Source organism: Dipodomys spectabilis, unplaced genomic scaffold (genome assembly GCF_019054845.1).
Source record: "Dipodomys spectabilis isolate Male_0828 unplaced genomic scaffold, ASM1905484v1 ptg000089l, whole genome shotgun sequence".
NCBI classification, from domain to species: domain Eukaryota; kingdom Metazoa; phylum Chordata; class Mammalia; order Rodentia; family Heteromyidae; genus Dipodomys; species Dipodomys spectabilis.
The window spans coordinates 10,129,390-10,417,747 of record NW_024870766.1 but is presented as its reverse complement, the minus strand read 5'-3'; the positions used below and the strand labels follow the sequence as shown (position 1 = coordinate 10,417,747).

Genomic DNA, 288,358 nt, shown 5'->3' with positions numbered 1-288,358 from the left:
GTTTATTCCACCAAGTGTGGAGACAGAGAAGATACTATTATAGAGAGCAAGCCCACATCCCTTACCCAACTTGTTGGCATCTTTCAGAACTATAAGGACAGCATTACTGTTACATATAAATAACCCAGTCTAATGAATTTTGTTATGGCAAGGACACTCTGGACACCCCTGAAGTTCTTTCATTACATTTTAAAAGTAATAATACAAGATATGCGTTTCCCTTCTCCCTTCCTGAAGGGAGAATGTTTCTCCTAGTAAGGGTTAAGATGAAGTTTTCATTATGTTCTCTCTATAATGACTTACTTGATGGGCTTGGTTTTCAGAAGGTGAACTTCTGATGTTTATACAGAAAATACCTGAATCAAGGCAGCCAAATGGAGTCTCTGTTAAAGTATTCTTGTTTATTATATAAGTATATTTTTGTAATATAAGTAACTTCAGAGGTACAATATGTACTATTAACTTTGTTTTTATTTCAGTAAAACAAAAAGATCGGGTTTATCCTTGGCATGCTAGAATTAAGTCTCACAGCACAGATCACTTTCCTTATCAATTATCGGAGTCTTTAATGACAAAGTAATCATTCTATTTTGCTGGCAATTTTTTGCTATGTAACACGGTATAACTAGTTTGAGTTGGTAAAATACTAGCTATCACAAATATTTGAAATATTTGTAATTACCTGTCAAGAATTATACTTAAACAGATGAGAGAATCATCCAATAAAACCAGCCCAAATTTTGTCAGAGTTTTATATTAATGCAATTTTTTTGCCTCCTTGACCTACATATATCTACACTTTCTGGGACACATTTGCTGAGTAATTTAGAATTTCAATTTATTATCGATTAGGTTAAATCTTCTTCAGGCAATTCAATATTTTAATTCAAGCTCCTTATACATTGAGTCTTGACCATTACTAGTGATCATTGGTTTTATTAGATTCTACAGTTTAAACTTTCTTTATTATTGCTGTATAATACCATATGAATGTGGTGTCATTGTCTCAATTATGGCTATAATATAAATGGAAGTTTTATGACATAATTATTTTCCTTCTAATAAAGTTTACCTTTACCATATGATGAAAATTCTGATGTCAAATTCAAGGACATATGCTCTGAACTAAATTATGTTCCTCCACAGGTCATAAACTGCCTAACCCCCAATACTTTTTCATGTGACCAAATTTGGAGATGAGATCTTTAAAGGCGATTAGCTAAAATGAAGCTAATAACTTGGATCTTAATCTAGTGATACTGATGTCTATATGAGAAGCAGACACTTGAGATATCGGGGTTACATACAAAGAGGAAAGTTGCTGAGGATTCACAGAAGAAACCACATGCAGACCATGCAAAGAGGCCTCAGCAGAAACCAAATTTGCTAACAATTGGCTCTCAGAATTCTTGCCTCAAAATTGAAAATAAATTTATTGTGTTTAATCCACCTAGTCTTGGTATTGAGTTATGTAATCCCTCAGAAAGTAGTACTCCATGTCTCTATTACTTTATTTTTTTATTTTACTATACTTTTTATATGTTTTTATTGTAAAAATACTGTACAGTGGGGTTACAGATACATGAATAAGGTATCGAGTACATTTTAGGTATCGAGTACATTTTCTATTGAGCATTGTTGCCTCCTCTGTTTTTCCCCTACCATCTCTTCCTTCCCACCTCCCCAACTACTCTCCTCCTCCCCACTCCAAAAGTTGTAAAGTTCATTTTCAATATAGTGTCTTGTACATCTCATTGTTACAATGGATCAACTTGTATCCGTATTTAAGCATTTTGGTTTTTCCTTTCTCCTCCCCAAATTAGAAAACTGTATTTACAAGATGCAGGGCATTGGAATCAAATACAGTGAAAACAGGGGTCATAAATATGGAGGAGGAACATACAAAAGAAACAAAAAAATTATCCCAAACATCTTGAGGACATAGCCAGATTCCCCAACTCCAATTGTAGTTTAATGTTCATTCTCAGTGAAAGTGAACACATATCAGGGCTCATTATAAGCTACAAGAAGTGCATTTAAAGCCTGTCTGATATCCACAAGATGTGCCATATGGATAGACTCATTATCACTTACTCATGATCTGAAAGTTGTTCAAGAGAACTCAGTAGGTTGTGTTTTCCAGTTAAAACGGATATACTGGGTAGTCCAACAGTCTTCCATAAATGTATATCTTCCGCTTCTATTTTAAGAATTCCTTGACTTATTTCCTGACAAACTTTATCTGAATTAGTATAGATAATAATTAATAACCCATCTTGGTTAATATGAAGATTATTTTGTTTCTGGTTATGCAATGTGATTTTAGTATTTGCTTTAATTGAGAAGGCCTATTTTGTTAGAATGATGATATAGTTCTGGCTAGTTTGCCATCCTTGACTGCCCTCTTAGAACAGGATCGTGTCAGGGTACCCTTTTTGAAACAGGAAGGCTTTTCATTTCTTTAGTAACTCTCTATAAGACAATTACTTTTATCTTTGTTCCTAATATTTAAACTCTTTCTAAAATATTTTGAACATGCTAGTACTCTTTGATCTATTAAAAGTAAATATGGCAATAAGGCATTACTCACTATAAAATCAATTTGAGAAAAAAGTTGAACCTATTAGGTTAAGGTACATGAGTACATAGGACCTACTTACATTTCTCAATATATTTTATATTGAATCTCTAGTTTTTCCTTGTTAGGAATGTGATCTGATCAAGTTACATTGAATTCTTTTCCTTTGTCAATGCCTTAATATTTTTTTCTTCTAGTTGCCTACAGATTTCTAAACCTAAAATGAGGCAAATTGATTGTTTCTCATATGAAACTGTTGGATAATAACTTCAACTGATTTTAAAGCCACAGGAACAAAATTAATAACAATGTACAGTCAGATCATTATTAATCAGCCTTTTTCTAATTCTCCTGGACACATGTTCTCACTGGTTCTTTCATGACAAATAATAGTCATATTTCAGTAAATTAAAACCCAAAGTAATGGTCATATTAATAGGTTCTATATAGCCACAGTGTTAATTCTTCCATGTTTATTCATCCTTAGATTATAGTCCATTCTCCAAACTATTCATTAGATTGACAATTGACACTACTTGTTGGTTCTGTAAGTTAAAAAGAAATAGCTAGCAAAGTCCTTTACCTCAAGTCACTTTTGAAACTAAACATTTATGTCTTAATATTTTCTTGCTCTCTCCCTTCATTGCACTTGCATGTTAGGATAGCTTTTAAAATTTACTGATTTATCAGCTGTTTCCCCCTTCATCAATAGTCATAACTTCTTTTATTCATATAATGGTGACATATAATTTGTCACCTCAATTGAGGTTCAAAAAAGACTGCTGTACATTTGTAAATCAATTTTTCAATCCTTTAAATACAGCATTGTATTTTTAAAAATATTTTTACATTTCTATTCTAAATTTTTATTAATCAAGACATGAACATTCTACTGAATATATTCTTTTTAAATTTTATTTTATTGTAAAGATGCTGTACTGAGGGGTTACAGTTACATGATTAAGGCAATGAGTGCACTACTTGTTGATCATTGTTACTCCTTCCTTTGTTGTTTACCCACTATCCCTTCCCTCCCTCACCTCCCATACTTCTCCCCCCTACCCCCACCCAAATTTGTTGTTTCCAATATGATGTCCTGTAGGTATCATTGTTGCAATGGGTCATCCTGTGTCCTTGTTTCATCGTTTTGTTATTTCCCTTCTCCTTCCCAGATTAGACAAATGTGTCTAGATGTAGGGTACCAAAATCAAGTACAGTGACATCAGGGGATATACCATAGGGAGTAGGACATACAAAGGAAACAAAAAGAAAAACACACATGGTACATTTAAAACAATAACAATAAAGACAGACCTCTTTTGTCCATACCTTAGGGTAAATTTCACTTAGCATCATCTTATATGATCATATGTACATAGCGTTTGAGCTTTCCAGCCCTACTGATAAGATTATCCTATATATACTAATTATTGCAAATAAGGGAAATCATGAGACCTAAATTTCTTTGGGACAGGCTTACTTCACTTAGTATGATTTTTTTCTGTCTTTCCATTTCCTAACAAATGGGGTGGTGACGTTCTTTCTGATGGAAGCATATAATTCCAGTGTGTGTGTGTGTGTGTGTGTGTGTGTGTGTGTGTGTGTGTGTGTGCACCATATTTTCTTGATCCACTCATCTACAGAGGGGCATCTGGGTTGGTTCCATATCTTAGCTATGATGATGAATAATGATTAGAAAATCATACTTGTGCTGGTAGCTTTAGTATGGCCTTGTTTGTTTTCATTTGGGTATATGCCCAAAAGTGGGATTGCTGGGTCATAGGGGAGCTCTATGTGTAGTCTTTTGAGGAACCTCCACCATGATCAAACAGAATTAATTCCAGGGATGCAAAGCTGGTTCAATATATGCAAATCAATTAATGTAAAACATAACAACAACAAGAGCAAGGATAAGAACCATATGATTATCTCAATGGGTGCAGAAAAAGCATTTGGCAAGATCCAACACCCCTTTATGATGAAAACTCTGAAGAAACTAAGAATCCATGGAGCATCCCTCATTATAATAAAAGCCATGTATGTCAAATCTATAGCCATCATTATATTTAATTGTGAAAAGCTAAAGCCATTTCCTCTTAACTCAAGAACAAGACAAGGATGTCCACTCTCTCCACTCCTCTTCAATTTAGTATTAGAATGCCTAGCTACATCAATAAGACAAGATGCAAACATAGAGGGGATCCAAAAAGGGAAAGGTGAAGTAAAACTCTCCCTCTTTGCAGATGACATGATCTTGTTTTTAAAGAACCTCATGGACTACACTCCCAAATTACTTGAGCTGATTCAAAACTTTGGCAAAGTAGCAGGGTATAAAATTAACCCTCAAAAAACAAAGGCTTTTTTGTATACCAATAATGAGAAGAATGCAGCTGAAATCAGAAAAGCAACTCCTGTTGTAATAGCCCCACAAAAAATAAAATACCTAGGAATTAACTAGAGAAGTGAAGGTCCTCTATGATGGAAACTTTAAAAACTTGAAAAAGGAAATTAAATAGAACTAAGGAAGTGGATAAAGCTCCCATGCTCCTGGATAGGGAGGACTAACATCGTGAAAATGGCAATACTGCCAAAGGCTATCTAAAAATTCAATGCAGTACCCATCAATATCTCAACCTCATTCTTCAATGAAATAGAAGAAACAATCCAAAAATTCATATGGAACTATAAAAGACTCCAAATAGCAAAAATAATCCTTAGCAGAAAGAAGAGTGATGGAAGAGTAAGAATACGAGAATTCAAACTCTACTACAAGGCCATAGTAGTCAAAACAGTTTGGTACTGGCACAAGAATGCCCATACCCTACTGTGTGAGGTTTCATTATCTGACTTACCATCAACAGAGCACAACTCATTCTACTTTAAAAAATATTCAGATGAAATATTGCTTTATTTATTTATTTATTTTTGACCTTATAGGATTGACAGTTATTTAGGTTTGGCTATCTATTCTCAAACCTTTGTTAAAAATATTTACTAAAACATCTTTGTAGAGCCAACAAAGCACTTCTGAAGTTTGATTAGAAGGTATTTAGCCCCCTAGATGTCTCCTCCTATTTTATAATTTTCCTCTTTCCTATGTTATGATACTGGGGCCAAACTCATGGCCTCATGCTAACTGTCACATTCCAAGTACAGGAGATGGTTATTTTCCATTTCCTAGGATACATTTCATTGCCATAAAAAAGAAAAGGATACCATGCTGGGCAGTAAAATCCATAGTTTCCATGGTTCCCTATGTGTACTATGATTGTGGTGGAGAATGTAGGAGTATGAAATGACACATGTTCATAGCAGGAAGCTGTTCAAATATGTATTATGGTTGTTTGTTTTAATCCTCTAAAAACTAAGTTGAAATAATAATTTTCTAGGTTTGACTTAATCTTCCTTTGAATCCATTTCCAAATGAATAATGTCTAGTATGATTGTTCCCAAAGAAATAAATAAATTCTGAAATAAAAATTCAGCTTTTTCATTAAACCAAAAACAAGTCATAAATCATGACTTGAACTATAGATGTCCCTATTGTTCAGTTACCTTTAATTCCTTACTAGCTAAAGGGAAGCTAAATGGAAAAAAAAATCTGGAATCAGGATGGGGGCTTGAGGAAGTAGAAATAAATGGGATATTTAATTTTATTATCTAAAAGTTATTGGTAAGTGTTACTAGCTTTCCTTTTGTTTCATAGTAGAACTCAGCATGAATTTGAGCAGACTAATTTATTGTGGTAGCAATCTTATGTTATTGTTCAGGGAGATGTTAACTTGTGTACTTAAGCCATATTTGAAACAAAAAAAAAGAGGAAAGACTATATGGGTATGTTGTAAAGCAAAATTTGTGATCCATTTTTTATTTGCAAATATATTTTTAATAACATTACAAATATGGTTTCATTGTGGCAAAATACAAGTTAACATTTTAAAATTAGGGTTTAATGGTAGCGATTATGCACATAGCGATGTGGAGCCATAAGTACCACCATCTCTACGACTCTTCATCTTTTAAAGCAAACTCTACACACACATTAATAATAAATCTCCATTTCCCTCTTTGACCATCCCTTTGGCAAACAACATTCTACTATCTGTTCCTATGATTTTTAATTACTATTTTAACTATCTTATATAGATACAGCATTTGTCTTTTTGTAGCTGGCTCATTTTATTTAACATAATGTCTTCAAATTTCATTGATGTCATAGCATATGTCAAAATTTCCTTCAAGTAAATACCACATTTTAATCCCATTAATCTATCAATGGATTCAGATTGCTTCTACATTTTAGTGATGTTATGAACACAGATACACAAATATCTCTTATGTGATTTTCTATCCACTTTATTTATTCAATTATTTATTAATTAATTCGCTTAATTTTTTATCTGAGGGCTGAACCCAACACCTTGAAGATGTTTAGCAAGTTATATCCCAAAACTTTTCTATTTTCCATTTTTTTGGGTATCTACCCAGAACAAAAAAATTCAGGTCATATAACAACTTTAGGGGTTTTTTTCATCATAACTATTTTACATTTTTCCAGATAGTACAAAAAACTTCTATTATCTCCACATCTTTATCAAAACTTATTATTTTTGTAATAGTCATCATAGCAGCTATCAAGTAGCATTTCATTTTAGTCACAGTTATATTTTGCATTTCCTTAACAGTTACTGATGTTCATGGGTTTACTGGTACTTCAATTTCTTCTTTGGATACTATCTGCTTAATTACTTTGCCTATTTTTACTCAGACTGTTATCTGTTGCAAAATTGTAAGAATTTTCTGTGTACTGTAATACATATGTATATGTGTAGTTATACATAGTTTCTCTCACTATTTTTGGGTATCTTTTATTTCCATTTCTTGCTCAACTTTTCTGGTTAAAATTTGCAATCTGATGTTGAACAGAAATGGGGCACAAATATCCTTGTCTTGTTTCTAAAACAGGAGACAAGCTTCAATTTTTCACCATAGAGTATGATTTTTTGTCATGTATTAACTACATTTTACATAACTACATTTTACTTTTTTCTGGTAGTTGTCTCCTTTTCCAAGTTTGGTAAATGTTTTCACTGTGAAAGTGTGTTTTGTATCAGTTTAGAAAACTGCATATTTTTCCTTTAATTCCATTAATGTGGTAAATTATATATATATATTTGTTGTTGTTGTTGTTGTTGGTCATGGGCCTGGGAGCTGTCCCTCAGCTTTTTAGCTCAAGCCTAACGCCTTACCACTTGAACCACAGCGCCACTTCTGGGTTTCTGAGTACCTAGGATTATATACGTGAAGTTCAGTGGCAAAGTACTTTCTTAGCAAAGGTAATGTCCTGGGTTTGATCTCCAGTATCAAAAAAGAAAAGTCCAGTTAAACATTTTTTTTTACTTTTGTGTTATAACTCAAGTGGCAGAGCACCAGTACTGAGCAAAAATGTTTGAGAATTAATGTCAGGTCTTTAAAGCTTTGATGTAAGTTTACCATTTTTTCATCTTCTTTAAGGATTGTTCCCTTTATCAGTAAGAATTCATTTCTTCTCTTTTGACTAATTATTCTTTGAAGTCCAGTTTCTTAAATATGAACAAAGGTATTGCTACTTATTTTCAACCTCCATTTGCTTTAAAACATATTACTTCTTGTTGCTTTAAGCCTGTGTTTGTCAATTCCAGTGCAATGAGTTTATTGTAGATAACAAGTGGTAAGGTATTAACTGTTAGTCCAGTTATCTGGTTAGTATGTTTTTAATAGAAAATTGAGACCATTATTATTGAAAAATATCAGGTAGTTTCTGACATTGTTTGTATTTCTAGTGTTTTAGTCTTCCCTGTATATAGTTTTCTTATCCATTCATCTGTTGAGGATATTTTTAAGCATATTTTCACAATTTTGTATGGTTCTCTTTTTGGTGTAAGATTCCTTTAAGTATGTTCTGACTTGCTAATGATAAATTCCTTTAGTTTTTGTTTGTAATGGAAGTATTTATTTGTCTTAAATTAAGTATAGCTTTGCTATCCTTACAATAAGAAACCCTTTACAGTAGCCTAGGTTGCCAGGATTTTTTTTTCTTTCAAAGCTAGAGTGGATCATTCCATGACCTTCTTATTTTTATAGTTTCTGTTGAGAAGTTTTCTCTTAGTCTAATGGGTTTGCATTAAATAAAATTTAATGATTGTGTCGAAAGATTTCTCTATTCCTTATTATCTATAGGATTTTAACTATAATATATATTGGAGAGGTTCTTTTCTACTTTATTCATCTAACTCCTAAAATCATTCTGTGATTGAATGATCGTTTGTTTCTTAAGAACTGGGAAATTTTCTATTACTTCATTGATTGTATTTTCTTTTCCTTTTCCTTTTAACTCTCTTCTGTGTCTATCATTCATTGTTCTTGTCTTTTCATGATGTCTCAGGTTCCACTTGGACTTCTTAATTTTTTCTGTAACTTTATCTAAATGCTCTAACTCATTTACCTTTTCAATGAACCTTTATTATTGTCTTCTGCTTGATCCAGTCTACTGAAAAGGCTTTCAAATGATATTATATTTAACTTCTTAATGTTTTCATTATCAGAATTTCAATTTGATTTTTTTTTTTTTTTGCCAATGCTAGGACTTCAACTCAGGACCTCATGCCCTCATTTGGGTTTTTTCTCTCTCACAACTGGCACCATACCACTTAAGCCGCACCTATAGTCTAGCATTTTTTTGCTGGGTAAGTAGAATTCGAGTCATATGGACTGTCCAGGTTGGCTTCAAACCACAACAAGTTATCAGCCTCCTGCAGGTACTAGAATTACAGGTATGAACCTTTGCTGCCTGTCTTCAATTTGATTTATTTTAAGAATTTATTTTTAATTGAATATCTATTATTGTATTCCATATTTTATTTCTAATTACATTCTTCTGGAATTTATAAAAGCATGTATTCACCTCCTTAATTTTGTTCGTTATTCTTATAGTAAGAAATGAATTTACTGAGCTAAATAGAAATGAATTTTAAAAGTGAAGGCAGAAAATGATAGTAGACTCTAAAATAAAAGAAAATATGAACATATGAGCAAAGTAATTTGTACATTCAGTAACTTCATGTCCTAAAAATAAAATTGCACCTTGGAAATTCAGAGTCAAATTGAAAAAAAAGATATGAAGAAAGATTCATGGAAGTAATGGTAAGAAAAATATCAAACTACTTGTCATGATAATGCAATGCAACAGACAATAGAACAGTATATTTAAAGTGGTGAAAGAAGAAAAATAACCTAAACTTTTGTAAACTAACAACATATGAAATAAAAAATGTAAAGGAAATCAGATTTTTTTCAAATATCACCTAATAGCAAAATATGCATTTTTTTCAAGTTCACATTGAGCATTACCATTTTGTAAGGTTACCAAAATGCCTGAATACATTGTTAAAAAAAAAGCTGAAATCATACAAAGTAATGTTTCTGACTACCATGGAATGAAATTAGAGATAAATAACAAAATAAATTATTACAAAATTCACAAATATATGGAAATTAAATAAGAACATGAACTAAGATATCTAAGTGAGAGCAGCCATATTGAATATTAAATATACAATAGTAAATATAATATAAACTTATTAATAAAGAGTAGATATCTACAAAAACATTTATTCACACAATATTTATGAACTTGATATTTATAAAATATTTTGTCATTTATTATTTAAATATTGTTTATGAAATATCTATTTTATACTAATAAAAGAATATAGTATTCACATAGTTATAATATTATAGTGTTCACATAGTTGTGGTATCATTATGCTAATAAAATTATAACAAATGTAATAATAAATATTGAAAAAGACATATAACTCTTAAGGTAACTTCCCAAGTGGAAAAATACAGGGTTAAGATGAAATAAGCTTTTGTTTCTAGAGAGAAAAAAATGGCTTTTAAAATATCTGGGTGAGAATAAAGGGATCAAATTAAAGTGCTCTATAGCCAAACTGAGAATGTAAGTTTAAAACTTAACAAAGGTGTTGAAATATCGCAATATCACAAATATCACAATGCTTCCCCTTTAGCTGGATAAAGAGCACAAAGACTAATCTGCTGGCTGTCAAAAAGAATCACTCTATTAATAAAAGATCCAATATGAGTGTATATCATTGATTATGTAGTTCAATATGTTGACAGATATCTCTCAATTAGACTGAGCATTCTGACTGAGGTGATTTATGATAGAGCTTGCCTCTGCATGTTTCTAAAGAGGCATCTGAAACAGAAGAGCTCAGAAAGGGTGTAATGACTGATTCTTTTTCACATTCATTACTGAAAGACAATCTGATTTTAAACAGGACCTCAGCTGATTGCATCTTAAATTCGGTTGTTGTTTAGCGTGAGAAGCACTTTCCAGAAGATGTTTCTAATCTCTAATAAGGTTTTTTTCTCAAGCTTGTTTTTACTGACAACTGCAAATCTGTAATTCTTTGTTGTGGAGAGCTGCTGTCCACATGATAGACTCTTTGTACACATCCATGACCCCTTGCAAACTAACTACAACTCCCTGCTCCAAGCTGTGGAAAGCAAGAATCCTGTCAAATGTTGCTAAATGTCCCTTGCGGAGCGAAATGTCCCCTACCTAAAAACCCTGTTGTGGACTGTGCTTTGCAATTACGAAACCAGAATTCTGGCCCCAGGCCCAAACTTCGAGGGCTTTCACATATCAGGTCTGATCACTTGGTGCTAGATGTTAAGTAGACACTTAGGATAAAAAGCAGAAGAGGAAGGTTTCTTACATAGCACCGAGAGGTTCAAACCTCTTTAGGGTACAGATATGAGAGTTAAGTATGTATAGTTATTAAACAATTCTACTCAAAATAGGACCTGTTGATAATTATGCAGAGGATCTGAAGAAGTTGATACCACTTTCATCACTTGACAGAGACAATTCTAGTAGGTATAAATGAGTCATAGCTGCCTGGTAGATGTTCTGTCCTGAGTAGAAATTCGTCTGTCCTTTTCTTAGGGGAAGTTTCCTCCCATTTCTTCTGATGAAGATTTAACCAGTAAGTATTGCCCTTCCTAGCTTCCAAGGTGATAATAAAGCAGCTGTGGAGAGAATAGCTTTGAACAAAGTGAGTTACAAAATAGAGGCTTGGATGCCAAATGCTTCTCCTGTTTGTTTTTTGTTGTTGTTGTTTTCTTTTTATTTATTTATTTATTTATTGGTCCAGTTATGGGGCCTGAACTCTGGGCCTGGGCACTATCTCTCAGCTCTTCAGCTCAAGGCTAGCACTCTACCACTTGAGCTACAGCGCCACTTCCGGCTTTTTTTTCTTTTTGCTTATGTGGTGCTGAGGAATCGAACCCTGGGCCTCATTCATGCAAGGCAAGCACTCTACCACTGAGCCACTTTCCCAGCCCCTTCTCCTGTTTTTCATTAATTTGTGGGTCTAAGTAATGAGTCAGTGCTTTTCAGAAAAAGCAGGTTAAGTACTTCTTACAATTATATTAAGATATTGATATGATAGATGGCATAAATTTTTATTACAAAAGGGACTAGGTTATAATGCCTAGATAACTAGTTACCAAAAATGATAAGAACAAGAAAATCAATGTCTGAAAATACACAAAAAATACTAATTGAAAAATGAAAGTTGAATTTAATTTAAAACAAGTATTTGGCAAAAATGTAAAGTTTCTAAAAAGATAATTAAGAAAGAACTCTAATATCTAATCAGTTCATTGAAAAATTCTAATTTCAAGTGTTATTCCTTCTTGGATAAACATATTTCAACCTTGAGAATATAACTAAATATTAGTTGCAGTTTTCATGTGAAAATTGAAAAACTATGAAAAAATTGTTGATATTTTAAGACTGGATTCAATATTAATCTGGCAATGTTTGCAAAAATCTAGTTAGTATATTTTGGTTGATAGTTGAAATGTTTTGAAGTATTGAGGGAAATTGATTAAGCTAAATTTGCCACCAGAGTTTAAATATTTAAAGGGATTTAACTTTGTGTCATTGATAAATATTTCAAAAATGGCTTTTAAATATTTACTTTACTAGGTTATGCGCATTAAACCTGTTCCAACAGCCTGGCACCAGTGGCTCACGCCTGTAATCCTAGCTACTCAGGAAGTTGAGATCTGCGGTTCAAAGCCAGGCCAGGCAAGAAAGTACGTGAGACTCTAATCTAATAAACCATCAGAAAAAACGGAAGTGGTACTTTGGCTCAAGTGGTAGAGCGCTAGCCTTAACTTGAAGAGCTTAGGTACAGTGCCCAAGCCCAGAGTTCAAGCCCCAAAACTGACCAAAAACAAACAAAAAAAAAACCCCAAAATGTGATCCAAGAATTTATCTCTTTTCACATGAAAGCCCTCAAACAATATGGAAGTTATCAATATTTTAGAATGGATATGAGTTCCCAAATTATTATTTTTATTTTGCTAAGAAACTTGTTTTACCATTCAATCCACACTTTCTTACATATATTAATGTAAGTATATACATATTTCTATAAACAGGATTTCATATGGGTATGAAATATATGTGAAATAGATTTATGCTCTCTATCTTCCTATTGATTATTGTGAAAATCCAGAGTTTTTATTTAAATAACCACTTATTCTGCCCCTCTGGAGCTGGCTCTATTGTGACTAGGATGGCTCTAGGGTTTACACAGAGTTTTAGAGATGAAACTCAGTCACTGGACTTAGTTTATTTCTTCCAAGTTACTATTAAAAGCAATACAAACATTTAGATGGGATCAAATTATTTTCCTCCTGAATCATTTATAAGAGGCAGTACGGAGACATACTAGGGTAAAATGTTGCTAAATTTGAAGTAAGCTGCCAAAGATATTTGCTATAAATATAGCTATTCACTATTAAAGGTAGTGTGATAGGATGACAAGTGTCTATTTCGTCAGCACCAATCCCAGTAGCTTGAGAATAAGCAGATGTTTCTGCTGTCAATTGCAAAAATATATGGAATCTTAGCTTCCTAGTCCAAACTCAAAAAAAAAAATATCTTAAGCATGATGACTATTGAAGATCTACATAAGTCATTATTAGCCTTCATCATTATAGAAAGCACTTGAATTACTAATTAAAAGAGTCTGAAAAGATAAATGAAACACCACTAAAATAAGTGGATAATTCTAAGATCGTCTTTGCTTACAAAGAAAACTGAGTTCATAAAACCATACAATGATTTTTAAAAGTCTGAAATGTGCTTTCATGGCATATTACATGTATTACTGATATGAATAAATATCCATAAAGACTAAAATGTAGAATAAGATGACATTTTTTAAAAAATGACATGATCAGGACAATAATATATTTTCCAAAGAAATTGTCCTTCGGAAATCCATGGAAAGGTCCCAATTTCTAAACATTATTCTCTTTATTTTCATAGCTAGTTCTTCAACATGAAACACAAAGACTATAAACATGTAATAATCTGAGTCTGAAAGTTTTTGAGCATAAAAAGAAGTAATAAGGACAATCTTTCAAATGGCACCAAACTTTTTGATAAAATGTTTCAAGACTATATTATTCTTATGGAATCAATATTTCATCCAAAAATATTCTTACTCATTTAAGGACTGATTATGGTTTAGTTGCTATATAGTAGGTGCTTTATTATTCCCTACTTCATGGCATTACTTCATTGAATTTTACTTAGTAAAGATGTTTCATTTTTAAAAACCTGCATACTAATAAATATTTAGTGTAGGGAATGAGCTGAAGAGTAACAAGTTCCCTAAGTATGTTTTTTTACTAATATGATAAAAATTGATTTCAGGATAAAACTAAAACCAGCAGGGTGCCAGTGATTCATGCCTATAATCCTAGGTACTTGAAACAAATTAACAAACAAGCAAAAACTAAAAGTAATTCGAAGTTTTTGAAACACAAAAAATGGAGTGATCGAATTATATTGCTTTACAGTTGTCAAAACTCAATGTTTGACTTTGTTTTTAACATAAGTAAATGTTTACCCTGTCACTACATATAGATTTATAAGATCCTTTTGTTTACTTAATTTGACATTAGAATATATTAAAAATTGCATTCCATAAATTTCCAATTGCTCAGTTCCTAGGTAGCCTAGGGAACTGTTAACATTGTTTCTTAAGACATCTCTTCCAGACACTGCTATACACATTTAAGCAAACAAATATCAACTGTAACCTTACTTCTGTTACACAAAAATAATATCACCTCCTTGATATAACGTATTTTCATTACTCAATATAATACTATGGATGTCTGTTCATATCAGTTTACAGTCTTTTTAATTTTTATGGCTGCATAGGACTCAATTTTGTGAGTGCATCATATTTTTTCTATTCATAGATATTTGGTATCCAACTACTGATATCATTCTAACCAAATATAGATATTGAACAACTGGTTAGTTGTGCCTCTATTGCATTGTTTTTTAAAAAATTCTACTCTATTTTTATATTTATTGTATTTTAATATGAGGAACAAATATGTTCCATAAATACTTCTATTAAGTTAAAGACATTTATTCTATTTTAGGAAAAATTTTTGGTTACTTGCCTTGAATCTAATTTTTTAAAGTAACCACATAGTAAACATTTGTAAAATAAAAGACTGGGACTCAGCTCACCTAAAGTGTGACTAAAATGATGGGATTTTAAAAGGCAGGAAATAGGACTATTCTAAAAGAGGCAAAATTGAGAAGTGAAGGCTGAAATATATCTATAGCTATGCTATAAAAATAAGCTGAAGTGATCTTAGGGTTGCTGCTTCCATATGGATATAATCTTTTGAAAATGTGTTTTAAGGTTCATAGAAGTAGACATTTTACGATTATAAGTTTCATATATGGTCAAAGAAAGAGGAAGGACATTGAAAGGACAATCTGATAGATATAAATATGTGGTGGTTATATGCACATGTACTCGTGCCTTTGTCTTTCTTTGTTATGAACCAGATTTCTTTTGGGGAAGTTTCATTTATATTAATTTCTCAGTACATTTACCTAATGGGGTGGCTGTCATGCTCTCTCAGCAGCAATAAATTCACTCTTCATTCTGGAAGCACTGTTTCTCCTAACCAAAAATCTGCATTTTGTTACCCAAAACCAAGCAACCAAGACTAAGGAGTTGAGACTTTGGCTCAGATGTACAGTATCATGTTCATGTTTTTCTACCTACTCTGCATGGGGATTTAGGATTGCAGCTGGACCATTGCCACCACAAGGGAAGTGAGTCTGTCTTCCATCTTCCTGTGGATTAAGCTGGTTCACAAAGCAGTAAGCTCCAAGGACATCACAGTGAGTTCATATCACAGCTCTGTTCACACTAGGCTCACACATGGGAATTTTTAGATATATTATCTAAAGAAAAAATCTTTTTCATCTTTCAAGTGTTTTAGTTTGGGTTGTGTTTTCTATTTCTGTCTGTTGGAAGTATTATTGAAGCTATTTTAAAAGACTGTGAGGAAGATGACTAGTAAAAAAAGGGGCAAGTAGGTAAACTTGGTCTACTATGTGCATTTAGAAATTCCCTTCAATTTCTCAGTATATTTCATTTTAGAATAGGGATGAGTAAATAAAATTCTAACTGCATACAATGTTTCTGTATCTCTACATTTCTAAGTTCTGGACTTGATTTTTGCTCAGAATTCATGTTTGCATGCCTTCAAATATTTCTATAACTTCCCATGTAGGTTTGTATTGTAACAGAGATACTCTGATCATCTCAGTTTGTGTCCCCTCAGTTGATTACTTTTCTTTATGTTGCATCACTTCCCAGACTCAAAAGGTAATTTGAAAGCATGCAGGACTTAAATTCACTCTATAGTCATTACCCAAGTCAAACTAGAAAAACATTGAAAACATAGTAAAATGTATTCCCTGTTTCTATGTTCAGTGAGTTTAAAAAATGTGAATCATAAAGACAGCCATATAATAATGTAGCTGACATATCATTCTACAGAAAGAATATTGATTATTTGAACCATGCATTCAGCACCATTTTCAAAGTCCCCTAGACTGAGGATATCATATCAAAAAAAAATTCAACATGCCAGAGCCACTATGGAAAAAACAGAGAATTTGAAACTGGAAACCATTACTATAGTTTTTTGAGAGTTACAGAAGAAAACTTCTTGTAGTGAGCTCTTCCCTGAGACTCTTTTGAAAAAATAACAATTCCTACCATGCCTTTTCCCAAGAAACAAACAGAAATAATCTTTGAAGAATTCAGGATAAACAGTTTTGACAGTGTTCTACTATATTTATTACTAAGTAGTGATATTTTACATTTGCAGCAAAGGTGTAAGAAAGGATTATACTTTGTTTTGTTCTTGTGGTTGTGTACAGAGTAATAATGATAATGTAAGCCATGATGATAAATACACTGGGTGATAACTACCTAGTAGGAAAAATAATAAGACAAACCTATTATAGTTTTTATACTTCCCGTATCTGCTTCTTCATCTGTGCGATTAGTGATTAAATGTGTTCCTTTTCACATTAGAAATGTTCATGAAAGACAAGTTGTATGATCACTCTACTGGGGAAATTAACTAGGGGAAGGATAAATAATAAGCTAACTAGAGAAAAGGTGAATATTATATCCAAACAGATAAATAATTGTCTCCGTGTTATAAAAGCATATGACAGGATGTGAAAATTAGGAAGTTTACTGAAAATTGCAAACCTCCATCCTTCTAAATTTCCTTTCAGGATACTATTTCTCATTGCTTGTTATATCCTATATGCATATATGCTAAACTACAACATTTTAAAACAATCAGCTAATTATGGACTAAGCAATCTCTGTAATCAGATTTGTGAAAAGGGCAATAGAAAAGGAGGAGGAAGGAAAGCTGAATAATATCAGCATATGATCTACTAACTTTTTTTAACTTTACTAAGCAAATTTTAATTGCACTGCAGAATGATGCATACCACAAGATCATCTAAATTGAGACAACATCCTCTAGGAAAAAGTGTTTATTTAAACATTTATGCTCACATCTGAAGTATCTAGTAATTTTACCCTACTTTACTAAATTTTTACCCTGCAATTTTAAGCCAAAGACCCGATTGCTGGAGCATGCAATTTAGTCTCTGGAGTTCTATGCTGCCCTTAGCCAAATGAGTATTCTGAAGACCTCAATGCTCACTTCTGCAGGCCACTTGTAAAGTGAGGGTGAATGTTGTGAAAAGTGTCTCCAGTGGAAATCCTCCTACAAGTTTTAGGTCTTTCTGTATAACTAGGAACATCCACTTACACAAATTGAAATTTTATGAGTAACAAATTTTGCTTCAGGCCACGAGTTTTGTATTATACAACTTTGAATCTTATGCTGGAGGGCTTTTTTTTACATTGTGTTATTTGTCAAATGTATTTCTTTTGTTAATATACATTATGGAGTATACTGGTCTAAATAGAGCTATGGCAATATCTTTTCCATTTTACATCCTCTCAGTTGCCTGTATATATACACAGAGGTTGGAGAGAGAACTATGAAGTGGCAGGACTCCCTGGATGCTGAATGACTGTGAAATACTAGGCTGTATGAAGGTTTCTAGGAAGCTTTGACTGCTCTGTCACTATAAATCAGCAACTTGTTACAGTCAACTGGATAAAAAAGCTTATTTGGGACAACTGGCGGGGGGGCGTTGAGCTCTTTATATTTTGGCTGAAGATCACTATCCTAGCCACATTTTTATGTGATTAAAATGCACATATTTATGCTACCATCCTATCTTATCCTGGAGTCTTCTATTTCTACATGGCCAACAAATTGACACACAGAATTACAGGACAGATGATGATTTCATAAAGGCAGAAAAATGCATCCCACAGTTTCTTCATTTCATTCAGATCTGTCGTATGGGCTGATTTTCTCAGAATCTATGACCCAGAAATATTTTTTCTTGTATCTCTCACCCAAGAAAAGGTGTCTGTAGTTGAGTCAAATTTATGCTATTTAAGCCTGGGCACTGCTACCAATGTGAAGTTGATGAATCAGCTGAGTGTCTCTCTGCTAGTCTCTAATCTTAGCAAGGGTGAGGATGACATTTCCTGCACACGCTGCCTCAACAACTCATTCTCAGGGGGGAAAAAGGGAGATGTTGTAAGTAACATGATTTTGAAAAATATATAGTACTACAAATGTAAGATACCATGATGCAGTTTTTTTATTATTTGCTTTAGTTGTTATCTTCCAACTGCAGGCTTGGTCAAAAGAATTTCCTAAAGTGATCAGAGGAGTCTTTGAAAATAGGGCTATGGGCAGGTGGAATGTGCCAAGTGTGAGTGAAAAACTAAATTTTGAAGCTTATTCAATGTTAATAAATTTAAATTTAAATGAGCATTTAGAGCTACAGGCAACTATATCAGAGAGAACAGCTGTAAGGCTGTAAGGCATTCACTAATTTTATTATTACCAACGAAGACTGCTTAAACACTTGTCGATAAACAACTGTTCACCTAATATGGTAGTTCAGTCTCAAATAGATAGAAATTATGGACATTTTGTTGTCTAGGTTTCTCTGGAGTATCCTATTGTTAAGACATTTCAGATTGGGCTGGGAAGGTGGCTCAATGATAGAGTGCTTGCCTTGCATGCATGAGGCCCTGGATTCGATTCTTTAGCACCACATAAGCAGAAAAAGCCATAAGTGGTGCTGTAGCTCAAGTGGTAGAGCACTAGCTTTGAGTTGAAGAGCTGAGGGACAGCGCCCAGGCCCAGAGTTCAGACCCCATGACTGACAAAACAAACAAACAAAAAACCCAGAAACTTCTTTCAGATAAAGAGAGTAATTTATTAATAACTATATTGCTAAGGAGCACATTGTATACCTACAGTGTTACAGAATTGTTAAAAAGAACTCTTGTTTTATACTGTAAAAATGCATATACATACATTCATAAAATTTATTTCTTTGTTTACTGTATCTATCATTTTTTAATGTGTGCTAGTTCATTAGAGAGTTAGGTAACTCAGGGAGGAGTTCTTGATTATGATACATTTGTACATGATGTTGGCTCATTTATTCTTTTCCTCAAACACATTTGATGATTTCCTGTCAGCTATAGAACAGAATCCTGAGTCTTCAGCAGAGCCTCCAAATGTGCCTCTTTGTAATCATACCCAATTCTCCACTTTTCCTGCCTTTTTACATGTTTAACAGATCATTAGTGGTATTAGAGACAAGATACCTTTGCTAGATTCTAAGAATATAACAATGAACACAATAATGTCTTCTACGTGCACTAGTTACATTCTAGTAGGACATGCTAAAAAATAGTCTCATAATTTCATACACAATATTAAATTGGGATTATATGCTATAAAAACAAAAATTTTGTTTAAAAAACTCTGGGACACTGGTCCAAAAGTCTTTTCCTTTACAAGTGACTAGCAGTTGACGAAAGATGAGTAGTATTTATCCTAATGAACAATAGCTCTGCCTTTACCTTCCCTGCCACTTGGTGAGCCTCTATTTTCCCCATCAAATTTTCATCTCATGTGTTCTGGCAAATAATCACTAAAACTCTGTTTCATTAAATCTGTGTGTGTCCCAGTGTCACAGTCTGACATGTTGTAATTATTTGTATTTCTGTTATTCTCATCTCTCATTCTTAAATACCTCTGGAGAAAGTATTTTTGTATTTATATTCTCTAGCATTCTTTTTTCTTGCAGGGCTCTCAATAAATATGAGGGCTATAGGAAGAAATAATATAAACCTTTTCCCCCTAAGAGTCAACATTTTTATAACTAATTCTACCTGGTTCTGGCTATCATAGAGACCTCCCAAGATAAAATAGAATAACAAATAATAGCTTCAGAGAAAGAACAATGAAAGAAAAATATGAAGCAAGGAGGTAAATAAATTGTTTTTATCGTATGATAAAATTTAGTCTGTGATGATTTATAGAAGACCTACTAGGATAAAAAGTGGTAAAGACAGCCCTAATTTAATAAGATGTAATAAAAAACAAAGATAAGAATTAAACCAGTCTCACTGGGTATAAATCTGCAGTCAATATTGTGCCTATTGAAATATCCTTTCACTGTTGCTAACGAAATTTACAGTGTGGGCAATCATAGACTTGAGTCTATTTTCCCTTCCATAAAGATCACAGACAGATGAATGTGAGCAGGAACTTCTAGTGTATTCCATATAGCTTCCTAAAGCATTTACACCAAAACATACATTTGGAAGCACTGACTGAAATAAAAATCAATGAGTTTTCCTTACAATGGGCATATTCAGAATCTCTGGTGGGCAATGAACAGAATGGGTCACTGGAGCATCTTATTATATTTCTTTCTCAAATCTGGAAGGCTGTGCATCAGTCATGCATGCAATGACAATTTATGATACTAGATATAAAAGAAAAACAGGGTAGTATGCAATAGAGTAACCTACTTTAGATTTGGTGGCCTACAAATACTTCTTTATGATATGATAAAGTCATGTAGAGTATTAGGAAACAGGAAGTAGTATGCACAGATTCCCTGATGATAAAAATCTGGGTTCACTTGCTTAAGGAACAAGAGAGAAGTTCAGAAAAGTGGAGATAGAGACACAGAGCAATGCACCACTTCCTTCACAGAGGAAATGTTGGTAAGTAAGAAAAAAAAGTTCACTGAATTAAACAGTGTGCATAACAACTTGATTAACTTTTTTCACCCATCTTAAGTAGATTATGTCATGGTAGATCTATAAAAACAGTTCACAGTGTGGTACTTTGAGAGATTTTAGGAGCTTAAATTCAATTCTGAAGGCAATAAAAAGCTACTGAGTACATTTAAGCAGAAAAGTAATATTTATTAGGCCAAAATTCACCATGAATGTGATAAGAACCAAGGATTGATGCTTATGCCCCAAATCTTTTTTACTTTTACAATCTAAAACCTGCTGTTGCCTGTTTTGTTGGTAGGTCTGGAATAAAATTTCCATTTTAATGTTTTCATGAAAATAGTGATGCTCAAAAATCATCACCTTAATACTCCCATTTCTCCTAATCCTCTTTCCATTTTTGTCTTTACTATTATTTTTCTGTCTAAAAATAGATTTGCATAGTGTAAGTATTCCAAGTATGAGTCTCATTGTTGCTTTTTTCTTTTTCTTTTTTAGATTTTGCAAACTATGTTTATCACTGTTTCTTATAAGTTGTAGTTTCTTTGCTAAGAACAACATATTTACAACTGCATGTGGCTCCACCTTGTGACTCAGAAAGTAATTGCTTTACATGAGTAGAGGACCCGTACATTGCAATTTGATGTTTTTCATAGTTCACACAGGAATTTGGAGGTATTCATTTTAAGAGTATTTTTCAGAATGTCTATCCTGTTTCTATTAAAAGTATGTTAGGTCTTTCCATTTCCTAACAAATGGGAATATCATTCTTTCTGATGGAGGCATAGAATTCCATTGTGTATATATACAGCATTTTCTTGATCCAATCATCTACCGAGGGGCATCTGGGTTGGTTCCACATCTTATCTATGGTAAATAATGTTGCAATAAACATAGTTGTGCTGGTAGCTTTAGTGTGGTCTTGTTTGTAAACATTTGGGTAAATGCCCTAAAGTGGGATTGCTGGGTCATAGGGAAGCTCTATGTGGAGTCTTTTGAGGAACCTCCATACTACTTTCCAAAGTGGTTGAACAAGTTTACATTCCCACCAACAATGCAGTAGGGTTCCCTTCTGTCCATATCCCCTCTAGCATCTGTTGTTATTAGAGTTATTGATACAGCCATTCTAACTGGGGTGAGGTAGTATCTCAATGTTGTTTTGATTTGCATTTCTTTTATGACTTGGGAGGTTGAGCATTTCTTCATGTGTCTATTGGCCATCCTTCTTTCCTCTTCCGAGAAGTTTCTCTGTAAGTCTTTAGCCCACTTATTTATTGGGCAGTGATTTCTTTGAGGATTTGTTGTTGGGGGATTTAATTTTTTGAGTTCAAGGTATATTTTAGATAGGAGACCCTTGTCCGTTGTATGGCTAGTGAAGACCTCCCAATCCGTGGGGAAATGGAAAGACTTGGAAAAAATTATATTAAGTGAAGTAAGCCAGGCCCAAAGAAACATAGGTCCCATGGTTTCCCTTATTTGCAATAACTAGCATATGTCTGAGACAAGCAGAAAAAGGTCAGATAAGTTGATGTTAGGCGAAATGAACCCCAAGATAAGTATTCAAATGTTTTTTTTCTTGCAATTGTTTCTAACATATTTATAACCCATGCTTTCATTGTATTTGATGTTGGTATAGTTTGTGGAGGGGAAGGGCAAAAACAAACCGTTTAAATAGGGATACAGGTAAACCCATTGCAACAATGAGATGTACAAGTCTTTATGTTGAAAAACGAACTTTACAACTTTGACTGGGCAGGGGCGGAGGTGTGGGGGGGAGGTGGGAAGGAGGTGGGAAGGGGAAACAAAGGAGGAGGCAACAATGCTTGATAAGAAATGTACTCATTACCTTGCCCATGTAATTGCAACCCTTCTGTATGGTATTTTCACACAATTTTTTTTTAAACGTATATTGGGTCAATGCCACGTCAGGATAAATGATGCACCTAAGGGTTTAGAGTTCCTCACTATTGAATTGTTACTCCATTCTGATGACATCACAATGATAATATTTCCTCAAAAGCTCCCACTTAAGAAACTACTCTCTTCATTTGCAATACACAGTCCATAGTTGGCACAGAGATATTTTCAAATGCACACAGGCATTGTTTTGTGGCTTAGGGAAAGTTCCTGACTTTAACCTTAGAACACAAATGATTATTTAATAGTCCTCATAACTCTTCCTCTACTTGAGAAAAAGACCAAGAAAGTTTTTGCATTCTATATATATAATCCTTTGTAAATGGGTAAGAAAACATTTCTGTTACTCTTGAATGTATGCATGATATGACATACAAATTTCTAGATTTTTACCATCTTTTTTATTTTATTGTAAAGTCCCTGTACAGAGGGGTTACAATTACATGAGTAAGGTAATAAGTAGCTTTCTTGTCAAACATTGTTACCAAATCATTTGTTGTTCTCCCACAATCCCTTCCCTCCCCTACCTCTACCCCCCCTCGACGTTGTAAATTTCATTTCTGACATAGTGTCTTGTGAGTATGGTTGTTGCAATGGGTCATCCTTTGCCCTACTTTCAGCATTTTGTTATTCCCCTTCCCTTCCTCCATCAGATAAATGAATATACAAGATGGAGTGTACCAGAATCAAAGACAACGATTGCCAGGGACAAACCAAGGAAAAAGAAAAATGAAATAAAATAAAAAGAAAGAACTAGATAAATTACATTGGTCAGTGGGAATATAAGCTGGTTCAACCACTCTGGAAAGCAGTATGGCGGTTCCTCAAAAGACTAAACACAGGACTCTCCTATGATCCTGTAATCCAAGAGTGGGCATTTGTCCAAATGATCACAAGATAGGCCATACCAAAGCTACCAATACAACTATCTTCAATGCAATATTATTTACCATAGCTAAGATATGGAACCAATCCAGATGCCCCTCAATAGATGAATGGATCAAGAAAATGTGGTATATTCATACAATGGAATTTTATGCTTCTATCAGAATGAAATTGCCCATTTCATAAAAATTAAGTGAAGTAAGCCAGACCCAAAGAAACATAGACTTTATAGTTTGTCATCTTATTCACTGTGTTCTGAAGTGCTGCTCTAAGAATCCAGCTTGTTCTGACCTCCTGCAAAGAACTGGATGAAATAATTTAGTACGTCTAATTTAGAAAGTCTTATTGAGACTGAAATATACAAAATGTTGATCATAGAAGCAGAAAACAATTGTAGAAGAGCTCCACTTTTTTCCTCTTCTGGGGAAGCAAAATATATCTGATTAAATAAAGGAAATTGATACTATCATCATAAACTATGAAATGTTATAATTTTATAGACATATTTTCTACTAAGAAACATTTGAATCTTCTAAATGTTTCAAATAAATAATCAGAAGAAATAACATTAAGAAAACATTCAATGAATAATATCAAGAACAAAAAAACAACGAAAAACCTTAAGATGGGGCTGGGAAGGTGGTTCAGTGGTAGGGTGCTTGCCTTGCATGCATGAGGCCCTGGGTTTGATTCCTCAACACCACATAAGCAGAAAAAGCTGGAAGTGGTGCCATGGCTCAAGTGGTAGAGCACTAGCCTTGAGCTGAAGAGCGGAGCCTGGGACAGAGTCCAGGCCCAGAGTTCAGGCCTCATGACCAACAGAACAAACAAAAACCAAAAAACAAAACTAAGACAACAGTGTAACTCTGTGGTAATCATTTTTGGAAGTCCCTCCCTGGACTCCAATTACTTCTAGACTTAGTTTAAATAATATCCATATTAGAAAGTTCCTTAATTTTTACTCTTACTCTATTTTTGAAATGGAATTTTCCTTACTAATCATTGTGGACTCTGCTGCAAGGACTGAACAAAAGAGCTCATTTTTCTAAAGAACTGCTTACTTACAAAGTTTTTTGATAATTCAGACATCTGGAGAGCTGTATTTAATCTGTACTCAGTGTGACTCTACATGCATGCAAATTTGCCTTAAAAATCAAATGTAAAACATGAATGCCCAATGTCATCTTAAAAAATTATATTTCAATGAATCATCTAATTTAGACAAGCAAGGATGAATTTTGCTCTTAAACTCCAGAATTACTTCAAGGTAGGTACAGTCCCTGGGGGAGAAGAAACATTAAAATGTTGTCCAGATTTTAGCCAAGTCACAAATATAACACCATAGCTGAGCATTGATTCAAAGGAGAATAGAAATACCAAGCTTATAAACACTTGTAAACACAATGGAATTCTATGCTTCCATAAGAAAAAAAGACACTGCCCCATTTGTAAGGAAATGGAAGGACTTGGAAAAAATCAAGTGAAGTAAGCCGGACCCAAAGAAACATAGGCTCCCTGGTTTCCCTCATTTTAATAATTAGTATATGCCTCGGACAGTTCTAGCAGAGGATCACAATAACTCACAATATAACCATATAACGTAATGCTAATTGAAATGAACTCCAAGATATCAAAACAAGAGGTTTCTTTTTTCCATGTACTATGTTCAGTTCTTTCTTTTTTTCCCCCACTTTGCTTTATCCCTGTTGTCTCTGTTTTTTTATTTTGATATCCTGTGTCTTGTATATACATTTATCTGATTTGGGCAGGGGAAGGGGAATCACAAAATGGTGCAACAGAGGACAAAGAGTGAACCAATGTACCAGCAATACTCACCAGACTCTATGTTGGAAATTAATTTTACAAGTTGGAGGTGATAAGAGTGGGGGGGAGGGAAAAAGGAAGGGGTAACACTGTTGGACAGAAATGTACTCAATATCTAACTGTAATCCCTGTACACAACATCTTTACAATAAATGCCAGTCTTAACCTAAACTAATCTGAAAATTGTATACACTAGACATGGGTTGAATAGGAAGGAAGTAGGTGTAGTTTTTTTCACAGACGAAACACAAAAAGCATATATGATTTGGTTGTTTGTTAAGAAAATACAGCTGCTTTGGAAAACTGAATTGGTGGGACTACCTGTGAAACATGCATTTTCACTAATATTCCCAGCAGGTATTGGCAGAGGTTTTTTTGGTTTTTTGCTGAGTAGAGGATATACTATATTGAATGAACATTCATAGTTCTTGAAATAATTATGTGGGCCATTTTCTTATTGTGAATTCACTTGACCTGAATTTAAATCTCTTGCAAAAAATAACAAAGTACAGATGCAATTAATGCATACAAAAATAATGTGCTTTGAACTTAAATAGGATCTCACACCCCGAGGATAATAAAGGAAGAAAAATGTCCTCATGAATCTGATATGCTTGACCTATTAAAGAAATATGATTCATTTTAAAGTGGTTTAGAATTTATACAATTCCTCACCAAGGCAAATTACTTGAGATCTCACACACACACACACACAAACACATACACACACACACACACACACACACACAAATAAATATGCATGTATCAGATCATTATTTAGGAACACTAAGAACAAAGTATCAAGACCAATCCGTATATAGCAGTAAGAAGAAAAATAGGTATGAAAAAGCATAAGAAGTCATGCTGACAGTCAGAGCAAAATGACCTGAATGGCATTTGGAATTTGACATAAGAAAACGCAAAAGTAAGAATTTCTTTCTTTCTTTTTTTAATTTTAAATATACATTTATTTCTCAAACTCAAAGCTTTATTCAACCAAGTGCTAACACATTTCCTTTGATAAGAGTCTCATCTGCAGTAAGGTACTAAGGAGGAAATCCACAGAACCTGCTGCTACTGAGAAATACTTTTAAGGCAAATCAAGACCAAAAGAGCATCCTATTTGGTCTAAGAGGTATTGGACTTTGCATCCATTATTAATTTGGATGTATAGAGGTGCTTTTGGAAAATTAACTTATCCTCCTTAAAAATAAACCACTGAAATGGAAAATAATAATAATTACGATAATGACCCCAGATGTATACAATCCAAAGACTTCCTTACCTTTCCTTGGTTCCTTGCCTTTCTTTTTTTTTTTTGTTTGTTTTTTTTTTGTTTTTGTTTTTTTTTTGGGGGGGGGGGGGTCCAGTCGTGGGGGCTGAACTCTGGGCCTGGGCACTGTCCCTCAGCTCTTCAGCTCAAGGCTAGCACTCTACCACTTGAGCCACAGCGCCACTTCTGGCTTTTTTCTTTTTGCTTATGTGGTGCTGAGGAATCGAACCCAGGGCCTCAGGCATGCAAGGCAAGCGCTCTACCACTGAGCCACCTTCCCAGCCCGGTTCCTTGCCTTTCTTATGCAAATACACACAGGACAATTTGCACCAGCTCTGAAAAGCCCAGGCAAATCTCCCTCTATTTTTGGTTTAAGTTTTTGGAGGATAGCATTCACATAGCATCCACCTCAGGAACCAGTGCTGAGGAGGGCAGATCGCATGGGAACAACTGCCCCCCACTCCATAGGTAGGCCCTGGAGACGGGGCCATGTGCCACGTTGGGAGGCATCTTGCTGCTGTTTCCTCTATGGCTGCTAATTTGTGGCGTGTAGCACACAACTGGTCCTGAGCTAATAATTATTTTTCTAATTCAGAAATGAATTGAAAAGTTTACAAAAATGAAAATGTAAAAATTAAGTAAAATAAAAGAGCATTAAAATGAAAAAACAATAAATAATGCCTCCAGAGAAAGATAAAGATTTCAGGACTGTTACTTGATAGGACTAAAAATAAATCTGGTGTTGTATTACATAGTAGGATGAATAACAATAGATAACAATTCATTCCACATTTCTAATAGCAAGAAGAAAATACATTGTTGGTTTCCTGTATAAAGAGATGTTAGGTCATATGTACATAGCTATGGAGCTATTCTGCTCATCTGCTAAGATTATCCTAGATGTATACTAATTATTGCAAATAAGGCAAATCATGGAACCTATGTTTCTTTGGGTGTGGCTTCCTTCACTTAATAAGTTTTTTTCCAAGTCTTTCCATTTCCTTACAAATGAGGCAGTGTCATTCTTTCTGATGGAAACATAGAATTCCATTATATATACATATATATGTATATATATATATATATATATATATATATATACACGGATATGTATACCGTATACACAGACACACATATATATATGTGTATATGTGTATATATATATATATATATATATATATATATATATATATATATAGAGAGAGAGAGAGAGAGAGAGAGAGAGAGAGAGAGAGAGAGAGATACCACATTTTCTTGATCCATTCATCTACTGAGGGGCATCTGGGTTGGTTGCATATCTTAGCTATGGTGAATAATGCTGTGATAAACATAGTTGTGCTGGTAGCTTTAGCATGGCCTTGTTTGTGATCATTTGGGTAAATTCTCAGAAGTAGAATTGCTGGGTCATAGGGCAGCTCTATGGGTCTTTTGAGGAACCTCCATACTGTTTTCCAGAGTGGTTGAACAAGTTTACACTCGCACCAACAGTGTATTGTTGTTCCTTTTGGGCCACATTCCCAATGATGACAGCATCTTTCATTATTAGATTTTTTTATTATAGCCATTCTAACTGGGGTGATTTGGAATCTCAATGTTGTTTGATTTGCATTTATTTTATGGCCAGAGATGTTAAGCATTTCTTCATGTGTCTATTGGCCATTCTTATTTCCTCTTCAGAGAAGTTACTCTTTAATTCATGGTAAGCAAAATGAACTCCAAGACACCAAAACTTTTACTTTGTTGTTGTTATTTTTAATGTATTGTGTGATTTTTTTGCTTCTTTTGCATGTTCTTCCACCTATCATATATCCCCTGTTATCACTGCATTTGTTTTTGGTACCCTGGTATTTTACAAACAGTTATTTGAATTAGGGAAGGGAAGGGTACAACAGAATGGTGAGACAAAGAACCAATGCCACAGTGATATACACAAGATAATATGTTGGAAATGATCTGTACAACTTGGGAGTGGGGAGGTTGAGGGGAGGGAAAATAGAAGAAAATGAGGGAAAGGGTAATACTAAAGGAAAGAAAATATGGAAAAATGACTTTCTATCAACACTGACTCACTTAAAAAACCTCAGATACAGTTTTAATAAAAATAAAGCATGCAATCAATAAATAACTAAAATTACAATTCCATATGGTAATCATAATATTAAATAATTGATCACATATAGGGAAAGATGGTAAGGTAATCTTGAGAATCAGTGAAGGAGAGAATCCAGCATTTGTCTTAGCCCTATATTTGAGATTTACAGAAGTTTTCATGCCAATATGAAATGATAAAAAAAACTATCACAATTTTCTTATAGTGGATGTATATATTGAGCAGCAACCAATAATAACTTCACCTTTATTCAAAGACAGACAGCTAAAGATAATGTTCCTTAAAAAAAATAGAACCACTAACTGTGGCCTTGCCAAGGAGAAATCTAAGCTAGCTAAGTACATAGAAGCAGTTACCAATTAAGAGGAAACATAAAGGATACATTAACATGATAAACTGTGTGACGTTTCTAATCTGTGAAACCTAGTCTGAGGAATTCTAAGATCAGTTGGTTCAGTTTCTTTTCAGGTAAAGTGCAAGTAAATGAAAGGAATCAAGAAGAAAACTGAAGATCAAAATAGAAGAAAGAAACCTTAAGATATCAGTATATATAATTTAGCAATACTGATAGCCATATCTATAGACACATTGCAGTGAAACAAAATAAAAAATAATTACAATTGCACCAAAACTTTGTGTGTGGTGGAGGCAACAGAGTTACTGTGGGGAGGTAAATAGTTACAATGACAGGCTTCCTAGTGACTTTGTTTTCTTGATTTCACTATTATAAAGATATTGTCTTTAAAGTAATCTACTCAAGTTCATATTTATTTTTGGTAACCACACACAAACATACACACATGTATGTATATATTATTTTTCTAATGAAATGTGCTTACAAGACACTTTAATCTGCATTTAGGTGTTTTTACCATCAGTATGGCATTGCTGTATTTGGCTTGAGCCACATCCTTTGAATAATTAAGAAATCTGCATGCATCCACGCTATGCAATATTGTTGAATTACTCTAATTTTAGATTTATTGATGATGCTAACATAATTCACTATTAATTGACATAATCCATATTAATTAACATATACTCAACATGAACATTTGATGTATGAAGTTGCATTAAACAAGAAAATACTCACCTGTACCCATAGATTTCTTTAAAAAAAATCAGTCATGACAATCTGGAACTTCTCCACTCAGTTCTTTTCTTTGCAATGGAACCAATTTTTAAAAGTTAATTTCAGTGTAGAAATCTGTGGGACTGGCTCAAGACCCAGACTGTAAACTTCAGCTTGAGGGCATTCCTGAGTTTTCCAGTAGTATATGCTACTTATTCTATCCAGCCTGTAGTGGCTTCTTCAAAGATTTAGTATTATGACTCTCAAATCTGCATGTTCTTTTAATTAATTAATTAATTAATTTTTTCGGTGATGGCCTGGATGCTGTCCCTCAGCTCTTCAGCTCAAGGCAAGCATTCTACCACTTGAGCCACAATGACACTTGCAGTTTTCTGGTTGTTTACTGGAAATAAGAGTCTCGTGGGAATTTTCCTTCCCCAGGCTGGATTTGAACCATTATCCTCAGGTCTTAGCCTCCTGAGTAGCTAGGATTACAGGTGTGAGCCACCTGCACTTGACTCTGCATGCTCTTTAAAGCCAATTGAAAGTTACTAGACACCTCAGGAAAATTCAGAATCTTTGTGTGTGTGGAAGGGTGCAGTAATTTATATTTTTAAAAATATTCTCAGAGAGTTTTATGTGAGTTAAGATTTTGAATTATAAGAGTAATGAGTTGTAAGAAGCTCTGTAAATAGATCTAATACCTCTGTGAAGTAATGAATTAGGTTTTTTGTAATGAACAAACTATTATAATTTGTCTGTATCAACATTCTGCCTGCTAGTAATTCTTATAGGGAGACATCTATTATTATGCCAAAGCAGGTTGAGATGACAGCAAAATGAAAAAAATGAGAGAAAAGTGTTCATTGATTTTAATTACCCTGTTTGATTTGATTTTTAACCCTGTTAAGGGTTAAAAAATCTATGTTTTACTGTGGTATGAATGTATATATACATATATATATTATCATGGTAATTGATTATTGCCCTATAATAAGAATAAATGTAATAAAGGTATACAATCTTTTTTTTAATGTTTATCATGTTACTTGAAGCAGTTGTAGTAGAGAAGAGAGAGATTTGATTCAGAGCACTAACAAGACTGTTTCTGTCTCTCCATGGTGATCTGAGATAAACAAATGCAAATTAAATCATTTAAGATACATTCAGCAGAAAATAACACACCTGATTAAAAGTGGCTGAAGCAGTGGAAGTTAAGAATCTGACTCAATGGGAAATCTAGAGTGGGTGGTCCTAGGTATGAGCCAGTGGAACTTCAGGTCCTCTGGGCCAGCCTGGCTTCTTATCATCCTGTCCTCTGCATTAGTATAAAGATACCAAGCATCATAATTTGTACAAAAGCAAGTAGTATATAAAGAAGGAGCTTCCTTTTGTATCACAAAAAAAAGATCCTCCAGGTGAACTTTCACTTACCCTTGCCCAAATCAGGCCAAAGCAGAGAAAAAAAAAGGATATTTCCATTTTCAGCCTTGAAAATAGTTGAAATGGTTTTCAGTACAGAAACATTTATTATCCAAGACACTGTCCATTCGTGGCTAATGTGTATATATTGAGTAAGCTATTTCTGCAAGTTATAAACATAAAAAGCAGCAAAATGTGAACTAAATCCTGCAGTGTGGTGTGTGTTTCTGCTTCTATCAGTATTTCCCAATTTTTTTCTAAAGATATCTAGTGCTTGTTTATTGCTTTAGCCTAAAAGATGTATGTGTGGCATTAGGTATAAAGCTGAGATCAGTCAAGAACAGAAACCAGATGGTCATTTATTCTCAGTCCTTACTTTGGGAAACATTCTACATTAACAGCTAATAATTAGCCCAAGATAATTAATTTTGATATTTTTAACCTCTGTCTCAAATTGCTGAAAATCTCCAGAACCGTTTTTTAGTCTAACCTAGTAACCTATATTGTAAATGGTTTTCATTCGCTCTCAGACTTCTTTTTCTCATGATTAATGTGTTTTATCATAGTGACTCAGCCATTCTTACTTTGATAAATCTCTAGAGATTGGCCGCAAGCCCTGACACACTTCTACTCTCATGCCTGTGCATTATAAACAAGTAGTGTCCACAGATTCACTCTCACTACTTTTAATTAATTGAGAACTCCACAGTCATCAGGTAGTCATATGCTCAGCATGCTCTTGTGACAGGCCAACTTATCAAATTATCAACTTATCTTCCTTATCAACTTATCTTCCTTAGGAAAGTTAATTCACCATTTTGTTAAATTACTTCCTATCCATTTTATTTCAAATGCCAGCTTTCTGCTTATTCTGCTTGGTTGGGGATGACTTTAAAAGCTTCAAATCTTATTTATGTAATAGTAGAAACATAACTACTATTTTTGATATTTTAAGGAGACAGAATTTTCTCATCGAGAAGAACAAAATTATGCCACTCAATTAACAAATAGTTGTCAAAAATGCCATAAAAGTTTTCATTACTTTTCCAGTGGCACAGACCTTCCCATTATGGCTCTCCTTTACCAGTAATTCTTCTTTAGGGTTTCCTTTTATCCTGAACCTTATGCACATGTTACTCTTCCATTATTCAACTGGTAACAAATATAAGTAAATATTTTAATGACTCATATTCCTCCATCCAAGAATTCTCAAAAAGAAAAAGTAGACTGAATTATGTAAACCCATAAATTAGAGTGTTTTTATGGATTCTAATGACCTTTTGATTCCACAATATCACAATACTCTCTTACTCTTCCTGGATTCTCTTCTACTTTACCTGAAAGCAGCAACCATTGTCTTTCATGTCCACAAGCCAATGTGAGGCACAATATCTGCCATATAATATAACTTAGTGTGGAATTCTTGATGTAATTTATGTAAATAACTCATTTGAAAATAGGAGCAGGTTTTTTTTTCTTTTGGACTATGTGTATTTTCCTTTGGGCCTGAATAGATGAATATAATTTGTAATACAATGTTGGAAGAGTGTGATGTGCTTGGTTATAAATCTTAGTTTGTGGTTATTCACTTTTCCACCATCAAAATAATGTCAGATGATGCCAGGCACTGGTGGCTCACACCTGTAATCCTAGCTACACAGGAGGCTGAAATTTGAGGATTGTGGTTCAAAACAGGCTGGGCAGGAAAGTCTGTGAGACTATTGTCTCCAATAAACCACTAGAAAACTGGAGGTGGCTCCCTGGCTCAATTGGTAGAGCATTAGCCTTGATCTGAAGAGCTGAGGACAGAGCCCAGGCCCAGAGTTCAAGCCCCATGACCAAAACAACAACAACAGCCATAACAATAACAATAATAATGTTACATGAATAAATGTGTACATTTCCTTTATAAAGTAGAAGTAATTTTCATTCCTAGTTTGTCAAGAATTTTCAAAATCATAAATTGATGTTACATTGTGTAGAAGGTTTATTTTTTTTTATTTTGAAAATACTGTGCAGAGGGGTTACAATTACATGAGCAAGGTAATGAGTGCATTTCATATCAAGCATTGTTGTTCCCCTTACTATTACTTCCCATGTCCCTCCACCCCACTCCCACCCCCCTCACCACACAACCCCTCCCCTCGCCAAAGATTTTCGACATAAGATCTTATACATTTCATTATGCAATGAGTCCACCTGTACCCCTATTTAAACAATTTTTTTCCCTTCCCCTCCACAAATTATACCAACATCAAATACAGTGAAAACAAGGGATACACTGTGGGGAAGGAACATACAAAGAAACAAGAAATCATCTTATAAATATGTTAGAAATAATTGCATGAAAGCAAAAACATATAAATACTTAACTTGGGGTTCATTTCGCTTGACATCAACTTATCTGACCATTTCTTCTTGTCTCAGACATATACTAGTTATTGCAAATAAGGGAAACCATGGGACCTATGTTCCTTTGGGCCTGGCTTCTTCACTTACTATAATTTTTTACAAGTCTTTCCATTTCCAACAAATGGGGAAATGTCATTCTTTCTGATGGAGGCATAAAATTCCATTGTGTATATATACCACATTTTCTTGATCCAATCATCTACTGAGGGGCATCTGGGTTTGTTCCATATCTTAGCAATAAACATAGTTGTGCTGGTAGCTTTAGCATGGGCTTGTTTGTGATCATTTGGGTAAATGCCCAAAAGTGGGATTGCTGGGTCATAGGGGAGCTCTATGTGGAGTCTTTAGATGAACCTCCATACTGCTTTCCAAAATGGTTGAACAAGTTTATACTCCACCAACAATGCAGTAGTGTTCCCTTCTGTCCACATCCCCTCCAGCATCTGTTATTAGATTTCTTGATTATAGCCATTCTAACTGGGATGAGGTGGTATCTCAGTACTGTTTTGATTTGCATTTCTTTTATGGCTAGGGAAGTTGAGCATTTTTTCATGTGTCTATTGGCCAAACTTCTTTCCTCTTCAGAGAAGTTTCTCTTTAAGTCTTTAGTCCACTTATTTATTGGGCAATTGTTTCTTTGAAGATTTGTTGTTGGGAGATTTAATTCTTTGAGTTCCAGGTATATTTTAGATATGAGACATTTGTCCTTTGTATGGCTAGTGAAGATCTTCTCCCAATCTGTGGGCTTTCTATTGATCTTGTTAGCTATGTCCTTTGCCATGCAGAAGCTCTGCAACTTCATGCAATCCCACTTGTCCAAACTTTCTTTGATTTGTTGTGTTTCTTAGTCTCTTTTAAGAAAATTTTTGCCTGTGCCAAGGAGACCTAGGGTTTCTCCTATTCCTTCGTGTAATGTTTTCAGAGTGTCATCTTTGACTCCGAGGTCTTTGATCCATTTGGAGTTGATTCTGGTGCAGGGTGATATATAAGGATCTAGCTTTAGTTTTCTACAGGTGATTAAGCACTTTTGCCAGCACCACTTACTGAAGAGGCTGTCTTTCTTTCAATCTATTTTTTAACTCCCTTATGAAGATTAGGTCGCTATAGGTTCATTTCTGGGTTTTCAATTCTATTCCGTTGGTCCTGAGGTCTTTTCTTGTGCCAGTACCAAGCTGTTTTGATTACTATGGCTTTGTAGTAGAGTTTGAAATTTGCATTCCAGCACTGTTCTTTTTGTTAAGGATCGTTTTTGCTATTTGGGGTCTTTTATTGTTCCATATGAATTTTTGGATTGCCTCTTCTATTTCCTTGAAGAATGAGGTTGGAGGGGCTGAAAAGGTGGCTCAGTGGTAGAGCGCTTGCTTTGCATGCATGAGGCCCTGAGTTTGATTCCTCAGCACCACATAAGCAGAAAAAAAAGCCAGAAGTGGTGCTATGGCTCAAGTGGTAGAGCGCTAGCCTTGAGCTGAAGAGCTGAGGATCAGCGCCCAGGCCCAGAGTTCATGATCCCATGACCGGACCCCTCACCCCCAAAAAAAGAAAGAATGAGGTTGGAATATTGATAGGTATCACATTGAATTTGTAGATGGCCTTGGGAAGTATTAACATTTTCACAATGTTGATCCTTCCAATGCTGGGGCATGGGAGTTTTTGCCACTTTCTAAGTTCTGTTTTGATTTCCTTTTTCAGGTTTTTAAAGTTTTCATCATAGAGGTCCTTCACTTCTTTGGTTAAGTTAATTTCTATGTATTTTATTTTTTGTGGGATATTACGAATGGAGTTGCTTTCCTACTTTCAGCCACACTTTTCTACTTGTTGGCATATAGAAAAGCCACTGATTTTTGAGGGTTAATTTTATACCCTGTTACTTTGCCAAAGTTTTGAATCAGCTTGAGAAATTTCGGAGTGGAGTCCATGGGATCTTTAAATACAAGATCATGTCATCTGCAAAGAGGGAGAGTTTTACTTTATCTTTCTGTATTTGGACCTCTTTTATGTTTGCATCTTGTCTCATTGCTGTAGCTAGGCATTCTAATACTAAATTGAAGAGAAGTGGAGAGAGTGGACATGCTTGTCTTGTTCCTGAGTCAAGAGGAAATGGTTTTAGTTTTTCACCATTAAGTATAATGCTGACTGTAGGTTTGTCATATACAACCTTTATTGTATTGAGGAATGTTCCCTGGATTCCTAGTTTTTCCAGAACCTTCAACGTAAAGGGGTGTTAGATCTTGTGAAAGGCTTTTTCTGCATCTATTGAGATAACCATGTAGTTCTTGTCCTTGCTCTTGTTGATGTGATGAATTATATTAATTGATTTGCATATATTGAACCAGCTTTGCATCCCTGAAATGAATCCTGTTTGATTGTGGTATATGATTTTTTAGATGAATTGTTGAAGCCGATGGCCAAAATTTTGTTGAGAAGTTTTGCATCAATGTTCATCAAAGAAATGAGTCTATAGTTCTCTTCCTTTGATGAATCCCTGCCTGGTTTTGGAATGAGGGTTATGATGGCTTCATAGAATGAGTTCAGTAGTGAACTTTCTCTTTCAATTTCATTGAAGAGTTGGAGGACTATTGGTGGGAGCTCTGCTTTAAAGGCCTTGTAGAATTCCACTGTAAATCCATGTGGTCCTGGGCTTTTCCTAGATGGGACGTCTCTTATTGCTGTTCCTATTTCAATGCTTGATATGGGCCTATTAAGATCGTTTAACTCATCTTGGTTTACTTTTGGCATGTCGATATTTTCTAGGAAAAGGTCCATTTCAGCCAAGTTCTCAAACTTATTAGCATAAAGGTTTGAGAAATATTCCCTTATAATGTTCTGAATCTTGGTTGTTTCTGTAGTGATGTTTCTGTTCTCATCTCTGAGTTTATTTATTTGGGTGTGTTCTCTTCTTTTTCTGATAAGATTTGCTAAGGGTCTGTCAATTTTTTCGAAGAACCAACTCTTTTTTTAATTTTAATTTTTTGTGAACATACTGTACAGAGGGGTTACAATTACATGGGCAAGATAATGAGTACATTTCTTATCAAGCATTGCAGCCTCCTTTGTTTACCCTTCACATCCCTTCCCAGCCTCTCCCCCGCCTACCCAACCAATCCCCCCTCCACCAAAGTTGTAAAGTTCGTTTTCGACATGACAACTTGTACTTCTCATAGCTGCAACGGGTCCACCTGTATCCTTAAACGACTTGTTTTCCCCATCTCCTCCACAAATTATACCGACAACAAATATAGTGAAAGTAGGGGTTATACTGTGGGGGAGGGACATACAAAGCAACAAAGAAATAATCTTATAAATGCATTAGAAACAAATGCATGAAAGAAAAAAAACATTTAAATACGTATCTAAGGGTTCATTTTCCTAACATCTCATTATCTAACCTTTTCTGCTTGACTCATACATATACTAGATATTGCAAATAAGGGAAACCATGGGATCTATGTTTCTTTGGGTTTGGCTTACTTCACTTAATATAACTTTTTCCAGGCCTTTCCATTTCCTAACAAATGGGGCAATGTCATTCTTTCTGATGGAGGCATAGAATTCCATTGTGTATATATACCACATTCTCTTGATCCATTCATCTACTGAGGAGCATCTGGGTTGGTTCCATGTCTTAGCTATGGTAAATAATGCTGCAATAAACATACTTGTGCTGGTAGCTTTAGTGTGGTCTTGTTTGTAAACATTAGGGTAAATGCCCAAAAGTGGGATTGCTGGGTCATAGGGGAGCCCTATGTGAAGTCTTTTCAGGAACCTCCATACTACTTTCCAAAGTGGTTGGACAAGTTTACACTCCCACCAACAATGAAGTAAGGTTCCCTTCTGTCGACATCCCCTCCATCATCTGTTGTTGTTAGAATTCTTGATTATAGCCATTCTAACTGGGGTGAGGTGGTATCTCAATGTTGTTTTGATTTGCATTTCTTTTATGGCTAGGGAGGTTGAGCATTTCTTCATGTGTCTATTGGCCATCCTTCTTTCTTCTTCAGAGAAGTTTTTCTTCAAATCTTTAGCTCACTTATTTATTGGGCAGTTGTTTCTTTGAGGATTTGTTGTTGGGGGATTTTATTTTTTGAGTTCCAAGTATATTTTAGATATGAGACCCTTGTCCGTTGTATGGCTAGTGAAGATCTTCTCCCAATCCGTGAGCTTTCTATTGATCTTGCTAGCTATGTCCTTTGCCATGCAGAAGCTCTGCAACTTCATGCAATCCCATTTGTCCAACCTTTCTTTGATTTGTTGTGTTTCCGGGTCTCTCTTAAGAAAATTTCGGCCTGAGCCAAGGAGACTTAGGGTTTCTCCTACTCCATCCTGTAATGTTTTCAGAGTGTCTGCTTTGATTCCGAGGTCTTTGATCCATTTGGAGTTGATTCTGGTGCAGGGTGATATATAAAGATCTAGCTTTAGTTTTCTACAAGTAGTTAACCAATTTTGCCAGCACCATTTACTGAAGAGGCTGTCTTTCTTCCATTCTATTATTTTAGCTCCCTTATCAAAGATTAGTTGGCTATAGGTCTGTAGGTTCATTTCTGGGTTTTCAATTCTATTCCATTGGTCCTGAGGTCTTTTCTTATGCTAGTACCAAGCTGTTTTGATTACTATGGCTTTATAGTAGAGTTTGAAATTTAGAACCCACTCTTTATTTTGTTGATTCTTTCTATGGTTTTTTTTTTGGATTCTAATTCATTTAATTCGAATTTAATTTTAATTATTTCTTTCCATCTACTGGATGGGGTTTGTCTTGCTGCTCTTTTTCAGGGAGGTTCTGATGTCTCATTAAATTGTTGGTTTCAGATCTCTCAAATTTGTTGCTGTAGGAACTCAGAGCTATAAACTTGCCTCTCAATACTGCCTTTGCTGTGTCCCAGAGGAGCTGGTAATTTGTGTGTTCATCTTTGTTGAATATCATGAACATTTGAATTTTCTTTCTAATCTCTTCCATGACCAACTGGTGATTCAACAATGTTTTGTTCCACCTCAATGTGTTACAGGACTTTCTTTGGTGGCTTTTGGTGTTGAGTTCTAATTTTATTCCCTTGTGGTCTGAGAGAATGCAAGGTATAACTTCAATGTTTCTGAACTTGGACAAGTTTGCTTTGTGACCTAAACTGTGGTCTATTTTGGAAAAAGTTCTGTGTGCTGCTGAGTAAAACGTGTATTCTAATGCTGCTGGGTGAAATATTCAGTGGATGTCTGTTAAATCTAGTTGATCTATACAGATCTGCAGTTTCTCTGTTGAGTTTTTCCTGAGTTGATCCATCTAGTGGGAATAGTGGCAGTTTAAAGTCCCCAACAAGTATTGTCTTTGGATCTATGTGAGCTTTGAGGGAAAGTAGTGTTCCTTGGATAAATTTGGGTGCTCTGTTGTTTGGTGAATAGATGTTTAGAATTGTAATATCCTCCTGAAGGAGAGATCCCTTAATTAGTAGTAGCGACCTTCTTTATCTCTTCTCACTAATTTTAATTTGAAGTCTACTGTAGAAGGTTTCTTATTCATCAATTAACTATCCAAAGTTTTCTTTTTCTTTACCTTATTAACATAGCAGATCATAGTGATTAACTGGCAAGACAGAACCAGCCTCAAATCCCTGGAATTAAAATATATTCACTTAATAAATATAAGTTTTTGTACGTTTAAATTTTAATTTGTCTTTGTGGAATATTGTTGTTTATAAATTCATGGAATATAGTATTCTGTACATTTGTTTTCTGTATAATGTCTTCCTGGTTTAGTTAACTTACTACTACTGGCTTCATAATATGACTTTGATGTGTACACTTCTCTTGAACAGATTGTATAAAATTAATCTTAATTCTTTTAAAAATATTTCCTGAAAACCTCCAATAAATCATCTTACCCTGAAAAAGTAAAATAAATAAATATACAATCAGCAAGTCACCCTCTTCGACAATGCAAAATATTACATATACTTGGACATTATATTATAAATATTAGTATTTCTTTTTGCATTTTTATTGTTACTGTGTTTTTAGTTTATTTTAAAGGTGATGTACAGAGGGGTTACAATTACATAGGTAATGAGTACATTTCTTTTTGAGCAGTGTTACACCTTCCCTCATTTTCTCCTGCTTTTCCTACGCTCAGCTCCCCTCCTTCCTAAGTTGTGAAATTCATTTCCAATATAGTATCTAGTGAGTATCTTCTGGAAAAAAATCATATTTATTAAGTGAAATAATCCAGAACCCAAAGAAACATAGGCTCCATGGTTTCCCTCATTTGTTAAAATTAATATATGCCTAGGATAGTCCTAACAGAGATTCGCAATGATCAAAACTATGCACATATGCCCACATAAAATGATGTTAATTGAAATGAACTCCAAGATATGGAAACAATTAATTTTTTCTTTTATGATTGTTTTGTTTTACTTTTCGTTTTAATGTGGCTGGGCGGGTGGGGTTATGGGGCAATATTGTTAAGTGTAACACAGCTAGATGGTAAGGAATTATATTCGTTCTTTTCAATAATAGAAAAATGTGTTTTTGCTACTAAAAGATGATCTGAAAGACAATGAGTGCTATGACTGAGGTGGAGACAAACTCTAAACTATGTGTGCATGGTAGGACACAAGCACAGATAGAAACTTCCTCTTAACAATCCTAGGATCTTGTGTTTATGAGAAAGGGTAGAGTTGGATCACATTAGGAAGGAAGAGAATGCTAAGATCATTGCTCAGGAGAAGAGGAGGTGTGAATGATGGCTCTGCCCACTTATATAGGAATTCCCATGAGATGAGAGTTTTGTAACTTCAAGAAAATCTGTACTAAGCTGAATCCATGCAGTCAGGATTTCCTTCTTGGTCTTAAAGGTGAACCTTGAGGATGAATGGCACAAAGAGAACTGCAAAATTCTTATATGTATAACTCTGTCACTTCATCCATCAGCACATGATTTATCATTGAAATTCATTTCTAGTAAGGTTTTACAACATACGGGTTTGACATCACTTAAAACACACTCACTTGGAAGGAAATCTTTAAATGCACTTCCTCACCTAGAATGATGAAATTCAGTGTTCCTCATCGCAGTCATAAAAATCTATGTTACTAAACCATCCATGTAACTTTATGCTTACTGAAGCTTTTGCAAAGCTACTTTAGAATAGAATGAGTTAAAATTCTTTAAAGAATGCATTTTTCAACTAGTAATAAAGCATGGATATTAGAGGAGGGGCTTGGTTGAGCAAGAATATAATGTGACATGAGAAGGACTCAGATATTCTGGGAAGTAATTGTGAAAATCACAATTATTCTGTTTTCCCAGGGAGGATAATGTAGTGAAACGGATAGGGACATTATTCTTAGAACTTCAGGACCCTAAACACTTTAAAAATGAAGACAATGCATAGTAAGAGATTCTTGTTCCATTTAATTTGCCACAAACTTAAGTTTACCCATTAAAGAGCATGCTTATGAGTTAAAGGTGATTTTAGAGGTAGTAGGATCCTTTGATGTGTGTGTGTGTGTGTGTGTGTGTGTGTGAAATACTAGTCTCTAAATGAGAACTCTAGAATGTGTGGGTGCACTGGCTGGGATCATACTGAAGAGCTGATATTTTTCTCCGGGAACATCATGCTACCTCATTTTCTTAGCTATTGTCTAGTGTGTGTTGAGTCATCATTTACCTTGAACACACCACTATATTGGTGCCACATCAGGGGGAGAAATGTTGTATTTGAGGTGATCATTTTGCCAAGGACCAGTTGAGAGCATAATTGCTTGAAGTGTGGTATAATTTATGGAATTCTAAAACTCACTGAAAAGTCTGGTAGGAAGTTTTTCCTTCTGCCCATATATCATTGATTTTCTGCTGTGTTTTCAGAGATCTTAGCAGAAGCATTTTCTTATGTTAAATTTCCCAAGTATCCACCAGACAATAAGAAAAAAATCACTACAATGCATATTTACCTTTTTATTTTGTAGTATCTTCAAAGATGTCAACAGTAAATTAAATCTTTATTAAATTTTCCTATGCTTTAAACCAATAGCATATCTGACAATTTTTCAGAGACTTGAGATGATAATCAATTTTGAACAAAATTAGATACAAATAAATTTAAATATCATCTTCTTCTAGAAATTGGAATAATTATAGCTTGAACTGTACACATTTTTTACATAAAGAGATGGGGATAAGTACCAAATGGATACCATTGATCAAGATTTATTGTACTCATAAACTTACATGTTGACTAAAAACTTCTTTGTATAATTACGGAAGGATAATAAATAAATAAACTAAGAAATAAGGCAAACATGGCACATTCATAATGCATAATTAGGACACAGTAATAGCTTTCTGATTCAGCATGCAGAGTAAAACTAATTTATACCCAGGACATCTATATTCATATAAGAGAACAATATGTCTATCTGATTAATGATGTAGAAGAAAAGACTCACCAGCTCCTTTAACTATACAGCTAATACAAATTATGAAAGATGTACTTGTTTAAGCTTTTAAATTTTGAAAAGGATATTAGAAGTCCACTAAGGCCTAGAACTGGCTTACCATTCACTCAGAAGATAACTAAATCATAGGGTTCTCAAAAGAAGAATCTAAGCTCTTTTGCAAAGCTATTGAGAAAAAAATCAGGAGACAGATTACAAGTCACAGTGATTTAAGAACAGTATTAGAGTGTCTCCCAACTCTCCTAAAGATTTTCCTGAGGAAACGTGAATGTTGCCAGCAGCAGAAGCAGCTTGAAAAAAATCTTAAAAAATAACTAAGAGAAGAGAAAACAAAAACTGCCCCAAAGGAATGTCAGAATGGTATATTTCATTTCTTATACTGGATTGTGGCTTGGGGCATTTATTTACTATCATGTTTTCTTTTAAATAAGTATATATTCATGCTTATATGTATGCATTTTCCTACATTGTTTGTAACAGTTATTTCATAATAGCAAATAAGAAGACAAAATTGAATTACACATGATAAGTAGAAGTCTGAAAACATCCATAAAAATCTGTGCATAAAAAAATTGGAATGGGGGCTGGGAAGGTGGCTCAGTGGTAGAGCGCTTGCCTTGCATGCTCAAGGCCCTGGGTTCGATTCCTCAGCACCACATAAGCAAAAAGACAAAAGCCGGAAGTGGCGCTGTGGCTCAGGTGGTAGAGCACTAGCCTTGAGCTAAAGAGCTGAGGGACAGTGCCCAGGCCCAGAGTTCAGGCCCCACAACTGGACCAAAAAAAAAAAAGAAAAAAAAATTGGAATGGTATCAATGGTACTCCTTCTCAGCAATAGAAATGTAGGTGATGTTTTTCCTTTCTCTTACATTTCTGATCGTTTCAAACTTTCTAGAGTCTTTTAATTCACTTTTACTTTGTTTATTAACAAAAAATTATATTCACATAAAAATAGAAATGAAAACTATGCATACATGAAATCTTCACATAACTGTTCATAACAGCTTATATTTTAGAGTTCATCGTCCTTTAAAATGTTATTTTTATTATCTTTAAGTAGTCATACAAAGGAGTTGCCATTTAACAAAGCAATTTCTGAATATAATATATTTTGATCAATGTCATTCATCACAATATTCTCACCCATTCCTCCCCTACACACCCCTTTCTCAAACTATCCTTTATTGAAGACTTCAAAAGTGAACCTTGATGTTTGTAATAGGCAAGAGGTTAAACAAACTATGTTATAATCAAATAGTTGAATAATACTCCAAAAATGCAAATAAGTTATTAGTCTGCTTTGGTGCACAACATGGAGAATGCTCTAGATTTGATCTCCAGTTGTAAAAATTAAAAAATTAAAAATGAAGCAAAACACAAACTCTGCAATAATATAGCTGCATCTCAAGGTCATTATCAGCGATGAAAAAGCCAATCCTCAAACATAATATATTGTTAATTCTCTTACATTTAAAAAGAAGTTTCAGGAACAAAAAACGTACTGGTGGTTGCCAGAGGCTATAAATGGTACTAGTGAGTGTGATTGGTAAAGGTACAGGAAGTGAGGTTTGTGCTCTGTGGTGAATGCAGTTTTTCATCATGTTAGTGGTGATAGTCACACAAGTCTATATGTATGAAAACATGATATAGAACTGTGTACATATCTAGTACCAATGCCTATTTCCTGAATGCATATTATAATATGATTATGCAAAATATAAACACTAGAGATAATTAGGTAAGTGGTATAAGAAACCTCTGTGTGCTATCTTTGTAATTTCACTAAGCCTCTAATTTTCCCAAAACAAGAAAGTTTAAAAGAGGCTGGGAAGGTGGCTCAGTGGTAGAGCGCTTGCCTTGCATGCTCAAGGCCCTGGGTTTGATTCCTCAGCATCACATAAGCAAAAAGCAAAAAGCCGGAAGTGGCGCTGTGGCTCAAGTGGTAGAGTGCTAGCCTTGAGCTGAAGAGCTGAGGGACAGCGCCCAGGCCCAGAGTTCAGGCCCCACAACTGGACCCCCCCAAAAAAAAAAGAAAAGAAAGAAAGTTTAAACAAAAATGGCTGCTTTTTTATGGTAGGTAAAACTTTTTTGTGGTCAGCATTTTTTTATAAGGAATAAACTTATTGATTGTGTTGCCTGGAAAAGGAAATAGCATGGAATCCATATTAAAAGCATATAATCATATTATCAAATTCAAATACAGTATCATTGAGACTAAAGTTTCTTGAAATCCCAAGTGGGGACAAGTGAGTGGGCTTTGGGAAAGGGAATAGTGCTCAATGAAAGAATTACTCAGATTTATGGAATTACCCAGATTTGGTCTCAGATCTCAAAAAATGTATCATATGTTAGACAGTTAGACAATAAAGGATAATGTAATAAATAAATAAGTGCATGAAAATATCCAAACTATTCATGCCGGAAACAGAACTATGAAAAGTAACAGTGGACTCTAATCTAGGAGGATAGCTGAGGAGGTCCCTCTGAGGAGGTGATATTTAAACTGAGATTTGCAGTAGTCAGCCCTGCATTGATTAAGCAGCTTCCTAGGATATTAAAAAAAATATCTGTCTGCATGGAATGTCTACAAGACATGCTAGGACAGACCTATATTTGACACATAGTTGGGCAAGGTCTTATTTTATCCACATCAAAGAGAGTCCATGATGCATGGTAAATACTTGGGTGTTGAATAAATTTTTACATGTTAATTCCATTTGGAAGCACAATAAAAATCAAGAAAAAGACAATGGGAATACAATGGGTTATATCAAAGTAATTTGAACAATAAGTTACTTTCTTCATTTTCACAATTAAATTCTAAAAGTTAAAAATATTTGATATTATTACAGTCCTCTAATTTTTAAAGTTTTATGTTTAATGGGGTAATTAAAAACATATCACTATGTCCTTAGATTCAATAGAGAACCACAAAGAAGACCTACCTTTATGGAAATTCTAGGTAAAGAAAAAAAAGATGGGTATGGTTCAGTGCTGAAATAATGCTAAATTCGTAAGTGACAATGGTGAATTTTTCCTACCTCAGCTCTATTATTATTCCTTAAACAGGATTCTATTGGAGTTTTCACTTTGCATGTTAATAAAAAGACAAAATGTTAGGTATGGTGTGCTGCTTTTCATAGACTTCAATCTGTCTAATCAGAAATGTGAAAGATTTGCCCTATGACATTATTTAAAGGCTAAAATAGTGTCTAGTAGTCTTATTGACATTAGTCTTCTACTGAGGATGCTGGGAGTAAAGTCATATACTAGGTCTGCTAGGTTCCTACAATTAGCCCTTATGTGGCCACTTCTGAAACATCTGGTCCTAGATCTGGAATCTGGCCTGGCGATCAATTACTGGGATTCAAAAACTAATGCTCACTCAGCTTTCAATTTCAAGTGATGAGAATCTTTCAGGCTCAGCTTTAAAGCCAACTTCCTAAAGTAATTGGGTCTGTGTTCTTTCTATTGCTACTGGGGTTTTTTCTCAGTAAAAAAATATGAGCATAGTGTACAGGTCTAGTTTAACATATGCAAGTACAGAGGCAGATTACAGTCAATAAAGGTTCACCAAGTTGTGCCTGTAATCACCTGACAGTTACTCATAATAGAAACATAGACTTATACTTCTGTAGACTCATTATATTTAGGTATTAGCATGTTTAAAGATTGATTTCACAGTGCAATGCATCCTTCCTCCTGTGTACCACTGTTCCTATTTCCCCTGTCATCCATCACCAAGAAATGTTCCTGAACAATGTACAGTGTTCAGGAAAAACAAGTAGGTCAAGGGACTCTGTCTCCATATTGAATGGTTCAATCTTTAAGGCCTGATATATTTCTTTATTCTTGAATATTTATAGGCCAATGTCACTTTTTTATTAAGTAATAAAGATGCTGACAAGCTACCTCCACAAATGACTCTTGAAGTGCCAGCACTATAAGTCAGTTCCTAATAAAACATGTAAGCAAAACCACACCCTAAATAGAAAACAAAACATAAGTAAAAGACTGAAAATTTTACTCTCAGATCCATTGTTTAAACCATTCAGCAAGGGCTGCTCTGTGCGTTTATAGTGTACTAATATCTAATCTGCCAGTAGTGAATCGCTATTGTCAGGCAGAAGCACCAGTGGAAAGAGGGGGAGTGATGTTGGCAGCATCTGCCCTAATGTGACAGACTGCAAGTTCCAAAATTAGCTAACTTCATGAAATATGAATTCATGCATTCTTGAAAAAGGTCATGTACTCCTGTTGCCTGTTTAAAGATAATGGAGGAGACAATACTTTCACCATATCAGCATTTACATATGGATTACTATTTTAACAGTGCTGAAAAAACAAATCTAGGGAAAAGCTTTAATTTTTAACATCATTGATGATGCATAGGCTCTTGAATAGAGCAACCAGAATCAAGCATCAATCTCACTTTCCAAGTCACTTAATACAGAGTACATTTTAGTCAGGCTATTTCTCTATTAAACACATTAACACAGATAAAATACCATCTTTCTTAAATTTCTTGCTTTACAGAAAATCAATGATCACCAATGGTCGAATGACATTATACTGTACTGTCATACAAACCTATGTAGAGATGACATGTTTATCAGCTTTCAGTGGTCACTCTTCCAGTCCCCTTTGACACTAGTGATTCTTAAGGTAAGATCTCACTTTATGCTTGTCTGGAGTGGTGTAGGAATCGTTCTATTTGTACTTAGGATGATAGACATGGGCCATTGCACCCAGCCATTGAGTGGGATGGAATATCTCAAAATTTTACATCTAGACAGACTGTGACTACAGTCTTTCAATATGTACTTCCCAAAATGCTAGCACTGCAGGCTTGAACAAGCCTTCCTGGCTCAAAACAGATTTTAAACGTTAAAGCTTTCTTCATCTTGTATAGCATGAAAAAACATAGAAGGAAAGGGGATCTGCAGGTTTGGATTTAGGCTGTGAGGTCTAATTATGGGTTGGATTCAATAAAGAATCAGATCAATTCAATGGTTTGCTATCTTAGTGACTTGTTTATGAGATGAAAGAATGAAGAAGGTAGTGGATATCATGGGGTCATAGACACTAATTACTTAGAAAAAATGGTTAGTCATTCTGTAACTAGGATGCGGTTGTTTGAAAACATTTTGTTCTCTGTCCTTGCTCTGTCCATTGTTGGTACTCTTTTATGAATATTAAAATCTCAACAATTACCATGTTACAAAATACCTCATTTTTTACAAACTCTGTGTCCTTCATGAGTCACAAAATTGTGACAAGAGAAGTATTTGCAGGTTATATAAAAGAGATTGGAAAACAAGAACTAAATGAAATATGTTTTAGTTTTAAAGCAAACTCTCTAAAGATATCACTTGTATTGAACTATATGAAAAGGTGAAAGTATATTCTTAATAATCGAATTAATCTAACCTGAAAACAATAACTTACTATTTTCAAGATAGAGTTCCATTTTTGATAATTAGGATAAGTGTGCCATATAAACACCACATATATATGCAGTTAATACTAATATACATATACATACATACATTCATACATATATATACATACATTGATATATATTTTTTTCATTTGAAAGGCTTTGTATAAGCTAAGCAATAGCCATGCTATTTAGACCAATGATGCCTGTCTCTAAAGCCTCTGCTTGTTGTAGTTAAAGATAAATGGAATTCATCTCATAAAAACATGTCAAAGACCTAATTTCTAGTGTCTGGGGCCTCTGTGTGATTCATTTGAAGTTATTGATAATGTGATAGGATAAAACATGTACATTAGTTTTTAGACAGTGTAGAGAAATCTCCAACTATTTGCTCATACTTAGCTCTAAACAAAATTCATTAAGTCTATAAATCTGATAATAATTTACCTAGTATATTAATATACTATATATTTATAGTATATAAAATACATAATATATTATATATTTATAGCTTATATATTAATATATTGAATATTTATGGTTTATATATAAATATATACTTATATAAATATAGTAAAAGATTATAGGTATTATATATGTATATATATGTATTATATATGTATATATGTATGTATATTTATATTTTATATAGTTATATATTATATAATAATTTATATATAACTTATATAGAATATACATCATTATATATAATTAGTATAGTATATATAATTATATATACTATGTAATTAGTACAGTAATGGAGTTGGGGCTTTATTAAAAATTTTCAGTATAACTTGGAGGCCTAGTATATAAATTAGGTAATTGTGTGTGTTGGGGTTCTTTTTTTAGTTTTATTATTAAACAGTTGTACAAAGAAGTTACAATTCCATGTGCTAAGTTGTGAATAAAATACACTATTATCAATGTAACACCTCCCATTGTTTGTTACCATTTTCCCTCTTCCTTTTCCTACTTTCAAGCAGTGTAGTTCATTGTTTTACATACTCTACATTGAATATAATTACTGAATTTGCTCACCCTTCTCTTCACTTTTATTTATTTATTTGCAGTATTCTTCTGTGATCTATTTTTGCAGCCAATTCTATTCTGACCTTTAGATAGAATTTCAGTTTTTGTTATAATGATGACCAATATATGTAGTGGGTATTTAAATTTTCTTTCATATTTATCAAATAACACAACTTTTAAGAAACAAAGAAAACAAGAAATGTAGGGTCCAATTTCCACAATGAATGTTTAGTGAGTACCTGTATATTTTCCAGAACTTGGCACTAGATTATAGAGATATACCAAGGTCTGTTCATACCATATATTTTCAATGTTATTGCCATATACAATCATAAAGAAAAAGAGATCACACAAATGACAATGATAAGTTATACTATATATTCATTCACAGGGGAAAGAATGGATGTAAGTAATGCGCTGACATCCATTTGGCTTACATATAAAATACCTTAAACTGAGTATCTTATGAACAGATAATTTCTTTTTTTCCCCAGAAATGGAGCTGTGGTTCAAGTGGTAGAGCATTAGCTTTGAATACAAAAGCTCAGGGACAGTGCCTAGAACCTGAGTTCAAGCCCCAGGAGACACACACACACACACACACACACACACACACACACACACACACACTTCTCTTTTTTCAGATGTAGAGCCTGTTTAATCCAAGGTCAAGATGATAATGGTGTCTATTAGAGCCAATCCCCTATGATTCTTGCTTCTCATGGGGCTAGATCCTCCTGCAGTAAAGGGCAAGGCTCCTACCTGGAACTACCTTTATAGGATCACCATTTCATTTTTCAGTACTCTTAGGACCTTATCACTTTCCAGTTCATCGCCTCACTGGTTAGAATGCTTTATGAATGCTGAGGATATGCAGATATTCATACCACAAATGCACATCCACACTCACTATCATCAAAAAAGAAGATGAGATTGAAAAGAAAAATATTCAAGGAAAGAAATGAGAGACACTCCATAACGAGGTAGCATCAGGGCAGTCACCTACTAGGCAAAGATAAGGAAGCCTTTGGAGAGGATACCTGCCTTTCAGAGAAAGAGAAGGTCACCCTTGAACTCTTGAATGATGCAGTAGTCCACTGCCATTGCCAGCCCCTTAAGGCAGGCCAAGCAGAATTCAAATATTGCCAAAGTAAACAAAAAATCCAAGTATATAATCAGGGAAGAGGGTCTGTGTTTGATCAGAATTGAGGTGGAGTGTGAAGGTCTTTTACACAGCTCAGTGGAAGTTCCTGATGGCATTCCTCCAAGGTCAGAAGAAGGCAGGCAGCCAGCAAGCAGAGGCAAAGCTCTGTTTCAATTGCAAGTGTTACAAGTGGGAGTGCTTAGAGTCTCCTGTGCCTCAGCCCTGAGGAAGAGAATGTACTAAACCAGGAAGTCCAGATGCACCACATTATCCTTGCATTTTCTACTAATTGTGTACTGAGTAATTTCAAGTGGTCATGTAGAATGATAGACTTACTCAGGGTCTTTTCTTGTCCTTAACTTACACTTCTGCCACTATTTATTTTAAATGTCGTGTTTAAATTTTTAACAGGTCTTCTGGGCACTGGTGGCCTGCTACTCAGGAGGCTGAGAGCCAGGGATCAGAGAGCAGTTTGAAGCTTGCCAGGGAAGAAAAGTCATGAGACACTTATCTACACTAAACTACCACAAAAGCCAGAAGTGGGGCTGTGTCTCAAATGATAGAGCACTAGCCTTGAGCAAAGGAAAGGGAAAGTTCCTAGGCCCTGAGTTCCAAGACCCAGGACAATACATACATACATGCAAAATATTAACAATCTTTTTTTTCTTTTTTTTATTGTGAAAATACTGTACAGAGGGGTTACAATTACATGGGCAAGATAATGAGTACATTTCTTAATCGAGCATTGTAGCCTCCTCCTTTGTTTCTCCTTCCCATCCTGTCCACACCCCACGCCCCCACTCAACCCTCCTCCCCCACCACCAAAGTGGTAAAGTTTGTTTTCGACATAACGACTTGTACGTCTCATTGTTTCAATGGTTCCACCTGTATCCCTATTTAAACGATTTGTTTTTTTTCCCTTCCCCTCCACAAATTATAACAACATCAAATACCGTGAAAGCAGGAGTTATACTGTGGGGGAGGGACATACAAAGCAACAAAGAAATAATCTTATAAATGTGTTAGAAACAATTGCATGAAAGAAAAAAAAAAAACATTTGAATACATAGCTTAGGGTTCATTTCCCTAACATCAATTAACAGTCTTTTATCAACCGGTATTAGAAATAATTATCACCCAAATTGACTTTAATGTAACAAAACCATTGTTAATCTTACTGCTGATAAATTCTTACCTCAATCAACACATTACATATGTTTAAGGAGATGAGTAATAACATTATGATAATTTACATTTATTACTAAGTCTGAAGAGCAAACACTGTATTGTTTAACACTTATTTATTTACTTAGCTGGTTGTGGGGCTTGAACTCAGGGCCTGGACACCGTCCCTGAGCTTTGTTTGCTCATGGCTAGTACTCTACCACTTTGAGCCACAGCTCCAAAGGAGCGAAATGACAAAATTTTGAAATATTACTGTAATAAAACACAAAAAAGTTTATATGAACTAGTGATCACTAAAATAACCATAAACTTTCTAAAGCACCTGATATATTAACACTCAAAATTACATTATGTCAGAATAAAAACTTCAATTAAAAACTTCAAATGATGTATCTTTCATGACTAGGAGTCAAATAGCCACCTCACTGTCAATTATTCTAAGAGCATAATGTGCAGAATATCTTGCATCTGCAAGACAATAGTTACGAAGGCACTAAGATTCATGTCCACATGAAGTAGAGTCAAACTCCAAACAGACACCACCTGTGAGAGGTTCTCTATCTTTGGACAGAAGTTCTCCAATGTACCCAGACTTCAGTGGATGAGAGAGTAGTCAATACTGAGCTTCCTTAACTATTTGCTAAGGGATATGAATGCTAACATTTTTTTTTATTTTAATTTAATTTTATTTGTGAACATACTGTACAGAGGAGTTACAGTTACATGGGCAGGATAATGTGTACATTTCTTACCAAGCATTGCAGCCTCCTCCTTTGTTTACCCTTCACATCCCTTCCCAGCCTCCCCCCTCCCCCCCAATCCCAATCCTTCTCCTTCCTCCCCCCCCAGCCCTCCCCCCTCCCCCCCTGCACCAACGTTGTAAAGTTCGTTTTGGACATGACAACTTGTACTTCTCATTGTTGCAACAGGTCCACCTGTATCCTTAAACAACTGGTTTTTCCCCATCTCCTCCACAAGTTATACTGACATCAAATATAGTGAAAGCAAGGGTTATACTGTGGGGGAGGGACATACAAAGCAACAAAGAGATAATCTTATAATCAGAAAGAATGCTAACATTTTTTTTTCAATAAGAAGAACCCGGACCTCCAGGCTCCAGACACTCATCCCCATAAAAGAAAACAGATACAAAAATCTTGGGCAGGATTATAGTATCATTTAATATCACTTTCCATATATATAATATCACCTTCCAGAGTTCATGTAACCCCTGAACCTCTCTTTCTGAATCAATGTGAATCTCTTTCCTATCAACCAATTTTTTTGTCCTGAAAGTCTTTTTATTTTCTCCTCTTGTATCATCTTCTCAGGTGATTCGTTTGATACATGCATACATATATATGTGCAAATATATATGTATATATACTTATTTTAAAAGGAAGAAAGCAGGCCAATTCAAATTGAATCTGACTAAAACCTCAATTTTAAAGTGAATTTAATTTATACTGAGATAAATTAAAATTTTGGATAGAAATAGAAAAGAATCTAAATGAGAGCTTTAAATTTAACTCAAGGTCTTTTAAATTGTTTCATTTAAAATTAAATTTCAGAATGATGTGAAATGTATCTTATTTAGCCAAAGCATTCACTTCATATATGGATTGATAAAAATTGACTTTCAACAAGTTACAATCTCTACTGACTTAGTAGACTTTGTAGAATGGTTGACACAAGATTAAAACAGCCCCAAATAGCATACTAAAATTGAGATGATCAGCAGGAATTATTTAGTGGACCACATTATTTAATACTTCAATGATATTTGAATTATGCTCAAAGATGAAATTGTGTATCATGAGACAAATAAAATAATACAATGAAACATATTTCCATAGAAATGATGCAGAGTAGTTACTCATGATGGTAGCTATTTCTCTGAATATGTTTCTGCCTCTTTGCAACTCCTAAACTCCATCTCATCACTAAGATCTTCTTAAGAGTTCCAGAAGGGGATGCTGGGAGGGTGGCTCCGTGGTAGAGTGCTTGCCTTGCATGCATGAGGCCCTGGGTTTGATTCCTCAGCACCACATAAGCAGAAAAAGCCAGAAGTGGTGCTGTGGCTCAAGTGGTAAAGTACTAGCCTTTAGCTGAAGAGCTGAGGGACAGCGCCCAGGCCCTGTGTTCAGGCCCCACAACTGACCAAAAAGAAAGTTCCAGAAGGAAGCTTTAAGTAGAATATTGCCTATGGCATTATGTCCCTTGTGTGTCAGTCAAGTTTCCAGTTTACCCATCACAGTGTCATCTCTGTTTGTTGACCTTTAAAGGAGTCTAAAGTACCAAATTTTCAGTTGCCTTCTGAATTTGTAATCTATTCCCAACAAAATCCTGAAATAACCAATAATTTCCCTTAAATTATGGAAAAATTGCTTTAAGAAATGTCCTTTGCCATATGTTTTAAAATGCAAATTTGAAACCTGATGCTGGTGCCTCAGGCTTATAATCTTAGCTGCTCAGGAGGCTGCAATCTAAGGATTGCTAAAGCCAGCCCACACAGGAAAGTCCGTGAAATTCTTATCTCCAATTAGACACCAGAAAATCTGGACATGGAGGAGTCATGTCAATAGAGTGCTAGCCTTGAGCCCAAAGCTTAGGGGCAAGGCCCTGAGTTCAAGTCCTAGGACTGGCACAAAAAACTGAAAAAATAAAAATGAGAAAACTGAAAAAAAAAATGGGAATTGTTTGACTCATTTTCCATTAAGGAAAAATGTATCTTATTTGCTATTTTATCTGTGGAGTCTCACATATTTCACATGCCTGTTTACTTCTTTCAGAAATAGTATCATGTCTATAGCAGTGAAAGTTCATCCTCACACAGCTTCTTCCCTTTTAGGATGACTTCAGAACTTTATGAACAATTGTTTCTTCTATAAATCATTACAAGGCTATTGAATTATTTGTAAATCCAAGATTTAAAAAAATAATTGCTTCATTATTTATTAACTGTGAATAATTTAAAACTTCACAATCACAATAAATATTAGTATCAGGCTGTTTTAGCATTTGAAAAATAATATTAAGAATGTAAAATTTCTGTTATAAATTTCTCCTTTTGATTTTGGATATTTCTGCGTGTTTTATATTGAATGCTCATCTTTCATTGCCTCATAAAAATTTAGTGCCTAAGCGAATACAAAATTCACCACACATAACAAGATAGCTCCATCCTCTTACTAGTGCTCATTGAGTATGAATTTATTAGACTCTTTTCAGCAGGTTTTCCCATATCCTTCCTCCTATCAGCCCTGAAATCCAGCCCTGCGATCATGCCTATACTTCTTATGTCTATATATATCGTGTCTATACTGTCTATACTTCTACTTCCCAGGACTTGCAAACCTGTATGACTATTCTTAGTCACTTAGAGATTTTAGAGGTTCATTCAGTGCCCTCCATAATATTCTGAAACACAAAATTTCTCTTCCTATTCCTCAACAATGGAGCTCACTGATCTTCCAAAAGGTGTAAACATTACTGGCAGACCATAGAATCATCACAATGATGATTCTTAAGAAATACTCCAGCTTTAAGAGCAAATCACCTGGCTACTTGCACAGACAATAGAGTTGAGGGGAGTGTTATATTTCTACCTGAGGAGTTTATAATAATAGAGAACAGATCTCAAGGTAATTTCTTAACTTTCTGTAATTTAATTAGTCCCTATAGAAACACAACAGCCAACATCTCAATGAGACAACAGGAGAAAGGGAGAAAGAATGTATCCATCTCCTTGTTTTCTCCTGCTTTCTTTTGTTTTACTGGTGTCTCCATTGTCTTCTAAGATAAGAAAAAAAAAACCTGCCAGTAAATTATTGAGAGTAATTGTTTCCCAGACCCACATATTCTTTGCATGGGATACCATCATTTTTTCTGCACATTTATTTACATCTATTAAATCAGCAATCCAGTCTCTCTGTTGACTAAGATGTTTCCAGTTAATGGAGCAAATAGTCATGCTAGAGATTACGTAAGCCTAAGCTAATTGCTACATATCTGTCAACATAATCAAAGACCCTTGACTGGAATATGTATTGTAGAGAACCATGGTGATGACTGAAGCCTTAGATAAGCCCTCCTGATGGTGCCAGGAGAGGTGTTTGAGTTAGGAAGATGAAATGGCATCAAGAATGAATACTATTCTGATAATCTAATACATTTCTCCTCCTTAAAATAAATGATGCAATAGAATCTGCCAGTTCTCATGTAACTGTGGCCCATATGAGAATGGTGCTCTATCTCAGGCTCAGCACTGGCTCTTATTGAAATAAAGTTGATCACTCTGCTGGACTGTTTTCCAAATGACTCAGGCAAAAAATACATAACCTAAATTCTTTAGTCAGTCTTGGCCAGTGGCCATTATTCTCACATAGGAGCAGGAGATTAGATTTATCTCCTGTTCTGTTTAGTTTAGAGAAGATAGGCAACCTAAAGCTCTCACCATGCGATGTTCCAACTATGTGGTAGAGAAAGGGTTCTCTAACTCCTTCCAGTGGCCATGATTGCATTGTGCCTGGGTAGTCTGAATGTCATGAATTTACTCCATCAGTCCTAAGTGTTGGACTCCTCTTTTAGGGTCTTGGGAAAGTTCTATAACCTCAATGTTGTTGATTGTAGCCACTTCTACAACCAGGCTTCCAATAACTAAAACAGAAAAAAAATTAAGTCCACTCTTAGGTATTCCAGCCAGCACATCAAGTCTTGATTTCTGGATGAATATATTAACATTGTCAAGTTTAGTCATATTCAATTTATATTTTATTCTTGTTTTTACATCCTCAGATTATATTTCTATCTCTGCTTACCAGCTCTTCATATGGATAGAAGGTTGACCTCGTGAAAATTGAAAGTATATTGGTGGTTTTCAGAGTCTGGAGAGAGTAATTCGGAGGAAAGAATGGCAGAGGATGAAGCACTGGATAAACATTAAAGTTAGATAAGAGAAATAAGTTTTGGTGTGTTATTGCATTTAGGTGATTATAATAGTAATATCTTACCATATAATTTAATTAATAGAAGTAATGAGTTATGAATGTTTTAACAAAAAGAAATAGAAAAATATTGAGTAGAAACATATACTTTTCCAGATCTTAACATTATGTAATATATATACATGTATCAGAACATCATACGTTATTCCATAACTATGTACAGTTTTGTTGATTAATATTATTTTTTGTTTGTTTGTTTTGTCGATCATGGGGCTTGAACTCTGGTCTTGGGCGCTGTCCCTGAGCTCTTCAGCTCAAGGCAAGCGCTGTACCACTTGAGCTACAGCGCCACTTCCTGATTAATTTTAATGTGAAAGAAAATTTATAATGTTGCAATCTGGCTAGAACTGAATCCTTAATATATTTAGTTTCTCTGCTTGGAAGAAATCCCACTCTTGATTTTGGTATTGTGCTGGAATCTAACACCTGGGGAAAAAAACCTTTAAAAAGAAGGACTGTCTGAATGTCTCACTGAGAAGAAGCTGTTGCTAACAGGAGAGCTATTTTCCAGAGATTACATCTTCAAAAGTAGTCATGGAAGGCTTTATGTTTTGGCTTTTGCTTTTATTCCCATCCTTACTCTACATGTATCGTGAGCCTCAGTCTAGAAGAGATTTTGCCCCATAGATTTGAACTTTTAAGTTTCACGGATCACTCATCTTATATGTCAAATAAAGAGACAAATAATGTTATGGGGCAGAGAAAGGAGTTTTATTACATAACATGGGCCTAGAGTGAAAAGAGGAAAATGAAGCATTACAATACATCTTCTTTTTATGACACTGTTGTAAATAGGAGGAAGCATTTAAGGCAGGACAAAAGTATGTATCATTGTTAAAAAAAATTTCCAATCACAATTGTGTTACATATGTGGCTTAGTCCTAAGTCAGCTTATTACCTTAGGTCCCACTAGTGTCCTATGATAATAAGATAGTTTTCAAAGGCAACAATGCTTGATAAGATACGTACTCATTATCTTGCCCATGTAATTATAACCCCTATGTACTGTATTTTCACAAAAAAATTGTCTCTAGTATATGTTTGAGTTTAAAAGTTATTGACAACTGAAAAACTTCCTTATTATATGGATTATATTTTCCACATTTAATATTTCTAGCTTGAAATTAAGAAACATTTCAAGACACAAGACTATACCAATGTATTCCATTAATTGATAAATTACTTTGTCTTACTTCATTGATGACTTTTAAGAGCAATGGATTGAATAAAATAAATAGTATCTTTGTTTTATTATAAAAACAGGTTTGATCTCAGGTCTAATAGGATAGTTTTAGACATGCTGCTTGAGCCCAGTAGAAATGGTGAATCTGTATATTAAGCTTGCATTATGACTATGACTATAACACTTATACCCAGGTTCACGAACAAAATCTTATAACCCATGTGTCCTGAAAACTTTCCAATTATATGATTCTGGGTCATCCTGGAATTCTACCTGTGCTTTGAATTGGGCATTGCTGGAAGGAAAGGTAGCAAACACACACCACATACACACACACACACACATACACACACACACATACACACACACACATACACACACACACACACAAACACACAAACAAACATACATCTAGATACTATTCTTCTTGTAACAAGAAGCTGTCAAGAAATCCCATTTTCTTTGCAATCATCAATTCTTCAATGGACATGAAGTATCCCAGTCTCTTGTTCTTTTAACACCTTCTATGGGCACAAACCACCTCAATCTTCAGTAGATTAAGTAGTTGTGGTGTTTCTGCATGTCATGGGTCAATCAGGTTCTAAATTTCCTTTAAAATAAAACTACTTTAGGTTCTTTTTTTGAATAAGTTTTTTAGTGTGAATATACTGTACAGAATGGTTACAGTTGTATGAGCAAGATAATGAGTACATTTCTTATCAAACATTGTTACCTCCTCCTTTGTTTTTCCCCTACCATCTATTCCCTCCCACCTCTACAACTACATGCCCCCCCTACCTAAACGGTAAAGTTCATTTTTCAGCATAGTGTTTGTACATCTCATTGTTACAATGGGTCAACCTGTATCCCTATTTAAACATTTCATTTTTCCCTTCCCCTCCCCAAGTTATACCAACATCAAATACAGTGAAAACAGGGGTTATACCATGGGAGAGGAACATACAAAGCCACAAAAAAAATCACATGGTACCTAATAAATATGTTAGAAATGATAGTAAGAAAGAAAAAAACCACTTGTGTCTCTATCTTGGGGTTCATTTCATTTAATTTCATCTTATCTGGTCATATGTACATAGCTTTTGGCCTTTTCTACTTGTCCCAGACATATACTAATTATTGCAAATAAGGGAAACCATGGGACCTATGTTTCTTTGGGCCTGGCTTTCTTCACTTAATATAATTTTTTCCAAGTCTTTCCCTTTCCTAACAAATGAAGCAATGTCATTCTTTCTGATGGAGGCATAGAATTCCAGTGTGTGTGTGTGTGTGTGTGTGTGTGTGTGTGTGTGTGTGTGTGTATCACATCACATTTTCTTGATCCATTCATCTCCTGAGGGGCATCTGTGTTGGTTCCATATCTTAGCTATGGTAAATGATGCTGCAATAGACATAGTTGTGCTGGTAGCTTTAGTATGGTCTTATTTGTGATCATTTGGGTAAATGCCCAAAAGTGGGATTGCTGTGGGAGCTCTATGTGGAGTCTTTTGAGGAACCTCCATATTGTTTTCCAAAGTGGTTGAACAAGTTTACACTCCCACCAACAATGCAGTAAGGTTCCCTTCTGTCCACATCCCCTCCAGCATCTGTTGTTATCAGAGTTCTTGATTATAGCCATTCTAACTGGAGTGAGGTGGAATCTCAATGTTGTTTTGATTTGCTTTTCTTTTATGGCTAGAGAGCCATTTCTTCATATGTCTATTGGCCTTTCTTATTTCCTCTTCAGAGAAGTTTCTCTTTAAGTCTTTAGCCCACTTACTTATCGGGCAGTTGTTTCTCTGAGGATTTGTTGTTGAGGGAGTTAATTTTTTGAGTTCCAAGTATATTATTTTATTTATTTATTTTTTGTCGGTCGTGGGGCTTGAACTCTGGGCCTGGGTGCTGTCCCTCAGCTCTTCAGCTCAAGGCGAGCGCTCTACCACTTGAGCTACAGCGCCACGTCTGGTTTTCTGGTGGTTTATTGGAGATAGGAGTCTCACGGTCTCTCCTGCCCGGCTGGCTTTGAACCGCAATCCTTAGATCTCAGCCTCCTGAGTAGCTAGGATTACAGGCGTGAGCCACCAGCGCCCGGCGTCCAAGTATATTTTAGATATGAGACCCTTGTCCATTGTATGGCTAGTGAAGATCTTCTCCCAATCTGTGGGCTTTCTATTGATCTTGCTAGCTATGTCCTTTGCCATGAAGAAGCAATGCAGCTTCATGCCATCCCATTTGTCCAACCTTTCTTTGATTTGTTGTCTTTCTGGGTCTCTATTAAGAAAATTTCAGCCTGTGTCAAGGAGACCTAGGTTTTCTCCTATTCTGTCCTGTAATGTTTTCAGGGTGTCTGCTTTGACTCTGAGGTCTTTGATCCATTTGGAGTTGATTCTGATGCAGTGATATGTAAGGATCTAGCTGTAGTTTTCTAAAGGTGATTAACCAATTTTGCCAGCACCATGTACTGAAGAGGCTGTCTTTCTTCCATTCTATTTTTTTTTAGCTCCCTTAGCAAAGCTTAGGTGGCTAAAGGTCTGTGGGTTCATTTCTGGATTTTTATTCTATTCCATTGGTCCTGAGGTCTGTTCTTGTGCCACTACCAAGCTGTTTGGATTACTGTGGCTTTGTAGTAGAGTTTGAAATTTGGTATTGATATTCCTCCAGTACTATTCTTTTTGTTAAGGATAGTTTTTTGCTGTTCTGGGTCTTTTATTGTTCCATATGAAGTTTTGGATTACCTCTTCTATTTCCTTAAAGAATAAGGTTGAGTTCAATTCTAACTTCTGGAGATATTCAAGTGTCCATTTCTATGTGGTCTACCCCAGAATTTCAGTTATTGGTTCTATTTTCTGAGACCACTCCTGCATCAACCACATAAGAAAAGGTATAGAGGATGGTCTTTAACTAAAGACAACTCAACTAAAGGATTGTATTCAGAGGCATGTGAAACATAAGAAGAAACATCAGCAGCGGCGAGACTATGATTCTTCAGCATTTCTAAGACTGGAATGGCAGAATATGAAGCGGAGCTTTCAGTTGGTTTGAGCTGTGCAATGGGGACACTAGGACAAGATCCTTGGTTTCTGAGGAGCTTTCAGATTCAAAGCAAAGCCAGAACAAAGAAATATAATGGATGACCTCAAACTCACAGCGCCAATACTCTGACCTGGTTTTGTTACCTACTTTTTTCTGATGCCACCTGAAACTCAGACAAGTAAGAGCACCTTCCATGCTTAACTTCAGAAAATAAATAACATGGAAGAAAGGAAGAAATAAAAAGTGCATGCAGAATAAACATCTTCATGTATCAGAAATCCAAGATATATTCAGTTTAAGTAGTAGCAAAGTAAAAAGATATATTTAATTAAAGGTCTATATTGAACATAAAAGAAATCTTCCTGGGCTGGGAAGGTGGCTCAGTGGTAGAGCGCTTGCCTTGCGTGCTCAAGGCCCTAGGTTCGATTCCTCAGCACCACATATGCAAAAAGAAAAAAGCCGGAAATAGCGCTGTGGTTCAAGTGGTAGAGCGCTAGCCTTGAGCTGAAGAGCTGAGGGACAGTGCCCAGGCCAGAGTTCAGGCCCCATGACCGGACCCAAAAAAAAAAAAAAAAAAAGAAATCTTCCTAACTTATAAGTCTAAAATGAGCAAGACACTTCAAGTATAATTTTTATTTTCCTAGAATAATTGTATATATGATTAAAAGCACCAATATTCCAGTACTGAAATCAGAGAAGAATATATTAAGAATTCAAATTATTTTAAATAAAATTTGATATGGCAAATATATCTCCTTGGATTTCCTTTCTTGTGGCAGAAGACATCATATGGCTCAATGTGATTTTCTATTTGTTGAAGAGATTGATAAGAGGAGTTTTTATAGTAAAAATATAAAATAGACTTATTAAGTATGTGTTTCAAGAATTTTAATTCTACCAATGAACAGATTTCTTAATACCATCATGATCAATTTCTCTGTTCAAAAAGCTAGAATTATTTTCTATGTCATGTACTATGAAGGATTATCTACTTACAGAGCACCATGGCTCTGATTCTATTCTCTCTGCTGTAGTGTGTCGCTGAAATTTTTCTGATAGTGCAAAGACCTCACATGTATAAATCCATGAGTTCTATATATCATAAAATACTTGGAAACAGCTGGTTATCCAGGAAGCAAAAAGCTGCCCTGCCTATTATGATATCAGATTTTTACATCAAACCTCCTCTCTGGGCTAGAAATAGCTCTCTCAGCAGGCACGCACCTCGACATTTTTGTGCTTTCTCTATGTGATAAGCACAGATGAAGTCAGAAAGTCAGTGAAAGGAAATAGCCAGGTTTTATACTCTCAAGATAAGAACTTTGTCAGCACGATTCCTAAATTTTGTTGAAGTACAATTTATTTTAAATACTTGCTGGAAACAGGTATATGCAATAAATAAAATATAAATTTATGTGTTGTCAAGGTCAAGTGTGCTGAGTCTTTGAGAAGAGAGTGTGCAAGTTTTATAGGTGCTCAATGATACCAAAATCAGCAGCAATCAAAGAATACTGATAATAAATAAAGAGAATGTTACCAAGCCTGTGGGCAGGGAAAATGTAGAGAAAATACTTGAAAATCACTATTGAAAAAAGAAGTTCTTCAAAAGTGGATCATGAATTCACTTAAACCTTAAAAAAAAATACTTTAAGAGAGTTCTAAGCAATTAAACATATTTTAAGTAGAAATGGAGGAAATGGAGGTTTTTGATGTATCTCTTAGCAAATTGTATGATTATATGCAAAATTCTATTTGTGTGGGTGTAGAAAATAAAGAAAAGCAAGTGAATTATTAAAACAGGCATTCAAAATGTTCAAAAAGCATTAAAAATAACTTTCATTAAGTTCTTCTCCTATCCGTACTCTCCTACGTAAATCCCATCAACTTTCTCAATTAACTGACATTGATATAATAATCGGATATAAAATGTATATTTAATGAAATCAAAGGCTAAATAATGTGTTGGAAACTATCTTTATAGTAAAACCATAACTAACAAAGCAAATAGATAAAATAATCAGTTTTATATTCATTCCTGGTGAGAAAATGCAGAAAACCACAGGAAAGGAGCACATGTCAATATTGAGAGGTCAAAATCAGGCCCTTAGTAAACTGATTTTTCTTTATTAAAGAGTGCCAGAAAATTAATTTAAAGTACATAGCTTTTATCATAGCTGCTAGTCATACTCTTTACAAATGCAAATCTCAGGTAGGTCTGTTCTGCAGTAAATAAGGAAATGGTTTATATGACAACAACAGAAACAACAAAAATCCTGTGGTAGGTACTCCTCTACATCACAGATAATACATTGAGTCATGAAAGTCTACAATCATCCATTCACAGATGGAGACAAAAAAGCAATTCAGTATCAATAAGTTCGTCATATCTTCTTAGAAACCATATATGTATATGTGTATATTGTACATGTGTGTAACTGTGTGCATCTATATATATATATATATATATATGTCTATGTGTAATCATGTGTCTATATGTGTATTTGTATGTCTTTTGAGAGGAAATATTGCCAGATAACTTATTTCTCTAAATTTAAAGTATCTAACTCTGGATCTAGAGAAATTCAGGCAGGCATCTTAGCTAACCCTTTCCCCAAGAATCTAGACATAGTTAAACTTCTAAGAAATCTCTTGTTGGCTAACCCATTAGGTCACAGGCTTCAAAACGTAAGTATTCTAATGGAACTAATCAGTCAGCAAAGAGAGAGGTATCCTCCATCTCTCTACAAGTTGTCGATACTTTCTTTATTCTTCCAAATCAAAGTCAACCATTTGACCAGTATGTTCTCAGAATTTCTAAATGTCTTGCATTTTCCTGATTGATCAGAACTGTAGCAAGTTAGGTCCAGTATCTTTCAAGTGAAAATTGGTAGCAGAAATTTTTGTAACTGACCCACCAAAATGAAGGAGATATCTTCTTAATGTCTTATCAAAAATGAGACTTAATCAGGGACTTCAGTGTTAAGTACAGTAAACCCAAACTGAGTATGGCAGTGTATGAACAGGAGTATAGTTCCTTCACAAGAGATAAGAGTGGGCAGAGCAGGAAAGATGGTTTTATATTAAGGTACCTCCAGTAAACTACATTACATTTACTTATAGCAATGTAACTAAATTCTCAGAAAAAATCACATTTAAGAAAAACGTGTGTAATAAAATTTACATTGGGCTATTATGCTATCACTGACCAACTAGTTTCAGTATTGCTAGAACTAGATGATCTTCCAAAAAATTCTACATCTCTGCTTCTGCACATACTAAATTATTTATTTGTTTACACCCTTTACTATCCTGCTAGAATGTAAGATTTTCAATTTCAGAGACATCTTTGTGAAAAACCTAAGCAATTCAATTTTAGTTAAGACCCCCATCTCAGTTCTGCGACTTAACTCGTGGCCCACTTTAGCCCCAATGCTAGGAATTTATGACAGAAAGCCATGCACAATTCTTGGAGCTATGGCATTTGCTTAAGGCAGGTGTTAGCCCCCATGTGGTGTTGCCCCCAGCGCCTTAGGGATAAGAGTTTCGGTTCTGAGGAAAACCATATAATTTTCTGGCCAACTCGTTCTTCAGAGCCCAGGACGAGACATGCCATGCATATTGTTGGTCCACTATGACTCATAACCATTTTTGGTCAAGCTATGGACCAAGGATATTTTTCTGTAAAGGTCAACCAATCATATTTGCCCAGCTTAGCATGCTTTAAATGTTAACCAATCATGTAATTTCTTGCGTAAAAGTTCCTTAAAGTTGTTTGTTCAATACTATAAAAACTGCTGATTCTATGCTGGGGCCTCTAAGCATCACGGGTTGCCAAGTGCGGGGAGGACCAAGCTCCAGCTTGAAATAAACGACTCTTTGATGTTTGCATTGATCGTGGTCTCTGGTGGTCTATGAAGGAGCATCCGAAAACGGGGGGTACCTCACTTTGTTCATATTTCTATTATCTGGTTAGTGAAATTTATTGTACATATTTAAAGTACTCATGTTTACATAATGTAAAAAACCGATTTGTAGTCTGTCGAACTGTGTACTTTGTACTCTTTTTAATTGTGAAAATACTGTACAGAGGGGTTACAATTACATGGGCAAGGTAATGAGTACATTTCTTATCAAGCATTGTTGCCTCTTCGTTTCCCCTCCCACCCCCATCCTCTCCACCCCCCTCCCCCCCCACGCCCCGGGTAAGGTTGTAAAGTTCGTTTTTCGACATAACAACTTGTACATCTCATTGTTGCAATGGGTCCACCTGTATCACTATTTAAACGATTTGTTTGCTTTATAACAAGTTCATCATTGACTGCTTCTTCTTCCTTTGTATAATGACCTACTTTACTTTGGGCATAAAGGAAACAGAGCAATGTAGGTTTAGTAAAAAATTAACTGTAGCTGTGGGTGAGGTTTTCAGGGTATAGAGTTCATTGGTAGCCTCTGGAGTCAAACTCTCTGACTTTGAATCTCAACTCTATCAGTTATTATTACTTGATTGAACAACATATTTGGAATGTTGCAATATTTATTTTATTTTATTATTTACAAGTAATTTTACAAAGGAGTTGCCAAAATTTTCAGCAGTTTATGCATGCAATGAATCTTGATCAATGTCCCCACATTTCTTAATTTTGTAGGATATGCCTTCAATTCTTGACTACATTCTCCCCACCCATTTCCTAGAGTTTATTTTGTTGAACTTTGACTTTGCCTTTCTAAGGAATTACACTGTGAGAGTATCTTTTTTAAAAAATGAGAACACTGCAGTTCTTTGGAAATACTCATTCATACCAGGTGCCATTCTAAATGTTATGGAGGGAGTAGTTTAAAAAAGACAAATTCTCTGCCCTTGGATATTTTGAAAAATTGATGTGGCAAAACAAATGATGCCAGATGAGAAGAAAAATCACATACAAAATATTGATCAACTGGTATTTCAGACACTAATATGTTAAAAAAAAAAAAAAAAAAGAGGAAAGGAAATCACTTTGACAGATTAAAAAAAAAAAAAAAACTACTAGCCTGCATTAGTTAGGCAGCACCAAACAGAAAATTCAGCAGAATGCAATTAAGATAGCATGTCACAGACCTAGATCTATATATATGTGCTGACGAGTGGGTGTTAACTGGCTTTCATTTTTGGAATGTGAACTCCAAATTCCATACTTGGAAACAAATTAGAAATCATCTGACTATAATTAAGAAACTTCTCAAGACAGAATTAATCAAGATGGAAGTCGCAGCTCTCGTCCACGCCTCCCTCTCACCCTCCCTCGAGCCATTCATTATCCAAGTTAAACAGAGATTGCCATTACCCACTTCTTAATTAAAGGCTCAGTTGCTGCCTGTGCAAATGCCCTCAGCTTATCTTAGGAACAACCAAAGGCCCTCTACCCAATGTTTACAAGAGGTGGTATTCACAGGTTTGTTGATAACTCTTTTAAACAGCTTCAAGAGGAGGCACAAAAGCTGAACTAATGGGATAGTACCTCTATGTGAACTATTTACATTTATCTCTCTAGGAATTGATGCTCAAGGAAAAGCAGTGCTTGGTTTCTAAGATTTAGGCTTAGACATGTTTTAAAATGGACGTGATGTAATTTAAAAAATAAAATGAGTACAAAACTCTAAAAAGTTTACACTCCTATAGAAGTACACACTAAGTTAGAAGGCAATCAATAATGATGGAAAAAGGACTTTTCATCTAACAATTTAGAAGTTCATTCATTAGACAATGATTTATTACATAACTTAAAAGTGTAAGTGATAGAAAGATAGAAATAGTGGATTTTGTTGATGCATTTTGTTTTTAATTCCTAGGGAGAATTGACAGCACCTTATGGCTGTCCACATTCTCAGTCAGAACATCACCAATGATAACATGTAGCAAATCCTTGTTATACGTACAGTAAAATATTTTGTTTTTATTTATTTTGTTTTTCATTTATTTTTTTTATTTATTTATTTTGTTGGTTGTGGAGCTTAAACTCAGGACCTGGGTGCTGTCCTTGAACCTCTTTGTGCTCAAGGCTAGAGCTCTACCACTTGAGCCACAGGTCCACTTTTGGTTTTTGAGCACTTAATTGGAGACAGGCATCTCATGGGGACTCTTCTGCCTGGGCTGGTTTCAAACTTTCAATCCTCAGATCTCAGCCTCCTGAGTAGCTAGTATTACAGGCATACGCGACTGGCATCTGGTACATTTTTTATTTTAAAATTCAACAATAATCATGAGTTTAGTATCTATTGCAAGCTATTAGCTAAAAGTAAAGCCATTCTTAACATCACAACTTGCAGGAGAGCTATATCTATTTTTATGAAATATATGTAATAAATAAATAGATTTAAATGGATCATATAACATTCTTATACTGGGAAACACAGATCAAAATTAAACCATTTCTATACAAAAAGATAAGTTATATATTTAGACTCTAAATATTGTGATACATGTCCAGAGATCAATAATCCAAAGTATATATGAATGGAAATTCAAATAATATAACATTTTAACATATTGACCATGTAACAGTAATTTTACTAACAGAACTGTACTAAGTCATTAATATTAGGTTATATTGGTTTGTGGAAACTTTAACTGAGCCATAAGTATTATTGTTTTGTAGGTCATAGATAGCTGGTTATAAACAATTTCATTGAAGTAAGAAATCTTTGGCTGGGATAAAAGATTACAGTGGAATACCACTGGAAAAATTCTTCACAAGCTATTTTAAGGAAAGAAAGAAATATTTAGCTTTATTTTTCAATCAAAGTATTTGCATCTTTCTGAGAAACAATGATCTAAAGAATATGAAAAATATAAATATTGCAAATTTTGAGAACATAATTCAATGAGAAACAGAATTATTAGTTTTGATATAAAGCTATATTATGAGGCACATTACAACACAATGTAGGTGGTCTTATGAAGCAATCAAAACAAACTCCTTATCTCTGAGAGGGAACAGAAATCACACTGGGCGTAAGCCATATAGAAAAACCATAAAATCCTTTGACTCTGTAGAAATCACTGGGATGGGGATTTTTCTAAGTTGAATATCATAAAACAAACAAGGATCACAGCCCATCCTTGTCTTAGCTCAGCTATGGACAAGTCTTCAATATAAAAATTTAACACTGAGAATTTTTCCCTTTTTACTAATAAGCTTGTACAGATTTCTTATCTGTTGCTTAGGCTTTACCAAGAAGAGGGGTACTGGTGAGTTTCATAGAGATGAGTCACAGGCACATTCTACAGCACAACTCTTCCTAGCTGCCAGTCATAAGGATTTGCCTTTTCTATTATACCTTGGGAAATAAACAACTTATCACACAGCCCACTCACTGAGAAAATTCACAGCCAGGCCCACTGATTAAGTCACAGTCCTAAGAGGGATGATCTTTTTTCTAAAATCAGCTCACTGTAGCTTGTATCTGTATTTTGAATTAAACCTCACAATGAAGAAAAAAATTGATGTGATATATATTTAGAAAGGATCTTGGAAACATTAAAACAAAACATTTTCAAAGGAAGGAAAAGGATCCTAAATCTGCCTGTTGTGATGTTTATTAATCAGTACCAGCATAGTTTATAACCTTCCAATGGCAAAATAGGTGTAGCTTTGATGTGTGTGGAAACATACATGCATACATATATACATATTTGCTTATTTATTTATTTATTTATTTGGTGTGTCATGGGATTTGAACTCAAGGCCTGGGTACTGTCTGTGTGCTTTTTCTCTCAAGGCTAGTATTCTACCACTTTTAGTCACAGCTCCACTTCTGGTTTTCTGGTCTCATGGACTTTCTCTTTGGGGTGTTTGGAACCACGATCCTCAAATCTTGGCTTGAGAAGCTAGGATTATCGGCTTGAGCCACTAGCTCCCAGTTTCTCTCTCTCTCTCCCCCTCTCTCTCTCTGTCTCTCTCTCTCTGTCTCTCTCTGTTTCTCTCTGTCTCTCTGTCTCTCTGTCTCTCTCTCTCTCTCTCTCTCTCTCTGTCTGTCTTTCTTTTCAGAGTTAGTAATAATAGCACTCCAACCAAAATTGTACATTGTCCTACAAAGTCAATTTCTTTTCAGAATTAGTAATAATAGCACTCCAACCAAATTGTACATTGTCTTTACAAAGTCAATTGCTTTCAGATGAAAGATTCAGAGTTAGTTGGTTCAAAACTGATTCCGAAACATGCAGAGGAAACTTGTCTTTCTCTTGCCTCCTCATGTGAGTCTTTTAAATGCTAAAGAAGTCCAAACTTTGACTGTCACCTTGGGGATGTCCTTGAGCCTTACTAAACTAGTACAAAGTGTAAAACATGTCCTATCCCCTAATGTTGATGGGACCTTGAAGGACCTTATTCACAGTTTCACCCACTCTAAGGCCAGTTTCCTGGGACTCCCCCTTTGCTAGAGAGAAGCTGGCTGATGGTCTAGGAAAACTGAATTACTTTGTTTCTATATTTTCTGACATTTTAGAAGTGACAACTTCTAATGAAATAATTTACCTGGGCAAATGGTGCAATTTTAGAAACTTCAGGTCTTCTCTCTTTTAGGGATAATAAGAACATGGGCGATTTTAAATTAAAGTGCCTAGGGGGAAGAACTAAGTTACTCGGATGGTAATATTTAAAAAAAAATCTTATGTCAGACTGAATAGCACATCAAAAATATGACTCTCTCTTGCCTTGCTACTGAGGGCTGACATTATTACTTTTCCAAAGCCAATTAGTTTCCTAAAAGGTTCTATTGATTCAGATTCAGCTCAATAGAAAGAGAATAAGATGTTTTGCTGGATGTATTTTATCAGATGATCATAGCCAGAGGAAAACTGGACGAGAAGAAAATGTGAGCTTCGGGAAGGGAAAAACCAAATCGTTTAAATAGGGATACAGGTGGATCCATTGCAACAATGAGATGTACAAGTCGTTATGTGGAAAAACGAGCTTTACAACTTTGGTATGTGTGGGGGGGGGAGGATGGGAAGGGATGGGAAAAGAAAACAAAGGAGGAGGCTACAATTCTTGATAAGAAATGTACTCATTATCTTGCCCATGTAATTGTAACCCGTCTGTACAGTATTACAAAAAAAACAATAAAAAGTACAAAAAAATTAAAAAAAAAAAGAAATGTGAGCTTCAGAGTTAAAATTAAATCAGCTTCTACCTGATCCATGGTTTTTTTTTTTTTTGTTGTTGTTGTTGTTTAGGTGGTGGTGATATTTTTTATTTTCTTTTTTTCTTTTGCCAGTCCTGGGACTTGAACTCTGGACTCTGGGTGCTGTCCCTGAGCTCTGTTTTGCTTAAGGCTAGCTAGCATTCCTACCACTGGAGCCACTGTGCCACTTCCAGCTTTCTCTGTGATTAATTGGAGACAAAAGTCTCATAGACTTTTCCTACTCAGGCTGGCTTCAAACCATGATCCTCAGATCTCATCCTCCTGAGTACCTAGGATTACAGGTGTGAGCCACTAGCACTTGGCTCCCACATTATTTTTGACATATCAGATTCATACTTTGCTCAGAAAGACTTCTAGTTTCTTTATTAAGGACATAAGCTATGTTGTGAAGAAATGGGACTTCCAAACACAGAGGTTTAAATAAGATAAAATGTTATTTGTGTCATCTGGATTATCAGGCTCACACACAGAGGTAACACTCCTTGCGTCTGGTTGAAATCATGTACTCTATGTTATCAGTACAACCTGATTTCTGAATTTTTATTTCCCCCACAAATCTCATTGAATGGGAAGCTAGCTTTGTGTAATAGGCTGACAACATAACAAAGCTAATAACAGAAAAAATGAAGAGAAATAAAATAAAGAATAGTCAAAAATGCTCTTTTTAAATTTGAAGTAATGTTTACTCCAGTTAAAGTAGGCTATCATCAATATGATTTTCTATCATGTTTGACTTTCCAAAGGTCTCATATTATTATCTTCTACTGGAGTCATAAAATTTATATATAATATAGGTACCTAAGCCCTTCATAAGGTCAGATTAAAAAAAAAAAAACTGTCTCAAACATGAAAGTTCGAAAATGTAGTGTCCTGGTACTCTTGACATGAATTTCAGCTGGGGATCTATGATAGCCTATCTGCCATCAGAAAGACATCTTTTCCAAGGGGTACTCCCAAGACTTTGTACATAATTTTGACTTATGTTTAATTAGCCTGAGAGAACTAAAACACCCTCACCTATCAACAAGAGAGTAGTGTTATGTGTACAGGTGTAAATGAAAATAAACATGGGTTGTTTCAAGGACCAGAAAGGGAGAATAAAACTTGAAGGATAAAGAGATATGCAACATACCAATAATAATGTCCTCAATAAAGAGTCTGAATCTTTTATTAATGGATACTCTGAATACAGTCTGTAGTATTTTTCCTCTTTTAGGGAGATATCAAAATGTGGCCAAGTGAATCAGAGTCCTAGGCTACTGTTTAGAAATGTTTTGATTGCTACTCTACATATGGACATGACAAACCGGAATAAGTAAATTCACAACATCCCAATGTGAGTCCTCTTTAAGAGGAGTTAATTAGTTAAATAAATGAGACATTCTCACATTTAAAAATAACCTCCAAGCTAATTTTCAGATTGTTACCAAGAATACATCTGCAAATATCACTTCTGATTGACTAAAAATATGCTCAGGAAATTCCATTTTCGCATGACTTTTAAAGAATAATTTTAAAGAATAGTTTCTATTGGTCATATTCCCACTGTTATATAAACTTGTTAGTAAAGCACAGGATCACAAAATATAGATTTCATACTGTAGAAGGAAAATGTTGTGTATTCTGACCAATAGTAAATAACTAAATGATTAAATTATTGAAGATTTAGATATTTTATGATGCCATAACCCATAAATACCCTCAACTGACACCCAAATTTACATGCTGTATTTGCTTACAATCTGTTTTGGAATCTCAAAAATGTACTGTAACTAGTAAGACATTAAACTTATTCCCCACAAAACACAGAAACTTTCGCATAGAAATTCACTTATAGGTTATTTAAAATGGTCTCCCCAGAGTCTTAGAAAAACAGCAGAGCACATGGGTTATTCAGATTCATGAAAATACTTGAAGCCTTGGAAAACTCTTTTCTTCCACCTCCTTCTGTAAAACCATCAACATTCTGATAGTTAATATTTGAAAGGTATTTGTTTTTTTTAATCTTTCATCGAGATGATGAAGTTGTGAGAAGAATCTCTGGCAGTAGATTCTGGAACTATAGTGTAGCATAAGAAAATTCAACTTCTGCTAAGTAATGAGACTAATGGGTTGTTTCTGACTTAGGACAGAAAAGTGAAAATATCCCCTATTTTCTTAAACTAAACCTGCATGTGGAATTTTATATATTTACATTTATGTTTGACATGTACAACTTGAATTTAGTTAGCAAAAACAGAAAGTAGTCCTCCAGAGCATTTAAGAGTTCAGTGAATATTTATTTCTCTTCCATCTAAATCAAGCAAAATACAATTTGTACAGTATAGTACAGACAAATTCTGTAGTACAGAATCACAGAGCCATAGTTGCTCAAAGAAACACTTTGTCCATGTGGCCCTGCAGCTTATCAACATGTGATGTTATAATAAGTATCATCTGTTACAACCAGTGAAAATAATACCACAGCCAATATGTGCAAAAATATATCAATGTAAAGTAAGCACAAACAGAAAACATTCAACTTATAATAAAAGCCAAAATCCATAGATATCCTCAAAATAAAATAATAAAACATACCCAATTAAATAAGCCTGAATCAAATGCAGCAATTGTTTGCTTGGAAAACAAGCATGTCATTTAGAAGTTAACCCAATGTGATATTCTGCTATGAGGCAAAACAACATGGACTAGTTACTATCCTAAGAGAAGCATTCTACCTAGGACACAATTATCTGTAAGCTAATACTTGGCTTAGCATATTTGACAGGCTAAAGATGTCACAAGGAAATATTTGTTTTCAAGGACAACACTTGCCGTGTTTGTTTCATGCTTAACAATAACACTTATGATGATTTATTTTATGGTACAAATCTTACAAATGTTCATGATCACTATGAAGATTTACAAAACCCACTGCCTTAGAGTGACTGTTAAATATTTAGTAATAATAGTCTAACAATTTAACTAATTTTGCAAACTAAACAAAACAAAAAAACTATACGCATCCCTATACATCTATATGGGATGCCACTTACAAAACAAAGACTTTCTCTTCCCTCACTTAGTAAATTTATGAGTGTTTCAATTTTTCATCCCTGTTTTACCAAGTTGAGAAGTTCACTGAAATATTCAGCAATTAACTTAAAAGGAAGAGATGGTGATGTAAAGCATTTGATATGGTAAAAACCTCCTGAGCCATGAAGTAAGTGCTCTTGAAACTCTTATTACTAATAATCTCAACTCTCTTACTCAATGAATGAGACAGTGTTGAAAAAAGAGGTGAGCCTGTGGTTCTCATTCTGCTCATAGGTCCTCTTCTTGAGCAGAGGAGATTCTGGGAGATGTAGTGAGCTGAGTTGATGTAGAGAAGCCAGCTGTATATTTTACAGAAGAGGATAAGAGTTCTCTTCCTCACTGAAGAACTCTTTAATGCCTCCAATTCTTGTACATGGCTAACATGTAACTTCCTGAGCCAAAGCCAGAGGAATCCCTGATTCAATTGTATACAGTTTTCTTCATTTCTCTCTCAGGAGCTTCTGAATTTGAATTCTAACCCCAGCCAGAACTAAAAGCCTAAGAATGCTCAGGGGTTTCAAATCCTCACAAATGGTAGAGCAATACTGACTGTTTGGTTTGTATTTTGAAAGGGCAATTATTTTTTTTTCCTAGAAGAATATAGTATGCCTGTGTGTACATATTTATGTGTACATGTGTTTGTGTGTCAGAAGAGAACGTGGGAGAGCATGTGTGAAAATGAGAGATGTAGAAGACACAATTCATCCTTGGAAAAACAGATAGCAAGATATAAGATACTGAATATAAACACATAATTTAGTGTTCCCTCTCAATTTGGGGCCTGTTTCTCAGAATTTTCTTTTGTTCTTGCCTTCTTCTTTCTTTCTCTTCCTTCTTTCCCTTTCATATTTTTCCTTCCTTCCTTCCTCCCTCTTCATTCCTTCTTTTCTGTCTCTCTGTATCTTCCTGTCTCTTTTTATCTCTCTCATTATTTTCTGGCAAACTAGCATAAACTTAGGGCCATATGCTTGCTTAATAGGCTTTATACCACTTGCGCCATGCCCTAGCATTTTTGTATTTCATAAAAATCACATGCCATATTTGAGTGAAATTAGTTTTCCCACATCCCTTTTTAGTATTTAAATAAAATGCTAATTGTCTGGTTAATACTAATCTTAATTTAATCAAACAGTTTTGCTTGTGTATTTAACTTGTAAGCTTTATATCACATTAAAATGTTTTTATCATCCCTATCACTTTGGCATCAAGCATGTATTGACACTCAACATTGTCATCATCACGAACTGCTTATATGTGTGTTGATTAAAATGCTAACACTAATGTTATGTCTGTCTTGCTTCTGTCTTTTAAAATTGAACAAAGGAGAAATGTCTGCATTTTCTTCGCATGCATTAATGGAAGAATATTTTTCCAAAAATTGCATTATTTCTTTGTTTGCTCAATGAGTATTTCAACATAAATTTTATTAAGGAACTATGATGTGTGTTTATGGTTTCATTTCTCCATATAGGGCAAAATTAAAAACAAAAAACTAACATGTGTTTTGATTACTACAATGGGAAGTATTGACTTCCAGTGGACTTAGGGAAAATAGCAAGTGGATTTTTTAGAGCTTTCAGAGCTCTAAAAAATACTAGAGCTTTCAGAAGTTGGGGCATATCTGAACAAGCTTTTTATACTTACTTGAAATGTTTATCTTCATTAATATTAGGATAAAATTGTAAATCATTACAAGTTTTCAACATCTTATCTTAATTATATAGCTTACAAGGTAACTTTGAAAACTGAAATAAATATCTAAATTTACCATCTAAATAAATACTTATAACTTGTTTGTATGTGTGGTCCTGCTGCTTTTAATTTTATTTAAACAAAATGTCTCAGAAATCTGTGCTTTAGAAATGCAACTGCTAATTCTTTAAAATATGAAGAATACTTCAAGAAATGAACATTCTCAAAAATACCAAATTTGGATACTATTTTTAAGGAAAAAAGGTAAATATAATGCTTTGAAAATCTCAGTAGTAAAATGAACTCATGAAACAATTTTCCTGTTTGCTGAAATAGAACTGAAAAAAATAGTATCTGAGATAAAAATGCTTAATATTTTTGCTATAAATAAAACATGCTTCCAAAATACCTTTTAGATCTCAGGTACAATTCTTTCAAAAGAATAAACTTTTAAGTGTTACTAGCATTTCAAGTCTGCAATATCTCTATATTTGACGTGTGAAGTCATACATATTACCATATTATCTTGATCACCAATCATGATACAAGTATAAATACTTTAAAGTTTTGTTTGATTTTTCTGAAAATGAACTAGATAGATCTTATAATCTGTTTTCAAATCTTTCCCAGACAGCTCACTAGAGGAGAAAAAGAAACATAAGACAACATATGACCACAAGAGGGCAGAATACATCTTTAATTCTAATTTTAACTGTAACTCAAGTTTTGACATTCATTGATATCTTTCTGAGAAAGTTATCTTGACTTCCACCCTTCCACATTGGAGTGAAATGTAAAGGACATGTTAACATTATATACCAGAAATATCACCAATATGGTTTGGTAAATGTTTTGTGAAGAGCACAGGCCTCAAAGTGACCATATTTTCCTTTCATGATTTATAGCAACCACAAACACACACCTGCTACTCAAATCTCGTGGCTTAGACATTGATACAATAATTAACAGGTACAGAAAACTTACAGGAAAATGTGAATATATCTGATATTCTGCATATTTTACACCATGATGGAATGAAAAATTCAAAGATTAAAAACACTTAGTTTTTAATTTGATTCTGAAATTCTCTTTTTTTTCTTGAATGTTCTAATTTTCCCCCCAAAGCTAATGTAATAATTTCCTTGGAAATACACCTCAAACACAAAACTACAGCTATGCCGTTTTTTAATGATAAATATAATATGAAGCTATTCAACAATGACTTGTTTAAAAATTAGTTAATATTAAGAGAGCTTTATCCAGTCAGATGAGTATGTAGAATAACTTATTGTAACACCGTTAGTCATTTCTGTGCAAGAGCAATGGAAAGAAGTTGGATGCTTTGTCATTATTTTCCTGTTGTTGCTGTTGTTTCGATTTCCATTGTAAAACTTTTTCCAAAGCCAATGGGTGGTTTAATAGGTGGTTTCAACCCATCAGGAGTCCAGCACGTGCCTGGGCAGACGATAGTGCTCAGGTTTGGAGCGCAGCTTCTTCTCCTGTGGGTTGGCATACTTCCACTTCGAAGGTGACATTTTGAGCTTTTTCCTCTTCTTATCTGTGCACCACACTTTTTCACAATACTCCTCCACTCTCTGGAAGTTGCTGTACCCGATCAGCTGCAGGAATTCCTTGTACCATGGTTTTGTTCCTTGAGGGATACTACTGCGGGCCGGACACGGCATCCGGTGCGGCCCTTCCTCCTCATAGTCTTTACTAAACATCTCCTCCACTCTCTCTTCTTCCACGATCTCCAGGGTGATTTTACGGATCGTATGGACAAAGCTATGCTCTACTGTCTGGCAAAAATAGGTCCCAGCATCGGCTTTGCGTATCCTGAGGAAGAGCAAGCCCAGGTCCATTTTAACCACTCTGTCATCTGTCTTAACCTGTAAGGAAAAAAAAGAGGAAATGGCACTGGAGTATTACCCAAAGGAAATGACAGTAGGTAATAAAACAGCAATCTATAGCCCTGCCCCTACCTATTTGGATTTTTTTCCTTTGGATTATCATATCATGAAAGCCATCCCTTCAAATATGCAAAGTAACTAAATCAGTTTGTGAAAGTCAGGAACTTATTTCCATTATTTACACTGGATTCTATTTAACATGGCCTTGAGGTCATCTCATAGGTCATCTTAAAGGGCAAGATGAGCTAATTTTCTCCCTAAAGAATTCCGTATAATCACTCAGAAGAGGATATGAAGGTTTGTCGCATTTGTGATTTTTTTAACTCTTGGTTCTGGAAGTATAGAGCAAATATTTTCCACATCTGTTTTAGGCCTTCTGAATTGTAATGACCAGTTCTGGGTGTCTTTCAATGTTTCTGTTTACCAAAATACAACATATCAATTACTTCATTCTATAGCATTCTCAAATTACCCCATCCTCAACTGTCAATTATTTATATTTCTCATATTTAACACATCACAAATTTTTATCAAGGTTTCTTCAATGCTAACCCAGAAAAGTATCCGTCTTCATCATCATTTTTACCACACGGCTGGATTCATGACTGTTTCTTTGGCCTTGTCTCATAAAAGACTCATTCAGATCTTCCTTCTCTCTGTTCTTTCTGTCATGCCCAGCTTGATTATTTTTAGGACCTCTGCTCTTATCTCTTCCTAGAGGGACTTTCTCCAGCTGGCTACTTCTCATCCTGAACAAATCAAGTGTCAGCTTGTTAAACAGGCTCCTTTATAATGTCCTTCTTACCATCATTTCACATGTTAACCTTTAGGTCTGGGCTTACTGCATTAATGCATATATCTAGTCATATCCTTTCAATTAATTTTCATGGCTACTTTTCTCTCTTATTTCAATGGATAGAGGCTAGTTAAGTCTTCTTTAAGACTCAATTTCTTTTCTCTTTTTCTTGTTCATATCTTTATGACATATTATTATGACATTTGCTCAGTTAACCAGACTTTGCCTTACCAAGTCTATCTCCTCAAACAGTCCGATGTAGCATTTCTGGAGATTAATGATCATTCTATAGTAATCTCTTAATATGTTTATTATCACAAAAATTCACATAAATTAAAAATTGTATTTGGTGTCACATGTAGATCAGCGTCAGTGTTAGTATTTGATTTTATTATAAATTCGACACCATTTCCAAAGTCTTATTTTTCCCAGGTGCTAAAAAGAAAGATAGCTTTAGGGCTGGGAAGGTGGCTCAGTGGTAGAGTGCTTGCCTTGCATGCATGAGTCCCTGAGTTCGATTCCTCAGCACCACATAAGCAAAAAGAAAAAAGCCAGAAGTGGCACTGTGGCTCAAGTGGTAGAGTGCTAGCCTTGAGCTGAAGAGCTGAGGGACAGCACCCAGGCCCAGAGTTCAGGCCCCACAACTGGACACCCCCCCTAAACAAAAAGATAGCTTTAATATGTTAATAATACATTCCATTCAAGTGGAAACCAAACAATATCTTTGTAGTCATAGACATAAAAATCTTTAACATCACTTGAAAGAAGTATTGGGATTTTTTTGTTGTTGTTGGTTGTAGGCCTAGCTGCTGTCCCTGAACTCTTTAGCTCAAAGCAAGCATTCTACCAAAGCACTGCTTCCAGTTTCCTGGTCGTTAATTGGTTATATAAGTCTCAGGGACTTTCCTGTCCAGGCTGGCTTTGAACTATGATCTTTAGATCTCAGCCTTTACAGTAGCTAGGATAACAGTCACCCGGCTAAGTATTAGGAATGAGTCATATGTTATAGAAGGAAAGCTTCACACACATACACACATGAACACATCACACACACACACACACACACACACACACACACACACACAACCATATAAGCTTCATGTGGATAATTATTTCAGTAAAAAAGCTATATTAAAGAATCATTTTGATTAATTGGCTTATATTTTATTTGTGCATTTATTTTGAGGTCGCATTTGAATAAATCTATAAGCATACCAAACCATGCACTGCTTCATGTGAAATAAGGCATTTTCATATTCATCTTCTTTGTGTGGACGTGCGTGTGTGTGTGTTTTATGTGTGTGTATGTGTCATAGTGTATGCCTCATATTGAAGAGTTATGAGGCAGTGACTGTTTGTTGCTTGTTTATCTCAGCTAGCAGAGCAACACGTGGTGGGTAATCCAAACAACTGGTTGTTTGCCTTTATAAGCCCTGCAAATCTTTAGCTTGGGGCTCTCCTCCTAGGCTCCCCTGTGTCAGAGTGTAGGACGAGGCCCAAGCTGCAGACTGGCTAAATAAAACCTTAAAACAGCTGTAAAGTCTGACTCTCGGTGGTCTTCTTGGTGGGGGTGCTGTGACCTGGGCACAACAGTATTAGTGTCCCAAGAAGACAATGCACTTTTAAAGTCAAGGAGAAGGCACCTTATGTGTTATTAGATCATATCTTCTTTAACATTCCTGCTGCCACTCTAGTTTCTTCTTCGAGTTATATTTTGGTCTTGTTCTTTCTTCTCTTTCCTTATCAAATTCTGTGTTACTGCCTACCAATTCACTGTTAATTTTCTTTTTGTCTTAGGCTTACACTTCCATTTTCTTTATAATTATTTCCTTTACAACTCATAAAGACCTTTAGCTTCACTCATGTTTGTATCACTTCTGTTTGTAACAGAATTTTGTATTTATATTATTTAAAATGTTTATCTATGAAATAATTTCATTGCCTTCATCATGCTATCAGTTACTTAAGGGCAAATGTCCACCTCTCTATTTTCCTGAGTTGTTCTGGGCACACAGTGAAAAATGAGAACATATTAGTTGGATCCTAGGGTGCAATGATACACAGCAGTGGCATGTAGGAACAATCTTTAATGGATGCGAGAGGGCTGCAGCACAGAGCTCAGGAGGCAGCTTGAGGGAGACATTGACTTCTCACAATAATCCACCTAGGGCCACCTCATACATCTCCTATTCAAATGCTATAATAATGTATTAACCAGTATGAAAGGCATCATCTAGTTTATGGAATCTATCAAGCAGTTTATTAAAGCAACAACAACAAACCTTAAAACTAAGCCTTTGGCCACTGAAATTAGAAATAGAATTGTAATCTGGTATAAAAATATACAATTTTCTTCAATAATCATAAAAGCTCTCAAGTTTGAGCTTTTATGTTATGTACACAGATTCAAGACAGGTACATATTCCAAGACATAATTATGATAATTACCACAGGAATTTTCCTACATCAGTTATTTTCATGTTAAGATATTTAAAGTATTTTAATATCTAGAAGATGCAAAGAACCTAAAGTCAATATGAAGAAGTATGCCTGAGAAAAGCACATAAATAGGCAGCTTAGAGGAGAAACCTAACTGCTTAATATATAACTGAGTTTACATTAATCTTACTGGGAGTAATCTTAGAAGTGGAAAATTTACAAAAGATACCATGTTACACTAGAAGAAAGACGAATGATAGAGAAGTAGACCATAGCACATTGTGATGGAGGCCTGCACAAACAATGGCCCTACACAGACTGTCCTGGAAGTGCAGATGCTACAGAGGTTCTGAGTGAAAGTTGGCAAGGACTCCTGAAATGAAGCATGTGCATAGGCAACAAAGCAACAGCTTGCTTCTGCATCTACATCCAGACCATACAGACATGAGCAATAATGATGTGGGAGAAGTGCTGACCCTGATTTCTCACTGCTTGGAGAGTCATGGAGGACTATGGAGTGCTGTGTATGCTATAGAATGGTTACTGGAAGGTAGAGCCAAATAAAGTACACAGTATTTGGGGGGAAGGGACTTTAAATCATAATGTTCATTTTTAAAAGCAAGAATAATAAGATAGATAAAATAATTGATTCAGCTTTACAGCTCAAACATACTCAAAATATTGTATATCTGTTCAATATACAAGTACAGTTCTGGACTTATTTCAAGCATTATGATGAATGTTTGGGGAATGTATGTAGTTAGGAAAGGGGAGAAAAGTCATCCAGGAAAAATAAAGTCAAGAAAGATTTCTGTGGATCAATCATAATAATGTGTCACAAATTAAGAGGTTTAATTTAGAAAATTCACGTAAAGTTTAAAACAAGCCAAAAATGAAAGAAAAAGAAAGGAAGAAAGAAAGAAAGAAAGAGAGAGAGAGAGAAAGGGAGGGAGGGAGGGAGGAAGAAAGAAAGAAAGAAAGAAAAAAAGAAAGAAAGAAAGAAAGAAAGAAAGAAAGAAAGAAAGAAAGAAAGGAAGGAAGGAAGGAAGGAAAGAAGGAAGGAAGGAAGGAAGGAAAGTAAAAGACTTTCTAATTACTGTTTCAGTTATTTTTGGCAATATATAAACTAAATGTTGCTTAGATACTTTCAAATTCTAATATACTTCAATTAAATGGTCATAGTATATTTACAACATTGAAATAATTTTAAGGGGAATATGTATTTAAAATTTCCATCTATTAGAATGTCATAATGAAGGGAAATTATGAGAAAGGATGAGTAAAGCTAATGCAAAAATTCACAGCATAAAGCATTGTACAATTACTAAAGTTTAAGGACAACTCCAACATGAAATTTCTCAATGAACAGAGAAAAGTATAATAAATTTTAAGATTCAAAATGCTTCCTTGTACTGAAGCCCAAGAAAAATCTTTCATGTTTTCATGAAATGAGATAGTTGCCAAATAGCAGCAATATAGTTAAATGTATTTCTTTAAGTCAATATCTAAGCTAAAGTGAAGGCAAGATGTCCAAGGGCTATCCCATCTAAGGTACATTATATGATTAAAACAATGTAGTTCAGACAAACGTATTTATGAGGTATATCTTCACACAAAAAATGTGCACTTGCTATTTTTTTTCTTTCTTTCTTTTTTGTCAGTCATGGGGCCTGAACTCTGGGCCTGGGCGCTGTCCCTCAGCTCTTCAGCTCAAGGCTAGCACTCTACCACTTGAGCCACAGTGCCACTTCCAGCTTTTTCTGCTTATGTGGTGCTGAGGGCCTCATGCATGCAAGGCAAGTGCTCTACCACTGAGCCACCTTCCCAGCCCTGCACTTGCTATTAATAGGAGCCATACTCTAGAACAAGAGGAATTAATTGTTGCGTATCTGCTAACTTGGCTTGCATCGTCATATTAGCAAGTTTAATAAGACATAGAGATTGATATAAGTGGGAAAAGGCATGGACGGATCTGTACATGATTCCCAGGAAGAATATTTAAGTTTCAAATATTTCTCTTTTCTGAATTCTAGATTTAAATTCAAATTCTAGATTTAAATTCTAGATCCTTATCTATTCTCTGAGCATCACTCTCTATGAATACTAGGAGAAATATGTCTCTGCCATACCAAGGGGGGAAATGCAATTTGTGGACTAACTAGCTATATATTAGAAATAAAAATAATTAAAATAATTAAAATGAAAATATTTGCACTAACATACTTATGGTACTAGGAAAATATTTTTATCAATGCTAAAAAAGTAGATTCAGAAAATTTGATTGTAATGAGTTACTAGTTTAGAAAAGATAAACATTTAAAAAATGGACCAAAAAGAAAAAAATATTGCTGAACAGATGTTTCAAATGAGACGAGTTCATGCACTTTATGTTATGAAAACAAGAAAAACAAAGAAATGCCATTCATATGGAACAAAGCCCCATGTTTTCAGGACATATGTATGAAGACAAAAACATAAAATTATAGTGTCATTGATTCTGACACTTCCTGTCAGGCTACAGCTTTCCTGAGAGTCAGGAAAGTATGAATCATCACAGACAAGGTAGTAGGGCAAGATTTTATTTCAGAAGTGTCCCAGCTTTGGTGACATAAAATAATATTAAAAGGTAAGCCAGGCACCAGTGGCTCACACCTGTAAATCCTAGGTACTCAGGAGGCTGAGATCTGAGGATCAGGGTTCAAAGCTAGCCTGGGCAGGGAAGTCCGTGAGACTCTTAACTCCAATTAAACCACTAGAACACTGGAAGTGGTGCTGTGGTTCAAGCAGTAGAGCACTGACCTTGAGTTGAAGAGCTGAGGGACAGCGACCAGGCCCAGAGTTCAAGCCCCATGACCGACCAAAAAATAATAATATTAAAAAATGTGATTGTACAGTCTATTTTTCTTGGTCCGGATAAGCTATTCCTTAAATTCATGTAACAGGTTTTTAGTCTTCACATATTTAACTAAGAAACAATGAACTCTTAAGTTCATTGTTAAGGAGCTGCTGACTGATAAGTTCATCATGCCTACTCATGACTTTGATTAATTTACACAGCATAATAGGTGGTCTGAAAGTAGAGTTTGGCAAAGAGTTAAAAGATGAATTGGAAGTGAAATGTAATTGAATTTTTGGAGTTTTGATGTCAATTTACACATTGTTTTGAGTTCCAACAATAAATGTGCATTTTTGTGCTCCTTTAATTCTACACAATTCACAAAATAGGCTTTTTTAATAGACACAAATGCATATTTCTTCTTTGCTGGAGACTACAAAAAAAACGATCAATAAGAAACATGGGGAAAGAAATTCCACAATATTTATTAAAGAACAAATTTATAAATTAAGCCTCTGGTCTTAATGTACCAGCAAGTTATCCATCTGCTTATGTCACTCTGGCATAGGCATAATGCTGTCTCATGTACCTTGGCATTGCCCCTTAATTTCCTCACTGGAGATTTAGGAATCTCATTCCCCTTGTTTCTAGGCCCCAATTTTGTTCCAGCATCACTGGGAAAGATTCTATGCTATTGTCAGTAAATGGAAGAAGAACAAAACTCAAGAGGAATAAAAGTTCAAGACGTGATTGACATTCTTTGGTTTGACTGGCATTCAGCAAAAAGTCAAATCTTAGGTTTATTTTAATTAATAACTATTTTATTCAAATTACATACAATTCACAAGGATACTCATTTAGTAAGGCTTTAATTATTTGATCTTAGGTATATGCTCCAAATTTAGAGTTCAAACTCTGTACATTAAAATTTATTTCATTTCAATACCTGTTCACTTCTAACCTCATAACCACACTCAACATGCCAGAATCTAGATGATGCTCAAATAATATCTCCCCTTTGCTATCCAGTGTTTCCCTGTTTAACTCAGAACAAAGCCCCTGAATAAGCTAGCAGCTTTATTTCCCTCTCTGATTCATGCTCTCTTATTCTCTCTGGTCCTCATGTCCCTCCCTCCTCACTGACTTCCCCTCTGCTGTTCTTTAAATATGTCAGATGCACTCCTTCCTTCCTCAATAGCCGTTTGTATCTGTCATTGCCATTATCTAGAAACTTTGCCCATATAGTAAAAATGGCCTACTATCTTACATTTTTCAAATGTCACTCTCTTGTTGACTTTCTTAGCAAAAATTTTCATTACAATGCTTTTAAAATTGCAACTTCTCAGCCAAGCACTGATGGTTCAAATTCATAACCTTAGCTACTTAGGAGGCCGAGACCTCCTGAGGATCACAATTTGAAGGCAGCCAAAGGTGGAAAAGTCCATAAGACTCCATTTCCAATTAAATTTTTGCTAGTTAATTGAAGCATGGCTCAAGTGGGTAAGTCCATCTATGAACAATCAGATGTGAGAGCAAGAGGCCATTGAACTCAAGGTCTAGTACAAGTTGCAACCTTATTTAATATTACTTTTTGCTCTTTCTTCACAGTACGATTTAAATGAAAGCATAACTCACAATATCCATTTTTAAAGGGTGAGCTAAACATTCTTCTTGTTACAAATGCATGAAAACAAGCTAGTGTATGTTAGTTTTATATCAATATTTTCAAAAACTAGTCAATCATATTATTTTTTATTCCAGTGGGGATGAGTAAAAGTGTGCACTGTTTGAAAATAGTTCAGTTATGTACATATTGTAGTACAGTATTTTGTGGTCTCAGAATTTAAAACAGGAATTTTTCAAATTACAAGCAGGTTCTTAATGTTTAAAGATGAAAAGTAGTGCTTTAGTCATGAAAGTTGGAACAGTAAGCTCCAGTATACTCTTATGAAGAAAAGTATATAGAGAGAGATGAAGGTAGCATCAGAATTTTTCACAATTTGAATACAAGACCTTTCATAACAAATGTTTTCCTATTTATTCTACATTAGAAACTAAATTTAGAATTCTGGTTTGAGATGATGTATTTTGTTAGTTGAAAGAACAGAGACCTATAGTATACGATGTTATACTAGCAGTAAGTTATTAAATATTTTGTTTCTTAAGTGTTTCCTTGTAAATGAAATAAATTTTGGTATAATTTATAAAGAATATACTTAGGCCAGGAGCTGGTGGCGGTGGCACATGCCTGTAATCCAAGCTACTCAGGAGGCTGAGATCTGAGATGCTGTTCAAAGCTAACCTGGGCAGGAAACTCCGTGAGACTTTTATCTCCAATAAACCACCAGAAAACTGGAAGTGGATCTGTGGCTCAAGTGGTAGAGTGCACACGTTGAGCTGAAGAGCTGAGGGACAGTGCCTAGGCCCAGAGTTCAAGCCCCCTGACTGACAAAATAATAACAATAATTATAGTAATAATAATAATAATATAACTACTCCTTGATATACAGACAATGAGACAATGCATGGATGTAAATCAACACAGCTTTGGAATGAGAATATGTAGATTAACCCACCCAGCATGTCACTATTGTGTATAGGTGATAACTCTTTGCATTTCAGTTTTGAATGTGTAAGGTGGAATAATTCTATGTACTATGCAGTGTGCAATCTAGAGATAACAAGGTAAGCAACCTGCTTTAGTTCCTTTGGGGAATAGTGGCTTGTTAAATAATTGCTTCATCTACCAGGAGTGTTCTGGTAAGTCTCTTTGTAACTTTAGATGTGTTCTGTCATTTCACTTATTGTTTAGTTTCTAAAGATAAAATTAGAACAACAATGTTATCCCTATGAATATGCCATTGATTGATAACACTAGAGGGCTGAATCCAAGAAAGAACAAGTTTAAACAGGAAGATGTCCAAGAATTAAAAACTTAATTTAGCAGAAGGGAGATGTCCACTCTCTGTAGCCTGACAAGTTAGTAACTTCTCATGTTTTGTGGAATCTGGAGATGATGATAACCATTCTGAGGTGTGCTCTAAGTATCATTCTTATAGGAGGTGCACTGGAGTGGTCAACCTAAACTTACTATGATCTACATTTGATCATGCAATGAACTGATATAGGTCTCATTATAAATAAGATGAAAGAATGTTAACCAATGTAAAGAGATCTTTCAATGAAACAGGATCCACTTGTAAAGATGTTCTGTTGAAAGAAGGGACTAGAAATGATGGGCAAGGAGATGAGATTGTATCAGCAAAATAAGAAAGAAGCTTATAATTGAACATCAATGGATGAAGTAAGTCAGGATGATCAGGTAAATATTTCAAAATAAAGTAGATTATTGTGTACTTCAGATGAGGAATAGACAAGCTGAGGAAAAGAAACCACTGATGAAAGAATTGTTTCTGGGTCTTCTGAAACTATTCAACTGGAGGAACTATGGAATATTTCTAAATCCTCTCTTTCAAAAGGAGTTATGATATACTTTAAAAAGCCATTTCACCTCAGGTATGTGAAGTGGAAAATATCCTAACACTGAGTGAATAGTTTAATTCAGTATAAATGTACTATAATATTTCAAATGTCTTCTTGCTTAGAATGTCGGTAGAGTTCAAAGCCCATGTAATCAACAACAACGATCCAGCTTCTATAACTGATTTCCTAACTTCTTCCTGTACACAGCCAGCAGCCTTGACCCAAATTTCCTTACCCAGTTAATGCCTCCAAATGATTCTGTATATGTGCGTCAAATACGACCTAATCCTCAAATCCCAAGCAGTCCAAGGCAAACCTCTCACATCACTAGGTGGTTTCAGAAATAAAATCTTCATTTCCAAAACTATTTATAGAATGAAAGAGCTAATGGCATATCTTTGTTCTCAGTGGACAGGAAGTCTTACTGTATGTTTCACATATACCTCAAAGGCTCTTTTTTTATTTTTATATTTTGATAGCATTTATTGGCTAGGTACTATTCTAGGCCTTAAATTCTTTTTCTTTTTCACTTCATTTTTTTCATCCCTTTGTATGTCCCTCCCTCCTTTCTTTCCTTCCTTTCTTCTTTCTCCCTCCCTCCCTCCCTCCTTCCCTCCCTCCCTCCCTCCCTCCCTCCCTCCCTCCCTCCCTCCCTCCTTTCTTCCTTCCTGCCTGCCTGCCTTCCTTCCTTCCTTCCTTTCTTTCTTTTCAGAGGCTCTTTTTTATAAAAGTTTGTTGTTTCTATTTTTGTTTCACTTCTATTATTCATATGTGTTCTAGTGACTCTATTTCAGAAACATTAACTTGGCCAATACAGTTTAAAACTATCATTCTGACAACATATGTATAAGTACTTCCTGAATGAAATTCTAATTTCTAGATCCAAAGTATTGATTTATATATTTATATAAAATAATTGACATATGCACATATAATTTAAAAATCAATATGCATTCAAATATATATATCACACTTAATGAATAAAATTGGCTTTTCAAATAAGATGTGTGAAACACAACAGTTTTCCCCTCCCTCCCTCTCCTTCTCCCTCTCCCTCCCTCTCTCCTTCTTCCTCTCCCTCTCCCTGCCTCTTTCCCCCCATCTCTCTCCCTCCCCCCCCCCCCTCATTTGTTGTGAAGCATTTGAGCTCAAGACTAGCATTCTACCGCTTTGAAACATAGCTCCCACCTGGTTTTAGGTTGGTTAATTGGAGGTAAGAGTTCTATGGACTTTCCTGCCTAGGCTGACTTTGAACCATGACCTTCAGATGTCTGCCTCCTGAGTAACTAGGATTACAAGTGTGTGACATGAGCATCTGGCACCACAGTTTCATTTTCAACAACCCAAAACATCTATTTGCTGATCACGCATCACAGGTGATTCCCAAAGTGTTCACAGATATAAATTACCTCTTCTTTTCTTGTTTCACGTCCTTTCTGTACAAACCAGATGACTTTTGCTTGTAAAGATCGTGGGGTACATTCCAGCAAAGTACTGTTGTTTTCTATGCCATAAACCAATCGCTCTTCAGTCTTATCCAAAGCATCTCCTACATAAGGGATGTTAATAGGAGCCTTAAGACTTGATTTTTACTGTTTAAAAGCGTTTTCTAAAATATATTCTTTATTGAGATTTCTGTAACCATATAAACAATTAATTATTTTTTTGCTAATTTATATGCAAGGTCATTTAGAGAAATTATTTAGATGGCGCTTATTGAAATGGAGTCATTGGAAAGAAACAGGACCTAAGGAGTAGAATGGAAGAAAATAGCTGAACATTTGGCTTTAAAAGTGTGATGTAAGAGTAAGTAAGAGGGTGTATTAATGTTAAATTCACAGGAAAACAGGAAAACAATGACAATTTCACTGATAAAGCAAGGAAAAGACTGAATGCGTGTGGGAGCAAGGCAGAGGTGAAGTTCATGGTTACACACAGAAGCAGAAATGAGAATTCCACATGGTGTAATGACACATAAAAAGTGTGAGTAACATCTCAACAAGAAATTTCACTTGTCCAAGTGAGAAGAGAGCACAACACTTGGCCAAGGACTTTGTGAACTAGAGTTTCTCCAATATATTCTGTCTTAAACCAAAAAGGCTCTGACGAGGCTCAAATGCAAATTTACATCAGGCAAATGTACTTACTTATTGTAAAGGGGGGAAAAAAGCAAGATTTTTTTATTGTTTTTGTTTTAACCAAAAATGTCCCCAATACTTCAATATTCCTTTTTTTTTCTTCAAAAATGATCCCTAAATTTCCCTAAGATTAAGGCAACATGATATCTTGCCAGTGTTTCCAGAAGTTTGAGTCCTGCCGTGAATCATCGATAGCGTGCACTGACCACAGTTAAGCCCCCATGCAGGGAGCCTTCATCCTGCCCTGGGAGAGTCATCAGGACCAGATGACACAAAACACAAACTGTTCACCATTTATTGTAATATGAGGAGTCAAAAAGGCATTTTTTTTTTTGGTTATGATTGAAACCAACCTAACACTGAAACCAACCAACACCACTTCTAGGTGGAAAAGGAAAGCAGTTTTACTATTCCCAGTCTCATTAGGTGAACTGACACAAGCACTTTTTGAAGAGATGAATCCTGTGCACCAGTCACCTGCCATATGCCACATTTTCTCCCTAGTGTTCCCTAGCTTTGTGATCTAGTGTGAAATTAAATTTGCTCGTTCTGTAAAAACTTTCCCATAGTGTTTTAACTACATGAAAGAAAATAATTATATATTCCCGAGGCATTATTCTATAGAAATAAATCACAGAAAATAATTTAAGAAATGTGCCATCTTGACTTCAGAGTACTCTGTAAGAAACACATTAAATTTGATTTGTCAAAAAATGATTACCGACAAACTGCTGTCCAAAGCACTGCTGAGCTGCATTTCCATGCCGCACATCTTGTCTGCGGAAACGCCTGCAGGAATGAGAATGCATTTAGTAGATGTTCCACTTTTAATCCTCAAGATTTTACTCTTTGAATAGCAATATTCAAGCTTCAAGCAACATCCTGCTAGTAAAAGAACTGCTGAGTCCTATGAAACAAGTGTAAACTACCAATTTCATGTTGTCCACTGAGCATTCTCAGTAGTTAAGATCGGTATCTCTCTCTTCCTTAAGAGTTTGGCATTAAGCCAAACTCTGGATTCACAATAAATAATTAACAAATTTCTGTGTTTATCAGAAATTTAGTTCAAAAAGATGTGTGGGGATACGTACAATGAAATTTGAGGCAAAGAGTTGTAAAATCTTAAATGTACTAAAAACTTCAGGTAAAAAAATGGTTTTGGACTCCAAGTGTTTCGTTCTTGTGTGATGGTAAGTAACATAAATATAATTCCTAATTTTAAAAAAGATGAGCTAATAATTAGCTCTCAAACTTTTTTCAGATTTAATATTTGGATGGTTTATATAGCTACTCACTTTACTGGTATCTTATATACCTTTAATTGTATGTCTTACATCTTGTAAGACTCAAGAAAGACTATTTTTTCCATTAAATTTGATGATTAGATTTAGGATTACCTGTAGTACATTTTCATCTTTTACAGACTGAATCCATAGCTATAGGTATGAATGTATATACAGCTATATCCATCTACCAATGGATTTATGTATGCATATATAGCCATTGGTAAATATATATGGCATATGATATATATGGATATATGGATATGTCTATACATATTACACACATATCTATCGATTAATTTATCAATCAATTTAATAGTTTACTTTTGTGGAAAATATTTCTAGAAAATCTATCGATTCTTAAAAAATTACCATCCTTCTAAGCAATTAGCCAGTCAGTTTGTATTGGATTTCTAAAATCAAGATGCACAGTATTATTAATTCAAGTTAGAGATTATAAATATGTATATTTAAAGCTGGGTGCTGGTCACTCTAGCTTATAATGCTAGCTGTTCAGGGAGCTGAGATCGGAGGATCATGGTTCTAAATCAGCCCAAACAGGAAAGTCCCTGAGACTCTTAATCTCCATTAAAGTACCCAAAGAAAGCTAAAAGTGGAACTGTTAGCTTTGAGCAAAATATGCTCAGTGCCCAAGTCCTGATGAGTTCAAGCCCCAGGACTGGCATACACACACACACACACACACACACACACACACACACACACACACACACACAGAATTACTACATTAATGTGGAAAATAGCACTTGCTTCTCTAAGCCACGCAGTTGTTTAATATTTGGGGAAAAATAAATGCATAGTAAAAATTTGACCCTACATGGTGATGGTGAAATTGACAATAAATGCTCTAAACATAAACAACAGTAAAATCCAGAAAATGAATTAGATTCCCACTAACATTATGTAGGACTTCACACTTGTCTCTTGTTTACCTTGCTCTATGCACCCTCATTTGTGGAATGCAATTGGCTTAATAAACACCTAAAATCTACTGGAGTCTCAGTGATTTCCCTTTTGTTGTTGTTGATCTAGGATTTCTTTACTATCTCTAAATAATTGTAATGGAATATTACCTCAAACGATGAAATAGTATCTTACACCAGAGTTCAAGCCATTTAAAACAACTTAAAATATAATACCAAATGCTAAAACAGATGAACTTTTCTAATCAAATTGTAGAATAATGAACTATAAGCAAGAGCATACTTTAAATATAAAGATCTCAGGGTAGTAACCCTTACTTCAATACCTAGTGTTGAAATAGTAAAGGTAAGATTGTCATGTGAATCATTTAATTTCAGTACATTGAACAAAGAACTTAAGGAAAAGTAATAAGCAAAAATGGAAAAGTTTTATGTTTTTATATTGCTTTATACTACCAGGTACAGCTATTAGACAACCGATAGAAGATGTATCTGTTGTTAATTCCCTATTTGGTTGACTTCAGTATTGGGGAATTTACATAAAGTCTGCTGAACAATGATGATTATCTGAGCAGAGATAAAGTAAAATGAAAATACTTTCCGTGCCATAGAGATGGCATTTTATTAAGATTAGAATTGTGAGACAAAAGAAATCACAAACAGATAATTCCACATAAGTAATGTGAATGGCATGTAAAGAGTGAAAATTTTTTTAAATAATTGAAAACATACATTTACAAATAAAATATCACATCTTCCAACAACAAGTTTTTAGTTCATTTTGCACTATCTCAATTTTCAGCATTTAAAAGAAATGCATGTATTAGCAACTTGAGAAAGTTTGAACAAAGTTGCCTTTTATTCTAAAAGTTGCATATTTTTCTTGTATCTCTAGTCTCTTAGAAACTGTTAAAGAAAACATTGCAAATAGATGAGAAATAACAGAAAAGAGAAAGATCCAGCTTTATCAATTACAGTCTATTTTGGAAGGAAAGATCATTTTAAACCAGTGGTTCAGATTGTGAATTAATGATTTTGTTCCCTTACTCATTTTCACTTTGTGAGCAGAAAACTATTTTTTTTAAGGCCCAGTTTTCAATTTTGGCTTTTGTCAGGGTCTCAAGCAAGAAACAATCTTTGCTATAAAAGCAAACTATTTTCCTTCATATCCTGGAACTTGTGCAGAAAGTTCTCTTCTAGGGATGGGTAACAGTTCAAAGAAATGTGAGAACACTGAAAGATCTCCATTCTAAGCCACTGAACTGAATTATTAATTACTTCACTTTTGCGCATGGCTTCTGACTCCAGTATTTTCTTCCATTGTGTCTACTACTCTGTCTGTTCATTTATCTTTTCCTAAGTAACTTTTTTTTTTGTCAATTTCATCAAGTAAGGCACTGGTTGTTCAATCTTTTATGTATGTACTGGTTCTTGGATCTTTAACTTGCCTATATACTCTGGTGGCTCAGGCATGTCTCCAATACAACTTTTTGTTGTTTAATTGGAGATGGAATCTTGGTGACTTTTCTGTCTGGGTTGACTTTGAACCTTAATTCTCCGTGTCTCAACCTCCTGAGTAGCTAGGATTCCATATGTGAGTCACTGAAACCCAGCTTGTTGTTTACTTTAAAAAGTGAAATATGTAACTTCTCAGTTAAAGTTCATCATTCCTATTAATGGAAAAATTTTCTATTTAAAAGAATTGGTGCAAGGCTTGTAAACATTTTTATTGTTTCTAATAATGGCAAGATATAATTTGTTTTATTATAATTGTAAAATACTTTCTTAAAGTTTTATAAGGCACTAATAATAGACTGTGTATTTTAAGCAATATAAGCAAGAATTTTGAATATTTGAATATCTCCCTCATAAAAAAATGACCAATGCTTGAAAAGATGGAAATTGGTAATCTGATTCAATCATTACACAGTAGTCACACATATCAAAGAAGCACATCATATATCATAAATACATTTGCATATAAATTAAATGGAATTATAATACTTTTTCATCACTAAGACTGATTCTTTAAAAGATTGACTTTTCACTAACAGATCACACTACTCTACTCTTGAGTCATGGAATTGCTTGATTTCCCTTGAGAATTCCATCCTCATTTGAACACAATTAATTCTCTTTAACTGAAGCCTGTCTATGACTTAGCCTATTTCAAATGTTGTATTATTTTGGTAAGTAAATGAAATATTATTTATACTATGTCTGATTCAATACTTAAATATTCAATAGTGAGCTACTACTGCCATTATTCGCAGTTCTATTCTCCACTTGTAGTTTTGATTTCCTGTAGGAAATAGCCAGTGTTTCTGTGTATTCCTTGTTCATGGTATAAAAATTGTGTTAGGGGAGAAAACATCATTAACAACATTTTCAAATAATAATAACGCTTTATGCTCAGGAATGGTTTCAGACATAATCATTTGTATAAAATCAATTACTTTGCTGAATTCTTTAACACGGCAAATGATTTAGCTCCTAAAGTTCCTTGCAAAACTTTCCTGTTAGTTTTTTTCTTTTTTTAAGCCTCAATCATTAATTTAGCTCAAGTCAAATAAAGAAAATGCCAAATTAGTGAATTTAATGATAATGTGATTCTGTTCTTACAATAAGTTGAAAAGTAGATTCTAAAGGATTTAAATATAAAAAAAAACATAAATTTAAGTCACTAGTATACTTGAATTTAATACAAACTAATTGTCAATAGAGAAATTTGAGATAATTTTACATTTTGACCTGTTTTGCCTATGGTCACTTTATTATAAGAATCAAAGACCCTTATTTTGTAAGAAATAAAAATAAACTTCCATATTCATTTTCCCAAATTGTGCACAATTTCATATGGTTTGAATGGAAAAAATAATCTTATTCTTCAAAGTACTTTGTGAACCTAAAGTTTTCCTGTTGAAAGAATCTTGAGTTAACTTCTCTAATAAGTGGCAATGACTTCACAAGATCTTAGACATCAGAGTTGTAGATCTTTAAGTCCTTTTCATTTGTGTTGAATTAAATCACACATTTCATTAATTATACAGGTCATGCATTTGCCTAGGAGTTAAAATATTCACTTTCAAAATGAAATAAATGAAGACCAGCTGGTAGAGAAAACATGGAAAACTGTAGGATGTATAATATGATGTTTATATTTTCTTTTTAAGCCTTTGAATCCTTCAAGTTCAGTGCCTTTAAGAACAGTGCATTGCCATTCCCATATTTTACATTTATCTATGCTTGTTTCATATCTTGCAGCAAAAGTTTAACAGAATGGGCTATTTAAATGAAAAGTCAAGTTGAAAAATGAAAATTCAAAAGAATGTTTCGCTTTAGTCTATGTATTCTGTAGCAATTCAAGCTACATTCAGGAAAATTTCCATTTTTCAAAACTTATGAGTAAACTATAATAGCTATGATGATTTAATGAAATAAAATTAGTATGACAATATTTGCTACATGGGTACAAAAGAAAAAGTTAAAAAAAAAAATCATCAGAGTTGTCCTATCAATGGAAACATTCCATTGATATCCTAACTCACCTTTTTGCATGTGTGCCTGTTGGGTAGTACCGGGAACAGGATATGCCATCCCATGCACAGTAAGGGTCCCGAGCCAGACAGCAGTCAGCACAGGCACTTCCATACATATCACAGTGATGGAATCTGACTTGAGCCACATCAGAAGCAGATCCAACATACAGCTGTTGCTATAGGAGAAAGAGAGGGTCCACTAGTGGCAATGGACAGAGCTTTCACTGAGCTATTTCCCAGGGCTTCCACATTTATACACAATTACAAAGGTTGCTCAACAGAGATGGTGAACATCAGTACTGAAATACTTTTAAAGACTTAAGTGAGAGAAAAACAAAATTGCAGAGCTTGACAAAAACTCAAAAAGCTGTCCATTTTTTTGCTTTATCCAAGGAGAAGACTTATATTAGCTAACAGTACAAGTCATCATTTAGAGATTTAGCAACATTTATAAGAAATTGAATAGTAGCCATTTGAATGTTGATACAAACATTCAGAAAGGTGATACACACACACACACACACACACACACACACACACACACACACACACACACACACACACACAAACATGTATATCATGATGTAGTATTCACTGAGGGATGCACTAAGTGGAAATGCCAAGAACCAGGACACTGAATCTTGTATGTGTCCATTTGCTAAACAAGAATAATTATTTTCAAATAAATGTGAGACAATTTGTTAAACAACTGTTTTTAGACTAATTACAATAGAGGGAAGATTTGCTTCACTGAACGCTTTTGGTTGTCATTATTACCACTATTATTGCCAAAGCACTAATGAAAAATAACTAGGAAGCAATTTTTTATGATTTTAGATGTAAAATTATTCTCAACGTTCTTTTTACAAAGATTGAAAATAAAGATTTTATTGAATATAGTGTACTATTTACTTTAGTAATTCACTCAGGCATAGAGCTTCAGTTGAATAAGATATTTAAGTTCTAGAGCTATGCAATATATAACATTAAGACTATAGTCAAAACTAGAATATTATACTATATATTAAATTTTATTAAGATGATTGATCTCATGCGAAATGTTTTTTATAATAATAAAATGAAATGACAGCAAAGATTTTTCATATACAAGAGCATTTGCAAAATATTCTTTTACCCTTTGACCTTAACTGACATACATACACACAGATATACAACAGATGTAACAGACATGCACACAGATATACAATCTCTACCCCACACCATCCACCCATCACACAACTTACTCTCTTTGAAGAGATCTCCATAGAAATAATAGGAGTTGGATCCTGTAATCAAGCAAAACAGCTTCTTTTTAAATAAAATACAGGACTCTACCTTAATATGATTGTGAATCACCTGACATTAATTAAATATACAAGTGGATGCATGACTATAGTATGTAACTTTCATTTCAATAAACCACTCTGTAAGCCCTATTAAATGAAAATACAGTTTAAACTTTCTTTTCTAATAGAATTTCCAGGTATATAGATGAGAAAAGCAGCATATGATCCCATTGCCAGTTTAACTGTTCACCTCTGGAATATAATTTGTATTTCCATTTGTACATCACTGATTCTTTAGGAACTCAAGTATCTTAAATAATAAAAATAAAGCCAGAATTTTTAAATAAAGTACTTGAATTGAATTTAGAAGTAAACTATTTAGGCTTTAGAATAGTTTTTAATTGCTAAAAGCCATATGATTCTTTAATTACTTTCATCCAACCGTGTTCTGTTTAAAACACTTTTCTGTTGGAATTTTCATGGTGAACTACTTTGAAACCAAGATTCTTCGAAGGAGAGGAACAAGTACGTTTTCTGAGACCACAGGGGAGGAAGGACAATATAGTTTTGGGATACTTTATGTTATGTTAGCAATGCTGAGTAAGACTAGAAAATCTTTAAGGAGCATCGATGATAATAATAATAACAACAACAACAACAGTAATTCTGCAAGTGGAGAAAGAGTAGGTAGATGCAATTCACTCTGGGGCTAATTTCCTTTGAAGAACTCTTTTTTAATAGAACATTTGATCTTTCTCCCAAAGTATTTGAAAAAATACCTTGACCTACAAAATACAGTACAGTCAGGCATCATTTACTTATTTATTCAGGCAGCGATGTTTTTATGTAAAGAAGTAATGGTGTCCCTGTCTGTAATTCCAGGGACAGCTGCCCTCCTCACACACACACAGCCAATCAAAGGCTCCACCCTGTGGGGAGGATGGGGAGGCGGCTGGGGAGTGATGGAGTGGAGGAGCTGGGCATTCTGTACTCCACGAACTTCAAAAGGAAGGCTTTTGGGTCCTTCTCGCTGAGCATACCAAAACCAGCCCCAGTTCCAAATCAGCCTGAGGAACAGGGAGCGGCCCTTACCTAAAACAGCCCCCTACCAGCAAGCTTCAGCTCATTAGCCCGTTTCAAAGGCCCAGCCAGCCCTTACCTCGGTTCTTCAGTTGGACCCAGGTCTTTATGACGGTGGTATCTAAAAGCCCGGGACAAAGGTTTCAATCCTGCCATTGGTGCAAGATTGCAAGGATAGATCACCTCGATCCTGGAAACCGAGGTCTGTGACAGGAGGCCCTTAACAGCTTCAGATACCCAGGGGAATTACAGAACGCAAGCACGGAACACAAGAGTTGTGTCAAAGAGCAGTGAAATAATAGAAGAGTACTTCTGAGTATCAAGAAAAGCATTTTTAAAAGTGGTTCATTTCCAGACTTCGAAATGTAAGGGTCCCATAAATCTAAAAATATTCATGAAGAGCCCTAAATCTTTTCCACAGTTGGCCGAGTTCCCTTTTCCTGAAGAAGACTAGCAGTCAGCCATCAAATATAAAGTTTTACTAAAGACAATAATAATAGTAATAATAATAATAAATGTTTAAAAAATATATAAAGGGTTTTTTGCGGGGGGGGGGGGGGGGTAGCCACCAGAGCCCATATGGAACAAATGACAATAGCTTCTACACTTCACTAAGTCAGAGGATACCAGCACTTGGCTTACTCTATTCAATTTTCTCAACTTGAGAAGGCCAGTTCCCCAGCTGTGAGGAAAACTGTCCTTTTCATTGAAGTGTCTGGCTTAACAGCTCCTGATTTGGCTGGAAAGTGAAAGAAGCACTGCCATGGGATAAGAAAGGATTTTTGAAATGGAAGGTTTTGTCTTAGGTGGTTGTTACTCCAAGCAGTTAAGACACACCTCAGAAGACAAACAAAACAAAACAAAAAACGAAAAAGAAGCAATGGTGAATGTTGTTAATTTAAGAGCTCTGGTCCCTAATATGAAACAAAATTTTACTTAAAGGCTCAGATGCAAAATATATAAAAACATAGCCTCTTTAATTGCATGGGAGGACGGATAGCTTAGTTTTTAGTTATAGGAAAGCTAGACTCCAGGATAGTAAAGACAAAATGTATTACCTCTTATAACTGTTGACATATATCTATTACGTATTTATGGTCAGGCCTCAAAATTTGTAGGTTATTAATGTTGATGTTGTGTTTTTTTAATTTGTAGACATACTCAGACCCAAAGCAGCAAAAAACAAAATGGAGTTACAGAATATACACTTTCCCAGATGAGATCTATCAAGGCCACACTCCTTCCTCTATCTGTTCTTGTAGAGTACATGCCAATCCCATGAACAGACTACTTAATGCCATGATTTTTACCTTATTACACCTTTTATAACAAGTTGTGTTGCTTTCTGGTTTAAAATGCCTTCAAGCATGATGGGAAAGTGCTGTTTAAAGTTTATAAACCTTAAAAGTTGTGAGGCATCTTAGTGTAGAAAATGTATTTATTAGATGAATTTCATTCAGGCATGAATTATATTGCTGTTGACTATAAACTCAATATTTCTTACTCAACCACCATATACTTAGAAAAATATCTTTAAGCAAAAACACAAAGTAAACTAAGTTATATATTGATCAGATACAAATGTTATAATCAGAAATGTACAGAACACTCCTCAAAAGCAATAATCAGCATTCATGTGACCATAACTATATATTCTATGTTTATAGAATATATACACATAAACATATGTTAATATACAATCAACTGCATTCTGACTAGCTGCCAATTATTTTCTATTATTTTTCCATTTAAAAGTTTATTTGTATAATTAATACCCTATAATTAAAAGTCATATTTTTCTCCTGCCACAATGCCAACAATCTGAAAAGATATCTTTTGTTAATGCTCATAGCATATTTGCTGAAGATATAACTGACTTCTCAATAGTGCTTCTGTAGTTCACACACAATATGTCATTAATTTTTAACAACAATTTATAAAGTGACACTGTTTTCAATTAAACAAATATTGGTTTCCTTTTGAAAAGTCTGTAAGAATCAAGTACAAACATTTATATTGTAAATCATTCCTCATTTCAATTTTCTCTGAATTCAAAACATATCTCTTTGGAGAAAACAAACCTAGAACTATCATGACATCTTTGCTATTTAATCCTCTGTTTTCAATATCTTTAATTGTCTGTAGATTTGGACTGTATTTTTAAGATTAAGAATACCTTGAATATTTGAAGTTCTTCTAGAATTACTTCTTCCATTGATCCAGTCTCTTGGTTATAAATTGTGATAACTTTAAGCACAATTCCAGTATCTGTAAGGAAATAGAAAAACAAATAACTAGAAAGTATGTCACAATGTCAATTACAAGTAATTAAAAAACATGCAGGGACTAGGAATTAAAATGGAATTTGAAATCTTACAGAAAAAATCATTTTATCACTGCTAATTAAAATTATATGATTTCCTATACAACCATATTTCAACTCAACAAAATAATTTTATATTCCTGACCAGGAGTGAGGTCAAATACTACATGTTTTCTAAACTGCTTGAACAATAAAATCAATCAAATTATAGGTTCAATAATGATCTTTTGAAATGATGAAACATCAGAGATGATATATTATTTCTATCTTCCTTGTTGCTTGATAAAATAAAACCTTCAATGTAAGTTACTATCATGGTAAGAAACTTTCCAAGAAACTCACTGTGGGAATCCTATATACACTGTTTTTTCACTGTTGAAGACTGATTGCTGCAGAAGCTGGTGCATTCTAGGAAAGCTCTTTATCACCTAGCTTCATCTCTAGATCTATAAACACTTTTAACTAGGGAAAAATACAAGCTGATTTCACTGAGGCAAGAATAATATTCCTCCTGTCCCCATAAGACAGCTTCCATAATTATCCCTTATTTTATAATTTTATTTTTTAAATTTCCATCTTATTTTATTATATTTTCTTAGTTTATGCTTTATAATATTAATATTGATGTATTACTTGTACTAATTCTTTATGATAACATCTATACATGACCTACACAAATAACTTGTCAGAATTAATAATAATTTATAGGGGGAAAAAAAACTTTAGATGTGTTCATTCAAGAGTTTGTATGATATTCCAGCAGTTTATTAAAAAAATCAACTCTTGTATCTGGATTAATAAATGTGTATTTTAATTAACTGATAACTATTACTTGGACTTTTACATTACTTGTATATTTGAAAATATAAGTACCTATTAAATAGCTCACAATTATACCAGGTAAAAAGCAAAATGTAAGTGAAATGACTAATTTTCAACTGTTGATTTTGCAATAATCACTATATGTTTTATTAGTTAGCCTTGTCAGAAAAATATGAGGGAAAAAGATAATATTTGCTGTAATTTCCAGTGTAGTTATCAAACATTCCTCAAGATTGTGTTTTTGTACTAAAAACCAGTATCATGATGTCTTTGATTTTATATATATATATATATATATATATGTGAACACAAATATATTTCTGGAATTTCCTAATATATCTTTGGCTAATTTGTCAAGAAAATATTCTTGGGCTATTATTTGTGTTTTCTACTTCTAAGGACATTTATGAACAACATACTTTCATTGACTTTACAAATTTGAGTCATGCTTATGAAACTTTTTTAAAAAATTAAATTCTGTCAAGGACACTGTAAGAGAACTCATAGCCATGTAATTTAAATATTGGTAAAGCAGTGTGATGATTTGGAGATGATGTGTTAGTGTACAACACATTATTAGCAGTAACTTTCTACATTTTGAAAAAATGTCTATATAGGAGATCAGTTTCTGGAAATATTAATATTTACTTATATCTTTAATTTTTAAGAATCCTAGGAGAAGCATTATCACCAGAATTAATGATATATCCTGATTTCTCATATATGCCAATATCATCTCAAGATCATGTTTATGTTTGGAGTGAGCAAAAAATACTTAACCTTATAAAATAATTGCTTTAGCGATAGATAGGCTACACAAGAAGAAAGAAATGATGGTTTTCAACATGTATAAAATGACTATGTTATTTATGTACTAAATTCTCTTCCACAATTTAGAGGGAAAATGTGGTGTTAATCACAATAATAAGTTCATCAGAAAACTTTACTTTTAAAATATTCAGCATATTTTGTTTTGTTAATGGGATAGTATTAAAATACCTGTCACTTGTGCTCTCTAGTACTAATGATGGGATGGCTGACAAGTACTGCTATGATTATAGATTTACATGAAGTTAGTGTCACAATTGGTTTGTTGTGGGGCCTTTTTGAGCAACCAGGACAATAATAAAGCTGACTATTCTCTCTCAGACACCTTACTACCATTATGGTCCATTTAATTTAAGACCAGTACTTTTACTGAGATGTGTGTCAATTATTTCTATTGCTTTTTGAGACAAGGTCTAGTTGTGTGGCTCAGGCTATATGCAAGTTACTATGGAATCTTAGCTGCCTTTAATTTTTTTTTTTTTTTTTTGGGTCCGGTTGTGGGGCCTGAACTCTGGGCCTGGGCGCTGTCCCTCAGCTCTTCAGCTCAAGGCTAGCACTCTACCACTAGAGCCACAGCACCACTTCCGGCTTTTTTCTTTTTGCTAATGTGGTGCTGAGGAATCGAACCCAGGGCCTCATACATGCAAGGCAAGCGCTCTACCACTGAGCCACCTTCCCAGCCCCTGCCCTTTAATTTTTGATTCACCTGTCTCATCAGGATCCAAGTATTGGAATTACAGGTGGGTACCACTATACCAAGAGTAATTATTCATTTCTTTGACTATTTCATTTATTCAAATATATTGCATACTGATGATGGAGCAATATTAAACATATTTTAAATTTATATCATATAACCTAAAAACCTTACCTGTGTCAGTGATTCTCAGATCTGAAACAAGCGTGACCACATAATTTATTGTCCAAACCATGATAACTCTGACAATAAAACTATTAATAGCAATACATTTTCCCAAAAAGTGGGCATAAACTCTTAAGAGTTTCAGTCACTTGAGGACTCTATTTCTAATTTTGGATTAGCAGTGCACAAATGGATAAAGGCAACATATTATGAAAGTTACAATCTTTTATCTGAGTCAAGTGGACCATCTCCATGTTTTCTTTTCTCTTTACCTGTCCCAATAAATAAAACGTCATACTGGCCGTCCTCAGCTTCTACTCGATCCACTGCTATTTGCTTCAAGTTGTATTTTCCATCTGTTTTTACCAGTATTGGTTTTTTGTGGGCAGGTTTTATGGGCTGGTACATAAGTGGATGAGTTCTTGCAAATCGAATAGCATCATCAGGGTAGTCTTTCGTGGTTCCATATCTTCCTCCATTCACTTTGCTGGCACACTGAAAAAGGGTGATTTTTGATCATTCTTTTTGCTTTGACCTTTGAGAGCAAATTTATAATCAATTACAAGAAGAATTAGAAAAATAGAATGTGTTCGATTAATCAACAGTGCATTTAAAAATAGCTTTATGTTCTTCTGGTTAGAGAAATTAGGTCTGTGTCAAAAATTACAAATGGAGGGTAAATTATGTTAAACATAGAACATGAGGAATATAAAGAGTGTAAAGTGATCTGGGAAAAGTGAAATATTTATAATACCTAGTTAGTTGGAAGGTGACAAAAACATGCACTAATACAAATGTTCAAATTGTTTCCCTGTTCTCTAATGTTTTTTTTAATGCTGTAAATTAAAATTTGAAGGTAAAGAACCTATTGATGAGCAAAGTAAAGTCTTTCCATTGAAATCTCTAAAAATTGAAGGTCTCAAGTGCATAGTCAGTTTTCCTTTATGAAGACTAGAATAACTGGTGACTGTTTATTTGCCTGTCTAAAGAGTCTTCATTTTCTAATATAAATACCTATTTAAGTTTTATCAGCACTAAGTATTGAGAGGGGGAAAAATCTATATGTTGTACTTCTAAAATTTGTATAAATTTGTATTATTTTGTATGGCTTAGGCACAATCAACTACAAAAAACCAGAAATAACTGCTACAACATGTCTCAATTATTGAATTACCAATTGCAAAATTAGCTGCTCAATGGCACTTTGAGTTACTTTTTTATAATTCCTTTAACTGTGTTGATTCATGGTGATGAATAAATGATCCTTCATTTCTCCTATTTTTCCCACTGACTACCAGTAATTGCAATGACTATCTTGATTTTAAAAAGTCACATAAAGCACAAATACAGTTTAGTAATCATATTCTGGCAAAGAAGGCACTTATAATAGTTTGTTTTTAAAAAATCAGGCCCTATTTCTTAATTTGGCACGGATTTTTCACTAGAGTCTATTTTCATGATATATAATTGGAAACATTTTGGAATCACTGGAAGCCATTCAGTAACCAATCACTTCCTCCAATCTCCTTTAAGACCTGTGGTTTCAAGAAGCATTTCCAGCAAAGCCACAGGAGTGAGTTTTCTCCATTTAAGTCATATTTTCAATCAGTATGGTGAAATAAAATATATTTTATGCCTTACTGGAAGTAATAATTTGAGGCCAGTGAGAGAAAGTGATTGTAATGATCAAGGCATAACTTGTTAATGGAGGTAAGGTTTGTTTCCACTCTGGGCTTTGGCTGGGAAAAAAAAATCCATTGTGTATCTATACCACATTTTCTTGATCCATTCATCTACTGAGGGGTGTCTGGGTTGGTTCCATATCTTAGCTATGGTAAATAATGTTGCAATAAGCATAGCTGTGCTGGTAGCTTTAGTATGGTCTTGTTTATGATCATTCAGATAAATGCCCAAAAGTGGGATACAGGTGGACCCATTGCAACGATGAGATGTACAAGACATTAAATCAAAAATGAACTTTACAAGTGAGGGTGGGGTGGGGTGAATGTAGTTGTGGAGATGGGAGGGAAAGGATGGTAGGAGAAAATCAAAGGAGGAGGCAACAATGTTTGATAAGAAATGTACTCATTACCTTGCTCGTGTGATTGTAACCCCTCTATACAGTTTTTTCACAATAAAAAACTTATTAAAAAGAGAGAAAGAAAGAAAAGTTTCTACATGACTTGCAAGTAGGATGAGTGAAATGGGGATAATCTCACCAGCCATTGGCACAACTGAGTGGTGACTTACGTAACAAGGTAGTAGTTTGCTTATCATGGCCCACATAGGACATGTAATATTTGTTCCATCTTGTTATTTTAGGTCAGGATGTGCTAAAGCAAATCATTATCATAATCATAATGTTTAGACATGTGCCCAGTTAGAAGCACAAGTATTGGAATAAATAATTAGAGAAAATTTCAATAACAGCAGTTCAGAAGCAAGATCTTACGCTCTGTTTAAGTAACAATTAAGGAGAATGTTTGGCCTAGAAAACTTGAAAACTGATTCAGATAACAGAATAATTAAATCTAGATAGCATGTTTTATTTGCTGTACTGGAGTTTGAGATTGTGACATTTTGCTTGTTAAGCAAGTACTATACTACACTTTGCCAGATATCTAGCCCTTTTGTTGTTGTTGTTGTCAGTAGTGGGGGTTGAACTCTGGGCTTGGGCACTGTCTCTGAGCTCTTTTGCTCAAGACTAGCGTTCTACCACTTGAGCCACAGCACCACTTCCAGTTTTCTAGTGGTTTATTGGAGATAAGAGTCTCATGGACTTTTCTGCCCAGGTTGGCTTTGAACTGTCATCCTCAGATCTCAGCCTCCTGAGTAACTAGGATTACAGGTGTAAGCCACCAGCCCCCGGCTATCTAACCCTTTTTGATTTAGGTATTTCTTTGTATAGTATCTCATATTTTTGTTCAGTTTTGTTCTCTGACTGTATTCTTGACACTTAAACCTCCTGAGAAGGTAGGATTACAAGCATGAATGATCATTCCAGGCTTGTTCTTTCATATAAGGTCTTGTATTGATTGTCCTCCTGATATCCCTATCTCCACTTTCTGAGTAGTGAAGATTAGAGGTATCTGTCCCTATGCACAGTCCTGAGGAACATTTTACTATTGAAAATTTATGATGCTCACTTTATTGGCCAATCTCTGCCCAAATATCTCCTTAAAAGTAAAGTTCATTGGAGATACTGAGTCATATATAAAAGATAACATATAATTTATGGTGATGCTAGAGGATATCCATTATAGATTATATTATTTTTATTAGATAATAAGCACATGAGGATTGATATTTCCTTTCTATCTAGGCATAGTTCACATATCAAATTCTCTAATGCCTTGTTTTGATGCCAGCCCTTGGAGTTGAATTCAGGGCCTACGTACTGTCCCTGAGCTCTTTTGCTCAATATTAGCACTCTTCCACTTGAGTCATAGCTCCATTTTTGGCTTTTTGGTGCAATCCTCATATATCAGCCTCCTGCATAGTTAGGATTAAAGAAGTGAGTTTATTAAATTGCTTGTTTAACTGCAAAGTGTGGCAACCTGCAAAACAGTAACCGAATCATTACCAAAAGAGACTTTAAATACTAAGAATACTTCATTAAATGATTGAACTTACAGATCCAGGCCTTGGATATGGGACTTTTCCTTCATAGAGTGACCAGTGATATTCAGGACCTTCCTTGTGTGCATATGGGCCATTAAAAGCTGCTCGAATGCTGGACATATGGTAGACACATATAGCATGCCCTCTAAATATATTACTGCAAAATTGAAAAGGGAAATTATTATTCTGTACTGAACAAGTTACCCATTTAAACATATCATATACATCAATTAGAATTTAAAAAATCCTAACCTCAGTATTTTAAAAAATCAAAATAAACATTCTTTTATAAAAGTGCTTTACAAAATGTAAACTTCCATATATCATTTCCAACCCTGCAGACAGCTGTAGAGCAGGAATCATGTTCCTGTCTTAGAATGTAGGATCACACATTTTATAACACACCTTGAAGCAATTGGAAATGCTTGGGATCCTGGGGAAAGCAAGATAGTATCACAGCCAAAGTGGTACTAGAGCTTTTCAACATTCTATGTCAAGCAGCTTTTGTGTCAGGTAACAGCTGGGAGCAGCTTATAAATCTTTCTTTCTCAGATTTACATGTGAATTCAACAAAGTTGAAATTATGAAATAAAAGCATGTCTTGTTTTTGATGTGTCTGAAAGTTTCAATATGCTATCATTTAGGAGACTAACTTATAAATGGATCATATCCACTCACAGAAAAACTATCCTATCTCATAACTTGAATTCACCATATAAAGCAGTTAAATGATAAGTAATGTAAAAGCCAGAAGAGTACAAAAAAATGAGATGGTCTATGGATCATGATAACTATAAACTATATTCACTGTTTTTAATTTGCATTATGCTAGAATTAATGAAAATAATTTCTGTGTTACTTTGCTAAAGGAAAGGTCTCTTTACAAGGAGATAGGTGCTCAAAGACCTTTTCAGTGTTCTTTTCAAAGTGAACATTACAAACCACTTGTTTAAAGTTAAACAAATGATGTGATGAAAGGTAAGCAAGCACTGTGTACAGGGTCACATTACAACTGAAGGCCAACCTAGCCACATGTTGATCTGAGTAAAATCATCCTAGCCCTGTCAAAGGTATTGAGGTAAATTATTATTGTTTATTTCTCAATCCAATCATTTTCACTTCATTCTGCCTTGAAATTGTGTATGGAAACCTTCAACCAGTTCTAGAAATAATTTTTGTTCACTTACCAACACACATGATATATTATTTTACCTACACTTTCATGTAAAGAGCTTAATATGAACACAGAGAGGCAGAAAAGAGCTTTATATGAACACAGAAAAGGGACAATAACAACTTATAAGCTTTAAGCAGCATATTTGAAAGACAGAAAGCAGTTCAGAAATGTGTATTCACTATGAATCTTCATAGGGACAAGACAACCAGAATAATAGACTAAGGAATAGGGCGGGGGAGGACGAATATTTATTAGACATGACAATTGACAAGAGTCAAAGAACTGGTATGAGTCAGAGTTGAAGGAGAAATTCATGTCAAAAAGCCTGGTGAATAAATTAAAATGGAATGAAGAGGATTGGCAAAGTCAGTACTGGACTCCATCAAAATATTATCTAGTCACTTACACAGCACTGGAGGACTCAAAGGGAAAGATAAAATTACTTCTAAATAAGAGTGGTTAACACTTAATGAACAGCTTTGAAAATTTTTCTTAGTAAAAATCCATTTGTAGGTGTTGGAGGCATGGCTAAATTGGTACAGTGCCAGCCAGAGAGCAAAAGTGTCAGATACCAGATTATACTCCAGGTATCAGATATACACAAAAAAGAAAGAAGAAAAAGAAGATTCCATTTTACTATCCATATGTGACAAAAAGTCACTTTGTTGTATATCAAACAAGGAAGAGAACAGGATCTTGATCTACTGATCTCAATAGGCACCTGAGTTAAAATAAGCAAAAACAAGAATCTAAATTGAGATTGTGGCTTTGAAAATGAATGCCCAGTTCAATCCTTGGAGAAAGAGAAACAAGAGAATGACCTATAAAGCATAGAAAAGGAGAGCAGCAAGCTGTGCTACAGTATTTCTAACTCAGGTACATCATGAAAGGGGAGAATGCAATCAGATACTATCTTTGTGTTATATAGATTTTCTTTGCTGTACAAATTTCTCACCTGGTAGTGTTAAAGAGTCCAAATATCACTGGGTTCTTATGGTCTCTGGTATGTAGCAAAAAGATATCCTCTAAAAAAAAAAAGAAGAAGAAGAAAAGATGAAAATCCACTTCATTACTCAGTACTTCTAGTCCTCATAGTATGCAATAAAATTCATTCACCTAAAATAATCTAGAACTTGTCATAGATATGACACAGATTCTATATGTAACCAAACACCCATGACTAAGTTATAACATGATGAATCATTTTTGCTGCTATGGGTGGCTTTTGAGCTGGACCACAAGAAAGGAACCAGAGACTTCGTGCTTCTAAAGTAATGAGGATTGTTTTTAGTGTTGCCATATTTCCCCTGCCCAGTGGGAAAAATCACGAACAAGAGAAGCTTGTGCAAGGTCAAGCAGGGATCAGCTTTTCTATATGTGCTTAAAATAGAGGTATAGAGTGGTAAAGAGTAAAGTTTAGTGTTTTTACCTAATTCATCAAAATAGGTATCAATGCCATTTCCTCCTGGTACTGAGCAAACCAGCCTGGCCTTGAGGAATGTGCTCCACTTATTTACCAGTATTCTCTGCCCTCCCATATCATTCTGTGAAAAACAAAACATAAGCAAATGGATACAGCAGTATCTCCTAAAGAAGGTAGTGCTTTTATGAGATAATAATCTGGATTATTATACTGTTGAAAAATAATCTGCCTATCTCAGGATGTGAAAGGATCCATTTCTTCTTCTTCCTTTAGTAAAGAATGTTTGAAAGACACAGAAATATAAACATATACAAAGCATATATATGTATATGTATATGGACATGTTCATTTACACACACACACACACACACACACACACACACACACAAACACACACACACACACACACATTCTGGACATTTGGTCTTTAAAATCTGCCTAAATACCAAAATAAAGTTGCAATAGTACAACTGTGTTTATTATTTTCTCAACATATACTGCTAGTTCAATTGGTTTGAATATTCCTCAACAACCTGCCTAGATATACTGTACAAACTACCTTGTTGTTTTCCAAGACAATCAACCAAATTAATTCTTCAAAAATAATGATATTTTTTAGGCTATGGACTAAAGAGACAAAACCAGTTTTGTTAGATCCATTTAACAAATAGAACTCACATTTTCATGTGCAAATACTAATTATAGACTTTTTTTCTCAGCAAAGTTTGAAAATGAGAAGCATCATAAAACGTAAAGTCTTTTGTAAGATGAGATTTTAACTAGATAGGAAGGTTTAGAGCTGTGAAGAATAGAGATTAGTTTAGTAAATACCAATTGTAGGAAGCCTATATGAAATGTGAAAGTAGAAACCTATTATAAAAGTGATAACAAAGGCCTGGCCTAAGCTGTAAGAAATCTTGAAGGCCCAAAGTGCCAGCCTCACCACACACAGCCTCCCCACTCTGGTGTAGATGGTATGGGCGTTGTTCTCTGCCTCCAGGGCCTTCTCAGTAAAAAAGAAATACAGCTTGTTGTCATCATGGTCTTCATTGTCAGGAATCATATACGAACCTACAAACTTTGGTTCTAGAGAAGTTAAAAACAAAAGGAAGAAATAAATTATGCCAATAAATTATGTATCACTTATAACAATCATCATTTTATATTTGCTTTGAAATTTTTAGGCCAACATTAAACCACATAGAAAATGACCTCCATTTTATCTGTAATTAATAGACAACATGGCCATTAATCAGTAAGTAAATTCAGAAATTAAAGAGCCAAGGAGCGGGGCTGGGAAGGTGGCTCAGTGGTAGAGGCTTGCCTTGCATGCCTGAGGCCCTGGGTTTGATTCTTCAGCACCACATAATTAAAAAAGAAAAAAGCCGGAAGTGGCACTGTGGCTCAAGTGATAGAGCACTAGCCTTGAACTGAAGAGCTGAGGGACAATGCCCAGGCCCAGAATTCAGGCCCCACGACCTGACCCCCCCCCCAAAAAAAAAGAGCCAAGGAGCTAAAAAGAATTTAACTTACAAACTTAAAATGCATTTAATTAAGGCACAGGTTTGGGCCGGATGAAATAATCTCCATAAATTTTCTTTGGTTGTATATAAAATGTAAACACATAAAAGCAAAAAGTATTTATTTGGTTGAGTCATAGTTAAACTATGAGTTAGTATCCTAGAACATTGTTTTGCCTTTAACATGATAAACACAAGTCTCTGTATTTATTGTCTAAGGGGTTTGAATAAATTACCTTTGGTTGATAAGTCATGTAGAGCATTTAAATAATAATGTGCAACTTTTAACAACTGCTCATTTTGAAACTTAATAAAATTGCTGGAAATAATGAAGGCTCTCACAATAGTATATCATTTTAGTTCCTAACTATTGGAGCAAGTTGAAAATTATTACTAGCTGTACATTGGTGACTCATGCCTGTTATCCTAGGTACTCAGGAGGCTGAGTTCTGAGTATCACCTTTCAAAGCCAACCTAGACAGGAAAGTCTGAACAGGAAAGTCCATAAAACATGTATCTTCAGGTAAGCACCACAAAGGATGGAAGTGGAGTTGTGGCTTGAGTGGTACAGTGCTAGCTTTGAGCAAAAATGTTCAAGAATAGAGCCCAGGCTCTGAGTTCAAGCCCCAGGACTGCAACACAAAAAGAATATTCCTTACAAAGAAATTCTGTCAGTGACCGTTTACTGATTTTACTAGAGTTTTGTCTCTAAAGTGCAAGGTGATCCTATTAAAGCAAAGCAAAGATATCAGTTCATTTAAAGGTATAACAGTTGATGACCAGACACAACTTATGGTCTTTGCCTTTTCTGTATAGTTTTGTTCTCTTTATTGAGATCTTGATTTCTTGGCATTGCTTTGAAGACAAATTTGTTATAAATTGTGTTAATCCATTTTGACGTAACACGATGGACATGCATCGTAGTTAACTCATAAATTGCCAAGAAAAAGTCCTTGACATTTGTAAAAATTCTGTCCCATGCATACTGTGATCATTAGCCCAGTATCCCGGAACTTGTTTGAGATTCTTTTTTTTTAATTTTTATTTATTGTTTGTTGTGACAATACTGTACAGAGGGGTTACAATTACATGGGCAAGATAATGAGTACATTTCTTATCAAGCATTGTAGCCTCCTCCTTTGTTTCCCCTTCCCATCCCTTCCCAGCCTCCCCCTTGTTTGCGTTTCTGATCTCCTCATCAGCCCACCTTTCAGCAGGCGCTCGTCGTCGTGCTCCGTGCGGAGGTGGGCCAGCCGGCCCGGGCTGCGGAAGATTGCAGCATCTCGGCCCCAGTAGTCACTGTAGAGTCCAGTGAACAATTCACTCCCTGCATGGAGGCACCGTTTAAAATCGAATCAGTACCTTCATCTACGTGCGAAGATGAAATGTAAACCACATTCTGTTTGAAGACATGTTAGAGCCTGTGATATTAACTGTATCGTGTTCAAGGTATGAATAGGTCAATCACACTGCCGCAGATAGGAGCTCTACTCTGCCCCTCCACAACTGTGCCTTGCTTTACCTCTTTTTAACTCCTCTTTTTTTTGTAGTAGTAGTAGTAGTAGAAATGAACAGCAAATTGCATATCTAAAAGTTAATTGGTGCTCTCCTTACCACAAATTTAATATACATATATGGAGAAAAAAGATTGAGACACTCAATGGTTAGGGATAAGCACCATCGCCTAGGATTCAATCTTCACTATTTGACTATGTGAAGAAGAGGGAAAGTATTAAAAGTGATCTGCGATATTAACCACAAAACTGACCCCTAAACAATTATACAGATACTACAATTCTAGCGTGGATTTTTCTAAATTATTTTGTTTTATTAATTAGAGGTGAGTTACACTTCCCACATAAACTATAATTTTCATCTTGCAAAAATATTGTAAATACAAATTATTTTTCTAGTATGGCCTGGGTTGAATATTTAATGAATAAAGGATAGATTTATTAAAAGTCAGCAGTGCTTTACATTAGATTTAAGTTAGTTTATTTAAATAATATTGATATCTATTATTAATGGAAATGTAATCTTCGTAATACTGCCTATTAGTTGTATGGCATTTATCACTATTTGTTTTAATGCTGTGGAATTTACAAACTAATACTATAGAAAGCCACTAGATGGCAGCAAAGCAATATCAAGTAACGCAACCAGCAGTCCTGTTATTTGCACAAAAGAAAATCTATTTCCAATTTTACCCAATTTCCTTTTTGTATTTGGATAACAGAAAATAGAGTATGAACAACTCAAATAACACAATGACACAATATAAACTACATTACTTAGACTTCAAACAAGTTAGTCAGGTGATAGAAACTATAACTAAGTAAACTGAACCAAATGTGTTTGTGGGAAACATAAGCTTTTTCTCAGAAGGGAAATTTTCTTATCTAGTACCTTATTATCAATGGAAAGAAACAAATTCATATTATAGTAAGCAGTTATTTTTCATGCTAACTTACTTTTTCCTTAAAAAAATTTACCAAAATATTTCATAGTAGTGGAAAATATACTAGAATCCAGCTTTAAAGAGAAGTGACATCCAGCAGTAATTAAATGAGTAGAAATACTCAGTTTCTTTGTACTGATTGATAGTATTTACATGAAACACATACTCTAGTGAAAAACTATAATTTTATAATTATATAGTGTAATTAGAGCAAATTTGTTCTTTGGAATTTTGATGACATATGGATATTTTAAGATGACCTTAGGACTATATCATATTTTCATGGGTACCTAGTCTCATGTGTGTGTGTGTGTTGGTCATGGGGCCTGAACTCAGGGCCTGGGTGCTGTCCCTCAGCTCTTCAGCTCAAGGCTAGCACTCTACTACTTGAGCCACAGCACCACTTCTGGCTTTTTTCTTTTTGCTTATGTGGTGCTGAGGAATCGAACCCAGGGCCTCATTCATGCAAGGCAAGCACTCGACCACTGAACCACCTTCTCAGCCACAGTAGCTAGTTGCTGAGACAGAAAAATAAAATTTAAATGGCTTTGAATTGTTTATTTGCATTTTCTGGCTCCCATGTTTACATTCTGAATTTACTTTGGTGGCAAATCAGTGGCTTTGAGACCATCCATTATACCCTTAAAGGTTACTATATCAGTGGGATCTTGAAGAATGAGGCTTTCTTTTATTTCTTCTATTATTTTATTTTTGAGTAAACCATAAATAACATATTCAGTTAACTTCTTAGAGCTATGTCTGGTTCTGTACAGTTCGCATTGGACAGTGGGCACTTTGCCAGATGTGAGGGAGTAAAAGTCTTAGACAAGAAATTACAACCAGTTGCCAGTGCCTCATGCCTATAATCCTAGCTACTCAGGATACTGAGAATTGAGGATCTCTGTTCAAAACCAGCTGGGGCAGACAAGTCCCTGATATTCTTATCTTCAATAAACTACTCAGAAAAAAAAAAGCTGGAAGGGACACTGTGGCTCAAGTTGTAGAGCAATAATAGCCTAGAACACAGAGAGGCTCAGGAACAGAGCCCAGTCCCTGAGTTTAAGCACCAGAACCAGAAAAAGAAGAAAGAGAGAGAGAGAGAGAGAGAGAGAGAGAGAGAGAGAGAGAGAGAGAGAGAGAAGAAAGAAAGAAAGAAAAAAAGAAAGAAAGAAAGAAAGAAAGAAAGAAAGAAAGAAAGAAAAAGAAAGAAAGAAAGAAAGAAAGAAAGGAAAGGAAAAAAGAAATGACAGATATTCTTTAGGGAAAAGGAAAAGGTTAGGGTATAATTTGTCTAATTTTCTTTACAGTTGGGGTGAATTTGATAAATGAACAAAATGTTCTCTTACTATGTAAGGGTTGTAATTATAAAAATATATAATAGCTTCATTTGAAATTTTTCAGCTTTTTTAATATTTATTTATAAAGCCCTATTTTATTCTAAGAATATGCACTCATAACTCTGTCCTGAACTTAAATATAGTTAATTAAAAGGAAATCTTTCTTTTTAAAATGTTTAAAAAAACTTGAAATGAGCCAGGCGCCAGTGGCTCATGGCTGTAATCCTAACTACTCAGGAGGCTGAAATCTGAGGATAGTGGCTCAAAGCCAGCCTGGGTAGGAAAGTCCATGCGACACTTATCTCCAATTAAATCACAGAAAAATCTGGAAATAGCAATGTGGCCCAAGTTGTAGAGCTCTAGCCTTGAGCACACGGAGCTCTGGGACAGTGATTAGGCCCAGAGTTGAAGCCCTAAGCGTTGGTGGATGGGGGAAAACCTTGAACTAATCACTTATATTTAAATTCTTTCTCAAGATTAATTGTTAGTTCATAGAATTGATAATGAAATATATATTCCCCATTTTTTTTCTGCTTCGGTGCTAGAATGGAATGCAAGGCTCCAGGCACACTAGGTGAATATTCTACTACTGAACTACAATTCCCAGAACTTCAATTTTAAGGCAATTTCTATGGCTGTAAATATTATCATTTCATTTGCACTAGAATGTAATATAGGGCAAAAATGTATAGAGATAAAATAGGATAATGCTGATTTGTTGGAATGAAATTTAGCCTTAAACTTGAAAAGTATTCCTATAAATATCTCAATAACAAGAGTTTCAAAGCAAAATTTCATGGCAAATCAGAGGAGTTTTCCCCAAACATTAATTAGTGCTCTCAGCACAATTTCAGCTGTTCAGGCCTGGACAGGATTAAATTTTGCATCTGAAACTGACAATACAATTTATAATTTATTGGCAAGTAGAAATGTTCAAGAAAAAAGAAAACTGCCTGTAATACAAATAAAAAACAAAACAAAAAAAAAGCTATGAGGGATCCTAAAGATTCATAAAAGAAAAATCAACTAGAAGACATTGTAATATTAAACCAATCAGAACTGATGGGGGGGAAAACAACAACAAGAATGTTTCCTGCCTGGCAAAATTAAATATGACATAAAGAAAATATTTCCTGGATTTTGATTTGACTGGCCATGAAATAGTAATTTATTTTATTATCTTATTTAGCTAGAAAAGACAAGTATCTTTGGGTGCTTTGAAAGACATGGCTAAGTAAATTCATTTTACTAGACATTTCAAGGTTTCAATAAAGTTGATTTATAAAAATGAAGAGCATAATTCAATAAGGTGATTATTTTTGCTCTTTGAGCCATCCTAAATTCTTAACATTTTATTTCTAAATTAAATTATATATTTAATTTTCAAAAAAGTGTGTTAACTTGTCTTTCACTTATCCAATTATCTCTAATATTGATTTAGTTTCTCAATAGTATTTTACTCCTGGGAATCTTTTTTTTTTTTATTGTGAAAATACTGTACAGAGGGGTTACAATTACATGGGCAAGATAATGAATACATTTCTTATCAAGTATTGTTGTCTCCTCCTTTGTTTCCCTTCCCATCCCTTCCCATCTCCCAACCCCTGGCCAAAGTTGTAAAGTTCATTTTTCGACATAACGACTTGTACATCTCATTGTTGCAATGGGTCCACCTGTATCCCTATTTAAACAGTTTGTTTTTTCCCTTCCCCTCCAAAAATTATACCAACATCAAATACTGTGAAAGTAGGGGTTACACCGTGGGGGAGGGACATACAAAGCAACAAATTAATCTTAAATCAACTGATTTCAAGTTCACGGAAGTTAAAATTGTATCTGAAATTAAGAAATAATATAGAAATTCTCAGTTTTGCAAGCACCAATTTTCCTTTATGGTTCTCTGTATAGTTGAATGAATATCATTACCAACCTGAGTATTTTGCCTTAAACGTGTATTCAAACACTCATAGCCTATACCTAACAAAGAAACCAGGAGCCATGGTCTAAGGGTGTGTATCATTTTTCCTGGAGTTTTGTTTGAACTCATCAATTCAGGACATGTGTCATCATAAAAGAACATATAAATACATTCTTTCCCTGTCAGATTAAGCTACACCAAGCTTGCCAAATTCCAACTCAGGTAGCTTCATTTTTTTTTTCCAGCTCACATTCCTACTGCTTTTTCAATTGAATGAATTATTTTTACTTCCCCTCTTTTAAAGAGCTTCTGGCTCATATAGGTTATCAGGTTTCTGTGCCAGAAGCGGCTGCATTTCCAACGTGAGGGAGTGATCTCTCCAAGGTACTTGGGGATGAAAGCGAGTGGATAAAAGTGAAGAATTATATTTTTATTTCTTCTCTTTGGAGGGATTATTCTATAACTTTCGTGTTTGACTTGGAGGGCTCCTTTGATTTGATTTCTCTTCTGAATAAACGAAACAGCCAGCCACCCAGATGGCAGGCCCTTCACAGTTCAGCATAGTGTAATTTGATTTGGAAGTTCAATGGAACTCACTTGGAAATGTCCCTCTGGTAATATTTCCTTCTTTAAAATTTCAGTTTTAAATTCCTGGCTTCATACATAAACAAAATCCAAGGAGACTGGGTGTTGAGTGGCACAGTAGCTCTAGAAATTACATTTCACCTTTTAGCAAAATATCAAAATGATTGATTTTCTCTTCCAATATTTTTAATAGTGTATAAATCCCAGCCTCTAATGACTTTCTCTTCTTTGGAGAAACATTTTAATTTTTCTTTTTTTTTTTTGTCCACTTGGGTGTTTTAGTGATTATTCCATTCATGATATTTATAGAAAGCCTATTTTTTTTCTGTGCAAGAGGCTATGGTAAAAGAAAGGTGAGACGTTTTTCATATATTTTCAAATCTTAAACCTATGAAGTCAAAAATCACTAATGACTGTAGGGAAAGATTTTATGAGTCTACCAAATATGTGCATTTCATATCTTCCTGACATTTTTCAAATTTCAAGTCTATGGACATTGGATTTACCAAAAGTGTCATTCTTTTGAATTTGACTCTTACAAAACAAAACTGGTTTATGCAACTCTCCTATAGGAAACAGGATTCAAGGCCAAGAAAAATTGACTGTCCCAAAATAGTTCACAGAAAAGATTTCAGTAATGTACAATATAATCTTAGCTGATGAATAGAATAACTCAATAGCTATGAACATATGACTATATAAAATGATGTTAAAGGAACTCCAAGAGGTGGACATAAGAGGTTTTACTTTGTCACTGTTGTTTTTAATGTCCTATGTGATTTTTTTTTATTTCTTTTGTATGTTCTTTCCCCTATGGTATATCCCCTGTTGTCACTGTATTTGATTTTGGTACCCTGGGTATTGTATATGTGTTTATCTGAATTAGGGAAGGGAAGGGGAACAAAAAAAATGGTGGGACAAAGGACAAAGTGGGGGACCAATACAACAGCGATATACACAAGACAAATGTTGGAAATAATCTGTACAATTTGGGGGTCGGGGGCCAGGGGAAGGAAAATGGGAGAAAAATGAGGGAAGAGGTAACATATTTAACAAGAAATGTACTCACTAACTTACTTATGTAACTGTAACCCTTATATGTATCACCTTGGCAATAAAATTTAAATTTAAAATTTAAAAATGCAAAAAGAATGCAGAGTAGTACAATACCACCAATATCAACTCCAACTCAGAGAATGTGTTGACAAATTATCAGCACAGTTTTAAATTTTATTACCTTATTGAAATAATGAAGTGTCTACATGTTATTATGTGCTTTCTCATTTTCTACAAAGACAAGCTGGCATTCGTAGCTGTAGATTTTGCAAACGGGTTAATAGTGCCTTGTGCATCTATGGTATACCTGATGAGAAAATCTCAGTACTGAGGAACCAGAATTACTTTATTAACACCTGTGATCTTTTCAGTTATACTTGGGAACTCCTACTTGCTCATACTTCCATAGTCTTAGAGATGTTTGATAAATTACCATTTTCAATCCCAAATAATATAAAAGAGAAAGGATGAAATTCAATACTTTATTGTGTCTTAAGTAAGTGAGGATTTTTAAAATTTAATTTTATTGTAAAGGTGATGAACGGAGAGGGGTTACAATTACATAAGAAAGGTAATGAGTACATTTCTTTTTAATGAGGACCTCATTCAATTAAATTGAATCAAATTGGAATGTATACCAGACAGTCATTTTACTCTATTATTACAATAGCCATGTTTAGTGACAACGTGAGATGTCTGATGTCTGATCAGTGTCTGCATTCTAGATTAGCAAAAAGTTAGATAAACAACCTTGAAGTGTTCACCCAAGATGATGTTTTCCTGAATTCTATGAATAACAAAATGGTATCAATGTAATAAACAGTAAAAGTTGTCATAATTACTTTACATAATTGAACCATAAAGAACCAACAGAGTAAAAATAGTTTAATTTCTCTGGCTGAAGTGTTTTATTAAATAGTCTATAACTGCATTTTATGAACTGCTAATGGTGTCATCCAAAATATTTTACATCATGTCTTATTGGGCAATTTGTTTTATTTTCTTTAGGAGGAGACATACATACTTTGTAGCATCTGTAATTATTTTAAAGCACAAATTAAAATTGCTAAGGCTTGAAATTTAACATCGTTTCTCCCAGTACCAGTAAACAGAAATGACCAGGCAAAGTACACAGAGAAGAGCAAAAAAATATATTGAAGTTGAAAAATAAGTTTCAGAATCCTCATGCCTGCTACCTGATGTCTGAGGGAAGATAATTACCAATTAATGTGGAGACGAAGGAAGAGCTGGGGTCAAAAGGACATCGACCCCTTCCTCTCTCGGATCTGTGTGATTCCAGGTGAAACAGAGGATCCTTGGGGAAAAGGAAGAACAGAAACGCATTGTGAATGTGCCAGCTTCAAGAAGAATTTAATTGTTCAGATAAATCATATTAAACTTTGGTTCTTTCCAAAGCAAACATTCTAACTAGAAAATTAGTAATATCAAGTCATTTAGGTATAACAGCTTTTTATAAATAAACCCTTACTCACCTTCTCTGCTATTTTCAGGAAATATACAGGAGTTCAGAGAAATAGGTGGTGCTTACCACTTGATTGGACAAGGCTAGTTCTTCTGAGATGTGTCACTTAATTATTCCAAAAAAAGTTAAAACTTGATGAAAAGGTATTATTGAGGACATTCATAGATTTAAAAAAAAAGAGAACTGGGTTATATTATAAAAATGCTTTGTTAAGGAGGTGGTGCTGTGGCTCAAGTGGTACAGTGCTTGCCTTGAGCTGGAAGAGCACAGGGACAGCGCCCAAGCCCAGAGTTCAAGCCCTACGACCAACAAAAAAATAATTTAAAAAATGCTTTGTTAAATTTTGAATATTTTTCAAAGAACAATAAAATTTACTACTCTTAATATTTTAGAATGTTTGTTTTTAATCAATTTTATTCTTCATCATGACACTGTACTCATATCCAGCATATACGCACCTATGTCTAATAATGTTTAAATTATTAATGCATGACTATAATATATGCATGTTAACAAGTTCCATATTGTATGTGAGGAAATGAGCACATATGAATGCAACACCTGTTTGTCCCTTTTGTCACTGCTACATCGTGAATTGTTTGAAGAAGTAGTAGATAATGAATGTTAAACATAAGAAAGGCTCATGAAGAGGAGATAGGGAGTAGCTCAATCAAATCAAGATTTTCTGCAGCTGAAAACTCTTTGATACTTAGCTTTTCATTCTGAGTCAGTTTCATTCTCTAGTCATTCACTTGGTTGTTTCAGTGGAAGAAATATAATTAGACACTTTGAATACTAAATTGAAACTGCAAGATGAAAACAAGTGCATGACATCTATTTGAAGAAGATACAAATTGTCAAGTAAGAAATGCAAACAGGGGGCTGGGAAGGTGGCTCAGTGGTAGAGCGCTTGCCTTGCATGCATGAGGCCCTGGGTTCAATTCCATAGACCACATTAGCAAAAAGAAAAAAGCTGGAAATGGTGCTGTGGCTCAAGTGGTAGAGCGCTAGCCTTGAGCTGAAGAGCTGAGGGACAGCACCCAGGCCCAGAGTTCAGGCCCCAAAACCGGACCAAAAAAAAAAGAAACGCAAACAGGAAATACAAACTGAAAGAGCTCTGTGATCAGGAGAATCATGGAATTTGTAGAACTCTAGACCTACATTAGGGAAATGAAGTAGCATGTCTTGTTTTTGTTCTGTGAATTTCAACATGAGTCTGAAATACCAAGTTTCTGATACAGCACATTCTTCTACTTTAAAGAGAAGTTGACTAAGTCCAAGAATATATTCACCAAGAAGTCTGTAAGTGTAATATGTTGAAAATAATGAAGTAAAACCTAGCATTATACCAGGATTTTCAGTCATGTATGAGGCACACATGTATAATATGTAAACTTATTTGTCTCTGAAAAACAGCACTCTGCTATGAAATCTCATATTTGACCTTGAGAAGACCTGATAATTGGATATTATATTAAATACTTGCATATTCTTAGAGATTGATACCTTGGATCAAGACACAAATGTGCTTTGGCTGAACTCTTCTCACCGTTTTATAAAAGACTTCAAATGCCTGTCACATTTATTTCATTAATGGCTCAACCAAGGTCAACCTTTCTCATTTTAAAATAATAAACTAATTTTTGTTTGAATCCTGCTCAACCATTAAAAATCCACACTTTTAATCATAGAAAAAGGTATTTCTATGATTTTGCTGTTAAAAATTAATAACTACTACATTTAAATTTTTTTCAGCTACATTGTTTTCTTGTTTGGTGAAGAAAGGAAATTGGAACATCCCTAATGTAGCTGTGCATCCTTCTTTTCAGGCACAAAGAAAAGAAAAGGTAAAAATCTGTAAAAGATACATTAATCTCATCCTTACATGACAGCGCATGGTTAATAAAAAATACGTCAAGGGGTCAAATAATACAAAAAGGCAGACAATGTCAAACTAGAATGTACATTAGGATATTTCTTTAATTCAAAGATTACAAGGTCTTTGATATTCTGTATAAAAGTTATTAAAAAGCAATAAAAAGCTATTTTGAGTGCATGAAAGTTCTATAATTTTTTATTATTGTGAAAATACCATACAGAGGGGTTACAATTACATGCGCAAGATAGTGAGTACATTTCTTATCAAGCATTGTTGCCTCCTCCTTTGTTTTCCCTTCCCATCTCTTCCCCTCTCCAGCCCCCCACCCCCAGAACCCGCTATAATTCGCTAGTTTTTACATGTTTCTTTTTTGCACTGATACTCTTTGTTTTTGTCCTGAAACTTGGACAACTGCTGTTGAACATCTAAATTACTGTACTAAGTTGTGGCCACAAAGCAGAGCAAGGAACACTTTATTTTTTATTGGTCAGAAGATCTTTCTATAAGTTCCATATGTGAATTAATGGGCTACTTGAATCCATGGCACACCTTTAAAACATACTAATATTTTATCCTTGGTGTTTATTTTTGAGCAACTTAATAAAATGAAGTTATAGGTATAATATGTTGACCAGGTTTTATAGAAACAACTATACTTTTTTTCTAAAGAAGCATTTGGTAGCATTTGGTAGTAAAGCTAATAAGACTCTAACATTTTTTGTTTGAATGCCTATAGATCAAAGTGTGATTATTATAATCATAGGCCACTTCACCTAAGCTATTTTGAGGCAACCTCATTTGTTGATGCAAAGTAACAGCTTCCTCAAACTATTCGGTTTTCTGACAAATGTGTGAATGACCACAACTTAAAGTTATTTAATATTTAATAGTTATTTAATTAAACTTAAACTCTATTTAATAGACAGTTTAGAGTTGTTAAACAAAATATGTCCAATAAAAAGAAATAAGAAATGTACAAAGATATCTGTATACTGTAAAGGCCAAATAAACCTAAGAATTGATTACCTCATTTATGAACACTCTGAAAAATTCCATTCAAAATTCATCCGCTTTTGTTGATAACGAGTTTAACATTTTCATTGAATAAATCATGATGTGAATGACTTCAGAAAGATCAGTATATTTGGAAATAATATGAATAGTCAAGTCATATGTAGGGGTAGTTTTATTGCTTCCGCCAAATTTTTTCACCATGTTTTCTGAAATCCTTATATCATAGTAAATAAATCTCTAAGGCCATACTTTGTAACAGACTTCTAAACTTGTTTGCTCTAATTTGGTCATAGCTACCATAATAGGCAGAATATGAAGGACTCTCAAAGAGTTCTCATAATTTCTAGAACAGGTGAATGCATTAATTATACTGCAAAAATTTTTTTGCAAGGACTACTAAATTAAAGGCTGAGATGTGGAGACATCTTGATTTATCCAGGCCGGTCCAATAAAATCACATAGGTTCTTAAAATAGAAGAGGAGATGTAGGCAGGTACTTTGACTCAATCCCATACTCCTAGCAACTTTTAAGGCAGAGATGCAGGATCACAATTAGAAGGCAGCCTAATCCAAAAGAATTCAAAAGAATACCCTCACAACCAATAAAATGCTTGGGATGGTTGTGTGTCCCTGTCACATCCCAGCCACATGGGAAGCACAAATAGGAGAATCGTGGTCAGGCCAACCAGAGCATAAATGCAAGATACTATTCTAAAAATAAAAAATGCAAAAAGGCCTGAAGGAATGGCTGATGTGGTGGAATGTCTGCCTTACAATGTTAAGACTCTGAATTCAAATTTCCAGAATATCTAATTTTTTTTTAAATGGGAACTTTGATAAGAAAAGCAAAAAACCTATCAGAACAATGCTGTGTGTAAGGAAAGCTAGACTCACTAATGCTAGAAGACGGAAAAAACGGGGCCATGACTACAGGATATCAGTGATTTCTAGAAAACAAGGAACTGAATTCTTCCTTTAGAGTCCCCAAAGGGAATGCATTCCTGTTGCCATCTTCATTTTCATGCACGGAGGCCTACATTCAGACTTTGTGCCTACAGGACTATTAATACACTATTAATACACACTATTAATACACTATTAAAATACACTATTAATATATATACACACACATATACATGCATATATACATATATACATATATATGTATATATGTATATGTTTTAAGCCAGTATATATATATATATATGTTTTATATATATGTTTTATATATATATATATGTTTTATATATATATTATATATAATATATATATGTTTTAAGCTACTTTTCAGTAGCCAGTTATAATAATGAGAGAAAAATAATGAATTTCCTAAAAGGATAGTGTTTCCTGACTAAGTCCATTTCTCCTTTCAAAGGCTGGTTTTAATTCATGAGGCTCTGCTCCAGCATATTCCATATTCCATATTCCAGGAGCAACGTTAATATTATTCTCTACACCTAGGCAAGCTCAGTACAGCAATTCCTTTACTGACTCCTATGGAGACTTCAGGCCACTCACTCAGTCCTTTACACATCTCAGTCTTCACTGCCATCCGTGTCTTCCATTGGCCTGTGCGTATCTTCACTGGCCTGTGAATATCTCCACATCCACGGGCCCTTTCTGCAGTCGAACATGTTTCTTGATCCTCAGTGGCAACATAGTCAGGACCACTTTCCTTCCCCATCGTACCAATTCTGCTCCACAGGCTTCCTCCTCACCATTCAGCCACTACAGTGGCTTGAAATTCTCCCGATGTCCCATACTTCTCACCAGCCCAACTCCACCACATAATTACCCAGAATATTACCTATATTCCCTCACCTCATATAGGCCTCCACACTTAGGGTACCCCATAGCTTTAGGAAAGATTCCTTTCCCTTCACCCCGTTGGTAAGCTGTTACTTTCTTTGTTCATAATTCTTTCCTCAGTGTCTGTCTTCTCCATTCCTAAAATGTGCTACTAATTAGTAGCAACCACAGTGATTACTGGAAGCTAGGGAGCATAGACAGAGTAGGAGGGAAGGAAGGAGAAAAGTTGATCAGTGAATAATCACAGATCGATGGAAACAGTAAGCCTAGTGCACAGAAAGTATAAATAACAATAATATAAATACCAACAAATGTAAAAGAAAATATTTGGAAGAGTTTCATCACAAAGAGATGATGTGATTTGAACACTACAGGATTATACATGCATTGAATCAGATGATTTATCCATAACTATATACAATTATGCTTTAATGTGTTAAAATAATAAGACACAGACATAACAAAATAACTGTATTATGTATCAGAAATGTCAAGAAATGTTGAGAAATGATGTTTTATAAAAAGGTATTATATAAATGATGTTTTAATTAATTAATTAATTTATTTATTTATTGGTCGGTCATGGGGCTTAAACTCTGGGCTTGGATGCTGTCCCAGTGCTCTTCAGCACAAAGCAAGCGCTCTACTGATTGAGCCACAGTGCCACTTCCGGTTTTTGAGTGGTTTATTGGAAATAAGAGTCTCATGGACTTTCCTGCCCAGGCTGGCTTTGAACCGCGATCCTCAGATCTCAGCCTCCTGAATAGCTAGGATTATAGGCGTGAGCCACCAGTGCCCAGCAATGCTTTAATTTAATAAATAAAAATATACAGAATGCAAATTATCATTTACAGTCACTGATTTGTGGCTACTAATGAAATTGCAAAGTACAGTCTATATTTTTTCTGGTTATATTATTGTCCTTTTGTAGTTTCAATGAACAACTTCTTACCCTAGCATCCTAATTCATTAAGCTTCTGAATAACACTTTCCAGACAATGCCATATATTCCCCTAATGTGGAAAATCATCTCCCTCTATTTATGTACTTAACCCCCACTCTCAGTAATAATAACAACGGTTATTGTTCTGTGTTGACACCTGAGCCTAGACTGGGAATCCTATAATAAAACCAAGCTCTAAAATGTATGAGTCTGTTGCCCCAACATTTTCCTTTAATAGTTATTTCTTCTTTGTACAACATCTGTCACTATTGCCTGTTCTCTGGCACTTACTTATTTCACTCTAAACGAATCATATTGATTTTCGTGTTTCCAAAGTCCCAGTTGTCAGTTCTCTACTCCATTACCAAAGAGTTCCTTCTGAAACGTGAATTTCCTCCTGTCATTTGCCTGGCTCAACTCTTCTAAGACTCCCATAGCCTCCAGAATAAAGTCTGAGGTCCTTTTGATTTTATATAAGGAACTTTATAGTGCTTCCTGTTCTTTAAAGTACTGCTCTTGCTGTCTATGAACCTGTCATGCTAAACTTCTAACCAACTCTTTTTCTGAAATATTCATCAGGTGAAGTGGATGAAAACGCCTTATAAGACCAAAAACTCAGACGTATGTTAGTACAGAAATCCCAATCTGATCACACTGCTGTCTAGCCTCCATTACTTCCCCCCTTTTTGTCTGTTGACCACCACATATTATAATGGGTTCTGTTAGTCTTTCTTCCCTTAATGGTTTATGAAATTTCCTTTAGGAGACTGTGTAAGTGTCATTCATCTATGATTCAATATGATGACTTGAAACTAGACTGTTTAGATTAATTATGCTTTTGGAGCTTTCTATATAGCAAATTTATTGTTGTGTTGTTTCAATATTTTGATGGTTATTGGCTTTAGTAAATTAATTAGGTTGCTACCACAAGTAAAGGAAGAGTGTTTGTTTCACATTTAAGGTAATATAATATAATATAATATATACATGTTTATAGCTTATGACTGACTCTTTCCAGAATTAATATATTGAGTTTCAATAAATAGTAACTATGAACATAAGTAGTAACTATGGCAGTTATTTGAACATGAAATTTTAAAAACTGAAGAATCATATAGAATTAATTATGGTATTAAATGAGGTATGTTTAATATGATATACAATCTAATAAGATGCTAAAAAGAGAGGAATATTATTTTCTTCCTAAACTGGAGTTCAACAGACCAACCAGCCAGCAAACTTGAGGCATGCTGATATTGTCAATGACCCCAAAGAAGCTGTGTTTATAGTTCAAACAATGTGTAATGTTAGTGTTTAACCCTATGGAGAATGTTGATCACTACTTACACAGGATTTCCTTTATCTATGTTTTAACAGCTGGAATTTTTGCCTGTCTAGGGTAGTTTAAATTTACAAGGCAGCCCTAGAATTAACATGTGGGCTGTACTATATGTTCTTTAAGGAGTGGTATAAGCAATTTTTCTCTGTGATTGAAAAAAGCAAGGCAGATAGTTTATTAATGTAGATGGGCATTTGTGTGCATCAGAAAAAAATGTGTCTAAAGTATAAATAGTGTATCTTTCCAGGAGAGTTTTCCTCATTTGACTTTGAGGGGAGCTCTTAGATCCCAGTAACCTTGACGAATGGTATTTTCTGTAGCTATGAGTCATTATATGAGGTGATAAATGTGATGCCATTTAGAATGATTCGTATTAATAAATTATATCTATGAATTAAGTCATTGTCATCAGTGCCATAGAGACAATCTAAAAATACCAGAAGAAACAATTTAGAATATTATAAATTTAGGATTAATCAAGCAACCATGCATTAGCTCCTTTCAATAGTAGAAGAAAAACTAGTAAAATATATAAGGTTTGTTATACATAATTCTGTCAAGAAGAAAATAAGGAAACAATCAATTTCGAATCATAAGTGTATAAGACATGAGCCAAATGAATTTTAATTTAATAATAGCCACTTAATATGAATCAAAGTAAGTTGTGCATGTCAGTCCCTCTACCATTTGTCTCCTATTTTAACACCATTTCTACCAAAAACCACATTATCATTGCTACCTCATGTTCCTCTCAACTACAGCTATCAAGTATTCTACGTGGCCCTTAATGCTTCATCTGTCACAATCTAACATCTGGGATGACCTTCAGATATTGGAGAATTTGACTGTGAGCTTTATCATGGGCTAAGTGCAATACTTCTATACATAGTACTACCCACAGTTCTTACATAATCCTTTCTTTTTTTCTTCCCTACGTTTCTACAAAATACTCTTGAAGAATTATTTTCATGATATTCTCCCAGGCATTTTGTTTCACATCCCCCTCAACTTCATCATCAGCTGTAGCTTCCAGAACTGGCTACTTTAATTCATCTCTATGAATTTGAGATGTTACAGTCATTAATGACTTTGTAGAATTTCTAAAGCTATTTGTGGTTATACATTATCAAATGATACTTTAATGAAGCAGCCTTACACTACACCCAAGTTAATAGTGAAACTAATGTGTTTGTATATATGTTTCCACACTAATTCTCACTTGGATAGCAAACATTGAAAGTGAACATAGCATGCTGATTTATAATTGGTACTGTTTATATAATTAAACTTTTATGATTTCAGAGCTCAAGGTTAATATAAAATTCATATTTGTTTATACAGATGTCTTTTTAATACTTACTTAAGTTCTACCTACAATATTTAGATCATAATTTCAGAAGGTAACCTTATATTCATGTATATTTTAATATGTAGACTAGCCTTTCAAAGCTACCATGTAAACATTTTTGTCATCTATAAATGTATTTATCACATTTCCATGTCTTATATGTTTGTTTCTTCCTCAACATATATGTGTGGTATTTTCTATAACTATTATAATTTAAATATATTTTATAGTATAATTTTAAAAGTGAATTTATGATAGAGTTTTGTATTTATGCTACTGTATACATTGTCATATTGATATCATATGCTTTCCTATTCCATGTGAGAACAGTAATATGAAAGTTATAATTCTCAAGAAATTTCCAGATAGAATTTTGAATTCTATGTCATATACCTTGTCATTTAAATCAGATATTGTATTTTATGGTATTTCTTCTTTGTGTGTGTATATATGGATATATACATACATATATGAATACATGTACATAAATGAATTATAAATGTTGGCTATGATATGAAAACAAAAATTCTGTCTATTTTCTCATAAACTAGGAAAGGGGCAAAGTGTTAGGAAGAATGAAAAGAGGAACCATTATAAAATCAAAATACTTGAAAAATTTTCTGGTATCATCTTACTCATCACGTTCCCTTTTAAATAACAATTTTGTCATATAAATAATAAAAGAAAAAAAACACTTTTATTTGGTACCTCATATTATTTTTGTGAGAATCAGAGCAAAGGACACTGTTAAAAGTCTATTTCAAAACTTCAAGATTAGAAAATTTCAACATATGATATACCATGTACACCATGATTATCTATTTATAGCATACTTACATATCTACATCTATTTGTTACCAATCCCATCAAAGGGTTTTCAATGCAATGCTACATGATGTTTTTCTACTCAATCCAGAGATAATTTTTTTCCTTAGCATTTTTTATCTTTTTGCTGCTATTTGATAGCTAATTTTAAAGCTTTGTCCTGTAAGAACTGTTTGTGAGACTGTACACCAATACAGATAGTATTTCAAAGCACTATTGATAAATGATGGATTATTCAATAAATGGTGTTTGGACAACTGGATTGCCATCTGGCAAAAAATAAAGCATAATTACTACCTCATGCTCTGCATGCCTGAAGTTATATACCAGACTTATCAACAATTTAAACACAAGAAACAAAAGTAATAGACATATATACACTTGAGTGTGAGAATACCTTTTGGAATAAAAGAAAAATATCTACAGACATAAAAGAAATAGTGATAAATTCAACAACTTAAAATTTCAACAGAAATTTTCTACATCCAGAAATCAAAAATATTTTAACTCCAAAAAGCCATATATACACATCTACAGAGAGAGAGAAACAGAGAGAAACAGAGACAGAGAGACAGAGACAGAAACAGAGTGAGAAAGAGAAAAAAGGTTTTTAAACTTTAATTTTATGGTTGACCTACAAATCAATACTTTTAAGAGAACAAAGGAAAAAAGCAGCTCAGAGAGAAACCCAATGTCAACCATAATCTGTGAATGTACATTAAAGTGACACTAAGAGTAGAAAGTATCCTTAGTCCCTGGTTGGAGTCTCCAAATGACATTTCCTATTTAAGTAAACTGAAGGCCCTAGAAAACTGGCTGACCTTAAGTCTGGATGCATATTTCACAAGACAGGATAAGAAAATATATATTATATATTATATATAATATATGTATACATTAGATTTAGTCTAGAAAGCAAGGAAGATTTCAAAATCTTTCAAAAATGTCATCAAGACTTGGAGGTCCACTTGAAGGAGTAGCCCCTGGACAAAGAGGGGAGTACTTGTTTATCAGTAAGAATATTTGCTACAACAGATTAACATATGCCTACAAAAGCCTAAGAATATAAACAGTTAAACATTGTAAATATTTGCAGAAAATATTCTTTAATACCATGCCAGAACATGTGTAGTTATATGTTATATTCTAGCTCTGAGATCAAGAAAATAATTGTTATTTTATTTCTACAAGGATCAGTACAATTAGTCTTACAGTTATATCATCAGTTATGACATTTACTTGATTTTTTGGAAAATTTCTAATCAAATAAGCTAGAAACCATCACTATAGCTAGTCAATTCTTCCTTACAAGCTTCAATTTTATAATTTATGTTGAAAACAAAACTACAGTTCATAATAAGCCACCTGATTAGCTTACTTGGGATTCCTTACGTAGACAAATTGCAAAATATTCAAACAAGGTCACCATGCAAAGAAAGTAGAAGAAAATAAACTTATAAGTGGCACCATAACTAGATATCATAACTTTAGCTTAAATATATATAATGTATTATTTTGGAACACATTGTTATTGTGTAATCAGCTCAGATAAAATTTCACAAAAGAATAAAATAGAAGTTTGGCATAAATGGATATAATACCTTTGGAATTCTCTATACGTTGTATAAGATAATTGGCACAGCATGTCCAAATACAAGCAAATCAAACTAAATCTTCTTAGGAAAATATATATGTTACACAAGCGGGATATTGTCAGTGGCCCACGCCTATAATCTTATCTACTCAGGAGGCTGAGGTCTGAGGATTGATGTGTAAAGCTAGCCTGGAAAGGAAAGTTTTTGACACTCTTCTCTCTAAACTCCAAAAAGCCAGAAGTAGAGCTTGGCTCAAGAGATTGAGTGCCAGCCTTCAGAAAGCAAATACAGAATACCACCCATACCCCGTTCAAGCCCCAGTACTAGTGAAAGAAAAAAAAGTTATACAAATAAAACTTTATGTACATATCATTGTACAAAAGGTGAAACCGTTTATATATTTTAATTATAAGACAGTATGAAGTGCTAGAAATAATGATGAATAAACACATGCTTCTTTGAAAAGGTTTAACTGAAGCATAGAGTTAATTATTTAGACATTTATACATTGCAAGATTAGGCTCATCTTAACTAGAAGTTAGCTGGGAGATCTGAATTTTCTCTTCTGTATTGCTATCCGGTCTACCTTCTCTTAGTTTGACTGCTCTACTGTTATTCTGACTTCAGAGAATGGAGCAAGAATCAACATTCCTTCTGAGTACAAAGCTGCTTTTTATAAAATCATGAATATCTATTTTTCATGGGAAGGAAGTCATAGTCTTTTTTTAGTGCACAGACAGTCATCAGAACAATTCCTCAATTTTAAATCCCTTGTTCCATTTTTGCTTAAGCACATTTGAAAGCGCCTCAATCTTATGAGTGTTGCTATTGCTGACTGAGTCACACACGGTCACAAAAGACCACAGTCCTGTATGGAGAAGGAAGAAAGGAATTGCTGGTAAAAGAAAAAAATAAGCCCGCCATCTGCACAGTAAGAACTAACTGGACAGCTGCATGGGAAATGACGCTTTCTCTAACAACCGATTTGTCATTTGGTACTGGCTGCAACCATACAGCTCTTGAAGTTAATTGTGTCAACTAGGACAATTTTGGAAAATAAGATTAACGGGTAGTGCTTTTCATGATTATCAGAGGAATCTAGGTCAGAGGCTTTTTCTCTAGGACAAAAGAATAGACTTTCTTCAGGAAAGAAGAACTATGTAGTAAATGTGTCTACATTGCAATATCTTATTCTTATATTTTTAGGTTATATTACAAAGGTATTTTCTTTTTCTACTTTTTATTATCTTTAGTTGTACAAAGGAGTTGGCATTTAACAAAGCAGTTTATGAATATCACTCCTTTCAACATGTTTTTTTTTTTTTTTTCCAGTCGTGGGGCTTGAACTCTGGGCCTGGGCACTGTCCCTCTGCTCTTCAGCTCAAGGCTAGCACTCTATCACATAAGCCAGAGTGCCACTTCTGGTTTCCTATGGTTTATTAGATAGAATAGTCTCACGGTCTTTCCTGCCGGGCTGGCAGGAAAATCTCAGCCTCCTGAGTAACTAGGATTACAGGCGTGAGCCTCCTCTGCCTGGCCCCTTTCAGCATTCTTACACACCCTTCTCCAACCTACCCTTTCCCTCCTTAATTTTGTAGGATATACATTGAATCCTTGACAGCATTCTCTCCCTCTTCTCCAAAACTGTTTTCTAATTTGATCATAATTAAATAACTTTTGATGTTGTGACTCCAGGTCACTCTCAGTAGTATATTTGAAATAGGAAACTCTGCTTTATATCTGGGTCTTGAATTTGAGAGTAGTTTTTATACCTTTCTCATTGTTTCATATTTCTTATTTTGTAACCTCCCCCCAAAGTTAGCTTATAGAAAAGAGGTAAATGTAACATAATACTGTCCTCGTGTATTTTATTTTCTTTTGTGATGATTCAGTTGTTCAGACTTCTAGGATACAATTAACTGCAGTAAAAAATAAGTTAAACTTAGAACCAATAACCAGCATGTTTCACCAGAACCACTTATCATTGGTAAAAGACTACAGAATAATCACAGCACCAAATACATACTCCATGAGAAGTCATTTTTTATTCCAATCAATGTGGAATTCACATTGTTTTTTCCTGCATGCTATCCTTATCACATAATACTAATCCTTAATATCAGTATGTATAATGCACATTGATCCTCCACAGAGTGTCATGGACCAGTTTTCCTGGGATCTCAGGATAGAAAAGAACAACTAGTATAGTGAAGGCCTCAAGGTGAAAAGTCTGATAGAGGTTACAAACTCCCATGAGAAGATTGTGGGATTTGGATCTATTTATAGCCCTGGAGTAGAATGGTCCATTTTGGGGAGAAGGAATTGTGGCACTCTGGAAAGTTTTTGAGAAGAATGAAAAGCAGTTTGTTAAGATACAATATTGGGAATACTTTGCATGTCTTGGGTATGCTAAGAGCATTACTTCTTTGTTTACTGAACTGTCACAACAATGAAAGAATTTTTTCCTGGGTTCCCAATAAATTTATCGAGATATGTGTATATTACAAAATATATCTATACTCATACTTCTAGTAAAAGGTAAGTCTAATTTCTAGGTATCTTACTCATTGACCTACAATGTGAAGGCATTCCAGAAGAAGAAAGATGACTTAATTGGAAGCCTAAAGGAAGACTGGGTAAAAAGTCAGAGAGTAACAAATGGGACAATGTCATTCTTTCTGATGGAGGCATAGAATTCCATTGTGTATGTATACCACATTTTCTTGATCCAGTCTTCTACTGAGTGGCATCTGGGTTGGTTCCATATCTTAGCTATGGTAAATAATGCTGCAATAAACATAGTTTGCTGGGTGAGTGAAAGCCATAGAACATGCTTAATGGCCAAAGGGAAGGAAAACTGAGCATGTATGTTACAGCCAAACTAGAAAGGACACTGCCTTTTGGAGATAAGGCATTTGTGTTTTTTGCACTCAATGTGGAACAGTAAATCATTGATGCTTTCAAGAGACTTAATGGTTGGTAAGGCTTATTGGACAGCAGAGATTCAGCTCCATTGAAGAATGAGTGAAAAGTGTAAAGCAGCTAGTGGATTCAGTCGAGAATAAAAATGGTTCTGGCAAAAAGAAGCAGAAGAGAAATGGGTTGGAAAATTTGTTCATAGGTTCAGCCAAAAACATTTTGCTACAGATTCAACTTGGGCTACAGCTGAGATGTCAACCATGGGTAAAAAGAAATGAGAAAGAAACATACTAGAAGTAAATAATATAATGGATTTTCAAAGAGACTACGTATCTCATATGTAATTTGCCAGTGTGGGGACGCTTTCTTAATGATGGCAGAAAATGATAAAACCTTAATATCAATTCTGAGATTTGAAAATGAAGGTAATAGTTGATCACAGGAAATGTTAAGTCATTAAGGATGAAAAGGAGACAACAATGTTGCTTGCAACAATGACACAACATTCATCATTTACAACATGCTGCTCTAGGTGATTTGTTTACATTAATTTAATTTTCACAACTACTTTACATCTTTTACATTTTACACCTTTTTATTGAAGAGGACACAGAGGCATGAAGAACAGTGACTTTACTTGTTAACAAAACCAATAAATGACCACTGGGTCACCATTAGAATCTTGCTACAGATTCCTATAGAATATACATACATGAATATATATTAGGACTGCACCACTATCATCACTAGCATGGATATTATATTTCCAGAAAGAGAGATGAAAGTGTAAAAGACAACCCACCTTGGTGATAATAGATTAATCTGTCAGTAGGGAATAAGATTGGGGAAATGTTCTGGAAATACTCTCCATTTGTCTCTGTTCTTTGAATTCTTTACAAAGGAGAAAGCAATGCCTTGCATAAAACTGAGGAAAACTGTATTGCTACTTAAAATTTAAATCAATACATCACTAAAAAATAAATTGTAGAATATAAATACATTTAAAAACTGAAACAAATGATTGTACATAATTCTAGTACTATTCTAGACTGAGAACTTACATGGAAGCTGTCACATTTTCCTTTATATTTTATAGTATTACTCATATATTTCAAAAGAATTATAATTTGCGTTTACTGAGAAGTCAATATAAGGATACTACATTCTATTACTATTTCCTTAATAAATTCTTTTTTAATCTCTTTTTAGCCTCTAACGATACTGATAGAACTTTTCTCTAGTCCCAAGGTACATTAATTTTATTTAGACTTCACTGGAATGAAGAACTGTTTACCAGGCCTGGTTTTGACTCAAATAAGGGAAGCAAATTGCCACCTCTCTTCTGCCTGTCATTTTTCTCCTTAACTTGGTCTTCTTGTATATTTAGTCAATATGAACTTAAGTTTCTCAAATGTGATTATCTAAAGGAAAACCATCGAAGAACTAAAAAAAATCATCATCATGATGGTGTGTCTTTAATTATTTTTTCTTTTCTTTCTTATGATAGCTAAAATTGTTACTCTCAGGGCTAGGTTTTAATTTGTGTCTTTGTATTAAAAAACATTTTTCATACAAATTCCAATTTAGCTTAAGTTTGACATCATATACAGAGCTATCTTTTCTCCTAGACTCTTCTGATGTCCCTGGGAAAGTCCTGAGAGTTTGCCAAAAACATCTATACTTCTAGTGAGGAGACTTGTCCCACCAAATAATATTAATTAGATTCTGGTGTCTAGACCACAGCTAATATAATACTCTGGTAATTTCTAGCACATGCATCACTGGCCTCCTGAATAATTTAATCTGATATAACTTTTCCATTTTGATAAAAGTCTTCTAGTTATTTTGTGAAGTTCTTTTTTCTTTTGTTTTCCTCTTTGGTTTATCCCCTATTGTCATTTTTTTTTTATTTTAGTAGCCTATGTCATATATATATATATATATATATATATATATATATATGTATATATACGTATACACACACACACACACACACACATATATGTATTTATCTGGTTTGGGGAAGGGAAAGGGAATAACAAAATGGTGAGATAAAGGTCAAAGGTTGAACCAACGCAATAGTGATACTCACAAAACACTATGTTGGAAGTGAACTTTACAACTTGGTGGGGGGAGGGGATGGAAAGTGGGAGAAAAAAGAGGGAAGGGATAACACTGTTTGACAAGAAATGTACTTATTACCTTACTTGTACAAATATAACACCTCTATACATCAATGGTACAATAAAATAATATATTATTACAATAAAGAAAAATCAGAGATGGTTCTGAAAAAGTAGAGGGACTACTAGGTTATTATCTACTTGTGGGGATCCAACAGAAGACAAAAATGTATGCATTAACAAGATACATTTAATATAAACAAACAAATGATGAAGTGGTGCTAGTAGAGTAAATAGAAAATAAATCAAGGGCTGAGGAAATACAAAGTTGGAATGAGTGTGCCAAGGGGTGGGTGACGTTTGAAGCTATCCTTGAAGAATGTGTGGTTGCTTTACTGGAAAGTGTCAAGGAATGAGGTGTTACTCAGGTCAGGGCTTGCTCACAGTTGCCAGGTGAACAGAACAACCCTGGTGAAAAGGAGTGTCAAGCTTAGAAGAATGCCATGGAACTGTTTGGGGCACTGAAGGCACTTGGAGTGAGAGGGGGCCTTCTTCTTGGCAGAATGCAGCACACCTGTATTATGACTTGGACTTGCTCCCCAGGAAAAGAATAAAAGTAAAGATTCCCCAAAGCTGCATTGTAGATAATCACTAAGTACAGGAAATGACATAAATGTCCCTCCTGTGAATGAATCATTAAACCACATGTTACATATTCCTTTTTTAAATGTAAAGATGGAGACAGAGCATGTTTGTCATGAGAGATTTGTTTAGGCCTAAAACATCCAATCTGGATTCTGGTGAAAATAGAATTGACTTGGAAAACGACCTTACTTGTGAAGAAATATTAAAGATGTCATGGCAGTAAAGGATAGCTGGAAGTTGTGGAGAAGGTATAGCAGTGAGAGACTAGGGAACCCAAAGACAATACAGACCAATGACAGACCGCAGCTTGGCCTGAAAAAGTAAGGCAATATATAACCAGTGTCACATTGACCACAGTAGACATAAATGCAAAACATACTGGATAATAGATGGGTGTAATTCCATGAGTACATGCTGAAGTAGAGGAGGGAGTTGGGTTAAGTAATTAGATTTAAGCAGAATCAGTACCCCCAGCATTGAACAGAGAAATATTCAAATGCTAAAGAGCTCAGTATGGACCCCTTTTTGATGGAAAAGAAAATACAAAGAATAAACAGTATATTAAAGACAGCAGTGCTACTCATGAGACACTATATGGAAAATGAACTGTATAACTTGTGGGTGCAGACTGGAGGGGAAAACTGGGAGAGAGTAAGGAAAGGGGTGACAGAGTTGAAAAAGAAAGATACCCATTACCTGACTTATGTAACTGTAACCCCTCTGTCCATCACTTCTACTGTAAGAATAAAAGAGTTGTAAGAAAAGAAGGCACAAAGTGAAAATGGCATCATAAAAACAGAGCATAATAGTTATTTGAACTATCATAGGAGAGAGCGAGTCCTAGCAAGTCAAACTGTATACAATATAACCTATGGCTTACTTAACCAAAGCTTTGCTCATTTCAGCTAGCTAAAACCTGATAGAGTCCTACAATTCATTCCAGCTGAGGGATGGAGAGAGTACTATGCTGTAATTAAAGAAATCTAAGTAATTGCTAAATTTTAGCAAAGAAGATGGAACTATGAAGGAGAAATGAATGTAGAAAGATGGAAAGATCACATATACATACATTTTATGAACGTGCTTATGTATGTGATCATAAATTTTCAGTAAATACTGATTTAAAATGCATTCATGAAACATTGAAAGATCAGTTAAATGTTTGATATCCAGTTTTAAATGTAAAATGTCAACAGAATATTCAATTCTATTCAGAAACATTTTATACAGTTATAACAATTACACCACTACTAGAAATTCTGAGGAACCTTTTAAGTTATAAATCAGTAAATTAGGCAAAACAAATAGCCTGATACATATTATATATCTTGATGCATGATTTTCATGACTACTGCCAGGGCTGTACTGGGGCAGGAAGATAAAGAGACAGAAATGATCATCTCTTCCCAGAGATATTTCAGCTTTTATAAAATAATGATAATTGTCTCATTGATCTCTTTAGGAAAAGGACAGTCATAAGCTGATGTTGGATCTCCACTACCCTCCTAGAGATTCCCCTCATTTAAGATGAATAGGTACGGTTTTATTGCTGAAGGAACTCTTACATTACAATGCCTTTAGAAATTTATGTTATGGATTAATGTCCAGTTGGCATGGGAAATATGGATGAGTAATTCTGGCTAGTGATCAAGAATAGGGAACTGCATGAGAGCCAACAGTTAAAGCCATGTGAAAAATAAGAATTGTAATCTATAGTAGAACTGTGAAACGTAGGAGAACACAGACTGATTCATCAAGGTATTATATTAGGAAATTTGAAACTATGGGGCAAGGAAAGAAGAAGGCTTCTACATCGCAATTCCAGATATGTACTGTCAAAGACTGAGTGCACGACAGCAAGGCGAAGGCACTCCTTTTTGTGGCAACTACCAGTGTCTGGGTAAAAATAATGGGAACCATTGTGGCAAAGTGATGGATCTGCCACGTTCCAGAGTGAATGGGTGTAGACAAAGCACAGATGGCAAGCACAGGCTATGCACTAAGATTTTTACAGGGAAGGCCAGAGTTGAAGGGTCAAGTAGAATTTTGGCCGTTTTTTTCACTTTACCATTTTTAGTTGAGAAGACAGAACTTTAAAACATATTTTTTGTAGGCTGAAAGAAAAAAGGAGTCGAATGATGAATAGGGTATTTGATGGGTTGGTGATGCAAAAGTTAAAAAATCTGGTGAAAAGCACTGATACAATCAATAGACATAAAATGAAAAGTAGTGAAATTCTGATAAACAGAAACAAGTAGCATCAAATATTCAAATTTTGGTATGAAAATCAGGAGTAGAGAAAGAGAGAGAGGTTGTTGACTTTTTATATAGTGTCTTCCTTTCCTTCTTAAACTAAGAAGGTAGTTCAGATACTTAGGGTTAATAACTATGTGAGCAACATTGGAGATTTAACAGGAAAAATAAATCTGACTTATTTATGCCCTAAATACCTCCTACTTCCTAGGGCATCTCAGAATCCTCATAAATCTGACAATATCTGTGTGGGGAAACAGAAAGGTTAAGAATTTCCCCAAGTCACACAGCCAATGAATAAGAGAATCCGAACTCAGAAGTTCATCTTTCCAGTCTTAAAGCACATACTGTGTCTACTGCATTAATCTATCTTCATCCAAATTCTAGAGAAGTGGTAAATTCAATAATGTCTCCCAAGGAAACTGAGCTAGAATGAGAATACATGCACCTTTCTAACATTCCCCCATAACTTGGTTCTAGACATAAGAATAAATTTATACATTAATTGATCTTCATAAACTACTAAGTCCATTAAATATTTCAGATACAAGAATATGGATGGACATACCAATTTATTTTTATGTATGTGTCTTGGAAAGAAAGCACAATATTCCAAGATGTAACTGTTCTGACGTATAACATTTTCCCAGAAGTAGAGCCCATGAATACAATGGGGAGCTTATTACTTTATATTATTTTATTCTTCCTTTGCTTACAAGAAAATGAAGATACACAACTTGTCAAGAATCCTGAATTTCCTGTGGAACTCATTTCTTTCTCTCCCAGCTGTATCATTTGTGTAAGTGTGTATAACATTAAACTTCAAAAGTTAACACAATGTCTGGGCAAAATTAGAGTTTGTTATTCTTCAAAATACATTTAACTTCCATTTGGAAAGAAAAACCTGAGAAAATTCAGCTTGTTATCCTGGAATACTCAATACTCATTTTTAATTAAGCCAATATTTTAATTAGTCCACTAAATTTAACTCTATCTACATATGTTCTATATCATCGCCATGATTCATCATCACTTCGTGAATTAATTTATAACTGTTTTAGCTGAGTAAATGTCTAAATAATAATGTACATAAAAGTAAGAAAGTCCCACTAGGCCACTATGTTTTCTTAATTATCATTAAATTTAATAAAATGCAAATATGTCTCTAAAGGTAGAGGAGATTCACATCTTAAGATGTATTTTTTAAAATTCTTCATATACTTTCAGAAGAATATTTAAAAACTGAGTTTAATTGACATAATCTTATAAGTAATCAGGCTAAAGAAGTAAGTACACAATGTCCACCATTACAGTAGCCATTGTCCAATGTATAGTCTCCATAGTATTTCAAGTATGAAAAACTCAGAAACTATGATAAAAGCAAGTTTTGCTACAATCAAATTCTATATAGAAAGTCTGCTTCTGCTCTGAAAAAGACATATTACATATACTGCTTGTCAGATACTTAATGGCCTTACATTGAGTTGATGTCACAAATATAGGCCAAAGCTCAGAGAGGGGACAGTTAATAAAAATATCCACTTGTTAATTAATACTTATTTTATAGCATGACTTATACATGATTTGAACTTTAGATTTTAAAATAAATCCTGGTAATATATCTAGTTATGGTTCAGAGACAAAATGAAAATCCAGGTATTTCTGAATCCAAAGTTTATACCAAGACCTGTATAACATACCATTTCCCTAGCCTGACTTTGATTATTGTAGTTAGGAAGTTACTTTTACTCTCCCTTCCTCTTCTATTTTTCCTAGCACTGTGTTTTATAATGCTATTGTTCTCTTCTACTCTTGCCAGTTTTTTCATAGACCTTTCTGCATGAATTTTCTGTTGTAAAGGCAAAAGAAAGGGTCACGATAGGAATTACCTTTCCCTGAACATTTTCTCCATGCTGAACACTAAATTGGGTATTATACAGTTGCTCCTTTAGAAAATCTCCCAACAACTCTTTTGGCAAATGTCAAACACACTTAAATGACAAGCTGAAGACTTCAAATCCAAAGTGATTCAGAAATCCTTCACTAAAATGAATATTTGGAAACATGCCCATCTTTCTTAGTCATCAGAGACTTAAAACCTCACTCACCCATCAGAATGACCAGAGAAAAAGGCAGACAACACAAAGTATTATGCAGAGTATGAGGTAACTAGAAAAAAATTACCTAATGGTAGACAAAAAATTGATACAATGACTAGAAAATTAGGTTAGGTTTCTGTTTTTTAAAGTTGCAACTCTACATCTTCTATAGCCCAGTATTTCTACTATTAGAATACACTAAGCACAAACATGGATATGATCATCAAGAGACATAAACAGGGTTGTTTGGAGTAGGAAAATAGCAGCACATCGGCTGTGAATACTGCAAGAGATTAGTAAAGTGAGAATGGCAAAACACATTCAGGTATATCCACATAAAAATATCATGCAGCAATAACAGTTATCTACAACTACGCACACCTTAAATAAATGTTAGCAAATCATTGAGCAAAAGAAGCTGTCTATCTATCTGTCTGTCTATCTATCTATCTATCTATCTATCTATCTATCTATCTATCTATCTATCTATCTATCTATCTATCTGTCTATCTGTCTATCTATCTATCTAATCATCCACTGACCTAAAATCCTTAAAGGCAGCAAAGCTAATATACAATAGCAGAAATCAGATTAGTGTTTACTTGCGGGGAGACTGGCTGAAAAGGTACAGAGAATAGAAATTCTGGGGTGCAGGTGATCCATTTCTTAACATGATCCTGCTCACATAGATGTGTTCAAATAAAAACTAGTCGAATATACTTGTCTACCTGTACACATTCATTCATACCTTCTATAAGTTACTAAAAATGTGTTAAAGAACTTCTGTATTATCTGATGAAGTTCCAAAATCCAAAAATAATCAAATAAATAAATGTCTAGATGATTGCTAGCAAATCTTTCCAATCTATTACAATTAAAAGAAAAAACAATAGAATTTTACAAACACTTGTAAGCCTATTCAAAACTATTTTAAAATGTTTTTAACCCAGTTTTACTCAAATAACAGTTGTTAAACAAAGGCTAAATCTAAAACTTCTATATACTTTAGAGACAAGATTTTCTTATTTTGAACTTATTATAATCTTAAATTGTATATCAGTGTATGAGAGTAACAAACCTATGCATCTACTGTCTCATTCATTTATTCGTTCATTCTGTGGTTTATTGCTAGCTACTAGAGTAAGCACGGAACGGTTTCGAATACATTCGTAATCCTTCTAAGGCTTGAGTAACAAATGCAAGTAACAAATGCAGAGCCAAGTGGGAAAGGGCAAGCAGACAGAACCAGAGCGGCTGGGTGTAAGCACTTTTTGTCAGGGTGAGAGGGGACTGGGGAATATTGTGAAGCAAAAACCTCCATTTGGAGAGTGGAGTGGCAACCCCACAGCTCTGACGGATCTTTTCATGTGCGTCCAATGGAAATCACAATTTACTATGTGAAACCAACCGGGTTTTTCAGTGTAAGCTCTAAAAAGGAAAACAAACAAGAAACACTGGCTGGGACAAACAAAGCACATCTGTGAGCTGAATCGAGCATATGGCTGCCAGTTTAGAACGTCTGATCACACCAGAGAGATGTGAATGCTTTCTGGGCTGCAGCCGTGAGCCTCCCATTTGCCCTTTAGGTGCCCAGCTATACAAAACCCCATGCGCATTCTCCTCTTCTGGTTCAATGGAGCCTCAGGATTAACGGTTCAAAAATAAATCACTTAATTAAGTACATTATAGTTTACTCGTTCTAGGCAGCTATTTAAATGAGTGATGAGATTATTATATCATGTATGTTTATGTAGACATATGTGCATAAAGGTATGCATAAACATATGTATATGTATGTGTGTGTAAATGTCCATGAGATGTCGTGAGTGCAAATCTACCAAGTCAGGGTCAGAAATGCCCTTGGAAGAGGTGGGCATAAGGTTGGCATTGAACTATTTCACTGTTTGTTTTATTAACTTCTTCCATGTCTTTATTTTTATTAGTGGAAAAACATTCTTATAGTTACTCACTGTAACTTGTAGATTAGGCATGCTAGTTCTTTAGTCACAGTCCTAGGTCAACATAAGCCTCCTCTCAACCCTAATTCCCAGTGGCCAGCAGGAAAGCTGTTGGGCAACACAAATGCCACCCCATTTTTCTCTGGCATTGCTTTTGCTCACAGAATGGTGCCGAGAGTAAGGTTTCCCATTGGTTACCCCACATTGAGAGGGTGCCAAGGACTGAGCCATATGTGGCATTCATCTGCATCTGCTTTCCTAATAGCTTCATTCAATGTAATCATTCTCAGGAACAAAAATGTACCATAAGGCATACTGCTTCCCATCAGAACCTTCTTTAGCCAGTCCCACTAGCACGACTGGCAAGAGAGAAAGGTTGGAAAAAATATTCTCTCCATTCGGAGACAATTTTCAATAACCCTAGGGATTTAAAATTCACAAAAGTAACAGTTTGCAAGCTTCTGAGGAAGGTGTTATGCTCCCAGGAATCATAACATGCCTTTCTACCAGCTGCACTGAAAATATCTTCTGTTTTCAAGTTAGAAAAGCAGAAGCCACAGTTTAGAAAACGACTGCACAGAAAATCACTGCACAAGATGTATTCTCTTTAAAACACATTGGTTACTACTTAGATCTTCCTATCTTAATTCATAAATGATAAACCCTGCTCTGATATGAGATTTGAAAGTCTACTCATTTTTTTCTATTCATATAAGCTGTTGATATTTTTCAGTTTGACAGTTTGTATTTTGATATAATAATTTTCTTTCAGACTTGACTTGTTTTGGAGGTGGCGGTCAGTCATGGGGATTGAACTCAGGGCCTGGGTGCTGTCTTAAGCTTTTGTGCTCAAGGCTAGCCCTCTACCACTTTTTGCCACAGCTTTACTTCCAGTTTTCTGGTGGTTAGTTGAAGATAAGAGTCTCCTGGACATTTCTGCCCAAGTTACCTTCCAATTGTGATTCTCAGATCTCAACCTCCTCAGTAGCTAGGGTTACAGGTGTGAGCCACTAGTACTTGGCCACACTTGCTTTTAATATCTATTCTAGTGAATAAAGCATTCCTGTTCTCCTAACTTAATAGTGTTATTGTCAAGTTATCATTATTTTCAGTGTCCTTAAACTCCATTACATTTCCTTACTCAATGATATGCTCATATAAACATATTCATCTGTATAGCTAGATATATCTTTAACCTATATGAATATATAGAGATGATATATAAATATAAATATCATTATAAATATGCTTTGTTATCATAGGATGATAACAAAACAAAACTTATACCTGATTTTGTACAATATACTCATTTCCTTCTGATTAGTTGTTTGAAATGAGAGCATTAAAAAGTTTAAGTTTTAATTTACAAAACATTTCCATGTCTATCTCTCAAGTAAGTGTGCGAGGAAATTAAACAATCCCTGAAACTCAGTGGAAGGAAAACATGGTGACACACAAGTGTGATCCTAGATAAGATGGGAATTATAAAATAGGAGGATTGTCTTCCAGGAATGGCTGGCTAAAGTGAGGCCTTCCCCAAAATAAACAGTATGAAATGAGATGTACAAGACACTATGTTGAAGACGAATTTTACAACTTCGGGAGGTGGGGGAGGGAAGAGATGGTAGGAGAAAAACAAAGGAGGGGGTAACAGTGCTCAGGTAACTGTAACCGCTCTGTACAGTATCTTTACAATAAAAACATTTTTTTAAAAAAAGAGCTGAACTTGTGGTCGAGTGGTAGGTACCCTAACTAGCAAGTGTGTGGCTCTGAGTTCAAGCCCCAGGACCACTAATATATATGCATTCAATGTATAAATTATACCATGAATTTTCTGTAAATGATATCCTTCATAATAAGTATACATATAACCCTCATGATTTTTGAGCCAATAATATCCAAACTTAAATTGCTAAGAAGCTACTTTACACACTTGAGGAAATTTATATCAAAATCACATGCTGAAAAATCCTAAAGTTCATTTTTCAATTTTCACTGGTACAAAATACATTTGCATGGCTAATTTAGTCTGCATATTTAAAAAGTGATATAGATATACTTTAAATAAAACTACACTGAGAAAATAGACTCTATATTTATAAAATATGACAGCAGTCTATATTAAAAATAATGTGCCCTTGTAGATGATCCAATTTCCCCATGTTTGGGCATGTAAGTTCTAGAGATGGCTCATATACACATTCTCGATTTTTATGGTACTTGCATGGAAGAATGTGTTTTTCTTCTTTTGGACAGAGTTCAGAAAAGAATGATTTTTCGTGATTTATTTATTTGCTTATTCATGAATACTTTTTTCTGGATTTAAAAAATTTTTATTTTATTGTAAAGATGTTGTACAGAGGGGGTACAGTTACACGAGTAAGGTAATGAGTATTTTTCTTGTTGAACTTTGTTACTCCCTCCTGCTGCTAGGATATATTTTTTGAATATTTTTATTATCTTTAAGTAGTTGAATAAAGGAGTTGCCATTCAACAAAACAGTTTATGAATACAGTACCCCTTGATCATTGTTATCCCTAACATTCTTACCTACTCCTTCAAACTTTCCTCTTCTACTCCTTCAAACTTTCCTCTTCCTCTCATTTATCTTACTTTTTAGATTATGTTTTGAATCTTTGCCATTTTACAAAGCAATTTATGTATACAATGCATCTTGATCTGTGTCATCCCTTAACATTTTCACTTCACTTTTTTTTTTCTGATTCTTCACTCTTTAGCTCTGCCCTATCTCCTCCAGACACATCTTTAAAAAGTAGTCATATTAATAGGACATTCCTATCTTATATTAAGATATAGGAATAAGTACATGATAGACAGAAGGTATCAGCGATCAAGATTTCCAGGCCCAGGGAGATTACTTAACAATTCCTTTTCCCTGGGTTATGGGTAGTCCTGTGAAATGGTTGGAAATTTCTCCCTAGGTTATAATATTTTACATAGTAGAGGAGATGAGACAGTCATGATTTTGAAATTTATGTTTTATAACATATGAGTTATTATAAGTTATATAGTTCATTCATATAATAGGATTTCCTCTTGGTCAACTGGAATAATGCCCTCAATACTCTTCAAGAATATGTTGTCAAGCCCGACACTGGTAGCTCACACCTGTAATCCTTGCTACTCAGGAAGCTGAGATCTGAGGATCACGGTTCAAAGCCAGCTCGGGCAGGAATGTTTCCAATAAAGCACTAGAAAACCAGAAGTGTGCTGTGGCTCAAGCGGTAGAGAGCTGAAGAGCGCAGGGACAGCGCCCAGGCCGAGTTCAAGCCCCACGACTGACCAAAAAAAAAAAAAAAAAGAATATGTTGTCATGCTAAGAATGTGATTGTAAGGTCCAGAAAAATCACCATCCAGGCAACACCTTGAATTCAACCTTGGAAGATCTTTAGTTTCAAAGCTAATTAAGCAGTGCCTGTATACTGGGTGCTCAGATCTATGTGATAATAAACATGTTGCCTCAAGTGGCTATTTTAAATACTTGTCTTAAGTAGTTATTTATGGTCATTTCTATGCAACATAGAAATCTAACATAAGTCCTTATGTTCTAATAGATACCAATTAAGTCATGGAAGCTATTATAATTTTCAGGAATTCCAAGGCCTCTTCTGGTTCTCTACCTTTGCTTTTGATCAAGTGAACTCCACATTCCCTGAATAATTTCCACTTTCTCGGAGACATGAGTCAAACTATAGGTAGACTTAGTTTTGCATTTTGTGGAATGTTTTATGTTTGTATAACATTTTATTCTCTAAGAAAGTATTTTAAGACTTTTGAGAGGGCATCGGCAGAGGCACACATTTCACCTCACAGAAATTTCTCTGTAAATCCAGAAGGATCAACTAGGCAGATGAAACTAAATCTCACCAAAAAGGTCTATTGCAAAACTGCTTCTCAGTGCATTTCTAGAAGCCCCCAAATAAAAGCTTATGTAGAAAACTTATGGACTTAGAAGCAACAAAGAGTAATGGAATCTCACAAGAGGAAGCAGAAGTATGTTGAAAATAAACTGCACAACTTGGGGGAGGGGAGGAGTTGAGGAGATGGTGAGGGAAGGGATGGTAGGGGGAAAACAAAGGAGGAGGCGACAATGCTCAACGTATTCACTACCTACAGTATCTTTACAATAAAAAAAAACCAGTTTTCACACAACAAGACTCAAATTCCCATGTGATCATTGACAGTGAAGCACCATTTTAAAGTAGAAATTAAAATTGTATGTTGTGAATGTTTCAGACTTATGCTATGTGTTGGTAAAATGATTTACCATGGCAAGAAAATAAGATAATGCAAGGTTTATTAAGCCATGGATACCACTAGAGAGAAGAGGGCATATGCCTATGATACACAGACATGGGAGAAATGAGAAAATGTTTTTACTGGGTAGAAGGGATTGTGCTGATTAGCTATTTCTCTTTCTCTGGGCACAATTGACTGACCACCTCTTTCTCATGGTTCAAATTGTGCAGGCCTAAGACAGCTTGAGAGCTTGATTTTCATATCTGCATTCCATCTGTGCAATTTGACAAGTTAGACTCTTCCTTTCTCCACCTGGCTCATCTTGGTGCACATTTAGCTCACCTATAATATACCAGAACCCTGATATTTCTCTGACCATCCTGTCTTCGTTTTTAATGTATATTTTTATTGTAAACATAATGTACAGAGAGAGGGTCTCATATCTAAAATATACTTAGAACTCAAAAAATTAAATCCCCTAACAACAAATCTCAAAGAAACAACTGCCTGACTTCTCTGAAGAGGAAATAAAAATGGCCAGTAGACACAGGAAGAAATGCACAGCTTCTCTAGCCATAAAAGTAATGCACATCAAAACAACATTGAGATTGCACCTCACCCCAGTTAGAATGGCTATAATCAAGAACTCTAATAACAGATGCTGGAGCGGATGTGGCCAAAATGCTACTGCAATATTGGTGGGCGTGTAAACTTGTTCAACCACTTTGGAGGTTCCTCAAAAGACTCCACATAGAGCTCCTCTATGACCCAGCAATCCCACTTTTGGGCATTTACCCAAACGATCACAAACAAGGCAAAACTAAAGCTACGAGCACAACTATGTTTATTGCAGCATTATTAACCATAGCTAAGATACAGAATCAACCCAGACACCCTGTCTTCTTAAATGAGGGTCTTCATGCTGCAGGGAGATCTACTGATTCTATCTCTGGGTGATTTCAAGGGTCTGGGGCAAGGATGAATTCTCAAAATTAGTAAGTCAAGATTCCTTCCCAGAAGAAATAGCCAGGAATAGAATACAGGAAAGGCATAAAAAGAGTCAGGACTAAAAATCCAGATTATGGGGAAGGGAACCACTGCCAGATGAACAGAGAGAGAGAGAGAAAAAGAGAGAAAGACAGAGACAGAGACAGAGAGACAGAGACAAAGACAGAGACAGACAGAAAGAGAGAGAGACACATACACAAAGAGACAGAGATACTATCCAATCTAGTCTCCTGACTTGAAGTCTCTCTCACTTAAGAAATAACCCTTTGTATCCATCTGTCCAAAATTTATTTTCCTTTACTGAGCCCTCCATGTCTCCAAGAGGGCAAACAGTCTTTTCTGTCTTATCCTATAATAAACAATTGAAGTTTTCTGTATCTATACAAACAAAATATTCCCTCATCCAAACCCTTTTCCTTAATGATTTTATTAAAACAGATAAAACAGTTTTATTCCAGTAGTTTGTCATCTTCAACCATGTCTTAATCTTCTATTCACTCATCCTCTTAGGCAAACATGTGCTCTATGGTTGTCTTTAGATCTCTCTCTGCTACCTAATATTTTAAAACTTCATTTTCCTTTTATAGGTATGATTCTGAATTTGTAATAATTTTATTGCAACCTCTCTCTGTCTCTCTGTGTTCATCTTATACTTACATTGATAACTCCTGAGGCGTTTTCCTAGCACCTAAATAATGGCATTCTCCAAGTTATTTTGAGAAAGTGAGAGGGAGAAAGCAAAGCGAGATGTGATCGTACTCTCTCACACATCTTAGAGGTGAGAGAGTGGAGAGACCTTCACAGGAAACCATCATTCATCCCATCAGAACTCAATAATTGAATCTACACTGACTCCACACTGAATCTTTCCAGCAACTGCACATGGGAACGGGAACCTTCCATTCCACCAAAAGCCTACTCTGCTTGCATAGCTACCTTTTTCAGAATGCATTTCTTCTCAATCAACAAGAAATAAAGCTGGAACTGGTTTTAATTCCCTTTTATCTGTAATGTCTGATCAAACAGTAAGTTGTGTGTGCTCCCAGCCTGAGTAGCTTCTCACTTCAGTTTCATACTTGTTTGGCGTTGCTATTGCAAAATGATTAAATACCCTCATGATCTCTCAAAGTATGTAAGTCAGATTTAATATTAAAATAATTATATAAGATATTATTTAAATGATAAAAATCATATCAAAATTCTAACATGGTTCAAGTATCCCATTCATTTTTAATACTTAGAATTAAATGCCCCGTGTTATTCAATATCATTTTAAGCTAAAACCCGTTTCATTCTGCTAATGATAATGCCGCTATATTAGACTTGTATTAACTCTTCCACAAACAGTGATTAAAGTATGAGGAAAAAAATCTTAAATGTAACTATTTCAATGCACCGAAGATAAGTTAAGAATGTCTGAAGTGTTTTTCAGGGGGAGAACTCCCGTCTCCCAATTCTGTGGAGAGGAATGACTAGAACTCAAGGAGAAAGTTAAGTACTTACTGCCTGGGAAAGGAAAGAGAACAAAGACTTACAGGTCAGATCAGCTGAAAAATAAGGGGAGATATCTAAACATAGATGTAGGCACCCCGAAGTCTGTCTGTATATAGGTTATTTCCTAAATACTCGGCTATATTTAATTATACATGCAAGCACGACACTAGAGACACAGCTTTGAAAGCTAAAGATTGGCTACTGTTGTGAGAGACTTTTGAGTATGACTCAAGCCAAGTAAAATCAACACGCTTCAAAATACAATATAAACTAGCAGTTTGAAAATACATAATTTATAATATCTAAGTACAATGCTCACAATAGGATTTAATATACACAAAATCTATGACAGAAACATTCTTAATGCTAGCCTTTTCTATGATATTATTTTCATTCTTTCTTTGAAATGATTCAGTCAGTTCATTGTGATGCATTTGCTTGACTTTAACCTACCAGAGGGATGCTATATTAATATTTAAAATAAGCCAATGAAAAATACTCCCTGTAAGGATAGTTACCAGCTGAAGTGCCCTATTCAGATGTGTTCTCTAAAGGTATATGTATATATGTATATATATATATATATATATACATATATACATATATATTTCAATATTGCTGATTATGTTTGCATCTGAATGTTAACTAGTACAACAAATATCAGAAATGATTTTTGGTGGTAAATGATTATTTTTACATGTGGTTGTTAGCCATACTTGGCAGTCACTATGCTCTTTTATTGGTGGGTATGTACATCTACTTAGGTATGAAATACAGTTCTCTATTTTAATCAGAACATATGAATGTTGGATGCTACCTTCTAACTTAAATGAAAATTAACATTCCTGAGATCTGAATATTACTTTATATGTTTCATATACTGCATTGTGATACAAAGTGCTTCCAAGTGTGTATAAAATCAACAAGAGTTGAGAGTTCATCCAGGTGTTTTTGTTTTTGTTTTTTGTTGTTCTTGTTGTTGGTGGTCATTGTTGTTTTTGGTCATGGGGCTTGAACTCTGGGCCTGAGCGCTGTCCCTCAGCTCTTCAGCTCAAGGCTAGTGTTCTTCCACTTGAGCTACAACAACATTTCTGGTTTTCTCGTGATTTCTTAGAGATAAAAGTTTCACGGACTTTCTTCCCCAGGCTGTCTTTGAACCGCGATCCTCAGATCTCAGCCTCCTGAGTAGCTAGGATTACAGGCGTGAGCCACCGGCACCCGGAACTTATCCAGGTTTTAAGACTAGTTTCGAGTGCTAACCTTGAATCTACTTCTCAAACATACATAGCATAATTCAGGTGGAATTTGCATCCATTACCTTATAATACCATATTGTTTAGTGGTAAAGTCTTAGAGAAAGAAGTATACAGATTTATCCTACACATATCTGTCTTTAATAAATTAAAAATCCTTCCTTTGTCTGTGATCCTACCTCACAATAGGTCAGCACAATTATAGTATCAATTTTTTGCATGTTCTTTGTTTAAATATTACATGTGTCATTTTATTTATAACAATTTTATGTAATATGTATATATGTATATATTTACCTATTTGTCTTTGTAAGCACATATTGCAGGTTACATAGATGGTAATAAAATAGTAAAAACACAATATATAAAACATTGTAATGTTAAAAAATGCTTTTAGATGGAAAGATTATGCAAGTAAGATCATTTTGTGAATAAGTATGTAGAAATGTACTCAGTTTTCAGATTTAGAGCTGTGAAAAGTTTTAAAGGTCCCAAGAGATCAGCTTATCACAAGCAAACTAAATCAGTACATCAAAAATGCTTTCTTCTTTCTTCAGAAGAAATGCCCCACTTTCTTGTCCTGTAAAAGATAGTCCAAGCATCAATTTTCTTCATAGTAGTGCATGGACCTGTCTTACCTGCAAATGGTTCCTAACTCTGATGAAGGTACAAAGTGGATCAAAAGCTCCTGTACCACAGGTGAGAAGATGTGTCCTGTTGTAGTGATGCAAAACCCGGACATAGTTTACACATTCACTCTAAAGCAGGATCCAAATAAAAGGGACTCATTAGCACATAACAAGATACAGCCACACCACTCTCTTTATACTTTCCCTAATTCTAGAAAGCTTGCTTTTCACTGTAAGTTTTCTGTTAGAGGAACATGAGCAGTGAAAGAAGAGGAAATAGGGATCTAGGGAAGAAGAAATCGAGGTGACTCATTCATGTACTTTAGTTAGCAGGGAAGTGTACTTCACATTTTATAATGGAAGTAATAATGTCTTGCATTTTTGATCAAAATTAAACATTTTAAATGTTCAGGAATATATTCAAGCATAAAGATTTTCAGGACAAAATCTTCATTTATGCAATTAAATTGTTCCCAATACTGTTATTTTTTTAAACTCAGAATAAAAAATGAATAGGCATTAAATAAAAAAATGAATATATAGGAAAAAAGGTTATTTTTTTCTAATTATAATTTGAATTTCTTTTTTTTATTGTGAAAATAGCGTATAGAGGGGTTACAATTACATGGACAAGATGATGAATACATTTCTTATCAAGCATTGTTGCCTCCTCCTTTGTTTCCCCTTCCCATCCCTTCCTATGTCTCCTCGCCCCCCCCCCCCCGTGTGTCCCTACCACTCCCTCCCGCCTCCCCGCCCCCCCAAAGTTGTAAAGTTTGTTTTCGACATAACGACTTATACATTTCATTGTTGCAATGTGTCCACCTGTATCCCTATTTAAACGATTTGTTTTTCCCCTTCCCCTCCACAAATTATATGAACATCAAATACAGTGAGAGCAGGGGTTATACCACTGGGGAGGGACATAAAAAGCAACAAAGAAATCATCTTATAAATATGTTAGAAACAATCGCATGAAAGCAAAAACATTTGAATACTTATCTTGGGGTTCATTTCACCTAACATCAACTTATCTGACTGTTTTGCTTGTCTCAGACATATACTAGTTATTGCAAATAAGGGAAACCATGGGACCTATGTTTCTTTAGGCCTGGCTTACTTCATTTAATATAATTTTTTCCAAGTCTTTCCATTTCCTAACAAATAGGAAAAAAGTTTTTTATTCACAAAGAAACAGATGCAGAACATAGGTTATTACAAAAATTTGACATTGGAGAAAGTAAAACAGCTTCAAAAGCACAAATTCACATAAACCACTTTAAAAAAAAATCAAATAAATAGAAAAATCTAAATAGGAATAACATCTTACTGTAATGTTATGGTGAATTTGTTAGTTTTGTAAGATTTCAGTCGCAGGATCAACATTTTTTTATAAAGCATTGTATTGTATTGTATAGGAATTTACTTTGTGGGCTATATGGCCTCTTTTGCAGGTTCTCATCTCTGTCTGGTGCAAAGATGACAAAACAGTAAATGTGTGTGCCTGTTACTCAATAAAATTCCATTTATAAAATAAGTCAGGTTTGTTTGGTTTTACTTGGAAGGATTTTGAAGACAGTATTATTCTTTTAAACATTGTTGTAGTCTGCCTATTAATCAAACAAAGTTTATAATATACAATACATGCTGGACCATGTTTAAATAAAGTCACCAGGTTAGTTTTAATTTTAAAATGTTTAAAATTGCTTCAAAATCAACCAGGTCAAATTAATTCTAGCAAATGCCCTCTACAAGTTAGGCATTGTTCTTTTCAGCAAAAATAAATTATGAAGTAATTAATAAACTTTTAACCATATCACTTAGATATTAACAATGCAATATTAAGCCAATTGTTAAGTTGTAAAAGCGGAGATTGAGAGATTCTGTGTCTAAGGTCTCTCATGTTAGGATGGTCCAGCAGATCCTCTGTGCCATGAGTAATTCATAGGCTATCTTGCCATTGTCAAGAATGAACAATGATTTACTGAGTCAATTATCCAGGACATCCAGATATATTTATTCAGTTTCCTCTTCCTGTAACATTTGGTTGGATGAACCATATAGCATTGCTAGAATCAGATAGTCCAGATATGGTGGAAATATTAGCTCTCACATTGTTGTAAACAATTGCCTTCCTTCGGGTGATATACTGTTATATCTTCAGTGAACCAATTAGACCTCATTTTGGCTTAGTTGACATGGCCTAAGAGTATGTTCAATTAGTCAGCATCATGCTGTGGGCTAAGGCAGTAAGAATGTGTTGACTCATTCCTTGGCAGTCACCCAATTGCTCCAGAGAATAAGGGATTGATATGATGCATGTTACTTATTTACATGGTGGTTTTTTTTTTTTCCTGAGTGTGAAAAGGGATAAGTTCATTTTCAAGCTATGTGTTATATCAGATCAGCCAGCTACTCCTAGCATGTGATTTTCTCCACACATGTCTCAATGTGTCAGGAATAGTGCTGAGCATGGCATTTTTCTATCCAGACCCTTCTTGAAAACTACACAGAAATGAGATATTGCTTCTTATATAAGTAAAGATCCTGGAAACACTGTGAAAGCCATAATCCATGTTCATTTCCTTTGCCTCCTCAAACTTTATTCTGTCTCTCATTGTTTCTTCATTTTTTTCTAACTTATTAATCGAAGTAAAATGAAATATAAAGAATGTACCTCGCTTTTCCTCAAATTTAAAAAAATAAACAAAAAACAAAACAAAAAAATCTACTATCATTTTTCTCCAAATACATAAGAAATCAAATTACTGAAAGGAAGTTATAAATCTCAGTTGAAGAAAATACAATAAAAGCCAGATCTGACTAGCACCTTGGGTTCCTCCAATTCTACATTGAAATTATTGTCAACAATCAGACACTCATTGTATGTATACATTTACATTATTACATTACATTATTTTTTACATTATTTTCTTCATGAACAAAAGTGTCTATGTGCTTCTGAAACTTACATGAAATGAAACTTTCATGATTTCCTACTTTGAGGTTCACCAGGAATATAATTTGAGGATTTGTTTAATTTACATTAAATAGTACTTACTGCATCTTTTCCTTTCATTATGCATTCTTCCATTTTTACTGCTGTAGTAGGCCAATGTATCTGAAATGGAAGATAATAGGCTATTATTGCAACTGCACATAAAAATAAACCACACTGACAAATATTTCATTGTCTTCTGCAATTCGATGCATTTCCTCTTGGTTCTATTTCTGAAAAGTTAAAACAAGACTTTATCTTCACAAAATTATTTGCATAATTAAGAAACTTGTCTTAAGTTTTTGGATTTTTCCCCCTAATCTAAGTCCCCTAAATCTCTCTTCAAGTCTCAGTAAAGGAGAGGCCAGCTATTAAGCCAACTCTTGTATTTGACCTGTCATAACCTCTGCCTTCCAGTGTCCATGCAAAGTAGGCAACCTCCTGGAGTTTCGTTTACATTCCTACCACCAACCACAGAAACCTGTATGTGGTGAGAACTCAGTAATGTTTGCCGGGTGAGCAGGTTAAAGTATGAATAGCTTTGTAAATGCTGATGAATATTGGAACCACCAGTAATGTACTACACTACAGCTTTGTCATTTAAAACATTATTAAACAGCTAGTTTCTAAGTTTTCATTACATTCTAACTATTTTGGCTTTGTTAAAGAGAGAACACATACCAAGTACTTCTTATTTATCCTCCAACAGTACCTCCTAGCAGTTTGTTAAGACCACACGTAGAAATCATTAAGTTCTTATTTCACTAACTTTTGACTACAGTAGTTATTTTTAAAGAAATTATTTTCTAGCACCGTCTTTTATCAGACTGTTGTGTTCCGCCCACCCTGCTTTTTTCTTAGACTACAGGATCACATTATGTGCCAGACATTTTTTTTATGCTTTTTGTCTCATAAAATGCTTGCCCAGAAGTTTGAGATTTTTATACTCATGGTTCCTTGTCCTCTCTGATCTTAAAGTACTCTTCCTTATTTAAATCATTTATCTTTTCCTTCTCTATTCACTTAAACCCCTCCATATTATTGCTACTATATTTGGTTATAGCACTTTTCTGTTCATATAAATTCTTTATAAAGAATATACTATATTGTTCCATGCATATTGATGTAATTGTGTGTGTGTGTGTGTGTGTGTGTGTGTGTGTGTGTGAATGTGCCCTCATTGGCCCTGGGGCATGAACTCAGAGCCTAGGGGTTGACCTCAAGCTTTTATGCTCTACCACTGTGTGTTCCCTTAGCCTATTATATCTCCTCTCACTGTACCTGTCACAAAACCATTTTCTTTTAGTCTGAAAAAAATGTTCTGGGTATCTAATTAATATGAGATGTTGCTTGCTCAAAGGAAGTATTTTTAATTCAGGTAGAAAACAGTTGAGCCATTTTTAAAGTTTGGTCAACATTCAACAATGAGAAATCCACATTTCTGGTTTATCTAAAGATGATAAAGCCTATATCTATAGATGATAAAGCCTAAGTATTGGCATGAATGTGAGACAATGTTCCTCTGGAGTTAACATGTGATGTCATCATTCAATAGGGAAATTATGCACTGGCTGATTTCAGCCTTTACTTTTACCCAACTGGGCTTGTATGCATTTTCATTTGTGAGATCTGTTGTGTATTTGTAAATTCCAAATATATTCAAGATTAAATATATATAAATATATGTATGTAAACATATATACATATATATATCCTATATAAACCCAGGCAAAACAATTATATTCCAGAAATAAAATAAAAGAGGTGCATTGCTTAATTCTACATTGTGTAGAAAATCCAGATCCTGATAAATGATAAATACAGGAAAATTATAAAAGTGATGACAATAGTACTTACAATCATCTTTGTATGATCTGATTTATTAACATTGAAATAAGCACTGTATGCTTTGATTATAATTAGAGCATTAACTCCCTAAGACGTTCCTACTAACAAAGTCAGGATCAGGTATTCTGTTGTTGCTTTTCTTTTTTTGTGTTTTTGTTTTTGTTTTTATTGGCCGGTCTTGGGGCTTGAACTCAGGGCTTGGGGGCTGTCTCTGAGCCTCTCTGTGTTCAAGGCTATAACTCTACCACTTGAGCCACAGCACCACTTCCGGCTTTTTCTGTTCATGTGATACTGAGGAATCAAACCCAGGGCTTCATGCACTCTACCACTAAGCCACATTTCCAGCCCAGGATCAGGATTCTTTAACTTCCACCGTGTACTATATAAATTTTAAATGAAAGCATGTGAGTTTTTGATATTCCAACATGAGAATAAAAGACTAAAAAGGTGTAGATGTAAAATAAAACCTATTATAATTACTAAAACCTACATACCAATCTTCAAATAGATTTTAGCAATGATTCCATCTATGGTTAAAGAAAGATCACACATAAATATTTTATAGTATATAAAGTTCAGTTGCAGACTTACTTGAGTCTGAAGGAGTTACCAACCTTATTATGTGGTATGAATCCTGGAAGTCAAGTACAGAGAGTAAAAGTTTTACCTCATTTAATCTTTGGGGGGGGGAAATCATTGCATGGAAGGGTAGGTTTCCTCTGATGGTTTCTAAGACCCATTCTACCTGGAGATTAAAATTTGGGGATTTTCTGTGGATCATATGTACATGTGTACATGAATTTCAAATATATATATATATATATATATATATATATATATTGTACATGCATTCATAAAAGAAAATGTAAACTCATTTTGGGATCACTTGTCACTGGAACTACTTTCTTTTTTTATTGTGAAAATACTGTACAAAGGGGTTACAATTACATGGGCAAGATAATGAGTACATTTCTTATCAAGCATTGTAGCCTCCTCCTTTGTTTCCCCTTCCCATCCTGGAAATACTTTTATGACTAAATTACTTATCAATATGTATAAATTATAGGACACCTCACTCCTAATTCAGAATAAGGTATTATTTCTATGAAATGCAATGATTTTCTGCTTTTTAATAGCAGAATCACTTTTCACCCATTTTCTCTTCATTATTGCAAAGATAACTTCCTTAAATTGTGTTTCCAGATCACAATATCTTATATTCTCTTAAATCATTGTTTCATTATATCTATTGCCAGGATTAGGCAAACATACTTTTTGAAGGTAATTCTTAAAACCCTTCTATACTTTTTTTGATAGTTTTTTTTTCATATTATATTTCCCAGTAACCTGGAAAGATGAGAAATACAACCTCTATGCAGGATAAATGGAGGACCAGGAATTTGGCTCAGTGGTTCTATACTTGGCTATTATCCATAAGGTCCCAGGTTCAACCTCCTAGTTCTACAAACCAAAACAAGATCAACAAGAAGAACTAACAACAACAACAGTAAATGGAAACCAATTTTTCCTGATCATGATAATACAGGCATTGTTCACCCTCTGGTCAAAGGTGGGGCACATTTCCTGGCAGCCTCCTAGTAAGACTCAGAGTTTTCGTAGAGGTCTCTCAAATGGACCAAATATCCACTATATGTGCAGCTTTTACTGCTATGCATTGCTTGCTGAGGGACTGAAGGGCAAGGAAAGTGCTGGAAACATGAGGCTCTGGCTGCCTGCTGTGTCCCAGTAATAAGAGACCTTTGTCTCTGACCCTTGAGTTCTATGTTTTTTGACACCATCCATGAAACTGTGAAAAGCTAATTGTGTTCAATATGAGGAACGCTCCCAGACCCCTCACAGCTTCAAACAAACAAAAGATAATATGTGACAAAGATGACGTTCAGAATATACATTGATCCAAGCAGCAACCATAATGATAGCAATTGCTCTACAAATGATGAAACTATTCTTTAAGACACATTTTACAAAGTGTTTCAAACGAAACCTTTCCTGGTGTCTTTACAACATTGTGTTTCTCTCTCTATTTATCCCCTGTAGTGTTTTTCATTTCTCTAGGAGTCTAATGATTTGTGCATTTAGTGTTAGCTCTGTTATTGGACTATAAATTGCAGAAAGCAAGGCAGTGCTCTGTATATTTTTGTATACATAGCAATGTTTGTCTGAACAATACATCAAACACAGTCTCTGTTTTTGCCATGTTTGATGATTGCCTTGTATCAATCAACACATTTGTATCACAGGCTCTCTAAGGTCAATTCATTAGAAGAGCTCACAGTCCAGTTTGAGAGTAAGATTTAGTGGCATGGAAATGTAATAAGTACCAAATGAGTAAGTAACATTTTCCAGTTAAATCAGGAAAGAAGGAAGATTGGAAGTTGGCAGTAATTTTTTCAAAGACCAGTAGGATCTTTGAAGGGAGACAAAAAGATGTTGAGTAGGTTTCACTGAGGAAATAGAAGGGGGAGAAAGGAAAATACTAGATTATGAGCACACAACAGAGCAAAATCCAATATATGGGAAAATGTTATTAAAATGTTGTTGTTGGTGTTAAGTTTGGTTTGGACTCTTTGGTTGGCATTGTTAGAAAAGTTTTACAGGCTCAGGACTGCTTTCAAAAGCTAACTGAGGTGACAAAACATGACAAAGAGACCTCACTGGAAGTGGAAAGTTACTTTTTTACAGTCGTCATGTTCTGCCAACCCCGGAGAGGAAATGATCTCTCTCATTTGTTTTGGCAGTCAGGGTGCCTTTGGTTCTGCTCCAGTTTAGCATCCACAAAAATCCATAAGATTAGGCTATTTGTTTTGCACAAAATATTTTTAAAGGCAGTTAAACAACAGGGTGTACTAGTATTTTCAAACTATCTACCAAAAATGGTTCAAAACACAAAAGGTTAAATACACACCATTTCATCACAATATCCCACAATGTAATTTAATTGTTTCACTGCACATTAACAAGCCATTTTCTATCCATTTTCTTCTCCTTCAAGGAGAAAAATAAGATAAAATATAAATTAGATTACAGTAATATTTTTGGACTTCCTGTTGAGTTGCATAATTATAGCAGAATTAAGGATTTAATATCTTATTGTTGCAACATCTTTCAACACTCGGAAAATAATAAAGAAAGAATAATCTAACAATCTAGAAAACTTCCCTTATCATTAAAAATAAATAAAATGACTCAGTTTATATAATCTATGCTCACAGAGTATATTAAGCAATAAAGGCTTTATTGTAAGAGCATCACTTCTACTATTCCTACTTTTATTATTTTGATAAAAATGTATGTACATATTTTCAGTTTTTTATCTCTGCACATTACCAGAATCCATTAAAATGCATTTAATTATACAATCTATAAATATCATTAAAAGAAATAGAATATAATGTAAGTATAACACATTAAAATAACCCTAATGGCTTATAAATTACTAGTCTTCAACCTCATGCACATTATCTATCTTAGTGTTTGTGCCTTTGCACTTATTATAATGACTGTAATTATTCAAGTGTTTTGAATGTCAAAATTATTATCATTTAGTCTGTACATGAAATTTGTATTAAAAAGCTTGCTCCCTAAAACATTTTAGCTAAAACAATATTACTACTATACAAACATTAGTGGCCTGATGCAGGCCATCTTTTGTGGATGAAATATACCTAACTGATATCAGTGGCATGGATTAGCATATGAAAATTATATTTTAATACCTAATTTCCACTTAAGCACAGGCAAAATTATAAACTATCTTTCACCTTTGATTTTAAAAAAAGGCAGCATAAGTTAGAGAAGCATGTGTATCTTCACAAACAGAACCACCTAACAGCACTTTCCTACCTACAGACATCCACATTTGGAAGTATAATATTTTTAACTTAAAATTATAATGATGAAATTAATTGGATAAAAACAAGCTGAAATCTTGAAAGATGGGGGAATAATTATAACCAAATTTCCCAAATAATCTCTATTACGGAATATGGACTATTCTCTGTTTTTCTCATGAAATATAAGCTGATCAAACATATGCATTTCTGATGTCCTCATGGAATACAAAATAGAAAAGAAAATTTTATACATTATACTAGTATTAGTATTTTTCAGAGAATAATTGTGTCTTGCAGGAAGTCCATAATTCTCACATGCATACAGATTGCATGAAAAATTAAGGACAGAACATGGGAAAGCTCATTTGCTCCCTGGGGTTGAATACTAGAATCTGCTTGTGATCTCAGTTCTCACTATGAGTAAACAAAAGGACCTGCTCCTTTATAGGACTAGTTATTGGTTCATAAATTCCTAGGATAAAATGACATCAGGCAAAGAGAGTAAGAACCATAAGACAGAAATAGCTCATTACAAAGCTCATTACTAGCAGAAGTAATGGTATATTAAAGACCAATTTGGAAGGCTAGAACTCCCCTCCAAAGAAGTAACTAGGTTCTCAATGAGGCTGTGGAAAAAACATAGTGTTTTAAGACAGATCTGACTGCATGTAAATTCTAACTGCCTCTGTCTCCTTGGCCCTAGCTTTTTCCTTCCCTTACCCAATGAACTTCTGTTAAAGTGATCACCCTAACTATAATTCTAATTATGTTATGCCCACATTTACAATCCTTCAGTGACTCCAGCACTGGCTACGACTGCATTTCAACAGCATGGCTGTCAATTTTCTTCTTCAGTTAGTCGAAGCTACATTTTTCCCTTTTTCTGTTCTTACCCTTTTCCCCCACCAATCTACTGCAGCCAAGACACTTCATTCTTTCAAATTGCTCCCTCTAAAACTTCTGTCCTTTCTCCTCCTATGTTGTTCCTAATGGTGACGTCTGTATATCAAATTTCTATTTTCAAAGTCTAATTTAAATTAAATCAACATCAGGAATCACGACTTGGACATTTTTATATATACTAAGTATATCATTTGAACTTTTATTATTGTTTATTCAAATAATGCTGTCTGCCACGTGGGCACAGGTGGCTTACGCCTGTAATCCTAGCTCCTTAAGAGGCTGAGATTTGAGGATTGCAGTTCAAAGCCAGCCCAGGTGGGAAAGTCTATGGGACTTATCTCCAATTAATCACCAGAAAATTGGAAGTAGAGCTATAGCTCAACGTGATAGAGATATAGCCTTGAGCAAAAATTTCTCAGGGTCAGTGCCCAGGCCTCGAGTTCAAGCCCCTGGATTGAAAAAAAAAAGGAAAGAGAGAAAGAAAGAGAAAACAACAATAAAAATGTTTGCTGTCTGTGGCACACATGTGTAGCTATGAATCTTCTTTATCATACATATTTTAGAACGTGGTTGAATAATTTATATCTTAAATAGCCCCTAAAACTATGTGTCTATAATTCATTTAGAAAGGACAGCACATTAGAATGATCTAGTTTAAATCATAATATTGGCAACAAGCATAAAGACAGTGTTCTCCATGTTTGAGGAATTATCCAGGTACAGAGGATCTCAATTAAGAGAAAGATACTGTGGTTTCTCTGCTCATGGTTGAACAAACAGAAATAGAAACAGGAGACCAATGTTGTGGATTACTCATGTAATAAGTGTCGGGCTTCAGATGGAAGTGTAGGATATCTTGCTCTGGAATCTGTGCTTTATTACATGTAACTATTTTAAAAAAGATCTTCCTGGGGCTGGGAAGGTTACTCAGTGGGAGAGAGCTCTCTTTGCATGCATGAGGCCCTGGGTTCAATTCCTCAGCACCACATAAGCAAAAGAAGCCGGAAGTGGAACTGTGGCTCAAGGGGTAGAGCACTAGCCTTGAGCTGAAGAGCTGAGGGAAAATGCCCAGGCCCAGAGTTCAGGCCCCATGACAAGCAAAAATAAACAAACAAACAAATAAATCTTCTAATATAGTTCAATTAAAATAAGAAAATATAAAAAAACTTAACATTTTGGCACTTTGTAACATGTTTTGAAATATAATTGTCATTCATCTCTATAGTATTCTAGACACAAATATTATTTTAAGACAAATTTTAGGAAAAAAAGAGATGGCCTATATACATGTGACAAATATAAATAAGGATATAATTGTTTTTCATGGAAACCAAAAATGTCTTCAAAATTATTAGGTCCCATGTGAAAAAAGTACCAAAAGTATTGCTCAGAGGATTCTACTTTAGATAATACTAATACTAATTTTAGTTCCCAGTATATTTGCACTACTATATCACTATTTTAAGACATAATATTAAAATCTTTTCAAGTCAAAAGAAAATAACTCGAATTAGAAATCCAACATTAACATAGTAAGATTTCCCTGTCTCTTCTGGTCACATTTTGACATTTCGAGAGGGATAAATGAATAAATAAATAAATCCTTAATCCTTAGATTAAGATGATATATATGTTAATATATTTAGAAGTATAAAAATTGCTTAATAAGTGACAGGAATTTGAATGAAGATTTTTTGGTGGTACTAGGATTTGAACTTAATCTTTTCCTTGCTTGCACAGCTGTCACTCTACCATTTGACCCATGCCTCCAGTCTGGCTTTTGGATGGTTGCTTTGGAGATGGTTGCTTTTTAGCCACAGTTTAGATTAGTGGGGCCAGGGATGAAGACAATGTTAATAGAAGAAAAATAGCTGGAGAGGTTGAGCATTTCTTCATGTGTCTATTGACCGTTCTTATTTCCTCTTCAGAGAAGTTTCTCTTTAAGTTGTTAGCCCACTTATTTATCGGGCAGTTGTTTCTTTAAGAATTTGCTGTTGGGGGATTTAATTTTTTTTGTGTGTGAAAATACCACACAGAGAGGTTACAAATACATGGGCAAGATAATGAGTACATTTTTTATAAAGCATTGTTGCCTCCTCCTTTGTTTCCCCTTCCCATCTCTTCCCACCCACCCCAATCCTCCGCCAAAGATGTAAATTTTGTTTTTTGCCATAATGATTTGTACATCTTATTGTTGCAATGTGTCCACTTGTGTCCCTATTTAAACGATTTGTTTATTCCCTTCCCCTCCACAAATTATACCAACATCAAATACAGTGAAAGCAGGACCACATTTTTCTTGATCCATTCATCTACTGAGGGACATCTGGGTTGGTTCCATATCTTAGCTATGGTAAATAATGCTGCAATAAACATACTTGTGCTGGTAGCTTTAATATGGTCTTCTTTGTGATCATCTGGGTAAATGCCCAAAAGTGGGATTGCTGGGTCATAGGGGAGCTCTATGTGGAGTTTTTTGATGAACCTCCATACTGCTTTCCAAAGTGGTTGAACAAGCTTACATTCCCACCAACAATGCAGTAGGGTTCCCTTCTGTCCACATCCCCTCCAGCATCTGTTGTTACTAGAGTTCTTGATTCTAGCCATTCTAACTGGGGTGAGGTGATTTCTCAATGTTGTTTTGATTTGCATTTCTTTTATAGCTAGAGAGGTTGAGCATTTTTTCATGTGTCTATTGGCCATCCTTCTTTCCTCTTCAGAGAAGTTTCTCTTTAAGTCTTTAGCTCACTTATTTATTGGGCTGTTGTTTCTTTGAGGATTTGTTGTAGGATCAAGAAAATGTGGTATATATACACAATGGAATTCTATGCCTCCATCAGAAAGAATGACATCGCCCCATTTGTTAGAAAATGGAGAGACTTGGAAAAATTATATTAAATGAAGTAAGCCAGGCCCAAAGAAACATAAGTCCCATGGTTTCCCTTATTTGCAATAACTAGTATATGTCTGAGACAAGCAGAAAAGGTCAGATAAGTTGATGTTAGGTGAAATGAACCCCAAGATAAATATTCAAATGTTTTTGCTCTCATGCAATTGTTTCTAACATATTTATAAGATCATTTCTTTGTTGCTTTTTATGTCCCTCCCCCACGGTATTTTCACTGTATTTGCTGGGGGATTTAATTTTTTGAGTTCCAAGTATATTTTAGATATGAGACCCTTATCTGTTGTATGGCTAGTGGAGATCTTCTCCCAATCCATGGGCTTTCTATTTATCTTGCTAGCTACATCCTTTGCCAGGCAGAACCTCTGCAGCTTCATGCAACCCCATTTGTCCAACCTTTCTTTGATTTCTTGTGTTTCTGGGTCACTATTAAGAAATTTTCAGCCTGTGCCAAGGAGTCGTAGGATTTCTCCTATTCCGTCCTGTACAGTTTTCAGGGTGACTCCGATGTCTTTGATCCATTTGGAGTTGATTCTGGTGCAGGGTGATATATAAGGATCTAGCTTTAGTTTTCTACAAATGATTATCCAATTTTGCCAGCACCATGTATTGAAGAGGCTGTCTTTTTCCAGTCTGTTTTTTTAGCTCCCTTATCAAAGATTAGGTGGCTATAGGTCTGTGGGTTCATTTCTGGGTTTTCAATTCTATTCCATTGGTCCTGAGGTATCTTCTTGTGCCAGTACCAAGCTGCTTTGATTACTATGGCTTTGTAGTAGAGTTTGAAATTTGGTATTGATATTCCTCCAGCACTGTTCTTTCTGTTAAGGATCATATTGGCTGTTTGGGGTCTTTTATTGTTACATATGAATTTTTGGATTGCTTCTTCTATTTCCTTGAAGAATGAGGTTGGATTATTGATAGATATTGCACAACATAAGATGATGTTAAGTGAAGTGAACCCAAAGAGAAGGACAAGTGGTTTTTTTCTTTCTTGCTATTGTTTCTAACATATTTATAAGGCACCATGTGATTTTTTTTGTTGCTTTGTATGTTCCTCCCCCATGGTATAATGTCTGTTTTCACTGTACTTGATGTTGGTATAATTTGAGGAGGAGACAGGAAAAAACAAAATGCTTAAATAGGGATACAGGTTGGTGGGGGGAGTGTAGTTGTGGAGATGGGAGGGAAGGGATGGTAGGGGAAAAACAAAAGAGGAGGCAACAATGCTTGATAAGAAATGTACTCATGACCTTGCTCATGTAACTGTATTCCCTCTGTACAGTATTTTCACAATAAAAAACTTATCTTAAAAAAGAAAAATAGAAGTTAACTTAAAGAAAAATAACACTGTTTCCTATGGTTAGAGTCTTGTCCCACTTTAGAGAGTAGGTCAGAGAAAGGCACAGGTTATACTGTAGGCCAACAAGTACAAGGGTCTAAGGTTAATATTTCCTCTTTCCCTTTCCCATCCTTCCCTCCTTGCTACTGTGCTGACACTGGCATGACCAGAAATTTTTGCATGCTTTAATTGTATCACCCAGTGTTTCCTCCAATTCAGACATGGCTACTTTGGTGCTGAATGGAATTAGTGAGAAGGGAATATTATATATATATATATATATATATATATATATATATATATATATATGTATGTATGTATGTATGTACGATTTGAGAGAGTGTGATATGCAAAAACTACCCTCTTTTTGATGAGGGTGGGGGTGTTTCACATTAGCAAAGCAAATGGAATTCCAAAATTGGAATTCCAAAGCAGGAAAATTGAAGTTTTAATTTTCTAGTAAGGTTTGCAGATCATTTGTGAATGTGACATAGATACAATTTCATTCTGAAGGAGTGTTAATATGTGGTCTGGGAAATGCAATGCGTGAAATAATTTATAACAAAGCCAGGTCCTAAAAGTAGTAATGTAGTAAAATATGTTTATTAAATACTAGGTTTGTAATGATTTCAAAATTTCATGGGAAAAATTGTTCCTCTGTGGGTGCCTCTTCACATAAATTGTGTTTTAGTAGACAGGAAACAATCATTTACTTGACACCACATAAGAGGATCAGTATTACCCAGAATGTATAGGAATACAAAATACTCCAGGATTACACAATCCTGAAAGCACATTACAGTCACCTGGTTGGGGTTTTAATTGATCACTACTTATTCTTCATTCTATCACCAGTGTAGGATGAAGGTACAAATCTTACTTGCAAGATCCTCAAGTGTTTATCAATATGCAGCCAAGTTTCAAATTGCTACCACATTTAAAGCAAGAACCTTTTCTCTTTGCCAAGAGGGAAATGGCAGGTGGTGAATAGATGGAGAGACTGGGGTCTATAGAAGGCTGACAAAATTAAATTAGAAGAAAATAGAGAGAAGACTGGAGGTTTGGCTCAACTGATGTAGCACTTGCCTAGCAAGCCTGAGGCTGAGTTCAAACACTAGCAGAACATCCTCCCCCAGTAAAAAAAAGAATGAAAGTAAGGAATAATTTATTTGAAAGTGATATGGACAATAAATACAATGGGATTTGAAAGTAGGAAGACAGTGAAGAGAACCAATTTCCCAGTCTGCAAAGCCAATAGATGATATATACAAAATATTAAGGATCCGTATGCACAGCCCTATTTGTTGATTTTGTAGAAAGAGATAAAGAATATGATAATATATTTCTACAAAAATACTCAGCAGAGAAGGACTCCCATCACATGCAAAGAAAGTAGTGTCACACAGCTGAAGGAAGATACCTTTGATGTAACAAGATAGGAGGAAGAAAAGGTCTCACAGAAACAGGACATCTGGTACTGAGTGAGGACCAATATGTTTAGGGGCTTCAATTTTCTAAATGAAGGTAAACATTAAGTTATTCATCTTCCCTGAATTGATTGTCAGGATTAATTCATCACATATCCCTGTTGACCTGAGCTACCCTGGGAAGTCCTGACCCTCACCCGAGGTCAATAGTCAATACTTGCAGTCATGTCTCATAGGATGCACCAGTGTCACCACTCTAAAGGCCTTAGACCATTTTGTTATATCCTCTACAGCATCATTAACAAAACCCACTTTCCTCATCCTTCTTTACCTTTGTGCTGTAATTAAAATCAGATTTTTACTGGAGATAATATGGTCAGTGTCTATTCTATTTGGGTATGTTCTCTACCCTATAATTGATCTTTTTTTTTCCCTAGCCACTTACACCCCCACCAATGCCTTTATTGTTGTATCTTCCTAAGATGTATTATTTTTCTTCATAGAATTACCATATGTTCCTTATAGGGTGTTATTGTTTTATTTTCTATTGCTTTTTCTAAGTTTTATACTACATGTGTTCACTAATGTTATTCAATAGTAATGAAATAAAAAAGACCAAATGTGAAATTACAGTTGTTCAGATAAGTTATTGTACAGAGGTCAGTGAACCATGGACAAGTGTTTAGGAATACTTGGATCAAATACATTACTGGAAGAAATGTAGGAGCCAAAGTGGGAAAAAAAGTAGATCTCTGGCAACTGGTACATTGGTGGATGGAGTAGATTTGTATAAGCATACTGGATTGCTATTTGGCATCATCTTGAACAAGTGACACTCATATATCTTATAGATAGGAATTCCACTAGGAATTTCACTCCTTGGAAACTCTGTGTGTGCATGTGTGCATGTGTGCGTGTGTGTGTGTGTGTGTGTGTGTGTGTGTGTGTGTGTGTGTGTGTGTGTGTGTGTATCAGGAGACTTTTCTTTTTTTGTCACTTGAGGGGTCCTCAGGGCCTGGTCCCTGTCCCTGAGCTCTTTGGCTCAAGCATTCTACCACATTGAGCCACAGCTCCACTTCTGGTTTTTTGAGTGGTTAATTGAAGGTAAGAATCTCTTGGACTTTTCTGCCTGGTCCAGCTTCAAACTGGGATCCTGACATCTCAGCCTCTTGAATAGCTAGGATTATAGGCATGAGTGACCAGTGCCCAGACAGGAAAATTCATAGAATAAGTGTAGCAACACTGATCAAATAAAATACTAGAAATCATTCAAATATTCTTTAGCTTGAAATGAGCAGTAAAATTGTAGTCTATTCAGTTGATGGAAAATAGCAGAGAAAATCAAAGTAAGAAGTGCTTAGTGTATGCAAATGTTACAATAAGTCTTCTTCACAAATGTATATACCTTTCCCCCTTCTAAGGAAAAACAAAAAACAATAGAGGCGCAAACAGGTTAAGGAATTTACCCAATGTTATCATATACCAAAGTAGCAATATAAACTCAAATTCAGAGCCTGTTCTTACTTTACTTCAAGAGACAAAGAATATGAATGAATCTAAAAAAAAAATGAATATAAAACAACAAATTCAATTATACGATATGGAAACATATTTTATATATATCATATTTGCATAGCTCAAAAATATCAACACTAATTGAATAGTGTGCCCATGAAGAACCTTTCATGTATGACAAAATAATTTTGAATACTAAAAATAAAAAGATAATTATAAACTCCAGTAAAGCAATTGCTCTAGAATGTGGGTGCAAGTGAAATAAAGTAGAAGATAATATAGTTATCTAGGTAATGGGACTGGTGAGTTCTTATTCTTGAGCTGGTTGGGTTACAACTGAAAATATTACTATACAACCCTAAAATATTTGGGTTACTTATGTCCTTTTATCCATCAAATTTTAGTAGATATGGAAAGATATTAAAAGTAAGAATTAAATGGAATGGATAAAGTGATGAAAATGAGCATTAGTTACATATTCAAGATACTTGATTTGAAGAAAAGTGGAATATGGTATAACTAGAAAGATCAGTGTCTGAGGTCTGAGATGGTGTGTGTGTGTGTGTGTGTGTGTGTTTAAGGAGAGAATCTAGATCCTGATTATATATAAGAGGGTAGTTTGAATTAGAGTGTTGTATCCTAGAAAGTCTCTGGAGAGCTTGCTTGTTCATGTTGCTTTCCTGCTGTTCTACCATTTGTGCATGACCTCTAGCATAGCTTTGGAAGATGGAGTATCACAAGCTTTCACAAGCTTTTCTATCCTGGCTGGCCTTGAACTGTACCCTCTGGCTCTCAGCCTCCTGAATAAGCTAAAGATTACAGGAGCTATCAACAACACCCAGTGAGACATTGTGTTAATTATCATGACTATTGTCCTGCTACTAGAATCTATTGTGTAAAGACTAGAAACTAAATTCAAAGTCCTAAACCATGTAGGACATCATTGTTTTCAAATAAGAATAATTCAAAATGCCAATTGATGTTATAGAAAGTTTGACAAACCCAATGACAGACAAAACAAAGCAGGGTGGAGGACTAATATATACATATATATCACTAATATATATTATATATTAATATATTAGCAAACAACTAATTAAGAGAGCAATTCAGGAGAAGACCTTGGCTGAAAAGTAGCTGCATTACATCATCAGAGCCTGGAGACCACCAAGGAGTCAAATTTGTCTTCAGCCTACTGCTTTAAATAGAAGGCCTGTGAGGCTGACCTCATTCCAGCTTTGCTGTAACTGGAAACAAACACAAAGGGCCTATTGAGAATTTTATTGCTGATCACTCTGGAAAAACAGACAAAACATGTAGCAAGTACAAAATAAAAAATGTAGGTGGGATGAAGTTACCTCCAAGGTAAGGAAGTGTAAAAGCTAGGCCTTTTCTCTAGGACCTGCCATTACTGTAGACCAGAGAGGGTTCTTCACAAGGCTGACAATTGTAAGGTTGAATCAACTATGTTACTTGAAAAGGCAATCCAAATTGTATGAGCTTTAAGACCCAGAGGAAAATGAAATTTATCTCTGAGTGCATGAGAAATGTTGAATTTAGTCATTTCTGTAGTTGCTTTTGTTGATATATTTGCTTACACGCATCCTGAAGCTCAATAGCCACATACTGCTCTTGTTTAGTTTCCTAGAAGTAGTGTATAAAAATTGATGGCTTTCTGGGTCTTCTGCTCTTAGTGTTTTCACAGGTCATTTCCTCAATAAAAACCTGTCTTCTGGCATGAAAGGCCTGGGGGTACAATTAGGTCAAACAAAGGAGAATAATTCAGAGATTCAATTTCCCCTACTCTAAGGGGAATCACATTAGAGAGGAAAACTGCTATCTGTTGTTCTCATGGTGTCCATGGGAAGGAACAACTCAAGAAATTACTAAGAGATTCACCAAAGAAGCTGTTGATAAATAAATTCCAGAGACTTTTCTCATGAGAGTCACATTAGATAATCTTGATCTGAAAAAGACATTTTAGGAGCCATTTCCTTTACACCGTTTCTTAATCATGAGTGATGCCAAATTCCCTTGGAGGATCTTTTAATAATCACATAATAAAATCTGCTTAAAAGATCTACTTTATAATCCCTAGTTTAGATACCAGAGAATCCAAATCTAAGTATGAAGATGACATCACTCTGAGATAGAGAGCATGAGAGAGAGAGAAAGAGAGAGAGTCAGAGACAAAAACAAAGACAGACAGAGACAAAGACAGAGACACAGACAGATTACAAAGGAAGAAAGAAAACTGGGGGAAAAAAGGGAAGCCAGGGAGGGAGAAAGGAAGAAAGGAAGGAAGGGAGGGAAGGTTTAAGTGTGAAAGAGAACATCCAATGCATCAAAGAAGAATCCATTGAATTTAATCAGGTCATTGTAACTGTACATACTTGCATGTGATGTAAATGAGAGTAGAAACAGAAAGAGAAAAATCTAAAGAGAATATAGTGAAAATAAAGCTAAAATTTACAGCAAATATTGATTTAGGATGTAATATAGTATTTGAGTCTACTCCATTGTGCAACAAATAGTATGATTGCAAAGAATATTTAAAGGGCACAATGAGAAATGGAAAAATGAAACTGGAATGTATTAGGCCAAAAAAATTTTACTCAACATTAAAGAAACTCTAAAACACATGGATAGGTGTTCATGGCCTTTACACATGGGGCAAAGCAGAAATCTAAATGCCAGCAATGTGAGGGGAGCTGAATTTTTAAAAATAATGTCAGATATTCAAGGTGCATTGTAATTCATAAACTGCTTTGTTAAATGGTAACTGCTTTTGTACAACTGTTTAAAGAGAAGAAGGAGGAGGAGGAGGAAGAGGAGGAGGAGAAGGGGGAGAAATCTATGGATTGAGAAAGGGAGAAGAGTAAAGAATAAAGAGCAGGAAACATATATATGTATGTATATATATATATATATATATATATATGAAAGAAAGAGAGAAAGAGAGAGAGAGGAGAGAGAGAGAGAGAGTACAATAAAGTCAGATCATACTGTGGGGGATATTTAACTTATGAGTCTAGAAGTCAAATGGGCAATTTAGACGGAAAAAGATATGTCAGACAAATAATAACATTTTCCAGAGATGAACCCATGGAGTTCCATGTAGACAAGCCCAAAGTCAATAAAATTAACACATAAGAGACAGTAAATTCCAGATATTAAAAGGAAAATCTAAAAGCTTGGGCTCAGCATACATGGGCAGGAGAGTGGTTACCTTACACAACTTTGGAATGAGAATTGCTCAATTCTTAGAAGCTACATTGTTGCTCAAAAATCAGTGGAGCAAATTCTTCAAAACATATGAAACAAATGAATTTCCATGGAATTTTATATTTCCCTTCTTATTGTGTGATAAACTTCCTCTAACATTAAATGGCCCAGCAGTCACAACTATTTTCCTAATTACAATAATATAAATAGTTAATTATTGTTTAACTAAAATTTGTATATCAACAAACTTGGAAGTCAAAAGGCAGGGACTAAAGAGCTGCTGGGGAAGAGTGGTGCATAGACATTTGAACTGAGCTACTACAAGAGAAGGAAGATAAAGTTTTCATCTTCCCTCAAGTTCACAGATCCCACCAAAAATCTCCAACCCAAAATTTCAATAAAGAGCAGTGCACAAATATTTATATAAAGCATGTGGTGGGGGACAGGGCGGAGGAAACAGTTGTACAATTGTACTCTGGGCCTTGTTCCTGCTAAACACAGACTCTAGCAGTGAGTTATACTCTTCAGCTCCTAGAGCAAAATATTGTGTATAAATAAAAAAGAACAAGAACCAGAAGAAGCATTGAAGAATTTAAAATTATTTCCTCTTGGGATTAGGAACTTCCAAGGACCATAGAATTCTGTTTTTTGTCATATTTTTAAAAGACTTAAAACTTGGATTTGGTCCACTTTGATGAATACAAAAACAAATTATAAAGAACATGGATACCATACATACATTTGTCCTAAAAATACTATGATTCAAGTAATATTACATGTTTCATATAAAATAGATACAGGTCTAAAGAATTTAACCCAAATCAGTCCGTGTATAGCCATAGAGTATTAAGAACTGCTGATGTTTTTGCAACCTTGACCATTTTCAAAATATATTCTTCCTTACCTTAAGACCATGCTTTAATCTATCAAGTTCAAGGAGCATCCTTCTGAATTAGTATTATGCTAGTAGAACTACACGAGGCCGTTTTACCAATGTCATACACCCACATTTCTTCAAGCCTGGGCGTTGGAGCAATAAAACCCAGAGAAACTCCTAGTGATTCACAATGCTCCATCCCATGTCTCAGGATAGTGGGTGTGACAACAAAGTAAATAATGCAAGAAGAATGTCAGATCACCAGCAGGAGCCTTTGGGGATCTGTATATCAGTTTGTGTTCTAGAAAAGTGCATTCATAATGTTTCATGAACTTTAAAAAATGATTTCATTTTAAAAGAATATTTTATTTCAATAAGGTAATCACTCAAAAAAAATTAAAGTGGTCAACACAGTGAAAGGAAATAAGCTGAGGATAATCCTTGCAATTCTTCTCCCCTTTGCTTTCCCTCTGGAATAGCAATTTGGTGTTTGGATACCTCTCTATAGCCGTCACTGATTCGCTCCAAGCTCAGGGAATACACAAGGTCCCTGCCTCCCACAAAGAGCCGTTCTTGATATTCATCCAGCAGCATTGCATGGAGATCCAGAAATCCAAAAGGGCTGTGAAATATTGATGTTCTGTTCAGATCCAAGAGTTCTGAAATGCAAAGACATATGTACACTAAGCAAAGAGAAAGTGCAAATACTTTTGTAACACATTTTTCTTATCTCTACGTAGTTAACATTCATTTATCATAAATATAAAGTCTTTGAGTTTTATTTTTCAAAAAAGATTCTTGTATATTGTACAATAATATAATAAAGCATATTGTCACTTCTCAGTATCTACAAGGAATAATTTCCAGGTTCCTCTACTAAAAATAAAAAATTCCAAGGTTGTTCAAGTCCCTTTTACAAATGGCATATAGCTGTGGCATTTAACCCATGCACATTCTTCTCTACCTTCAGTGATCTCTAGGTTATTTTTATTACCAAACACAATGTAAATTCTATGTAATAGTCATTGTACTGTATAATTTGGAGAATAATGACAGGAACAGTATTTGCATGTTCCATATAGATACATCATTTTAATCCACAGTGATTGAATCTGTGGATATGAAACCCATAGAGATAAGTGATTGCCTACTTGTACAGTATGAATCGCAATGCATTTTAATGTGTGAAAATTTAAATATTTTATAAATGTGTGAACCTAAAAACAAGTCCAACTTAATATGTAACTATTCTGTTTTTGTATACATAATGCTATGTGAAAAAGTCATTTTTTACCTTCCACATATATAACAAAATGTCAAATCTAACCATTAGTGGTTCATGTCTATAATCTTAGTTACTTAGGAAGCTGAGAAACAGAGAATCATGGCTCAAATCTAGCCAAGGCAGATAATCCATGACTCCATCCCCAAAGTAAACTTCAGAAAGCTGGGCTAAAGGTAAGGTTCCAGTGGATAGAGCACCAGCTGAGCAAGTAAGCCTAGCCAATACAAGAATTTAAGCTCAAACCTTCATTTTACAAACCCTCATCTTACTCCAGTTCAAGCCTACACATAGCACATCCAAAGTGTATTCTTTTTAACCCTAAATTGAAAACAACTTGGAAAAATGATGTTACAACTTGAAATTGGTATTGAAAGTCACATCCCATATCAAACTGCACAACTCTGGGAACTATGAAGATTGTGCATACAGTTGAGTTTTCACCTCACTTTCATAACCGTGAGAAATTGTCAGACTAGTGAGGATATAGTTTCTACCATTCTTGATTTGAGCTAGTCTACGAACTGCAAATACTTAAGTTTTAAAAATCAGAATTTGGCAAACCTCTCTTGTATGTAATCTTTTTGTTCAAGGCATGAATTATTTAAACTCAGTAAATAGATATGTCAGAGTTGGTGTTAATGAGAAAAAAATATTGCCCCAAGGCTACACGCTGAAAAAGACCTTTGGGAAAGGTAACTTTCTTTACCAAAGGTCAATGCCTAATGCATCTGAAAGAAAATGTGTATTCTTACTGACTAGAACACTAACACATAAGAAATAAGAACAAGATTGGTAGGTGTAGAGCATTTTGCTTGTCCTTTTAAAGTTTATGTTTCTAACAAATGTAAACTTGAACTTACTTGCCATCTCAGAGCTCAATAGGGTGAGGCAAGAAGATTGTGAAATCAGGCCAGCCTCAGCTGGCTGTAGAGAAAGTGATGGGGGAAAAGTGCTTTGGAATTTGCAAAACTATAAGTATAAAATAAAAATTTTAAATGGGTGGGGTGGGGAGAGATGGGTGAAAACAATGGAAATTATGACATTTACTAACATGCATTTAACTCACAAACTGACATGTTGAACTAAGACCATTTTGAACAAATAGTTAAGATAATAAAAATACTAAAAATAAAATTAAAAATGTTATTTTACTTATTTTATTTTAAACATTATTACTTAAATTTTTAAATATGATATGACATTAATAGTCTTAATATTGCTGAGATTTAATATAACATATTAACAATCTCAACACAACAAAGCAGTTTAAGTAATCATTTTCTTTTTATTTCACTGGTGGAGAAAGTCAGATATTCAGAAATTTAATGACTATCCTTTCAGCATATTCTACTATAATAATACTCACCCAAATTACTCATTAAAATATGAAAATTGAAGTATAATCTTACAGTTAGAAGTCGGACTGCCAAGTACCTATCTAACTTCGAAGACTCTTAGCCTCTTTAACTTGGAATTCTCTTATCTTCCACCTTTAAAATATTTAACTCTTTAACTTAAGTGTATTTTTTAAGATGAAGGCTCTAAACAGCATTAAAAATAAACATTTCTATTATGAAAAAATTACGCAGTGTTAAGTAGAGTGTAAGCTTGTAAGTTTTGGAAGCTTTGTTTAAAAAAAAAAAAAAAAGAACACCCAATAAGAAAAAAAAATCTCTCATCTTGATCTAAAGCAAAATATTTAAACTATTATTTACAGCTTTTCAGATACTGAGATTATTACAGAAGCAGATAATCTTGGTGTTGTTCTAAAGAATCTTGGAGATTATTTAGCCTGACTTGTTATTATTGCCTCAGAAGAAATTGCTGCCAAAATATGCTAGATGCATAAAATAAATATCATCACATGCCTTAGGCAAATGAGTAAATAAATTTCACTTCATTTATGAAGGTATTTCCTAGAATAATTACTATAGTCATTTTAAAGTTAAAAAATAGTAATTGGAGTATAATTTTCTTTATACATTTTTACGATATGAGAGGAGAGTGCATTGAATACTGTAGCTGCTCTGGACCTTGACCCTCACCATAAAAGGAACCAGTGCCAACAGTTGAATTCCTCAGGAGTTCAGGCTTGTCAATTTATAGGGTATTTTAGAATCAGAACACTAAGCAAAGCATTTCAGTTCAATGGCAGTTATAACCACTGATCTCAAGCTTTAATTTTCTTTAACATGTAAACTGTTCTTCTTAGCACGCTATAATTCTCTGTCATCTTTGACTTTGTCAGGAAAAGTTGATAATAGTCATTTTAGATATTTGTGCCTTAAACATATACCTGGAAAAATAGACAGAGAATTCCCTAATATAGACTTGGAAAAAAAGTATTGTATTTGTTATATATCTTGTTATTTATCAATAGTAACTTCATTGTATGCTGAAAAACATTATGGTGGACATCAATTATCACAATAATAATAATAATAATAACAATAATAATAAAGTTTCATGATCCATGTTCCTTTTATAATTGTAATACTTAAGAAAAAGTCAACTGAATTCCTATCCAAATGCAGTCTACATCAAATGATTTTATGATCATGGTGGCCATGCCAATACATAGACAATTGAGAGAACAGAGATTAAATTAGTGTAACACAAATGCGAGGACAGAAAGCCAGGCCTCATGGCAACTTGAAAAGGAGCAACAGAGAGTCTCTTAGACTTTTGTTTGCTACTTGTTAGTCTTTGGCCATAGCTTTGCTGATTTAAAGGGTTTAATTATTAGTCTGCTCATGATCAAATATTTCTTTTGGTCCCTAAATACATGAAAGCTTCCAGCACTCACACAACATTGTAAGACAATAGTTCCTGCACTTCTCCATTCTCAAAGAAGAGTATATTGGCTCAGCAGTGTTTGTACTTCATAGACTAGAAAATGGCTACTTTACGATCGATCACTTATCTGGGAGTCATGTAGAGAAGTGTGATCTGTATGATTGTATGTAGTCACTGCAAAGTATGTTCCCAGTTCATTGGCAAATCTATTCATTCTGTTTATAATCATGAGTAAATTAATAGAAATAAATTATTATAATCTATATTGCCATAGAATGATAGGCTTGTAGTTTGTAGATATTCAATATAATCCTATTATGTCTGCCAAAAAGTTGGGAGTTTCATTAATTAATTTCTGCTAACTAAATTAAAGTGTCTCACAAAGGAGATAAAATGATCAAACCGTTTTCTCTCTCTTCTACTTCATCTGTACGTTATTTCAAGGAATTGATGTATGTTTTATTTGAAAAAAAAAGAGCATTCTAAGCAACAAAACCAACAAAATAAACAAGCAATGAGATAAAAAGTAACATTTGGTAACCAGTAGAACTTAAAGTTTTAAAAAAGTAGAAATACTATTTTTATATTAAAAACCAAAACTAAGGCTGGGAAGTTGGCTCAGTGGTAAAGTGCTTGCCTCACATGAATGAGGCCCAAGTTTCGATTCCTTAGCACCACATAAGCAGAAAAAATGCAGAAGTGGCACTGTGGCTCAAGTGATAGAGCGCTAGCCTTGAGCTGAAGAGCTGAGGGACAGTGCCCAGGCCCAGAGTTCAGCCCCCACAACCAACAACAAAAAAAAAAAAACCTCTTTATGTGAGGCACATGTAAGGAAACAAACTGTGGTTTTTAAATGTGCTGAAAGAGCTTTTTAAAGAAAGTAGAAAAAGATTCTGTATGTATTCTATAAACAGTATGTCAAAAAGTGGACATCTAGTATAGAATTCATGTGAAAAGAATTCACCTTTATTAACTGTTTCAAAAATTAGAATGCTGTATAACAATATTTTAAAAAATTATAATACTTAATGAAAATTAGATCCAGAACACTGATTCTAGATTTTTCCAGGAGTCAATGTAACTTTTTTTCTCTTTGTTCAAATTTTCTCACCACAATTCAAAAGCTCATTTATCACATAATTTTTTACAATGAGATAGAAAGTTTTTTTCTTTTATACAACATTTCCTTATCTCTCTGTATATCATTTCTCTAGCCCTGATCTGTACTTGGCAGTTGTATATAACATAGTATTTAAAGGCTGAAGGTTTATTATCTCATTTAATCATTGTGACTCTCCCCATTCAGAAATACTACTATATCTATTTTCTACTTGCACAAAGAGAAGATTGTAGGGCTTCAGTGCACAGTTAAGTTTATTTCATCAGTGTTGGTGTTAAGTTTGAGCTGGAGATGTTAAGAGAGTTTTAGTATTAAAAATTCATGAGTTGGGAGGTCTGTCATCATTGTGAACTCACATAGGTCAGGAAGCCCTACTTCCGGGCCCAGAGTCAAAGAGCAAAAAGACTGTTTGGCTTGTTAAAATGCATGAGATATAAACTATATATAGTGTTCCTTTCAAACAATGAGTCCATAGTCTACAATATATCCTTCCAGAAGCAACTAAGAAAAGTCTAGTCTACTGAGGGCTTATGCTATATTGAATCTCTTTTTGCAGAAATTGATAGGAAGAACAAGTTTGATTGAAATGATTTTCCAATATTTGATTAATTAAATTAATATAACTAAAATAATTAAATACCAATATCAACAGGAAAATCCAGGTCATTACTGTGTTTACCTTCAGTGTACATTTTGCAAATAGTCTTAAAAACCTACAGCATCGGTTGTGTTGCTTTATTGATTGGAGTCATACGTGAGTTTTATTTAGTTTATTCTTGGAAAAAAAAATAGAACGTTTTATCCTAATTTTCTCGAATTCCAAAGTCTCTTGCATGTTCTTTCTCCATGCCTACTAAGGCAAACTAAAGGCAAGCAAGCTTTCCTCTTCTTTTTAAGTTTTAGTCATATTCATGCTCTTCCCTCCGAATCACAGTCCCTGGACTTGGCATATTTACCAAGCAATGGCCAACTCCTTTATCCCTTAGCTGCTTCAAGCTGTCTATCTGAAAGAAACAGAATATACACAGGAAGAGGGGACAAAAACACTCTGATCTCAGATAATCTCCAGAAAACACAGTGCAAATAATGGAGAGGCTGACTCTGTGAGGAGAGAGCTCATCTTGAATTCTTCCTACTCTAAAAATAACACGAATTACTTGGTGAGGGAAAGGACAAAGGAACAAGACAAAATTGAAACGCACTAACTCTGAGTTCATCCGGAAATTTTTTTCTAAAGCGGGAACTAATTACTATAGCTAAGCTGAATGCCAATTATCAGCTGTCAATGAAGATATACACTTAGGGGTTAGTCATTTCCTCTCACGGTCTTTCTTTTTAACCTGTAGGATTCTACAGTTTTTGTTTTTGTTTTTAACTCACTGACATCAATTCTTAAAGACAGTTCTTTACACTTTGTCAAAATATATTTAAATCCCACAGGTCTGTGAGTGGGGGAAGGTTCTGAGTACGTGTTTTCCGGCTTTCAGCAGTTAAGTTTGCTGGGAGAGATGTTTCTTAAGGGCACTGTTCTTACTCTGCTATTACCTGCCAGGTAAAGACATGCTGAGACCAACGACTGTAACTAAATTTGTCATTAATTTTCAAATTAATTACTTTATTCAATGTGTGTCCTAAAGCTAATTCAATCTAACACAATTAAATTATAGACACAAGACGCATTTTTAGTCAAAATGAAATGTGGAAATGAGCACTTACAAGTTTTCTGAAAAGGAAGAGATGTACGTGATCCTTTAATGATTTTTGACAGTTGTGAACTGATAAGTTCTAAAGATTTGCTGAACCAGATACATCAAAAATAAAAAAAAATAAAGAAGAAATTTAGGGGCTCTGATTGCTATCCATTGATAAAGTGCTTGACTAGTCTGTGTGAAGGCATGGGTTCATTCCTTGGTACTGAAAACAGCAACAACAATGTTCAAAACTCAGTCAACATGTTCAAATGTGCAAACAAGGGCAGTCATGATTTGCTAATTGCCCTTTTACCTGTGGACTGTGCTAGGCTCTTCTGCATTCCTTGAACCTTTAGGATCTTTTAAATAAATCATAGGTAAATACTACATATGGTAGTATTCTAAGAGGTAAATACGAGATATGGTAGTATTGTAAGATTTTTAATCATTATCCACTTCTAATGGCAATAAAATAGTTCAGATATATATTAGGATAACCTATATCTTAAATAGTCTTTTATTTTACTCTCTCTTGTGTTGATCATAATTTTTCAGTATCATATGTGATATCTGAGATCACTTCTCTGTGAATTTCTCAATCAGCAAGAAGTCTCCACGGGACAAATTTACACAGAAGCATTCCCTACCCATGTATTAAGCCTTCACATGTGCTTGTGTTTAAAATGCTTACAAAAAGACTATCAAAGAACATAAAAATCGATGGTTTGAAAATTGGTTTATGATTTTTACTTGGCTGTTTAATTATGACTCTCTTTTATTTCATGAAAGGACAAAAGAGCAAGTCCTCTGTCTACAGCTTGCTACACTGAACTGGTTATAATGGAGCTAATCTGCCCAAGAAGGGAAGGGAGTCACTTCTTCCACATTCCTTTAGGGCCTTGTAAATTAGAGCATGTTATTCTAAATGTAATGAGAAGATACTCAACATTTTTAAAAGCAATTATATGACCAGATTTACTTTAAAATGCCAATTAGTTTTTGATGTGCATATCAGCCAGAAAGGGCCAAAAGAGGAATAAAGGGAGTTTGAAGATGATTTAATAAGCAACTGGGGAGAATGGAAGTAACAAGGAAAAGTCCATTATGGGTAGAAACCTGAAAGCTTACATGAAAGAAAACTATGTGTAAATCTAATATAATAGGGTAAACAAATTTGCTTACATGTTTAACATGAGTATAACAGACTAAATTTGGTGAAGAACTCAGTTCCTAACTAACTGCTGGTTTAGGCTCTTAGTATTTCAGAAGAATATTAAAAATCAGTAAGATTATATAAAAAATTAATCAGATTTGAGCTTTACTCATTTTATGTCAATAAGTTAATTTTTGCTTAAAATTTTTCAAATTTATGTACTTGACAAAATTAAACATATTCATTTTTTGAAAAAGAAAAAATAAATTTTTATTCAAAATTCTAGTGATCAACCCTCTGTCCAGTTCTTACTGCTCCCTCCTCATGAGTTACTTTTTTTTTTTTTTTTTGGGGTCCGGTAGTGGGGCCTGAACTCTGGGCCTGGGCGCTGTCCCTCAGCTCTTCAGCTCAAAGCTACTGCTCTACCACTTGAGCCACAGCGCCACTTCCGGCTTTTTTCTTTTTGCTTATGTGGTGCTGAGGAATCGAACCCAGGGCCTCGAGCATGCAAGGCAAGCGCTCTACCACTGAGCCACCTTCCCAGCCCCTCCTCATAAGTTTCTTAGGCATTCTTTGACATACATAGCATATTAAGTATAAATAAAGAAAATATATACATCTTTTTAACGTCTTATATTTTACGTATGAAATTAAATTTTATTTTCTTCACTCAAGATACCTTTTGTGTCAATTTTTCTATGTCAGTACTTAGAGATGGTTGTATAATATTCCCCTCTATGACCCACTTATGGGAAGTATTTGACTTTCTTCAGTTGTTGCTATATTAAAACAGCACTAGAATGCACATCTATAAATTTATATCAATGCAAAATTGACATGTATATTTGTAGGGAATATTTAGAAGCAGAATTATTGATCCAAATGTGATATACACATGTAACTTTATAAATGTCAATTTTTTTTCCACGGGGATTCTGTTCGAAATCCCTCCAGTCTATGAGTGACTATCCATATTTCTCTTCAGTTCTTCTATAATGAAAGTTTAGAATTCTTGCTGGTCTGATTAGGGAAACATACATTTAATTTCTTTTTTTCTCAGGTAAAATTATCTTTTTAGACATTTTAGGGTACTTTGTATTTACATTTTACAGTTTTCCTCACAAAACTATAAGAAATGCCTATTTTTTGTGTTCAAGGATTCTTGAACACAAGATATTTTCAGACTTAAATTTTATTTAATGGCATGGCTGAGAGATGAAGGAAGATAATTCCTTATAGATAGAAATTGCTGCTCTGGCAAAATTAGAAATTTAATTTTAATACTATAGTTCCTTACTTTAAAAATGGAATAAATTTAACCCCTCTATATAGTATCTTTACAATGAAAAAATGGAATAAATTTTCCCATTTCTTCTTTCATATTCTTAATTCTGGGTTATATGTCATAATGTTAGACATTCACATTTTACAAATCTGTACAAGTATCTACAAAATTATGTACAGATATCTGCAAAATGCTATTGATCCAGAAGTGAGCAAACTTCTGTCTTCCAGAAGCTGAGTTTGGGCATAAATATATCTCAGGCAATGTGATAAGCTGGTATTTTCATAAAAATACAAAAGGTGCAGTCTTGTCAAAGTGGAGCAAGGTTCTATTACCTGGAAGGACAAATTATTTAGTCAAAACCAACCTTTAAACCTGATACTTGACAGAAGGTTGCTTTCTGGACACTTCTTTGTATGAATTCCAGAATTCTAAGTAGAGGAAAAATGTGATAGAAGCTAGCCATTGCACTTATTTCTGTAATCCCAGTTAATTTTGGAAGCAGGAATAGGAGGATTGTGGATCCACATCAGCTCAGCAAAAATATAACAATACCACATTTCAAAAACAAGCAAGAACTAAGATATGATTTACATAGAAAACATATGCCATAGGAAACATTCTGGGGATATATGGTGACTTTGGGGGGACTTGTTTTTGCTCAGCATGACGTTTATCTTCTGCCTTTTACTAATTTCATATTTAATTGCATTTTTATTACAAAAAACATACCAGTCATATGAAATGAAGGGTGCCTTTAGGGAAAATTAAGGGTTTTCTTAAGTATGATGCAAGAATAGTGTTCAATAAACTATTCTAAGTAGGAAAAAAAACAAGCAAGATATGATTGGACATATTTCTGGTCCAGGTGTCTGGGAGGTACAGATGAAAGGATCTCAGTCAGAGGCTGACAAAAACAAAAACAAAAGGAATTTTATAATAAGATGTTCTAAGTAGTCAATGAAAGCACAGATTAAGGAAACCAAGGGTGTCTGTAAAATACTGTAATGTTTTTTGTACTATTAGCTATTACTTAAAGTGGGGAAAATACAAGCCCTACAAAATGCTCTATGTTTTTACAGTATTTATTACACTGTATTCTATAGCTCCTCATTTTGTATTTGACCAGCTTTAGTGATAGTAGCAATACATCTAACTTGTTACCTTGTGTAATTGTTAGACTTTTGTCAAAACTGGACACCTTTCTCCAACAATTTTATTGCTTTTCATTTTCTTCATCAATGTTATGGTTCTGAGTGACTTATTCTGGCTAGGCATAGACAAGCATTCAAATACTTATCCACAGCCCTTTTTGCTATAGTAAATTTCATAGAGTTCTGTTGTTTCCTTGAACTGATCAGTTACCAAGATTCTCCTATCACAAAGCATCAGTAATCACAACCAGTTTATTGGTTGAGATAGGATCACACTAACGTTTTATCACAGGCTGAACTTACAACACAGTCCTTCAGACCTCTGCCTCTGAATAGCTAGGATCAAGATCATAATCCTGTGCTTCAGTTTTTATTGACCTTTGGTCTAAAACACATTTTTCCAATAAACAAACCATTTCATAATAACAAACCAATTGTTCATAACAACAATCGAGTATATTAACTAAAACTGGATTGTCATCATATACTAGATCAGATATTTGGTGTGTAAAATCCTTCGATGTATTATGACTCAAATTTTTGCACCTATTTTCATCTCAAAAATTCATATTTACTTATGCAAAGTCCTACTTTCTAGCTTCTCTTAAGCGTCTAATAGGTTTCTCAAATTTAGCTAGTGAAGAATAAGTTAATTCTCACTCACAGAACAACTTATCCATTCTTCCCAAAAATGGGACATTGTTTTCTTGCAAACTCAAGGATGGTCGCTATTTTCTTCTCTAACTTCCCACTATCAGTTCTCTCTCTGTCTTTATCTCTGTCTCTCTGTGTCTGTCTGTCTGTCTGTCTGTCTCTCCCTCCCTCCCTCCCTCCCTCCGTCCCTCCCTCCCTCCCTTCCTCCTGTTGATCCTGGGTCCTCCCCTTGATCCTGGGACTTGAATACAGGGGTTTTGGAACTGTCCCTGAGCTTCCTTTGGTCAAGGCTTAGTGCTCTGCTGCAGAGCTACAGTGCCAATTCTGGCTTAGAACCGTAATCTTCAGCTCTCAGCCTTTGAGTAGCTAGGATTACAGGCCACTAAAGCTTGGTTCCACTATCAGTTCTTAAAATTGCCACAGCCACCATTCCTCGGGACTGATGCAACCACCTTCTATTTTCCAGCTTCTACTCTTCAGGGTAGCTGTGACCATCACCAGTCATTTCATCTCCCAGTAGCCACGATAGCATTCCTTTAATGCTGCAACTTGCGCCAGATGTTGTCCCCACGTTTTAAACTTTTCCACTGCTTCCTGACACTTTTAGACTAAAATTCTACCTCAAGTCTGGCATGATTTGTCAGCTCCTTACCCTTACCCCCAGGCTGCTCCATTTTTGCTTTTGCTCTGATTTTACAATTTGGCCCTGACTCCTCCTTCTGCCCGGAGCTCCTCCTCCCTTCGGCGCTTCCTTCTAAAAGTACCTTCTTGTGCTACCTAGGCGCACTAAGCTGCAACTCCTTCTGTATCCTTCATTGTAGGACTACTATTTTACTGGTAGTGGTGTTACCTTGAGTTGTTATCTTTTGATATGTGGGATTTTTCTAATCTACATCTTTCTTTTTTTTTTTTTTTCTAAATCTCTTCTGATAAGGACACAAGTTCCAACGCACCAGTAAACTTTTCCTTCTTGAACACTACAATATCCATAAAGTTTAAGTCAGGTCTATGGTTTATTTAGTAGGCATTAGATAAAGTTGTGCTAGATGAAATTAACTTTTCTGATTCCCAAGTTTTCTATTGAGTAATGTCAAACAAACAAAACCCCACTAAACAAACCAATTACTCGAAGAATCATGATTTCCAGAACCTAATGAGAAGCTTATATATACTGATATTTTTCTTAAGAGAGATGAGTGAAAATTTCCCCTGTAGAAATATGCCTTTCTTAATTACATTCTGTCAGGTAGATGTAGATGTTATTCTCAGAGCTCATCATCTAGGCTTAAGTAGAGTATTTAGCAAGTACATAATTACTGTGATCAGTATAAACAAGCCAGTGTATATTTTAAGTTAAAACTGACTTCCTACCAACAAGATTTGGGATTAATTTTCTATTTGTTCTTTAATCCAAGCCTATCTCAGCATGCACAAAAAAGTCTTTATTTCCTCAGAAAAGTTGCTTCATTTTTTATTATTTCCTTAGAAATTCTTCCTAAAGATAGCTATCTTTACCTCTGAAGCTTATATTCTTAGTACTTGACAAGCAGTTAAATATTTCTTAAACATTTTTACTAATTATAGGAAGGCTTGGGTTTTTACAAAGTTTTTCTGTACTTAATTTGGTGGCTGTTTTGTATAAATAGGAATGGAGTTGATTTCTGTGTGAGTTGTTAGATGTGGTGTGATTACATTCTAGCTAAGTTGCCTCTGTATTCTCTTCATCACTAATAAAGATCTTCAGTCTCATCTTTATGAAAATAAAGACTTCCCTCAACCCATATAATTTAAGATCACAAGTCACTTAAAAATGACTTCCAGATGTACTAAATGTTTCCAATCTGACACACTTAACATTTGTATCTTTAACACTCTAGTTTCTAATACTGACATATTACCACAAAGTAATGACTCGTATAGAAATCTTGTGGTTTTTCTGTGGGGTACTGTCTGTACCCTTTATAGTTACAAAAGAATTGAATTATAAATGAATTCAAATCCAGGAACAATGAAGGACAGTTTTACAGTCTTATCTACCCTATTAATGAAAAGGAAATTGAACCCACCCACATCACAGTGAAAACGAAAGTAATACTGTTGGTGAATGTATCTGGAACAGAACGAGGTTATGTGTTACTGACCATTATTTGACTGGTTTGGAAATGCTAGACAACCACTAAAAGCTCATTCACTGTTAAATTATATGCCTCAATGGCTGTCCCTGCTGCCATGTGAACCGGATGCCTCCCATGAGGAAATTGGCTCCCTAGGGAGGTGAGCTCTCTTCAGATGTGGTTAACTAGGAGAAACATGAAGAGAGAAGACAAGACAGTGCTATGTGTGCCATTCACTGGTGACTTTTTTTCACACCAAGTCACCTTAGTGACTAAGCTGTTAGTGAAATCTTCTGTTTTCTTTATTTGGCAGTTCTCAATTAGCATTGATTCACTTCTCACAAAACCTTGTTGCTTACAACCTGTCACCAAGCAAATAGTACCTAAGAAGACCACCCATGTGTTCTCTGGAACCATGAAGGGAGGGCAGATGATATCCACAGAAAGCCTTCTGTGTAGGTGGTGGAGACTGAGGGACATAGCCAATCAAGATGACTTCCTGACTCTTCATCCCACTGCATCAGAGGAGGCTGCATGGCTCCCATTTTACAGACTGGAAATAAGTTCCTGAAGTGGCACATTATTTGAATAGTGATAATCTGGATCTAAAACATGATTTTGCATAGCAAACCATCGCAGAAGAGTTAATATTAATTATAGAAGAGGTCTCTTGTGTATGAATATTAGTCATAAGTGTTTGTCAACTAAATTCCCTAGAATACATTACAGGTGTTTCCTACATTTCATGCATTTCTATAGTAACAGTTACCCTTGGTAAGTGATCACAGACTTCAGTGGGGCTAGCTAGTTTTTCAATCTAAACTCCAAACTTTCTTTATAACAGCCTATTCAGCCTGAGACTGTTTAGTGATAATCATGTTGTACAACTTAATTGAAACAAACACATACAAAAGGGGACAATAGAAGATTAGAAAATATGAAGCTCAGAAGCAAATGAAATAAGTTAAAAATGTCTGTATCTATTAAGCTCAAAAATAATAGGAGATAATATCCCTGGTAAAAGTAATTAAAAAATAAACAAGCCAACATCTGGTTTGTTTGTTTGTTTTTTAAGTATCTTTCCCATTGTTACCACAGAATATATCACTACGTTCAGTGGTATATATTTTAAGGGAGAATAAGACAGATGGGTAGAATCTTTATAATGGTGTTCTAGCTTCATGAAATATATCATGTCATAAACAAGATCATTTCTATGTGGGGAAAAATTAAGATAGAAATGTCCAAAATTATTCTCTAAACAATATTGTGTTTGCTAGTTCTTGTAAACTAGAAGAACTTCAATGCTAATTCAAGCATTATAAAATATCATAGCAATATTATAACAATTAATGTCAAAGATATAATTGTCTATTTTTTATTTCTATGGAGATATCAGTACAAAGGCAATATTTTTCTCAAAAGGGAGTAGAATATGTTTTAATTGAAAATGGGATTCAAGTGAATTTTTATATATGTAACTTTGCAGATAAATATTTCATTTGAATATATTTAAATCGTGCATTGTGACTTTTCACCCAACCAATATCAATATGGTTACTACAGGTATTAAAAGTAAATTTATTCTTACTGATCTACCTTCTCATAATGTTGATCAGGTTTCAAATATAAAGGTAAATAGTAAATCAAATTTAGTCTAGTTTTATATTATATCACAAACTTATTAAGAAGGTGAGAACATTTAACTTAGTTGATGTTAAAATTATTAATAATGATTTGCCCAAATATTTATAAAACTATAATACAATTACCTAAGTTAAAAAATTACTGTGTAAGAACAAGATGGTAAATTTGAACAACTTGTCCCATGGTAGAACAGGAAAAAATGAGTGACAAATAAGATAGAACATAGTAAACTTGAGATATACACTTACAGGATAAAATAATCTACTGTATAACTTAACAAATTTCAAAGTATAAAATTGGATCTAGATAGGCGATTTGTTAATGCATCAAATTTAAAGAAAGAGACTGAAGTTCTATAGTGACATTTACATTTCAAGATCGGGCCCTCATCCTGTATTCTGTGGCAAGACTGCCCAATCATGTCCTTTCAGAAACAAAAGAATCTTTAAAAATCTTATTCCTGCCACTGGAGGTAAGAGTAGAATGCTTGAACCTGTAGCTGCCTCAGCTGCAGCTCTCAACTTTGTCAGAACGGATGTATGTACCCAGGTAACTGGGCATCCATCATCAAGTCAAATACAATCTTAAAAATTCTTGGATTCCTCTGGCAAGGTCATTACCCCTATCTGGGAAAAAAAAAAAATACCATGTGAAATTGGGAACAGAAGGTCAATTTTCTTATTCTGCTGCCAGTGAGAAGTCTCTTCTGCTGCAGGGAAAGGAGCAAATACATTAACCTTTCTGATGGAATGCCACCTTTCCAAGTGATAGTATAATTCTTTATGATGCTTCTAGTTAATGACTGCCAGGACTTATCACCTTAAAGCAGAACGGTGAGTGAGTGTAGGAGGGGGGAGAGAAAGAGCCAGAGGGAGACTAGGATAGATAAACACAGAGACACACACAAAATGGAGGCAACGAACAAATGAAGGCAATCATCAAGGCAATCATCACAGGAAGCCAGGAGTATATACACTTGTACTTCAACACTTCTTTCCATAGGGGGAAGATAGATGACAATTAAGACAAATATAAATAAGCGAAAGAGATGATCATTTTGGTTTCAGTTTCTATGACTAAAAATAACAAATTTATAGACATGATACTGAGCTATCAAGTCTCAGATTGCTCTGCAAAACATCATTTCTAGCCCTCAGAGAGTCTCCTGGCTTGAATATTTTAAAATATGAATGTTTATTGTGAATAATGAATTATGAATAGCTAAAAAATTAACCTCATTAAATTTCTAAATGCTTTCAAACACTAGAATATTTATAGTGAGAATATCAAGCAACATGAAAACATTGGCTAAATGGTTGATGGGTGGTTAACACCCTATTCTTTGGCAAAGGCAAAATTGCTGGCAGAAGTTGTCACTTCTGTGAATTAAATTGCAGTAGGTAGTACAATACTAACCTCATTCATGTCTTTCCTATTTTCTGCCATTCTTAGTTCACAAAATAACCTAGAAGATATTTCGTGATAGCAAGTCATCTATAGGAAACCCATTTTTTAAATGGCAATTAATTAGCACATTTCATTTGGCTAATAAAGATATTTTAATGTATTGGTGGCAAGCTGCCATGGTTAAAATGACAAGTAATTAATTTTGAATGTAACTGGCTTTTCTACTACATAATGAAAGAGACATTATATGTAGAACAGAAAGATCCCAAAATATGGATTTATTTTTGATCTAGTAACGAGTGAATTCTCTGACTTCCCTAGGCACAGAAGCTTAGGTTTGCAGCAGAGGCTTATCTAATGGACGGGTTGCCTATGTGGTAGGATTTAAAGAAATGTCGTAAAGGAGGACCCTTGGGTCCAATTAGTTAATTCGCTCTGAATTACTCCTGTCATTAAAGTTTTACAACTTGGATATTTCTAACTTTCAAGAGAACCTATTAAAATTTTTCTAACCTCTGGGAAGGTTTATAACTTAAACCCTTATTGACTTGTAACATGACTTTGTCTGAATACTTGAAGTGGGTTTAATATAAACATAACATTAGATGAAGTCAGAAGAGGGGTGATGTCCCAGCTGAAAGGTAGGGATAGTGTTAAGTGAGAGTTGTATGCATGTTAGAGGCTGGAGGAAGGTTGGAAAGGTTTACATGAGCACAAGCTTCAGGACATGGCTCCCAAGAGTCAGGCTTCTAGGTCCTGACAGGTATAAATGCTATATTGACCCAAATATGGATGCCAGAATCCACCACACTGTTTACTTCTGTCTTAGTGCTCTGGAGCTAATCAGGTATACTATGTAACACATGAAGCTGTATCTGGATAAGTTTACAACATTCTAAATAATATGGTCAAAAACTTACTCTAATCCTTCAACATGGAGATGTTGACTAAAGTTTAAAACTTATATTGATAATACTAAATTACTCCAGAATTAAAATATGCATTTGCATATTGTCTCAAAGTATAGAAATGGCTATGTTATGATATTAAAAATATCTGATTTACCTAAGTTAGTATAGCTACATGTTATACTACTAAGTATAAGCTAGTATAAATGGGTGCTGATGACTCTTGTGCATAATATAGTTATTTGACAGTTGGTCCGTGTGACGAATCTGTTTTTACAACATTTACAAGAAAGTAATTATATTTATACTATCATATATTTTGTATAATGACTGAACAACAAAACTTCATTTGGCAGCAACTTTATTTTTTAAAAAATGTGATCATTCAGATTAATGAGGAGAGAATAAAGTGAAAAATGAATGTTTGTACTGAATGCCGGCAGTTTGGTTTTAAATAGATGTAATTTCACCAAATTTCTTAGTAATATTTTTTGATGTTTTGTAACTTGTAAAATGTTTAACAGAAAAACATGTTTTATTTGTAGCAAAAAAATAAAGATATTTTCTCACAAAGAAACATACAATGTTAGTTTTATGTCACTATGAGATTTAATTTCTTCTGTTTATCCCAAAGAATTGAAAGGAAAATAATCCACTAAGTAAATGCTAGGAATTGATTCAGACCTAAAAAGACTTTTTTTGTTTCCTGGAAGATTTTTCCATTTTATTTCCAAGGTTAATTGCATTGAATTGTAATCCAGGTGGCTAATTTCTCATGATTCCCAAATTCATCTTCATATTACCTCCTGGAAATTACTTGTATTTAATTACAGGAAACAAACACCTACATCCTAGACTCAGAAAGAAGAATATTTGAGAGGAAGGTATCAGGGTGGCTACCCTAAAGCTATATTTATATGGCCAATTTTTTATTTACTCTCTAGCTAGAGGGACTCAAGACCTTCAGAATTTCTGAAATTAAGTCTGTCAATTAGTGGCATTTATTTACAAGCATAGACATTAGATAACACAATAAAAGGAGACAGTCATTTCATTCCAAAAAGAAATTGCATATTGCTCTGCTCTGTAACTTTTAAGGCAAGAAAGTAAACAAAAAAAGAAGTCAACTAGTTATATTTTAGATGGGTTTAATCTTAATAATGAAATTAAGAATATAATCTAAAATGTATGTCTAGTTTCTTTTTTTTTTTTTTTTTTTGGGTCCGGTCGTGGGGCCTGAACTCTGGGCCTGGGCGCTGTCCCTCAGCTCTTCAGCTCAAGGCTAGCGCTCTACTACTTGAGCCACAGCACCACTTCCGGATTTTTTCTTTTTGCTTATGTGGTGCTGAGGAATCGAACCCAGGGCCTCATGGATGCAAGGCAAATGCTCTACCACTGAGCCACCTTCCCAGCCCCGTATGTCTAGTTTCTTAACAACTACAAATTATTCAATAATACTTTGTCTCATTTTATAGCAGCTGTTATTAGCACCTTATTATCTGAATTCTGTACATATAGAATAATGTAATAAAAAGACTTGGACTAATAAACCATGTAGTTATAGTAACAGGTTAAATCACATGTTTTTAATATCATAACATAGCCATTTCTATACTTTGAGACCATATGCATTTACTTTTCTTTTCATTCTGATGTAATTTATTATCAGTATATTATCAATATAATTTTAAACTTTAGTCAATAAGCAAAAAAATATTCTGAATTTGAAGTTTCTCTATTTCTAATGAAAAACATGTTTCTGTTGTTTTATATGAAGACTAACACTAGGAAAAAATAAAGTGAACAATTTTTAAAATAGAAAATAGTAATTTATGGTTTTGAAATGTTAAAAGCAAAGCATCACACCAATAATATGAAAGTCTCTGGTATTTGTTTTAATAAATTGCCATTCATTTGGGTTGCTCCAGTTCTTTATTTTTGAAACTATGCCCATGTTCACTCATTTCCAGTTAGTTATATGTATCTTCCCTGGTAAAAATTGGCCAGCACATCACAACTTCCATGTTTTCAGTCTCAATTAAAAGAATGATAGTGATTCTTGGCTCAAAATCAAGACAGTGAACTCGGCCACAATCACCTCTACTTCAGTCTCCTGTGGCTCTTTCCTTGAAAATTCCCTGGGCAGTATAATTACCACTTTCCATAGCTCTTCCATCCAAATGCTCTGCTCTGCACCCAGTTCCCAAAGGAATCAGCCCAGAGGTACCATGGATGCTTTATGCTCTAAGTCCAACAGAAAAAAAAAGGAAAGAAGAAAGAAAGAAAAGCCTAGTACATGTTTACATTTTTTCGGACATCAAACCATTAATGGGTATAATTTTCACAATGTGTATTGTTCAAACACATTTTAAAAAATACATTTGATTGCCTACTGGTTAAATGAATATGAGTTACACTACAATGTATCAGCATCATTAGTTAATGTAGTATACCATTAGTTAAGTCATGCTATATAATTAAAGGGAACAGTGTTTTGAGATGTTTAAAAACATACACATGACATGCAAGATCATTTGCAAGATATATGATTTTGCTGGGTAATATTAGCTTGTACTTTTGGATATCAAATGATTTCAAATGGTTTTAGACTTAAAAGGTCATCAACCAATTACATGTATTTCTAATAATGATTGTGCTATTCTGATCAAGTTTCATGTCTCCTGCAGGCTTTTAGTATGACTACTACTGGTTGAATGTAAGGACCACATCAATGAACTTCTAATATATTTTCTTCTTAAAGACTGGATTTTCTTAAAACTTGAAAAAAATCTAACAAAGCCTTATTTGTCATTCAATGTCATTGCATACCAAAGTTTAAGAATAAAGCCTATTTATACAATTTGCTAAGAGAAGGTTATGTTAACTGCACAGTATATTTTCTGTTTCCTCTTCTAGTGGAAACTACCAGCTGCAGAAGGAGAAACAAACCTCCAATCATATTCTAATGGGATAAAAATCTTAATGAAGTAAAGTTAGATTTGTGTGGCATTATGAACTAGACTTCCCATAGCAAATTACAATTAAATGGAAATATGCTGCTTCACTGATGCCTGTCAAGGTTTTGTTTGTTTTCAAAGTAGGAGTTAGAAAATGGCATGGTGGTAAAATACAATTCTAGACTGAATTTAGACACGATTTTAAACACAATTTAGATACAAGTTTAGACACAATTTTCTACCTAAAAATTGTGTTTCTTACATATTTTCACTTGCCTACATGTGTGTCTTCTTGTAGGCAGACCCACAAGAAAGCTTTAAAAAATGACTTTTCTTACAATCTATTCTCTCTTTCCCCTTGAAGCAACAACCACTGATACCAGTAGAAATCTGAGAAACGTGTGTTATCCTTGCCCAGGGCCAGGAGAGGTGATTAGACAAGGCAGCAGCCTTGGTCAGAATGGAAACTGGAGATGCTCAGCTCCCACTGGCCACCTTCCTCCAGCACCCTCCCTTTGCCTCCTTTTCTTCTCCAGGGCTTGCCCTCCCCTCTGCTCCCATCTGCTTCCCTCTGCTCCCATCCAGGGTGTTGAGGCCCTTCGGGAAACCTGCTTTGCAAGTGTTTGGCTACGTGTAGCACTTCTAAAACGCAACAAAGGGCTTTCTTTTAGAATAAGTGTCCTAGATTCTGAATTATTGTTGGGAAATAACCCGTGAGCTGTTTTCCTTTTGTGTTTATGAGCCATTCAAAATATCTGTTCATTTTAATAGTCAACATCAAAGAAGACAAAATCACCTGCCACGTTTTCTTTTAAACCTTGTCTTAGAGCTGGGAATGCTAGAGAGTTGGGATTTCAATAACTTTTAATGACATTTTAGTAATTAATTTCAGTCATACAGTGAAGATGTGCAATTATAGACATGCCACAGGCTCTTCTACAGTGCATATATAACATGTAATGTATGGTGTATGTTATACAGGAAAAGAATGTGTAGCTAACAGAGAAAAATACATCAACTCCATTGACTGTTTCACTTCTGGAATACAATTCATCCTTGGATTAACAAAATGAAAGAGACATCACACATCTTCAATGTTCCTATAGGAAGTGGACCTTACTCCTTTCAGGGTCTTACATGCACATGCATTTAAATTAGACATCTGCGTTCGTTGAGAATGGCTTCAGGACCAGCCTTGATGCTCCAAATCATGTGTTTTTGCAGCTGTTTTATGCTAGACAGAGCATGAAAAAACTTTGCTCTCTGGCCTTTACACATTCTATTCTCCAAATAACAAGTTGGCTTTGCTGAGGCATAAGAAGAACCAGCCCCACCTCTATAGTTTGTAATAAATCATTGCCAACTGGGATAGCTTCATTCACCCAAAAGTTTAGGAATAGCAAAAGAAATTGTATCTTAAGCTTTAATTGAAATTATGTTCCAGGAAATGTCGCAAACAAAAATTTTAAAAATGAGTCCATTATTTCAGTAAAGAAATTTCAATGAATTAGTTACCAGCTGCTCCTTCTCACTTCATGCATTTTTGAGCAAATAGATATTTTACCCTCCCAGCTACTGCTTTACCTAAGTATGCAGTATGATTGAAGATAGGAGAAGTTTAGAAGAGCAACATTAGAGAAGAAAGGAAAAGAAGAGCAGTGATGAGAGAAAAAGAAACCAATGTACTTACAAAAATACCTTTAGACACCAAACTTTAGAACTACAAATGGACTTCATGCACAGGCAATCAAAAATAAGATTACCTGGAAGTGGTGCTACATCTCAAAGTGGTAGAACATAAGCCTTAAGCAAAAAGAGCTCAGGGACAATGCCCAGGCCCTCAGTTCAAGCCCCATAAGCAATAAAAGAAAAAAGAATAAGATTTCCTGTTTTAACTACTAGTAGGATCTGAGCAACAGTAATTTGAAAGATGAAGGAAACATATAATGTTTTAGGGGAATATGTCGTCCATGTAATGTACTTAAGCAGTGAAACTATGTTAGAGAAAACTGCTGTAGGGAGGATGAGAAAAATAATTACAAAAGTTAATTCCATCAGAAGTTTGGAAATCCCAAAACTATTTTTTCCCTAAAGGAAAGTATGGGATGGTGGTGGTGGTGTGTGTTGTGAAGGGTATAATGTGGAAGAAAGAATCTACAGAAAGAGCAGAAATGTGAACACTTGATTTCATGACCAAAGAAAAACAAAACAACCAGTGACAGAATGGACACAACAAGGACTTTGGGACATAGTAAGGATGGACTGAAATGAGAGAAAGTGAGTCAACACTATCATTTTGCCTAACAGGTTTGTTAGTTCAGAAAGAGACTTCAGGTGAGGGAGTATACATGAGGTGAGGAAAAGGCACAGGGTGAAAATTTATAGTGACAGTAAAGCCAGTTGTTGAAGTATAGGTTGGAGGAAGGAAGATAGGAAATAGTGTGATAGAGAGGAATGACATTACAGAAGTAGACACTGGTTTTACTCTCACTTAGGTTCAAGAAAATTCATCTTTCTAGTTACTTGACATTAAGCAAATCAGTTCTGATTTGGCTTTAGTTCCCTTATCCACACAATGAAGTGCTTGTTTAATAGTATGTTTATAAAGATTAAACCCAATGATTTATATGAAACAACAAAATAGCCTGTTAGTGCATTCATTAATATAAAGAGAAGTAGGGTGTAACAAACGACCTCAGACTACTTAAGGTGACCTCGTTCTTATTCAACTGCATTCCTTTCTTTCCAGCCCTAAGTCCCAATTCTAGCATAGGCCTATCTAGCAGGCAAGCTCCTTTCTCCCCCCTTGCTATACTCACAGCTCCCTAATTCAGCCATCCTATGATCCTGGACCTTCTTCAGAGCATAATGAAGCTGCTTACTGCAGTTTGTTTTTTGCTCATAGATTTCTATATTGGCTTGGACTTCAAGTCACCCACTTGAATGAGTTTCCCTCTTTATAGTTAGTGCAATCTAGAATCTAATCTAATAATATGCAAAAAATGTTTACATTTTTACCATGAACTATACCTCCTATCAACCCAACTTCATTGCCAAGTATAACTCTAGAGGCCCCTCTCATAATAAATATACTGAATTATTTGATACATAGAAAACATGTCTTCCATTTCTTGGTGTCTTTTTTGGAGTCTCTATACTCTTGTCTTCTTAGTAAGTTCCTCAAAACCATATCCCTGTCCTCAGACTGTCACCCACTTTCTATCATGGCACTGATCATTGGTCATAATGAGCTCTAATTACTAATTTTCTTATATTTAGACCCTACCAACATATGTAAATGTTGGCTTTGCATTAGTGATTTTTGTATGCATACAACAAGGCATAAGCACAAATATAATCACAGCTATTCCACTAAAGACCTGACTATGTTTCAGACACAATTAACCTGCAAACAAGCCAAGGGACATAGGACTTTTCCACTGTTGGCATTTTGCATAAGAGGAAACCAAAGCATAAAGATGCTAAATAACATTCACAAGGTCACAAACGATTTGGGGTGGAATTGGAACATATCAGAAGTTATCTGATCAAAGACAGTTTTAAGCCTCACTTAAGGGCTTCATTTTTTGATCACAGCAAATTGGTAAGTTGAGTTTCTTCATGACTAGTTAGTTACAGATACCTGCCCTAGAGAATAAGCGAGAATGTGGCCAGCATTGCTGGCTGGCTTCCAGCAGCAATTGAGCTTGCTCTGTTTTGGGCTCTCCAAGTGTGGCACATGAGGTTGCAGGGTGAATGAGATGTCAGCCACCAGCCATATGGCTAGCTCCCTTTTGTACAGTGTGCCTGTAAATAGAATGTTTTCATTGCAGCTAGTGGACACTTGGGTCATTGTTCGGAGGAGCACCTGGACCTTTTTAGACTTTAGAACCTACATATTGATATATAAAATATCAGTTTAATGAGAACCTTTTTAAAGGTGTTTGCCAATGAACTTAAAAAAAATCATCACACTTTTTCCTGTAATGTTGTGGGGATTGGCCTTTAGTGGGACATATAGAAATCCTTAAAGGAACAGTTATATGGACAGAAAACATTGAACTTCAACATAGCAAGGCTGATTAAGGTAAAATTCAATTCTGGTTTTGGACCATTTATAACAACAATGTACAAAAATTATATACAAGATTTACTAACAAATTGCATTATTATATTACCTAAGAAAGAAGAATTAGAAAATTGATGCTAGAATTTTGTTTACTTTTTCCAAAATAAACAAGACGAGTAGAAGCAAATGGGACTGTATTAGTTTGGTTGAGATGCTATGTCAAAATACTCAAACAACAAAATTTATTTTTCACAATTTTGGGGGCTAAGGTATCTAAGTTAAAAAGTGCCAGTGGATTTTTTTTCCTGATGAGGACTCTTCTTGTCTTACAAATGCTTGAATTAGTGTTGTGTGCTCCCACAGCACCAAAAGAAAGCAAATTCTTACCTGCTTTTTCTTACAGAGCACTAACCCTATAAGGACTCTATTCTCATATAACCTTCATATTTCCTTACTGGAAATATTCCTATTGGGGATCTAGGAGGTTCAAATCATAAATTTGAGTGCACACAATTCATTGAATTGCAGGAGCCTTCCGAAAATTTAAGCTATCTGTTATCTGAGGGTCCTCAGGCCAAAGACAAGAACCTGGTATGTAAGTTCTATTATGAATAGTTCTCTACGGCTGTTATATAGATGTTTTTACAAGAGTATTATAAAGGTGTGTTAATCAGAAGTGTTATTTAGATGTAAAATATAGACATGTCATGATTGACATGTTTCAGATCACTCAGCTACTCAGATACTGAAGCTAATGTAGTTGTGTTGCCATCCCAACAGAGAACCAGAAGTGTTGGGAATTGATTTCATCAGGCAATCATTAAACAATATGAGATAGGTTCAGAGTCATAAGAGCCCAAGTCGAGTTTTTCCCCTCAATTAAAGCAACTTCCTCTAGTCCCTGCTTTTCTTTTTCTTTTCTTTTTCTTTGAAAATGCAATAAACAAACAAACAAACAAACAGAAGGTTTACAGACAATGAGCGCATTTCCTTTTGGATAAAGTTACCTTTGCCCTAGTTCTCTCGATATTTTTCTCCTATCCCACCCACATGTTGTATAGTTCATTTTCCTCATAGTGTCCAGTGAGTATCATTGCTGCATTTGTTTCCCTTTTGTCCCTAGTGGTCCCTAGTGTTTTTCAAAGGTTCTACTATTCTTCAATATTGACATATTGGGGAATCAAGCCTTCACTATTTAACCATTTGGGAGCAAATGACAGCAAAACCAGAGCAGAATGTTCTGATAATGAATCCTAAAACAGTATCTGAGATAGGTCACATAACTGTGACATTATTAAGAAGATAGAATGCAGAAAAACTATATGCCAAATACTACTGTTTTTATAGTATGATATCTTTCTAGTTGTCTTTCTGCTATTAATTCAGTAATAAATTCCTCATTCTTTGTTTCATTGTATGTCTCATCCAGGACTTTTGCCCCTTACATTCTGTAAAATACTTAAACTTACCTGGTTTCCAACTTCTTTCTAACATCTTTAAGGAATTCCTGAGTACAATTCTCAGGACTGGGAGAAATGCAAATAGGAAGATGGAGAAATCCAAAGCTGTAATTTTTAATGTGCTACTTATAATAGATACTTGAATGGCACAATCTAACTAACAATAACACCAGCATAGAGAAGGGGAAGATCCAAGAAAATAGACAGCAGGTTGGCAGATGGTAGTGGCAAAAAGAGCTAGCGGTAGTATGCCAGAGGAAATGTGCCTCAAAGATTCCTGTTCAGTGCCAGCGCATACTAGCTCAGTATGGCTCTGCCTCCTCATTATGATTAGCAATACTAAGGACTAAAGCATCTGCCTTGAATCTTTCCTGACCTCAACTCTTGGTGAATTGGAGACTGAACAGTTTCTACTTGCATTTGTGCCATACTGACTTTTAATTAAGCCGCAAAGGAAGAAAGAAAAAAAGGAATATGTCAGAGGATGGAGTTGATGAGGAGCCAAAATGAGTATTATTAAAAAGGTAACAAATTCCATTCTGAACAGACAATCTTGTTTTTCAATTTCACTGATGAATGGAAACTGCCCCCAGGAAGGTAATCCAACAACTCTGTCCTGTCAAATTTACTTTTCTGTAATGAATTTTCTCTTGTGCAGTGGTATTTGCTCTGATTAGCCCTTCCTCCTAGTGTCTCTTCTTGATTTCCTGACCACTTCTTTGTGTATTTATTTCTGTCTCTCTCATACTGTCACTCACTGTCTCTCTCTCCAATCTCTGTCTCCCTGATAGATTTTCCATGCTGAATTTCCCCATAAACAATGATATTGTTAAGGTCTTCCCAACTGTGTGTGTGTGCATTCCTTTGCATAATAACATTACATCTATAGTAACATTTAATAATAGTATAGAAAAATGTTGATGTTATTAGATATAAAATATATTAATAGGTTTAAGTCTATTACACAATCTCATTTCTTTGCATTCCTCTTGCCTGAGAGGTCTGGAAACTCCTTTTCAAATAAGAAAGTATGCCATCATATAATAGCTCACACTTATTTTTTAAAAAATATTTTAAATTCATATTTTTAAATCCCACAAAATAATCATTATCTTTGCTTAACCATTATAGTAGTAAAGTTGTTACCATATAATATTCCATTTGATACATAAACCAGAAAAATTACTTTACTAAAGTTTCACATATTTGAGGAAGTTATAATTTTTATGTATATTTAGGTAAGTTTACCTCACAAAAGTTGCAATGTGTTTTCTTCTCCTTAATAGGGAAGTCAAATTAGTAGAAATGTTTTCAAAGCACTTACCCTAGTAATATTTGTGAGTACATCTGGTGCACTTTAGAGAAGCAAATATTCTCAAATACTCCTTAGCAGTAAAAAAAAATAAATAAAAGCTAAATTAATACTACTCACGACACTATGTTGCAAATGAACTATACAACTGGAGGCAGGGAGTAGAGAGAGGTGAGCAGGAGAATAAGAGAGTGGGGTTACAGTGTATAAAAAGAAATATACTCATTGTCTTACTTTTGTAACTATAACCCTGCTGTTCACCACCTTTACCTTTACAATGAAAATAAAAAACTAAAAAGTAGAAAAAAACAAAAATTGGGAAACAGAAAATTCTGCTACTTGAGTATTTAGTTAAAGGAAAAGGAGCTTCATTACTGAAGTACTTAGCAATCCTAGGAATTCAGAGAGGACATTTGTGCCGGGGCCACATATTCCTACAAGATGGTAGGATGTTTTACAATTTTCATATGTTGTTAGGCACAGTATAGAATAGTATATAAAATAGTATAGAATAGTATATAGTAATATGTATAGATTGTTGGGTTGTTAAAACATTGTGTTTTTTAAATGTTTGGCTTTGAATAAAATTATATATAATATGGAAATGTCTTCTTTCCTCCTGATCTTATAATTCTAGGATTTAACAGGCATTCTCTCTTTGTACCACCACCCATGTTTTGTCTGCTTAGTTTGCATCATTAATTAACTCCAAATATATACCTGCTGTCTAAATGCCCTCAGTGCTTGCAGATGCATGGGGCCGGGGTCTGCCAGCTTCATCACTCTATTTGATCTGTAGCACTGGTAACCTGGTACTCCCTTTTTCTCACTGTCTACCCTCTTTAAAGAAAGAGCAAAGATTTGCAAACAGATCAATCTGGACTGTGTGTCCTAGGGCTGACTAAACAAAGTTCCCCAAAGTTAATTGTTTCAAGCAATCTACTCTTTCACAGTTTTGAGGCTAGAAAGTATTCATACAGGTACACTCCCTGGAGGAAAGAAGTTTCACTTGCCCACATCTGATGATTACAAGGATCTTTCAGCATTCCTTAGGTTACAACCAAATCAACTCTATTCTTTTCTCAGCACTGTCCCTGTCCTTCCCTACATTTCAGTATCCAAATTTATGCACCTCAGTAAATTCTACACCTCCATCAGAAAGAATGACATCGCTCTATTCATAAGGAAATGGAAAGACTTGGGAAAAAAATCATATTAAGTGAAGTAAGCCAGACCCAAAGAAACATAGATCCCATGGTTTCCTTCATTTGTATTAATTAGTATCTGTTTAGGATGGTCATAGCAGATGAACACAACAGCTCAATTGCCATGTACATATGACCATATAAAATGACACTAACTGAAATAAACTCCAAGATATGGAAACAAGAGGGTTTCCTTTGTTGTTGTTTTTAATGTACTATGTGGTTTCTTTTTTTCTTTTGTGTTTTTCCCCCTATAGTTTATCCCCTGTTATAACTGTATTTTATTTTGGTACCTTGTGTACTGCATATACATTTTCTAAATTAAGGGAGGGAAAGGGAACAACAAAATGGTGAGACAAAGGACAAAGGGTAAACCAACACAACAGCGATACTCACAAGACAATATTTTGGAAATGAACTGTACAACTTGATGGGGGAGGGGCTGGGAGAAAAATGAGAGAGGGGTAACAAGTTTGACAAGAAATGTATCACTGCCTTACATATGTAACTGTAACCCCTCTGTACATCACCTTGACAATAAAATTGGTAGATTTGAAACAAAGAACACTAGAGTTTGATTAAAAGTTTGCCTTAATCCAATAGGACCTCACCTACCTTAGTTGCATATGGAATTATCTATTTCCACAGAAGTTTATATTAATATATACCATTGTGTAAGGTTTGAATATATTTCTCGAGAAAGTCACCAGTAATCAATAATAGGAGTATAAATGTAGCCAGAACAGATTCATTAACACATGTGGCCAAGAGACAAAACAGGACCTTGTCACATTGTTTACTGAATGATTAATTTTTAAAAAAAACTGTTGGAAAATAGAATTGGCAACATAAACACATTTCTTTTCATTTTTTCAATTTCCCTTAATGAGGAAAGAACAAGCAACTCAATGAAAAAGCATGGATTCATTGTTTTCTGTCTTCTATTCTTGCTAAAGTGCTTTATATTTTAAATCAACTATACAGAAGGCTTAAATATGTGAAATATATGTTCTTAAGTGGTGAAGTAAATATTTTTTAGATAATGAGACTTTTCTATTTGTTTGTGTTTTTAAATGAAAACCAATCAGGCAAAATTTGAGATTTAAAGAGTGTTCAAGTTGCTTGTTCTCTGGTCATTAAGGTTTATCATTCTGAGAAAGTATTTGAAATCACCTGCAAAGTCACCACTGGTATGTAACCTAGGTGTTCAAAAAAGTAAGAAAAAAATTATAACTCCCAAATAATTAACCCTTTGGAGAACTAGAAAATTGTATGCTTGGTGAAAGGAAAGAACGGACATTTTTCTTCTACCACCCAGCACTGTAAATGATGCATTCTCACTATGGCATCTGACTGAAACTTGTACTGAAGTGACTATGTCTCACATTTGTCTATGACTTTGTTTCCTTTTAATAGGGTGACTCAGAAAAACCTTACAGGAATAAGAGAGTTAAGAGCTGTCATTGAACATTTTTGGTAATCACGGCAAAATTGAGTACTTTGTCAAAAGCTAGAAATATAGTTAATAAAACTGACATAACAGCATAAGGCAAGACAGTTCTATTTCTCATTGACTAGATCCTATCTTCCAAAGAATTCTCAGATAGTTTGTGATCCCTGACAATCCATGAATGCAAGGAGCTTTTAATTTGAAAGTATTCATTGATTAAGCAGGTAACTATATTGTAATTTCAAGGGATTGGCCCATTAAGGCCTGAACATTGGCTAACAGATGTAGTGTTTCCTTTTACACTGGAAAAGGTTAGAAAAAAGCCAAGTAGAGAGATGGAGACTCAACTAAAGCAGATAAAATCCACATAACTCAAGAGCTAGGCAGGAATACAAAAGCAGAAACAAGACTGTGTTTACTCAGAGAGGGAAGCCCAATTCTTATTGTGCTGAGCATGTTTTAAAGGAAATTTTGAGGCTTCACTTTTCCTAACACCAGCCTTATATTTAGTTGTATTTTCTTCTGCCTGTCTATAGACAGAACCACTCAGTTTTGACAAACTAAGGCAATGCTCAGTAGACCCAAGACTTTATCTAGACAGACCTCTTTCAACTCAAACACTAAGGAAAACTCCCAGTCCCACTCCATTTCAGAGAACGATGGGTTATATCTAATTATCCTAGTGTGAATTTCATGTTCAATCTCTGAATACAATTTTATGTTCTGAGACACAAATTTGTGTGATTGACCAAGACATCAAAGATTAGGAGGGTGGTCATTAGCTTCCCAGATTTGGCAGTGGGCCCACTAGAGATGTAGGTACCATTAGCTGAACAGGGAAATAGAGAAAACCACCACCACATTCCAGTATGTTCAGACGATAAAAGCAGGCGCATAGGATGTATGAAAAGAGAATAATATTCCTTGGTCGGGGGGAGGGAGGAGGGAGGACTGGAGAGTTGGGGTAGGAAGGGATGGTGGGGGGGGTAATAAACGAGGAGGTAACAACGGTCCATAAGAAATGTACTCATTACTTTACTCATGTAACTGTAACCCCTCTGTAAGATACTTCTTTACAATAAAAATATATATAATAAAAATACTTTAGCCGGGCGCTGGTGGCTCACGCCTGTAATCCTAGCTACTCAGGAGGCTGAGATCTGAGGATCGCGGTTCAAAGACAGCCGGGGCAGGAGAGACCGTGAGACTCCTATCTCCAATAAAAACCACCAGAAAACCGGAAGTGGCGCTGTAGTTCAAGTGGTAGAGCGCTGGCCTTGAGCTGAAGAGCTGAGGGACAGCGCCCAGACCCAGAGTTCAAGCCCCACAACCAACAACAACAAAAAAAATACTTTAAAAAAGAGAGAATTATTGAGATCAGCTACATGTCTCGACTTTTTCTTGGAAAACTAAGAACTAACACTATTATTTTATACCTGAAAAAATATTTGTCATTCTTTCTTGTAGATAAATATTAGCTTTCAGTTCCCTGTGAAATTTATTTCCCTCTCTTGTCTGGTATCCCTTTCAAGAATTTCAGCTTCATTACTTAATAAACTTGGCTTCTAGACTCATTCCTTCCTTCTGTACTTCATTCTGATTACAGACACTATGGTATGCCATGAATGCACTCCTTTAAGAATAGAGAAGAACAAGATTAATCTCCCAGGGAAGCCTGTGTGAGGAAAAGAGAGCTAAGGCAAATCAACTCCAGCCCCAGAGCTCCCCCTACATTAGGCTGAAGCTGTAGTCAAGACTTCATCTCTAACCTGTCTTTGCCCAGGTTTGGCTTCTCCCTTGTCTTTCCCATGTCTTATGAAGATCATTTTCTAGTACCCTTCCTGAATGTGAACCATTCTTTCAGCATCTACTTTCAAAAGAACTCAGCATGTAATAATTGCCGAGGTTAATTTCAATTAAAATAAGGTAGGTAAGATTATGGAGCAATGTCTGGGGAAAATACATAGTAATAAGCTTTATTTATCATCTTAAGAAGCATAAAAAGGATGCACCAATAAAGAATAATTCAAGATGATTTTATGCTTTGTATTAGTTGGCAAGGTGCTCTTATATGTACTTCCATAAGTGCATGCATAGTCTTTTGGCCAGATAAATATACCAGACATTTTAGCTCTTTAATGTGTAAAGTACTGTAAAATTAGGTTAAAATAGTCTGTTAGGTAGGAGGTGTTATTCTAGAACCTTCTTTGAGTTCTCTCCCAATAATAAAAGGAATGTACTCATTAAGCATATCAACATTCCTTGGTAAGTAAAAATGCCCATGTCACTTTATAAAATACTCTAAATATTTTTGGATAAGCAATTCTAATATCTACTAAATTATGTATTCAGTCATGGCAATATTGTGACAGTTGTTTAGGTTACAGCTTTCACAGAAAATATTGCTTCTTTAAGTGGAAAGTAAATGAACATTACCTACAAAATAGATTTCAATCTTTGAAAGACATTAATTACAATGCTTTCCTATCAACTATTTCTTTTCTCTGTTTTTCTAAGTTAAAAAACAAAACTAAATTTAAATGGCCAAGATCAAATTACGGGGGAAGTCACTATTGTATAAAATATTTATGCATTATAATGAAAGAAGGTGCTTATTGTTAGAGAAACAGTATTACAATGAACAACATCACTTATGAGCTTTCCTGCTCCGAACTTTGATACTTCTTTTTTATTGTGAAAATACCATACAGAGGGGTTACAATTACTTTTAATCAATGGGGTTTAGCAATATCATTAGCACTTGTCTCCTGTAATATCAGCAATCAAATTTGCCTAATGTTCAGTGCTTATGAGGGTTTTGATAATATGTTAAAATATGTAAATAGTTATATACTAAGTTTACTGAAAAAGTGCCATGGTTCAAAATGTGGGTTTGTATTAAAAAAAACTGAATCACTCTGTTGACTAAAGATATCTATAAGAGTGTCTGGAAGATAGTCACCATCTAATAAGTAATATCTTAATAAGCTGAGAGGTAATTTTTTTCCTGATGTTTGTATCTCTCTCTTCTAACCTTTCTGCATGCTACTATTGTAGCATCAGCAATTTTGTTTTCTTGGCACAAAAATTATTGGGGAGTCATCCTTTTTGTCTAGCTTGCTGCATGTTCCCACCTCACTGATATAATTAATGTGCTCAATATCACATTTCTTCTTATGGTTTGTTCATCTCTTCTGTGATGGTTAAATATGGAAGACCCATAAAAGAACACTAAATAGCCATTAAAAAGCAGTAATAAGTTTTATTTTCTATGAAACAATTTATTACATATGTTCTTTTCAAATAATCCAAGATTTAGATAACCAGTATAGCTGGAATCCAAAATGTGTTTTGTCAAATTTTGTACCTCTACGTTTTTCACTGAAATTAACATGGATTTCCATAAGAAAGGGAATATAATATTTGCAATTCCTTCAAAAGTTTTCTTTTGTTAACACTGTCTGCTAAGTATATTTATAACATAAAATAGGCTTATCAAAATATCTGTTTTATGTTGTAACAACTCAAACAAAAGAGTACCTGAGAATAATATTTTGTTTGTTCTAGTGTAATTATTTATTTTGTAAATTGGAAGAAAATCAACCAAGGAGCAAAAATCTTGGGAACCTTTTAAACCCTTTAGTTTTGTTCCAATAACAAGTTAATTCCAAATAACAAATTAGTTTTATGCAGAGAGTTCTTTATCATTCAAATATTCTCAATATAGACATTCTGAAATATCGATTTTATTCTTTTATGATTGAATGAAATTTATTAGATTCTCTGGAATTTATTTTCCAATGTAGAATAGATACAAAGCTGAAAGTTTATACATTGCCAAAGTATTTTACCTAATAAATATCTCATTTATTTGCTCACCAGAGAAATGATGTGGGGAAAGGTTGAAATCCGGGGTTATGCCGTGGAACAGGGACATACAAAGCAACAAAGAAATCATCTTATAAATATGTTAGAAACAATAGCAAGAAAGAAAAACCATTTGAGTCCTTATCTTGGGGTTCATTTTGCCTAACATCAACTTGCCTGACCATTTCTGCTTGTCTCAGACATATACTATTTATTGCAAATAAGGGAAACTATGGAACCTGTGTTTCTTTGGACCTGCCTTACTTCACTTTACCCGAATGACCACAAACATGACCATGCTAAAGCTACCAGCATAACTGTGTTTATTGCAGCATTATTTACCATAGCTAAGATATGGAACCAACCCAGATGTTCCTCAGTAGATGAATGGACCAAGAAAATGTGGTATATATACACACAATGGAATTCTATGCTTCCATCAAAAAGAATGACATTGCCCCATTTGTTAGGAAATGGAAAGACTTGGAAAAAATTATATTAATTGAAGTAAGCCACGTCCCACCATTTCTGCAATGCCCTTTTCCTTCCCTGAATCAGATAAATTTGTATATAAGACAAAGGATAGTGAAACCAGAAACAGTGACCATATGGAATAAATAAACCACAGGAGAGAAAAAAGAAAAGAACAAAAGACAAAAAGAAATAACTGCAAACAGTACATTAAAAGAGAATAAAAGGAAACACACACACACACACACACACACACACACACACACGCACATACACACACTCACACACACACACACTCACACACAAGCCTCTTGTTTCCAAAAAATGAGATCATTTCTATTAGCATCATTTTATGTAGCCATATATACAAAGTTAAAAAAGTGATTTCATATTTTAGTAAAAAGTCACAGCCCTAAGTCAGGTGCTGCTGGCTTACAACTGTAATCGTAGCTACTGAAGATCGCAGTTTGAAGCCTGCTGGGGCAGGAAAGTACATGAGACTTCTCTCCAATTAACCACCTAAAATTCAGAAGTGGAGTTATGCCTCCAAGTGGCAGAACGCTAACCTTGAGCAAAAAATAGCTCAGGGACAGTGTTCAGGCCCTGAGTTCAAGGCACCAATCAATCAAATAGTCACAACCCACTGCTTGTCAAGTAAATGGTCTAAGCAAGAGTCAGAACAGAGGCCCATGGGTCAAAACAAGTTTGCTACCTGTCCCTCTAAGGATAGTTGTACTGTTAAGAGATAAACTCATTACACACACACACACACACACACACACACACACACAATCGTTAAGTAGTTTTGCAGGAAAGTTTCAATTCAACGTATAAGTTTATGAGTACAATTCATTTTGTTCAGTGTTATCCCTTTCATATGTTCCTCCACCTCTCCTAACCTCAACCATCCCTTCCATTTTCTTAATTTTATTACTAATATATTATTCATGACCATTTTCCTGTTACAATAGCATATTGAGTAGTTCATAGTCTATACGTTTAAGGAATTATCTGTTTATATAGAAAGTCTATCTTCCTCTTATTGAAAGTACATATTTTAGCTTTAATGGGCAAAGAGGTTGAAAGGAGTCAGGTAAGGATTGGTTTTTCTTTCTCTGTAGGAATGAAGCTCTGTTCTGATCAAATCTCCTCCTGGCTTCTGAATTCCTGAAGAAAGAGCTCATTAAGTATGGATGGAATTACATTTTGTTTCTAGTACATTTCTGGCATCCTGTAACTGATGCCCCCTGTGAATCCATTAAATGTGAATTTAGCCTTAACTTAATTTTGACTATGAATCTCCTGGAATTTGTAACCTCTTTCTTATTTTTAAAGACTTGTATCTCATAGGATAATTCATAAGTGAAGAGTATGTTCAATGGGTATTTTGAATCTACCTAATGGTGTTTTCCTATTCTCTTGGAAGAGAGGTATTGGTGATTAATCATCCATCCTGTCTTAACCCACTGTAGTTTTGACAGTGCATAATATAAGCAAAGAGCCCACTAAAGGTAAAATGATCAAAGAGGCTAGTGGTTTTCTTTTTAAAGGGATTTTTTTCAACCAGCTAATGTTTAATTCACTCACCAGGCAAACATAGCAAACATTTGCACTCTTTGTTTGCATTAAGTAATCACAGCCAACCACTATAGAGATTTTAAAAGGCAATTTTGATTGTATTCCCTCTTGCTTCAAGGACAACACAGCACCTGCCAGTGACCTTGAGAATTATTACTATAAGGATTGTTATTCAGATATTACAGTCTAAAGCTGCATTTTCAGAGCTTTCATATCCTCAAGCCACTTCAAGAAAAATAGAGTAGGGACAACTATCTTAATTAATTATTTTAAGGTGCTATTCTATTTAGTAGGTAAGTTTTGTTAACAAGAAGTTAGGAAAGTAAAACTCTCTTTATAACAGGCAGCAGAAACATAAATAACCTAGAAATAAGGGACCCATAAATAGTTTACTAGAAGGCTTACAAGAGACAACAAATTCCAAACCCAATTTTGAGGATATCTCCATTAAGCATAAAGAAAATAAAAGTAGTTTCCAAACAGAGTACTTAGGTATCTAGAGTAAACTGTGGAGAATGCAGAAAAATTAATAAAACCAAGTGGACTTCCATTAATCAAACAGACCCCAAGTGGCACAAATGGTTTGATTCATATTTCCCTCTATATACACCAGTGAGGGAATTTGCTTTTTTTGTAAAGCAGCCAGTGTCAACTTGATAAATGGGGTCATTCTTTTAAAAGTACCTACTCTGTTATTTCTTTTATGTGTTGATGAATGTACATAGTAAAACTAAGATTATTTGTTAAAAATGTAAATGAAGCCTTGATCACATTAATCAAGAATATCTTAGTTTTACACTAAATTGACTAAATCACATTTTTAATAGAGTCCCTTCTTTCATTGGTTTCACTCGTAGAGAAATACCATTTTGTGGAAAGATTAGACAAACTGAAAGGATTATCTACTACTAATATCAAATGTGACAGTTTTAAATCACATATAATGATTTATTGAAGTAGCATAATGGCCTCTTCACATTTCAGTTTTGCTACAAAGATCTTGAGAAATGAATAGGTGATTATGTCACTTAAATGACATTTTTTTCCTCCCAAATCACTTGAAAACTACTATAAAGATAAATGTCTAAATCCATATAAAGGAAAGCAAAGCAAATAAAGTAAAAATGTTTTTTTTAATAGTCATGTCTACACCAAAGTCCAGTTGTAATTCTAATGTCCAGGAATACTGAGGTAATTTTTTCAAAAGCTGATCAGTCTTTAGAGTGTAAGTGAAAATTTCAATGTTCATTGTGAAAAATAGATATGCCTCTATATTACAGATTAGTGTCACTCCAACTTCATACTTCCAGAGTAGTGGTCATTAACTGGGGCCATCTTCCTTTCCTTGGGAAGGTTTGGGCAATATCTAGACAGTTCCAATTGTCACAATGGCCATTCTATATATATTTGTTACTGTGTCTATTGGGTAAAGCCAGGGATGATTTGTACATCCTATTATATACTAGATAACTCTTCACAACAAAGTGATATGGCCCCAAATGTCAACAGGCTGAAGAAATCTGCCCTAGAGCAAGCTCCATTTATGCTATGACTTTATCCTCCAAGTGTTAAATGGTATGATTTTTCTTTGCTTCTCATTTTTCTTTTTCTAATAAACGGTTTACTGAGATGCAATTTACAGACAAATCATTCATTTTTAGCTCATAATTAGTTTTCAGTATAATCACAAGACAAACACATTCATGTACACATGCATATTCAGCCCATAGCAATGTATATGGCTTAATAAAATGGAAACTGGTAGAAGTCTATGGTAAACCTGGACACAAATGCTCTTCTCTACTGAAATCCTTAAGAGAACATCAGTGAAGTGACTGCCACTTGGAGTATTATCAACACCTCAGCAATATCTTTTTTTTGTTATTTATTCTTGTTTTCTATTTGTTTGAATTAACTAAGCCATAAACAGGTCCGGCCCATCTAACGAGATACCACAGGTAGACTGTTTTAAGCAACAGGAATTTAGTTCTTAATTCTAGAGGCTGTCAGTCCAAGATTAAGGCACTAGACAATTTACTCCAACTTGGTCTAGTAAGAGCTCTTAATAAAGCTCTTGAGTATATAGCTATTGAAATTTCTGGGTCATGTTCTCAACTCTGTGTACATCATTTGACAAATGGTCCATATTCCAATACACCTTCACTATTTTTTATCTCTACTAGCAGTGCATAAGAATTCTGATTTTCTGCATCCCTTTTCAATGTTCATTATCTTTGTGATTATAGTAATTCTGGAGGATGTGAAATTCCATTTCTCTGATAATTGATGACATTGAACATCTTTTCTTATTTTGTGGCTACTGGAATATCTTTCTTGGGAAAATAGATTTCTCTCTGTCACTTATCCTGAACAACTCATTTTCACAGAGCATATACACATATCTTCCACATACACACACACACACACACACACACACACACACATACACACACACATATATTGTTTGTTTGTTTGTTCTTGTCAGTTGTGTGGCCTGAACTCTGGGCCTGGACACTGTCCCTCAGCATTTCAGCTCAAAGCTAGTGCTCTACCACTTGAGCCACAGTGCCACTTCTGGCTTTTTTCTGCTTATGTGGTACTGAGGAACCAAACCCAGGGCCTCATGCATGCAAGGCAAGCACTCTACTACTGAGCCACCTTCGCAGCCTCTTACCTTCCATACATTAAAGTGGCTAAAAATAACTTTTTATTTTGGCATTATTATGTAAATGACCAAAATAGAAAATATACTTTTGACAAATGAACTATAACATGATTTCATAACTTTGACCCCTCTAGCATACTTATCTTCTTGCTGTTTGCTTAGTTTTCTGTGACATTCCTACTACTATAACACCAAACTTTTTATTTTTTCATTGAAGCAATCTTTTCTTGATACATTAAAACAATCTTTTTCTTCATGGGATAAAAGTCTTCAGAAGTTACTTGACCTAACAAATATTGTTCAAAGATCTCTATTGAATCTCTTCCTGGCCCCCTTAGCTTATGGATTTGGTTTCCTAGAGTTAATAACTTTAAATTTTATTGTTTTAGAGTTTTCTTCATTGGTTTAAATAGCTTCTTTAGAAATTCTACAAAGGCTGCATGTTTTGTATCATTACTTTATTAGAACTTTGCATTTAATTTATAATTTGGCTACATACAAAATTTTAAAATGGAAATTATTTTATGGCAGAACATAGAAGAAATTACTTTATGATCCCCTGTCTTGCTGCTATTGAGAGATTCCATGATTTTACGATACTTGGTCTTCAGTAAGAAATGGTTTTCTCTGAAAACTTTTAAGATCTTCTCCGTTCCAATACTTAGACACTGCTTGATTTTTGTTTTATTTGTTTGGTTTTGTTTATGGCAATGTGAGTTTGAATTCAGGGACTTCTTACAAGGCAGGTATTGTTCCATTGGAGTCATTCCCTCAGCCCCTTTTTCTTTGGTATTTTTCAGTAGTCTTAGATTCTTTTGGGGCTGATTAAACCTCAGATCATGATCTTCTTATGTTGTTGTGATGAGAGACACAAAGCATACCCAACTTATTTGTTGAGATGAGGGTCTGCCTAAACTTTTGCTTGGCTGGCTTCCAACTGGAATCCTCCCAGGCTCTGCCTGCTGAGTATGTAGACTATCATGCTCAACCCAATGCTTTGAAAATTAATGGCAAGTTGTCCTGTGTTGAACCTTTTCTAATCCTTTATACTACAATTAAATTGTAAGAAATAGACTTTCATTATTTTGCTCAAATTGAGAATCATGGTGATATAAAGTACATATTTCATAAAGCTATAAATTAATTTCATCTGTAGGTCTTAAGGAAAATATTTTTGTCAGTCATGGGGCTTGAACTTTGGGCTTGGGCACTGTCCCTGCACTCTTCAGCACAAGGCGAGCACTCTACTGCTTGAGCCACAGCACCACTTCTGATTTTCTAGTGATTTATTGGAGATAAGAGTCTCAAGGACTTTCCTGCCCAGGCTGGCTTTGAACCACGATCCTCAGATCTCAGCCTCCTGAGTAGCTAGGATTACAGGCGTGAGCCACCGGCACCCAGCTCAAGGAATTTATTTTTACATAGCTCAAATCACTTAAAAGACAGAACTTTAAATATGGTCAATTTTCTGAATGAAAAGACTTGACAAAATTATAACCAGATAACTAAGGTCACTTTTTATGTCATGGCTATTTCATAAGAGTTGAGTAGCTTCCCTCCCCCACAGTGTAACCCCCGCTTTCACTATATTTGATGTCAGTATAACATGTGGAGGAGATGGGGACAAACAAGTCGTTTAAGGATTCAGGTGGACCTGTTGCAACAATGAGAAGTACAAAATGTCATGTCAAAACCAGCTTTACAATGTCGGTGTGGGGGGGGGGGGGAGGGGGCATGATTGGGTGGGGGGGAGGGGGGAGGCTGGGAAGGGAGGTGAAGGGTAAACAAAGGAGGAGGCTGCAATGCTTGGTAAGAAATGTATGCATTATCCTCCCATGTAATTGTAACCCCTCTGTGCAGTATGTTCTCAAATAAAATAAAATTAAATTAAAAAAAAAAAGAGTTGAGTTGCTTGAAGTCTTACTAAAAGGACAAATGAGTACTCTCAAATGTTCAAGTCGTTAGGGAAAATTTTAATGATGATTTGAGTCCATTTATTTGAGAGAAGAGAGGGAGGGAAGTTCTGGCACTTGCTCTATCTACCTCATGCTAGTGTTTACAGGACTCTAGATTTTTACATATCACACTGACTTCCTTCCTAGAGGAACTTGGCAACTTTCAACTCTTCAGAAATACTGTGAAATAATATGCAGACTAGTAAGTTTCTACATATATGAAAGCAGAAATCATGTCTGTTAATACATTTTTTATCTTTAGTACTCAGCACAGAACCCACCACATGAAGCAGGGTTCAGTAAATATTTGCTGAATGAACAAATAAAGTACATCTTATCATGAAAAGCTATCATAGATGTACACCATACTCGCCCCAGTTCAAATGATGATAACCAAGAAATTGGACAACAACAGAGCTGGAGGAGATGTGGCCAGAAGGGAACCTTACTGCATTGTTGGTGGAGTGTAAACTTGTTCAGCCACTTTGGAAAGCAGTATGGGGGTTCCTCAAGACTACACTTAGAGCTTCCCTATGACCCAGCAATCCCACTTTTGGGCATTTACCCAAATGATCACAAACAAGGTCACACTAAAGCTACCAGCACACCTATGTTTATTGCAGCATTATTTACCATAGCTAAGATATGGAACCAACCCAGATGCCCCTCAGTAGATGAATGGATCAAGAAAATGTGCTATACATATATTGGAATTCTATGCCTCCATCAGAAAGAATGACACCGCTCCATTTGTTAGGAAGTAGAAAGACTTCAAAAAATTATTATAAGTGAAGTAAGCCAGGCCCAAAGAAACATAGGTCCCATGGTTTCCCTTAGTTGCAATAACTAGTATATGTTTAGGACAAGCAGAGAAGGTCAAAAGCTATGTACATATGACCATATAAGATGGTGTTAAGAGAAATGAACCCCACGATAAGGACACAAGAGGTTTCATCGTTGTTGCTGTTGTTTTTTAATATACTTATAATGTACCATGTGATTTTTTTTCTTTTGTATGTTCTTCCCCCATGGTATAATCCCTGTTGTCACTGTATTTGATTCTGGCACCCTGTATCTTGTATATATATTTTTCTGATTTAGGGAGGGGAAGGAAAATAACAAAATGCTGAAATAAGGACACAGGTTGACCCATTCATTGTAACAATCAGATGTATAAGCCACTATATTGAAAATGAACTTTACTGCTTCTGGCAGGGAGGGAAAGTGGGGAGGTAGGGATGAAAGAGATGGTAGGGGGAAAATGGAGGAGGTAACAATGCTGGATAGGAAATGTACTCATTACCTTACTCATGTAACTGAAACCCCTCTGTACAGTATCTTTACAATAAAAATGTATATTGAAAAAATATAAATATAAAAAGAAGATGCTACTGCATTCTTTCACTGAGTATTATGAGCCTAACACTCTCCATTAGTTCCTCTTTCTTGCTCAAGAGAGGCCAAAGTAGATTGCCAGCACATCAGAATCATCCTCCGAGGCCAATGAAGTACTGCTGAGATAATATATGAGATTTTAGAAAGGGGATCACTTGGGTCTAATTTTGTCCTCTTTAAGCAAATAGCATTGTCAGGCAAGGCTGGAAACTGCAGAGCACTCACATAGCCTACCCAGTCTTCAGAGAAAGAGCACATGTGAAGTTCAAGTATGAATCCTCAGAAAATGATAGTAAAAATACAAAATGATGGGTCTTCATAAGTCAGAAGAAATTTAATTCCAAAGCCCACTATTAGAAAAGACTATGAAAAAAAAAAAAAGGCCCTGGGAGAAACTGAAGGAAACAGACACTGAAGAGCACATAGTGGAAGAGGGTAAGGGAAAAGGTCAGAAGAGCCTGGTAAAAGCCTGCTGGCTGCTAACATCAGTTAAGTCCTTACAAGATTTCGTTCTTGAGAGCGCCTTCTGGGCATTAACATACAAACAGTCCAGCACAGTCAAAAATGAGGCTGAATGTTTGAAGACCTGAATTAAATATAACAACAGGAACCACCGAGGATATTTATAAAGTTAGTCATTGTTAAAATTGAATGTTACCAACTCTGTCTCACTCTCTCTCTCTCTCTCTCTCTCTCTAGATTTAAATCAAAGCTATTAACTTAACCTAACAGAATAAACAATTTCATTGTGTTTTGCATATAATTTTATTCAATAAGATTTTACTGTGTTTGACTGGTTGAATAAGCAAAATGGAATACATGGGGGGAAATTGACCTTTCCCAAAGCACAGCTGGAAATAAGACGCAATGATTCTCCCTAAAAACAGACAGAAATGTAGTTATCACAGATTGCCACAGATTGCATCCATAAATTCCTTTTGCTTACAGTTCCTTGTTTTCTAATCAGTTTAAAAAACCCTTTCACTAGATTGTAAACTCCCCTTGGAAAGGCTTAGTTGAGGTTTGGTTTCAACATAAATTTCCGCTATTAATTTTCAAGATAAATTTTCTCTACATTCCCACAATTGTTTCATACCACATGTTCAAGTTTTTTTTAGTGAATTGTTAAATAACTAGTGAAATGGGAGAGACTCCTCCCCAACCTGAAGATAGAGTCCTGATATGTAATAAATGCTGGTTTTGGATGTCTTCAGGCTCAGCCTGAAGAGATGTGTTAATGATCCTAACTTGAAAAGTTTTTAAAAAGACATTTTTGTGTCTTTATTATTTATTTATTTTGTATGTAATAATTGTCCAAAGAATGGTATTTTATATGTATAAACTACAACAAAAATAATTTATCAGTCCAAGACCTTGGGAAGGTTATTTTGAACATTAATATAACTCTTGGATTTCCCCAGTTCTGCCTACATTTCAAACTGATATGATATGGTCACTGATAAAAATACATGGAAGAACTGCTTCTTAGTTCTAATTTTCACATGCTAAAGCAAAGTTATTTGAATAAGTCAATTTAAAAAATCAAAATAGGCTCACAGTTTTCAGTCTTGAGACAGTTATTTTTCCATAATATCCTGGCATGCTTAATGTAGTATTACAAAGGTAACAATAACAGAAAAAATAAATGGTTTTCTCTTTCGTCATTTTAAATGACAAAAAGGCAAGTGTAATTTCTAGGTGGAGGCATAAAAATACTATACTGATGCCACAGAGCTTGTATATGTGTCCAGACATAATTCAGCTCAACCTTGTGCTTTTGTTTCCTCATAGTGGTAGAGTTCCAGCTCACATCTTCTTAACAAGCTCCAATGTAATGAGAAGTTTGTGATTTTATAAGTAGAGAAGGTTAAGATGATACATGTGCATAAAAATGCTTCTAGAGAATGGACGAACTAATGCAGCTCCATTGTAAAGAAGATACTATACGGATTCCTCCTAGCAAAGGATGACTGGATGGAAAGAGGTGGAGAAATTAGTTAAGTATAGCTTGTTTCCTAAGCAGATGAATAACTGTTCTGCATGTCTATAAAATGGTGCATTGTAGGCAATGCTGACTTCAGAGAATACTACTGTTGCACTTAGAGAAAAGAAAAACCAAGCTAATTCTGCACCTTCACAGCACTGTTTTAAGTGCTTTTGTTTATTTATTTGTTTTTCTGTTTTTCTTATTTTTTTTCAATGTGAGGAATCAAACCCAGGTCTTAATGTATAAGAGGCAGGCACTCTACCAGAGCTTCAACTCCACTCTTGGTTTTGTGTGTCTAGATCCATTTAATGTAATCTTTAAACTTTAGTTAAGTCAAACTTTCCTTATTCATATTTTCTACTTAGCCTTCCCTCCTGAAATATATCTTTTGTTACTTTCTCTTTCATAGTGTACATTTTTAAGAGTAAAGTCATTAAGCAAAAGGTTTATAAAATACCAGTTACATTATTTCCTGACATTTCATAAGACATCTTGGAAATAGGCATAGATATAATTGCTTGGTAGAAAAACTAATGTTTTACAGGCCTTTAATAACAGGCTGGCTAAAATATGTATAAGAGGAGCCTGTAAATTATTTATATTGCTTCCTTGCCTCAAGATCTATTTAAAACCTTAATTGAAGATAATTGAGAACAATAGTGCTTGAACAAATCTAGGGTATATTATATCAAATAATAATACTCTTTGGAAGTAGTGTTAATTCTATATTTATAGAGCTACATGTATAAACAATAATCAGTTATAAACCTCAAGTTGATGACTATTTACGTGTATGATTTGAAGGAAACTAGAGAGTTCCACTAGGGGAAGTGTGAAGCTTTATTGATGAAAGAAAATGCTTCCTTTTGTACTGCTGTGCCAGATACTAAATCTACATGGCCTACACATGCACTTTGTCACAAATACTTCACACCTAAGGGTATCAATGATAATAATACTCAACAGAGTAGACACGATAGGCTGGTTAACCTGGGGCTCTACTTGAGCCACATCCACATCCTTTATAATTCATCAATTTATTTATTTACTCTGGAGATGGAAGCTAGCAACCTCTAGCCAGATTGGCCCTGAAGCCTGAGCTTCCAGATCTCAGCCTCACAAGTAGCTAGGTTTACAACCATGAGCCACCAGTACATGGCTTACCACACCAGTACATGGCTTACCAACATAGTACATGCTAATTTATATGGGAAAACTGAAGCTCAGGATTTAGTTTCTCCTAAAACACATTATTAATACACAGATTGAGATTATAAAACAAGTCTCTCTGAATCTAAGTTTTGAAGGTGGCTTTTTGAAAGTGCGTGAAATCAGAGGGTTTCCCTGCTGTAATTTTACAGTATTTGTATTTCAACTAATGGGACTCTTCATAGTGCTGCTTTCACCTCCTTGGATTCGTTTTATGGGTTTTGTTGTTGTGGTTTTTGTTTTTGTTGTTATTGTTGTTGTTGTTTTGTTTTGTCGGTCATGGGGCTTGAACTCAGGGCCTTGGGACTATCCCTGTGCTTTCGTGTTCAAGGCTAGCGGTAACACTCTGAGTCACAGCATCACTTTGGGTTTTCTGATGGCTTGATTGGAGATTAAAATTTTACAGCCTTTCCTGCCTGGGCTGGCTTTGACCATGATCTTCAGAGCTCAGCCTCATGAGAAGCTAGGATTACAGATATGAGCCACTAGTGTCTGGCTAGTTTTGAGTTTTTAAAACTAAAATTTAATGGATTTCTTGGCCTGAACTAAAGGTATTTACTGAAAAGCCAAGTGTTTATTCATTTATTTTTAATTCACAGAGGTGATCTAGCTACTGGACAGTGTGTCCTCCATCATGAGTCTTCCATACTAGCTAGTAAATACTATCCATTGAATAAATTTAATGAAATTTCAGTGTAAGAAAGTGCACTAAGGAGAAATGTGAGACCTGCTAACTTTGCTAGACATAGAAACTTAATTCTTACTTATTGCTCATGAAATAGATTTTTTTTAATTGTGAAAATACTGTACAGAGGGGTTACAATTACATGAGCAAGGTAACCAGCACATTTCTTACCAGGCATTGCTGCCTCCTCCTTTGTTTCCCCTTCCCATCCCTTTCCATCTCCCCCCTCCCAACCCCGCAACCACCCCTTCCCCCCACCTCGCACCAAAGTTGTAAAGTTTGTTTTTCAACATAACATCATGTACGTCTCATTGTTGCAATGGGTCCACCTGTATGCTTATTTAAACAATTTGTTTTTTCCCTTCCCCTCTGCAAAGTATGCCAACATCAAATACAGTGAAAACAGGGGTTATGCCATGGGGGAGGGACATACAAAGCAACAAAGAAATCATCTTATAAATATGTTAGACACATTTGCAAGAAAGAAAAAAACATTTGAGTCCTTATCTTGGTGTTCATTTCACCTAACATCAACTTATCTGACAATTTTGCAATAACTAGTAGATGAAATAGATATTTGAAGAAGCGATTATAATCTACATTGTTTTTTTCTATTTAGTGCAAGAAAGTCATGGGAGCCATGTTAGATAACTATTTTAGAGTCGTTGTTCATACCAGATATGCTTTTTAGCTCAGAGAATACTCAATATCCTTCCTTTGTCTTCAAAGTTAAAAAAAAATACCTGAGGTCTGACTATACAAGTTCCTGTCCCTATTCATTTAGATTAAGTTCTCTCATGCAACCATGATAGCTTACATGCTCTTCACTATGACAAAAGACTTCTTTCAATCCCCAAATAGGCCCTGATATTTCCTGAAAGCTTTTTGCGTCTTTATGAATCCTATTCTTTTATACAGTGTGATTATCTCTCTCCCCATAATCCTGCAACCATTCTTGGTCAAAACCCTTCAAAGGAATTTTTAAATGAATAGTTCAGAAAAACAACAGGAGACCCAGTCACAAGTCCAGATTAATGCTATGCAGTTTTAACTTTTAGCTGTTTAAGGCATTTGGCAGATCTCTCTTTCCTGTACTAAACATAATCCAGAAGAGAACATATGCTGGCAGAATTATTGAACATTAAAATTTATATATTTGTGTCTGTGTCTGTGTGTGTGCATATGCACTGTCTGTAATATTATTATCATAATAGATTTGCATTACATGAGCTTAGATAAGGCAAAACTGCACTGTTATATTTGATAATGCTTTAATTTTAATGCTTTAGGTTTAGAAATGCTTTCAATTTTCATGATTTTAAATGTCCATGATTAGCATTTTTTCATTAAAGTTCCAACATTTACAAGTGTTTTTCACTTATACAAATTTAATCTTATTTGGATTGTTCAGTAAGTAATTGTATACTTGGTTCCTGATGAGATAGGTTAGAGATATATCATAGCAAGTTGTGTGTGTGGAGATATGTGTATTTGAGTATGTGTGTGTGCATATGTGTGCATTAGGTGAGCAATACAATGAGTGCAGGAGCCAGCTCTATAAGGGATGTCTATGTGGCATGGTGAGGAGTGATCAAAGGCTAGACTTGGTCTTGGTAGCAAGGATGTAGAAACTAGACAAGACCTGCACAACAAATAAACCAACATTTCCTGTACTACTCTTTTACTCAAAACAAGTCTTATATGCATACCTTTTCTCACCAATTGCTAATCTGGATTTCAGTTAACATTTATTATAGATAGATAGATAAATACATACATACATACATATACTTTTAAGTCATTTTCACTAATGTTTCTTAAACTTTCAATGCTACACACTGAGTTTAGAAAAAAAATTCAGTGAAATCTCACATTCCAGTGAAGAATAAGTTAGTAGCATATAATACAGTATTGAATTGAATTATGCATGTATGTATATATACATATATATGTACACACACATATTCGGCTGTATAGTAAGATATGTTTAATAAGCATGAAAAGTTCAAAACAGGGCTCAGTGGTAGAGAGCTTGCCTTGCATGCCCGAGGCCCTGGGTTTGATTCCTCAGCATCACATAAGCAAAAAGAAAAAAGCCGGAAGTGGCGCTGTGGCTCAAGTGGTAGAGCGCTAGCCTTGAGCTGAAGAGCTGAGGGACAGCGCCCAGGCCCAGAGTTCAGGCTCCACGACCGGACTCAAAAAAAAAAAAGAAAAGTTCAAAACAAATTAGTTATAATAGCTTTGACTAAATTTTAATTCAAAATTATCCTGATGAATAAGTCTTACTCAAAGTGGATTTTAATAAAGCATGACAAAATAAAATTGAAAGGTTGTTAGGACAATATAAGATAAAGTTTACAAAGGAGGGAAGTAGCAATTGAAAATTACTAACAACTCAAAAGAAGTATAAGAATGAGCTAACAAACTATCTTTTGTAAACTTTCAATAACTTGTCTATGTGTGTATACTCCATGACTTTTGGAATTTTAAATGTTGAATTCTATTGAACATTATAATCTTTTTTCTGGCTCAACTTTTGTAATCTTTGATAAGTCATATCTCGTTATTATTAACCAGCAGTCATGAAGAGTTGGAAATTAGTAATGATGGAACTGCACATTCTTTACCCATAAGCCCAACTTAAGACCTCGCATCTGAGATTGCTTTCTCAAAGGACCACCAGCAGAAGCATTGCTTTGTGATCTTCCAGTATGCTTTTCTCCAGTTTCCAAAATTATTGCTACAAGTTTAACAAAACTCAAGCTTTGTGCAGCAGTTCCATGGACTCCAATTTCCTTTATTGATGTGAGCTTTCTTCACACTGCCATCTCCTTCTACTCCTTTCATACGAGGAAGGTAATGAATGGTAGTCAGGTTAGGTTTGTTTGCTGTGATCAGACATACTTTGTTCTAATTGCTCCTGACCCTCAAATAAGGAATGTATAGTATTACAATCTTATCCTATCACATTTAAGGATTTATGTTTAACCTTAGAAAATTGGCTGCTTGCCAAAACCTCTTGGTTGCTGCTAGACATGGCTAGTAGATTTGCCTAATGCAAACATACACCAAGGCAAATGTTCTTCCACCCACAGATTCAGAAGGGTATAGCCTGCCTTTTAGCTGCCAGGTGAGGCATGCTGCCAGACTCCAATAGGCTTACTACAGCAGACACATGAGAAATTTCGCCCACTCCGATACTAGAGTAATCATCAATCTTTCAACAGAAAATAAAATACACAAGAATGAGGAATTGGTAGCATTTCTCAGTCTGAGTGAGCCTGCCAGATTCTGAGGGTTGAACTTTGCTAGTCTCCGTAGAATATCCTCTTCCATTACTGGGTCTGGTGAATTTGGGGGGGGGGTTACGGGGGGGGGGGTGTTACCCACCAGAGCTTTAGGCTCCTCCATTTCCTGTCTTTGTGGGAGGATTATTCTTTCTCTACTCTTAACTTAATACAAGTATCTATCCCCAGGCTTTTCCTTTCTCACATCTATATTTAAGAGCTTTATAAAAACAGTGTGGTTGAACTTGATCACTTGCACACATCCATCAATGTTAAAATTCTGTAGGCAATTGAAAGTCTTTTATGACTTAACGTTTTCTGCATTTCAGACTTCTACTTTTCTCTTTTTGCTAGAGAAAGATGCCAGAGTATAAACATCTGTGATATGCTATTTCTCTTCGACTTATTTTTCATGTAAGTTAAAGGATAATACAATACTTCACTTGAGTATAAAAACATGTCATTGTGTATCAAAGTCAAATTATTTTTAACTCTGTGGTTTCTGTCTTAATGCTGTGCATCACTGAGACACTTTCTCTTTCTTCCTAGAGAATCTTGAAGTCCTTAGAGACAGTCCTTAAAGACAGAATATTTAGTGAGAAGGGCTTCTGTTCTATGGTCTAACTCTATGTCTGTGTTCTTAGTCCTTTAAGATGTTGTCATGTTCTGGTGTTTGTAAAAGTTAGATACTGGGATTCTTATAGAGGCTGAGAATCTTATAAACTAGAGCACTAGGCATATGGTACAAGGTCTCTAAGTACACAAAAACAATCTCCCTAAGTTCGCCATCTACTGTTTTCCTCTTAGAGAAGATTGTTTCCTTAGAGCAAAGGAAGTAAGAACAGTAAGACTCTTAACTATTCCCAGATGCCCCAAATTCATGACACCTCCCATGCTAAGCATTCAGTCCAACTACTACTCAGATTATAGGCATTGTGAATGCTCAACGACCAGATAGAGAAAACAAAAACAGTTAAGAGAGCTTACCTTTGCCAGGCAACTTCGTTCAGCTTAACAAAGCACATGCCTCCATAATAGTGAAATAAAAGTCTGGCCATCCTTTGGAAACTAATGTCTCATTTTAATAGTTTCTTTTCCCACCAGATAACTATATGTAATATTCACTAAGTTTTTATTTTCCATTACCTACTATAATTTCAACTTTCCAGTCATATGGGGACATTAATATGACCATCTTATGCCAGCTTTTCCAGTCCCCTCTTTACCTCTGTGAGTGCCATTCCCTCACCAAATGCAGTTTGACAGTGAATGGGAAAAATCATATTTATGAGCCTTCTATTGGTAAATATCTAACTTACAGAATATTTTAATGTTTTAGCTCACAGGATGGTTCAACCAATGAGTATTACTCTCCTGTCTCTGAATAGTCCTGCTATTATATACTGCTAAAGCCACAGCTAAGGCTAATTGTACCTTGTTACAATGACTTTACTACCTGTTAATTTGATAATCAAATCCAATGATAATTTTCCTATTTTTGAAATTTATCACTATATACTTTTCTTGACTTACAAACACAGCTTTTTGAAATATTTATTTTTAAATTACTTCATCTGTTTTATTTTTTATTTATTCTTGCCATTTAAAATGCATGCAAAATCAACTCTTGTTTAAATATATCATCAAATTCCATTAAATTGTTATTTTCTTTGTATGGGCACCTTATGCCTTATTTTTCTTTGATCCTATATTCATAGAACATTGTCATGAATACAAACATTAAATAAAATATTACTTCAAAATAAATTTTCTCCCTTCAAGTATTTTCTGTTTGACCTCTGGCAAATGCCTTACAAATTCTAAGCTTCCACATTAGTGGTAGCAGCATGAGTTTTCTCCTTTTTTTAGAATATAACCATTTTGCGATCAAATCATTTCTTTCTTCTTTTTCTTTGTATCTGTTGCCTTGCAAGCATCAGCTCAGCAGTGATGGGTAAATAGTTATTTGAAAGACTTTCCATCTTCCAAATCAAGGAACTGGTTTAAAGCAAACCAGTCCATTCATCTACATTATTAACATTGGCATGTTAGAGGGACCTTCCCTTATTCTGAAGTAAATTTACTCTAGTCCTTTATTTTTGCAAAGTAGCAGCCACAGTTTTATTTACATTGTTTGAGGTCATACAAATCATTCAGAAAATATGCTAAAGAGACACTCAGAGCCAAGAAAATCAACTGTCACCATTTATCTAATCCCACTTCATTTTAAACACATCTGGTACTGACTATGAAGATCACCGATCATTTGGAGAAGTGACAAAACCTATGGTCACGATTGTATAGGGTGGGTATTTTATTTTTCATTCCAAATCCCTTATTTTAAGAACTGATCTGTTGACCAGAATAACTCTTCTGTTCAAATCTAATAGCCCAACTTATGATTGCTGGTATGTAGTAACTAACACTAGCAGTGACAGCCATATGAAAGAACACTTCAGGTAGTACTTCATTTCAGCAATTTACACTATCCTCTCCAATAGGGGAACTTATAATTGTTGGACTTCCTTCCTTCCTTCCTTCTTTCCTTTCTTCCCTTCCTTCCTTCCTTCCTTCCTTCCTTCCTTCCTTCCTTCCTTCCTTCCTTCCTTCCTTCCTTCCTTCCTTCCTTCCCTCCCTCCCTCCCTCCCTCCCTCCCTCCTTCCCTTCCTTCCTTCCTTTCCTTCCGTCCTTCCTTCCTTCCTTCCTTCCTTCCCTCCCTCCCTCCCTCCCTCCTTCCTTCCTTCCTTCCTTCTTTCCTTCCTTCCTTCCTTTCTTTTCCTTTCCTTTCTGTCCCTCCCTCTCTCCATCCCTCCCTCCCTTCCTCTCTCTCTCCCTTTCTTTCTTTCTTTCTTTCTCTTTCTTCCTCTCTTTCTCTTTCTCTCTTTCTTTTGCTCTCTTCCTCTCTCTCTTTCTCTCTCCCTTCCTTTTCTCCCTCCCTCTCTCTTTTTCTTTTTCCCTCTCCCTTCCTTCCCTCCCTCCATCCCTTTCTCCCTTTCTTTCTCTCTCCCTTTGTTCCCTCCCTCCCTCCCTTCCTACCTTCCTTCCTTCCTATCTTCCTTCCTTCCTTCCTTCCTCCCTGCCTTCCCTCCTTCCTTCCTCCTTCTCTCTCTCTCCCTTTCTTTCTTTCTTTCTTTCTCTCTCGCTTTCTCTCTCTCTTTCTTTCTTCCTTTCTTTCTTCCTTCCTTTCTTTCTTTCTCTCTCGCTTTCTCTCTCTCTTCCTTTCTTTCTTCCTTCCTTCCTTCCTTTCTTTCTTTCTTTCTCTCTCACTTTCTTTCTTTCTTCTTTCTTTTCCCCAAAAGGAAAACAGCAAATTCTAAATGGAAACAAATTGTTGTCTGAAAATCCACTCATTTATTAAGGAAGCACATGATATATGAAGTGTGTGTGTATGTGTCAGTGAAAAACAGAGAGGTTTACATTACAGACAAAAATTCAGTGTCTTTATTACTGAATGCCTTCCCTTATCACCTACTCATCAGATCTTAGAAACTGGTAAATGATATACAAGAAACTGGTAAATTATATACAAATCAATGAGAAAAATGAAAACATCCAAAAAAAAACAAAAAAGTTAAGAAATTCAGACTTAAGAATGACATGCATGTCAAGAAAAATCAAAAGTTTGCACCCACATTAATTATAAAACTACAACATATACCTGGCCTTGATCAGGTGTGAATCCTACCAGATTGGCAAAAATAATCAGTTAACATTATATTATATATTGAACATAAAAATCAAAGGGACACTAAAGAATATAGTGGAGCCTTATAAGTTTGTACAATATCTGCATAAGTATAGCATCATGAAAACATTTAATCCATATACTCTATGACTTAGCCATTCCACCTCTAAGTATGTTCCCTAAACAAATTATTGTATACATTAACCAGGAGAGATACAATGTTATTCATAACTTCCTTTCTAATGCCAAAAAATACTGAAAACAGCTCAAATGTTCATAAAAGAGAGTAGGTTATAGATTTGCAAATTTAAAATATACTTACTATGTGGGAATGTGTAGCAGTGAATGGACTGAGATAAGGCTATTCTCAGTAATGTGAAAGGTTCTTGAAAGTTATTTCTGAATGAAATTGCAAAAAAGAGACATACATTGGGATACTATTTTTACAAAGTACAAAATAAAGCAAGTAAAAAAATTTTAACTTCAAAATATTTAAGTCAGGCAAGGTGGCTCACAACTATATCCTAACTAATTAAAGGGGGATCAAGAGGATTGCAGTTTAAGCCCACCCTGGGGAATAAGTTTGTGAAGCTCCGCCTCAACCAATAAAATTTATATGTTGGTATTTGCATGGGATCCCAGTTAAGTAGAAAGCATAGAGGTCCAATCTGGTCATATGTTACTAAAAATTATTACTAAAAATTATTACAGTAGTAATATGCCCCCTAAAACACATTTAAATCTTGCTCAATTTTCAAGGCCTAGTTAAGGGTTAGAGAGTTCTAAAAGTTTATTGACTTCCTACTGTCATAGGCCACTTTACTAAGGTTAATAGGCGGTGACAAACATTGCAGACTAATGACAATTCCAGTTTCTTTCTATGTCAGCCTTGACTTTGAAGTTTGAAGGTTCTTTGAAAAGAGCCAAACATTGTATGTACTTTGTACTTGTGTCAAACTATTGTAAGCACCCCCCCCCCCAAAAGAGCATTATTTGAGCTTTAATCAAGTATGACTTAATAAAGTTGGTGTTTTTAACTGTTTAAATATCATTGCTTAAAAAGTGAAAGTTGAGTGCATTGGTGATCAGATGAATTCTGTGGAAATAGATGGTATGGTTCTTAATCCTTTTGATTCTTAAATGAAATTTCTTCATTAGAGAAACAAAATATATTTTTAATAAATTAAAGTATAAAAAGGACTGGGGACATGAATTCTACTAGCAACAACCGCCGTACTCTGAATTATACTATTTGCTTTATTATTCATCTGTTCCTTTCTCCCAGTTGAGGCAAGCATCATCATCATGAAACATGGGACCTAAGAGACCTGAGGTGTCAATGTAGTTGTGACTTTCCTGTTCTTTCGTCACTGAAAATCGGTGAATGTAACTCACACTTTTTAAGACTATAAAAAGTCCACTATAGATACTGTGACCTGACCTTTCTGTAAACTGAATCTGTTTCCTATTTCCTCCAGGTGCACTGTCTCTCTCTCTCTCTCTCTCTCTCTCTCTCTCTCTCTCTCTCTCTCTCTCTCTCTCTCTCTCTCTCTCTTTCTTTCTCTCTCTTCTTCCTCTCTCTCTCTTTCTCTTTCTCTCTCTCTTTCTCTCTTTCTTCCCCCTCTCCCCTCAGATTATATAATTGATACTATGCTTTAGCAAATCCTAATGCTTTTCTTTGTTTCAGAACCACGTTTGGTAGCATGGACAAGTTTCTTATAAACTGTTCATCTACAGACCAAGAATTAAAAATCTTTCCAAAGAACTACTATGTTACCAGTAGTTTAGCTGACATTCTCTTTTGAAAATTGAAAGCATTGTAATTTCCAATTTCATCCCCGTGATTGCTCTTAAATCAAAGAGAAATCACTCTTGATTCTGTTTCCTTGTAAAAAATGCTAAGAAATGTTTAGATATGTAAAAATGAATGTTTCCTCCCTTCTCTGCACATTCCCTCCCTTCCTTAGGTAAGAAATAATAAAGTATAGATAATCAAGTATAGCTCTGGACAGAAATGGTCTTGCCTGAGCCTTACTTTAATGAAGTATAGGCATTGGAAACATTTATAGGTACTATAATAGTTAGCTTAAAATGACATGGAAATCCATCTGGAGATCTCAAGGAGGTTTTTGTGTGTATAATGCAAATTCATAACTTGGTTCATGAATTAGTTCAGTGTTATAATTTGAACATTGTATCCCCTCAGAATTAATATTGAAACTTAATCTTCAGAGAAATGGGATTAAAATATGCATCCATTAAGATATTATTAGTTTCAAAAGGCTTCTTATGAGTGAATCGTAACTGTATAAAGACTAGAAGGAACTAACTAGATGGTTTCGGACCCCTTTGTCCTCCCCCTTTTTTTTTTTTTTTTCAGTCATGGGGCTGTAACTCTGGGCCTGGGTGCTGTCCCTCAGCTCTTCAGCTCAAGGCTAGCACTCTACCACTTGAGCCTCAGAGCCACTCCTGTTTGTTTTGTTTTTTAAAATAAGTTTTTTATTGTGAAAATACTGTACAGAGGGGTTACATTCACATGAGCAAGGTAATGAGTACATTTCTTATCAAGCAATGTTGCCTCCTCCTTTGTTTTTCCCCTACCATCCCTTTCCTCCCATCTCCACAACTACACTCCCCCCTCCCTCCACCACCACCCCCAAATTGTAAAGTTCGTTTTTTGACATAACGTCTTGTACATCTCATTGTTGCAATGGGTTAACCTATATCCCTACTTAGTGTTTAATGAGAGATAAGATGTTCACGGACTTTCCTGCCTGGGCTGGCTTTGAACCGTGATCCTCAGATCTCAGCATCCTGAGTAGTAAGGATTACAGGTGTGAGCCTCTGGAGCCTGGCTCCTCACATTCTTTTGACCAGTTTTTAAAGTACCATCTTAGAAGCAGATATGGGTCTCCATCAAATATTGAAGCTGCCATCACTTTAATCATGAGCTTCCACTCTGAGAAATTAATTTTTCTTCTTAGTAACTAAACAGACTCAATTACAAAGTATTACTAGTACACAATAATATAAATCAATTAATAAAGCAAGGCAAAATGGGATTTTAATCTATTCAATGTTATTATGGGAAAAATAACAGTAAAATTAATTAACTATAATTGACATAAGCATTTGGGTGTTCACTATCTTCAATTCAAAATACTTTACACTATTCATTAATTTTTATGAGCACAAGTAATCAAGAAACTAGCACAGGATAAAAAATATTACCTCAAACACATGTTAGCTATTATCTGATAAATAATATAGGAAAAAATTTGGAAGTTGCAATAAATTAAAATGCTGGATTTATTTTAACATATTATGTCATCAAGATGCTTACAATAACCTAAAGAAATGTATAACCTTTTCCTACGTAGTTTTTTAAAGATTACCTGACACCACTATATCTAGTAAACTTATAGCTTGACCTCCGCACAGCAGTCAGCTGGTTGTACACTTCTTTATTCCTCTTCCCCACCTAAGAATTATTCTGGGAATGAGGTGTGAAGCTACCCTAACTTAATTCTCAGGAATAGGAAATTAGCACTTTAAAATGTATACAATTTGCCCTGGAATAATTTAGCTACTTATTTTCACAAATGCCCATGAGGTCGTAAAACTTAGTAATTCCAACTTTATATTTGAAGATAGATCATAAGCACAGACATAGTGTCTGTGTATTAAGAATACAGAAGAAAACTGTGGACTTTGTCCAAACAAATTCAACATTACTTTCTTGTCCACAATATAGTCTCCTAATAGCTGAACAACCTGGAAAAGCAGATGCAATGTAAGCCCCAGAGGGACCCTTGAGATAACAGAAAATAATAAATAATTAAATAAACTTACAGAGGCAAGATTTGAAGATACTGTCAAAGATGTCCATATTATCACATGAGTAATAATCTGAGTAACTATGATTATGGATAAAATATCAGCTTTGACTTTTTCAAAACAATTTATTTCCATATTGTTTAAATTTATAGGAACTCGTACCAAACTTTGTGGAATAATTTTGTGATCTTCTTTGCTACTGGCATTAGTTTCAAAAGCTAAATATAGATTATAAAAGCATTTATTTAGCAATTTCCCCTTAGAATTTGAAATGAAGCTTTTTTTTACTTTTTTGAGGGAAAATTATAGAAATATACATTTATCTACACGTATCTACAAAAGGCTCAGTTGTCAAATTATGATTCAGGAAAAAGTAGAACTAGTAATGGTAGAAAAAATTTATTCCAGATGAGTTTCTTATGTTATGGTTATGTTATAGAATGAAACCAGAACCAACTATTTTACTGCAAAATTTTAATAGAAATCTATTTGAACATCAATGTTATACTGACAAACCACAATAGAATAATAACTCTTCTTTTTTAATATCCTAAAAATGGAAGATTAAAAGCTCTTCTGTGTAGTATTATTAGAAATGCCTAAATATATCATGTAACAAGAAAAATGACATTGCAAATGATTGCACAATATTTTCCCTAGTAACAATAAATACAACATACATTAGATATTAGCTACCACATCCACTCTTCTTTTAGCCTTTCTTGAATTCACTTGTTAACTCCCCAGTTGAAAGTGATACTTCACAAAAATTTTAGCTCACAAGTCTCACATAAAGTAGAACTTAAGCCAGATGACTAACTAGTTGGATATTAAAGCCTTTTGAATGTTTAATATCATTAATAAAGCATTCACCAGTAACTATTATTGTACTGTGGTTCAACTGATGGAGCTAAAATAGGCTTTGCTCAAGAAAGAACAAATCCAAATCCTGTCTAAGATAGCTGTTCACTATAACTACAGGGAAGTTACCTGCTTACGCCTTTCTTTCCTCTTGTGTAAAAGGATCTTTTCCTTAAAAGTTATTAACAGGACTGGACATTTGTATATGTGAAGGGCTCTAGTATTGGGCACAAATAAAAGACAATAACTAAAGAAAGCTCGTTCTTAAATGTTTAATTGTAACCATATTTGTTTGGATAATCCTGATTTTATTTTCAAGAAATAATACTTTAGCCAGACATTGGTGACTTATACCTATAATCCAAGCTTCTCAGGAGGCTGCTGACATTGGAGGATGGCAGTTTAAGTCCAAGCCAGCCAGGAACGTCCATCTTATCTCCAATTAACTTTTTAAAAGTTAGAAGTGGAGTGGTTCAAGTGGAAAAGCATTAGCCTTTAGCAAAAAAAATCTCAGGGACAGCACCCAAGCCCTGGGTTCAATCCCTGGGACTAGCACAAAAGGGAGAAAGGGGGGGGGAGGGAGAGGGAGAGAGGGGGGGGAGGGAGGGAGAGAGAGGGGGGAGGGAGAGAGAGCTTGTCAGGTGCTGATGGCTCAAGGCTGTAATCCTAGCTATTCAGGAGGCTGAGATTTGAGGTTCAAGGTTCAAAATCAGCCTGGGCAAGAAAGTCCGAGAGACTTTAATCTCCAAGTAACCACCAGAAAACTGCAAGTGGCACTGTGGCTCAAGTGGACTTCACAGAAGACACTCAAATGTTTAGCCTAATCTATAACTACATGATGACACACTTATAACAAAAAAAATTAATCTATCCATTTACATATTCAACAATACACAAGCCAAGATGGCTTTTCAGATATTATATTGTTCATTTATGTTGCATCACTGATTTTGTAGATAATACAAAAAAATCCTTGGAAAACAGATATTTGAGCTTAGAAGCACTGGAATGATGTTCACTAAGATTGCAGAGAGACGGCAGCTGTAGGACCCCTCCTGCAACCAATATTGGAGTAAAGCCATGCATTGATCTTATAGGGACATGTATCTCAAGGGTTTATAACATACTCCTGCATAAACAATATGAAAAACATTATATCAAAGAATGAGGTGTTGCGGGGCGCTGGTGGCTCACACCTGTAATCCTAGCTACTCAGGAGGCTGAGATCTGAGAATCGTGGTTCAAAGCCAGCCTGGGCAGGAAAGACTGTGAGACTCCTATCTCCAATAAACCACCAGAAAACCGGGAGTGGCGCTGTAGCTCAAGTGGTAGAGCGCTCGCCTTGAGCTGAAGAGCTGAGGGATAGTGCCCAGGCCTAGAGTTCAAGGCCCACAACTGACAAAACCAAAAAATAAAAATAAAAAAAAATAAGGTGGCCTACCCACAATTTATAGTTTAACATTCCATTTTTAATTTAAAGTTAAAAATGCTTATTTGAAATGAGAAAATTTCAAAAGATATACTTGAAAGGTACATCTTTGAAAGACCAATCTAAAATCATAGAATTTACTCAAACTTATTTAAAAATAAAACTACTTTGAAGGATGATTTTGGATACAGACATATTTTTTCATCTTTCGGCAAATTTAACATATTTCGCAGTGTTGATTATAAAGTGTGTTTCTTCAGGACAATTGAGAGAGGAGGTGTTACCACATTTCCCTGCTCAGCTTTGGCTCCTGTCTAGAGGCATAGGAAATCTAAATACATTTTCAAGACCAGTGGAGAGCTTTCTAGACTCCATTCTCAGCAGAATGGACATGACAGCAGAATATTACCATAGAAAATTCCATGTGATTGGAGACTTGGACTTAAACTGGTTGTGAAAGATCCTGTTGAACCCATAAGACGTGGGGCCTGCTGAACAGATACTGGTATATTGCTCTCAGGACAGTTATAGAAATGAGAAATGGGAACATAAAGCAAACAAGGGTCTCCTAATCTCTGTTTCCTGGGTCAAAATGTCATTTTCTTGCTTGCACATGCTCTTTTGCCTTTGCTATCCACCATTAAGTGCCATACCAAAGGGAACATCCATATGGAGCTTGCACACTGATACTAGGACTTTCAACTTCTTGGACTTTGAGCCAAACAAAACTTTTCTGTCCCTGAGTAGCTTGTGTCAGGTATTTTTATTTCACTGACTAAAGACTGACTAAAATCATCTTCTGTCCAGTACATTGCTAGAGACTGCAAACACTGACAGTTAAAGCAAGATAGCTACACTGCAGAGCACTTTCTGCTTGGGCTCAATTCGGTGCTAAAAAGAATTTGGGATTGGCTTACAATACCAGCATACAGTTCCTAAAAATGTCAATTTATCCCAAAACAAAGAGTCTTATAGGTCCTACCATAGGTTTATTGATAACATGAAGCTGAAATAAATATGCAATTCATCTCCAAAAAAAAAAAAGAGAAAGGAGTAGAAATCTTGTTATACAGATACCAAGAAATCTCATAAGACTCTAAAAGGAGAAAACAAAGTAGAAGTGATTGCAATGGCACAGAAAAGTGGAAGACTTTTGAACATACAGACTTTTTGAAATAAATTTTTGTTCTCAAAGATGGTATTATGTTTTCATAGCTCCATTCTCCAGTCTCCTACCCATGTTCTGGCTTACTCACGATTGCCACTGTTGAATTCATCCCCATCACGGCTTCAGTGCGAATGGACCCCCTTTATGATGCTTCACAGTTTAGTTTCATCAGAATCAGATCTGCCCATTGCCCATTCTACGAGTTGAGTAAACTGCGATCAGAAGCAATGTTAAGGATATAGTGCGGACTGAGGCAAAATCCTGGCTTCTTACACATCACCTCATCTTTATGATCACTTATAATAGCAAATATTAAAGTTGTATGTGATTGACATCATTTCTTACCAATTTTTATTATTTTCCACTAAAAAAATTTATGCACTCACTTCGCCCTTTCTCATATACTGTACTTTTAAAGTTGACTTGTATTTGAACTTCCTTGAATTCTTTCTTACAATTCTTTTTTCTGTGCATTACTGTTTGAGAGTACTGTATATACATAGTAAGCCTGTACTCTATAATCTTCTATGAGTTTCATTATGAGCTAATGTAGTGTTGGTTATTTTTCTTTCCAAGAACAGTGAGAAACTTACCCGATTTCCTACTATAGGTCATCATATCTATTATATTATATTCATCATATCTAAATGGGTACCCCTGACCAATTTAAGCTGGTGGCATTTAATACTTGTAATTGTATACTCATTTTTCCTAAACTTTTAGCATATTTTGAGGAATTACTTTTTCTTCCATTCAGAATCACTTTATATATTATTTTAGTTTTCCAATTCATGGAAAGCTACATACATACACTTGATTAAAAATTATCAAAATGTTAGTTCCTCATCCAATATATAAGCTATAACATGGAGGAAAAGATTGACACAGTGGTTCTGAACTCAAACTAGACCCTTCTATTTAGAGAGAGAGAGAGAGAGAGGATATATGATATACTTGACAAATTAATGTCTTGTCCCATAAGCTCATTTTTAAAGATATACTGTCAATAGGTGAGAATGGCAGAGAGTACTCTCTGAATATACAAAAAGTTCTCGGTACATTTTTCTTATTTTATTTTTGGAAAATGCCTAGAATTAATCCTTATAGAGCATGTTATTTTCATTCTTTTACCTTTTCTGAACTATTCAAATATTAATCAAACGAATACATTCATAGACTATCAGATTTAATTGAAATTACTATGCTTTCCCCCGGCCCCCTTAGTTCTAGGGTTTGAATTCAGTGCTTTTCACATACTGGGGAAATGTTTTACCAGTCAGCTACAATCTCAACCCAAACATTGTCATAGTTAAAATCGATATTGTTTGACTTTTATTTTTCCATTCTGAGAAGAGAAAAGGGAAATGTCTAGTATATTTTTATCATTATTTTGAAATTTTCTGGACAGTCATATAAATGCAACCTCCGAACTTAAGGAAGCTCCTCAAGTTTGATTTAAATTAGTTAATATGTATTGTGTCATCTTCCTTGACTTACCACCACCCTCTTGGGTTCTTATTGTATCAGGAATATATGTAATATATATGTCAGTATACATAGTTTAGCATTATATTGAATAAAATGATTGTAAAAGATTATTTCATTGGTTACTGGCTGTAGGGGACATTTTTTAAAGCCATTTTAAAGCCATTTGAAGTTTTCCAGAAGTTCTCAAAGTTCTTAAAGCTATAAGCGTTCCTTCTTCTTCAGCACAATGTTTTTATATGTAAATGCTAAGACTGTAATTTAATCTCTTCCTAATGCTTTGCTAATTATAAATACAAACCAGGTACTCAAGATTTTCACTGAAAATTTTAATGCAGAATTTTTTATCACTCAGTGTTAGTTCTATCAGAAAGACATCTCAAGTTTGTTCTTAAAACTACTTAGCATTATGAACAAAACTACAGACTGGAAAAAAATAGTAGTTGCGCAATGGCTCAAAGTGGTAGAGCATTAGCTTTGAGATGAAGAGCTCAGGGACAGCGCCCAGGCCCAGAGTTCACCCCTAAGACCACCACCACCACCAACAACAACAACAACAAAGGAATACATTTTTGATTATTTCCTAGTCAAAAAATTTTTTACCAAAAGTTGGGAAATAAAATTTTTACCCTTTCAGCAATCTGGAGAAGAATATATGGAAATAGAAAATAAGGCTTGAAAGAGAAATATTTGTCATAAAGATATTACAGAGACAAAATCTATGTGCAATGGGAAACAGAAAAGGAGCAGAGGATAATTCAATGGCTTTTCAAGTAAACAATAGGATAGTAAGATTTTTTTTTTTGCCTCCTACTTTTTTTTTTTTTTAATTTAATTTTATTTTTTTTTGTGAACATACTGCACAGAGGGGTTACAATTACATGGGCAGGATAATGCATACATTTCTTATCAAGCATTGCAACCTCCTCCTTTGTTTACCCTTCACATCCCTTCCCTACCTCCCCCCTACCTCCCCACCACCCAATCCTCCCCCCTCCTCACCTCCCACCAAAGTTGTAAAGCTCATTTTCGACATGACCTTGTACTTCTCATTGTTGCAACAGGTCCACCTGTATCCTTAAACGACTTGTTTTTCCCCATCTCCTCCACAAGTTATACTGACATCAAATATAGTGAAAGCAGGGGTTATACTGTGGGGGAGGGACATACAAAGCAACAAAGAGATAATCTTATAAATGCATTAGAAACAAATGCATGAAATAAAAAAGCATTAAAATACATAGCTAAGGGTTCATTTTCCTAACATCACATTATCTGACCTTTTCCACTTGACTCATACATATACTAGATATTGCAAATAAGGGAAACCATGGGACCTATGTTTCTTTGGGCCTGGCTTACTTCACTTAATATAATTTTTTCCAAGTTTTTCCATTTCCTAACAAATGGGGCAGTGTCATTCTTTCTGATGGAGGCATAGAATTCCATTGTGTATATATACCACATTTTCTTGATCCATTCATCTACTGAGGGACATCTGGGTTGGTTCCATATCTTAGCTATGGTAAATAATGCTGCAATAAACATAGTTGTGCTGGTAGCTTTAGTGTGGTCTTGTTTGTAAACATTAGGGTAAATGTCCAAAAGTGGGATTGCTGGGTCATAGGGGAGCTCTATGTGAAGTCTTTTGAGGAACCTCCATACTGCTTTCCAAAGTGGTTGAACAAGTTTACACTCCCACCAACAATGAAGTAAGGTTCCCTTCTGTCCACATCCCCTCCAGCATCTGTTGTTGTTAGAATTCTTGATTATAGCCATTCTAACTGGGGTGAGGTGGTATCTCAATGTTGTTTTGATTTGCATTTCTTTTATGGCTAGGGAGGTTGAGCATTTCTTCATGTGTCTATTGGCCCTCCTTCTTTCTTCTTCAGAGAAGTTTCTCTTTAAGTCTTTAGCCCACTTATTTATTGGGCAGTTGTTTCTTTGAGGATTTGTTGTTGGGGGATTTTATTTTTTGAGTTCCAAGTATATTTTAGATATGAGACCCTTGTCTGTTGTATGGCTAGTGAAGATCTTCTCCCAATCTGTGGGCTTTCTATTGATCTTGCTAGCTATGTCCTTTGCCATGCAGAAGCTCTGCAACTTCATGCAATCCCATTAGTAAGATTTTTTAATGGTTAAATTATTCACAAAATTGTCAGAATAGTTTCCTTCCTTGTATTTGCACTTGAATGTGCTCATAGAATACTTCCACTAGCAGAAATTATTAGAAGCAGAGAGTTTGCAAGTATTTATCTACTCACACCTTGTTTGTTGATGTGGTTATTACCTTTTGTGACACTAAGTGATCAAGTGTCTATTGGGCTCCTGCAGAATGAGGGAACTCATGGTGATGAACTGGAGAACTGTAGCCAATAGCTTAACAGTCCAGTAGCCGACCATCTCCTAATAGCCAGGCATGGGCACCAGATGATCTAAACCACTCAACAGCCAGCGAACCTGGCAGCTGATCAGATGTATGAGGCAGGCCAGCTGAAATCAGTAAAACTATCAAAAAAAACAAAAAAAAAAAAAAAAAAAAAACCCAAAGTACTTCTCATTCCAACCGTGGACTCATGAACTAAACACAGAAGTCTTTTCAGATACTCAATTTTACGGTGGTTTGATTAAAAAATAAATAAATAAAGCTAACTGATATAAAGAACAAAAGAAAAAATAAACAGAATGTGAGCCAGTAGCTAAAAGTGAGAGATAAAACTTTCATTTTTTTATTATTTATATAGTAACTGGTATATTTTTGTTGTCAGATGACTTCCTTCTGAAGTGAACATTAGTGCAAAATGTAAGATTTATCATAATTTGTGTCACATCATCCTAGTACTAGTTGAAGAAGAGTGGCAGGAGGAAAGATGGGAAATCTGAAAATTATTTTTGGGTAAAAATAGATCCACTGATCATCTGCATACAACCTGGAATCAAACCAAAGATGACATCTTGATTTCTAATACATGAATAAGATGTCTTAAGAAAAAAAAACTTATAAAGTTGAAGTGAAAAAAACAATAGTTTTCACCATTAATATTATTTATGAATTGAATTAACATATTTTATTTTTTGTGCCAGCACTAGGGCTTGAACTCAGAGCTTGTCATGATCACTTGGCTTTTTCCACTAAGGGTTGGTACTCTGCCATTTGAGCCACAGCTCCTGTTCTTATATTTCTTTCTTTTTTTTGGAGGGGGGGGTTGGTTGTGGGGCCTGAACTCTGGGCCTGGGCACTGTCCCTCAGCTCTTCAGCTCAAGGCTAGCACTCTGCCACTTGAGCCACAGTGCCACTAACAGCTTTTTTCTTTTTGCTTTTGTGGTGCTGAGGAATTGAACCCAGGGCCTTATGCATGCAAGGCAAGCACTCTACCACTGAGCCTCCTTCCCAGTCCCAGTGTTCTTATATTTCTTATTCAATACAAGTTTCATATGGTGCCAAAGTAAGTTGGACAAGTATATATCAAAAGTAATTTTCAGTGGGCCTAACATTATGTTAACGCTTACATATTACTGCCCTTTTGGAGTTTTAAGGTATAAATCTGTCATGAAGAATTATCCCATTTAAATGTATACCAGTCTTTAGAATTATAATTAGAACAATCAAAAAACTGTAACAAGTATGTACTCAGTAATACTTAGATATTATTATACTGTGCTTTACTTTCTTGCTGAATGACAAATATATATCCATATTCTCTTTGGTTTTTCTACTCTTTGATTAATTTAAAAAATGAGAGTTATTTTAATATTTTACTGGTATTAGTAAAGGGAAGAGATAAATTGTAATTGAATAACTTCAGGACAGGAATACATTCCATGACTTTAGAAATATAACAACATCCAATCCATAAACATTAGTTAATTTGAGCTGTTTACAATATTATCACTTATTATTTGTTTAGGTGAGGTAACATTTAGTAACCAGGACTAGTTGAAAGAGAGTGAACTAGGGAACATCTGAAAATCATTTTTGGATAAAAGTAGATCAGCTAAATCCATTCAATTTTGTAGCTTCAAGTCTTTAAAAAAAAAGTGTTAAATTGTAAGTTGAGGTAGAAAAGAGAATTTCAAATGAATGGTATTGCACTAATCTGGAAGAACATGAATTGGAATATATATTTTGAAAGCCCTTTCTAGTTGTTATTATGTTGATACAGCATTTCAAGTTTATATCACTTTAAAGCAACTACAGCTCGGTGCCGGTGGTTCATGCCTGTAATCGTAGCTACTCGGGAGGCTGAGATCAGAGGATCCTGGTTCAAAGCCAGCCTGGGCAGGAAAGTCCAAGAGACTCTTATCTCCAATTAACCACCAGAAAACCAGAAGTGGTGCTGTGGTAGAGTAGTAGAGTTCTTGCTTTGAGCTAAATCGCCTCAGGGACAGCGCCCAGGCCCAGAGTTCAAGCCCCATGACTGACAAAAAAATAAAAATAAAAAGCAACTATAGATTTGGCATGCTATTTTAATCAGTAAGATCCTGTCTTTGAAGACTAAGGCAAATCAAAAGAAGGCACTATAATAGAGATTGTCTTCAGTAAACTTATATTTCTCTAAACATTATAATAAAAATCTACAAGTTTCCATCATCTTGGGTACAGCCTGTCATTACCAGCATGCTCCAGCAAACGAAATAATCTCTATAGTCAACAATATAAATACACACTTTCCTTGAGCTTTGAAATTGCTACATTCAAGCCAAAGGGTCAGAGATGCATAAAGACAGAGAAAAGAAAGCAAAGACAAATACATGGTTTCCTTATTTCTTTCAGAGTAAGTGACTTGAATGTGATGCTTATCAGAACAGCCAAAGTTCTGCATTTTGTACTCTGAAGGCTATAAAATACAAGTTAAATTGGATATACATATGAGAAGGATTAGATAATGCATTGTCCTTAATTTTTTTTCTCTTTTAATTCTTTTTTAAGGTATACCAATCAGGACTGTTGAAATTTCTTTTTTTTAAATAAGTTTTTTTATTGTGAAAATACCGTACAGAGGGGTTACAATTCCATGAGCAAGGTAATGAGTACATTTCTTATCAAGCATTGTTGCCTCCTCATTGATGTAAAGGGTCTACCTATATCCCTGTTTTTTCCCTTCCCCTCCCCAAATTATACCAGCATCAAATACAAGGAAAACAGGGGTTATACCGTGGAGGAGGGACATACAAAGCAACAAAAAAAATCACCTTATAAATACGTTAGAAATAATAGCAAGAAAGAAAAAAAACACTTGAGTCCTTATCTTGGGGTTCATTAGATATAATTATTCGTATGTATTCTTATTTTTTTAAAAACTACATAATTCACAAATCCTTTCCAGGTAGCAGAATTGTATGTTTCATGTGTTCTAAGGTAGATAGATAGATAGATAGATCGATAGATAGATAGATACATACATACATACATTGATTGATTTAGATCTAGATCTCTATATAAATATGATTTTTTGTTTTAGTAGTAGTTTTTGTGTCTGTACCAGTACTGGGCTTGAATTTAGTGCCAGGATGCTGACCGTTAGGTTTCTTGCTGAAGGCTAGTTCTCTGCCACTTGAGCCACAGCTCTGATCTTGTTTCTATGGTGGTTAATTATAGATACAAAATCTCATGGACTGCCGGGTGCTGGTGGCTCACGCCTGTAATCCTCGCTACTCAGGAGGCTGAGATCTGAGGATCGCGGTTCAAAGCCAGCCCGGGCAGGAGAGACCGTGCGACTCCTATCTCCAATAAACCACCAGAAAACCGGAAGTGGCGCTGTAGCTCAAGTGGTAGAGCGCTCGCCTTGAGCTGAAGAGCTGAGGGACAGCGCCCAGGCCCAGAGTTCAAGCCCCACGACCGACCAAAAAAAAAAAAAAAATCTCATGGACTTTCCTAACTAGGGTGACTTTGAACTTCAAATCTCAGATCTCAGCCTCCTGAGCAGTTAAAATTAAATTGTGAGCCATCTCCCCTGGCTCAACTTACCTTTAAAAGCCCAGGGGAGGGGGAGGGGGGCAGCGAATCCTTGATTTTATTTAAGCAGTTACATCAAATTTACAATTGTCAAATTAACAACTTTTAAGTAAACTCAATTTTTGATGAGTTTAAAGTATTTCTTTTTCGAGTTATTCCCCCTATGGTATAGACCCTGCTGTCACTATATTTGATTTTGGTACCCTACATCTTGTATATACATTTATCTAATTTGGGGCAGGGAAGGGGAATAGCAAAATGCTGAAATAAGGACATAGGATGACCCATTGCAACAATGATACTCACAAGACATTATGTTGGAAAAGAACTTGGTGGAAGGGGGCCGCAGGGAAATGGGGGAGGGAAGGCATATTAGGAGAAAAACAAAGAAGAGGTGATGATGCTTGACAAGAAATGGACTCATTACCTCACTCATGTAACTGTAAGCCCTCTGTACAGCATCTTTATATTAAAATAAAAGTAGAACAAAAAGTAAGCAACCTTCCCTCTTTGTATTTTTTCTCTATTTTTCTAATAATTCTAATTGCCCATAGAGACCCTCTTAGAATCTCTTGTTTACATCCCTCAGATTCTTCTTTAATATGCTTAGTGAACAAACTGAAAATGGGTTTAATTTTTCTAGAAATGCTAACTAGATAATGTAAAAATATATAGATTAGATCTATCTACATCTAGATATCTAGATAGGGTTAGATCTAGATAAATATATATTTATATACACGAATACATATATCTAGATATCAATATAAATACATAGATGTTATTAATATATGTGTAAATAATACTATACACAATAACTTCTATATTTTCATATTTCATTTTATGAGTACCAGTACACCCATTAAACTTCCATATATGCATGAGATTTATATGTATATAATTAAATACTACTACTACTACTATTTTTTTTTCCTTTTTTAACTCTGAGCTTAGGTGCTGTTCCTGAGCTCCTTTTTGATCAAGGCTACTGCCTTGTCACTTGAGCCACAATACCATCTGGCTTTTGCTGTGATTAATTGGAGATAAAGAATCTAAGGGAAGGTTATCCTAGATGTTTACTAGTTATTGCAAATAAAGGAAACCATGGGACCTATGTTTCTTTGGGTCTGGCTTACTCCACTTAATATAGTTTTTTTCAAGTCTTTCCATTTCCTAACAAATGAGGCAGTGTCATTCTTTCTGATGGAGCCATAGGATTACCCTGTATATGTATATTCCACATTTTTTTTTGATCCATTGATCTACTGACCATATAAGATGATGTTAAGCAAAATGAGCCCACAAGAGGTTTCATCTTTGTAGCTGTACTATGTACTATGTGATTTTAGTTTTTGTTTCTTTTGTATGATCTTTCACCCATGGTAGACCCCGTTTTCACTATATTTGTTTCCGGTGCCCTGCATCTTGTATATACATTTTTCTAATTTGGGGAGCTGAAGTGAAATAACAAAATGCTGAAACAAGGATACTGGTTGACCCATTGTAACAATGAGATGTACAAGACATTATGTTGAAAATGAACTTTACAACTTGGGGGGAAGAGGGAGGAGTTGGGGAGATGGGGAGGGAAGTGATGGTAGGGGAAAACAAAGGAGGGGGTAACAATGCTTGATAGGAAATGTACTCATTACTACCTTAGTCATGTAATGGTAACCTCTCTGTACAGTATCTTTACAATAAGTACATATAATATATAATATATTTTATATAACATATAAGAATATATATGTATACATATACGTGTATATATAAATACACAGAGTCCCCTGGCTTTGAACTGTGATCCTCCAGCCTCCTGAGTAGCTAGGATTATGGTCGAGACCCACTAGAGCCCACCTACTAATTATATTTTATATGATTATTTCAGTGTTTAAAATGTCTTTTAATATTCTGGTTTTCATATGCTTAAAGAAGATAAAAATTTGTTGTTTTTTTAAAGAATTATGACAACTTCTATAGTTCATGCCTGCAGTAAGCCAGTAAGATATTGGCATTTAATAACAGCTCGGAACTTCTCCCTCAGCAAAAGGACCTCTCCTGGTCTCACAGGTCAAGAAGAATCTCAGAGACCCTTGTAAATAATTTGAATATTAAATCAATAGCAGTAGCCAGGAGCAGGTCACAGAAGTCATACATTATCTTAGATGCATTTCCTAATAGCTTGAAGTATAAAGGTGTTAGATTCTTTTCCTCTCTTTCCCTCTAGTTCCCATTTAAGAAATATAAAAGAAGATTATATTGATGAGCAGAAAGAAAACAAAGTTCTGGCAACAGTCCCAGCATATAATCTCTGAAAATTTCATCTCTGAATCTCCCCGGCTACCTCCTGAATATCCAGCAGCATCTCTCAACTACAGCATACTGCTTTGTAGATAGTCCAGACCGCTGACAAGCTCCGGAATCTCTGTGGTGACAACCTTTCTCATTTCTGCCTTGTCTGGTGGCTCAATAACCTAATGTCCAGGAATTGGAAAGAAGAAACAGTGCTCTGCAGGCCTGTGCTGTGCCCATCATAACTTCAGGAGGAAGCGCGGCCTCTTGGCTCACTCACAGTCCAGTGCTCCACTGCCCGAGCAAATAATGTTCCTAAGTTAATGGTGGTGGGTTCATCGTGATTCTCATAATTATGTACAAAGTAAAAGCTCTCTTCCCTCTATATACCTATTCACTTTCCTACGTTGGCTCAAGGTTTCCTATGTATCGATTTAGACCTTTTTTGTAAGAGGTATATGCAGAAAAATGTATGAAAAAAACAAATTCATTTAAAACATTCTATGTGAGTTGTCTTCCTCTATGTGAGGTAGACTTATTAGCCAGGCCTAGTCCATAAATATGTCTGATGATTGCAGGAAACAATACCTAACCTGAGGCTACTGGGTTCCTTTTCCTTGATGACAAAGGCCCTGTTAAGAGTGTGATTATTTTTGCCCATTGCTATGTGTACAGATGTACTAAATATAGAATACTGTTCAATATTAGCTAAATAGATAACTGCATTTTCCTATCCAATGACTAAATTTAATAATGAAAAAAGTCAAAAGCTATGTACATATGACCATATAAGATGATGCTAAGCAAAATGAACCCCAAGATAGGGACACAAAAGGGTTTTTCTTTGTCGCTGTGGTTTTTAATGTACTATGTGATTTTTTTTGTTTTTTTTGTATGTTCTACCCCCATAGTATAACCCCTGTTGTCACTGAATTTGATTCTGGTGCCCTGCACCTGATATTTGATACAGTTTTGTCCCATGAAAATGAAAGGCAAAAAAGAGTTTTGTTTTGCTTTGTGTTTCTTGGTTTTTACTGTTTGACAGTGATGCCTGTAGCAGCTTGAACACGGAAGGGAATCAGCCTAACAGTCCAAGTTAATGCATCAAGAATCACAGGACAAAATAAAGGAGATAAGCAGGGTCATTTTTTATTGTAATTTTATCATTTTTATTTTTGGGTCTATTGTTATTGTAAAGGTGATATGCAGAGGGGTTACAGCTACATGTTAGGTAATGAGCACATTTCTTTCTGAGGTGTCATTTCTTTCCTCATTTTCCCCCAGTTTTTCCCTCCTGACCCCACTCCCTCACAGGTTGTGTAGTTCAGTTTTTCACCAGTTATCCCCCTTACCCTCCTCCAAACAGGAATATTTACTTTCAAGACAAAAAGTGCAGCAGTATCATTGTTATCATCATAGAATGATTTTTTTCAATGTGAAATAGTTGTCTGCTTATTGTTAACTATGTATTCTGCTACTTAAAACTTAAAGCATCTTAGCTAGGTACCAGTTGCTTATACCTGTAACCCTAGCTATTTACACCTGTAATCCTAGCTAAAAATCTGAAAATCAAGGTTTGAAGCCAGCCCAGGCAGAAAAATCCATGAGACTCTTATCTCCAATTAACCAGCAAAAACCAGAAGTGGAGATTTGGCTCAAGTGGTAGCACACTAGCCGTAAGAGATAAAGCACAGGGACCCTGCCCAGGCCCCAAGTTCAAGCTCACAAAACAAAACAAGCCTTATGAAACCTTTAATTGATACAAAACCTCATGAAAAGTACTTTATAGACCAGAAAAGATAAAGCAGAAATTGTTTTCATTAGTGAAATGAGAATTTAAACCACCCACTGTTAAGGGGGAAGTTTTGATTCTGATCATTTATTCTATATGTTAGCCACACATTATAACTTTATCTTGAAGTCTTTTGCAAAGAAAGGATAATCCTCTAAGGAATACATAAATAAATGTTTAGTATTACTGCCAGGAGAAATAAAACTGACAAAATTTAGATAAGCAAAATGTAAGCACACTACCAGAATTGTTTATTTTTTAATTCCTTTGTGTGCATGCAAATCTTTACTGGATTACAGGCTGTCATGGGACTTGCTGCCAGTAGCAAATTATAATTGCTTATTTTTATAATGTGGTAATTTTATTCCTGTTAAATTACTACAGTCTGCCTAAGGAGTTTATCCAGTATTACATACTCCGATTTTGAATAAGGATAACATATAAACTGCTTAGCATGCTAGTGAGGCAATAATATATTCCTTATAAGTGATGCCAATTAACAAAAATAATCTCAACTATCACTTGTTAAAACTGTTAAACAATTTTTTCAGTATTTACCTTTAATAAGCAGTTTTTTCACTTAGAAATTAACAAAATGTAATGAGATGGGATTAAATTATAGAAATGGACCATATGAAGTTGCTAGTTTTGAGAAACAATGATCAAATATAGGCATTTCTTCAGGGTTTGAAGTAAATTGATTAATTATAGTTTTTTTAATAAATCAGTAATTATTTTAATTATAACATTTATTTTTTACTTATTTGTTTATTTATTTGCTGAAGATGGGGGTCTCCTGATGTGGCCCAGATTAGCCTTGAACTCCAAATCCTCTTGCTTTAGCCTCCTTCCCAAATGTTTGCAATGCAGACATGTGTCATGTTGGCAAGCGATTTTCTCCCATATGACAAAATTAGTATATACTGCCTATGTTACCTACCTTATGAGACCAAATTAAGAGTTCTACCTGATCGGAAAACTGAAATATTATATTTGCAGGAGTTGCATAAATGTTTTATTAAGTTGTTATAATTTAGACCAGTTTGTTTTACATTCATTTCAGTTATGCTGTTAGAACTGTGTTGTACATGTACTCTCTCTCTCTCTCTCACACACACACATACAAACACACACATAAGACCCAATAACCTAGGTTTGCAAGATATTCATTTATGTTCTAATTGAGTATCAGTATATTCATGTAGCATAATGCTGATATATTAGCACATTTTAGCAGTGTTTCTAAAGGGCATACATAATACATATATTATAAATTAAGAAACATTGATATGCTTTAAAGTATTATTTATATTCAAAAGGAAATCAGGACTTACTTTTGCAGCTCTAATAATAATTAATCACTATCATATTTACATGTCTTGCTAATTTTGAATAGAAGCTAAATAAAATGACTACACTTAAGATATATGCCTATAGCTGTGCTGCAGCTACAGGTTGCTACATTTACAAGCATTATTGTCAATTTTAATGTATTATTGAGTTTATTCTATATTTTCTCTACGTAAAACTTCAAGCTATTAGAACCGTGTTTGCATTGCTTTTTTCTATCTACTTCTAATGGCCATTTATCATGATGATCAAGTCTTGGAGTCCTTTCTAACATTACAACAATACATAGAAGTGCAAATTATTGAGACGTGATGATTGAATATAGAAGGATATATGAAGTGAAGAGAGGAGGTGGAGGCAGATTTACTATCCATATGAAGATATTTAGTAATATGTAATTGTTATGTAGCTTTGAGATTCAGAGAAGAATTTTCACTCATGGGATCAAATTTTGGAGTAATTATCTCTATCATGTTACCAAATCTAGGAGTAAATGCGTTTGTTTTGAACACTGTCAGCTTTCCCCTCACTTTCTCCAGTTTTTCCCTCTTGTACCCCCTGCAAGTTGTATAGTTCTTTTCCAACACAGTGTCTAGTGAGTATCACTGCTGCATTTGTTCACCCTTTGTCCCATCATTTCTGTGCCTCCTCTTCCCTTCCCAATGTGCTAATTAAAATAAAGAAGATGAAATAACTGAAGTAAAACTCAATCTATGGGGAAGAGAAGTAGTGGAGTGTCTTGGAGGATGAGAGAAGCAGGTGTTTTCAAAAAAGAAGACATACAAGTCTATTAGGCTGACATAAAAAAGTGTTCACCATAGGAGCTCACTAATATATTTTGACTAATTTATGGAAGGCCTTGTGTATTCAACCTTACTTATAAGCCAAGACTAAGCATCAATGTGAAGCAGAGAATAGCAAATGCATAAAATTGAGTCTCTATATTAGTAACTATTAATAAACACTATATGTGTGTGAGAGAGTGTGAATAATTTTGCCTGGACATCAGTTAAGAAATGCATATCTATTATAAAAATTGGCTGTTGTAGGACTAGAAAGGAAGCAAGGATGAAAAGAATGTTTCTGTACATTGTCAAGAATAAGCACTTAGAGGCTGAGAGGAGGCAGAGAGATTTAGAGAGGACTCTGGACTTATTCTGAGTGGTGTCACCACCAGAAATAGTAATGATTTTTACTGAAAGTGAAAATTCAGTGAGATGTACAGGGCCAAGTTACATTATAGTTAACATAGTAACATAACTGGGTCTAGGGGTAAAGGTCTGTTCATAGCTACACATAGGAATATGATTGATCCTCATTGTACATCCATGTATTTTTAAATATTCCGTAGAAATATACAGCACAAACATATTTAAATTAAACATTTATGCATATTCACTTATTCAAAACTATATATTCAAAAGTCACTTACTTTAGATATTTGCAAACTCTATTTGAATGATAGAATGACAGTAAAAATGTATGATTTCACATTTTTATATATCAGTTTTGTTGTATACAAAGCATCTCTATATGTTCATGCATTTGCGTTATTATTAAGGTGATATACAGTGTTCACAGTTATGTAAGTCAACTAAAGAATACATTTCTTTTGAACACTGTCACCGTTTCCCTTACTTCCTCCCAGTTTTTCCCTTCTACACCCCTAAAAAGGTAATTTTCAGCACAGGGTCTAGTAAATATCACTGCTTCCTTTGTTCACCCTCTGGCCCATTTCTGTGCCTTCTCTTCCCTTCCCAAAGAAAAATAAATGAATAAACAAAACGAAAAGAAAAGAACAACAAAGAAAAACCTATTGTTTCCTGGAGTTCATTCTCTCCGAAGAATATCTTCCTTTGGTCTCAATGTAGCTCTCTAATTTTTTATTTATTTATTTATTTTTATTTTTGTCGTTCATGGGGCTTGAACTCTGAGCCTGGGGGCTGTCCCTGAGCTCTTCAGCACAAGGCAAAAGCTCGACCACTTGAGCCACAGAGTCACTTCTGGTTTTCTGGTGGTTAATTGAAGAGTCTAACGGGCTTTCTTTCCTGGTCTGGCTTTGAACCGCAATCCTCAGATCTCAGCCTCCAGAACAGCTAGAATTACAGGCGTGAGCCACTGGCTCTTGGCTACTCACTATTTTTTACAATATGCATAGTGACGTTAGTGGCTGAAAGTTTTCCTAACAGTCAACGGTGCCAAAACTATGGAGAACTTTGCCAGCTTATTCCAATTACCTATTGTTTCCCTCTCAAAAACATGGAGTTCGTTTTACCCTTTGCCAAAGACATTTTTTTTATTCTGCATTTTACATAACATTTTGCATATAAGATGGTGAGGTACCTATGTGAGAACAATTTAAATCTGTTCTACCAGCGGGATGTTTATGTAATGCTTTGTTTCTTAATGAGGCACCTGAATCTTCAAATGAAATTTCTAGTTTTTCCAGGTGCAAGTGATTAAATTAGGCAGGAGAACTGGGCCAAGTGCATGTAAACAAAAGAACCACTTGCAAGGATTTGCACTGAAAAAAGTGGAAAAGGATCTGACTAGTCAGTAGTGGAGTTTAAAGGACTAATAAGTTAACCTGACTAGGTTGCTGAAAATAACTTTGGTACTATGCTGTAGAGAGGATGAGTAAAAACCTTCCTGGTTTTTTGAAAAGGGCATGAATTTCAGATAGCCTGTCTTTGATGTCCATATTAGAACATTTATATTACTACCAGGTCACTTACATACTTTTTCTTCTGAAAATATGTTATAGCAGGCAGTGTCTACTGCTTTCCAACATCCATTTCCCCATTGTAAGACCTTGCTATTTGTCCATCAATTCCCACAGCTCAGCACCATACCTTCCACTACTGAGTAGACATCAAAGTTCAAATCTGTCTTTATCAACCAAGCCTAAGAAAAATGCTCCAAGTAATCCCCTTTATAATTTTAATTCATTTAGTGGTTAGCATCCAACACAATTTATTCCAGCTAGTTTGGGAGAAGATGAGGTTTCTTCGGAGCCTTTGGAAAAGACAATGTTTTGCATTTCAAAGAAACATCTGCACAAGTATCCTTTTGATTCTAATACTCTGGTTCAAAAATTGTGCTGGACAACATATGCCAGTTTACATGAGGACGCAGTTGATGTTTTTATATTCAAAACCAAAGCCTAGCCACTGTTCTGGGAGATATATGGTCGTTACATGTCTCTAAATAAATAAATAAATAAAAGCTTTGAACTTCAAAATAATTATATTTCCAACTTACATTTGTGACAGTCAAGTAGAGTCTTCTGTAATGTTCATTCTATATCCTTCTGGCTACGTGGACTCTATGGTAAGGCTATATTATATCTATTCTCTCTCCTAGCAATCAATTCATTATGCCCTTGTATTTTACAATCCTGATTATGATTTGCTGACACTAACTCTGGGCCTGGGCACTGTCCCTCAGCTCTTCAACTCAAGGCTAGCGCTCTACCACCTAAGCCACAGTAACACTTCTGGTTTTCTGAGTGGTTTATTGGAGGTAAGAGTCTCAAGGTTTTTCCTCCCCTGGGCTGGCTTTGAACCATGATCCTCAGATCTCGGCCTCCTGAGTAGCTAGGATTACAGGTGTGAGCCACCGGCACCTGGCCACAACTTTCTTTACTATCAACTCTTCCTAAAAACATAATGACTTCCATGAATTCTCCTATTCTGGTGTAAACAAGATTCTCTAGTTCATTTCCATTTTGTTAGTGATGCTTCACTTCATTGGATATGTTCACTTTTTCCCAAACATGGATTAACAATATATTAATACAGCACACAACTTCCTTGGTTATTAAAATTGTGCACAGTTATGAACATTTCACCCTGAAGGTAATATAAAGACAGGTTCTTACAATATAACACAAAACCCAATCCTAACAACCCATTATTACTCCTCCTACTCCTAACAGAACTAATAGTCTATAGTTTGAAGTACAGACAATTATTCTAATGGCCTATATGTGTTTACATATGAATCACATGGGAGATAAAATATTTGCAATAACTTACATTATAAGAATACCAGGACACTTGTGACACACTTCTGAAAATTAATAAGGTGCACATTTGGAAGAATTTGTGACTAATTTTGCACAGTTACTATAAATCCCATGTTACTACATGAATTACATCTTCCACTCATGAATATGGAGACTTATGACAGCTGACTTCATTCAAGGTTGAAAATCCCTAGCAGACCTAAGCTATCTCTATATACAGTGGCAGGTCTTAGAATGAATTACACAGATGGGCAATAGGGCTGTGTCAAATTCAGTAAAATTTGGGGGTCTAGTAATTCCCCACAGTCTTTCAGTAGACTTCATTTTGTCACCATATAAAAATTGTCATCATTTTAGAGATTTCTTTAAAACTTTATAAAATTTCATCATGGTAAATGTGGCATCTCATTAAATAAATTAGTTAGTGAGAGAAAACATGGAAATAATTAAATAATTTGAAGAATTGAATAAAAGCGCCTTTTGTTAAATGAACTTGCTTTTATTTATCCTCTTTCTTTGCTTTCCCATACAGATAATTGAGTCAGTGTTTATATATGAAATACCAATGGAGAGATGATGCTATTATACACGCTAGACTGTTCCCTTTGGAAGTGTGTTGTGTTGTAATGCTTGTACTTTGCTGCACCCAGCCTTTAGAGCTTAAACTGGGAGACATCCAAGTTTTATTAAAGAGTCCAGCTAGGTTAACTAGGTACCCATGCTTCACTACAACAGAATTTACTGCCAGGAAAAAAATAATGACTGTTGCCCCTTTCATACTTTTGTAGCATCTCTACTTGTCTTTATCCACACCTGTCACATTATATATCATTTGATTAATTGTATGTTAACTTTCTCCTTGTGTTTCATATCTCTATATCCTGAAAACTTACAGTATTCATCATTTAATACGCATAGTAAAGTGATTAAAGAAAACAAACATCATGGAAATTTTTCTTTATGAACGGAACCACTAGGAAAACCTTTTATAGGCAAGACAATTCTGAGTAAAATTTGCCTTAATGATTAGACTCATGAATGTCAAGTTGGAAAAATTTAGAAACTCTTTTTCAATTTAAGTAAAAAAATGAAAATAGATTGAGTATGGTTTTGAAAGCCTATGTGAAATATTAGAGAAACACCTCAATGAAAACAGAATGATACCATTGTAAGTTACCAATTCTTAATATTTTCCACTTCTCGGTCTTGTCTAAAATAGTAAAACTAGAGGAAACATTAAGTTACACATAACACAATGTCCCTTTCACTTAAATGCTAAAGAACTAGTTTTCCCTTCTAGAGGGTAATGCACTTTGTGGTTTAAGCTCTCTAAATGCTTGGTGCAGCAAAGTGCAAGCATTAAAACACAGCACACTTCCACAAAAGTGCAAAAGTTCCTTATGAAAATCAGAGACAGGATTGATGCAATTTAATTACCTAATGGCCTAATGGAAGCCAAAGTAGTTTAGTTACACTCTGAGTTCAAAGCCAAGTGACCTACTTTTGCTCGAAAGTTGACTTGTAGGCATTAACTACTTTCAGAGCTATCCTTAAAACCAGTAAAATTGTTTACTTTTCTTAACATAAATAGGAATGATTCTGTCCATGAATAAAATGGAAACGAGTACATATATTGCCCTTTGTGTAATTATTGCATGCAGTTTAAAGGCTGAAAAATATCCAATTTCAGAAAGCTAGTAAATGCTATTAAAATCATTAGAGCTGTTGAATGAGATAAGCAGAATAAAACACACTTTTATTTAATGTTCCAATCATGTTTTATAGAGAGTATTGTACAAATTCATGCTAATTTATAGGTGGTTGAATGTGTGAGTGTCATTTTATCTCAGTATTTACGTAAGTGGTACAATTCTTTTGGCCCATTTTTATTAGATCATATTAGTTGCATAAAGTTTCATTGTAATATTTCCACATATACATACAATGTATCCCCAATAAAATCATCTCCATCACTCCTCTTCATTTCCTCTATCATCATCATCTTCTCCTCCTTGGCTTTATCTTTCTCCTTTTCTTCCTGCTCTTCTTCCTTCTCTTCCTTCTAGTTCATCTTCCTCTTCTTACTCTTCCTCCTCTTCTGCCTCTTCCTCTTCCTCCTCTTTCTCATCTGCCCTTCTTATTCTTATTTCTCTTCCTCTTCTTTGCTTTCTTCATCTTCTTCTTTGTGCTGGTTTCAGAGCTTGAACTCAGGTCTGGGTACTGAGCTTTCTTGTGCTCTGCCACTCATACCATACTTCCACTTCTGGATTTTTGGGTAGTTAATTAGATATAAGAGTCTCTTACACTTACCAGCCTTGGCTAGTTTCTAATCTTCAGATCTCAGCCTATTCAATAGCTAAGATCACAGGTATGAGCCACCAGTAGCTGGCCGTACCCATTTCTGAAAACAATTCCAATTCATTTCATTGTGGCTTTGCATACATATGTATAAAGTGTTTCAATCACACCAACTTTGCACCTCATCTTGCCCTCTATCTTTTCCTGCTGGTGTCTGTCCCTGAAGTGGTGAAACTGTTTTACATGCCTTTATTCAATTTTAGTTGTAATTATTTTTCTAATTCCCCTTTTTAAAATTTTAGGAGATAGACCCCATGTTTGAAAGTGCTATATTTATAAAATAGGTGTCAAATTTTAAAATAGTAATTTTCTATACTGAAAGCAAATATTTAAAAGGAATAAATTAATAACATATTTAACTATGAGATAGTAATTATTTTCTAGTAATCATATCATATAAATTTAATACAGATGAGTTTGAAAACTTCAAAAATATGGCTACATTTTTCCCATGTCACTCACGCTCCTTTATTGGTAGTATTAAGTCCTTATTTTTTATTCCCTCACAAACTAAACTTATTTGAAGTATCATATATATCAAGGTTGTTAATAATATCATAGGTGCTCAATACAACTTCATAAATTAGATTGAGATTGAAATACCAAATATATATGTTATTGTCTTTTATGTTGATACTGCTTAAAAAAAATCATAGCTGCAAATGTAGAAAATGACACATTTTGCGTCATAAACCTAGATGCTAGTGTAAAAAAATGAGGAGGATGTCTGTTTCTAATAAAAGTTTAAGATTGTTTAGCCAAAAACATTATACAACCAGTGAGATTAATATAGTATTTGATATGTAATATGTAAAGAAAAATATCAGAGGCTTACCCATTTTATCAGAAAAGCAAGTATTGTAAAATTCTTTATGCCTTGGTTTTTTTTAAATAATTCTGTTGTATGCTTGTGCTTATCTAAAATACTTTGTAATGTAGTTACTTTGTCTTAGGAGCTGCAACACAACAGTACTTAAAAACAATTATTGATACAGATATTCACATATTATACTTGGTACTTGACTATTTGGGCTATTTGAAGTACAATGCATGATGTGAAAAAAATACTATCATTCACTAAATATAACTCCACATGGATGGCAATACATTGGTCATTACCACCACTTTCTGCTTGGTATAACTGGAAATAACCCTGAAAGACTGAACTTCTAAATGAGCAATCAAAAGCTACTGGAACCATTGTAGAGATGCTGAGAGTTCCCACTGAGCTAATTTGTCTTTGTATTTGAACCCCTATTGAGAAATGACCCAGGGCTCTACTTACATAACTTCAGTCAGCTTCAATTTCCAAATAACATACATAACTCTTGATTTTTCTTAGCTTGACTGATTTTCTCCTTCTCTAAATGTAGAAAAATTAAAATTTCTAGATGTTTGAGGTCATGTAATCAGAATAAATCTCAAGAAAACAGTAATGTTTAAAATATTTACCTCAATTATTACGCATGTTCATTCTGGTAATTTTATTACTGATTATATTGAAATGAACTTGCATAGTACATATGAATCTTAATTAAGAGAGGTAGGCACATGATGATTATCTGTGTAAAGAAAATTTTCTTGTTATGCTATAAAAGTTCTTTAGAATCTATGTTTTGGCATTCATATAGTAGCTTCATAGAATCTGACTCTGTTTTCAACTGGTAAGGAAAATAAGCAACAAAATGCCTGCCTGGTCCCCACTGCTTTGCTAATGCTAAGAGTATGTTTTTATAATTACATGTTTTCCCAGTTTAAACTTGCCTTCCCTAATGTTAACCCTGGGTTTTAAAGAGTACTCAAGTCTCATGACGAGTGGGTAAATCATGTAAACATCTATTTTGGGATAGGTACACTCTTACTCTGAGATACACAGGTTCTTTGGAACCTGTGCTTTGGAGTTCATAAATCAGCTTTATTACCTCCAACCTTAAAATAGAATGTTTTTAACATATTCATGTAGAAAAAATAGATTAGACTTTTTGGAAAAGGCATTCTGATATATTAAGAACAAATAATCTTTCAATACATACTCATAATTCAAGTTTTTTTATCCAAATAATACAGACAAACACTGGATTTGAACACAGTTTTATCATTCATCAGCTACATCCCTTTATTTGAGCAAAGTAATTAAATACTAAATCTTCTTTTAGATTATTTATAAAATATGAGTAATACTCTAAAGGTGTTTGGAAGATCAAAAATGGTACATTTAAAACATCAAGCACATAGCAGCCTCTTCATGATAATTACATTTATTCACATTGGAAAAAAAAAAAGCATCCTGCCATCTTTACTCTACAACCTAAAAGCAACGAGTGCATTGCCTGGGTATGCATTCAGATGAATCCATTTAGCACATCTTGTCTTACTCCTCATCCTCCCAAAGATAACTAAATAATATACAGAAAAGAACCCAAAGATTTACAGAAATAGTTCATGGAAAGGAACTATAAATTCTCCTTTGTGAATCAAACAATAAACTGCTAAACATAGGCCTAACAATATTATGCTGTTTAATAGAATATTAAATGGAACACTGTATACCACAAACAATATGAAATAGCTGTTTTGATAAAAATACTCTTTCTTTACTCAATTCATCTAAAATAGAAGCAACAAAGAGCCCTCTTTACTATCTGCATAAAGAAACAGACATTCTAAGAACAAGCATTCATATCTAAAAATAATCATCTTAGTATATTAACAATTTGAGTTAAGATTATCAGTAATTTTGTCATTAGTATTCTTTTGTATTCTGAAGTCCATATTTCAACTATTTTATCAAAAATTTTCATTTCTGTTATGTATGTCAGGTTAATGCCTATAATCCTAAATCACAAAGGAGACTGAGATTCCAAGGTTGGTGGTTCAAGGACAGCTGTGATTGAAAAGTTCGTGAGACTCTATGTCTAAAAACAACCAGCAAAAACTTGGGTTCAAGGTGTGATTCAGGAGGCAGAGTACCTGCCAAATAAGTGTAATGCCTGAAGCTCAAACCAGAGTATCAGAAAAAGAAAGAAGACAATCCTATTATCAAGATATTAAAGCTAATATAAGAGATAAACTTAAACCCAGTAATTTTTAGAATGATGTGTACAATTTTGACAGGCAAGTCTTTAAAAGAATATCAGTTTTTACATAATTTTGTTACCACTGAAACTATGTATTTCATCTTAGTTTCCTACTCATCCTAATTAAAAAATAAGAAATATTTTGTTTAAAATCATTTACTCCAAAAATGCAATAAAATGACTTCTAAAGATGTAGCTTCCTTTAAAGAATCTAAAATACAAAATAATATACATCAAAATTGGAAAACAATTACGTTGACATTCTAAGAAAAGTTTCTTTGTTTGCCCTTGAAATACCAAGTGATTAACAATTGTACCCATTGTGAGTGAAGGTGTGGCATAATTTAGGAGCTTTTTTAATGCTTTTTTTATGTTTCATTCATTTTTATTAGTTGGTTGAGAATTTAACATGGGATCCACACTTTGCTATACTTTACTGAGCAACACAACTTGAATCCCTCACTAATGCATAAAGGGAGTATATGTGTGTGAGAGAGAGGGGAGAGAGAGTGAGAGAAGATAGGGAGAGGTAGAGAGAAAAGGAAAAGGGAGAGGGGAGGGAGAGAGACAGGAAACATTTTGAGATACAATAGGATAGGTATGCTCCTTGTATTCCTCTCATGTTAAAATTCAGGACATGAGCAGGCAGCCAAGTTTTATTCCCAATTCAGCACTATGGACAGCCAGTCAGATGCACTTTTCCTGTCCAAATACAGCAGATGCTATTTCTTCCTTGTAAGGAAAGAATTTCACCACATTTTAAGTATAGGAAGTTGGCACAGCATAGTTAGTTATGCAGAATGACACCTGAATGTAATTTATTTGTGTGGAGAGAAAATAGGTTGCTTGGTCATGTGTAGTAGTAAAAATGTTTTCTTTACAAATACATGTGTTGCCAATTGTCAGTGAAGAAATGACTATTTATTCTTCAACAACAGAATCCCAATATCTTAGTAACTTGAAACAACAGACTTATTTCCAGTTCAGTTTAAGTTTCCAAGACAGACCTTCAAGAGAGACCCTGCTAGGAAGTAATTCTGAGACCCAGAGTAAAACTGTCTCCCTCTTGGTATCTTCTTCTTCGTCTTCTTCCTCCTCCTCCTCCTCCTTCTTCTTTCTTCTCCTCCTCCTTCTCCTCCTCCTCCTCTCTCTCTCTTTTTTTTTTTTTTTGGTCGGCCGTGGGGCTTGAACTCTGGGCCTGGGCGCTGTCCCTCAGCTCTTCAGCTCAAGGCGAGCGCTCTACCACTTGAGCTACAGCGCCACTTCCGGTTTTCTGGTGGCTTATTGGAGATAGGAGTCGCACGGTCTCTCCTGCCCGGGCTGGCTTTGAACCGCGATCCTCAGATCTCAGCCTCCTGAGTAGCTAGGATTACAGGCGTGAGCCACCAGTGCCCGGCTTCCTCCTCCTCTCTTCTTTCTTCTTCTTTCTTCTTCTTTCTTCTTCTTCTTCTTCTTCTTCTTCTTCTTCTTCTTCTTCTTCTTCTTCTTCTTCTTCTTCTTCCTCTTCTTCCTCTTCTTCCTCTTCTTCTTCCTCCTCTTCTTCTTCCTCCTCCTTCTTCTTCCTCCTCCTTCTTCTTCCTCTTCTTCTTCCTCTTCCTCTTCTTCCTCTTCTTCTTCTTCCTCTTCTTCTTCTTCCTCTTCTTCTTCTTCCTCTTCTTCTTCTTCTTCTTCTTCTTCTTCTTCTTCTTCTTCTTCTTCTTCTTCTTCTTCTTCTTCTTCTTCTTCTTCTCCTCTTCTTCTTCTTCTTCTTCTTCCTCTTCTTCCTCTTCTTCTTCCTCTTCTTCTTCCTCCTCCTTCTTCCTCCTCCTCCTTCTTCTTCCTCCTCTTCTTCCTCTTCCTCCTCTTCCTCTTCTTCTTCTTCTTCTTCTTCCTCTTCCTCTCCCTCTTTTCTTCTTCCTCTTCCTCTTCCTCTTCCTCTTCCTCTTCTTCTTCTTCTTCTTCTTCTTCTTCTTCTTCTTCTTCTTCTTCTTCTTCTTCTTCTTCTTCTTCTTCTTCTTCTTTTCTTCTTTCTTCTTCTGTTGTCCAGAGAAGTTTCACTTTAACATGCCAGTTCATGAGATGAGTACAATGCCTCTTAATCAATGTCACCCTTTTCATAATTCTCTCTCACTCTCTCAAACATACTCATCCTCTCAGTTTCCCCAGTTCCATTTTCACATGGTCATCTACATTTCCTACTGCTAAGGCGAGAAAAGGAAATGTGATAAAGGTCACTCCATTTCAAACTCAGAGTTCTGCACAGATATAACATTTATCAACTTTGCCTTCATTTAATTGGACAAAGAAAAACACAAAGAGAACTACATTTCCAATGGTGGGGTGGGATGTGTGATATAGAGCCTAATGGAGAATTAAGGGATTGAAACAAAAAGAAAGAAAGAAAGAAAGAAAGAAAAAGAAAGAAAGAAAGAAAGAAAGAAAGGAAGAAAGAAAGAAAGAAAGAAAGAAAGAAAGAAAGAAAGAAAGAAAGAAAGAAAGAAAGAAAAAGAAAGAAAGAAAGAAAAAGAAACAAAAAGGGATTGAAACAGAAAGCAAGCAAGCAAGCAAGCAAGAAAGGAAGGAAGGAAGGAAGAAAGAAAGGAAGGAAGGAAAGAAAGAGAGAAAGAAAGAGAGAGAGAGAAAGAAAGAAAGAAAGAAAGAAAGAAAGAAAGAAAGAAAGAAAGAAAGAAAGAAAGAAAGAAAGAAAGAGAAAGAAAGAAAGAAGTTTGAAAAACTGGGTACTGGTGGCTCACACCTATAATCCTAGGTGCTCAGAGGTTGAGATCTGAAGATCACAGTTTGAAGCCTGCCTGGGTAGGAAAGTCTGTGAAAGTCATATCCAAATAACCAGCAAAAAAGCCAGAAGAGGAGCTGTGGCTCCAGTGGTAGAGTGCTAACTTTGATAGGCGGGGGGGAAAAAAGAAAGTAGCTCAGGAACAGTAGAGACAATGCTCAATCCCTGAGTTCAAGCACCAGGTCAGGCAAAAAATAAATATATATATATAAAAGCTATTTCATTAATAATTAATATTATTAATTTATTATTAATAATAATAATAATATTATTAATAATATTATTAATTATTAATCTTTGTTCTTAAATATAAGATTTGTATATGGACCAAAACATTTATATTTTATGAGGAAGAAAAATACAGTGAGATAGAAGATCCTACATTAACATATCTAAACAATGCCATCATCCATGATATCATTATTACAGCAAATAAACAATAGATAGAATCAATTAAGCATATTTCTATCCCCAACAATGTTCAGAATGCTTTTGTGGCACATGCATATCTCTTCACATAACTTGAAATTACATTGTTTTTTATCCTCAATTTGAAAACTTATTTCTTCAGAGTTCTAAACCCTCAATTTTCTAGTTACATAATTTACAGTATGGATAATATTTAATTTACACAAAGTTGTTCTTTTTTCCCCCAGACTTCTTGCTTAACAAGTGGATTTCCATTAAGGAGACTATAAATGGACTAAAATACTGATGATGAGAAAGGTTAGGGAAGATAAGCCTATGGCATGGGGGAGGAGGGGAGAGGAAACAACTTCAGATAAATGGGTACCGGCTATGGAAGAATGTAGGATCTTATAAAATCTGTCAAAGAGGATTATTTCAATTTTTTGAAAAGAGATTAAAAGTACATGAGCCTTTCAAGGTAATAAAAAATAGAACTAATTCCACCATCACTATCTCTGTTGGTTATCACAGCTAGTAGAGATTGGCCCGTATCTACGCATTTTTTTCTTCTCATCTGAACACACGTTGCAGTAAACCATTTGGTAGGAAATTCTCTTATTGTGTGCAAACCATACAAGGCTAGAAAGAATAGTTTTCAGCAGAAGAGACATGAGGAAATTCACCTAGATATTATAAAGAATTCATTTTTAGTAAACCTTATTAAGGATAAGCCAAACAAATACTGTGGACTGTTGGGGAATCTCTCCCCACAGGCAAGTCTATATACTAGATGGAATTTTTTCATCAAAACAGCTTTTGAACAATCCTGATTAAAGTTACTAAAATAGATTAAGTTGACTAAGAAAAGAAAATGAAAGAAAGAAAAAAAAATCTTGTAAATACTTGACTTTGGTTGTAATGAGTGGGCTCTGTGTCCTTGAGGAAATTACAATGAACCCGATAACCTTTTTGGGTTCCTTCCACATTTGTTTTAGTGACTTTAATAATTATGTTCAGTTGGGGGTAAATAGCTACTGATAATTAGGTGTGAATCTTTTTGTAGATAGAGTATATGCTCTATCTCAAACTATGTTAGCCATTACAATGTACAATATGAAAGTAATCAAATGATCACAAAACAATTTAATGAGGGCAATTGTCATTCATTTTTTGTTGTCTTATATTCCAAAAATTCCATTTTTGAACCTCCGACTTTCATATCAGGAAAATCTAGATCAAATTGAAATAACTATGTTATAATTAACTACATCTAAGATAAAACATATTAGTGAACAGGATGAGGAATACATTTATACTTTTTTGTGAAATAACACTATTCATTAAACTTCAGTACCCCTTAGGTTTTCTGATATAAAGAAAATAGTTTGCAAAGTGGCTCTGGTCTGCTTACCTGTCTGCTAACTGTCCTGTTAGAAAATGCAACTTTCTTCTAAAGAGGTTCAATGTGCACATAAGCCTTTCCTTTGGCTGAGCCTCCTATTTTCCTCTTCATTCAAGACTTGCCTGCCCACCAGGGACTAGGTGAGATGCTAAAGGTGTCGAGAAACATTCGTTAAGCACTTTAGTTGATTCTATTTACTGTCTTCTTAATATTTGTTTAAAGTTCCAAAATATATGTTAAGCATTACTGTTTTAAATAGAGGAAATAAGATGGAAAATATATTTTAAAAAAAAACTGGACACCAGTGATTTATGCCTATCATACTAACTACTTCAGAGGCTAAAAAAAAATCTCAGGATTGCGGTTGAATGTGAGTATGAGGAAGAAGTCTGACATCTTTATCTCCATTAACCACCCAAAAGTCAGAAATGGAGCTGTGGCTCAAGTGGTAGAGTGCTAGCCTTGAGCAAAAAGGCTAAGTGACAGTTTCCAGGCCAGCACTAGATAGGTGGATAGATAGATAGATGGATAGATAGATAGATAGCCACAGATTCCCTTTTATCAACTTATTTTTTAATGCTTAATATATCTATGTAACCTTCACTTTGTAACAGATCAGTTTCCATTTCTAATAGGTTAAAATAGACCCCATGGTGGTTCACTATAAAGAGATGAAATTAACCCTCATAACCAAGTCACAGACTATAATTAGCTTCCATTTCACTACCCGTGTTTATCATTTGAATATGTTGGTAATAGTGATTTTATGAAAGAGGAAATTGTAAGAGTTTGGTGGACATTTTTTTGAAAGATTGCTTTACATACCATATCTTACCAAACAAAGATGCTCATCTGAAATTCATGCAAAGTAAAGTCTAGAATTCAGTCATAGTGTCTGAACGTGTTCTTTCACAATAAGAAAAAAAAAGTCTTACCAACTTAAAAATGATTAAGTATATGGATTCATAATTTTGAATATTTTGGGAGCTATCTATGAATAGGCTGCTTATCTCCCAGGCTAGATAAAAGATTCTTTTATGAAATATGCAGATCTATTTCCCCATATTTCTTGTATGGAATAGAAAAGACCAATTAGCCATTGTGAAGCTCATCCCTCCATAGATTTAGCTCTTGCTTTCTTCTCAATGTTACAATAAGTGCTTTTGATGTACTGATGAATAAAATATTGCCTTTATTCCCCAAGGTTTACTCTAGAGAACTTAACACATACACTACTGCAATGCAGTATAATATATTTTTGCATTGCCTAATGGGAGTGCTATATTGGTTAAGAGCATACTACATCTGAATCAGGTCATAATGATAAGCAGAGTGAGCAAAAGGTTGTAGAGAGAGAAAGAAAGAAGCAGCAGCCAATTTCAAAGGTCTGGAGGCAAGAATAGGTTGACAAGTCATTTAATGACAGAGTTTAGTGACATTGGACAATGCAATTCAGGAAAGATATGGAGCTAGTTAGATATGGGGATATATGTTAGTGGTTACAGCTATTTGAGACCTTAAGAGCAAAAATTGATTAATCCCAGAAGTTTGGGAGTTTGGAGAAGGTTAGCTGATCCCAGGATACCAAGAGTTGTTGCCAGCCTGATTACATAAGCAAGACCTTGAAACAAAAGTTAACAGTAATAATCAAAATAAAAATAAAATCAAAGAACTAGGACTTAATTATGCAAAGGAAAAGATGAAAAGGTCAATATAGGTAGTACGCACTTAAATGCAGTATTGAGACTTAGGCCACGCATCTTCTTAGAAAGAAAGGCCCAATGCATTAATAGAAATTGCTGTGGACATATTCAGAAAGTAATAATGCCTTATTGAATTTGTGATATTTGACAGGTACCATGTCATTCCCTCATTGAGCACTATTTTTAAAGAAGAAAAAATGCAAAATACTGTGTGTAAATATTGCTCTATACCAATAGGTTGATGGTAGATGAGCCAAAAAGTGTTTATCATCATTACTATTGTTAATTTAGGAATTAAGCAGGCACACAATCAATAGATAAATTATCTATGTCTTAGGAAATCCTAGTAGAGAAGGAGAATCTCATATTGCCTACATGGCTTAGCATGACTTAGATGAGGTAAAATAAATGACATTTGTTACAGATTCTATCAGTTTGTCTACAGACTTCCATACTAAGAACAATTCAAATAATAGATGTAGTGCAATATTCTGTGAGACATTTAATTTGCTGATTTTGACATGTGTATTATTTTTACTAAGAAAACAAAATAGAACCAAAATTCCAGAAGTGGAACTGTGTCTCAAGTGGTAGAGTGCTAGCCATGAGCAAAAGACCTCACAGACAGAGGATAGCATCCAGGCCCTGCATTAAATCCCCAGAATTAGTATCAAAAAACTTCTGAAAGAAATAAATTGATCATCACTGTAATAATGTCAAAGAAGGCTTGCATTTCTCCCTTTGTGCACAATGTTGAGAATGTCTCATGAGATTATATACACAGCAAAAAAAATGTCTGGTCCAGTATATTAATTCATGTATATATTTAGAGAAAAATATTGCGATTAAATATTTGTTTGAGAGCACCAGATGATGACAATTATCTGAAAGTTGTAAAACCACTCCAACTATTTATAAAACAAATGTGGTTTATGGAAGAACAATGAGTGTGTAGAGTACTACCTTCTGAGATCATGCAGCCATCCATGCCTATTACAGTATAGAATATTTAACCCTTGTCAATTAGCAATTGTTAGATCTTCAGTACTCATGTTTTAATGCTGATATTTTATTTTCCTTAGAATATGTCTTCCTCATATTCAATATTTAAAGGAATACCTAAGCCGCCCATAAACGAGTAATTAATATGGTACAGGAACATGGTACTAGGTGAAGCAGATAGACAGACAGGCAGACAGATAGATAGATAGGTAGATGACAGATGATAGATAATAGATGTATCAAAATAGATGTAAACTTCAGCAAAAACACAGTTCAGAAGTAACTAATTTTAACATGTAAAATCATCTACAGTATTATTTTCCTACAGCTTTTTGTCTGACTTACAAGGAGTTAATAAGAAAATGATTTTTTAAAAAATAATCATATGCCTCATTTTTAAAGCACAAGACTTGCTACAAATACCCAGAGAGATTGGCAAGTCTACAAAATGACAGCAAATTAAAGTTCTGAAATTAAGCAATCACAGTTATGATGGTATTTTAATTCTGCCATTCTGTTGTGACCATTCCAGATTCCTTTTACATAAAAAAAATTGTTCAGACATTTAGAAATCCTCCTCTTCATTTTAGCTATGAAAAAAGAAATCTGTTTTGTTTCTTCCTATTGAAGAATTTCAAAATAATCTTTTATTAACTATAATTCTACAAATAATTTCATAATATTTAGATAGAAAAACAGAAATGACTTTTATTGGACTATATCTTCCATTAAAAAATCATAAGGACATAGTTTATATACTCTAATAAAACTATGTTTAAATTTCTTCCAATACTGACATTTAGAGACATGTGTATTTTTTAAACTAGAACTTCAAAAGTATTTCTAAATTTTAATAGTTTTACCTTTTTAAACAAGATTTTCTAATAATAGTGAGTGTGGAATCTAATGTTAAACAAATTAAACAAGGATATGAGATAGCAGAACTAGGCTCTTAAGCCAACTCTGTGTCACATAGAGCTCAGGTCCTTTCTCAACACTCTATATTCTCACTATACATGGGATCCACAGTGTACATTGAAGAAAGTAGAAAGGACTTTTCTCAACCTCAAAAAACAAACCACATTCCTGAAATAAAGGAAAGAGCTGATTTTATCAAGTCTATGTGAAAACCCTTAAAAGGATTGACAGCAATTTCAACATGAACGAATAGAATAGTATATTTGCCAAATAAACCATTGTCAATTCAGGTGGCTTTAATAAATAAAAGTTACCATTTAAAAACACACTGGTCTATGAGCAAGGTTGCTCGTGGAGTATGGACTGAGGTGTTAAATTTTAAAAAGGATATAATTAAATAGGAGCATGATGAGACTATGGTCAGCAGGCAAGATAGTCAAGGCATGAGAAATATTCACCTTCAACAAAGGGGCATGGTAGCTACTTTTATAGTCCTGGAGATCTGTCAGGATTTAAGTGCTGTGGGCATTAAAAGCTAGACATGAGACAAAATGGTAAAAATGTAGTAGGTTTGACATGAGATTACTCAAACTAATACCTTCTCTTCACCATAGTGCCAAAAAAAAATAGATTAACTTTTCTGTCATTTAGTGTGTTCCCTTTCATTCAACATGCATAAATTCAAAATGGTAACTTTGAGGATGCCAGGACATTATAAGTCAACAAAATTTCCATATTAAAAGATTCATTGAATTGGGCAATAGTACACAAATGTACCTCACCTAAACTAAGGCCTTAATAATTAATTATTTAGAAAAAATGTGAAAAAAAAAAGAAAAAATGTGTAAAATGTTTAGCGAATAATATCGATCTTAATTTCCTAAATGCAATTAGGTTTCTATCTCTCTGTCACTATCTCTCTGTCTCTCTGTGTCTCTGTCTCTGTCTCTCACTGTCTCTCTCTGTCTCTCTCTCTCTCTCTCTCTCTCTCTCTCGCTCGCTCTCTCTCCCTCCTCCTCATTACTTGACTTTCTGATGTCAAACATTTACTTAGCAATTACTATATGTCAGGCTTTACAATATTTATATACATTAAAAATTCTTTCATTTGGTCTGGGAATGTGGTTTAGTGGTAGAGTGCTTGCTTCACATGCATGAAACCTTGGGTTCAATTCCTCAGTACCACATAAGACAGAAGTGGTGCTGTGGCTCACGTGGTACAGTGTTAACCTTAAGCAAAAGAAGCTCAGGGACAGTGTCCAGGCCCTGAGTTCAAGCCCTAGGACTGGTAAAATAAAAAATAAATAAAATAAAATGAAATAAAAATTCTTTCATTTAATTTATTTCTTTCACAATCAATGGGACAAATACTCTTTCTTTCTGTCACATTTCTACCCACAGCTCAAGTGAAGGATAGAGAAATAACAATGTTCAAAATGAACAATTTTTTTTTCTTAAGTAGGCCAGGATAAAAAAAAGTCATACCCAGATGAGGAAAATATTTCAGAAAAAACATCACTTACCTATGTTTTTAAAATTCAGCAGAAGGAAAGATGATAAAACTAAATGAAATAATAATGTTAGGACTGGACCCACCCAAAATTATTTAGATGCCAAAGTAAGCCAATCCCAGCTGTTATTCTTTACACTGGCTGCCATCCTCAGCAAGAGCAGTACGGGGGAGTGTGAGAAACCGGCTGCAGTAGCAGCTGGGCCTATTTGTTAAAAGGAAGAAAATAGTGAAGACAAAGATATTTCAGAGGGCTAGTGGTTTGAATGAGATATAGGAGCTTAGCTGGGGATCCTCAGAATGAGCTGTGGTATTAATTGTCATTCCCAAGAGAGTGTTTCATTGGAAGTGACTTAGGTATCCTGAGTTCCTCCCACTCAATTGTGCATTTATTTTTGCATATTCACAGTGTTCTGGATATTCAAAACTAAAATTATTCCAAGGTCTTTTCTTTAAAAAAAAAAAAAAAAAAAAATCTTTTCAAGCCGGGCGCGGTGGCTCACGCCTGTAATCCTAGCTACTCAGGAGGCTGAGATCTGAGGATCGCGGTTCAAAGCCAGCCCTGGCAGGAGAGACCGTGAGACTCCTATCTCCAATAAACCACCAGAAAACCGGAAGTGGCGCTGTAGCTCAAGTGGTAGAGCGCTCGCCTTGAGCTGAAGAGCTAAGGGACAGCGCCCAGGCCCAGAGTTCAAGCCCCATGACCGACAAAAAATAAATAAATAAATAAAAATAAAATAAATAAATAAAAATCTTTTTTTTATTGTGAAAATACCATACAGAGGGGTTACAATTACATGGGCAAGATAATGAGTACATTTCTTATCAAGCATTGGTGCCTCCTCCTTTGTTTCCCCTTTCCATCCCTTCCCATCTTTCCCTCATCCAAGGTCTTTTCGAGCTACTCAGTGGATACAAATTAACACAAGATGGACAAATGGTATGTCTAACTTAAAGCAATATATTATGCTTACATCAGGCACACTAATATAGACATATCTAAAAAACATAATTATGTATTCCAAAGTAAAATCAATGTAATAAAATAGTAGCATTGCATTTATGTTACATCTTGGAGATCAATACTATAAAAGATATCTAATGTATTTTGGATATAGACTTAGTTGATAATGATTAGCTGATTTTTTTTTCCTTTTTGTATTCTTGTCCAATTTTACTGACTTTTTTTGGTCATGGGGCATGAACTCTGAGCCTGGGCACTGTCCCTGAGCTCTGCAGCTCAAGGCTAGTGCTCTACGAATTGAACTACAATGCCACTTCTGCCACTTCTGGTTTATTGGAGATAAGAGCCTCACGGACTTTCCTTGCCTGGGCTGGCTTTGAACCCTGATCCTCTGACCTCAGCCACCTGAGTAGCTAAGATTATAGGCATGAACCACCAGTTCCCAGCTTATACTGATTTTAAAACTTGGAAAAATCTTTTTTCCCCAGATATGAAAAATTCTTCTACAATCCTAAAATATATCTGAATTTAGTTTGTGCATACACATTTTGGAGCAAGTAAAAAACATTTGGCAAAATAATCTGTCGAAAGAAATGCCCAGTACATAACTTTTTGTCTTACTTCTGAGAAATATAATGGTTAAGATAAAATTTAATTTTTTAATTGGAAGCCTAATTGACTTAACTCTATTTTTCTTCTTCCTATAGTTGTATAATTGTTAGAAATTTCTAAAAGGAATTACAAGGATTTCAAAACATGTTAATTTGAAATAGAAATATAAACATTGACTGTTCATGAATATAACAATTTAGTATCAAACCTGAAATTTTTAGGAGAATTGTAAAATACATTTCATTATTTTATATTTTATATTCTTTCTGTTTTTTTATTTTCTGAACAATCTAAAAGGACATGTTTTACTTTTTTATATTAGTGGAGATGTGCAAAGATGTACATAATTGGATATCCTTACAAGTAAAGTAACCATGTATCTCTGTGACAAAAATTAGGAAATTTAACTTTGAAAATATTGTCATTTTATCTTCCATTTATATTATAAATATGAGTGGAACAACTATTCTAAGGTGTCATATGATTTACTTAAGTTAATCTAGGTTGTAAACTGATAACTATCTCAGTATCATGGTATTTATTCTAAGCAATTTTCTACTTAGCACTCATCTATGCAGAAATACATATAAACACAAATATTGTTATAATGGTGAGACAGTTTTCATTTCCCTTTCTTCATGCTTTTTGTGTTGTTGGTTGTTTGGTATTTTTCTTATTTGAGATAAAAAAAATAGTTATATCACCTTTTACTATCTTATTGACACTAGCTGTTTTTAAGGTGATAAATCATAAATCAAATGCTGCCAGTCAAATGATTTATTACACACATTTTTTTTTGTTTTTGTCGGTCGTGGGGCTTGAACTCTGGGCCTGGAGGCTGTCCCTCAGCTCTTCAGCTCAAGGCGAGCGCTCTACCACTTGAGCTACAGCGCCACTTCCGGTTTTCTGGGGTTTATTGGAGATAGGAGTCTCACAGTCTTTCCTGCCCGGGCTGGCTTGGAACCGCGATCCTCAGATCTCAGCCTCCTGAGTAGCTAGAATTACAGGCGTGAGCCACCAGCGCCCAGGTATTACACACATTTTCATGGGGACAAATTCATAAAACCGAATCAAAATTCTTGCCTTTGGCCATTTAGAACATTTTTCAAAGCCAGAAATGTTGGGAAATTATTACTCTTTTACAAGTCTTTTTTTGGTATCTTTTTTCACAGTTTTCATGTATTAGCTCTTTATCTCTTTCATCACAGTTTATCAAAGGGGAAATGGATAACATTTTACACTGGAATTTAGAGTTTAGAGTAAAGCAAATGAGAACAAAGGCTAGTAATATTTGATACAATCATGTGTAGGATCTAGGTAAATTCAAATTTATGGTAATATATAAATGTTTTCTGAATAATGTTTAAAGAGTTCTGAGTCCTTTTTTAGAAATTTTGCAATAGAAGACTTGAATCCAAACTACAGAGCAGATAAATAATCTCATTTTTCCTGCCTTCTGACTTCTGCATTATTCCTTTATTCATTTTCTGCTAATTCTGTACACGTATATTTTTATGGAGGCACCCAATAAAAGAAATTAATTTGGTAATAGTAATGCTATTTCATAAAGCATCCAATTATCTATGTATTGAATAAAAGAGCTGAAATATATTTGTTATTATGATAGGTACCAGTGGTTCATGCCTGTAATCCTAGTTACTAAGGCTGAGAGTGAGTATCAAGGTGTGAAGCTAACACAAGCAGGAAAGTCCAGGAGACTCTTTATATCCAACTAACCACCAAAAACCTGGAAGTGGAGCTGTATCTCAAGCTCACAGATAGCATCCAGGCCTGAGTTCAAGCCCAGAGCTGGCACGTACACACACACACACACACACACACACACACACACACAATCTCTCTCTCTCTCTCTCTCTCTCTACACATATATGTATGTATGTAATACATATTACATATATTATATTTTAAGAATTCAAACACTATAACTGCCTTCAAGAATTTCAATCTTTTTGTATATTTTTTATTACCATTTATTATTCATACAAAGAAAATGAGGATTCCTTAAATCCATGGAGAAATGGGAGAAATTCAATTTAGCATTTCCAATGAATACATGATACTCATGAATGTGTAAGAGTCACAAACACAGGGAATTAAGACAGCCAAATATCTATGGTAGATTTGTTTTAGGCAGGATACAAAACATTACATATAATGAGATGACTGAAGGAAAGAGACAAAGGTGGGGCAAGGCAGGATAAAATTTACAGCGCATTTGTTCATCTTCCTGTCCAGCCTTCCATTTATCCTAGGACTGAACTCCAGTACTTCTTTCAGTTCCAACTCCATGACCTATGAGGTAAGTATATGTAAATAGTCTTCTTATGACCATGGCATTTTTACAAATATATATTAATCTTCTTGAGAATAGAGTTGGAGTAAGGCTATGTTTGTATGTGTGTGGATATGTAACTTCTTGTACAACACTTTTTTTTTCTTTTGGTCAGCTGTGGGGCTTGAACTCAGGGCCATGGCACTATCACTGAGCTTTCTGCTCACAGCTAGTACTCTGCCACCTTGAGCCACAACTCCATTTCTGGTTTTCTGCTGGTTAATTAGAGATAGCAGTCTCACTGGACTTTTCTTTTTTTTTTTTTTTTTTGGCCAACCTGGGCACTGTCTCTGAGCTTCTGAGCCACAGCACCACTTCCATCTTTTTCTTTGTATGTGGAACTGAGGAATTGAACCCAGGGCTTCATGCATGCTAGGCAAGTACTCTACCACTAAGCCACATTCCCAGCCCCTCACTGGACTTTTCTGTCCGTGCTGTCTTTGAACATGATCCTCAGATTTCACCCTCTTAAGTAGCAAGGAGTACAGGTATTAGCCACCAATGCCAGCTCTTCTATAATTTCACGTATAATTTAATCATAAGAATGGCACTATACTGGGATATCCTGAATCTAAGTATATTTACCAAGATCAAAGCTTTCACTTAGGACATGTTTGGCATTGGTTAAAATTATCACTACTTCCTGTAAAGATAAAGCTAGATTTCATAATTTTATCATTTCCATAAAATTGTGGAAGCTGATTTTTAAATAAAATATATTTATAATTTAGTATATAACAAATGCACAACCAGTAATTATAGGTTTTGAAAATGACTTGAATAAATAATTTTATTTTGTCCTTAGGGTCTTATAGAAAAGTTATCCTTAACTGAAAGAAGCTTGATATATATATATATATATATATATACACATATATATATATCTCATACATCTATGCTGTGATAAGTTGAGCTTTTTTCTTTGTCATATGAGCAAGAAAGACTGTTTATCAGTTCCTTTATAATTATGAGGATATTAAGTTTCAAGAGTATAATGCTTTAGCAAGAAAAACACAGTATTGAACAAGATGTACTGAGAATTCAAACCAAAAATTTCAAAATCATGAGTCCATATTCTTTCCACAACAACATCTTTTTTCTTATTAAAATTTTCTCAACTATTTTGGAGAATTCAACACACGGGGAAGTCTGTACAGAGAAGAAAGGAGCCTTATATTTCCAGAACTGGAAAGGACCTGAGAAATCACATGATTCATATAATAAACTTTTGACTCAGGAAAAAGGCAATCAGAAGCTGAAAATAGCTCTGTGTCCAGCACATTTTCTATTTCGTTTTAGATCCACAGTGAATTTGAACTGAGAACTTAAAGTCCTCCTCAGAGGCAGGCCCTAGTGGCCAATGCCTTCAATACTAGCTACTCAGGAAGCTGAGATCTGAGGATCACAGTCCAAAGTCAGTCTGAGACAAAAAGTCCTTGAGAATCTTATCTCCAATGAACCAACAGAAAACTGGAAGTAGTACTATGGCTCAAAGTAGTAGAATGTTGGCATTGAGCAAAAATGATCAGTGACAGGGCTCAGGTCCTGAGTTCAAACCCCATGATTCTTTTATCCATTCTCAGCATTTCGTCAGGGTTAACTGTTCAGGAAGGGGAAGAGTCAGCATCCTTGGCTGAGTTGTATTTCTACTTTGTAATAATTCCCATGTTTGGGGCTGGGAATGTGGCTTAGTGGTAGAATGCTTGCCTAGCCCTGGGTTCAATTCCTCAGCACTACATAAACAGAAAAAGCCAGAAGTGGCACAGTGGCTCAAGTGGTAGAACACTATCCTTGAGCAAAAGGAGCTCAGGGACAGCACCCAAGCCCTAAGTTCAAGCCACAGGACTGACAATAAATAAATAAATACGTACATATATCAATAGATAAATACTAATAATTCCCACGTTCTTTGCTGTTATTCTTTTGGAGTTGATCTAGCTACCCAAAATCTTCACTGGGACTTATTCTTGGGGATGCTATTTCTCTGATCAATTCTGTAAAAATAATTTCTTTGTTTTTATTCATTTTTTTTCCTAGTTTAGGTTCAATCAGAAAAAAAAAAAAGACCTAAAAACAAAACAAATCTAACCTTCACAGACATAGATATGTTTATATCAATAATACTCTGACACCTAACTCAAGTGTTGTTGCAGATTACATCAGCGTGCAAATTTAACTTTCTCCTGCCCAATGTCTTCATCCCTTTCCTTTGCCATGCCCAGAATCCATGGTGACTCATGGCCAGCAATGCCATGAAAACTGTGAGCATAACTTCCCATCAGAAAACCAGTCTGAGTAAACCAGTTTAGATGGCTGTTAAGATATTCATTTAATATTGTATTGATTCTTAAATCACAGATTTCAGCAAACTTGAGATTCTAATATACGTGTGAACATTTAAGTAATCAAACAAACAAAAACTGAAGGTCACATTTTCAAATTAGGTAACATAAATGTAAGATATACTGGAGGCAAACTAGAGGCCAATTAGAACATTTTATTCACTAAAAACATGTGTTCTTCTCATTTCTGGCATAACAAGTGAATTAAGTTGTGTCAATCTGGAAAAGTGGAGAAGGAAAAAAAGAGTAAAAATATGATGCTGACCACAAAAGAGGTAGCCAAAGACTAGAGTGATCAGAGAAAGGGAAGAGGCATCATGGTCAACACCTAAGAATGTGAAGTGCATGGAAAAATAGACTTTCAAAGAAGCAAAAACAGACTTAATAAAGGTGAGGAAATGTGACTGATGGGAGCAGAGCACTTCAGGAGTTTCCTGCTGTTTTATTAACTGTAGCACTGAGGGGAAAGAAGGTGATGGGCCAGAGAAAGACCCAGCCTTTATCCTGATGCCTGTGGTACTAAATAAGCCATAAATAGTTGTTCTGGATTCCTTAGTTTCCTTGGTATTTTTCTCACCTCCTCTGTGTCAGCTCATCCTTTGAAAAAACACAGCTCTCCATCATTGTGTCTTCTTCATATATCACTTAATGAGCACTCACTGGATACCTACCAAGTGTCAGAAACCAGGCTCTATCTACTACAGCTGCATTACCTGTTTGTCCCAGGCATGGCAAAGCAGAAGGCTTTCTTTCACTTTCAAAGCAAACAACCCATACTGAGTTGATAGCTGCTTACAGGACACTGTTTAGCTTAACTTTGGTCTCCCTGATCTGGCTTTTGTAATATCAGTTCTATTGTGCTTTACAAAGCTGGGTGTACAATTACCTTTGTTAGGGACCTTTACTTAATGGATGTGGTCTGTTGTCTCCAGCAGATAATATTCCAACTTACTTTAAATTATTAACAAAATAATTCTATAGTATGAAGATATCAATATCTATTCCTTTAATCCATCTATTCCAATAAGAGATAACTTTCATGAAAGAAAGCCTTTACTTCTAAAATTAGATGCTTAAGGATCTTCATTTTGTCAAAAGGTTAATGATTAGTTTATAATTGCTTTTAGAATGAAAAGAAAACCAGCATAGACTTGAATTATTTCTGAGTCTTCTCTGATTCATTAAGTATTAATGAAAAGCTGTCTAAGGGTTAAATAGTCTATCTTCTATCACATTAATTTGTGTTGTCTCATGATTCTGTCATAATTTTGCCAGTTCTGTATTATACCATTGTAAAGATGAGAAAATTCATACTCAGAAAACGTAACCATTAATACCATACCATATAACAAGAAACAAAATTTAAATGCAGTATGTTTCATCCAGAATATAGAATATAGGCCATTAAAACAAGAATGTGGGAGTTTATATAAGTCTATAAGCCTAATCTATTTGTTATGTTTACTGTTTGAAGGCTATAAGCTAAATCCTTAACCAGATAACAGTAATGGTGGAGAATTTAGTAACCAAAGAAGAGAAATTTTTTGCGTTAAAAAATTTTAAGTATTAAAAAATCAGACAAGCCAGTGGATTTCCCTTATTTTTTCCATATGATTAGAGAGGCAATAGGTAGACACCAAATAGATTTAATAATCTTGAATAGTCAATTTCCTTGGCGACCACAGGGCATGTGAAGGCAACATCAATTCCATAGAGGTGTCAGCTCTTAAAAGAATCACTGTGACAGAAAAATGTACTCTCAGTAGTAAAGAGGATAATATTTGGTCATTATTACATTACCTATGGAATATCCTATATATAAAATAGGCAGTCTGTCCTTGGTAAGAATACAGACAACAATGCTTGCTTAAGTTTATGGAATAACTAATGACACTGATGGTTCCTTTCCTGTTTCAAATGATATTTAAAACTACTGTGGAAAATTATTATATTAAGTGAAGTAAGCCAGGCCCAAAGAAACATAAGTCCCATGGTTTCCCTTATTTGAATAACTAGTACATGTCTGGGACAAGTAGAAAAGGTCAGAAGCTATGCACATATGACCAGATAAGATGAAGTTAAGCGAAATGAACCCCAAGATAAGGACACAAGTGTTTTTTTTTCTTTCTTGCCATTGTTTCTAATGTTTTTATAAGGTGTGATTTTTTTGTTGCTTTGTATGTTCCTCCCCCATGGTATAACCCCTGTTTTCACTGTACTTGATGACGGTATAATTTGGAGAGGAGAAGGGAAAAATAAAATGCTTAAATAGGGATACAGGTTGATTCATTATAACAATGAGATATACAAGGCACTATGTTGAAAAACCGAACTTTACTATTTAGTGAGGGGGAGGGAAATGTAGTTGTGGAGGTGGGAGGGATAGTAGGGGAAAACAAAGGAGAAGGCAACAATGCTTGATAAGAAATGTACTCATTACCTTACTCATGTAACTGTAACTGCTCTGTACAGTATTTGCACAATAAAAACCTTGTTAAAATAACAAATTATCAAGCTTTGTATAATTTATTGAATATTCTAAAGTATCAAATGTTTATTGAATATTCTAAAGTATCAAATGTATTAAAAGCTACTCTAAACATTGTGGCCCTGTCTAATGAAACTAGGAAAATAATCTAACTCATCACTAGGTGCAATTATGAACATATTATAGGTGATATAATTTCAGTTTTGTTCTGTTTTAAACACTTTGAGACCAAGTTTATAAGCTCACTACATTCACACTGAAGGTGCTATGTATGAAAGGCATACATGCATGCAAAGTACTTGTATTTTTATATTTGCTACAAATATCAACCATACATCCCATTAGTACATCTGAATATGCAGAAGGCATTGAATAATTCATAGAATGATTCAAGCCTTACCTGGATATTGAATATCACAGTGAAAAAAGAGTAAAGATAAGGTTAGGGGAGATCAGGACTGACAAAGCAAGAAGACTAAAGACTAAAGACTAAATTCCTCTACTAAACCACAGGAGACAACGTGAATATTCGTACACTCTACTTCCAATAAAATCCATATATGACTCTTACAGATATCCTTGATGAGATAAAACTGACAATAGATTATTAATAATTCTCACCAGTAATAGCCAATTGTATAGTTTTATGCTTTATTCTGTAGTTATAAATCTGAAGGTATTATCTGGCTTATGCCTATAATCCTAGCTACTCAGAAGGCTGAGATCTGAGCATCATGGTTTGAAGCCAGCCTGGGCAGCTAAGTCCATGAGTCTCTAGTCTCCAATTAACCACCAAAACGTTAAAAGTAGAGCTGTGGTTCAAGTGGTAGAGCACTAGTTTGGGGCAAAAAAGCTCAAGGACGGGCTGGGAAGATGGCTCAGTGGTAGAGTGCTTGCCTTGCATGCATGAGGCCCTGGGTTCGATTCCTCAGCACCATATAAGCAAAAAGAAAAAAGCCGGAAGTGGCACTGTGGCTCAAGTGGTAGAGCGCTAGCCTTGAGCTGAAGAGCTGAGGGACAGCGCCCAGGCTCAGAGTTCAGGCCCCACGACCGGACCCAAAAAAAAAACAAAAAAACTCAAGGACAGTGCCCAGTCTATGGTTCAAGAACCAGAACTGGCTAGTGCGCGCGTGCACGCACACACATGCGTACACACACACACACACACACACACACACACACACACACACACACACACACAAATCTGAAGCCATAGATCTTAGAAGTGACCTCATTTTAAAGAGAAAGAGAACCTCTCTCCAAAACAAATCTGATGTAGATAAAGAAAAAAGCATTTTGGTAATTTGTTTTGACACAATGTTTCACTATGGCATCATAACTATTGCCTGTATTTATTACTCATGAACAGGTATTGGTAATATGTTGTATATAGAACACTTCACATTTTTAATTTTTATTTTATTGTAATTATTCTGTAAAAGAGGGGTTACAGTTACATGAGTAAGGTAATGAGTACATTTCTTAATCTACCACTTCAAAATTTATCTACTATTTCTAAATTTCATTTCTTGCTTTACCAATCTTGATCTCCCCTAACCTTATCTTTGCATTAAAGAATTACTCTTTTCCCACTGTGATATTCAATATCCAGGTAAGGCTTGAATCATTCTATGAATTATTCAAAGCCTTTTGCATATTCAGCTACACTGATGTGATGTGTGGGTGATATTTGTAGCAAATATAAAAATACAAAGAATAACATGATCTAATATCATTATATAGACTTCTGGTAATCAAGCCTATTTTGTGTAAACTCAGCTCAACAAAATACACTGTATGTTTTAGTATACTACCTAGTATTTTTTAAAATATTGACTACTCATAAGTTAATATCTACCACCATATAATTTTCTCTGTTACCTCCTGATGGAAGTCTGGCCACATAGGTTAATGTTTACTCCTGAATCCTAATTATGGAATTTATGAATCATGACTTGGAATCAGTTTTTATTTATTAACACCCGAATGTGTGACTAACATCACTATTGATAATTCTTAGTTACTGGATAAGCAGCAAAAATCATAAGCTGAGTCAGGACAAACTCGCTCAGTCATGCCATTCTTTTTATTTATTCTGGATGAAATATAAATGCCACAACATTCATTGTGGTCATTCAAATTTTTATTTAACGTTGTACTCCCCCTAGAGATAAATTTTTTTCCTTATGAAATAGAATTTCTAAATGTATGGTACACACTGACTATGTATAATAAATGTACACATGTAACATTTTACAGCAAAAAATACTGGCAATAAATACTGAAAAATGCACAGATGATGTAGTGGAATGATCTTCAAAATTATTGTAACTAGAAGCCAAAGGTATAGGAAACACAATTTGGAGAAAATATAATCTATCAGGATAAAACATACATTTTTATGCTATGGAAGACCAACTTCTGTCTTCCATGTCAGCATCATTGCAATTCATACCAATAATGAAACTCATGACTGCCCAAGGGCTGCTCCCCACAGAGCATGATTCTTTCCAATATTCACAATTCATAATAATCCTCAGAAAACACTGACAATCATAGATAATCATTGCCTATTAGATTCTCTCAAAACAAGAGTGAAAAATACAAAGAAAGCATCATTACTAACAACAAGCCCATGCTATTATTTATTTATTTATTTATTTAGTCAGTTGTGGGGATTGAACTCAGGGCCTAGGCACTGTTTCTGAGCCTCTTTATGTTCAAGGCTAGTACTCTAGTACTTGAGCCACAGTGGCACTTCCAGTTTTTTGAGTGGCTAATAGATCAAAGTCTCATGGAGACTTTTCTGCCCTGGCTGGCTTCAAATTGTGATTCTCATATCTTAGTCTCCTGAGTATCTTGGAATACAGGTGTGAACCACCAGCATCTGGTTCCTGCTATTACTTTCAATGTGTGGATTATAGCTGGAGAAAAGACTTCTAATTGCAATTCTGAGCTATCTGGGCTATGAAGATTCTTTACTAATAGTTATACTCCCCAAATAAGAGATCATACTAACATTGTATGACATGATTTAGGTTTATGGGTACATTTTTAATGCTTAAATCTCCATTTAAAATATCAACACATTTTAGGAATGTTCTTCCATACACATTCCTCTTTTAAGCTGTCTCTTAATGAAACATTCTAGAAGATGTTCTCTGATTAAGTAGCTACTCTGCTTGTCTTCGGGCCTCATGTCCCTCCTACCCCATCTGCCAAATTCCCTTGATTCAATTTCCTTGATTGAATTCTCCCTTGTTGAGGATTTGCCTATGTGCATTTCTTCTTTAGCTAGGCCTTTGCTCTTTTTTTCTTTTCTCTTTGAATTCTATTATCAAGAAGACTATTTTTACCTTCCCTGTGACCTCATTAATGCAGGATGGTTAAGGATAAGGAGACAACAGATATCAACAAAGAGAAGTGGCTAAATCCAGCAGATATCTTTCTTCCTCTTCATTCTCATATTTGATCTACCATGAGAATGATAGTTATTTTTCAAGTTAAATCTTAGAGCAAAACAAAGTCACTTTGTTTTCATCATATTCATATCATCTTTATTAGTTAGGATAATATTAGCTATAATGAATTCATGAATTAAAAAAAAACCTGATAAAGTCAGTTTCCACTCAACTCTTGACTGAAAATTCTTCCATAGTGTGATACCATATTACGCCCTTAATCTCAGCTATTTTTACTAAGTCAATGTATTTGTCTTATAAAATACCTTGAAATATACACACACATATATATATGTATATATCAGGCAAGATAGAAATATGGAAGCTACATTGTCTTTTTATGCACGAGGTAGGCTTGTCCTAAGTTAAGATATTATCTAAGATAAAATCATAATGTCAGGGTGGGTTGGTATTTTCACTAAAAACAAGAAGGAATCTAATATCCAGTTTTTGGTTAGGGGACAGTGAAAAATCTGCTAGAAGACCCTTTGAATCTCAGGCTATCTTCTTACCCTTTCTTCCCTCATTTTCTGTCATTTCTATTCTAAATGTGGTGATTTTTTCCTCTGTACTTAATCACAAGTCAGTTCCAGAAGCAGAGGAGGAATGGAAAGGAAGAATTCTCTAGATATTTTTTTAACATACGTTTATATAAATCAACTCAAGCTTTGTATATGATGCTTAACTTTTCTCCTCTTTTTCAAGAATACAAAATCTTTGCTTAAGTGCCACCTTGGAATGTAAAAGATAAAAGAAAAATTACTGCCTTTTCCTATATAGCAAAGACCACTTCAGAATTGTTGGACTAATCTAGTAGCAGATCACCTTTAGGGATTTCAGTGAAATCCCCTCCTGGGGGTTAGGCAGCGACATAGAGGTGCTATATCACGTATGCCTGTGGAGTGTTACCTTCAATGCCTATATATTCATTTGTCACTTAGATTATGAAAATTCACCTGCTACTGCAAATACAACCTTTCTGATATAATTCAAGACATCAGAATATTAACCTGAGATATATTGCTCTTACTTTTTGACAGCCTCTGGAATATCCCCTGAAAGCCAGAGGGTGGGAGATAAATAGACTCTTTGTGTTGTGTTGATCAAAATGTTCCTGCTGTGACAACTCTGTGTAATTTTCTTTTCACTGATCTGCACCTGAGGTGCAGCAAGCATTTGCTGCTTCAGGTTTTATCTCTGGTCTGACCTCATACCTGACTTTGCTAACTTTGTTGCACAAGAACATTTTATGTGCAAGAAACTCTAGATCACACTTGTATAGAAGTGTAGCATTATGCATTTGCAGGTAGCCCAATTAAAAGGTTAAGGAAAGCAAAAGGGGAGTTGTATGGGAGTTTTCAGTGAAGTATATCTATAGATATTAGGCAAATTCATTCTGCAGCATATGACACAACCCATAAGATCAATTACAGATATTTATTTGATCAAGACATCATTAGGATGAGCTTGATAATGATATTACACATAGATCACACATATCAGACAGATTTGGAATACTCTGACCAAATTCTAATCTCTACTATGAAATTTCCCCAGGCAGCTTAGGAAAACAAACTGATATTGTGCTATCGAAACCTAAGCACCACTACAATGAGGTATAAAGACTAATAATAAGCAGAACAGAATGGCAGTTTGTCATATCTGGAAGCTATCCACTTTCTATATAGGAAAAAACCCACTTATGATATATATTTATGGCATCCTTATTTGTCCTTTTCCATCCCAATATAATTAATTATAACTTCTTAGAAATATTCTCATACATATCAAGATATACACATACATTATATTTTCCAACATCAAAAAGCTTGTACTAAAGATGGTCATCATATTTTATCTATTTTGTAAATATCCACCCATATTTTGGGTAATTGATTTAAATCAAGAAACTAACCATGGTTTTAACTCTTCAAAGAATGAGAATTTTCTAGTCACTGTTACACTTACCACTGCTCAATAAAAAGACAAAAAGACCATTCATGCCCTGTAAAAGTAAGGCCTCCCCTTTTTCCACCTTCTAGCATAAATTCTACCTGTGTTTGGACAAAATAGGCTTCTGTTCTTTCCATTCATCCATAATGGGAGACAATTTCAGAGCTTACACAATTGAGAAATGGTTCTTATGTAATTCTCATCATCACATCTGTTGCCTCTCTTAATTGTTAGTGAGAATGCATACTTTTTTTTCAGATAATTTATTCCACACTTCTCTTACACCATCAAGTCAATTTTGTTTATTCATTCGGTTACAGAATGAACCATTAAATCTACTCCTGAATGGCTTTTACTGGTCCTGATGCAAAAATCTATCTTATGATTAGTTATTTATGAATATGATATAGATTTACAAGACATAATTACACAATAAACTATTAAAACACCAAGAGAGTTCCAGTAAAAACAAGAAAAACACATTAAAAAGGACAAATGTTAGTGGTTACTAATACTTTAACCAGTGTTAGTCATTTTACAATGGTTGCCATTAAACTCCATATTTTGCTTTGTCACACATAAAAACTATTCTGATAATCAATTCAGCTAGATGGCTAATTTATATTATTTGTTAGTCCTTTTAATGACATGGTGATGACTTTATTAGCATGAGTAGTACAACATTTCTCAGGAATTTGGGTTTTCTTCCTGACATCATTATTATGGAAATACATCAAATTAAAAAACAGAACAAAACAAATTCACACTTCTATTCCTAAAGTATTTCCTTTCCCCACTGCGTCTCACAATGTACCCTTTAGTCTTCAGGTACCTGCTGCTGCTACTTTGGGGGATTTAGGCTTTTCGGGCTTTTTGCAACCTGCTTCTTTCTGTTCTGTCCTGTAGGGAGAGTGAACTTCTCAGGAATAGAATCTGATATTTACAAAGCAAAGCATTCCAAGTTGACACGCGATCCTCCACTGCTTTCACACGAAGTGAGGAGGACCTATTCATTGGAGGTACTTCAGATCTTAGGTGCGTTTCACAATAACGCGTTTCAGGTGCATGTTTAAGGTCTCGGAAGACTCTGAACCTAGGTGAAACGACTTTCTAGTTTGAGCTCCTTTCACACACACAAAAGGGTCTGAAAAGGTAACGTACCTTTATGTGACAGGCGTAGCCGGGGGTAGGGGGTTTCCGCCGTGCGCCCTCCGGGCCAGCTCTGCAGCAGGTGAGCGCACAGCAGCCAGGTGAGAGTCAGACCCAGGGATGCCATGCCGTCACCCCACAGCTCTACTCCAGGCAGGTTTGAGTTTTCCTGAGGACTCTCCTCCCCGGGGAAGCGCGGCTGGCGAAAAGCTTTGTCAGAAATCAAACGCGTTGTCATCAGCAACCACCATGCCCCAGTGCCATTTGTCTGGCTGTCTTTGGACCGGTCAGACCTGGCTTTCTTCCGTCAGTTGTTTCAGAGAGAGGAGGCAGAGGACGTCCCTAGCACCGAGCTTTCTGAGCCATGCCCACAGTCTGGAGCTGTCTTCAGGAACTCTGCCCGCAGAGTGGGGAAGGAGAGGCTGTATTTTGTTCATGCACCGGCAGGCGTTTCATTCAGAAAACAAACCCAGCACACACGCGCCTCTACCCCGCAGAGCTCTCTCCTTCAGCCTCCCCCAAGCCAGCCTCCTGCACCGGCTTGCCAAACAGCTACTTTGAATTCACCTTTCCCCTTGCTAATTAAAAACAAGAAGAGCCATTCCCTCCAGGAGTTGCGGATCCACCCAGCAGGGATGCCGTCTGTCAGAGCGCTGTGTTTACAGGAAAGTTCAGGCAGGGTTGAGCAGCTACTTGCTGTTTCTAGGAAGTATTTCTGGTCCACGTGCCCTGCCCGCGTCTCCCTCCCAGTTACAAGTCCTGGGAGCCTGGAGACCAGAGCGGGTTTGGATGGTTGGGGTGGGGGGAAGGGCGGGGCTGAAGGAGCCTATATAATAGTCCGATTATTTAAGATGTAAGACAGGGATGCAGCGTTTGAAAGGGCTTTAAAAGACTTATTCGCCAAGATTAAGCCTTGAATAAATACTTCATCTGTTTGTTCACATACCAGTGCCTAAATTATTTCTTTTCCACTGTTAACACAGTCTTTTTCCATAATTAAAGCTTTTTTTTTCCTCTTGCTTCCAGCATAGAAGTGTTACTTTTAACTCTTCGGAGCAAAGTGTCTTTCAAAGAGCCTGAAAAACAACAACAACAGCAACTATGTTATCTGTAATTGCTTCTTAGATGGATTTGGCATGGAATTCTTTGCCTAGGCAACATTTTAAAATCAAGTTAAAAAACTAAATCTTCTTCCTCCCCTAGAGAATGTCATAAAGTCACTTCAACATTAAGAGAAAATACATTGTGAGTCAATGATCTAGTTAAGGAAAGCGGTGAAGTTGAGAATAGGTCCCGGTAAAGCGGGTATTAGAAATCTTAGGATGTGAAATATCTCAGGATCCAACTGCTGGGCAGCCTTCCAGTTTATTTTCAAGACACTCTGTTTGTGTAAATAAACTTAACACAATAGATTGACTTTGCAATCTACTTTCAGTCAATCTCAAAAACTAAACCAAACAATCTGGGGCTTCTGGAATGGAAATGAATAGTATTATTTTAAGATTAAAAAAAAAAACTGAGATAGATATTTGATCTGGCAGTTGAGTTACATCGTAAACAAATGGTATCAACTAGAACTTCTCTTATTCTGTACTTTAAATAGCAATGTCTACAGATAGGTTTTGGACAGGATGTGCTTAAAATCATGTGATTATAAGAAAAAGATAACTCAGGTCACTCCAATATTTTACATTATATACAAGCCAAAATAAAGCCAGCCATCCCTTATCCACATATACAAGCAAGCAGAGTATATTTAGCAACATGTAAATGTCATTGGCTATTATAAATAATTAGATTTCTTATGTCAAGAAAAATACAGACTCCAGATATTATTTAACATTAAAGCAACATGAATTATTTAGGAACTTTTAACCTGGGGAGGTCTCTGTAGATTCTTGCATATTTATAAAGCTTCCTTGATGAGCTACAGGCCTTATTGTGATATATTATACCTTCAAAATCACTTTTCTTTTCTTCCAGAATTGAAATAACTATAAAATGGCAACTTTTATATTCATTTTCTAACAAGGGGATTCTGGAAAAAGAAAGCATAGTTCTTGTTACTTTTATTATAAATTATACACTCATGAAACTGAAATTCTGCATAATATTGTGTCACTGCCTGTCCTGTTATAGAATTAGGCAATTTTCAATAGCATAACCATTTCATTAAGACAAAAAGTCAAGCTACTAAAAGTTTATGGAGGAATAAAGGCTACCAATGCCAAAATTTGTCTTCAGTTTTACAAAATCATTGCTCAGATTATGTTAGGGCAATTTTAAAGTACATACCAAAATATTGGATTCTTTGGGTTCTTCCAATTTTACTTTGGTTTATTTATCAGACATAATTTTCACCTTATCATGATCATATTGATGATCATGTGATGTCATCATCATACCCCTTTTAACTTCCTGTCTGCAATAGAAAACATACAGATGTCAAAAAAAATGATTAATAAAAAGCTAAACATCCAGAGCTATCCTTGGCTTCAAATTCCTTCCTATGGCTGTAGCTCTGAAACAGTCTTTGGCACATTATTAGTTATGCACTTGGTAAAATAAAATAACACTAAACTTCAGAAGCAAATTCACCATATAAGTTATTATCTAATAAAACAGTTTTGATGGCAAATGAGGCTTTTATTAGTAATCACAAAGAAGCCAAATATACTATAGATAAATCAGGGTATCAGAGTCACATGACTTGGGAGAGAGTTTATTTATTTTTAGAAAACATGACAAATGGGAGAAAAACTTAAACAAACTAACAAACAAAACAAACTGAGTTATCACCAAGAATGATTGAAGTGTTTTACTGGACTAAAGTGATTTAGGATTAGCCACAATATCTAGTGATTCCACTGTTGATTTGAGAGTAGCCAAGCTATCAGTTTGAAAAATATCAGACACTGTTTAAAAAAAAAAAAAAAAAAAACTAGATGAGAAGAGAAATGAAGGTATGGATTGGGAAGTCAAGTGTTTCATTCCAAAAACTTCCATTATTGTTAATCTTAATATTAGTCTTATATCATTGTGTGAAGAATGTTCTGAATCTTATAAGAGAAAAAAGGGAGAACTGATTGTATATCAGCAGTCCAGCTCCTCTATGAGTTCTGTCATAGTTTCCCCAATTTGAACAGAAGGACCATGAACCTCTAAAACAATACTTCCAAGGAGTCAGCCCAGACACTCTGCTGATAAATCCTATGGGACGCTTGTTCACAAGAGCAGATTCCGATGCCCTCACCCAAGTTCTCAATTAGCCTCAAATTTTATATATCAAAATTAGATATTTTATAGAGGTTCCTTTAGGCCTGTATTATCTAAACATTAGCCACTGGTTTGGCACACATATGATTTATGTTGCAATAGCATAGTATGATGAAAATTCATCTTAAATGTAAAAAAAGAGGTGAGAAGTTTGAAGTGACAGGTGGAGGTAGGGATAGTCTTCAATCTCCTCAAGAAGATCATTTTTTTCTTCCCTTCTAGGAATATGGGAACAATACTTATCAGCAAAATGGCAGTATGTGAAACCATGTGTGATAAATATCCTATATGGGATGAGTAGTGACTTAGGTACTCCTAAGAAATTTTTCCACCTTTCTCAAATCTTCCCAATAGAAGAAAGGAAGACATCATCTCACAATGAAATGATGAAGCCTGAAACACCCTGGTTGGTAGAATCAGCATATTGGGGACACTCATCCTGTAAAGTAACCTAAACCCATAGTGGACTTCATATGAGCAGGAACTAAACATATTAAGCTACTTGATTATTACTAAACCATAGCACATCTTTCCAGGATTTAATGCACCTACATTACCTGCTGTGCCTGAGAATCATGCTCTTAGATAAACACAACATCAGCAAATCCTTGACATTTTATTCCTTTCTTTAGTTCAGCAGAAATTACTAATATAGTTAGGGAGAGTTGTAGGCTAAAGAAGATGTTAAGTATGTCAAGTGTCACTTTCAGAATGGAGTGGGGAATACCCTTGTTCTAATTGAGTACTATATGCGAAAATGATGACATGAACATTATTTATAGGTGAATAATGTAGGACTACATCTCAAGAACCTTATAATTAAAGCCATTAATAGACCAAAAATATCACAATAGCCATGGTGATGAACCTTTTTTGGAGCTAAAGATAAAATTTCGCTGTGGTAGTTATGGAATTTCAGCTTCACTAATCCATCTTCCATTCCTGTTGGCCCTGCTATTCCAAGGATGTCCAGTCTGGAGCAGCTCAAGTGTCCCATCAATAGGGCCTGCTGCTGCAGCTGCTGCCACCATTGCTGCTGCTGGGTTTTACAAGCTAAGGCTTCTGATTCTTTTATGGGCCATTCAATTCAAATGCCTTAGATCATAAAATTTGTATCTGGATAACTATTACTACATTGTAGTGCGTCAGGAAGTTGAAGAGAAACAGCAAATGAAATTACTCTAGCGTAGAAGCCTATTGATAATGATCCATCAGGTCCAATCCATTCACCTGCTTGGCAGAAGTTAGATGCTGTTGTGATGTCACTACCAGGATAAAATATGAAATAAAATATGCCAGGCGCCAGTGGCTTACGCCTGTAATCTTACCTAATCAGAAAGCTGAGATCTGAGGATCGCAGTTCCAAGTCTGCTGGAGCAGAAAAATCTGTGAGATTCTTATCTCCAAAAACTACTCAGAAAAAAAGCATGAAGTGGGAGTGGCAGTGTGGTTCAAGTGTTCAAGTGGTAGAGCACTAGCCTTGAACACAGAGAGACTCAGAGTCAGAGTTTAAGTCCCAGGACTAGCAAACATAAATAAATAAAAAAGTCAATAGAGAAATGAAATGTAAGATGAAATATAAAACTTAATATATGTTGGTAATTACTGGTTGTACCTATAGTGTTTGTAATATATTACCAGCAGTTTAAAAAAATGTAATGTCATCCTTCAAACTGATTCCATCTTATTCGAATATAGTCCTTTTCTGTAAGCTATGCACCCTGAAAGGCATGTTGATAATTTAGTCAAACTCTGATAAGAATCCTATACAGTGGGAGTCATTTTTATTGCTTTACACATAAGGTAAGTCTACCACACAGATGTTCAGCAATTTGCCTGAGGTGAAGTACTAGTAAGTTGCCCAGACACACATTCCACAATCCATGTTCCAATAATTGCATTGTCTTTCCATAGAGTGCAAAACTGTACAACAGTTCTTTCAAATAATATGCCAGCATAAGGCTATCTCTACTACATGTTAATAATATTCATAGCTTTATAAACAAAACAAAATAGCAACAACAAAACATTCAATGCAGTTGGTACTTAGTCAACAACTGTTATCTGAGATTGAACTCACCTGATAAAGCCCTATAAGCCAGGTTAACTCAGATAATAAAAACTGACCCTTGTAGGCTGATTGGTCTTTGATTAGTCTTCTTGGGTTAGTAACAGAGTTAAAGACAGTAGGTAGAATTATTTTTTAAAAACACCTTTTAAGAAAACTAAAAAATTAATATTTTAAGAAATATTACCAAATTTGTCCTATATTTGAATGTGTATATATGTATATGTATGGATATATATATGTCTAGTTTTGGTTACAAGAACATTAAGAAGTTCCATATCTTAGCGATAGTAAATAATGCTGCAATAAACATAGTCGTGCTTGTAGCTTTAGTGTGGTCTTGTTTGTAAACATTTGGGTAAATGCCCAAAAGTGGGATTGCTGGGTCATAGGGGAGCTCTATGAGGAGTCTTTTGAGGAAACTCCATACTGCTTTCCAAAGTGGTTGAACAAGTTTACACTCCCATCAACAATGCAGTAAGTTTCCCTTCTGTCCACATCCCCTCCAGCATCTGTTGTTATTGGACTTCTTCATTTTAGCCATTCTAATTGGAGTGAGGTGGCATCTCAATGTTGTTGTGATTTGCATTTCTTTTATGGCTAGGGAGGTTGAGCATTTCTTCATGTGTCTATTGGCCATCCTTCTTTCCTCTTCAGAGAAGTTTCTCTTTAAGTCTTTCGCCCACTTATTTATTGGGCAGTTGTTTCTTTGAAGATTTGTTGTTGGGGGATTTAATTTTTTGAGTTCAAGGTATATTTTAGATATGAGACCCTTGTCTGTTGTATGGTTAGTGAAGATCTTCTCCCAATCCTTGGGCTTTCTATTGATCTTGCTAGCTATGTCCTTTGCCATGCAGAAGCTCTGCAATTTCATGCAATCCCATTTGTCCAATCTTTCTTTGATTTGTTGTGTTTTTGGGTCTCTATTAAGAAAATTTCAGCCTGTGCCAAGGAGACTAAGGTTTCTCCTATTCCATCCTATAATGTTTTCAGATTCCCCTCAGTAGATGAATGGCTCAAGAAAATGTGGTATATATACACAATTGAATTCTATGCCTCCGTCAGAAAGAATGACATTCCCCCATTTGTTAGGAAATGGAAAGGCTTGGAAAAAATTATATTAAGTGAAGTAAGCCAGGCCCAAAGAAACAGGTCCCATGGTCTCCCTTATTTGCAATATCTAGTATATGTCTGAGTCAAGCAGAAAAGGTCAGATAAGGTAATGTTAGGGAAATGAACCCTAAGATATGTATTCAAATGTTTTTTTTTTCTTTCATGCGATTGTTTCTAGTACATTTATAAGATTATTTCTTTGTTGCTTTGTATGTCCCTCCCCCACAGTATAACCCCTGCTTTCACTGTATTTGAGGTTGGTATAATTTGTGGAAGGGAAGGGGAAAAAACAAGTCGTTTAAATAGGGATACAGGTGGACCCATTACAACAATGAGATGTACAAGTCGTTATGTTGAAAACGAACTTTACAACTTTCGTGGGGGGGGGGGGGGGAGGGAGGGGGCGGCGGGGAGGATTGGGTGGGGGGGGCAGGAGGGGAGGCTGGGAAGGGATGGTAAGGGGAAACAAAGGAGGAGGCTACAATGTTTGATAAGAAATGTACTCATTATCTTGCCCATGTAATTGTAACCCCTCTGTACAGTATTTTTACAATTTAAAAAAAAAAAAAAAAAAGAAGTTTCCAAGAAAGGATTTTAAGGGCAATAAATCACTTGCAAATAGTTTTCAGTGTTTATATTATTTTATCCAAAAGATTCCAACATTTTCAAACAATGTTATCATTAATGTACCTAAACTAAAGAAAATATTTTATACTATACATAAAAAATGGACTCAGTATGAGACTAATAATAAATACCATAAACTGAAGTAAAGAATGTATCCATCTGTTGATTTCTTTAATCTCTCTTTCTAGACTTTTGAGACCATCCATATATTTTTTTTTCTTTTTGGGAACAACATGCTCAATTTTTCATGGTCAGGTTCTATATTACTTAATTTTTCAAAGAGAAAGAAGAGAAGGGATGGAGAGTGGGAGAAAAAATGATTCAGCATAAAAATTTTGTGAATTTTGTATTTTTTCAAATTTCCAGGCTTGAGACTGCTTTCATTTCTCTACAATCTATCATTTTCTAAATTATCCTTGTTAGTGGCAGACTCAAACCATTGACATGGAATAATTTATTCAATAAATATCTGCTGAGAGTGCATTATTTGCAAAGCACTTTACATACTCATAGCATCTCTGAATATAGTTTATATTATTTTTAATTAATTTTATCTTGACCAGTGACAAGCAGTAAATATGAGCATGTAAAGTAAAGAACACTATTATTTACCATTTTGAAAGAAGAGAAAGGATGTAGACAAATTAATTATCCTTAGTTGGCAATAAACTAAGCAGAAAGTGAAATGTTATGTAATGGTTTAGATCTTCAATTGACATAAAATTGGCAAATTCAAACAAAAAAATTTAACACATCACATAAAGCTGCCATCAACTCATTGGTACCTGTTTCACACTAAGATAAATGGAAACAAATTCTAAGTTTAAATTGTAAAGAATAAGAAGGGAAATCAGAATGTTGAAAATAAATCATGTTTTGGCTTGGAAAGTGCATTTTAGAGTTTAAAAGAGAACATAATGACAATAATTAATAAATAAATAAATGAATAAATTCTGGTAGAATTCCTATGGATCTTCTCCCCTCCTCCATATTACCTTTCCATTACAAGTAAACATCCATTAAAGAAGCTGAAGAGAGAAAATAGCATATAGATAAAAGTATGTGACATTGAACCTATTGAATAAGATTTCAAAAATGAAGTGAGAAATTTAAGTTTTATTCATAGCATCATTTATTCTGCTTTACCATAATTTCCCCAAATGATTTGTCAAAACTTTTACAGTAAGTCAAACTTTACAAGTTTGTGGGGGAAAGGGGGAAGAGTTGAGGGGGGAGGAAAGGGATGGTAGGGGAAAAATAAAGGAGTGGATAAAAGGTTAACAATGCTCAATAAGAAATGGACTCATTACCTTGCTCATGTGACTATAACCCCTCTGTACAGCATCTTTACAATAAAAATTTAAGAAAAAAATAAAACAATCACTAAAAAAACAAAAACAAAAACAAACAAACAAACCCCCAAACTTTTACAGTATGTGAGCCAGATTTTACATAAGGTAGGATTTCAGATACAGTGCTTCTGTATATGAGTCTTTTGCTTTATTATGGAAGTTATTTTCAGGGCTCTGAATGTTTGTTTTGCACTAGCAGGTGGCTCTGAACATAGCATGAGCACCATGCGGAGGCTGCCCTGGGTACTACGGGTTTTCAGTTGTCAACAAAACTTACTGATAGGAACATGTTTGAGTGTATAATTTGTTTCCTATTACAAAATGATTGTTATTTATCCAGTGAGGATGTAAACTTTAAGTTAAAAAGACAGCAACTTCTCATGTATGATAGAATGGATCTTGCCCAGTTGAGAGAGAACATATTTATGTGGTTTAGTAGACTATTTAAGAACATTAATATTTTTCTTCAGGAAGTTACTTTTAATTAGGACTGGTTGATGATAACTATAACTCCTACTTAATTCGTCTCTAACATTTCTATTACTATGACGATCATGTAATTGCTACATGTCTTCTTTACATAATCAGGTTTATAATAAGAAATAAGGATTAAAATATGAAGAGAAGTATAAAATATTTAAAGCTCTAACTTGATTTCACTTACTGTAATGACAAATCATAAAAAATAAAATAAAAGAATATTTTCCCAGAGTTATAAACTGAAAGAAGATTTACAACCCTGAGTTTTACTTTGTATTGAATAGGGCTAAGAAATTAGCATATTTCCTGGGATAATTTAGTGTGTGGGCATAGAACTATGCCTAAAATTAATTACAGAACACTTTAATACATTGCTTAATGATCTGAAGGCTGATCATTTATTATTTTTAAAAAGGTAAAAATGGAATTTTAATAAAAATTCTAGTTAAATAAAAATGCTAATTAGTGTATTATGTTTGAATTGTAAGCTGAATGTGCTTTATGCAGGACTGAAATAAATAGCTGAAATGACCATGTGTATCACAAATAAAGTTTTAAAATGAAAGAGCCTATCTTGCCAACTATTTTCAATGTGTGTGTGTGTGTGTGTGTGTGTGTGTGTGTGTGTTCTGGGGCTTGAACTCAGGGCCCAGGCAGTGTCCTTAAACTTTTTCACTCAAGGCTAGTACTCTACCACTTTGAGGCATTGCTCCACTTCTGGTGTTTTGGTAATTAAGTGGAGATAAGAATCTCACAGGCTTTCTGCAGTTATCTGGCTTTGAGTCATGGTCCTCAGATCTCAACCTTCTAAGTAGCAAGGATGTCTAGTGTGAGCCATAAAGAAGTCATTTTATAGCACTGAAACCATGGCATATAATTCAGTTATTTGTAATAATATAATAATTTCTATGGTGGGACATAAAAATAAAATAGTAAGATTGTACCTGGATAAGGAATAACAAAAATAATCTGGGCTGGAAACAAAAGCAAACACACACACACACACACACACAGAAAAGAGGTCAGTACACCTGCCTTGGATACACAACTTACAATTCATACCCTAGTGCAGTCAAAAAGAAGAAAAGAAAGGAAGAAAATAGGAAGGAAGGAAACAAGGAAGGAAGGAAAATACATATTTGTACAATTTCTAATTTTATAAACAAATGTAGTGCTTCCCATCTTAAAAACAAATCTTCTCTGGTGGGAGTTAATGGTTCATGCCTCTAATCCTAGCTACGCAGGAGGCTGAGATTTGAGAACTGCATCTTAAAGGCAACCATAGCAGTAATGTCCGTGAGACTTATATCTAATTAACCACCAAACAAGCAAACAATAACAATAACAACAACAACAAAAAAAAAACAGGCATGAAGCTGTGGCTCAAAGTGGTAGAATGCTAGCCTTGAGCAAAAAGATAAGGACAGTGTCCAAGCTCTGCGTTCAAGAATCATAGCAGACAAAAACAAACAAAATAAATAAATACATACATAAATAAATTTTCTCTAACTTCATTTATTCTCCAGTGAGAGATTCATTTCTGTTTAATTTTATAGATGATTTCCTTCACACTATTGTCTGTACTGTCATTATATGCTTGCATCTTGTTTTCTCATGAATCTACTGTATCAGAACTTTGTTTTGGTTGCAGGAAGTAGAACAGTCCCTCCCCTCTCTCTTTCCCCAACCCCACACACAACTAAAACCCAGTGAATTAACAGATTTGGCTTTTAGCATAGTTTGGCCTAGGTCCAGGTCTGGTGGGATAGGCTAATACCCTTTACTGACATGAGCTTTTTTACCTTTCATGAGTGAGAAGTTTCAGTTTCACAGTCCAAACTCCTGCCATTATATCCTCTCTGCAGAAAATAACCATTATTTAGTCACATAAAGGATATGCCCTCTTCTTTGAAGGGCACTTCCTAGAAAGCTTCATATTCCTGTCCTCTAAATTTTTGACTGACACAAGATTTAAGTCTCACAATGAATAACTTCATTTGATCTCTATCTCTCCTCATCCTCTGTGATGCATGTGTGAACTCGGCCAAACTGAACTACTTTTCCAAGAATTTCTTCTCTTGTCAGTTTCTGGTTAGCATGAATGACAAGAGATTCTTGTGAGATCTAGAAGGTGGACGTGAAATGACTGTGGTTTTGGTTGCTTATGTATTGGTTTATAGAGAAGCCCGGGTCTTCAAATTATTCTGTTTCTTCCAGGCCTGGTGTGTATCTTCAACCCCATGACTAAGGACATCAGCCTCTGCAGAATAGCCACATCATCAAGGTAAAAGGCAGCAGAAGCTGAACCTGATTTCAGTCTGTCTTCAGGGGGTGCTTGTGTATACTTGTGAAT

General features: G+C 34.9%; 1 protein-coding gene across 1 annotated transcript; it reads right to left on the bottom strand.

Moving 5' to 3' along the window:
- Window positions 1–75,967: 75,967 nt before the first annotated feature.
- On the bottom strand, window positions 75,968–277,753 carry Sema3e (semaphorin 3E). The gene is made up of 17 exons (XM_042684792.1): window positions 277,102–277,753; window positions 170,467–170,627; window positions 152,139–152,198; window positions 149,087–149,206; window positions 117,423–117,516; window positions 110,055–110,174; window positions 108,271–108,413; window positions 107,334–107,448; window positions 106,860–106,929; window positions 104,740–104,884; window positions 101,379–101,601; window positions 98,448–98,539; window positions 95,150–95,191; window positions 93,915–94,081; window positions 88,861–88,928; window positions 87,411–87,550; window positions 75,968–76,426 (listed from the first exon to the last, which is right to left on the bottom strand). The coding sequence occupies exons 1-17, from the start codon at window positions 277,325–277,327 to the stop codon at window positions 75,974–75,976; spliced, it is 2,439 nt and encodes an 812-aa protein (XP_042540726.1). The 5' UTR covers window positions 277,328–277,753; the 3' UTR covers window positions 75,968–75,973.
- Between the last annotated feature and the right edge of the window lie 10,605 nt (window positions 277,754–288,358).

Bases quoted from the DNA above. Each gene is read 5' to 3' on its own strand.
- Sema3e (XM_042684792.1), bottom strand. From the start codon at position 277,327: ATGACAACGCGTTTGATTTCTGACAAAGCTTTTCGCCAGCCGCGCTTC. The intron at 170,628-277,101 runs GTACGTTACCTT...TTTGCATTTCAG, and splicing joins GCTACGCCTGTCACATAAAG to AACTCTTGGATCTGAACAGA. The intron at 101,602-104,739 runs GTAAGTTCAATC...ACCCTTTTTCAG, and splicing joins CATATCCAAGGCCTGGATCT to TGTGCCAGCAAAGTGAATGG.